The sequence below is a fragment of the Chroicocephalus ridibundus genome, chromosome 4, assembly GCF_963924245.1.
Source record: "Chroicocephalus ridibundus chromosome 4, bChrRid1.1, whole genome shotgun sequence".
In the NCBI taxonomy this organism is placed as follows: Eukaryota; Metazoa; Chordata; class Aves; order Charadriiformes; family Laridae; genus Chroicocephalus; species Chroicocephalus ridibundus.
This window is the reverse complement of record NC_086287.1, coordinates 58,777,550-59,065,907: the sequence shown is the minus strand read 5'-3', so window position 1 is coordinate 59,065,907 and position 288,358 is coordinate 58,777,550. Positions and strand designations below refer to the sequence as shown.

Below are 288,358 nucleotides of genomic sequence, written 5' to 3'. Positions count from 1 at the left end.
AGCTATCTTAATGTGATGCAAAGTGTATGTACAAGGAAGCCAACAGAGATTATGTTAGAATAAATCAGATCTGGTAGAGTGCCTTTTAGTTTCATGTGGGAATTTAAAGGTTTTCCTTTAATTCTTATGGTAATTAGCCAAAGAAGCTGTTTGCTACAAGGTGGCCAATTGACAGAGTAAATTTAACAGTGCCAGACAAAACAAAACCAAAACCCGCAGAAGGCTGACAACTTTAAGCTCCCTCTTCCTTTCCAGCAGTTTCATTTCTACTTCAGAAATGTTTTTCTCCTGGTACTTTTATTAAAAATTTCATAAAGTGCCAGTTCCTCACAAGACACCTCTGCAGATTCAGGAGGGGGTGAAATTCCTCCCTGAAGCATTTGAAATGGGAGAAATCCCTAAGGCTACTCGGTCACTCATCAGAACCATCGTGGAGAGCTCACTCTGCATGAGCACCTGCTCTCCCATGGAGGGAAATCTGCCATCCCAGGGAGGGAAGTCAGCTGTCCCAGAGGGATGGTGCCATCCAACTCCAGCACTACACAGGCTTGGGGTCCACAGTCCGAGAGAAGATGTTTCCACACTGTTTTGGGATGGGAAGAGAGGGCAAGGATCCACAGTATTTTCCCTGCTGGCCTGAAACATATGTGGAATCTATCAGGAAGTTAATGCAGCATAAATATCATATGGTCAGGGCTCATCTATTGTCATCTTTTAGTGGCAGACAGCAAAGTATGCAGCACAGATGGCTGCATTTTTGGCCACATTCAGTTCAAACACAAAACCTGCTTCCCGACACTTTTTTGAGTGCTACAGATAAAGGGAGTTATTTACGTTTCCCACTGTCACATACAGGGCTCACTTGTGACAACGTAGCCTCTCTGCATCGTGTTTAACAAGGCTTAAGCAGCACATGGTCTTCAGCACCAGTACCAAAATGGATCTCACGTTTCACTTCTGCACTAAAGGGTTTGAATTTCAATGGATTTAAACAGAGGATAACGTGCAACAGGACTCATTCCAAATCCTTTTTTTCTAGTGGGCAAGCTTGCGCCACTACAACTAGGATCTATTTGGAAGCTTAAAGACAACCTTCATCTGCACGTGCATTAATGCACTCCAAGTAGGGTCAATGAAGAGTTGAAGATGAATTTTGACTGTTTGGTGTATTTACTATGAGAGATGGGAACAGAGGAGTTTCACTGGCTATTTGGCAAGATGACTTACTTAGCTCCAGGAATCTGGCATTTCTGCCTGTTTACTAAGTTGGAACCACATCATCCCACATTGCGTTATTCTGAGTTTTTTTCCCATCAGATCTGAAAGTCCTACACAACCCCATAGAAGGAGAAAACTGAATAAGAAGCTTATGTGATTAATAAGTAACTAAAGGCAGGAAATATAATTAATGTCAATCAGCATGAATTCATAGCATCCAGAACCTGTCAAATCTGATACTTTTTTTTGAGAGTACAAATATAGTTGGTGAATGCAATAGTGTCAAAGTAACTTAGATTTCAGTGGAGCGTATGGGCAAGACAGCATGCAGTCCTCTGAATAGGAGAGGAGAAGAACAAAAACTTGAGTGCCAATGAAATGGATTTATAAGGGGCAAGACGGCTGACATGGCAAATGAATTCTGAAAGGGAAGTCATCATCAAATGTCTGCTCCAAGTGGTCTCCTATCCTTTCTTTAATTAATCATGGAAACTGAAGACACTCTGCATCAAATTGAAATTACTTTAATCTGTCCTCACTTCCTCAGTGTAGTACCACGGATTAGACAGTCGGCCACAAATATTATACTCCTGACAAAACATTATGGAAAGTAACAGGTTGACAAATCACCGATGGTGAGGTTACATTACAACAAAATTAAAGAGCGTGCCACTTGCCAGGCTATTCTGTGAGACCACACAACAAATTCTCTGGCATCTCTGCTGCCCTGGCACTTTTTGGCTGTGGACACAGTTTACAGCACTGATGCATATTATTAGTAGATGCCTCCTCAGACTCTGCTGCCCAAAATTTACTGTCACTTCTGCCTATTATTGATTCATCTTTCTTTGTGCCAGCATTCAGTACCAGAACATAGGAAATATTTATTATTTTTTTTTTAGGAGAAATGTCAGCGGCAAATTTCCCAGTCAGTCACTATGATGATTTTAAATTGCAAGCTCCTTTATTTTTTGTTATACCATTTTATCGTCCTGTCAACTTTCTAGTCTTGGTCCCTAATTTTTACACCCACCTCTGTTGCGTACATTTGCAAGAGTTCCTAAAGGAGTTTGCTGTTATGATTCCAAAAGGAATCATATTTAGCAAAAACATCTGTTTATAAGTGAAGATCAGCTTTTGCAATTTACATATCTGCTAGACCGTAGATGCAGATTCTTTAAAGCAAGTAACAGCTCGGGATCCTTCTCTTGAGATTAATGAGATTTTTTTTTAACTGAGAAGTCGGATTATACCTAAAATATCTGTACAGATAATTGAGTTCTTCTGTGTTATTTTCCTCACAATCTTTCCAGAAACAAAAAAAGATGACAGAAGACTATATCTAGGCAGGTGTGAATTGTGCAAACAGCAGATTTGTCTTGAAATAGCCATATCGACAAATCAGAAAAATAAAAACAAAAAAATTACATTGCACCAAAGAAGATGTTTAGATGAAAGAAGAGGAGAGGGGTTTGAGTCTGCTACTTTAGAGCAGAATTCATTAACTTTTTTAAAAAAAAAAACTGTATTTTTTTTTTCTGGTAACAGAAATATTACTTAAGATTTGGGAACAAAACCAACCAGTTCCAGAAGCAATGTCTGTCTTAATTTTACTTGAAAATTGTCGTGAAAGAAATTCAAGGAAACTAGCTTGTGCTGCATGTAACAGTGATAGAGTAGATTAATTCTGGTAAAAAATAAGACGAATGATTAATTTGCCTTGGGAATCTGCATTTTAAAAATGCAAAAAACCAGATGTTCCCCTAAATCTTGAGAAGAAGCTGTAAGAAATGTATAATCTACCAAAAGAGTTTGCAGGCAGCAAAACTGAGCACATGCATTTGGGTCTTTTATGTACAGCTAGTGAGTGAGATGGAGGTGATGCAAAATATTAGAACTTTATATCTGAGAAGTCTAAAAGGGATCATTCTAACTCCACCAAATACAAATAATATTATTGGTGTCTAATCCACACAGAGCAGCACAGTGCCAGATCATTAGCATTTCATTTAGTGAAAGTACTGTCTAAATCTGCAGACCCTCTGGAGTAATCCATCTGTTCTCATTAATCAGGGCATCTGTTTTGGCAACTAGCTATTAACGAGAATTCTGTACTCTGGATAGAATATCCAAAAGCCATTTCTTTATGAATGTGTTACGAGGTACCTTCTTTTGTCTTTAGTAGATATTTTTTTTTAATCCTTTCTCTTCTTTCTTGCCCCTTGCCGGGTCAAATCCACGCCTGCAAGTACGTTACTGAATCGGTGCCTAATCTATCTTCATCATAGGGAAAGCATACAGATTCCATCTGGGTGATGAGAAGATGGATGTTTAAGCATCCTTCATCAGATGCATCAGCCTTGAATAATTGATCTCTGCCTTTGTCACCCATGAACACACTCACACTTTTGCTGGCATGAGGCTGAAATGTAGTTTCTGCAGCTATGCTGAGAGGGAGGATTGGTAAGATTTCTAAAGCATTCCTTAAAGTCCAGAGGCTACAATGTTGCCCAATATTATTTTCGTCTGCATTTTATTGAGACGAACTGAGTCTGACACACTAAGACAACAACAGCTTTAAACAAATAACCTTTTTTTTTTTTTTTTTGGCAGGGCAGAGGGAAAGAATATTATTCAAAATGTCTTGAGATTAGCTGGCTATAACTTTAAAGAAAAGGAATTCATTGTGGGATCTGTACATCATGACGTACATGAACAAATTTCCACCCACTGTCTTCAGGTTCTGGGAGGAGAAGAAATCTTTTTGCTGGTAAGAATATCTCCTACTTCAAATTTATTACATTTAAAATTACAATTATCACAAGTTTGTGAAAATAAAAACAATTGCACCCCCTTTCCATCTTCCCAGCAATAAAACTAAGAAAAAAAAATAAAATCTGTGGAAATAGTGTCTCTCTCTGTTTTCATAATAAATGTAAATTACTCATGGAATAAGAAGAGCTGATGCATTAAATTGAATTATGAAAACTGTTTCCTCCATATCCAGTTATTCTTTTCTGATTTGTTACACCAGTGAAAAGAATATTCTTATTAGTAGAATCAACTTCACTATGAAGTAAAGCACAGTTTAGTGACCTGCCTAAGTGCTTGGGAACAGCGAACTCGAGTTCTAATTCTGGTGCTGAAACTAATAACTTTGGTGGCCCCAGGCAACCGTGTTCTGGCCTCAGATCAACACTCTATCCCTATTCAGCAAAGCATTTAAGTGCAAGTGTAAGTACATAAGACTCTCTGGGATTTAAGCAACCGGATAACAGCTTTTCTGCACTGCAAGGTATTTGTTGTTTATTACTGCACCTTTGAGAAAGAAAGCAGACATAGAAGCAATTAGATCTCTGAGATGCTAGATGAAGCTTGTGTTAGTTTTTATAATAGGTATAAGCGTATTTCATACAGTAAAAATAAGCATATGAATTTGGTCACAGAAATACGGTCATTTAATACAAAAGAGAATGAGATGATCCCAGAAGATGACAGCTCTAAAATCTGTCATTTGTCTTGTCCTTGCCAAGGACAGAGCAATTGCAAGTATGACAATGACTGGTAAAGAATTTACTTTATTAATGTTTACCTGATATTAATGAAAGCGTTAAACTTGTATCGTGAAGTTTCTGATGTAGAGAACTACAGTATTTCCCAGAATAACTCTAATAGCTTTCATATGACTTTTTAGAAGGACAAAAATCATTAAAAAACAAGTCTGTCTTTGTCTAACAGTCAGCACAAGTAGCTTGATCTTTAGAAGTGATGAGCAGTAACAGCTACTGAAGTCAGCGGAAGCTGTCATTATTCTGCACTGTGCTAGCTCAGACCCTGTATTTGTCTTTGCTTCCCTATCTATAGAGATGATAATACCTAGTCACCTATCTGGGATGACTGACATCAAAACCAACTATCTGAGACTGAACAGTGAGATTCCAGGGTGCACTAAAAGCCTGCCAGTTCAGTATACTGAAAAAAAAATATATAAAGTGTTTACTTAAAAAAAAAAACCTAAATATTAACACTTTATATTTTAATGGGAACCATCTGAAATAATTTCTGAATATATTTGATTTAACGCCAAAGAATCACAGCAACATAACTTTCTTTAACAAAAGAGACTTTCACAAAAAATCATTTTGTCCAATACATCATTACAGAATTCTAGTTCTGAAAATAAACAGGTGTTTAAGATATCCTACAAAGGGACTTAACATCTGGAGAACGCATACTCACTTTACGGGCTAAGTATAATCTAAGGCTTTCATTTTCCACATGTATGTGTTTAAGTCCACAAAATCAGTCAGAAATTCAAAAGCAGAAATTCAAACCTCTGAAGTAAAGAGTGAAAATTAAATGGTCCTCCACCATCTGACTGAAGAGAGTGTATGGGTGGTTCCTAGGATTAACTCTATTCCTTGCAAGGGATGGAAAAGCCAACATGGGCTGTGACAATTCAATGCTTTGGCCAGCAATGATCCTCATAAGGACTTTTTAACAGAGAAAGGGTTAGGTGGTAGGATATACTAATGGCTGTTGTAAGACGTGAAAAATATCTTTTCCAGATGATTCATAGAGACAAATTTGGAGATGAGGAGGGGTTAGAGATTGTGGGGGATGATACAAGGGAATTTAGCCTTGACAAAGGGGCTATTTCTGGCCTTTTTTGTGCTGTACTAACCCACACATAGGTTACGGTATGTGCTTTTCCCTGGATGGGGACTTCGTCCCTACTAGCGTGGGATAGGAGAAAGAACATGGTATTAAGAGGTTTTGGATCCTAATGAAGAGAAACACTGTGAAAATGCCACTTGGTTGCTTTGGAAAAGGGTAAGAAATTCCTTTAGACCCCAATAGAAGATAAACATATAATGTGCCACAGGACGAGTGAACTGGCAGCAGTCAGCAAGGAGGCTGCTATTGTCACTCTTCTGTCTATATAAAGGCCTTACCAGTGTCCTTGATTAGAACAGGACAACACAATATAAACAAAAGTTTTACTGATCTGCTGTCTATCTCTTACATTAATGTAACCATCTGCAGTCTTTAGCTGAAAGCTAAGGGGAAAAAAAAAAGAAAATAATTGCACGAATATACAATATACTTCTTTATGGACCTATTAACCGATGATGAGAACGTATCAAATTTTTCAGTATTGCTATACCTGTCCTATGAGGCAGAGTGGTTGGAAACGTCAAAGAAAGTATGCTAAAGAAAATCAAAATCTGTCAAGAGAAAAATAGCCTGTTAGCGTTATCTTTCTTAAATATGAAAGATTTCCATTCTACATACAGCTATTAAGACATTAATCTAGCACACTGATAATTTCAGACTGGTTTATATGACTGCAAACACAGGTTGATGGAGCAGAGAAATTTTTCTGCCAAACATTTGCTTGAAAGTAACTTTCAATTATGAAAGTACAATGATTGAGTTAACATGCTAACAACTGATAATAGAATTTTAAGGGAAAAGGTTAATCATAGTTACACAGTGTTCAAGTTAAACAGGTAATTCTCTCTGAAGTTAGTGAAAGTGCTATTGACTTCACTGGGCCCAGGTTTAATTTAATGAGACTTTAGATCAGCTTTAACCCTGTTCTGGGCGCATCTAGCTTTTTAATCTCTTGTGGTCTGTGAAATCTTAGTCAAGAAGCAGTGAGAGTGCCTTCATGCAATGACTGCTTGACTAGATCTTTCACAAAGTTCTTCTGAATCTTCTGGAAACTGATTTATAACATAAAATGGTATAAAGTGCATTTACTGAAAATGCTTTGTCTTGAAAATCCATAAAGCCAGACAGGGAAATATAAGGTGTTTCCATTTTCAATATACTTGATAGTTGTTCAGCTTTCTCCTGAGACATTACTCCCTCCTTAAGGGAGAAGGTTTTTGTTGTTGTTGATTTTTCCCCTCCCAAACTTCAGTGACCTGTAAATAACTGCATTGGTGCCTTTCTGAATTGCTGTCGCAACGCCTATAGCTGTATCGGGCTGAGCTGCAAGGTGCACTCTCATCACTGTCCTGGATCACTTCCCTCTGAGCTCAGAGCTGCACATTCAAACACAACCTTCTGCATGTATATGATCATTCATAAAAACACAACCCAGAAGAAACATTTAGAAACACCCAAGATAATAATGTGCAAGGAAACTGACTTATTCATATTCGATAGAGACTAAATCTTATAGATCAATTTTATCTTCATATAGAAATGAACTGAATAAAAGCGGCACACACATTAATAATAAAATTTCGAATCATGCAGTTTACCTAGTGAAATTTAGTTTCTTTGAGCCGCAGAAAAGTTAACGTAACAAAAAATAATACTGTTGGAAAACAGTGATAACCCTGAAACCCAGGAAAACCATGATAACATCAGCAGAACTAAGAAACTTCTAACATCCCATAATTTATATCAATCCATGTGGGTTGACTATGTATTGAGATCTGAAATGCTTTCTTCATGGGAACTAGCCATCTAGAACAAGGTAAAATGTAACCCAAGAGGTTTGCCCTGCATGTATTTCTTGTAAAAAGCACTTATTTTCATAATATTCTGTAAAATGCTCGTTTTTGATGTTCAACTGCAGGCTTCTGAAGTCACGTGCATCCTTCTGTATCTTTACACTTAACATGCTTTAAGCATGTGTTAAGGTTCAAGCAAGGAGTACCCTGGTATCAGGGTAGTGGTTGCCCCACAAAAGAAGGCAATTGAAAACACAAGTCTAAAGAAGCAGAGGCAGCAACTGCTTGATAGGGATGGAGACATCAACAGAAGTACTTTATCTAAAATTAGAGCCAGATGCCTCGTTAAGCCCTAAATAACACTGTTTATTTTATGCAGTCTTTATTTACCAGATTTCATCTCTGCATGAATCTTAAGAGGGCACCTCTGGTTCAGGCTAAATGGTACCCAAAGCTAACAGAGCACACCCCTTATTTTCTTTCTCAGTATCCATTTAGGTCCTAGTATGTCAGAGAAGTGCATTTATTTAAATGAGTGAATTTAAAAGTAGTATAGCTCAGAGTGCCCTTTCTTTTTCCTACCTGTCTATCTACCCTGTCTGCTCACCATTCTTAAGGAGAATCTGACACCTCAAGCTTTAAAACACAACAAAAATCCATCACAGTCTGGTGACATCTGTTGTATTCCATAATTGGAGCTGTTTTATGAGCTCTCCAACATTTGAAGTGATAACAACAATCCCACTTCCTCTTCTTTGTGCGGATGCCAACATTTGACGCATGTAGCTGGAAGGTAGATCTGTACTGTTTAAACAAAAATTATCCTGGTTAGGAATGTTTTGACTCAGACTCCGTACCCCTCCCCTCCTCCCGACACTGGCCAATACTATTGTTTTGAAACTGAAACTCTTAATGAGAAAGTGTTTGTTTCAGTGAAACTTTCATGAGGAAACTCAAACAGATCCTGAAGGCCACACAGACCTAAACCTCTCATCTCGGAAAACCCAGTTGCCACAGGACTGCATCTCAGAGGAGATTACAATGACTGATTTGTTCTCTAAATTTCTTTTGATGGAATATCCACTGTGGTTGGAAGACTGACACTGTAGTCTAATGTCTTTTACTCAGATTCAATTCTTTGCCCAATATGAGGCAGAGGAAATACTTGACCTTGGGTCATTCATATCTTAGAGAGCACTTTGGCCACTTCCAATGAATTGGAAGATGCTGAGAGCTCCTTTCTATTTCAGAAAGTAAAGGAAATTACAACATTACAAATATCTGGTTTTATATTCGATCCTGAAAAATAAAGAGGAACTGGACAGGAATCTGAAGATGGAAGTGGAGTGAAAGCAAGCACAAAATAATAGAGTTGACAGTTCTGAATTCCAAAAAAAGAGCAAATTCACACAATAAGGATAATGAGCTCCCAAAGTAGGCTTTGAGAGACTCTGAGAACTGTTGGTAGAGTCCTTTTGGAAAAATATTTTAAGAGAAAAAAAGGAAATCAGAAGAACTGGAAGTTGCTGATAAATTAGGAAGTGTATCAACAGGATGAAATTAAATAAAATGATAGTAAAGGAAACCTTGCCCTTGTAATAGTGAATATAAACTACAGAATATAAACCGGGCAGGGTAGTACAGGAGGAAGGATCTGGGGTGGGGGAGTTATATTAGGGGACAAACTGAACACAATTTAATACTGGATGACTGGACCCCCTACTGTAAAAGAGACAAATGTCATTCTGAGATGTATCAGTAGGACCATTTCAGATAAGGTATAAAATGTCCACGGGTAGCACTCCACTGGAAGTCTGAATCAAACACTACAATTTACCAAAAGAGATGACAAACTGGAGAGGATCCAGTGGAAAGAAACCAGAGGACTGAGGATTTCATAAACCCTGGACACTGAGGTAAGGATAAAAACTTTTAAAAAGCAGTTATACAGATTCAGGTATTTGTTCATCATTTGTTTGCAGTGGATTATGTATGATGAAAAATACAAGCAGTGTTCAGTACTGGCAGACCTGCAATGTTTCTGGAGGTTTGAGGAACAGGTTAGATGTAAATATGCTAAGAGTGCCTCAGATATATTTTATCCCATCGCAAAGCTGTGAGAGAGCAGAGGGAACACCACCTGAAACTCCCCTTCAGCCTCATTTTTCCACATCTCTGTGCCTTCATGCTTCTCTGGTTTGCCTGCTGAGGAGGTGGCAGTTTGACGGTGAGCAGAAGTGTTATCGTGTAAGGAGTTAACAAACCAGACTGAAGAAGAGGAAGGAAAAGCGTCAAAGTCATTCTTCACAGTTATGTTCATCACTTTTTAAAACAAGGATACTGTGCTATTTTTAACAAAGTTCCTGGAAACACAACATGCTGAATATTCATTACCCACAATAAAAGCTACAAGATGGTGAGCAATATTGTTCAAGTCTTTCTCTTCTTTCACAAAATGGGTGAAGCTTAAAGCTATGTATCAAGTACTTGGATTTGTTTGTACGTTATTTTGCAATTAGAGGTGGACAGACAACTTCCAGCACAAGATAACTCTCTCTCTCAAAAACCCCACATTTGTTAAATCATTCAAAGTATGTTTTTGTTCAAGATCTAACAGGTCTCATGGCTGGCTCGTTTCCTGATGATTTGCCTGCCAACTCAGCTGCCAAATTGGGAAGACCTGGTCAATGACTCCACCAGGGCATCAAAGTTCCTTAGCTTTCAGGAAGGCAGGGGAGACCAAACTGGAGGGGCACCAGGTATTGAAATTCCCTGCAAAATAGACTTAATTTCCCTTGTGTTGCTGGAAACTTTTGCCATCACTTTCAAGGGAAATTAAAAATTTCCATGAGAAGTTAAGTCACTGGAAACTTTGAAGTTTTCCATATGGAAATTAATTTGTTTGTCTTCATATATGGGCTTGAACAGCACACACTACAGAACAAGGGCACAAGTGAAATAACAAAATAGTTGCTTAAAGGATCAGCACTATACTATACAAAGCATGAGGAAATAGTCCTGCTTTGATGGGGAGAAAAAAAAAATATACGAGCACACAATTAAATAATATTGTACATGCACAGGGACCAAGCTGAGTTTCTGAGGCCATCTAACACTTCCTAGGAAGAGAATCTTCCCAAGTGCTCTCCTAGTTAATGGTCTTTTAAAATAGATTTTGTGCATGTAAGACTGATTTGAGTTCACAGCAGCACATCTCGTGACTCAGCATGGCAAACAGCCAGATGAAGATCACAGTCTCTCTGACAGCCTCATTCTTCTCAGTCCCGTTTCAGAGCTCATGGCTACCTGAAATAGATTGCTTTGCATTAAAAATAGTCTGCTATGAAGCACTGCATACCTTTGAAAATCTGCATCGTTTGTAGAATGGACTATCCGATGACCCATCCTGTCTTTCTTTGTAGTCATGGCATGATGGTGTCAGTTCAGGTTAGTGATGTGTGCCAAATGGCTTTAGTTACTGTACCTGCAAAGCCTAAAAGCTGTCATTGCCAGCAAGGTTTCTATCACGTACGAAATCTCACTAGTAAATAGTAATAAGTTTCATGGGAATTCAATAGAAGCAAGAGTCAGCAGTGTATTTTCAGGGATACTCAATCTATAAAGACCTAGATGTCATGAACCTTCTATAGCTTGATCAATACTGTATATATGCTTCAAGTACTCTATGCATATTTTCCCCTAAGATCTACTAAAGCGTTGAGTTCTTGCTGATGCGTACAAAAAATAAGCAATGTGGGGTGTTTTGAGGAAAAGTGAACAATCCTTCAGATTGCATGGTTTGCATTTCACCTCACTCCTCCATGGGTTATGTCCGTACCAGGAAATTCAAGCATTCCCAGGAACATCCACTATACACCAGAGACCTTTCCAATAGGCAGTTTGCGTGCAGCTGCTCCTTTTTGGAGGGGCAAGTTAATTTGCTAGCCCAGATGTAAGCCATTCTATAACAGTTGTCTTAAGTACTTGGGAATGCTCATGGCACACTTAGTTTACGATGAGTACATCCACAGGGAAAAAAACAATCAAAGAGCCAAACTGTCCACCAGGCACCAAGAGAGTGCGACGACCAGAACCAGACAAGAGAATGAGGGACGTTACTGTTCAGTCATGTTTTGTCACACACACACATATCCATGTCACATGAAGACTTAAATACTTAGTTGGGATACTTCCACTCTCCTGGTGTAGCAGTTTTAAGGTTGGTTTGCTGTTACTAACTGAAGTTACTACTGCAGAAGTTATTTATCTTACACCTTTGCAAAGATATTTTTTCTTCCTTTTGTTTATGTGTTATTTTCACATAAAATACAGAAGAATCCCCCAGATCTACCCAGATGGAAGTAATCAAATTATGTACCATAAGAGAGTAAAAAAATGCAAATAAATTCTGTACTAGAAATTTTTTCAGTTGTAACTGGAAAAAACACAAAAGAAGGAAATGAAAGGCAGGTTGTAGGTACCCCACAAATAGAATGAGTGAAGAACTGTCATTTATATTTCTTCCTAACTGTGTTACAGATTTTCATGTACCTCAGAAAAGTCATTCAACTTCCTTGAACTTGTATTTTCCGTATGAGAACATTGATTCAGATGTCACTTAGAAGCAGCTTTGGAGCTTGAAGCCATTCACATTTTCAAATTAACTTTGTCTTCTTCAGGTGGAAGCATCCATAAGGACGTAAAATATTATTTTAAAGCCTGAAACGGCTTTTGAGTCCTGCTCAAGCATGTCTTGATATGCAAAAAGACAAGAAATTAGTGACAGGCAAATGCACTTGGCAGTTCATGTTGTGAAATAGCAATGACTATTTTATTAGAAGAAAAAAAAAAGTGAGTCAAAAGGTAAAGGAAAAATATATAGTATCAATTTGCATGCCTGTATTTATATTGCCAGTATGAATTTCAAATGAGAATAGTATCCTAAGTAAAGGTAATTAGGAAGATCTTTAATTTACAGTCAGGCAGAAGCAGAGATTAAATTTGTAAATATCTGCAATAAATCACATAAAGCAGAGATTTCTTAACAAGTATAATCCAAGAGAAAGGCAGTGGTCAGGGAAAGACACACTTCCTTTTGTCTTCCAAAAAGCTGCTGTCTTTCGAGCTGTTATCCCTCCCAGTCCCTAACAGCTATATACACTATATTTTTCATTTGTTGTCTCTAAGAACTTCATACAGCAAGAAAAGCATTTGTCCCCTGTAAATGAATAGACTGTGAGGTGTAAAGCAGAGATTTTCATCCTTATTCTTTGGTATGTAAAATCTCATAGATCATCTCTAATAAATAGAGCTTGCAATTGTTTTGCATAGATTTGGGTTATTTTGTTGACTGGCTTGTAGTCAAAGGACACATGTAGTTATAAACTATTAAATTCATAAAATGAGTCATCCCCTACAAGGAAGTAGCTAAGTCTTATGAGATAATTTGGCACAGAAATACAGGTGAGACCAATTTGTAGAAAACTTACAGATCCAGGTAACACTGAACTCTACCTGCAGAGACAGGAACTGGACTGTTTGACAAGACAAAATTTCCTAACTTGACTGTCCAAGTGATCTGGCATAAGCTGGCATAACAATAACTCTAGCAAATAGTTTGTTATGACTGTGTAACCCAGCTACGTGCTCACTTCCCCACAGCCGGCACTGTTCCAGCAGGGTCAGACCCATGCCATGCAGGTCTAGAAACCATAAAGCCCAACCCTTCTTTCTGTCCAGGCAGTCAGTGTGGACTTCAAGTCCTGCAATTCTCATACATTTAAGAAGAAAATGTGTCTTCTCTCATCGAAGCTCCTGTGATCATCTTTGGAGCTGCGGTCTCTCTGCAATGCATTCAGGACATTTTGCTTATAGTGGAAGGAATTAACAGAATGCCATTGAAACAAAGATTGAACTAACCGGGAAGGAAAGAACTAGCGAGCCAGCTAACTTAGATTTCACCTATCTCCCTTTAAACAAGAATGGTGCATTGTATTCATCTTTCCGGCTTTATCAGCGAGTGGCAAACCTTAGGCACCCAATGGAGTATATGCTTCTTGCTAGGTTCCTGTCGCAGGTCTCCTGGCAAAGCGTATGCTTTGTACAAAGAAGCCTCAGTACTTAACAGGCTTAGCACCTATTACTTGCTCCCTCTCCTTAAAGTTATTTCATATGGCTATGCCTTTGGAAAGCGAGGAGGAGGCATTTCTCCTTCGTGGGGCCATTTTTTGTTCTTTCAATGGAAACGAGAGGAAGGGATTTGCAAGAAACACCTTCACCAGCCTCATGTGCTTCTGAGGCCAATCACAGTTTCTAGTAGTAAGATCCACATTGTGGAAACATAATTCAGACCACTGTGTCCCTAGGTTGTAAAGAAATACTCAGAGCAAGCAAGACAACTCGCTCAAGAACACTACTTCATGTACAGAATTTATTAAGACAATTTGTATTGGCCAGAAAATTAAATCCTATTACTGAAATACTTGTGAAACATTTATGAAGAATTTGAAGGAAAGACATTCATAAGTAGTTTGATTGAGAATTATGAAAGGATCATTCCATTTTTACAAGTACACAGGAAACATCTGAATTGTAAAGTATTTCTTTATACACGGTTCATTTATCGTGAGCAGTTCTGAGGCTCTTACGTTATTTTACTGTTGAGGGAGATGACTGGTACCGCAGGCTCCTCTCCTTCCTATATTGAAAGGAGCAGCTAAGCTCAGCATACTCTACTTTCTGTGGATGGTCATATTAGCAATTTGTGCAGGCAGGTCATTAGCACATTATAACATCATACTGCAATGTTTATGGATGAGATAATAGTCATTGAATCTGTTGGATTTTTGTGCAAAAATCAAGGAACTCAGAAGGTTTTATCTGTAATACAACACTGGAAAGAAGGGCGGGAGATGTGGGTGATGAAGAACCCAGGAATCATAATGGGGTGAGGGGTCCAGATGGGAAGGAAAACCTAATACAGCAGTTTCCCTACAAACCTTCTTTTCCAACCTGGCACAATTATACCCTGTTATCTAGTATATGCCTGACTTCTAAAAAAAATTTCAAACATCCATTATTTGTTATTGTCAGTACATGAAAACCCAAAGCTTAAAGATGTTTAGGTGAGTGTGTTCATGGGAAAGGTGCTGGGGTAGGGGTAGAGGCTCCAAGGATCTGAGGAAGACTGACCTTGTAAGGAGAGGAGCTCTCAGCAGGAGTAAAGACTGGGTTGAACTTCAGGGTACAGCTGGTTCTAGGGCAGGAAGAGGGAGACTGTGACTGCATGGACCCTACTCACCCAGCATCAGCACGCACGTGTTAACCCCAGCCTCCTGTTTCTTTATTCTTTACATTTTGAAATTTAGGAAACCCACAGGCCATTCATGGATTTTGTTATGCTAAAGGCAAAATAAGACTCTCCCATTTAAATGACATTATGGTATTGTTACTTTTTTGCCCTTGCCTGGCAAGAGACGAGTCTAACAAAGCCACAAAGGGTATCCTTTTAAGTGTTTTGCATGAAATCACAGCTCATTCTTGAAAAAAAGATGATCAAAGTTTGAAAGTAGACACAATTCTGTAGCACTGGAATCAAACTTTTTTTTTTTCTTTCTTCTTTTTACTCTTTTTTTTTTTTTAATCTTACAAAAACAGGGACTGACTGAAAAACTTGCATCTGGAGCTGATTTCTCTCAATTGTTTTTCTTTTTAAGTGTTCAGTTTTTAGTTTGGGTCCAGCTATTGAATTATACATATTCTAAATAATAGAATTACATTGAAGCTGCCTGACTAGGGTGGTGGAGATTGAGGACAGGGAAGATAAGGTTAAAATTAATATCTGAGGATGAGGGTTACTAATTAAAAAATCATCTAACAAATATGCAAAAATAAAATAACTGGAGGGGAGAAAAAGAAAACCATGGCAGCCACAAAATATGGAAAAAGAAAGATCAATCATATCATTCACAGCTCCTGTAGGAATCCTAAATATTAACTGAATCACAATAGTAATAAACTGTAAAGTTTTGAAATACTTGTTTTTTGACTCTCTGCCAACAGAAATTTTGCAATATGAACCCACCATCTTGCAGAGATCTCCAGAGATGAAAAGACTATAGATGTGCATAAAGTGGCCTAGATTAATACGATGACACTTCAAAAGCACGAGTTGGAATATTCCCCATTTCATCTTGAGTTGTGAATAATTCATCATTTTAAAACATGGGGGTTTTAAAACTTAGATGCAGACTTAGATGCATAATTATTGAATTTCCTTTGATCCACATTGTTTGTTTAATCAGTTACCTAACATTAGGAAGTATGCTTTGTAATAATTGTAATTTGAGTTTTCTTATATAATAGAAAAGGGGGAAAAAAGGAAAGACTTGAATACAATACTAAAGCATCCAAAGCCATTTTTACAAATCTTTTCAGCAGAGCGTAAAGGCTTTGTGTTTCCTACATAAGGCAAGGGATAACTAGAGGTTAGGTATTGATGATGCAGTTCGGTGTAGGATTCTAACTTTGGTTACATCTTTGATTACAGCTGCCTAACTTTGATTACAAATTTATCTAGAACTACAGAAGCTACAGGCAAAACAGAAAATGTAGAAGCATAGTGTTTGCATGAAGTTCCAGTATCTATTTTTGTACAGGGTAACTTAACAGTTTAGCTTGTTGTAACTCTGTTAATTATACTAAACACACACTCTTACCTATATACAGAAAGTATTCTAAGATACTCTTTAAGCCAATGAAACCTGGTAAACGATCCTTCTTTTTTGTTGCTATCCTGCACTACTCCTGTCAGCCGTAGAATAGAAGACGGCTGCTAGCCCAGATAAACTATTTATAGTTAAAGTGGCTTTCAGTACGCTTAATTACAAACTAAGATTTATTAATTCTTCCAAACAGATCGGTTTCACAACATAGTTAAGCTCGGCTCACTGTCTTTAGGCGTGAGGCAAGATTACAACTTGAAGACATTTCCTACTACTGAGCAGAAAACAAAGCTATCTTTGAAATCTTTCCAGTGCTCCATGGGAGCGGGAGCGCAGCGATAGCAGCTCCACGCAACAGGGAGCGGCATTCACAGCTGTGATTTCCAAGCTGTCTGCTGGCCTTAGGAAAGATGGTTATAATCCTATATCCTCCTGTGTCTCAGCCAGCTAACGCGCAAGAGATGGTAGCCCAGGAGTCCTACTTATTTGTGTGCATACATAAAGGCCATAATTAGGCAGGGAGAGCAGCAAAGTCAAAATAACTCAAAGGAAACTATACTTATAGCATATTAAGCATACCTTAAATGCAGACTAACCACTGTTTGGCCCATAATATTTTGTCCCATCTGCTTTTAAAATTTTTCGATCCAAAAATCAGCTGAGAGAGATGCATTTGCAGACACTTGAATCCAGAAAAGCTGTTCTACCTTTGCTCAGTCAGGGCTGTAATTTGTTTAGGGGAACATTAATTACCTAGGAATGCGTGAAACAATGTTCTTGACACTGAACTGAATGAAAGACATGAAACTATCCTGAAGAATGCATCTGCAGTGATCGCAGCTTTTGGCAAACATTTACATTTCCTTCCAAATGTGCAATCTATTACTCCCCGACCCATAAAACCCTTACGGTTCAAACTCAGCTACATTAATGGAGACATTCCTCTTACACTTTAGAAATACTAGAAACCTACGTGAAATCCTGTCCCTGTTGAAATCCGTCAGTTTTGACAAAGTTTGTAACAAAACTGAGATTTCATCTGAGGCTCCAATGCGGAGAACTTTGAAGTCAGTGAAAAGATTGGATTGACTCGATGTGTTTGGAGTTAGACCTATGATAGTACAAAAGTTGTTCTTGGATTAGCAATGTGTGATCCTCAACAGACTGAATAAACCCAGGACAAGTTTTTATTAGAGAACGTAAGAATAGTTATCTTATCTTTGTATGGGACAGAGGGTAGTAACAGGGTAGTGTGCAGTGAAGCATCCTTCCATTTCCTTCAAAGTGGAAACCAGCAGCTGTGTCTCCTCTTTACACCAGCCAACCTGGATTTCCCTTCCACTGGCACGTGTAACAGCTTTTTGACGGTATCCCCAGCATCCTGCAGAGATGCTGGGGAGTAGGAGTTGCACAGATAAATACTTCCTTGCCTTCATTTTCAACTTGATACTTGAGCATTTTATTTGCTATTCCCTTGTTACTATGTTCTGAGAAAGAGTGAATAGTATTCCCTACCCATCTCCTACATGACATTCACTGTATCATAACTAGACCGTCTGGCTCTGGTCCTATCTATTCCGGCAAAGGGTGCTAATCCAATTACGCTCTCCTTACACAGAAGCTTCCCATCGCCCTTGCTGTCATTCTTTATTGCTTTTCATTTCCTCTGTAACCTGAGAGGGAGCAACTGCAAAGTTGCACGTATTGTTCAAGATGCAGGTGCTCTGTGGATGTGAATAGTGGCATAACCGCGTTTCCTGCTTACTTCCTTACTCCTTTCCTAGTACTTCCTACCATCCTATTTTGCTTTTTTGACCACAATTGAGTACTACCGTCATGTTTCCAGAGCACTAGCTGAAGTCACTCCCAGATTCCTTCCTGTAACAGCGAGAGCTAATTTAGACATATTTGGCATGTATGTATATTTAGGGTTATTTTCCCCTGAAAGCTCAACTGGCTTTTATCAACACTGAATTTCCTCTGTTATTTTATTGCCGAGTCACTCACTAGTGTCAAATTCCTCTTTCACAGCTGGATTGCCATTTGACTAGGCTGAATAATTTTCTCTCGTCAGCAAGTTTGTCACCTCACTTTTCATCTTTTTTCCAGGACACCAAGAGACGTGCAGGACAGCACAGATCCCCTCACGCATCCCTGGGGGGCATCTTTGACACCTTCCCTCCACTGCAAATTTGTTCTAGCCCTTTGTTTCCTATCTATTAGCCAGTTATTAAGACAGGAAAGGACTTTCTCTTTTATCCCATGGTAAGTTTTGGTTTCTAAAAGAGCATTCAATGAGAAACATTGGTCAAAAGCTTTTTGAATATATGTATCAACTGAGCTTTAGTAACATATCTCCATCAAACTAATAGATTTGCACCACAAGGCTTCTTTTACAAAACCTGTATTAGTTGTTCCTCTATATGCCTAACAATGCATCTATAAGTTTTAACATGTGTTCTAGGGTGGGGTGGGGTTTTTTGTTTGGTTGGTTTTGTTTTTTGTTTTTTTTTTTGTTTGTTTGTTTTGTTTGTTTTTTCATTTGGGTTTTGTCTGGGTATTTTTTTTTCCCACCAAACACTAATTTGCCTACTATGGAGGTCAGATTTACTGGTGTATAATACCTTATATACCATCTGATTTATTTTTTTTTTTTTTAAAGTGGTGTCACTTTTGCCCCTTACTATTCCTTTGCCTTGAGACCATCTCAAGCCCTGTGATACAGCACGCTCAATAAATAGATCATCAGCTTCACCTCTGAACTCTGCTGGTACTCCATGGCAAATATCACATGATCTTGGTGATACTGTTTTATTGACATTTTTATGAAGTTCTTAGGGTTTATGTATTGTTTCTTTTTTAATGAAGATTCGCTAACATCTTGTTTTGAAAATTCATTTTTAACAAAAGCCAACACCTTTTTTCTTTTCAAATTTAAAAACATTTGAAAAACTGGGGACTGTCTATTAACTTTTTGCGTTCCTACAGACTTTACTCATCTTGTTCTTACAGAAGGTCACAAATTAGAGGCAGATGCTGCCACAAGAAGCCGTGGGAGGTTCAGGCATCCCCGTTCACCGCATGGCAGGTGATGTGGGACTCAGCAGTGTCAGTAACCCTATCTCTCCTTCAACAGGACTATCCCAGGAAATCAATCAGCAGAACAGAGTGGGCTCTGCAGTCAGCACATAGACACCTTCAGCAGAACCACAGAGGTCATGGAGGCAAGACAAAAAAAAAAAAAAAAAAAAAAAAAAAAAAGGTAAAACATCCAGAAAAGGGAATTTTAAAGACTGTCTACAAAGAAAAGGTAGTGACCAAATACCGGCATTTTTTCTTTGGAAGAGATGGACAACTGACTGGAACAGAATCGAAAAAATCTTTCTTCCTCTGAAGGAAAGCCAGCGTCAGGGAAGCAGTGACAGACAGGCCACTGGCAACCAGAGATTGCCAAGTCATAGAGCTGCAGAGTAACATAAGTTGGAAGGGGTCTCCAGCAGCCAACTGATCCAGCCCTTGCTCAAAGCAGAGCAACTTTCAGGGTCACATCAGGTTGCTCACCAGGTGCGTTTGAACCTCTCCAAGGATGGAGTTTCCACAGCCTCTGGGCTCCTGTTCCAGAGCCGGGCCAACTGACTGATGGGGCTTTTCCCTCTCCCCAGTACCAAACGGCATTTCCCTGCTTTTCTAAAGCCTCCAGCGAGGCAGCAGAGGTTTCCGTGCTGGAGGCAGAGGACATGCCTGCGCAAAGGGGCAGGGAGCAGCTGGGAAGGGGCGAGCCTGAGTTTGCCCGGCTGTGCCACCTCCCCGGCTACGGAAGCACCCATCGCCCCTCACGCTGGTGGTGCTGCCAGTAATAACTTGCGGCATTTGACTAAGAGGAAAACCACAACTCCTCCAGCTTTGGCCAAGCAAGACACCTCTGCACGCCCAGCACTCCTGCCAGCGAGTACCTGCCCTCTTACTGAGGCCACTCCTCACTGTTAAACATCCTCACAATGCTTTCCTCCCTCCTCATCCCCCAGGAATTTTGGCTTAAAACATCTCCAGAGGTTTGGCTTAAATTCCTGACTATTAAAGATGACATTATCCAAACAGACACAAACTGGATAAAACTCAACCCATTAGTACAGAAGCTGCTGAGACCTTCAGGCAAAATTCATGTTCCTGGCATCTGATTCTGTTATGTAAAACAAAACAAAAAAAATGTCCAAAATAATACAGGAATGCCTCCTCAGGCAGACCTGTTTATGTTGCTCCCTCCCCTTACAGGCAGTCACTCCCAAATCCAGCTGCCCCCCCGCCTGGCGTCCACAGCCATTCATTCCCCAGTACCCCAAAGGCTCTGGCAGCCAGGAGCCATAAGACAATCCTATCAGAGATGATATTTTGCTGTCCCAATTCAGTTCCAAAGGTAAGGAAGGTATTACGTATTCCTGAGCTAATATGTTGTTTAGGCATTATTATTTACTGCTAGGCAGGTATTATCTTTCGGTTTGCAGGATTTTAGTGGTAAATGAAGAAATCTCTCTTTCAGTGTCTTATAGGATTAAAAATAAAATCATGCACAGATTTAATATTTGCCAAATCTACAAGGATTTAAAGAATCCTCATACCAAAGTCTGCTTTCAGATACGTAGCAATAGAGGAAAGGAGTAAGGAATTATAAAGTGACCCGGAAAAAACTAAGGAAGACTACAGAGATGAGAATTAAACCCAAAGCAAAAATTTCTTAAGTTTCTTGTTTGGAATCAGTCCTGTACAACAAACTGCACAGACTGAATAGTCTCCATGATTTCAAGGCTTTGCTCTAAATATTATTTTGTCAGTTAAGAGAAAAAAAAGCAACTGACAAATTACTTGAGAAAACTATACAGCCTTTCACATATTCTGGAAAAATTCTGCAAGGGGGATGAGGAAGGGATTCAAATAATGTTGAGAAAACAAGTTTGTGTTGTTTAGAAAGAAGCTTTCTTTCTAAACATTAAAAGATTTTCACTTATGGAAATCAGGCTTTGGGACCAATCAAAGACCCCAAGGAAAACATTCAAAATCTTGCTTGGAAGAGATGATTGTTATGCTTCCTAGTTTTTGTAAGGATCAACTCAAAAATTAACAGACTCAATTACAACTGGACATGAGCTAGAAACACAGTCTTGGGTAAATCACATTGCTTCTCAAGTCAACCACCAGCCACCTCCGTTCAGATTTTTCGCATTTTTTTCTGCCCAGCTTTGAACATGCTGTTCAATATCCAAATGCACAAATTTGTGCTCTCTACTAATGCATGAGATACATTTTATTACGAAGCATCTATGCAAAACATTTTAAAATAATGAGCAGATTTAATGCTCTGTAACTTGTATTTAAGATCAAGAGACATGCACGGCAGTTGTTACAGGAGAGAGCTTCTAAAACAAGGCAAAAATATAAATTACAAAGCAGGGATAACAGAAAATAATCTCAGTAGTACAGCAGCCAAAGACAGATAAACAAGAACAGCCATCACAGTGTGATATACAAGATGTTCATTACTCATGACTCTGAGCAATAACAGATAACTTTGCATATTTATTAATTCTTGTATTACAATGCTGGCAATAAAGTGTGGTCTTTGTCATGAACTGTTAGATATAAAAAAGCGGGTTGAATAAATTGGCTTAGGCTCAGTACATGACTACAAACTGTGTAGCACCAATAAATAAATTAGTGCTTGAGGGACATTAATTTATTTTCATGCACCATTCTCTGTTGTGTTCGTGTCACATTAATTCTTCATTTGGACAGGTGAGTAGCTGGAGCTCTGAGGGAAACGTATAACCCCAAATGTCACGTACACTAGGGTGTACGCTGATGAGGGGAAAAGTGAATGCTTATTTACTTCCCACATCCCCTGAAACCAAATTATAGGCCAAAGTATTTCCAGGATACGGAGACTGGGATGGTGTACCCAGCGTGGGTCTGTGAAATCTAATCACACCCTTCTAACATTCTCCTCTGGCCCCATCTCCTAGTGACAAGCCACCAGTAACTCTTCCCCATAACATTTAAGCACAGATCAGATGAAATACAGACCTCTTAAGCATCAGCGTTACGGACTGGTATGCATAATCACCAAAAAGCACAACTGCGTAACTCAACCCTTGGATCATGATTGTTTCCCCCTCTCCATGCCCACGTGACTGATTTAGGAAAGTTGTAGCTCTTCCTCTTTTGCAAATACCCCTCCCATCCTCTGAACACCTTTGGTCAACAGGTGTTACTTTGCCCCTTCAGTTTTCATGTATTCTTCATCTGGGGACAGACCAACAGATTACCCATTCCAATTTTCCTGCAATACAGAACTTTTCCACCATTCCTTTGACAATCTTAACCTAAAAATCTGGACCTTTGAAGACAACCTAAGTGGACTTATTTGACATGACACAAAAATTGCTGATTAGTTGCCACCTATGAGCTGATGGGGCTCTATTTTCCATCCGAGGTACTGCTCACTGTTAGCAGATAAAGACAACAAATTCTTCAGGCTTGACAACCTGACTAGCCAGTACACATCTGTACATACCCTACACAAGAAACATGGACTTATACTGATATAAGACATGTTGAGGAGAAGATTCATAAAAAAAGGACAAAAAAAGAAGGACATGCATCTCAAGAGTAGGCAGGATAGCAGATTCAAATTCAAATCCACGTCATATACGAATACTCCAAATGCATGATACATATATTTTCAGAATACATTTTTGACCATAAATGGTATGCAAGATCTCATGACTTGAGCAAGGAGGTTGGATCAGGTGACCTTTACAGGTCCTTCACAACCTAAGCTATTCTGTGATTTCAAAAAGTTTTCTTTATTTGTGCCAAACATCATCATCACAAGCTTTTGAAATTCGGGCTCCTCCTGATGTAAAGCAGCAAAACAATACCTTTCTGCTTCAGCTCCAGTCCAGAATTATATACACCTTCTTATCGCTTGGGTCCAGATCTAGGGAAATTATTCCAAAAGCTTTTCCTTTCAACCTTTGGAGCTAAAACACTTTTAATTAGGAAATCTAGCCTTCCTACACCTCAACCTATAGCAGTATGAATGGTTGAAACTGAATGACTGAGCAAGCCTACCAAGGTTTGGGTTGGAAGGGACCTTAAAGAACATCTAGTTCCAACCCCTATATCTGATTAATGGAAAATCTCCCTTTTATCTCTTATCCTTTCTCTGAAGCTACCAATTTATAGATAAGGATCTAGAAGTAGGAACTTATTCCACAAGTTGTTATGATGTTATTATAAGTTATTATGATTTATGACTCTTCTGGACTTTTTTGCTGAAAAGAGACCAAGTCAGCTACTTGATGTTAAAAAAAAAAAAAAAAAAAAACAACAAAAAAACCCAAACAAAAAAACCCAAAAACAACCCACTCCAAAACTACTACCATGCCCCCCAAAAAACCCAAACCCAACCCCCACTATGTTTGTGCAGATGATGCCATCCACAATTATAACCCTTCCTCTTGGCCACAGGTTGGAAAGTCTGTTTAGCCAACCAATCGATTAGAATTCTAGTGGGGGAAAACCAAAGGTCATATTTCACAAGCCACAGTAGTTTAATATGTCCAAGTTAAACTGAGACACATTCCTGCTAAAATCATACTGACTTGCCCAGCCAAGGTACTTCTTGCCAACCCTGACCCCCATCCCTTGACATATGAACAAATCTAGTCCAGTGTTTAGAGTAAATTCCCATCAGGAGCTTTTTCTGTCCAAAAGAACACACTCATACAAGTAGAGACAAGAACAGTGGTACTTAACAGCAGAAATGAGACTGAGACTTCAGTATATGGATCAAAGTGCATACAGGGAGGAAATCTGAACAGAGCCTTGGGCTGAAAACTGGGAGAGCTGTTGTACCTATTCTGACGTAAATAACCTCTGTGGTTTTGGAGAAGATGCTGAAGCACTCTTCTTCCACTTCTGTCGTTTCATTGCATTCTTCAGCCCCACAGGGCTTCACAAGAGACTACTGTGCAGTGGAGACACCTGTTAAGTGCCCATGAAATGTCACAGTTTTATCAGAAACAGACCGAAGTGCAGCCTGCAGGGACGTCTCCCTTCCCTTCCCTGTGAGATGAGGTCAAGTCAGAAGGACCTCTGCAAGTTTTTAATTCTGAAGGATTTAGAATAAATACTTCATGTTATGCTACAAGAGGAGGAGAGAAAAACTTTTGTAATTGTGAAGATGAATGCTTCCCCTTTTCACAAAGAAAGAAGGATCCTGCTCCGCACACAAGTTAGTTTCAACCTTGTAACTCATCAAGTTGTTCGGCGTATGTCACCAATCATGTGCTATTTACTGGAGATATACATATATATATCTCTCATCCATCTATTAGGAGCCTCATTCTGTCCTCACAAAAGGCACCTCAGGGACAGCAGCCTGTCCTTGGATGAGCAGCAGTTCAGCACGGCCCCATTCCAGCCTGGAACAGGACTGACGACCCTCACTGGTGGCTGAGGAAGATCAATGAAAACATACAGTACCAGGAGCTTTGCTTTCAGCAGCTGCTTTATCCAAGACACCAAGCAATCACTGAACCCTGTTCTCCAATGACTGAAACTCTCAGCCTAAATATTCTGCAGTAGAAATACAGTACACAGACAGCACAGATTAAGAGAAAGATGACAACTGCTGCTACTCTGAACCTGGAAAAAACACACACCATAAAACAAAGGTTTGTGAATTATTTTTTTTTAAAATTTGTTTATTTCTAAGTCCATCACCACTTTAATTTTTCTCCAGACTTGCATTCCTAACACACAAAAACCCCTTCACCTCCTCTCTGACTATTGTCAGCCGAAGAACTCCTAAACACAGCTGGCTGTGGGTGGCAGCAGGAGGCTGAATTGGCAGAAAATTTCTGGCCGAATACAATTATCAGCAAAGGCAACTTTCTGAGGCTACTGATGGCTGTTTGTTTCACATTTTCAGGGCAAATTTCCTTCTTCCTTTTCCAACCAAAAAGAACAGCGTAATTCAGCAATAGTTAAATGAGCTACAGATTATATTTGCCTCTTACCTATGTGACCACAAAGGGCCTGAGTCTGCTAGCATCAGTCACATCAACAAAATCTAGGCTAATAAAGTCTGATTAAATTCTTACTCTAATTATAGCTGTTTCCAAACAGCAACCACTCAAGAAGCAATATTTTCTCCATATGAAATTATTTGTGTAGAATAACCTTTACTCTCCCCACTATTGATGGATCTTTTCAACTACCACCTCCATGTTTTTAAGATTAAAAGTTATTGTATGCTGTCATTAAAACCTGTGTGGGGCATCTGGCAGCAACATATTCTTAAGTTTCATATGTGACCATCTCATGGTTGCTCTTCCAGGAGCTACTTCATTGTTCATCAAAGCTCCAAACTGCCTAATGAGTCAGCCAATTCTTAGCATGAATGAGGTAGATATTTCTGTTACCCAGCCTACTTTTAAAGAAAAAAGGTGTATAAATGTTGTTGAGTGATTTCAAAGTTATTTAAGGACAAATAGCATGAGAACGCAACTCTCCCAAACTAATTTTATAGGTAATTAGCACGTGAGGATGTATGTATTTTCCAAGCACGTGTAGTATTTACAACTACGTACACAGCATATGTATTCATAATTAGAAGCAGCACTTACATGTTTCATTTTTAAAATCAACATTCATATGTGTGTGTATGTTATTTCCATAACTAGAAAAAAGTCATCTCTATTCTGATTAGCCCTTTATATTACTGAAAATTCACATAGGATACTATTGGTGCTTTTTACAATACCAGTGCATGGCCTTTATCCAGCAATGTGCATATCTACGGCAACATAAAGGGAATTTGAAAAGACTTTCCACAATAAAAAATTAAGGTGACAATGTATGGCAGATTATATATAGTTTCCTCTTGTCAAAGTAATGCAACTCAAGTGAAACTACTGACCAAGAGGTTTGAAAGAATCTGTCAGAGAGAAGATGCCTTACAAGAATGGATTAAAAAACCCCCAACATTCACTGACTTTTTTAGTGATTTTGGGGTTTTTGTTGCGGTAAGAGGAAGAACTTGCCAAAACCTGCCATCCAGAGGAACCTGGACAGGCTTGAGAAGTGGACCCATGTGAACCTCATGAATTTCAATAACGCCAAGTGCAAGGTCCTGCACATGGGTCGGGCCAATCCCAAGCACAAAGTGAGGCTGGGCAAAGAATGGATTGAGAGCAGCCCTGAGGAGGAAGACTTGGGGGTGTTTGTTGATAAGAAGCTCAACATGAGCTGACAACGTGCGCTCGCAGCCCAGAAAGCATCCCAGGTTGCATCAAGAGAAGTGTGGCCAGCAGGTCGAGGGAGGTGATTCTGCCCCTCGACTCCGCTCTGGTGAGACCCCACCTGGAGTACTGGGTCCAGCTAAGAAGGGCATGGACCTGTTGTAGCAAGTCCAGAGGAGGGTGACAAAGATGATGAGAGGGCTGGAGCACCTCTCCTCTGAAGACAGGCTGAGAGTTGGGGTTGTTCAGCCTGGAGAAGAGAAGGCTCCAGGGAGATCTTATAGCAGCCTTCCAGTACATAAAGGGGGCCTAGAGGAAGAATGGGGAGGGACTCTTTATCAGGGAGTGTAGCGACAGGATGAGGGGTAACAGTTTTAAACTGAAGGAGGGGAGATTTAGATTGGATATCAGGAAGAAATTCTTTACTGTGAGGGTGGTGACACACTGGCACAGGTTGCCCAGAGAAGTTGTGGATGCCCCATCCCTGGAAGTGTTCAAGGTCAGGCTGGATGGGGCTTTGAGTAACCTGGTCTAGTGGGAGGTGTTCATGCCCCTGTCAGGGGGTTTGGAACGAGATGGTTTTAAAGGTCCTTCCAACCTAAACCATTCTATGAAAAGAAAAACACTTTTTAAACCAAACTTTGGCTTTCTTCCTGTCCATCTTATAGAAGAACTCCTTAAAAAACCCCCAAAAAACAAAAAACCAAAAGAACAACCACAAATCCCCAAAAGAACCATAAACAAATCCCTGCTTCCTGTCTGCCTGCGGCCTCTCCCGGCACCCATCCCTCTCCCCACCTACCAAGGACCAAGAATATTTTGGAAGATTTGTCCAAGATGGTCTTTTAGGACACATGGGATCACTGGACTGCAAATATTCATGACAGGACTATCTTCGTGGCCATGATTGCCTGGGGCAGCCTGTGCAGTGATGGATCACACCTGCCCTCACTGGGTGCAGAGCCCCCCCTGGTTCAGAGCCGCAGCACAGTGCCCAAGCAGCAGCTTCAGCTTGGGAACGTAGGTGAAGACAGCATGGGCTTTGGTCACTGCAATGAATAAAGAACATTTGGATATTGCTTATTCTGCTCCCCACCTGACTGCAAGCCAGGTACACCCATTCAGAGCCACCCTACGCTCTTCAGTGGGTCTAGACCAAAAAAGAACCCAGAGATCCTGGAAGAGCTGGTGCAATTGTCACAAAAGTCAGAAGAAATTTTGCCATCAAGTTTTGGATCAAAGCTTTACCCCTGTGGTGGAACTGGGAATATAACCAACATCTCTTAATTACAATGGTAGTGCTACTAGCTTTTACCTCCTGCTCCCCAGTGCTGGGAAGAATAAAATTATCACAGTGGGTAAACGCTAGCTGAACTGTGTTAGATAGGGCAAAAAACGACAAACGTTATTTGAAGCAGGAAACATGCATAGATAGAATGCTTGCTAAGCCCAGATGCCTGGACTCAGATTAAAATACAGGACTTTGACACGTCATCCCCAGTAAACAGGATGCTTGTTTTACCCCCATGGTAACGCATCGAGCTTCTGGAATTCAACATCGAACAGGATGAACTGACCCATTTCTGAATCTCTACTGACGGCTGTGCTGAGACACTGGAGTTGACTAAGTATCTGCATTAAACTTTTCCAATCTGCAAAAAAAATATTCTTTTAATACTCTTCTATGCTAAAAGAAATGAATTTATTTTCCCATAATTTGTATTTCATTAGCATAAGGTGAAAGTGTTTCCATAGAAACACCAGGGATATATAATTTCTAAATAATGACTTCTCCACAAAGAACCCGAAAAATCATTTTCAGATTACAATGCAAAATTCTCCAAACACAGTTCACTTACTAACATTACAGAGAAAACATATATAAAGACTTTGAACTTTAAATTGTAGCTGTAAATTGTTAAAGAAAAATTAGGTACTTTAATATTTCAATCACAGAAAAGAAAAACATGGGAAAATACTAGAAACCAAAGTCAAAGTTACATTAAGTGTAATTTCACTGTATTCAGTGACCAAATTCATATGTCAGTGTAAAGTATGATGGTTCAGTATATCATCTGTATATATTCATATCACTCTAAATAGTTCCCTTTGTTTTCTATTTTGACTACATGCCAATATCTTATTTTTTTATACCTATATCTTATGCCTATTTATGCCTATATCTTATTTCTGTAGTCTCAATATCAGATGAAAAGATGCATTAAAATTAAATATTTCTGCTTGTTTGTCATCCGTTCACTTGGACAGCACCTCTAGTAAAGTGCTAACTCGGATAGGATGATTATTAAGAATCAAGTCTCCCAGATGGGGTTTAAAATGAATTAGAAAAACATCATCTACAGGAGGGACAAGTTATGAAAAGACAAGGATTTCTCTTAATCCCACTCCCAAAGGAATCAAAAAGGCAAGATGGGCAGTAAAAAGGAGAAAGAGGTGCTTAGGAAGATGATACATTCCCAGGCTAGGCAGTAAAGAAATCTCAGAGAACTTTAGGGCTGGAGAGGAGGTAGGGATTTTGTATTTCTTTCAGGTATCACATCTTTCTTGTGTTATTTAGGTACAAAACACAATGGAGTTAGAAATCCTGTTACGGTGTCTTGACATTGTTTCTTCATATACGTCATTTTCTTTGGGGAAAAATTATTTCTGATTTGGATGTTTAATGTTGCACTTGGTGAGGGGAAAAAAAAAAAACAAACTATATTCTTCTTTATGTATATGGTTAAGTGAAAGAGGAACATCATGCAACGCAGATGAAGCCAGAAAACTCGAATGCTGGGGCCAGACAGCGGGAGGTGGAGCTGTGGGTGTTTTCCAGAAGCCATAAAGAGGGAAGAAGAAAAAAGAAAAAAGACACAAGCTGAAAGAAATGTCAGGCAGATCCCAAAAATAAGCACTCGGACAGTGTCTCTGGCCAGGCACCTGCATAATACTTTTGAGATAAATTGCTCTCATCTTTCTCCAAAAAATTCTGGTTTTAACACCATGCGTCCAAGGGGTAGATTTTTTTACATTATTTCTGTAAACTAACATGAATATACATTTAAAAAAATATGAAAAAACTTACTTCCACCAAATCTTCTAGGTGGAAACAGAGTCCTAAAATACAAAATTTTGGCTGAAAGGGCAGTCTACGGTACGGTGTACTGTACAGATAATTTCCCAATGAGGGAAAAAGAACACGTAAAAAATGAGGATGACCAGGTGGTTTATGAAAGTTATCCAAAGATACTTTGAAGAGGTACATGACCGTCTATTCAGAAAAAGTACGCACAAGGGACTAGAAACCAAGGCCACAGGTTCCCACAACCCTGGGGGACTTGATCAGTTGCTGTTACAAGGAATTACTGTTAGCAGAAACTTGCTTTGAGCACGAATAAAAATAAGGGTGCTACTTAGATAGGCTAAAAGGCTTCCTTGCACAGTTGCTTGAAGAAGCACAGCAGCTGTGCCTGTCAGAAAAGAGCATGAAGCGGGTCCAACACATAGCTCCTGGGTCTGAAAAACCCACCAGGCATCCTGGTCCCTCTCAGGTTCTCAGTGTGCGCAGCGCTACTGAGTATCCCCCCCTCACACACAGACCTGACCCTCTGAAAAAATAGAACCAGCTGCAATATCTAAGAAGATTTTTCCCTGGAGATGATAGGTGCAGTATTTGGAATCAGGCCCTTTCTGTCGTGTTCTCTCCTTAGGAAAAATGGAAAACATATGTGGAAAAGCTTTGTTTTCTTAAACATTGACAAAGTCTTTATTTCCTGTTCAATGACTCTTCCATGAACTACATTCATCATGAGCTTCCTTGGTTTAATGGCCTGGTTTGTAGTTCATCTCACATCCCTAATAAACACCACTAAAATAGAACTGTCTGGGTTAAAGCTGTATGAGCCCAGCAAGTCAAATCTGAGAACAAAACCATTCAAAGAGTATAATTAAATCCACTAGGAATTATTCTGTGAAACAGCAGCCTGTCAGCTAATAGTTCACAAATTATTAATAAAGTATGGGATCCTAAAACATGAGAGGTATCATCTACCATATAATTCATTATATTTTAAAAACTGAAGGTTTAAATTCTTACACATAAAACTAAATAACAGCTTTTACTAAGATACGTTTAAAGTCAGAAGGAGACAGGTCAGGTCAGTAAGTTACAGCATGTGTTCTCCTTCAACGCTTTCCACCATGCCCCCGGTTTACATCCACATTAATCTCCGGTTTTGCAAGAAACGAGTTCAGTACCCAGCCCAGGCTCCATAAAAAGGAACAAAGTTCTCTGCTAGCGTCAGGTGTATGTATCACTCCCCCCTACCAACTGCCTTTCACTGTGCCGTGCTGTCAGAGCTCTCGTCCTGATTAAAGCTAGCTGACACTGGCGTTTCAACCCGGGTAGCGGGGGCATTTCCATTTGGACCAGGAGGAGCGATTTCTCTCATCCTTGTCCTTCTGCAGTTCTTAGAGGATGGAGACAGCTGCACAGTGACAACAAACTTGGGGGTCCACAGAGTCAGCCAGCTCTTATAATATCTCAGATGACAATGTCTTTTATTATAAAGCCTCTACCCTAGATCAACGTGTCCTACTTTAGCACTTGCGTAGCGGTGGAAGACCATTATGACTCCATTACAGTAGAACCTTTGGCATAGAAACATTTTTCACTAATTTTATTTCTAGGGCAGCGGAGCTGTTATTCCAGACTACTTAACTGTAATTACCATTTTTACGAGAGCAATGATGAGTTTTGCAGACAACCGATTTTACCACTATCTCTGAATGTGCAAGTTTTAATTATATAATCGAAGCTTATTAAATCAACACCTCACATGCAATAAAACGGCTAAGCACAGAATATTGACAACCTGTCCTTCAAGGCCTTATTAAATTGTTTCTACAAATTTTGGAACATCTTAGGAGGCACTGTCTTTTTTTTTTTTTTTGTCATTTTCGATTATTTTTTTTTTGGCAAAGCGGTTGTCTAGCACAGTAAGTTATGATTAAGTATATGCAGCTGGAATGTTTACTGCATGTTTGCACCTGCATGTTGAGTAATAATTCCCAAGAGATTTGATAAACCCACAAAAAAAAAAGAAAAACCACACAGAAAGACAAAGGAGGAGAGGGGATTGGAGAACAGCCTACAAAAGATGGTAGGTTGACACTACAAGCTTGTCGTCTTAAGCGGGGGTCCAGAACCACGTGGGCATTCACTTGCGTAGTAATGGCCTAAATATGAGCTGTCTTTATTAACGCCAGTCAGTATTCATACCTACCATATTATTTAAACATAAAGTAAAAAAACACCAGAACAACATTTTTGTGTTTTTGTTAACAGGAAGTCTTCCAGAGACCGTTACTGAAAATGCATATTATTATCCTGAGGCACCATAACATCCATATTAATCTCTCAAGAGAGCTCTTGGGAGGGCTGTTCTATGATTATATAAGAATGTTTTGAATATCTTCACAAGATAATAAACAGTGTCAGCCTTTCCCACTGCTTTCATTACCAAGTTCTCAAAAAGTAGCGCATCTCCTGTTGACACCGTTTTGAACAAAACCTGAGTATTTCCTGAACGATAGAGCAGACTGGCAAGAGAATACATATAGTCAGATAATTGCATTGTTTCACAGTACATTTCTTATGAAAGTTGCATACAATGTATTAGAATACCACAGCACTGTCTCAAATATAAAGACAACCAGAGGGTGGAAAAAATAAATATTAAGAAAAACCCCAAAACAACAAAATGCACAACAATACATTTTGCCTTATGATCAGCCCTTAGTAAAGCACTTCACTATGTGTAGTTAGTAACCAGATGGAGGAGCCAAGAGTCTGTTCTTGTAACTGGCACAAAAAACCCCACCAACATTTCTATAGCTATGGAAATAAAATAAGAGCACTGTAAGTAATCTGAATGTATTGTCCTTTTTTGTGCTTTGATATTCAAGACCAAATTAATATTCTGGTCAGATCTTGAGAATCTAAGTCCCTCTGCAGCAAGGCACTGAGTAATTCCTGATAAAACCCTTAAAAGTGATTATTGAAAATGGCTATTTTGGACAACTATTGTCAAGAAAGCTGTGTTTTACAGAGAGGATGACCAAATTCTCAGCTCAATTTGAAAGGCTAAATGTGGAAGTATATTGCATTAAAGTCAGTACTAGGTAAACATTGAGCACCTTAAGGCACTCAAAACCTAAATGTTGGCTAAGATCTGTTGAAGATCACCTGAAAAATCAATTTTTGGCTGTTCAAATATATGCTTTATGACATAGCCTTACTCAGGCATCTTATAGAAAAGTTACTTTGCAATCACCTGTGTCAGTGAGTAGGAGGGGCATTACTTAATTAACCAGCTTTGACTTCACATCATTGTACAAAAAGCGCCATAAATAAACCCCAAGGCTACACAATTCCAACTGTTTTTGACAGAGTTATTTCTCTCCTCTCAGGTGTTTAAGCACTGCTTACTGTTATGAACTCTCCCATTGAATTCTCCCATGGAATCCATGGAGGGTTCCATGGTCACATTACTACAGCTCTCCTGGCAGCCTTGAAGCTGCCTTTCCTGATCACGCACAATGGGTTGTGTGGGTGCTCCTTATGTGAGTTTTCCCCACCCTAAATACCATGGGAAGCCCCCAGAGCCCTTACAACACAGGCAACCTGCACATTCAACAGGGATTTATACCTCAAGCTCTGGAGTACCTTCGGAGGCAGCTATGCTCCTCTGCCACGGTCGGCTCTTCCCATTAACTTCCATCTCCGTTTCTCTGGGTTCCTCTTACATACAAAAATTTCAGACCAAACAGGTAACATCTAACAAAGCCATAATCAATTGAAAGCTGCATCTTACCATTAGGAGCGGCCGATACTTGTGAGAGGCACCACACAAAGCTATTCCTCTCCCCGTGAGCGAGCGAGTATATCTGGAAGAGGAGGAGGCTTCTGAGAGACTGCTTAAGATAACCTGCAAGGTGGATTGCTAGGGCTCCATTACAGCTGATGACTGAATCCTGACACCTGGGGCTCATTGGCAATTCCCGCCTCCTCCCTCAAGAAATTTTGCTCAGAAAGTGTGATTTTGCTGCAGTTGAAATAATCCCTAGGAAAGACCTTCTCTTTCCAACTGTTCTTTTTTACATTATGATTCTCCAGTCCTTAACAGTACCATCACTTTTTTCACTTAAAATGAAATTTACTTCCACAGCTTTCTATCTGAAGTATATACATATATACATATAAATATACATATAAATACATACATATATATGTTTTACATTATTTTCTTCTTCTCTCCGCACTGAGAAGTCTAGAACAAGTAAGAAGTCAGAGATTACCAAAACAAAAAATTTAAAGTAGTGATAAAATTTGGCTGAAATTATGCTTAGGTAGTAGGTAGACCTTTGCCTGGGAGACTGAATTCCCCCAGACATATTACTGTAATTGAAACTACACAAAAAATATGCATAAAATTTGTAGAACAGATTTAGAAACTTTCCTTAAAAGGAGAACTATACACAAGCGTGGACAGATGGAAAGAAGCCACCCTGCACCTATCTGTTTTATTATCCATCTGCCTGTGTTGGCCTCATTCACTGCCCAGAAACCTCTCTTTGAAGGAGCAGGTGTAAGCTGGCCCTTTCCACCCTCTCTGAAAGCATCCCAGTGGAGCCGTTCCCCCAGTGCCACCAGGTAGCAGAGGATCCTAACGCCTTCTTCCTTACCTTCCCCTCCCTGCTCACAGAACCCCCCTTCAGCCCCAAGACCATCAGCTGTCATTATGTCCCAGTATTTAGCTAAGCGTAAAATATAAAGGTATATAGGCAATAAATAGGGAAGAAACAAAAATAGATAAAATAATAATTGATCAGATCCATAGAGAAATACAAGCTTTGGACTGGGCCCCTCTATTTTTGACCTTGTACATCTGTGAAAACCTAACAGGGATCAATTCTTCCTGATGTGGGTAAAGCATTTTGAACTTATTTTGAACAGATGTGTCATTATTACCTTAATTATCACGGCCAGGCAGACCACCTCTTTCCAAATTGCTCTTGAGCTAATATCCTTTGCTCCCGTTAGGTCTATTAGCATTATAATTTCTACACCCTGGGAACTTCTTACTCTTTTTAAAGGTCTTTCTCCCCAGATTCAAGCTGAAGTCAATCACAGATGTTGTTTCAAAGTAGATTCTTTAAAACAGAATGGGCCCAACTGCAAATTCTTACCTTATAATTGATTTCAGTGGGGCTGTGGTAAATGCTTGCAGTAGGGCAAAGGTGCAGTTGCTCCAGAGGATTATGGCTATGCGGTTAGAGTAAGTACACAGCTAATCCTCATGTGCTGCAGATACCCACGCATGAATGCACAGCCAATGTATAGACTTCTAATACAGATGATTGGCATTAGTTTTAATATAACAGGATACTCCTGAAAACAGTTGAATCAGGCTCAGGAGGGAGTACCTTAACCTAGATTTGGAATACCCTCCAAAATGTATGGATAATTCAGACTTCATGGTTTGGTTGGGCTTTCTTTTAAAACAGAAGTCCTGGCTTTACCTTGAACATTGCTCCTCTGTCTTCCTTTGCTCGCCTAGGATTAAGTTTGTGCATGAACTTTTTGTATAAACCAGAAAAGAATTTGCTTAAATAGAAAAGATATCGTAAAGAAAAAGCAATTTGCTTGACTGTGCAAAGAATAATTTCACCAAAGTGCCATTACAGGGCCCTGATTGAAATTACGCTCAGCTGACACAATTGTAAATGAGAAGGTGATTTTATCAGCTGTGAAAACTGCACACAGAGGATGCATAGACAGATGCTTCTCAACTTTAAATGTGTGATGTTTCGAGTAGCAGTTGGGGACTGGGTAAACAACAATTACATGAGTTCTCTTTAAGGAGTTCTGCTACCATCTTTTTTTGGTCTGATGCCTCTGGAAATAATTAGCAAGCCCTCATAAATGATGTTTATAATATATAAGTACTGACAAAACCTGAAGTACACAGCAAGTCTCCTAAAAAAAATTAAAATACATAATGAATGATGATCACCTACAATAAGAATTATAGATTCTGTGCAAGTTAGACTGATTCACGATTATGCAGTGCTTAAGGGTCTGCTGCTACATTTACATTTTTACCATGAGCCTTTTTGGTTTGTATCATCTTGAAATATAGATTAAAACTCCACAGCCAGATGATTAATTAAGTCTAAAAAAACCCTGCATGCCTGATCTCCATGTAATGAAAATGAACGCAGTGCAGTTTTTACCCCAGATGAATATCCAGCTCTGAATTTCAGTGAGACCCTAAGACTTTAGGACTGAAGCTTTTATTTACACAAAAAGTAGACTTCCTGGAACATCAGTTCTGTAATTTATTTTTGCTGGGTGAGAGAACAAATGCAATCATATTTTGATATGAAGTCAATATGTTTCACAAATTCTTTAGATGCAATCTTTCATCTGGAAAAAAACCCCACCAAATTATGGATTGCTTAGCGGAAAACTCAGTGGAGGACAGGAGGCTTAGACACAAGAATTAACCAATCTCTGCCCAAAGTGTGTGCTACTAAAAAGTCCCATGTGGGAATTCAAAGAAATTGACTGTGCATATCAGCATGTGGGCTGCCTGACTGCAAAAGCTGATAAGAACAGCCACACTGCCTAGCACAGGAACAGTTTTTTAAACTCTTTTGGAGAACTGAATAATGTGGCTGAATAGTGAAGCAGTGATATGTGTTTTCCAACACCTTGTTTTTGCAGAGGAAACCTGTCTTCTGATACATGATTTAAAACATAACTGCCAACCTCTTTAAGTTTGAAAATATGTGTACTGTAATCAGGAACCATATTTCTCAGCTGTTTGAGCAGCTACACTCCAACTCTGGCATTCTCTAAAATGCCTGCACAAAACAGGAAATGAAGATAACTATGTCCAGTGAACCATTCTGAGCATCAAACCTTTCACAGTTCTGGGGCAGTGTGTCAAAGAAATCTAGTTGTTCCCTAAATACAGAAAAGCCTATTTAAGTATAACTTGCAGAAAGTGTGTAAAAATACTTCTAACTTCTGCAAGTCTTTCCGATGTAACTTTAAGCATGACAGCTGGCCCACTCATGTCAAAGGGTTAATGAAATTTCTTCAATAATTTATCAAGGTTAAAGATCTTCTCTAAAGAAACACAGCTTCAGTGGAACTATTTAGATAGTCTGCCTTTCAACATGGAAGATGAAATAAGCTGTAGCATTTTGCAATTTTAATTTATGGTTCATTTTCCAGCATCTTCTCATTAGTTTCATTTTTAGAAGAATCAAACATTAATATAGAAATCATGTGATCAGCAATTTTATGTAACGTGCTGTTCTACCCTCAGCCATTGCCCAGGAAATAGCACTAAACTTAGAAGCAATTGCAGTTCTCTGATATTTGAACCAGAAACAATTGCAGTATTAGTGTTAAAGGACAATAATATGCTCAGTTAAGGCAATCCCTAAACCACCTTATTTATTATGCATACTACAGAAATTCAATTTAAAATTGCCAGATATAACTCATTGGGATTTCCCCTTTCAGGCAGGAGTTTTTTGGTTTTGGTTTTGACATACTGGAAAGGATATTAATTATGTGGTAACAGCTGCTATAACTTTCATCATCTCAGTAAGAAAAGATGTGTCAGATTTTATCATCATATTTGAAAACTGTTCAAAACTTGTGATTTGCTATTTTAACATTTTTAGATTTTCCAAGCATGTGTGTACGTGATCAATCCCAAGCTCTGTATTTACCTCCACGGAACTATTCGGTTGAATATAAGATTGAGTTTTTCCAGGCACAGGACCTTCAATAATGTGTTTTGGACCTTCTGTAATGTGTTTTGGACTGTGTCTTGCACTTGCTTAGGTAAGTATTTCAGTGACTGATAGGTATTCCAAATTTCAGACATATTAAGAAGGTCAATATCTAAGTAAAAATATAAAATACTAATGTTTAACTAACATATTTGAATAACAATTTATAACTTGTCTGAAAAAAAGAGATAATTGACAGAATATTAAGAAAGACATCCTGGCCTGCTCGTTTTGAATTCACTTGTCAAGATTTCACCAATGCTACACAGGTGTCCAGAGAATCTCTCTCTCTATGTAATACGAAGTGCCACTAATACCACCACTGTTGCAGAATCACGTACACAAAATTTAAGAACGCTTATGCAACACTGAGGAATTAGGATGCAGTCTTAAATTTCACGCTTATGCAAATTTTTTTTTTCAGAACAATGACTCATAACAATATGACTATATTTTAGTTCTATCAATCTAATAGAAAAATACTTTGTACGTAGAACCTCTCCCTCCCATGTGGGAGACGTGGGAACTGATGTGATGTGTGAGACAGGGGATTCCAGCCAGAGTAAGGATCATTTCAAGACTAAGGGATTTGAATACTGCCTTGGGGAAGCATCTGCCTCTTCTACGTTATGTGGTGGAATATATGTCATTTACAGTGAGAGCATCAAAAGTGAGCACTAGCCGTGTGTCTCTATGGATATTTAATGTATATATTTATAGGAAAGATGGACAGTCCTCACTGCTTCTGGAATTAAAGGAAACTGCGGTCAGCGTATCAACGGGCTCATTGTCTGGAAATCCAGGTTGTGGTCATTCCCAAATAAATGGCAGTTCTTGATTTCACAGTCAGTAAAAACTAAATGATTAAGGCTTGTGATGTGCTTAGATACTGCAATGGGCGTGATTTGAAAAAGAAAGAAAAAACCAAATGCTCGAGGAAGCAATTCTGCTGCCAAGGAGCTTGAACACCATGCAGTAAATGGACACAAGCTGCTCACTGAACGGGGCGAGCACGGCCCCTCCACCCTGCTGGGCTGCCTGTCCTGGGGCAGGGATAAGGGGGTCGGCGGGCAGAGGCACCTGGCTCAGAAAATCTCTTGACCCGCACTGAACAGCAGAGCAATAAATAAAATACAGAGCAGTTGCTCCTCAGCTGAGCATTGTCCATTCTGCTCGCCAGATCCAGCCTACGCTACTGCCTCTGGAGTTTCACGTAGACAGAAAAGATACCAAAACAAAGATGTTCAGGAAACTTTCATGCTGGAGTTCCTAACCAGGGTATATGCACCTTTTCCATCCTCAGCAAAGTCATTCCAAGTTCATCTTTTCAGTGTCACTCCCTGGCTTTTAAAAGCCAGAGCCCCAGACGCCATCATCTAGGATTGTACTGACACCGGCCTGATTCAACAGAAGGGTTCCAACCTTTGGCTCCACTGAGGAGATTGCAGTCATTTTAGCTAATGGAACAATGGATAGCAATCTCAGGTTGTCATTCTCAGTCTGAACCGGCGCTAGGGAGGAACGGACACTTTACTAGCTTTTTTCACAGATATTTGTGACAGCAGAGAAATTATGATTCCCAGTTCATTTCCATGCACTTGATTGAAGCGTGCTCTCTTAAAAGCTTCAATTCTCCCTGCTGATTTCCTGTTCTTCCCTCTCCTCTCCAAACTGTCTTTTTCGCAGCCTTGTGTCTTAGCTGTTTCATGGTCCTCATTTCACGGTCCTCTCCTCTCAGTCCTGAGCCTTGCTCTGTAAACCCCAGTTCAAATCATCTACAGATTACATCTGAACTGTGGTTTTTCAAAGTCCTATAAGCAAACACAGTTTGGACAGAATTTCAGAAGAACAAGCATAAAACAACCACATCAAATTTCAAGCAGTTTGCAGACAAGGAGTAAGGTGTTTTTTTTTCTCCACAGGGGCCAAACTTGGTATTTTTCTTAGCCTTACAATTAGTTTTAGCTGAAATATTTCCAAGCCATTTAAACTACTCAGAATCATTGAAACCTCGTTTAGAATTATGAGTCCAAACAGCTGAATGCTAGCAAAGCTTGAGGCAAGTGAAAAGATGTTCTTACCACAGAGAATAATTAGCACGGCTTCTTGAAATTTGCCACCGATTTCTGTGTTAACAGAAAATCCAAAAAAAGATCAAGACAGAGATAAGTACATATGTGAATGTATTTACCCATTTAGAAAGTTCTGGAGCTGTTTTAGTAAATTTTTGTAAAATTTGTTGGGACCAAATTTATTTCCATTTATCCATGAAGGGCCAAGTCATATAAATTTCAAGTTTTTTGGACAGTTTACAGGAAAAAAAAAAAAGAGAAAAGAAAAAAAAGATGCTAGGACAGTGGCACTCGTGCCATTTTTATCAAACGTTAGCAATCATAAGGTGTGATACACTCCATAAGTGATGTAAGTATATTCTAAGTTACTTCTATAAGTTATATAGCTATCAATTATAAGAACCAGAAAGATGCTCTCCATGCCTCCTTCCTAACCCTACCTGTATCTCTGTTTTATTTTGATTAAACCTGTATGTCGTTACTCTCTCTTTTTTCATATTTTTTAAAAATTTATTTTGTTTTGTTGTCACACAACTGCTTTCTAGGTTGTAAACTTTCTTGGACAGAAACGGTATCATATTGCTTTGAGCAGTACCTATGCAACTTTCAGGTGAGCGTGTTCATGTTCTACTGCCAGTCTGCACTCAAGTTAGCAAAGGTTATAATTAGACAAATACTAATAGAAAGACAGATTGCAGATCCCTTACTCACAGTGCTGAGCTATTACTCATGTGAGCTGCTCCATGAAAACAGTCCCCAACCGCGTGATTCGTGTGAAAAACTGAGCAGTTAGGCCTCCAATCTGGTCCGTTACCATTATGTAATGTTGCGCATTTGTGTAAATTGTTCTAATTCAGAGGTCTCTTCAGTGCAAATGTCTGTTTGAATACGCTCTGCTGCAGTAATAGATTGATTTCCAAACTGCAACACCCCAGCAGGAGACAGCGCAGCAGCTAGCATGAGGGGATGTGTACAATATCTAATTAACTTTAATGTTTTTCTAAGTTTAATCATCCAGGTCATCAACATTCAAATATTTAAGTGTAAGGTTCAGCCTTTCCAATGGATGTGCAAGCATGTGACAAATAGCAACACGACTGTTCTAGTCTTCCCAAATTACACATGGTATATCTTCAAATCATACTGACATCCTTTTCCAAGCCATGTTCCCACGTTCCTGGGAGAGAAACTGGCATGCTGGATGGAAACATGTAGGCTGGTTTAGGACACGAGTTGAACAACAATAGCGTAGACTATCCATACAAATATTGTCACTTAGTCATACAAAGAGACATGAACACTTTCTCTCCTCTATCCTGTTTGAGCCTCTGCTGACTCTGGTACTTCTACAACCCTGGTGGCACCCTTTCCTGTCCTGCTCCAAGGGATCCATGGCCAGGCTGCCAGCTATGGCCATCATTCGCACAGCCTTCCTTGGTGGTGTTTTTTTTTCCTGTTCATAAATATTCTTCCTCAAAAGTTGCTGGTGGATCAATATTTTTATGAGTTTGAAAATGGCAAGAACGTATTTTAAAAGCAATTTATTTTCAAACAGGAAATAGCAGAGCTAATTAATCCAACAGGATGAACTAATCAATCGGCATTAAAAACGATGCTTTTCACGTTAGAAACTGGTTATCAGTCATTTTATTTCATTTCATTTTTCATAATTGTTTGTTTGAAAATAAATGTTTTGTCTGTCATAGGCTTTTTTTGGGAAGAAGCAGTGAGTCAGAGTATGGAGGGATTTTTCAAGAGGAGCTTAATCTGCTGGAAGGCTTTTTGGGCAGTGATTCATCCTTGCCCACACAGTGCAAGGCAAGAGCATCTCACAATTTTGGACTTTCAATTTCTACTATAGCTAACAGTTTTCAGAATCTGCTTTACACCTTCTTATAATGGTGTCTGTTCTTAAAGAAATTGCACTCTTGTTCTGTCAATACAGTGCAAATGCCCATGTGTGAAAATAGTGAAAAATGGCCAGGGAGAAGGAATCAGTGCGTAAATGGTGAATTTTTTTCTCATTTTTGGGTACTGATTTATTTTTAATCCTGAAATCAGTCAAAAAAGTGGGATTATTTTTTGGTTGTGTTCTTTGGAATTTTCTCTGTTCCCCTTTCTTTTTTACTTACACTAGGGAGTACAATCAGACAAATGACCTCCAAGGTATTTTCCCTAAACCATGGCCTTTTCCCTCACTTTGATAGCTTTGAACTTTATCCAACTTTAATTTTCTGAAATGTACAGAGTACAGAATCAAATAAATTAAAGTTATCCCCCAATCTACTGAAGACTTAAGTGTTGCTGATGATTTGGAAAGCGAGAGTAGAGAAGGAAAAGCACACTCCCCCAAACCCCAGCTCTTACTATCAGGTGTTTGAGAAAATTCAGGAGCAAAGGGAGAATAAGGAAAACAGAAGGATAAGTGCCCTAAAGCTGAAAAGGCACAAACTGGCAAATTTGATGATTTAGGATTTCAAAGTGAAAAAAATAATAAAACAGATCTTTAAGTACTTGATTCCTGCTCACAGAGCTTGTTCCCAACACATCCCACAGATAATTAAATTGACTTACAGTGAGATAATAGTGATTTGACAGTGGCCTGACACGAAAAAAGGGCAATACCTGTTATTCCTCTCACATGCCTTGTGTTGGCTTGGAGTCATCGTGCAGCTGCGAGGAGAATCTAATCCTTTTGCTGGCATAAGACAGTAATGAAATTTCTGGTGATAGCTGGAAAACAGATGCAAGACATAGTGACACAGAGAATAAAAATGCACTCTAAAGGGTCCCTTCCCTAACGCAAAGGGATATCAGGGAAAAGACTCCATCGATTCCCAATGAACAATCAGAGCGATGGAGAATGAGACAGCTCCAATTTAGAAACTCAGAAGATTGCCAAGTGTCTGGGAACACATCTAGAAGAAAGAACAGAAGATAACTATCTCATACAAGAAAATTAAAGATAAGACAACATCAACTACATTTTCAGAAGTAACATTGTCAGTAATCTATAAAATGGGCACCCTGGAAGACCAACAAATGCAACTCAGCAGACTGTCAAAAGGCAGTCAAATTTCTGAACACACACAGATCTAACTTAGAGCGGTGACAATTTAAAAATCTCACTTTTTGCTGGCTTTTAAACAACCCGGGATTTGTTAAATGAATGTCTGTTGTCTGATTTCATTTCCCAAAGGACATAACTTTACAGAAATATAAATCCAGTTGTCAGAAGTTATAATTCTCTACGTGCAGAAAGGCCCACATAAACAAAGTAATGACCCGAGTCTGGCCAGCTTTAGACTAGTGACAGGTTTTGCACTAAAACTGGTTATCCTTCCGTTAAAGACAAAGCTGGTCTCCCAAGCTGCTTTTCAAAAGCAGAATAATTTCAGGGAAATACACGTGTTGAATGCACTATCCAAATGACCACTTGAGCTGCAGGGGAACCTTGATCAGGATTTACAACCGTGGATGAGCGACAGAAACTGGTTCATGACCTTCATCGTCATTGAGATGTTGGTACAAGATGTAGTTCAGGAACCAAATTTAGATTATGCTTTGGAAATGGAGATGGAACTACTTCCCACCAGGGACCAGACTGGAAAGCACCCAGTGTACACTGGGGACTTAGAACAGTGTGAAAAAATGCCAGTTTTTTTACTTCTCTTTTTTTCAAGTCACCTACAACTTTCTTTTGTTGAACAAAAGGCAAAGGGCAAAAAACCCTTAGTTATTTATTTTTAAAGCCATTTTTGAGAACATTGAGAATTTTAATTAAAAAGCCTTGTGACAAATTTTTCTGAGAGACCAAATATATTCTATATTGGTCTGTGCTTGTTGGCTTATTTGAAAATTAATTAAATTTAAAATGAGCTGTGATGTCAAGTAATGTGTCAAGTGCTGGTTAGCTATCTTGGACAGAATAAGTCATGCCTGGCACTCTGTTCTTCTGCAGAAGGATGTCCTTCCAAAACAACTATGAGGCAAACCACCACTATCAGGTAGGGAAAATTTATTGTCTTTGCTCTACATGCCACCAGTTTCCAACATTATCAAATCTGCCATTCATAAGTGCTAATCTAATTTTCAATAACATAAACGAGCGGAACTTCTGCAGACAGTTTCCTTTGGTCACGGAATTTCTTTTTGCAAGTTCATGAAGGAACCTGTTAGTTTACTCGAAAAATAGAATGTGCTTATCTTCCCAAGGGCTGGGACAATATCAAATGTGACACACCTATAGAAGTGATCTATTATTTTCTGGCTGCGCATGGTTAGCAGTGCAACTCTTTCCATTGAGCACAATACTGGTACGCTGCGCTCAGCAATGCCAGTTTTATAAAGCTAAAATACACCTTACAGATTTCTAAAGCTCAGTTGCCAGTAATTGCTGTTTCCATGTTCCTTGTGGCCAACAACATTTAGTCAGGACATATATAGTTAAACTAATATGCTCTGCTGTGTGTATACATTATTAAAGGCGTCTTTTATATCTAACTATTTTTTTTGTTGCATTTTTAAATACCCTGACTATGCCTTTGATGTTTTTTTCATAACAGAGGTATAAGGCTGAGTGGTGACTACACAACAAACCCCTTTGCCCTCAGAACAATAGAATAAAAAATTCTATTGGCTAATGTAAAAAAACTGGATAAATGAAAAAAGTAGTTGGATTTACTGAAAATCAGGGATGGGATATGTGACTGGAAATCTGTTTAATGCTCTTTATCAGCCAGAAGACATATATGCAGGCTACATTGCACGCGCACAACAAAAACGCTATGAGCAGGTAATTAACGATCTGGAGCTCAGAGGCCTGCAGTGCAGAAGAAAAGGAGGCGGAGGGTACTGGTGCACTGTTGCAGTGATTGGCAAAGAAACAAAGAGCTAAGATTTGGGGTGAAACATGTCCTGTTCTTGAGCTTTCTCAAGCAGGCATACAGAAGGTAGTGAAAGGAGGACAAAAACCCAATCCCCTTTCCTTTTCACGTCTACATAAAAGATGGCAATCACAACAACAGAGAACACTTGCAGCTGATTCAGCTCATTCATCAGCGCTTGTTTGGGCTCAGACCCAGCTCTCATTGAAGTCAAGGGGAGTATTTCCTTTGCCTTCTGTTCTGAAATGGATTGAGTCTTTCAAAGTCCTCTGGGAAAGCAAAGAGCTCTCCTTTGGCAAAAGCAGAAAATGCTCTTTCCTCAAGCAGCAGAAATGCTAAAGCAATTGCACGTCAGACATCTCAAAGGGGTCTGGCAGAGCTGCTATTACCTTCCCACAGCACGCTGCACCTGGAGAGAAGCCACAGTAAAATGGGAAGTGCTTATCCTTCCCAAACATACAGCACCATCTATTATCCTTTGTATAAAATGAAGCGATTCTCTCTTGTCTATCTGCAAGAGAGCAGTGAGGCAGAGCTCTCTGGTGGCTCCCGTGAGCAGAAACTGAGGGGGCACTTTTTTTTTGTCTGTAAAAAAATCAGTAGTCTTTATTTAAGGCAATTATTTGCAAAGCTCTGTTTCTTTGAATAAATCCAAGAAGCAGCAATTTTTCTTGCACGATATTCCTCTCACACATGACTCAAAACAGTATTTGTTTTTCTTTGGAACACATGAAAAGTTCTTGCTATCACAGAGTACTCACAAAACCCCTTTCACTGCACAGTTCTGCTGCTCTCTGACGTTACACAGGCACCAGCAATAGCTTTTCTCAGCCATCTTACTTGCTACTGAAATGCATGAGGGGGGTCCTACTTTCCCCACTGACCACGGCCCATGTAGCAACAACAGAAAAAGCAGTTAAGAATTCCGTAAGTGTGTATATCTCTGGGTTTTTTTTCTGCAAAGTTAACATCCTGTACGTGGAATTACTTCTCACTGATAAAAATATTACTTTTTCTGAAACAAGGCTTCTATTTTTTTCCCCTCCATGCAGCCGCACTAAAGCTCTCACAAGGCATTTATGAACATATCTGTTCCTGTTCAAGGGCTTTCACGTGCCTCAGTGTATCAACTAGGTATAATCAAAATGCCAACAGAGACTTGCAGAAAGTACCCTTTCCATTAACCTTTTAAATGTGACAGACACATTGTGCAAATTGAAATCCATCACTAAATTGCCGCAGGATTGTTTCTAGCTGAGACAAAAGTCTCTTCTCTACTCTTTGGCTCCACTTACTTCTGGCAATGTGCCCTTTAAGATCCCCTCTGGAAACCAGCTATATTTACAACCACCTTCACCTTACTAACTCCTCTAATTTTCTGTAGTTTACACCAAATCTAGTGCTGCTATTTTTTTAGCTCACACTCAGGTCATCTCCAATCTCATATATGACTTAAGGAGCTTTTCTCCATGGCCCTTCCCTCTCCACTCCTACTAACAGGGGAGATGGCTTTGAAGGGGTGGGTTCCTCATGATGTCAACTTTTGGTACACCGTCACGATGCAAACATCATTGTGGATAGGTTGGCAATAAATTTTTCTATTTTCTACCCCATTTCTAATCTGAACAAGTACAAGGAAGAGAGAATGGTTTGTCTCAGATAATCTTTTATCTCTGAAAAAAAAATATTCATTGGGTTTACATGGTTCAATTCAATAGCATAATGTTACTGATTGGCAGGGAAGACAACCTCAAAGATGAGTTTTTAACTGCTATCTTAGACGATCAAGACAATAATGCTGCAGAATCTAACTCAATAATTGAATTAGAAATGATACAGAATAGATTGATGTTCGATAAGGACCAAATAACATGGTTGGGAGCCTGTCATCATTGTTTTTTGGCTATCTAAGAGATAGAGGGGGGAAAAAAAGTGGCTACGTAAGCTGGCAGAGGACCTCTGAAGATTTGTATGTCACTGAGAACTTCAGGATGAAAGTGGCCAATGAGCCAGTTTATATGCTCTTGCTTGACCTGAGCTAGTAGATAGGGATGTATTGATGGGAGTCAAAGACTTTCAAATGTCTGTGGAAGAGGCTGAAGAAACTTGAGACTTGCAATTGCATGTCAGTCCTGAAGTACACATAGATGGAGGTCTTGGGGAAATGCATGACATTCCTGAGGGGCACTATTCGGATCAGAAAAGAAACTGGGAATGGCAGAAAGGATTGGCAGGATAAACGGAAGCTCTTCATCAACAGAAGACACCACAGAAATCCTGACCACACCAGAACTTTTAAGAACAAGCCATAACTGAGCCACTAAAATGAGTCACAGTTCTACTTCCATGCACAATAGCACCTTTGCTGCGGTGGGGCACGGAGTCTCTTTTTCCCACGCTGAATCTTCCTGATGAGCTCTGGCAGACCAGAATGACCCAGAGGACAAGGGAAAAGCTGCTTGTGTAGCAGGAGAAGGCCTCTGACAAGCTGAAGAACTGCTTTCCAGTTGATACAATGCACTGCTGAGTTTCTACAAAGGCTGGCTGGATCTTGTGTACCAGCCAGATGTCTGGATGTTTCCAGAGGAGATCCAAATACATGGTGAAGCCTTCAACAAGAATTGTTTTTCATAAGCAGCACTCATGACATGTTCACAGTCCTCACCCAAATAAATGTGATTTTTTTTTTTCAGAAGAAAGACAATTTTACCTTGAGGACATGACCAGGGATGGACAGAACAGCTAATGACCCCCATGCAATCTCCCTTTCCTCAAATGAAGTTGAGCCAGAAGAACTGGCTACACAAAACCAGCGGTGAGGTCTTGACTCTCTTGTGGAATAACTACTGTTTCCAAACCACTGTCAGTTAAACAGGGCAAAAAGTCCTCACAGTCTTTCCGGAGCACACAATAACTGGATCCTTTCAGGGCTGAAAAGAAGCCTGAAGTTCTGCTTCTGAATTTCTTCCCTTTCACATTAAGAACCAGGGCTAATGATTTGTGGTTTGGAGGGAATGGAAAGCCTGAGGGTGGTGATAGCTTGTGACAACAGCAGCTTCAGTTCTTCAGAAAAAAAATAACAATAAAAATTCCCTGCCGAAAAGGAAGTGTTCCATTGTTATACTTTGAAATGGGCAGTGATTAACTCTCTGAAACTTGTTTGCTGCTTTTTTGAATGAGAGAAGGGTGGTTTTAGGATGGTAACGTGTAAAATCCTTTAACGCAGATGCTATCTCTATAGCTGCTTAGCTGAACATCACCAGCTGTATTTGTTATGCTATTTTATTTGGGATTTGTTGTTCAGAGTGTTGTTATTTTAATCTCTATCAGGATATTGAGCCGTACTGTGGTACAGTGAGTGGAATAATTCCTCTGGAAACTGATGGGTGGGTACTGCTACTTCTGAGGTTGGCAAAGATTTAATAATAATTTAATAATAATTTAATAACAGTTAATAATTAACAGTGAATTATCTGTAGAATCTGAACACTATTATCATAACACTGTTGTGCTGAACACCCACATCACAAGCCGTCACCATTAACAGAAAACACACATTCAGAAACAAGATGAAGGACTACACTGAATTTTGTTTTCCGAAGGAGTAGGTGCAAGAAATTAAATACGGAACATCCAAAGAGAGATGAAAAGCAAGTTGTCAAGGTAAGGTCAAGGAACATGGTCCTTAGAAAAGCCTTGTGATAATGGTGGGGCAGGTGAGGGACATTTTCCTATTTGAAACCTCCTCTGTTTAGGAAAAACATTTACATAAATATAATTGAATTGAAGTTGACCAGCAAACCACATACGGATATGTAAACAATTTCCAAGACAGCAATTCAAAAATTGGATCTTACGCTATAATACTTATTCTTTTTCATACTGTGGTAGAATTAATTTATTGGATGTGAAAAATTGAACTGCCACCCCAGTTAGCATTTTCGATCTCTGATCCTGTTCCACATTCATGGCTCAGCCCTGTGCAGAGAGCAAAACTCTTGTTTCAAGGAAGGCCTGAAGATTTCTGAAATCTGTTTGGAGACAGAAACGGAAGTCCACCATTCCAAAATTCTCAGAAAAAGATATGACTGAAGGCATTTTGTTTTGAGTTTATCAGAAATGTTTCAATGAAGTTGGGTTTTTAATTTTATTTTTAACATTGTAAAATCACATCTTACAAAGCAACAATATTGAACAAAGTAAAATGAAAAATAGTTATTTTAACATTTTTTTCTTGCACTCTTCAAATACTTTTTTTTTACTTACCTGAACTACACCCTGAGATTATATTTTTTTTCTAAATAATATCTAATCAAGTGTGATAGACTGAACAGATTTGGATAGAAACACTTATTAGCCAGCTCTGTTTCTGTGAATAATCACAGAAACCTATGACAGGATTAAAAATAAGGATATTGAAGGCCTTAAAATCTGTAACAATAGAATAAATGCCAGAACAGTCTGTCGTTTCTAATCTAATAAGATCAAATCTACCACGTTTGTATTTTAAGTAAGTCAGACAGCAGGAGCTATTTTAAATAACTTCTTTTTAGCAACTCTGTTCCTGTGTAGCGGGTTACCCTTTATTTTGCAGGCATCGCTCAGTTGTCCTAAGTGACAGAGACACTCACACGCAATGAGATCACAGGGATGGCAATTTTCCAAGCGTTGTTCTCACCAGGTGAGGGCAGTCATATTCCTTAATGAAAAGCAAGCAGCTGTCACCTTGGGAGAAAAACCAGATTGGCTGCCCACACATATAGCCGGAGGGATCCTGCCTGCCCTGAGCTTTGTGTATAGCTGAGGAAAAGAAAAACCAGAAACAAGGAAAGGGAAGAGAATATTTCATGAGCATAATTTATTTGAGGTTTTTGTCTTGCATAGCCTGTCCTATTTGAACATCAATTGCTATCATTTTGGCGGAAGCGGGGGCACTGGGATAATATACATATTTATGTGCAAAACAGACATGGAAATGCAGTCATCTTTGTCCCGATGCAGTGAAAGACTGTAACATCTGCATATCAATAGCCACAAATTTGATGCAGTTCTCAGTAGTGTCATTTCAGAGAAACTCAAGGCCGGGAGGGGGCGAGTTCTCAAGACTTTTTTTCCTGTGGCACTGGCTTCCTTTTTTCCTATTTGCAATTAAAGGGCCAAACTAAGCAGAGCAGATGAGGATGGCGTGGAGCACACCCACCTGGGCCAGAAAAGCTTGCCGTGCTCTGAATGAGGGAGCAGAAACTCACCTTTGCCTCCGCTGGAGGAGAGAATGACTTCTTGTGGTACCTCCATGGGAATGTAAAGGTAGCTGCTGCAGCCTGATAGCAAGCTTAGCTTCTCTGGAGACAACATCGAGCCCTTCTGGATCCCTGGGGAACGGCAGGAGTGAGATCAATGAGTGCAATAGCTGCTTGCTGCAACCTGGGCGTGCTGATCCCTGAGATCCCTGCAATTGGTTGGGCATCTGAAGAAAACGGACTGTTATTGAATATCCCTGTCCTCACCTTCATCGGAGTGAAGGTGGCATTAATTTTGAAAGAAACCCAGTATTTAAGAGTTACACACTTTGCACTTTTCTAACCACCACCTATTAGTAACCATCAGAGACAGGGCATGGAGGAGGGCCAGACGGATGGTCAATGGTGGCTCGCTCTTCCTTCAGGTTTCTTCAGCAAACCTGCAAAAGGCAAGAGAACCAGGAAACTGGGATGAGGCTGACAAAGGCAGCGTGGCCTTGCATGGTATAATAAAACATCTGCTTCCAGGGCTGCTAGTAAAATGCCTACTATGAATGCACAGGAAAGAGAACAAGGACCACAGGTGCTGCAACGCTCAAAAGCATTAAAAATATTTTTTATTGGGTAGGAAATAGGTCAACAGAGCTGACAGGTTTTGTCACCACTCTTACACTTCCTTTGTGGAATACTTTTAAAAGTCTACTGAGCCAAAAATTAAGCTTCTACAAAAATATCAGGCCCATTTACTCAGGCAGATGTTCAAAGGATTTTCTCCCCCTAAGTCTTATTAATATTTCCTTCAGTCCTCAAATTACAGGAAATTATCTGATACAAGCCCAGTGCATGCATGAGAATGAGAGAAATTCATCCTGCAGTAGGGAGGAGGTTACTGTTAGTAGTTTATAATAGAATTAATAACTATTTATCATTGCAAGTAACTCTGTTTCACCTAAAAAGATAAATTTAAAATTCAATACACCTTCCACGAATAACGATTACTCATGTTGATGAAACAAACAACAAAACAGTTGGAAAAGGGAGTACCAGCCAAGTCAACAACATAATCCTTCACATCTTTGCATTTCAGTCTAAAATAAAGAACTACATAAATCCCCTTTGAAAGCTGAACCAAACAAATGGCATATGAGCCACTTTTAAATGGGGGGAGGGGGGGAAGTTAAGAGGAGTTGTTTTGAGTCAGTTGGCTTGCACAGCTCTCTCAGTGGGATAACTGAAAAGGCACCTCCTTTTCCTGTGTACGTGTCTGTATTCCTCAGGATATTTCGTAGTATAGTCACGTATGATTCTTGTTTGTATGGTTTTGGTTTTTTAAATCTTGTAATAAGCAGATTTCTATGAAATAGCCACCGGCATGGTGCACCTATATCAAGGGTAAGCAAACATTATCCTGAGTATATTTCATTTCCAACTCCTTTAAATAGGATTGTGTGATGACATTTTAACTGTTCAGATAAATCAGATACTTTTTTTTTTAATGTCCCTTTTATTTGACAGGAAACACATAGCAGACTTACAACTTGATTTTCAAAGCTCTGCATTGCATGGCAGCTGCATGTTACAAATCTTATTGAGTGGTAGCATCTAAAAATACTTACATTTAAGAGACAGTTTTTCTTATTCTTACAAAGAATGCATTCTCTTTTGCTTGATTTTAATACTGAATACGGGAATTCTGGTGAAACGTGTGCTATGTTTTAGCCTTAAAAAAATAAGACCCACAAAGTTAACTATTGTGTTCCCATTCCCACATGCTCTAAATTGTTTTGGAAACTGTTACAGGTTTCATTTTTATCTTCTAAAATATTTGCCACATCTCTAAGAGCACAGAGAGAACCTGCCTGTTTGTGTTCGTTTCAAAGTAGATTAGAGCAGCAATAAGACAGATACACATCCCTTCTTATCTTGCACAAAGACTCGTGGCTTTCTCCTGTTGATCTAGAGGTAAAATGTCTTTGACTGAAGTACTCATCTCCCCCTTCTGTATAAGACAATACCGTATGGTCTGTGTTGTAACAGGTAGATGTGTTTACAAGAATCGCCGAAGATCTTTTCCGAAGCACAGAGCCTGAGCTCCAGCTGCCAGAAATGCAACATCTCAGGGAGGAATCTGAGGGAGATGTGACCTGCTATTGGTACTTATTCTTCTCCTGGCGACATAACACACCATCTGCAGCCTTATGATCACCTTTACAGCAACCAAATGCTACAAAAATATATAGGAGGAGTCAACAGGTCAATTCATGGCTCCGGGACTGGTGTCGTAGACAGGGCTTTGGGTTTTGTGAGCACGGCTTGGTATATGAGGCACCAGAGCTGCGTGCCACTAATGGGATGCACTTACCCCAGAGGGGGAAAAGGATTCTGGGGCAGGAGTTGGCAGGAGTCATTGATAGGGCCTTAAACTAGATTTGAAGGGGGAAGGGGTCAATAATTTCATGCTCACCTGTGAAAAACAGTGGGGCAGCACATCAGGGGCAGAGGGATGGAGTCCTAGTAAGGGCTCTCAACTTGTTGCCCTAAGGCAAGCTGGGGACGATGCAGCAGGACACCCCAAGGGAATCAAGGGGGATTCGCGCAAGAAGGTGACACGGCCAGCCCAGCTGAAGTGCCTCTACGCGAATGCATGCAGCTTGGGCAATAAACAGGATGAATTAAGGGCCACTACGTTGCTGGAAAACCATGACATAGTGGCCATTACTGAAACTTGGTGGGATGATTCCCATGACTGGAATGTAGGGATAGATGGATACAAGCTCTTTAGGAAGGACAGGCAGGGTAGGAGGGGAGGAGGTGTTGCCCTCTACATCCGTGACCAGCTAGAATCGATGGAGCTCCACATGGGGAAGGACAAGGAGCTCGTTGAGAGTGTATGGGTTAAGATTAAAGGGAAGACAGGGGAAGGTGATGTTACAGTAGGGGTCTGCTACAGGCCCCCTGACCAGCAGAGCCAAGCAGATGAGGCTCTCCATAGGCAGGCAGAAGTGGCTTCGCGTTCACAGGCCCTGGTCCTTGTGGGGAATTTCAACCACCCTGACATCTGCTGGAGGGACAACACAGCAAGGCATCAGCAATCCAGGATGCTCCTGGAATGCATTGATGACAACTTCCTCCTCCAAATGGTAGAGGAACCAACAAGAAAAGGTGCTATGCTGGACCTCGTTCTCAAAAACAGGGAAGGGCTGGTGACCAATGTGAGGCTCAGGGATAACCTTGGCTGCACTGACCACGAAGCGATAGAATTTAAGATCCTCAGGGCAACTAGGAGGATATATTCCAAGCTTATGACCCTGGACTTTAGGCACGCAGACTTTGATCGCTTCAGGGATCTGCTGGCCAAAGTGCCGTGGGACAAAGCTCTAGAGGGAAGGGGGAGCCAGGACAGCTGGTCAGTACTCAAGGATCACCTTCTCCGTGTCCAGGAGCAAACTATACCGACAAAGAGAAAGGCAGGAAAGAATGCTAGGAGACCTGCCTGGATGAACAGGGAGCTCCTGGACACACTGTCACACAAAAAGAAACTTTATAAGGAGTGGAAGAAAGGACAGCTAGAATGGGGGGCATATAAGGAAGCTGTCCGAGCAGCAAGAGACCTGGTGAGAAAAGCTAAAGCTCAGTTAGAATTAAATCTAGCCAAGGAGATCAAGGAAAACAGCAAAAATTTCTATAGGTACATTAATGGTAAGAAGAAGACTAGGGAGGGTGTGGGCCCCCTAGAAAGGAAACAGGGGAGCTGGTGACAAGTGATATGGAGAAGGCCGAGGTTCTCAGTGACTTCTTTTCCTCAGTCTTCACTGGCAAGGGCTCCAGCCACACTCCCGGAGTCACAGAAGACAATAGCAGGGGTTGGACAGAACCGCCCATCGTAAGTGAAGATCAGGTTTGTGACCATCTGATGAACCTGAAAGTGAACAAGTCCATGGGACCTGATGGGATACACCCACAGGTACTGAAGGAACTGGTGGATGAGGTTGCTAAACCGCTCTCCATTATATTCCAAAAGTCATGGCAGTCTGGTGAAGTCCCCACTGACTGGAAAATGGGAAACATAATCCCCATTTTCAAAAAGGGAAAGAAGGATAAACAAGGGAACTATAGGCCAGTCAGTCTCACCTCTGTGCCTAGTAAGATTATGGAGCAGATCCTCCTGGAGGCACTGCTGCGGCAGAATAATAACTAAGAGGTGACTGGGTACAATCACATGGCTTCACCAAGGGCAAATCGTGCCTGACAAACCTGGTGGCCTTCTATGAGAAGATCACAACATCAATAGACAATGGGAGAGCAACTGACATCATTTACCTGGACCTGAGCAAAGCCTTTGACACTGTCCCGCATGACATCCTGGTCTCCAAGCTGATAAAATATGGGTTTGATGGATGGACAATTCAGTGGATAAAGAACTGGCTTGACAGCCGCACCCAAAGAGTGGCTGTCAATGGGTCCATGTCCACGTGGAGGCCAGTGACGAGTGGAGTCCCTCAAGGATCAGTACTGGGACCGGTCTTGTTTAACATCTTTGTCAGTGACATGGACAGTGGCATAGAGTGCACCCTCAGCAAATTTGCCGACACCAAGCTGTGTGGGGCAGCTGACACGCTGGTGGGAAGGGATACCATCCAGAGGCACCTTGACAGGCTGGAGAGGTGGGCCCATGGCAACCTCATGAAGTTCAACAAGACCAAGTGCAAGGTCCTCCATCTGGGTCGGGGCAATCCCAAGCACCGATATAGGCTGGGCAGTGACTGCCTTGAGAGCAGCCCTGAAGAAAAGGCCTTGCGGGTGCTGGTAGACGAGAGGCTCAACGTTAGCCGTCAGTGTGCACTAGCAGCCCAGAAAGCCAATCGTATCCTGGGCTGCATCAGGAGAAGTGTGGCGAGCAGGTCGAGGGAGGTGATTCTCCCCCTCTACTCCACTCTCGTGAGACCCCACCTGGAGTACTGCGTCCAATTCTGGAGCCCCTACTACAAGAGAGATATGGACGTGCTGGAATGTGTCCAGAGAAGGGCCACGAGGATGATCAGAGGGCTGGAGCACCTCTCCTATGAGGACAGACTGAGAGAGTTGGGGTTGTTCAGTCTGGAAAAAAGAAGGCTCCAAGGAGACCTTATAGTGGCCTACCAGTACCTTAAGGGGGCCTACGAGAAAGCTGCTGAGGGACTTTTTAGGATGTCGGGTAATGGTAGGACCAGAGGGAATGGATTAAAACTAGAGATGTGTTGATTCAGATTGGACGTTAGGAAGAAGTTCTTCACCATGAGGGTGGTGAGACACTGGAACGGGTTGCCCAGAGAGGTGGTGGGAGCCCCATCCTTGGAAGTTTTTAAGGCCAGGCTGGATGGGCTCTGAGCAACCTGATCTAGTGGGAGGTGTCCCTGCCCATGGCAGGGGGTTGGAACTAGATGATCTTTAAGGTCTCTTCCAACCCTAACAATTCTATGAAAAAGAGGACTCGGTTTCATTGAGGAATAAGCAATGTGAACAAACCATTTCTGAGCAGTAAAACTCCTGGTACCTTGCAAGTGTCCCTAGTGATAAAGAATAAGGAAGCAACTTCAGTTTTTGCAGTACAGTTTTTAGTGGAAAGGCTTTATAGACTTTTCCATAAGATGTTGGAAGGTCTCTAATAAGCACTGTTGAACTTCCTTTTGAAATAATTTGTACACACTAGAAACAGTGCTATTGTAGTAGACGTCTTGAAAGATCATCCTCTATAGAACAGTGGAGGGTATGAGTAACCTTGTATTTTCCTGCGGAGGCTGTCTCAATTGCTACAATTTCAATTGCTACGATTTCAATTGCGATTGCACATCAGGAGGTACTGTGACTCAGAGGCATTCCTTACTGCCCGGCTCCTACTTTCCTTTCTCGCACCTGAAGTGTTAGCAGTAAGTCAGGACAGTTTGGGTGCTAGCTTCCTTATACTGACTTGGAAGGAAAAAAGAGGAAGGGATATAAAAGCTAACTTGCTGCTGTTAGAGGTCTGAAATCCATCAATGCATCAATCCATCAATCCATCAATTGCATCTCCAGGAAGGAAAAGGAGATGCGCAAATCCTGCTGCAAACAGAAGTACCGAGTGCGAACCCTGAAGGAGAAGACTTATTTGCTATTGCTACTTTGCATTAGTATATACTTCATGATATGACCAAGCCCTTTAGTCTTGATTAACCTTCAGAGTAGCGGATGTGAGCAGAACCTCAGTAACTCCAGACAGCACAGTCCCCTTCCCTCCAGTTGAGAAAACTGTTTTTCCATTTCTTACTCTGTGCTTCAGGGAGATTCTGCAATTTCACTGCCTGGAGCCAAAGTCCTACCGCACGGCTGAGAAGCTTTCAGCACCTTGTTACTCATTCCAGAGAAACAGGCTGGATTTGCTGATGGTTTCATCATGTCATGGTAAATATTTCATTACTGCTTTTCCTGTCCCTTTCTGCCTGATCACCTTCAGGCCTCATTTGACTAGACCAAGGTACTAGTTTTTGCAGTGCCAGCTGCAATATAACCTCATTGCTACATGGGTTGTAACGAAATGCATCTCTTTTTGCCCAACACAGCCTGGTACCCCCATAGAAAACAAATTAGACCCCCACCCTTCTGTCAGCTCCTGCAGCATAAACCTTCTCTCTCCCTCTCTTACTGGATTTTCTTCAGATGTTTTCAGGTATCTGAAATTCAATCAAACAGCCAGGGAAATACAAAGACCTGTTGAAGAGGGGTGGGAGCTGTGGTTTCCAAGCAGGACTGGAAGGCATTTGCCAATCTTTACCAGAGCATAACTATACCTTTTTTACTGCAAGTTCACACTTCAGTTGCCTCTATATTTAAGTTATAAAAACTGATTATATCCATCATCAGAGTAGTTGCTGAGTACACATCAGTGCAATACTAGTTACTTGGAGTTAATCAGGTGTACAGGGGAGTCCTACTCAGTGGCTGGAAGGAGTAAGTATCATCTGGCATTTTCTCTCAGTAAGATCGGAGCAACGCATGCACCAGTTGTTTATATAATCCCCGCTCTTTCTAACTTTATCGCTATACTTAGCCACTACACCTCCAAATTATGGCTACACTGCAGTAACGCATTTCACGATGACAGAAAGAATTCCAGCCTTGATGCTAAAAAGAAGAAACCCTCTCTGACCAGGCCTGCACACAGAGCAACATATTTCTGGAAATGTCATTTTTTGCATCCAGAGAGCTTTGTCATCCATCCAAAACCAAGGAACCACGATATGCACTGCACTGTAACAGGGACATAAATGCTTTTCAGTCATTTCCCATTTCTTCTGCCCTGATGCCATCTCACTCATCACTGGAGAGCAGCATGGGAGAACAAAGTAGATAACACACAGGTAAACTCCCTTCCTTTCTGTTTTGACCATAAAGGTTGAAATTCAGATGAGTGCAGGAGAGCAGCTCCCAAAGAGCTGTTTCAACACAAAGTCACGGAGAAGTGACATGCACGTTGTGTGTTCACGCCTGGGGACAGACACCAAGGACAGACTTTTCAGTGACCTTTCAAAAACAACATGCTGCTTTTCAGAAATGTTCTTATATCCACATTTTCTTCTCTTCAGTACTTCCAGACTGAAAACACAGTGGCCAAGAAGAGGGAAGCTGCAGAGCAGCAGACTGCCCTCTAAAATCCCCGCAAGACTGTTGTTTGCCTCCAAACCAGCCTGCAAGAAAGATCCATGCACATTATTGAGTGTTTAAGGTTTTGTTGCTTTTTTTTTAAAGAACAAACCCATATTGGTAATAGCAAGGTGTAATCCCCCGTATAGTTTCCCATCAGCAGTTTGATTCTGTCAGAAATCTGCCGGCTTGCAAAAGTCCTCAATAACAACTTTGATGAAAGCCGGCAATTCTGACAGTCAGTCTGTCTCCCTCAGTTCTCCCACACACCTGTATACATCTATATATACACACAGAGCAGGAGGGAGAGAAAATAAATTATTGCCTAGAATTGCTTGTCCACATCCCTTCGCCACTGGAAAAATAGCTTTTTCCCACACAGTCTTTTACATATTACCTCCTTCTCGTCCAGCTTACAGAGCAATGCTAGAGAAAAATGAAATATTGAAGGGCTAATCCTTTATTTAAAAAGCCACCAGATATAAATGGTTGGCTCTGACAATTTATTACCGATTCTGGGAAGATTGGGAAAATAAATCTTTCATATCTCTTTGCAAGTGACAGACGAAAGGAGTAAAATACTCCTCAGCTCTGGAGAGCTGCAACTTTTCACTTTCTGAAAGAAAATTCAAAAAAAAATCTGAAATTCAGGTATTTCCTCGCTTAAAGATCACTGCTGATACTTCTCCAGGAGAACTTTTATCTATTCTTTCTGTGTAACACCCACAACAGAGCATCAGGATCTTAGACTATCTGTTAAGTGAAAAGGTCAGCTTAATTACAGGTTTGTAGTCTCCGGTCAAGAGACAGTCTTCTGAAGACACATAACACCTCATTTTTTTCCCTGCTTGCCCAAGTTCTTAAAAATTCTTTTGGGCCTTGAACTACTCCTTAGCTTGCTCTCCAGAACAGCTGGCTAAGTGGTGGCGCCTTTTCTATAGATATTACTACCACTTTATCAGGTATTTTCCTTCATTGCAGCCACTCTTCCCCTCTCTCCCCTCTCCTTTTTTTCAAACAAAACTACTAGTCATGCTTAGAGAAACAAATAATAAAATACTGTACTTGCCATTTGGAGGGCAACGTTCTGGTTGAACCCCTGAAAAGGCATGAAAGACCCCCAAAGGAGAAAATTACACTCCTGAAAGACAGCACGATGAACTGCTTCTGCTGTATCCAAGACCAGACCTGTAGCCATACTCTTCCCGTTAGAATCAGGCTAAAAGAAATAATTACCTGGTAGGGGGTATTTGGACCAATTACTGCTGAGTGCCTGCTCTGTAAAGCTGTTCCACACTTCCTCGCTGCAGATGGGCATCTGAAGAATGGTTGAGAAAAGCCGTAATTTCAGTGTCAATCAATTGCCCTGCTTGCATAGCTCTGAGTGGCTCAGCTTGCAATGGGCAAGGCAGAAGGTCCCCCCACAATAGCTACATACCATGTCTGAATACAAATAATATGTTGCTTCTCATATGATCTCCTTCATTGCAATTTCTAAGGAGTACCTGATATAGGACTCTGCATTTTGTCAGAGACAAGTAATTAACTGTGACACCATGAATGGCATTTTTCAAAAATTATTTGGACATCACATTCACGGCTAAGATCCCGTGGTCACTTCCATTTTCTCTGCCTACCTGCCTAAATCCATAAAAGACAATGGTTTCTTAAATGTTATTATCCCCCTAGCAATGGGTTTTAATTTTAAGATGACTGTTGGCTTTTATGCCATCAATATGCATCAGTTTGAACACAACCACCCGTCATGATCCTGCCTTGTGGCTTATGGTATGTCTTTACAGTAAAGAGAAATAACATCCTTGTTCTATTTTTATACTGCTTCCTTGTTCTGAGCCTCTTCCAGTGTTCAAGTGCACATTCAAACCTGCTCAGATCTCAATATCTTTCTTTAGCAATCATGCTGATTTTCATAGACAGGCAAGAAGGTGTATATGAGCCCATAGATACCACTTTTCTGCACCTGCTCTCCTTGTGTTATCCCAGAAATAAAACGATATGGATTTTAATGGTGAGAAAAAAAACACAGTTCTGTTAAGGAGAACCAATACACTGGGTTCTGCATTCTTGGGAAGGGGAACCATGAGCAGATTGTAGCGACAGGAAGAGGGGCAATGATTTTAAACTAGAGCAAGGTAGGTTTAGATCAGACAGTAGGAAGAAGTTCTTTACAATGAGGGTGGTGAGACGCTGGAACTGGTTGCCCAGAGAGGTGGTGGAGGCCCCATCCCTGGAGACATTCAAGGCCAAGCTTGATGAGGCTCTGAGCAACCTAATCTAGTTGAAGATGTCCCTGCTTACTGCAGGGGGTTTGGACTAAATAACCTTTAAAGGTCCCTTCCAACCCAACCCATTCTATGATTCTATGATTCTAATGATGCCAGTGAAGTCCCACAGGAGATTGTTAACCTATTCCTCAAACCCCAGGGGCTTTAGAAGAAATGGGTTAGGCTTTTGGACTTCTGTATGAGTACTAAGCTCATTTCAAGGTTAGGAAGACTAGCCAGCCTTCACAGGTAGACTATTCTCAGCAATGGTCTTTTCACCATCCTCTTAGCAGCCTGAAAACCTCACTGGTAGGTTACATTTTAGGTAGAAATCAGTAGGTGTTTGTGAAAGTAAATGAGCAATAAGGTGCCCTCATCCTCAGTAAAGATGATGCAAAAGAGAACTAGATTTCCTCTTGCAAAGGTATGACCCCCTTCACTCCCTGAAGCCAGAGGAGGCTTTTCCCTCAGTGCTAGAGACATGTTTATGAAGCTTGAAGATGGAAGCCATTGTCTTTCACGTGGAGGTAGCTACATTAGGCAGACTGACCTGTACGGGATGAGTTATACCTCAGATAGTCCCTAGATGTCCTACTAAACAAAGCTGTTAGCTAATTAAACTACATCCCTGTATCCAGGACAACACACTGTTGTTAGGATGGCTCCTGGAGAGCTGGCAGGTGCTGCAGCATGAAGACTCCATGGTTACTCTGGTTTCCTCCTTTCCTCTCACACTTCTAAAGGTTGTGAGAGTCTGACATGGAGCTTTGCAGAAGACACCTACTTAATTAAATGGAAGTTGTTCCTGTAGAGCAATGATAGGTTATTTAATTCTTTCTAGTTATAGCTGAAAGGAGGTACAACAGCCAAGAGAAAATATAGGACATCAAACTGAAGTTTTTAGATCATGAGTATTTGTGCACTTATTATAGGAAACAGTAAAAAAACCATGGTTGTAGTCAAGGTACTCCTAAATGGAGTTCTCACTGTAAATGAACTAAGGTGAAGTGTGTTGGACTGATAATCCGGAAGCAAGAAGATGAAAGCTAGTAGCATCCTCTTTATACACATATATGCATTACAATTCCAGCAAAGATTTCTTGCTGGTCTGATCAAGCCCAAGAAATTAGTTACCTTAAAAAGATTTACAGTGTTGCTGCTCTGAGTCCATCACAAATTGCTTTGCCCATTCTGATAGATGCTTCTTTCAATTCTCAGCATCAGTATCTGGAGTCACTCTATTCACCACTGAATAATACTAGCAGGTTTTTAATTCCAAAATTCATTTCCAGTCATCACTTGCTGGGATTTTGGTATGGCTTACCAACAGTCGAACCCAGGAGCTCAAACTGTGATAGAAAAATGAATAGAGAAAGTGTCATGAAAGCTGCCAAAAGAAAATTCAATCTCAGGTGAGTACTGGCAGAAATATAGCCTTGTCATTATAAAGAGGTACTGTGAAAGCTGGTTTTGCCATAAAAGTTTTCCAATGTAACAAAAATAACACAGCAAAGGCCCTTTAATTCACCCAGACAGTGATACGCGACATTACACAGACACCAACCAAAGGCAAAAAACAGAAAAAAATTTCCAAATACCTTTTAAAGTCCTGATTTTATTCAAAACCAAGAGAAAAGCCAGATAATCCAGGTGGAAAGGCTGCTCTGAATTACTGAAATTATGTGGAAGGAATTAGTGCTCTCTGGAGATAAGCAAAGGTATCATTTATTAATTTTTACAACTATTAATTTTATAGAGCCCTATTGGTTTCTTGGTTGTTAAAATAAACAGAAATAGGTTTATTGGAAAGCACTTACTAAAAATACAAGTAGGATGTGAAAAGATCTTTGCTTTTCTGCACAAGCCTGGGTGTATTACGTGTAGTTTGTGCCATCAGCCTGCTCAGAGTAGACAGCAGAGGTTAAATTTCTGGAGGACATTGGCAGCCTCCCCTCACTGACATTCTCAGTGGCAGTAAAGCAGTGGAAAGACAATTGGAAAGGGAGTTCAAGTGTACAGGAGACCTCATAGACATATATATTCATGATGTTTTCTTCTGCAACACCATGTGCCATACCAAAACAAATGTTTATTTTGAGGAAACTGGTTTGCATTTCTTCCTCTTTAGCTCTGTTTGCAGAGATGAACCTGCGGCTCACCTGTTTTGAAGGGGGACTGCTAAAATTTAAATTTTGCGTTCATCCCCCCTTGTGTGCAATTTGTGAGTGATCTCAACTTCCTGTTTCTTCCTTTTGGCTTTAGTTTCTTGAGAACTAGACTGTAACAAACTTCAGTGCCGGCACACCAGAGATAAAAATCTCGCTATGAGCTTGGAACAGCAGCAGGAAACTAGCATAAATATCTGAGCACTTTTCTGTTCAATCCTGTGCATTTATGGCTAAGATATGAAGAAGAGAAAAAATAAAAAATAAAGGTGGGGAGGGAGGAAAAGGAGAGGATAATACCCCTAGACTGTATTAAAAATCCCATGAATTGTTTTGAGTTACCAATAACACTGATCTATAGAAATTTGAGTATACATAAATCACTATTGAATCAAATCTGATAACAGGGTAAGCTTGTCCTTAAGCCCATGTTTATATATCTGGAAAGAAATGAAAACGTATTAGCAAGGACTTTGACTATGAAAGCTGACACACTCTGCCGCCAAACAGGACAATATTATTCAAGTCTGTAGAGTAGTCTATCATTTCTTAACTCAAGAATAATTTCACTTCACAAGATAACTCCTGATGAATTAATCACTGGACTGATGTTGAAAGATGCATTGGAACCAATGTTAATAACTCGCTGATGCTGATTGAAGTAAGCAGGATAATTTCAAAATAGTTTGTTGCACACACAAGGACGGTTCATCAAGAAGGGTAATTTTACCAAGGTTCAAGAAAATTAATAAAAATTAGTGGGAGGAATATTAAAAGAAATTGGGATTTCTTAACGAAAAAAAATTATTAGAGACTGTTAAAAAGCTACAACTTAGTGAATGAATGAAGGCAGCAATTACCATTGATGGAAAATGACAGAAAGGGAAACAGGAGAAATAGATGTCAATGTAAATTAGAATTTATAAAATATAGAGAAATGATGAGAAAATCTAAGGACATAAGGGAAAAATCAACATCTGCCAAGAAAAATAATGTTATGAATATTTATGGAACATAGCTTCCAAATTTTTATATACGTGTATAAGCCACATGATTTGGTAGCAATAAAACACACCCATTACTTGATAGACATGATAAAATTTGAAGTGATACCAAAAAAGCAACACTATTTGAGAATATTTATAATCTATACTTGGGAAAAAGCACATTATATACATATCCGAGGAGAACACTTTGTAGTACACCAGCAGACAAAGGGGTTGTTAAATATCCTACATCAGTGCTTAACTTTTTTTTTAAAGCAAGTAGTTCTGGAGAAATTGCACCCAAGAATCCTACAAATTCTCCATGGCAAGTCCTGGGCACCAATGTCCCATTTTAGGAAAAAACTGTGGAATAAGTAGGAAATAAAACAGACAAGAAGAATCTTAATACTTTTGAGTACTTCACAAGGATAAGCAGGACGACCTGTGCAACTATAGGCTACTGACTCTCATGTCAATCATGGACAAAATAATGAAAGATTCATTTAGCTGATAAAGGACAGGAATATAATTAGTGCTGATCAACACCTTTTAATAGAAAGTAGTATTTGTAGAACAAGTCTGATTCTGTTTTTTAGGAGAAAAGTTTGATGTACATAAGCAACTTAAAAATACGCTTGACTTCTAAAGCTGCTTTTCTACATTACTGCATTCTATTGTCAAAACAACAAAAAAAAGCTCACCACAGTATTGCTAAAGTGAACAAAGACCATGGAAGTAGCAAACCTGTGTGGTGCTGACAACACCACGCTGGAGGGAAGAGATGCCATCCAGAGGGACCTGGACAGGCTTGAGAGGTAGGCCTGTGCAAACTTCATGAATTTCAACAAAGCCAAGTGCACATGGGTCGGAAAAATCCCAAGCCCAAAGAATGGATTGAGAGCAGCCCTGACAAGAAGGACTTGGGAGTGTTGGTTGATGAGAAGCTCAACATGAGTCAGCAATGTGCACTCGCAGCCCACAAAGCCAAAAGCATCCTGGGCTGCATCAAAAGAAGCGTGGCCAGCAGGTCGAGGGAGGTGATTCTGCCCCTCTGCTCTGCTCTCATGGGACCTGACCTGGAATACTGTGTCCAGCTCTAGGGATCCCACCATAAGAAGGACATGGACCTGCTGTAGTGAGTCCAGAGGAGGGCCACAAAGATGATCAGAGGGCTGGAGCACCTCTGCTATGAGAACAGGCTGAGAGAGTTGGGGTTGTTCAGCCTGGAGAACAGAAGGCTCTGGGGAGAACTTATAGCAGTGTTCCAGTACCTAAAGACAGCCTACAGGAGAGATGGGGAGGGACTCTTTATGAGGGATTTTAGCGATAGGACGAGCAGTTACAGTTTTAAACCAAAAGATGGTAGATTTAGATCAGATATTGGACAGAAATTCTTTACTGTGAGGGTGGTAGACACTGGCACAGGTTGCCCAGAGAAGTTGTGGATGCCCCATCCCTGGAAGTGTTCAAGGCCAGGTTGGATGGGGCTTTGAGCAACCTGGTCTAGTGGGAGGTGTCCCTGCCCACAGCAGGAGTTTGGAACAATATGATCTTTAAAATTCCTTCCAACCCAAACCATTCTATGATTCTATGAAATATCTCTAATGGGGTCCATCCCTATACACGTTCCCCCAATAATTTCTGAGCTTAGCAAACCTACATAAAATAAATGTTTGCAAAATACAAATAATGACAAATAGAGAGCACTATGGGTGACCTTAACTACATTTAAGTTCTACCCATTGAAACAAAACAAAAAAATATTTCCTCCAAATAAAAAAATTCCCTGACAAAGAAGGAAGGGCAGGTCCCATCTGCAGAAGGCAACCTGAGAGCTGAAGTCTGTGGCTGGAATAGGTAACCAGGCACACAGCATGTGGATGACATGGCTGAATATTCCATTTGGAGACATTGAAAAAACACAACTTTGCAAGGATGGAGCATACAGTTAATTTAGGGAACAAAAGTCGTTGTTTTTCATTTCAATTTGCAGAAGAGGGGTAATGCAACTGACTGCTTTGGTATTTTAGTGGACGATAACAAAACTGATGGGAGCACCGCAAAAATTCTTCAGTACTAGAGGTCACAGTGACTCCCAAGCCATGCTGGGGTAAAAAGTACTGGGGAATTTGACGTATTTCAGGAAAAAGGATGTGGCTTCTCCCTCCATGAAGAGCTGGCAAGACATGCTTAGCCCTGATGTGGTGTTCTTGCTTGTTTACGAGACCCACAAAAAAAGGACTTAAACTAGAAAAAGACTGTATCATAGGAAGATACAGAAGACATAGAGAGATAACTTGATTACAGAGTATGAAGTTCTCCACCAGGGAAAAAACATCATGTATTCAAAGGCTATTCCATCTACCCCCATTCCTTGCCAAAAAAAGGGTGGGTGGGAGGGTGGGGCGGGGCATAGGGGAGCCAGACGACTTTTGAGTTTGGGATTTTTTCCGTCGAACAGGAGTTTTGCTTAGTAAGGGGATAACTGAGTGAAAGGTAATTGCCTGTGTTATAACGGAAACCAGGTGATATGGTCTAATGATATCTTTGGTCCCTAAACTTGAGAACCTGCTTGCTGTTTTCTATTCCTCCCAGTTACAATCCACCCTAGAGAGGTAAGTCTTCCTCTCACAATTGTTACTCTCAGTGCTTTTTTTGCAAAATCTTGAAGAATTTCCAAGGAATATGTTCCTTGTTCTCAGTGAAAAATGGTTTATACTGTGAATGCCACTTCAAAATCAAAAGTCATAGGGAGTCAAGTTCATTAAGCTGTTTTGCCTTCTTGTCCGTACACTAAGCAACAGGCATTCCTATAAACTAGAAAATAGCCATTGAAATGGACAAAACTGAGGTTACAAATTGAAGGATTAGTTGGAGGCAAGGAGGTTAGGCAGCATAAAGGCCCCTTCACCAAAATACTAAAAGTTTGAGTATCTTACTGGATCCAGGACAAGAAATACCATTCTGTGCATGACCTGGCCATCTATGCCACCACAGCAGCAAGCATTACTTCTTTCTTCTAGATTTTTAATGTTATTTTTTGCAAATTGGAGCCTGAAACTACTAGGCTGCTCATCTGAAATGCATGCTGCTCATTATCCAGGGCCAACAGCTGGATTTTCAGTAATGTCAGTATATAAATATAAATTGCCCCATTGTGAATAAACATGAAGGGCAGGTATTAGCAAGTGCCTAAGAGCCGCTGAACATAGAGCCAGCAATACATGCAAACATTTGAGAGACACTTTAATTTCTGAAGCTTGAATTCAATTATGCCCTACTATTTTGACACTAAGACGTCAGTAAAAAATATCAATGCTATTATTTGCACTGATGCCTTTGTTACAGAAATATTTCTGACTAATGAATCCTCCTTTATTCAGGCCTTACTTCTCTTACTCCTAGATGGAGGTACAGTGCAGATCTAACTTCTCTCTACTTGATTGTTTACCCCTGTTACTAGTCAAAGCACCCCATTATGCACAGTATCAAACTATCATATGAGTCATCCGCTTGAAAGAAGAGAGGCTTGATAGGCCTCAGCCTACCACAGAACGCTATAATCATATACTTTCTTTGCAAGCTTTCTCAGGAGCACTCAAATTGCCATCTTTATTAGAGACCAGAAAACATGTTTGGATAAAACAAGAGTCAATGCATGCTATCACTTGAACCGCAAACCAAACTGAACACAAGCCCTTATACTGATTATAAAAAAAATCAACGCATTGTTCCTTCTAAACAAGAATATTTACATACCTGCAGTTCTTCTCTGGGAATAAACAATATTTAAAAACTTGTCCCAAATCAGACAGCGCTGGCAAGCTCCTAAACTAAGCTCGGATAATTTGCAAGCATCTCAAATCCAGTGAGACTTGTGATGTCTAAACAAATGGAAACAGATCTCCGTATGCTTTGCTGTGAATATTTCATCTGAAAGGATCCCACGTTTGCACAGCAATGCTCTCTTCCTTGTTCCCTTTAACATTATTTTAGGTAAATAAGGATGTGATGTCACGTTGCAGAAGAAACACAGAACCTGTGCATATGTACTGCACATGTAAATGATGATCAAGAGCTCGTGAGAACACACGTACCTTGGAATTAATGAGATGTGAAATAGGGAGTATGAGATCAAGCATCTTCTCTAGATGCAGTGACCAAAAGAACTCCATCAATATGAACCAATGCTACACTCTCTTGAGGCTAAATACCAGGTGCCTAAAAAATGCCAGTTGAGCTGGCAAGTCTGAACGGTTACTTTACTGATCCCAAACAGGAACAGTCATGGATCCACAGCACTGCCCCAAATGCGGAGCCTATTTCACAACACAGACCTGATCATGTACAGTGCTGGAATTTCCACAGGCGAATACCACTGCTCCTGCAGCAAACTGAAATGTGATTTAAATGTGGGAGATATCTATCTGTCAGGCACCCAAGAGAAGCAATAGCAAGGCTCAGGCAGGCTTTCTGTACAGTTATTGCACGAACTGGAAAATGAACTGTGCATTAACTTTGTTTTTTCATAGGTCTAATAAGCGTAGTTACACCAGGCCCTCTCATTCTCCCTCTATATTTCAACATATCAGTCTTTTACATTTGGCTTCACAACCTTTTTCACCCCTTTGGAAAATAACTTTTACGCTTATTCTTTCATTACAGGAGAGAGCTTCCTGGGCACCACTATGCTCTTTAATGTAAAAGTCACATCCTGGAAACATCAGTCAATATCGGCCTTTTCAAGAGCACCCAAATCCGCTGCTGTCAAGCATGTGGGATGCTCACAGTCTGCTCTTCTGTCCTTATCACCCACTCGTTCCAGTCCAGTGACCTTTCCGGCATAATAAAAGCTGCCAACATACTGCAGACATGGTAAAAGTATGCAAATGCCAAGTGCTATTAAATGTGCCCATTGTCTGTTGAAAGACAAGTTATTGCTTTCTCACTGTCACAAGAAATCTCTTAGATCCTTGTGCAAATACAGACAACTTGAGGTTATATTGATTTACATTCCTTAAATTCAAACAAGCCTTAGGAATATGTTTAAAGGTGGTATGACTTCTTTAGAAGCTTGCAGAAGATATTTGAAGTGAGGACATGGTTTGGAGATCACATGGATATTGTAGTCATTTCAAAATATTACGGCAAGGTCTTCCAAAGGGAACTAGCTGTCCGACTCACTGCAACTTCTGACGACAGCTGGACACCTACTCCCTTTTAGGACTCAGAAAATCATAAAGTCCTAACAAAGAGGCAATCAAAGTCTTTTCATGTGAATTTAGAGTTTATTGCCTTCTTACCATACAGGTGACATGAAAGAGTTTTAGAGAGAGAACAATGACAACCTTTCATGCAGCCGAAACTTGATCTCAGCTGTATCAGAGTGCCAGATAGCCTTTTAACAAGAGGAGAAGTGGAATTAAACAAGTGATTAATGCCCGCTGGTTTCACAGGCAGTCTGGCACAACATATTTTGCTAGCAGGTCGGTCAAGAAGTAAGATTAGTTTTAGCTCAGGGTTCTCTGTTGATCCTTTTTATGAATTAATTAGGGTAAATGAAAACGCAGAGAAATAGATATTTCTAGTGTAAACTTTCAATAACGTTCTACAAATATTGTCAACTGATTCTGAAGCCAATGTCAGTTTCCTCCTTAGCCACATAAGTTTCCAGACTTTGAATAATGACAAGCGACAAGAACAAACACAATGATAAATTAAAAAATAAAATAAATATAAAACAATCTCCTACAGAAATCTGTAAGACTGTTGCGAGAAGCTGAGTCTTGAATACAAAGATTAGTGCATAAAATCCGACCTTCAGAGCATCTAAACAGAATATTCCTGTCAAGGTCACACAGCCACAAAGACGAAACAAATCTTGGCTCAGCTGCAATACCATAATAAGTGTAGAAATTGTACTTTCATTTACACTTCAGGCTAACTAATTTACAACTACCACATTTGGCAGGATAAGTATGTAGTCACAACTCAGTGCTGAGACCTATACAGAGCAGTTTTTGTGATAATTTAACTCCTGAGATCTGCAACCAGACCTATTCTGGGTAAAGAGAACTGTGCGAAGGACCACAGATGTCAATGCGAAAAGTTTTATTTTCTTTATACCTCCTTTACTTTAGAAAGTGTTAATGGAGTCTAAGGGGGAATGTGACCTTTTTCTGAGGGAGTCAAAGTCTCCACAAGGAAACATTTGGAGAACAAAGGCTAGAACTCATTAATTAATACCCTTAACAAGAGGACAGAAGATAGCTTTAGATAGATAACTCCTTGTAAAAATTTATTTACTTCATTGTGTCAATAGAAGAGAGTAGCAATTTTAAATTATAAAACAAATCCACATTTTCTGCTTCTTGCAATCATCATTTGGTATTCATCACATTTTGCATCATATTGGCATTCATTATCCAAGCTGAATGCAACTCCCCCATGGGCAACTAAACTTAATTTAGGACTCTAGAACACAAAAAAAAAACCCAAACAAAACAAACAAAGAAAAAAATGCACAAAATTGTACAGCTTTTTTTTTCTGTGTTAGACAGCAGGTAGTTGGGCACCTAAACACACAGGTATGTTTTTAGAAGGATTTTCAAAAGTCATGTGCATTCAGCGGGAAGCAGGACTGAAAATTTGGCTAGAAACTACTAAGAAGTAAAACACTCATTGAATTTAGTGTAGTCTGGTTTATGTATTCTGAGAAGGGCAAGTTGCTTTTCTGTGAAAGGGAAAGGAAGATACACCAAAGCCTGAACTCTCTAGTGAAACTACCTCTGCGTTAATTAAAAATCAAGCTTTAGATATTCCCTTTTAACCAGTGCTGCATATTTAATTTTTGTTTAACTTTTGTAAAGAGCTATATAAGAGCAGAAATATTTTCTCGTCTTACCTTTTCCGCCACATCGAGTGATTTCTTTTCTAAGCAATCTTTTCTTCTTAGGGTTTCATAAGCTTTATGCACGAATCTACAAATAATAATAATAACAACAATAATAAACTCAAGCAACCTTCTTTCCTGTTCATTACATTTCAGAATTAGACCTCAAGAGTTGTAGCTCATGCTAATGAGAATTATAACTGCTCAAATTTTTCCTGATTGTAAAAATAATATCATACTTATAATTATGGCTGTATATATTAATGAAATAGCCATTTTCTGATTTTGACCAATAATAATAGATAAGGTAACAATGTTTTGCCAACACCCAAGAGCATCTGAGCTCAGTTAAGCATAACTGTAGCAAGTTTAGACAAATGTTGTAATAAAATTAGCTATGGTGCGTTGGGTTTTGTAGTTGAAAATACAAAAATACCTACCTGTATTTGTTTCAGAATGTATTTCCTCCCATAAACTTTATCATAGAATCACAGAATGTTTGGGGTTGGAAGGAACCTTTAAAGGTCATCTAGTCCAACCCCCCTGCAGTAAGCAGGGACATCTTCAAATAGAGTAGGTTGCTCAGAGCCTCATCAAGCCTGGCCTTGAATGTCTCCAGGGATGGGGCCTCCACCACCTCTCTGGGCAACCTGTTCCAGTGTCTCACCACCCTCATTGTAAAGGACTTCTTCCTAATGTCTGATCTAAACCTACCCTGCTCTAGTTTTAAACCATTGCCCCTCATCCTATCGGTACATGCCCATGCAAACAGCCCCTCCCCAGCTTTCCTGTAGGCCCGCTTGAGGTACTGGAAGGCCACTATAAGGTCTCCCCAAAGCCTTCTCTTCTCCAGGCTGAACAACCCCAACTCTCTCAGCCTGTCTTCAGAGCAGAGGTGCTCCAGCCCTCTCATCATCTTCGTGGCCCTCCTCTGGACCTGCTCCAACAGGTCCATGTCCTTCTTGTGCTGAGGACTCCAAAGCTAGACACATTACTCCAGGCGAGGTCTCATGAGAGCAAAGTAGAGGGGGAGAATCACCTCTCTGGATCTGCTGGCCACACTTCTTTTGATGCAGCCCAGGATGCGACTGGCCTTCTGGGCTGCAACCGCACATTGTTGGCTCATGTCCAGCGTGTCATCCATGAGTACCCCCAGGTCCTTTTCCACAGGGCTGCTCTCTATCACATCATCCCCCAGCCTGTATTGATAATGAGGATCGTCCCGACCCAAGTGTAGGACCTTGCACTTGGCCTTGTTGAACTTCATAAGGTTTGCTCAGGCCCACCTCTCTAGCTCTTCCAGGTACACCACCTGTCACCACTCTCCATCTGGACATCCAGCCATTGACCACCACCCTCTGGATGCGACCATCCAGCCAGTTCCTTATCCACTGAACAGTCCACCCATCAAATCCGTATCTCTCCAACTTAGAGAGAAGGATGTTGTGGGGGACTGTGTCAAAGGCCTTGCAGAAGTCCAGATAGATGATATCCATAGCTCTCCCCTTGTCCACTGATGCAGTCACTCCATTGTAGAAAGCCACTAGGTTGGTCAGGCCAGCAGCAGCACAGTAGGTTCCAGCTCCTCCTGTTTGTTGTCCATGCTGCATGCATTCGTGTAGAGGCCCTTCAGCCAGGCAGTTGGCTGTGACGCCTTCTTAGAGGAGCACCCCTTGGGGTGTTTCTCGGGTGTCTCGCTGCTGACTTGGACTACATCAGGAGCCCCTGGCTCGTCTCCGTAAGACTTTGGCTGTGAACCAGCATCCCCACCATGCCTCAGCGCAACAGGTCACAGGCCCTTCCTAGCGCCCCATCCCTCTAACCCTGATGTGATGTCCCACAGCTTGTCACAGACAAGACTAATATTATCATCCCCCTCCCCCTTCACATCTAGTTTAAAGCCCTGTTGATCAGCCCCGCAATCTCTTGGGCAAAGACCCTCTTCCCCCTTTGAGAAAGGTGTCTCCCATCAAATGACAATAAGCCTGGTGCTGTGTAGGACATCCTGTAGTCAAAAAACGTGAAATTGTGTGGCAACACCAGCCACGGAGCCATGTATTAATGGAGTGGATCCGTCTGTTCCTTTCAGTGTCACTGCCTGCAACCGGAAGGAGTGAGGAGAAAGTAACTTGTGCCCCAGACTCCTTTACCAACCTTCCCAAGGCCCTGAAGTCCCCTTTGATTGTTCTTGGTGTGCGAGTTGAGCTTCATCTCCACCTACAGGGAAAATCAGTAATGGGTAATAGTCTGAGGACTGTGTGAAACTAGGCAGTTTCCTAGTTACATCCTTATCCTGGGCTCCAGGAAGACAGCAGAATTCCCTGTGAGGAGGGTCCACCCGGCATATTGGACCCTCAGTTCCCCTCAGGATGGAGGCACCAATGACTACAACCGTTTTCGTCCTTGTGGGTGTGGTAATAATACAGGCAGTATGCCTTTCTGACTGTGGAGATGTCTCTAGTGTAGATTGCCCATCATCCACATCCTCATTCGAGTGGCCTTCCTCGTTCAGTACCTCATATCTGTTGTTCAGAGGTACTGAGGGGGATGGGAGGGGCAAGGAGAGGGTTTGCCCACTGCCTCAACCGTCCATTCACTCCCTTCATTTAGGCTTCTACCTGGCAGGAGCAGGGTATAGGGGCCTCTTGATGCCGGCTGCTTTCTGCTAGGTGCTCCTGTTTCTGTTTCAAGGAGGGCAGAGCCTGGCTCCACCAGTCTACTTCTTCCCCAGCCTTCCTAACGCTGGTTAACCTTTCAACTTCCTCTCTCAGCTCTGCCACCAGGCTGAGCACATCATCTACCTGTTCGCAACGTATGCAGCGGTTCCCATAGCTGCCTCCCGTCGCCGGTGAAAGGCTCCAGCACTCCCTGCAGCCCGTGACCTGGACGGCCGCCTGTCTCTGGGGGAGCTCCGTCTGGGTTCCCACACCCTTTCTGGCTGAGGCTGAGCGCACAACCTTCTTGTGGGTGGAAGCCATAGCTAAGCTCTTTAGCCCCTTAGAGGGTGGGATGACTGCCTACGTCGAGGTGTTCTCAGGCGATGCCAGCTCACCACTCGTTTTCTCAAGTGCTCAGGTGCCCAGCGACCAAAGGCTTCTTTTATGAGGGGGCAGGGAGGGGAATTTACGCCTCGTTTAAATCTGCCTCCTCAGCATTCTATATAATCAAATAATTGAGCTATATGAAACTGTTTGTCTAATAAAAAGATTGTAACTGTAAATACTAATCATAACATTCTTAGGAAATACAGAAAGTAATTAATATTAGAATGATATCAGCCTCTTGAAAATCTCTAGAGGACAAAAGGCAGCAGAAGAAACCTTTAATGTGATGCTGGTGCACACAGTGGGTTTTTCTTATTAAAATTTAAATTCATTCTGCTTTTTATAGTAAGCAAGACTGTTTAAACATTGTACTTAGAAAAAAATGTTAAAAATGCTCCTGCCAAAAGGATATTTAGCAATGAAAATGCAAATCTGAAATCCGAAATAAATTGCTAGCCCCCTCACAGAGCTTCATGGCAGTAGCAAGAAAAATCAAGTCTTCAGTATAGGTGGAGCTGACCTTGTGGAGCGCATAGCACATGGAGAACATCAAGATGTGAAGCACATCTTAATCTGGTGTGAACCCAAATATCTTCTCATATTAAGGATTTTTGTGAACTTTTCTTTGACAGTTTCTCATACTGCTACTATCTGCTGTAGTCTGGTATTTAGCAGAAGGATTAACATCTGTGGCTGTGGACATCGTCTACCTAGACTTTTGAAAAGCATTTGACACTGTCCCCCATAGAATTCTCATGGAAAAACTGGCGGCTCATGGCCTGGATGAGCATACAATCTGCTGGATCAAGCACTGGCTGGATGGGCGGTCCCAAAGAGTGGTGGTCAATGGAGTTAAATCCAGCTGGCAGCCGGTCACAAGTGGTGTCCCTCAGGGCTCAGTGTTGGGACCATTTCTGTTTAACATCTTTATTGATGACCTTGATAAGGACATAGAGTGTATCATCAACAAGTTTGCAGATGACACAAAGTTAAGCGGGAGTGTTGATCTACATGAGGATAGGGAGGCTTGGATAGACTGGACCGATGGGCCAATGCTAATGGAACGTGCTTCAACAAGGCCAAGTGCCGGGTCCTGCACTTGGGCCACAACAACCCCATGCATCACTACAGGCCTGGGGAAGTGTGGCTGGAGAGCTGCCTAGCAGAAAAGGACCTGGGGGTTCTAACTGACAAGCGGCTGAACATGAGCCAGCAGTGTGCCCAAGTGGCCAAGAGGGCCAATGCCATCCTGGCTTGTATTAGAAATAGTGTGACCAGCAGAAGTAGGGCGGTGATTGTCCCCCTGTACTCAGCACTGGTGAGGCCACACCTTGAGTATTGTGTCCAGTTCTGGGCACCTCAATACGAGAGAGATATCGAGGTGCTGGAGTGAGTGCAGAGGAGGGCAACGAAGCTGGTGAAGGGCCTGCAGAATAAATCTTATGAGGAGCGACTGAAGGAGCTGGGACTGTTTAGTTTGAGGAAGAGGAGGCTGAGGGGAGACCTCATCACTCTCTACAACTACTTGAAAGGACACTGTAGAGAGGTGGGTGCTGGTCTCTTCTCACAGGTAATTAGTGATAGAACAAGAGGGAATGGGTTCAAACTGCAGCAGAGCAAGTTTAGGCTGGACATTAGGAAAAAATTCTTCACAGAAAGAGTGGTCAGACACTGGAATAGGCTGCCCAGGGAGGTGCTGGAGTCACCATCCCTGAATGTGTTTAGGAGTCGTTTAGATGTGGTGTTAAGAGATATGGTGTAAGGGAGAACTTTGTAGAGTGGAGTTGATGGTTGGACTCGATGATCCCAAGGGTCTTTGCCAACCTAAATGATTCTATGATTCTATGATCTGGCTCAGAAGTGTCTTTTCTTTGTCCCCTGAATTCTATTCAAATTTGGCAGACATATAAGGTTAAAAATTGTTGCTTCCTAAAGAGGACAAGGCTTAAGGACATCATGGAAACAGTTTGCAGATAAATTCCTTCACAGAAATTTTTACTTGAAAGTACAAAACATTTGAAGTTCTGTGGCCAATTTCATAGCTGAGTATGCAACACATATAATATATACACTTTCATTCACATTTTAAAGTGAATTATCTTTGGCAGCATTCAAAATTTTCTGAATTCACTTTTAAAAATATTTTCAGTGATGGGAATATTTGGCAAAACAGTGAATGTTGCAGAATATTTAATTGGTAGAAAACTTACTTGAAATATTGCATCGGAAAGTTAATTTTGAAAGTAACTTTCCTCTCTCCAGGGACAAAAACATCATATTTTTTGTTCACTGAAAACCACAGTGATGAAGACTTACAATAATTCTCCACTCTCATTGCTGTCAAAGTGATAAGTTTCTGAACAAGAAGCCGGTAACTGTTGTCTAACTGCAAGACTGGGTAGCAGAGACAAAATATCTTGAAAAAAGGTCACAAATCAGTATCTGAACTGGGAACAGAATTCAGATGAACTGGTCAGATGTTCTCTGACATCTCTGCTCATGACTTCATAACAGCTTGCTAATTAGTAGAATAGAAACCAAAAGCAGCATCTATACCAGTTCATGTGGTGAATAGTGGATTCCAGTGTGCTATTCAAGCACTGTCGCAAAGAAGGTGCCCTACTCATTGCCTAAATACTCTCTGAAATTGTCCAAACACTTCTGCTTCCTAGCCCAATTCTTCTGACAGTTGAGCTCAATAAAGGATACGAAAAATCAGCCCACTTGGGGATTCTAAACTAGGCTTTAAATAGTGAATTAACAAAATATTATTTAATAGAGATGTGTCTTAAACTGTGATGGAATCCATTAAGAAATTCTACAAGTGTCCTTTATGTTCATAGACTGTCTTGGATACAGTAAATGTTCCCATTTATTTATTTTTTGAACTAGAAAGACTTGGACTGCAGAACAGCCGGATCCTAATCAAGAGGGCTAGAGGAGAAGCTCCATATGTGTAAGTGATGTTTCCATGGATACAACTGACTTGATTTGCAGTTTGCAAATTTACCTTCAGTAAGTGGCAAAACACATTCCACCTTCCCAAAGATCTGAGTGGCAGGATGTAGACATCACCTGCCCATGCAATGGATGTGAAGCCAAGGACTGGAGTGCAGAACTGGGGAGAAATGCACTTAACTTGCATTATTAGTCTGCCATCCTGCTGCAGTGTGTGCCTGGGGAATCTCAATCAGGGTGGGTCATTTTGTTGGTGTAAGAGACATTTAGGCAGGAATAGTCAATTGCACAAATAAAGACCAGGAAAAACTGGGTTGCAAAGGAGTCCTGGAAAAAACTATCATCGCATGGATGCTGTGGGCCATCAACCGAACATGAATCAAAAATACCATGTGGTTTCAATGAAAAGCAAATGCTGCATTAGGCTCTATGAATAGGAGTAGCTCACCAGGCGTGTGATGCAATCGTCCCATCCAAGCCCTGGGTGGAATACTGACACTGCTATTCAGACTCCCACACGTAGATGTCTAGAGCCATTTCAGATGTCCATGGTGGGAAGAACACGAAGCAAGAGGCATGTATTGCTGCAAGAAATATTCAAGTTTACTATTAGGAGAACTTTTTAGCAGTAAATATAATGCAGGCATGTGATACGCTGTCAAGGGAAACTGAAATCTCCACAACCGTGAGCCGTCAAGAGTGAGTGGGACAGGTCTATCAGGAATGACAGAAGCATAGATCATCATGATCTGGTGCTGCGACAACACCAAAATGACCTCTTGGGATCCCTCAGCTTTTGATTCTATGTTTCATTAAAATAAATTGCACTAAAACACTAGGAATCACTAAATAATACAGGCATTGTGGATTTTCACCAGACTTACAGACTATTGCACCACATCAAGTCCCAGAGTAAATTACAATACACAGTTTAAACACGAAGATATTCTAAAGGCGGCCCTTTTTCTAAATACTTTTAAAATTCACACTAGAACTACTTCAGTCTTCTTGACATACAGTTGTGAATTTTGGCAAAGCCCTCGGAATTCAGGAAATTGTTCAGGAAATTACTTTTTGACAGGAAGGATATGGAGAGATGTGTACTAAATGCTTCATTGTGCCCTCACTTCATTCTACACAGTCTACCCAATGTCAGGCAGGAAGTTCATTTGGATATGCAATGGTAAGGATGAGAAGCAAAGCCCAAGGAAGACCTGACAATGAAGGCTTTAACTGTAGAGACAGATTTACCCGTGAAGTTCCTGTACCCAGTCAGAGAGAAAAAAACTTTACCCAAAATTCAACATTTCCATTTGCTACTCATTTTTTTCAGAGGCGAGGCAGAAATACGACGAGTTACATCACAAGCCACAACAAGGAGCATCAGTGGGAAAAAGAACATACGATTTTTTTTTTGTTATAATTAAGAGGAGGACCTCAATCAGAGCATCAGTTGTCTGAAATTATATTTACACTGTAGGAGGCAAAATGTGGACTTCACTTAAATGAATCCTTATTACAAAACAGGGGCATGTTGCTGGGGCACCACCTGATCGGACTGGGCAGCAATGTGGGGCAGAAGCCAGAGAGAAGCCTAGGGCTCTGCGCAGTGCTACAGGTTCTCTCCATCTTCCCCACTCAGTGCACCAAATATGGGGAGCTCAAAGAAAATTTGCAGTAGGCAGTGGAAGCTTACAAGCTCTTTGTCCCATGGCAGAGGAGCAGAAGTCAGGAACTTGCGGCAGGGTTTGTATTCTTTCCATTCTTTCCCAGTAAATCTGCATCCAAGTGGGTTTCATCAGGCTTGCTCACTGTGTATCTGGTAAACTTGCATTCACTAAGATGTTAAGCTAGCCCTTTCCACCAAAAAAGATTTAAAACCGAAGTAGCTGGTCGAGTGATAACAGTAGCAAATTTCTGATTATAAAGCAGCAAAAGCTCTGATTATAAAGAGCTAATTTGCTGAGACAAGGTTTTAGCAGTTGATGTGGTAGGTAGTATTTACCAGGTCACTTGAACAAAAGCAATGGTTTCTCCTTATGCTGGCAGGAGCTATTGTACATGTTAGACTGAATGATGAATTTCCTTCTGAAGATTTAGAAATGATTTCTTTACTGTAATTGACATACTGCACTGACAATCTGAATGCCATTATCACAGTAATAACTGAAATTAAAAAGTGGAATAGTGTCATTTGAAGATGAATGCAAAGAACATAGAAAGACTTGCATGTTCACTCACTTGAGCTATTCTTCCCTCTACCTGTTGTTCTGTGGAATATATTTCAGTGGAACATATTGCAAATAGAGCAGTATTTCTTCATTTAAACATTTCCTAATGGATTTTATATCTCTGTTATAGCATTCAAGCAATTAATGGACTCTGTTACAACAGATCTGGCTTGGAGAGCAAACCTGAGTTATTTAAAGGAAAAAATTCTCACTAACATAGGATGTAAAGACATTCTGAACTGAATCAATAGTTGGAAGCGGGAACAGCTGGGAAATGGGCTTTAAAACCACACAAGTGCTCCAAACCCAAATGCTACTATGGACCCCGAAATTATCAGAAATCATTAAATTTCTCTCTACTCAGGGAGGGTGCTCAGGCCATTAGGAATGGGTACCTGAATTAGCAGACTATTGTCCCTCAATTGGAGCCTCTTAGAAGCAGTTCAGGTCACCTGAATATTTAAACATTTGAATATTTAAAGGTGTTTAATGGGAGTTAAGAGCATTTTTTTTTTAAATTCCACTTTAGTGGTCAGAGGAGACCAAGCTAATTCAGGCACTTGAATGTGCTGCTTGTGACTTAGACAGGCCAAATTAGTGTCTGCCTGCTCTGTGCAGGGAGAGTCCCATCAGTCTCCTGCAGCTCCAGGTCTGGCCATGTGCTTCTGACTCCTCCCTGGGACTTGTCTAATTGCATGCCAAGTTGGTTTGTGGTGTTTAGCCCGCAGAGAACCAACTCTAAAGGAAAAAAAAAAAGGAAAAAGAAAGTGATTAACCTTTCTTCTGGTTTAACTTTCTTAACATCATACTTCTGAGATCAGATGATCACCAATGCCAGCAGAAAGGACAGTATTGAAAATCCCATCAGAAAGAGGTGGGCAAGAGTAAGATCACACTTCTTGCGGCTAGCTAGCTGTAAGATGGCTTTAGTTGTACTGTAAAGCCATGCACAAAGGTAGATGAGATGATGTAATCACCTCCCACAGTGTGCAAAAACGGAAGGGCAGGGGAGCTCCGAAGCAGTCACAAGTGCCACCACCAGAGAAGGATGGTTATGAAAACTCTGGTGAGCTTTCACCCAGTGAAAGGCAATTGTCCCAGTAAAAGGTTTTTACTAATATGTACGGGAAGCAGGAGAGGGGAAAAAGGAGAAGTAAATTTAGGAAGTTTGTTGTCTGCATCTCTGGCCTGCCTTTTGTGTCAGAAATGATGAGTACAAGATGGTTACAACTGCACTCAAGATCAGAAGTGACAAGGGGAAATCAAAAATTAATTTACAAATACATTTCACAGTTCACGCACAGTTAGGTGCAACTTATCTTTTAAAACTCCCTTCTCTATTCAGGATTCACTTTACTTGATGTAATATGTGTTGTTTTATACTTATGGGAGTTGACTTATGAATAATACAATTAGAGAGTTTGGGCTTTCAGCAAAGGTCTACACTTACTGGAATGTATTCAATTTAAGCAGAGGTACTTCGCACTTTGCATACTCTGCAGGGTAACTGTGGTGTAGGCATAACTCTGTTGAAATAAGTGTTTGCCTCTCCGCACAGTAAGACTGAATTAGACTCAACTCATTTAAATTCATGTTAATGTCTGAGTATAATAGTGCAATAGCATAAGAATCCTAGCCCAGGATTTCTATGGCTCAAGCAAATACAACGCGTAGGCTGGTGTGATGATAAGCTCTGTTTCTTTCACACCAGTCAGGACACACGCAGGTTGAACACCAGGCAGCCTCACCCTCTGTGCGCTGCTCCGTGAAGACTATCAGGGTTTTCCTACACAATCTAAGCTGAGATGTGTGAATCCACAAAAGGCGATTGCAAAAGTTGCTTTGAGAGACTCAGAAGTTAATATTACATGTGATTGATACAATGTTCAGTTTTTAAACTTGTGTCAGATGCCTTGCTAGCATAAATCAGCAGGTCTACCAAAATCAAAGAATGAAAGTGCAGATGTATTTTGCAGATGCTATCACAAACCCATTGTCAGTCCATTGAAAGAATGAAATTATTAAGGTGATCTCCCTTGATTTTATTTAGCCTTTATACCACCAGTGCAAATGTTAGCTCCCCTTTAACATTCACTGTTCTCCTCGCTCTAGTTTCCTTAGAGCAATACCACCAGCTACCCACCAGCTAGCGATCTGCCATCCTTGGTTATAGACTAAAAACCACCTAGATAGATAGACTAAAAATCAGCTCCAATCCAAGATACTGGAGTTGACCCCATATTTGGTGGGTTATGTGAAACATTTTTAAATTTCCAGTGGATCTGCAGTGAGCTATTGTCTGATTTATATTATCAAAGAGGTTTTCTTCGGATCTTATCAGGAGACTAACAGGCTGCGAGTTGCACAAGAAGCAGAAGCAAAAGTGATTTTTTTCAGCAAATTTTTTTACAATGCTCTCTGAGTAAAAATAAAGCCCAAGTGAATATCTGTCTTTTCTGAGTCAGATTAGAAATGCCAAGATGCCAGGACTCTTGGTCATCCCTAGATTTGTTTTTTAAATTAGTTTTGGCAGAGGTTGAGGCCATGTTTATGAAGGGACAGTAATCTTACAGCTCACTTTCTTTTCCAGCTGTCTTCCCAGCCCATTAGAGGCTTCAGATTCCTAATAGTTAAAAACTTATGTGCCTAATACACATCTTCTGGCATTGCAAAACACAAGGGAAAGAGTGCCACCATTGCATGTGTAACTGAAGGACAGATTTCTGCTGTATCAATCAGGTATCTAAGAGAGTTCATTTTACTGTGGAGTTAAAGGACTCCTGCATCATTATGACAAATTATCACCAACATAAACTGCCAATGCAGAAGCCTAAATCCCTCCTTGCAAAGAGAAGGCCACAGCAAACATAACCAATTTGCTAATACATAAGTTTGTATGCTACCAGCTGCAACAATCCCAAAGAGAAGGTAGCTTCAAATAAAGGCTAAGAATACTATGCATGTGAGTGTGGGCGGTTTGGTTTTGGGGCTCTGGAACTAAGATCAGAACGGTATCAAAGAAATACTGGAGATCTGCTCACAAAAAAGTCAGGTATGTTAGAGTCATCAATCTCAAGCTGGTCACCAAGGCTAGAGGTCTTTGCTCATGTTAGTCATTTCAGGCAATTTTGGAGAGAGAGCATAAATTTTTGTTTAAAGTATTTTGTTTGAGATTTTTTTCCAAATTTTACCATAGGCATCCAAATTTCTTAGTTATCATTTCTGAAGATCAACTGCTCTTTTGAGTTAGAGACAAAACAGGACAAGACATTTTTTAGGCAGGGCAGCTTGTGGCTTCAGAAGCAGAATCACAGTCTGAACGTCACATAAGGAAAGAGTTAAAAATAGATCATCTCCATTCTTTGACCTGCTCCTGCACTTTGTGCACACATGAGCAGTTGTGTTCATTTGTCAAGTGGTGGTTGTTGACAATGCTGTTGCGCTGGCACAGAGGGATAACTTGCCCTAGAAAAGATGTCAGTTCAAAGTAGAGTTCATCGGTTAGCCTTAGTGAGTCGTTAGAAACATCTCCCCATATGTCAGCAGACATTATACGCCTCTGGCCTGAGAGTGAATAGGGCAGAATGAGCTGGTCCCCAAATCAGCTCCAGCAAAGCCTCCTGCCCTTGGCATTGCTCCCAGCTCTGCTCTCAAGAGCTTCCTAGGCAGCAACCTACAGACTGACCTTTGGAAATAATCAAAAAGCACAAGCTCTCAGGTCCCATCACACTCCTCCCAACAATTTTCCCTGGTAAAAGGAGAGGAAAAAACTGCATAACATTGCCGAAAATTGCAATGGTTGAAAGTCATTACCTGTCAGATCCGCTGCCTGAGCAATCCATCGACCCTAAACACCCTTTTAGTTTTAATAGAGCAACAGAAGGAGATATTGCAACAGAGGAAAGCCTGCAGTGCTATCTAGGCTATATATAACTTCCTAACTTAAAAATGATACAAAAATGAATTAGTTAATCACTTTACTCACATGTCAGTAAAACCCCTTCATCAAGCAAAATCTCACATACCTATCTGAATTCAGAAGGTTTCAAGAACTCACTAAAAAAACAAAATAAAACAAAACAGCCTGCCAATTTTTTTTTCTTATTTTTTTTCCCCCGTTGGTTTAGGCTTCCTAAAGTATTTACATTGCTTTAAATTGTTTTGCAACACTTCCAGCAAGTCATCTGTCTAGTATCTTTGTGTTGCATGCATGACCTCTCTTAATGCAGCCAAGCTCTTGCTTGGCTTTTCACTATATTTGTTGTAGTACTGTCTAATCATATTAAAAACTGGACATGTTACGCACTTGTGCAGCTCTTATTTCTATGATTCTAGTACTAATAATTCTAGGCAATTCTTTTTCTGTCATACAGCCATCAGGTCAGCATTTTGATTTTATGCTAGAGTCTATGGGACTCTGACATCCAAAATCTAAAGAAATTTAAAGGAAACATGGCAATCCTTTGCCATATATGAAATGCCACCCAATAAATAATTTAACAAGAAGGTACCTTAGCTGAAAAGTCATTCCTTCAACTTTGGTGTCTGAATACAGATTTTCAGACAATTCTACAAAGAAATTGGTAATTAAATGTTCTGTGCATACTCTAGGCTAACAAATTTTCCTCTCCTTTTCTCCATGAAGATTTTAAGGGCTATAGAAGGTAGAAGTCTTAAAATATGGATTTCCATTTTCAATTAAAACAAGAGAGAGAGAGAGCAAAAGACTGTAAAACTTTCCAGTTCCTTTATGGGAAACACATGAGCACCCTGATACAGAGAACTGTCTGAAGCCAACACTGTTTATCTCATGCCCAAAGGGCAGACAGCAGAGAATTCACAGCAGGCACAGAGAACGCACATCTTTGGTGAAACGCACCTTACAGGTCCCTTGATGCATCATTAAGATGATGGGCCAAATCCAGCCACACCAACAGATTACAGCTTGCCCTCAGGACAAAAAAAAATAAACATACAGCCTTTGCAAAAATCAAAATTTCATATTTTTGGGTTTTAAACAACCCATTTCTGATCATAAAAACAATTAAAACTTCACAATCACTTTATAACCTCTAAATTTGGAGTATGTGGGAAAGACTGTTATCTCTGACAAATTTTGCTGCTTTGTGGAACCAGTATGGATGTGGTCTAAGCTGCTATGTAAAAAGATTTTTAAAAATTTATATGATGTCCCCGTGTCCCAAGCAAGTGTTCTTACTCTCTTCATAGTCAAACAGTAGGCCAACATCTTGCTTCTCCATTACTGTTAAATACTTTCTGTCTCTTTTCTCTCCAACACTTTCATAGCAATAAACCAAGTGTTGTCTGGAAAAAGGCACCAGGAAGGGGCGAATGAGGATTCAGACTTATACTAAAGGTAATGGTGGGTATTAGTGAATGTCCCTGCAAAACTGTAAAGGATCAGGCCTCAAATATATTCCTTAACTGCGATCTGACCTTGTTTTTGTGTTTGGTTTTTGTTTTTTTTTTTTTTTATGATTAGCATATCATTAAGTAAAGATTAGATCTGCTCACCTTTCTTCATTGATCTGTGCCCCTGTTGTCCTAGAGCTTCAGTCTTTTCTTTTTGAAAACCAGGATATCTTAACTTCCATTAAAAAAAAAAAATAATATCACACACTTGGTTCTCATGGTTGCAAGGCGAAGTAAATTGAAGCAAGACTTGAACAGAACAGATGCAACAGTGTGTCCCCCCCATCCCCAGAGAAATGGGAAAGAAAAGTCCAGACAGCTGACCTGGCCACTGGCTCTTTAGAGCTGTAAGCCACTTCCAAAGGGGAGCAGGAGGGCAACATCCCAGCAAAGAGCCATATATGTTACGTGGCATGGCAGGCCTTGCTATTGCTACATCTGCACGAATCTGATCTATCTGTGGAGGGAACACCAAAGCCTTCTGCCCAAACAGCTAAGATTTTTTCGCCCAAAAAACCCCACAGCATGTTGCTCGGTGCTAGAGAACAGAGAGGTGCCGAAGATAGGAGGAGAACAGGGAGGAGAACAGGAGCACTGACCCCTAAATCAGCCATTGCAAAGGGCTGGCCATGGCGAGTGGAGAGGCAGATGGACTCCTCTGAAGGCTGTCACTCTCTCCCTACTGCAGGTGCAGTGGTCAAGGAGCATTTCTGGTTTTGAATGCTCCTCACTGCAGCAGTGTATCCATCTCAGGCACATGAGGAAGTAGTGGATGCTCATTCCGTTCTTGTCAGTAACAGCAGCACCCATTCATTATCCAATACGTCTAGCAGGGATCTTACAGCTTGCACCATAAATACAATGAAAGCTTTAACTTCCCCATGGAGGGAACATACTCCAGGAAGACCTCTGTTAATGAAGTAGGATGGGTGCAAGTGTTTAAGCCTATATTGGCTGCAACTCCCACTCCCACAAAGTCAGCCTCTGCATTGTAGAGGTAGCCACGGATTGCTGCTGCTTCTTAGATTCACCCTCTTCAGGCTTGTAGATGAAGCTCCTGCTCTGAATTTGTCCCTCAAAGAACATCTCTCTCCAGTGTCTACAGAAGCAACCTGATAAGCTAGGTTCAACCCAACTGGGAAGCTAAAACAACCCAACCCTATCAGCAAAACTGGGACAAAGGAAAAACTAAGGGAGGAATCTGCCCCATGCCCCCAAAATTTTTGCTGGTGTCTAAAATATATTTTACGAGGAAATAAACAAAATAAAGGCTGAGGAAATAAACAAAGCCTGTGTTCTTCCTCTTATGCACCCTTTCACTATGCTACTTCTACTCATAAATAAGCTAAAATTTCCCCAGGACCAATTAGGGCTTTTATTGGCAGAACTACAGAGCAGTACCCTTGGTAGAGCTTTCCATTTAAAATCTCTAATCTGCATGTTATCTGATTCTGAGCAACCTTCCTCTAAGTAGAATTTATGCACTCACTCTCCCTTTGAATGCCCCTTGGGACCAGAGACTATGTATAGCACTAATTCACTTAAATTTCTCATTTATTTAAAAAAAAAAAAAGCTCACGAGTTCTTCCAATTTGGTTTCTTTATAATGATTTTAACTGACTGCTTCAGAGCAGCATAGGAATACAGTGATCAAGAATGACATGAAGAGCATGCTCATACATGACATATTAGACAAAAATATTAAATTTGCTTGTTTGAATATGCAATAAAATGACCAGAATGGGAAAAAGCCCCCAAGAAATCACAATTGTACTATGTTCAAAATGAAAATCAATCAACTGGAAAAGAAAGACTCATTTCCTGCGTAAGAGAAGCTTCTTTCCACATTTTTCTGCAACTTAGAGAATTGGTATTTGCCTGTTTGGCTCATTTTCAGATCACCTGGCTGGCAAACGCATTTTTAGATCTCTTATTTATTAAAAAAAAAAAAAAAAAAAAAAAAGGGTGTTAAGGATATAATTATTTTAAGAAAAGACAGAAATCAATAAATAAAAAGACTTTTGAGAAACGCAGCCATGAATGTTGCAGCTGGAAGCCAGGGGGTGCTGAGCATATTACATCTGGCCACATCTTTGAGTGCTGAGCACTGGAAATCTGAGCCTGTGCCATTTTGGAGCTCTGGCTTTAATGGAATCGAGCCTAGAACCTTGTCTGGGAACAGTCTACACTGGATGACCTTCATAGCTCATTTTTCCTCCCCTCTTATCCACATCTGAAGCATCTGGCAGAAAGAGGAAAGATGGGAAAAACTGTTTGGGTAGATAGGGAATTAGTGACAAGTCAGCTTTGACAGCTCAATACAGATTTTATCGTGTTAAAGGCAACTAAAGTTATCGGAGAAGAACCTTTTACCTGCTGTGTATCCAGTCATCTCTCTGGCTTTCTATCACCTTTTCAAAAAAAACACAGATGCAATCCACAATATGTGCCGAGTACTGAAACCAACTTACTGCACACAGTCCCTCCACCCCATAGTGCTCAGCACTGAGCACTATGAAAAAGATAGCTGAATGGTCGATCAGATCTCTGGTGCTTTTTGAAAAAAGAAAAAAGACTCCACAGCACTTTTGAGAAACAAAGCTGACATGCAGTGATGTATTTCCATAAGGTGCTAGAAGTTGTCAAAACCCTGAATTTCTTAAATTCTGTTGTGGAACAGTTATTGTACTTAGAAAACAATTCAGTGATTAAAAATAAAGTCTCTTCAGATTTAGTGAGACCCATCACAAGGAATGATCATGGGTAAAGAATTTGTCAGATGCAGCTTCAATCTTGCAGATTGCGTGTAGGTCTTCTGAAGTTGTCTTGCACTCAGATCTCCTATCAGGCTGAATTTCTACATGCGCACCTGCCACTGGAGTTGGAAATCACACTGTTTACCAATGCCAGCGCCAAACAACCATTAGCCAGAGTAAGCCAGCACTATTTGACCATTTTATCAATTTCTTTCAGAATAAGACTCAAAATGAGAAGTGTTGAATGTTCAAAGGATTCTTTACCCTGGTAAACAAAGGGGTGTGTGCGTGTGAACAAGCATATATAAAACTGAAGATTGTGACTCAAAACACAGACTGAAATGTTTAAAATTCTTTAAAACCTATTTATAAATGTTTCTTTGTGTTTGATCACAGGAACATGTGTCTCATGCTGATGCTAGGGCATGTGTTTCCAAGCACAACGTGATCAAGTTCTTTTGGCAATCCTCAGGCATCCAGCACGGCCACTGCCCCCTAATTAGGATCAAGCCCAAAGCAGTTCCCTTAATAAGCTGTCCCGTGGGATAAGGAATCGCCTTTCTACAGGCAAGAGAGAAAGTGATTAAAGGAAGGCTCATGAAGAAAAAGAAACCCTGACTGGTCGTGACCACATTTGGGTTAGCGATGGCTTGAGCAACTGTATCATCCAGCAGGATCTCCAAGCACCACAAGGGATTCATTGTCCCTCTGAATAATGTACATCTTAGTTGGTGATTTGACTCCATCATACTGGCTACAGCAGTCCTAAATTAGGACTAAAGTAAGAAGACCTTCATCTGACCACTGTCACTTCATCTTTGTGCTGCCTCATTCCCTCCTTTCACAGAGCACAGTAACTGCCGTTACTGCTGAGAAACTGCAGAGCAGTTGTCCATACCTCCTTGCAGACGGGCTACAAAGGATGCTTATTTAGCACGTTCACGTAACTGGTTTTGACCTCATGACATACGAACTGTCCTTTCACGGGTTTTGAGTCTATAGGTCCCTGATTATCTTCAGGGGGGGGAAAGAATTTAAATGCCTTTCCTTGGTTCACAGCCAAATGCTTTTCATGCAATCTAAAAAAATATCTTGCAGCTTCCTTCACAGCCCTGCCCCTTCCTCCTCCCCTCTTACATCTGCTGCTATAAAAACCAGCCTGTTCCATATTTCTAAAAATTGAAAACTAGATTTCTGAATCACTTCACCTTTGGTTGCTACTCAGATTATTAATCTTTATATCATAAATAGAGGCTTAGTTGGCTCTAAGCAACTGTTATTTTAGTGTCTGACAGGCACAGGCTTCCTTCTCAGTCTAGGGACTTATTTACATTCCTGTATCCTGGCCCACTATTGAAGCTTTCCCCAGCTCTCATTCAGACAAAATTCCCACTGAGATTTTAAAGGCCCCCCTCCAATGAATCCTTAGCATCTCTCTCATGTGTGGCACTCAGGATAATGGAACCTGAATCCAAACTGTTTGTACTAGTCCCTCGCCCGTGGTATTTTGCTATGGCTCCAATCAAGTGAAAATTTACCCTGATTGTAATAAGAAAAAAAAGATGCTGCCAAAGTGTTCTCAACACATTGCCTTTTTTTTTGCAATGCTCTGCATTTCCTCAGTCCAAAATAACACAGATTTTCCTCCTGGCATACTCCATACCGGAGGCTTTCCAGGTGTCACTGGGACAAGAATTCAATTTGATGTGAGGGGTTGGACTCTCCTGCCCCTAATCAATGTCCTTCTTTTTCGAACAAGATGAAAATGACAGACAGTGTCCAGCAAATGAATCACAGAGGGTGCTAGCTCCTTAGCGCCCAAGGCCAGCACCTCTCCGATGGCACCGAGACAAGGCGTCAGAACTGGCCTCTCATAACTGTGATCTGTAACCCCTGGCACCTCACAATGCTTACCTTGACAAGCTGCTCTGGCACACAGCGTGGCCACAGCCAAAGCCTGGGTAGCCGCAAGAGTTTATCTGACAGCAAATAGTCTTCTGGGCAGGTGCCACCAGAGCAGTGTAAATCAGTGATGAAAGGTGCCTCTGTCCAGAGGTACCTGAGGAAAAGGCTGTGCACAGACACCATCACACAGAGGCACCATATTCTCCTTCTGAAGTGCTGGTCCCTGCACTTTGTGGCACTGGTACCAAGCCCGGCCTATGGCAGGAACAGGCTTGCTTCGTCTCTCTGAGGGACACAAGCCATCCTTTCCCACCAGCAAGGGACTTGCTCTGGCAACCCCTTGCCAGAATGATTTTGCTGACTTGATTTCCACGCAGAGGGCCAACGTCTCTAACAAAAAATTTCGACTTGCAGCTTCAGGGAAGAGAGCATGGGAGATACCTTGTATTCCTCCACAACCAAAACCAAGCTAGAGTCCCTCACATCATGGAGCACTAGCTTGAAAGTCCTTAACTATCCCACAGATATAAACATTTAGATGTTATTTTGCGCTAGGCACTGGAGCTAATTTTCCTATTCAGTGATTCTGTCATTTTGTAAAATGTGTACAATATGTAACATCATTTATTATAAAAAACAGAGAGTGCAAGAAGATTAAAATTCTGACAGAGGCGTATTAGCTTGGCTTGGCAAAAGAAAAAACTTCATATGTTTGTGAATCATTCCTGAGATAATCATACTCTTTTAAATACCATAAAGAAAACAATTTTCATGTTTGTTCTGGAAAGTATCATGAATATTAATAGAAGACAAATACAATTTGTCCATTTTGGGGAATAATAAGCTTTTTTCCTTCGAAAGACTTTGTAATGACAGCATTTAGATTTTGAAAGGCTAAAGACACTACTAATCTGAGACAGATTTGTGTGTGAACATTTGTACCATAAATCTGGTAGATATCACACTCAGTTTTAAAAATAAAGCCCAACTGGTAGCTGATTGAGTCAGTTTGTACTCACCCCTCCTATGTGAGAAAGGTGTGCAATTTTGGAGACATTTAAGCTCATAGCAGCATAATGCCAATGAATACTTCGAGGAACTCTAAAGGTTTAGAAACTTATTTTCAGGGACGAAAGAAGGAAGGGTAGAAGGAGCATCTTAATTTGTATTTAAAGTGTCTTTTTTAACAGTAAGTAGGAGTCTGAGTCACATATATGCAATGGATACTGTTTGAATAAAGACAGAAACTTTCAGCTTATGGCATTCTCCTACAGCACTGCTGAAGCTTAACGTAAAAACCCAGCGCCTTTCCCACTTCTCTTTTCATGATCCCCCTTACTTGTAGCTAATGCACAGGATTGTGGAAACCAATGCTCAATTCTCAACTCCTCAGCAAAGCCTTATACAACTAGAAAATGTGTCATTTAATTTGTATTGCAGTTTTCTGACATCAACAGCAAGCATACATTTACCGGCTTCACGTACATTCTGAGAGATAAAATACCTGTTAAGGATGGACAGAAGGAGTTTCTCTATATTTACAACTATCTTTACCAGTTATATAACAGGACAAAACAAGGCAAAGGTGACTCAGAATCGGGAATTATTCCCATCACTCACCAGAGCAGATTTTTCAGAAAGCTGCAGGGAAGGGTTGCAAGGAAATGGTAAGACAGAGGTAGTAAAGGCCCTGGTCAAGATGCAAGAGCATCACAGTTACATATGACAAGAAAAGACTGATGCTTAAGACATGGTTTATCCACTTAACACCTCTAAAAATGTCAGACTTGATCTGGGAAGAGTTGGAAACAAAGTTATGGATGCCTCCCTAGTGACACCAGAACATAAGTTTCTTCCTGTGTCAGCCAGCTTTGATACAAAAATAAGTGATGTACCTTGCCGGTGGGAATCACTGCTCCTGTTGTTAGAGTCGAAAAGCAAAATGAAAGTCACAAGTACTAACACAAGTTAGTTTATTGAGATAGTTGGCAGAAAAAAACCACCCAAAACCAAAACCTCCAAAACCTAAACTCTTATTTCCTTCTTACGTTATTTCATGCATAATCGTTTCTAAGGAAAAAATATTTAAGGGAAAAAAATGTCATTCTGGCTATGGAAAGATTTCTAAATCATTCTACTCTAGTGACTACCCAGAAAAGGAGAAAAGAAGGAACATGGATGATTTTCTGACAACTGGAATTGAATACAACAAAGAGCCAGAGTGTTTGTTGATAAACTCTGATAAACCAAAATCCAAATCACGAACTAGAATTAATCCGGGATTAATTCCCAAAATGCAAAGGAAGAGATTGAAATAAAAAACTGTGCTCTCTCTTTTCTTTTTTTTTTTTTTGTTGTTCTTTAAATCATAGAATCATAGAGTGGTTTGGGTTGGAAGGGACCTTAAAGATCATCTAGTTCCAACCCCCCTGCCATGGGCAGGGACACCTCCCACTAGACCAGGCTGCTCAAAGCCCCATCCAGCCTGGCCTTCAACACTTCCAGGGATGGGGCAGCCACAACTTCTCTGGGCAACCTGTTCCAGTGTCTACCACCCTCACAGTAAGGAATTTCTTCCTAATATCTAATCTAAATGTACCCTCTTTCAGTTTAAAACCGTTACCCCTTGTCCTACCACTACACTCCCTGCTGATAAAGTGTCCCTTCCTACCTGTCAGCCCCCTTCAGGTACTGGAAGTCCATTATAAGGTCTCCCAAGAGCCTCCTCTTTTCCAGCCTGAACAGCCCCAACTCTCTCAGCCTGTCCTCACAGGAGAGGTGCTCCAGCCTTCTCATCATCTTCATGGCACTCCTCTGGACTCGCTCCATGTCCTTGCTGTGCTGAGGACTCCAAAGCTGGACACGGTACTCCAGGTAAGGTCTCATGAGAGCAGAGGGGCAGAATCACCTCACTCGACCTGCTGGCCACGCTTCTTTTGGTGCAGCTCAGGACGCAGTTGGCTTTCTGGGCTGCAAGTGCACATTGCCGGCTCACGTTGAGCTTCTCATCCACCAACACCCCCAAGTCTTCCTCCTCAGGGCTGCTCTCAATCCATTCTTTGCCCAGCCTGACTTTGTGCTTGGGATTGCCCAGGACCTTGCACCTGACCTTGCTGAATTCATGAGATTCACACGGGACCACCTCTCAAGCCTGTCCAGGTCCCTCTGGATGGCATCTCTTCCCTCCAGTGTGTCAACCGCACCACACAGCTTGGTGTTATCGGCAAACTTGCTGAGGGTACATTCAATCCCACTGTCCCTGTCACCAACAAAGATATTAAACAGCACAGGTCTCAGTACTGACCCCTGAGGAACGCCACTTGTCACTGGTCTCCACTTGGATATCGAGATGTTGACTGTAACTCTTTGAGTGCAGCCATCCAGCCAGTTCTTTAGGCACCAAGTCGTCCATCTGTCATATCCATGTCTCTCCAATTTAGAGACCAGGATGTTGTGTGGGACAGTGTCAAATGCTTTGCACGAGTCCAGGTAGCTGATGTAAGTCGCTCTTTCCTTATTCACCAACGCTGCAACCCTGTTGTAAAAGGCCACCAAATTTGTCAGTCATCATTTTCCCTTAGTGAAGCCATGTTGGCTGTCACCAATCACCTCCTTATTTTTGATGTGCCTTAGCACAGTTTCCAGGAAGATCTGCTCCATGATCTTCCTAGGCATAGAGGTGAGACTGACTGGCCTGTGGTTCCCCAGGTCTTCCTTTTTTCACTTTTTAAAAATGGGGGTGATGTTTCCCCTTTTCCAGTCAGTGGGAACTTCACCAGACTGCCACAATATACTGTCATGACTTCTCAAATATGATGGATAGTGGCTTAGCAACTTCATCCGCCAGTTCCCTCAGGACCCATGGAGGCATCTCATCAGGTCCCATGGATGTGTGCATCTTCAGATGGTCTCAAACCTGATCTTCTACAGTGGGCAGTTCTTCATTCTCCCAGTTCCTGTCTTTGCCTTTTGTGCCTTGGGCGGTGTGGCTTGCCAGTGAAGACTCAGGCCAAGCAGTCTTTGAGTACCTCAGCCTTCTCCATATCCTAGGTAACCAAGTCTCTCATTCGCTTCCAGAGAGGGTCCACATATTCTGTAGTCTTCCTTTTATGGCTGCTGTACCTGTAGAAGTCTTTCTTGTTGCCCTTGACGTCCCTGGCCAGATTTAATTCTCTCTGGGCTGTAGCTTTCCTAACCTGATCCCTGGCTGCTCGGACAATTTCTCTGTATTCCCTCCAGGCTACCTGTCTTTGCTTCCACCCTCTGCAGGCTTCCTTTTTGGGTTTGAGTTTGTCCAAGAACTCCTTGGCCAAAAAGGCCTCCTAGAGGTTTTGCCTGACTTCTTCTTTGTTGGGATGCATCAGTCCTGAGCTTGGAGGAGGTGATCCTTGAATATTAACCAGGGTTCTTGGGCTCCTCTTGCCTCCAGGGCTTTATCCCCTGGTACTCTACCAAGCAGGTCTAACACTGTAACAACATAATCTAACACTTTGTCAAAAACACATTGAGCAAGCCTGAACCTCGTTCAGCATAGGGTGTATTGATCAGCAGAGTCCAGAATAGAGAAACAAAGCTCAGACACAAACAACTGAATTTAATCAATTGAAGTTGCCCAACAGCTATCAAAAAAGAATGTAGATAATTTTGACCACAATATAGTTTTATGAAAGTCACATGGGCTGTTTCTCGGGACAGCTTTGGGAAGGAGAATAACTGACACACAACCAGCCATTTCTTTTTTGCTGTACTAATTGTAATGTTTAATTTGCTTACTGGGATTTTACAAACCCAAATGACAATGCTGGAGAAAATATTGGGCAAAGAAATAGGATTTCCTTTAATTATAGGAGTTTCAAAATGGTAAGAGAAATCTTGGAAAAAAGCCGTGGGTTAAAAAAAATCAGTTTAACGTGACCCAAAAGTGTCAATGAGAAATCCGAGATACTGAGAAAGAAACAACTAATGTTCCAAAGGATAAATGTGGTTAAAGCCTTTAGTGATTATTAGCTTCTGGAACTATGATGTTGTACTGTTCTCAGGGAAAAATAAAAATCTTATCTGTAAGAGTCTAGATAAAAAAAAGTTATTGCGAACCAAGTGGTTCAAGTGCCCTTTGGAAATGTTAAAGATTGAAGTTATAGACACAGAGAACTGCTACACAGGAGTAATAAGCTGATGTCTTTATCTCGGATCAAATAATGAAAAACTATTCAAGGAGTTATGCTGCTAGAACACGAGGTTGTGACAATATAATCCATTTAGCTTCACAGGACCCCAGCTTTGTTTTGATTTAAGCTCAAGGACTGGAATAAGCCTGTTTCAAAAATAGAAGCGCTAGCATCAAGGCTTGATTAGAGAAAGTCTCTTATCTCCTCTGTGCCTGTGAGAGGCTGTCAGGTATGCTTCACCTTTGCTCAGGCAGAGGGAAAACGGGTCCCTTCTTGCTGGGGAGCTGAGCTCTCTCATCCTGCAACTCCTGCTCATACCAGGATGCAATTGTGTATCTAAAGGAAGTTCCTGGCCCCTTCCATGGATATTACTGTAGAGGAGAGGGAGGCTTCCCCAGGAGGCAGTTTGTGACATGAGACCCAGAATTTACCTCTTTGGCTATGTTTTGTGGATCTAGTCCTTTCCTACACATCTAGCAGGAAGTACAATGGTGCTCATGCTGTAGCAGAGATCATAAGATGGCCAAGTAAACAGGTGAGGTTAATTAAAGCACAGTTCAGGAGCAATCACCATTGTAATAATTTATATTCACAGTGCAGCTATATCACAAGGCAGATTAACTTAACCACACTGGTTGTTAAAAAGTTCTGATGCAAGAAATAATCATATTTTTACATGTGTATATGAACACCAAAACCACAAAGTCCAGAAGAAAGTATGAGAACTTGCCTGTACTGTCAGAATTATGTTCCCTAGTATAAATATATGTGACCATGTCATTAAACCCTGTGTCATAAAGCAGTTGTTTTGTAAGACCTCTGCCACACTACATGCCTCGTTTTCTTAGCATCCATCTGGACACCATAGGGTTGGATTTAAAGGTATATTTGAGTGCTTGCAGATGTGGCTAAAGTCTATGAACACTAATGAACTAGAAGGTTATCTAATTCTAAACATTCTTCAAGTTCTGATCTCTCAGATGGTACATGATAGAATAAACAGGCACATTTTACTTTAAACTACCTTTGTCTTTTATTTTGACTTGTAAAATACCCAATATTCATTCTTCAAGATTCTCTTCCTTACATCAGTCTTCTTTTGCGAGCAGTTACATCACCCCCCCGCTAGCTCCATGTGTAAACTATTCCTCTTTAGCTATCCTTAGCTGTGTCTGTGTCCTTAATTCTTTGTCTCTATGCAATCACTCCCTATCTGCTTCTTCATTTTCAGCTAATTTCTTTCCCACTTCAATGAACTCCCGTTACACTTAATTTCTTCAGCACCCCACTTTCATCAGACTCCTTTTCCCCATCTTTCCCCTTTGCAGTGCAGATTTTGTTCTCTCTGCTTTTGCATCAGGTATTCTTCCTCCTCCTCCTTCACCAGATGCAGGCACAGATGTCACAAAAGATGAGAAATAGACAGACAGCTTCCCTGCTCCGTGCTTTAATGTCCATGCTTGTCCTGGTCCAGAACAGCTACTACAGTTCAAGTTCACGTTATTTCTGTAGCCTGAGCCTGACTATGTTCAATCATGATGGAATATTTGGACATATTAGCCAATAAAACTGAAGTCTCTCTTGAGCTTGTGCAAACTTCAATTACTTTAAGACTTGTACCTTGGCTAAATTTCTGCAGTATTTCAGGCACTGAAAAAAACACGTTCTGACACAAAAGGTGCTGCTACCAAATATAAAATCACATTTCAAGAGCTTAGAGGCACTATTGATATTTTGCAAGTTTACCAGAATTATTTTTTAATTAAAGTTTGTTCTTAGGAATGTTTTCTTTCCCAAGACTGACTCTAATAACTAGCATTTAACATTTAGCCAAACTTTAATCTTATCTTCTTATTACAAACAGCTGAAAGCTTGATTAACTTTCAGAAAAGCCAGTGAACCATCTCTGCCCATGAAGATTTCTAGCCAAAGAATTCTAGTTTTTAAGCAGATATTGTTTAGGCTACAGTACATCAGATTAAAAGCTATATTGGGCCACCACCATTTTTCCACCCTAAGATGATATATAAATAACCAGAATATTTCTTCAGAATAAATGCCTGTATAAAACATCTTCTGTTTTTCACAATGCCTCTGCCACAGCACTGCAATTACAGTCAAGTTAATTCAGCTCAAAGATTCCAGACCATTAGGACTGAGGAAAGTACATAGTGCAATTTATTCTTTAATGATACTGTGTAAGGGCAAACCAATCACTTGCTGCTAGTGTTGAAATACATGGCCTTAAATGAATAAGGAAACATAAGTTAATTAAACACTAGAGTGTCAAGGTTTTAATGACCCCCTCTACTGGGGAGCAAAGAATAACTGAAACCTTTAAATAGCTGATTAGAACAACACTCATATACCAGTGATATTGTTTTAATTTAGTAGTTGAAGAAATGTTATGTTGGAAACCTAAGAATTCAGAGCAATGGCTCTTTTACTTTGCTAGCCAGAAAATAATACATTGCATACACAGGTTTTATAATTGACTGTGTATAAATTCATATTTGCAGAAACTTCCACAGGTCCAGCCAGGTTACAGCACCAGCTACCTCTTCCCAGTTCTAAGCCAAGGGAAAGCGGCAGTGGGTTTGCCAGCACGGAGCACTCCAGCTGCAAACAGACTCCCTGTCCAGCCTGTGAGGAAGGCAAGCAGCTCTTCCCCTCAGCCAGCTAAAATGGCTGTGCATCCAAGAATCCCTGGCCGGAATAGTTGGCTCATCCCAATTACCTGCAAGATGGCTTCTTCTTGCAGCCTGACCCGCATATTGCATGTCCATCTTCCTTTCTGTCAGCCCTCTTTACTGCGGATGGGATAAAGAGCAGGCATTCTTCTCCTTCCAGCATCCAATTCACTGGTCCAGCTCCCTCATTGCCTAGATCAACAAACGAGACTCATCCTGTTAAATATGCAATCTTGAGGGCAAACTGATAGCACTAGGGATAATGCTGTTTTCAGTCTGAGGCACTTAATGTATTTGTTTATGGAAAACAGCATACTCAACTACCAATGCAGTTGCCCTGGAAATATTCTAATTCAGTTTAAATTACACATATCAGTTCTACTAGGAGGGCCAGCATCCCTAGAGGAAGTAAGAACAACTGTTCCCTTCCTTTGCATCTCAGGTGGGCCACAAGACACAGTCCCCTTTGGTGATAAGAGGAGATGAGCTTACATCTCCTAACTACAAGCCTTCTCTAAGTATGACAAAAATCAGTAGTCATTTGGTGGTATAGGTACATCTGCAATCCTTCTTTTTGGTCTTTTTCCACTTCTAAAAAATGTTTGGTTGCTTTTGTAATCAGCAGTAGAAACCGAAATATTTTGTTCCCCTGCTTAGAGTCCAAATCACTAGGCTAGAGACTCATTTTTATTTTCTTCAGAAAATCTTAGCACCACACTTCACAACAGTACAGTTGTAGATCTACCTCAGAACAGTGATACTGTTAACCATCACCCTACAGACCTCAAAAGGTGGGATTCATCCTCAGCCTAGAGGACACGAGAAGAACAGCATTAACAGGAAGGATCAAGGGCAACCGAATTCTAAACTCTGCGAATATTGTTGTTAGAGCATGGGCAGGTTGTTAGGATGATGAGAGAAGCCTGGACACCTCAGGTAAGAAGCAAGAATTGCCTCAAGCTCCCTTAAGCCTTAAAACCTAATTGCTAGGACGGTTAGTAGGGAAAAGGATTGATAGAGCACTTCCTCTTCTAGCATTCCTACAGATCTGTTCCTCCCTTTCCATTCCTATATGCCTGTAAACAAAACATTTTCAATAAACGCTTGTATTAAATAAAATAAAACTATTTTACTTTTCATTTTGTAAGTCTTTTGACCCAGCCTAAGAGGTCTCAGCGTTTCGAATTGGTAGTTATACCAACCTACCAGCAAGCTGCAGAGCCGCTAGTGTCTAACTGGGATAAATGCGGGCAGCTGTAACTCTTCTGACAAGCCTGGACCAGCAGCGAGAAGGGTAAGGTTCAGATTTAAAGGGCTGCAATAAAACGTTGTCCTAAGCCTATCAATCAATTTAAGTAAGTTAAATCTGGTGTTGAATGAGCTCATTTTCATCACTTGCAAACGTTAATCAGTTGCCCTCAGAATATCTTACTGAAGGAAGGCAGCAATACCCCTGCACAGCAGATAATTAGGGGAGCGCTGCCCGCTCCTACAGTGCACTCAGCGCCACTGCACAGTTGCCGGGGTTTGGCCTCAGGCGGCAACAAAGACCCATGTGCCGCTGCCTCAGGCCTTCCCCATACGGGAAGAATCGGAAGAAAAAGGCAAAACTCGTGGGTTGAGACAAAGGCAGTTTAACAGAACAGCGAAGGGAACACGAAAACAACAACAAACACGGACAGAGGAATTTACAAACGCGGCGATGGAACCGCCACTCACCCCCCGCACCTGGGACACCCCCGCCCGCTCCCAGCCGCCGCTTCCCGCCCCCTCCCCCGGCAGCTCCCGGTGGGCACGCCTCACACGGCGCGGAATACCTCTCCTGGGGAGAACTAACCCTGTCCCTGCCGGAACCAGGACAACAGCCTTTACCTTTTCTGAGGCCAGCTGGTTGCTTTTAATCTTGGGCAACGTCTGCTTCACGGTTGAGGGTTGCCAGGTCTTGCCTGTCAACAGAGCTTGGCTGAGGCTGCCACCGATGTTGTGGTGAGCTGGCCTAGTGCTGCTGGCTGCCCAGGACCTTCTCGAGTGCCTCTCCCTTCTGCAGAACCAGTGCCCCGGGGGATGATCCTCGCTTTAGCTAACAGCTGCCTCTCACTGCTTTAGCTCTGAGCCCCGCACAGAACTCTGAAGACTAACGTTCCCCTAGCACAGATATCTTAATAGATGTTTCTTTGCAACTCTCCTGTGGGCTGGGAATGTCTCCTACCACCTTCTTTCCTGTTGCAGGATGGAATGTTTGCATTTCAATAGCTCCTAATCTTTTGCTTAACTTTTAGTTTACCATTCAGGCCAGGCACAGAAAGGCATTAAGGAGTTACCCTAGACTTTACATGTTACTAGAATTACAAATTTTTCTCCACTTGAAATGCTTTCGTTCCTCTATAAACAGGATGGCCTCCCAAAACTAATAAAACATCAACTGGGATTCAGGCCGACGCATTGATCCTTTTTATTTATATCCCCTTTCCCCTTGTAATTTTTGAAGGAAGAAGTTTGGGGTGAGGGGGGAAGCGGAAAAGTCTGCTTCTGCTGTAGGCTACAGCCACTGGCTTTATCCATGGAAGGCCTTTCCCATGAAAGTTAGAGCTTGAAGCTGTCTGTAGCCTCAGACACACTGCATAAAACATTCCCAGAAATTATTTTTAAAATTCTGTTAGGAAGAATAACGAATCAAAACTTAGCCCTACAACAAAAGTTTAGCTTCTTTGATAATTGCATTCCAAGGAACTGGAGACAAATCTACACTACCTATGTCCAGTACAGCTAAGGCCCAGTTAAGTCAAAGAAACGTCTCTAAGGAGAACATTAAATAAAAGCTATTCACAGTCATGACACAAAGCCCGACACAGAAAGAGGCTGTATCTTCAGTACATCATTGTTATTTCTGTAAGGGTGTTTTTCCAGTGCCAGGTTAGCTTCTAATGGAAAAATTCCTTCCTAAACCTTTCAGCTTCTAGTAGTCGCTATACCAAAGAGGTACTACAAATGCCATTCTGTGTCAATCCATGCAAAGTAGAAATAGATCCACTCATGTATACAGACTGAGTTTTTATGCTCAGGACAGAACACAGCTTCCTTTTAATCTCTGAGTCAACAATATGTTGCCCACAAGACAGACCTACAAATATCTTAGTTTCAACATTGAATTCGATATCTGAGCAGCCAGATGCACTGTAAAAGTTCAGATACCCACTTATCCTTTTATTTTGTAAAAGTAATGCATGACAATTTCTAGATGCAAGGGGAGTGCATGCTGGGGTGGTGCTTTTGGCAAAATCTTGTAAAGAATTAGTAAAATCAGTCTCTGTCTAAATAATCTATTAAATTAGTTCTTCCCTTTTTATAATTTAATATATACAATACAAACAGAGCATTTCAGTTTCGGTTACTCTGATGTTTAAAATTAAGAGCATAGCAAACAAGACCCTAGTTTCAAACGCCTTCTGTACTAATAAACAAGAAAACCCCATAAAGTGTAGGGACAGAAGGTACGGAGAGTTATCTTTTCCTTCCATCTCCATAGTTATCTCCTATACTTTACTTCTGCTAGTCATCTCAAGAAAGAAGACATCCAGTAAAACGACAAGCAATCTTGTCATACATGGATATAACATGTACGCAAAACTGTTTTCGATACTTTTTGATTGGTCAAGCTCCAATCCAGTCAAGTAAGATTTTTAAATGCTGCCCTAATTCCGACAAGTTCCAGTTCAGAAGTCAACTTCACTATACTGCAGTCTCTTATCTCCTGCTCTCACTGCGTAGACATCAGCACCATGTCAGATTCCCTATCAGCTTTTGTACAAGCAGCTCAGTGGGTATAAGAATTAATCCATGTTTGAAGCTACGTGTCAGTTATCTGTTTTTCAGTATATAGCCGGTCGTGCTCATCAGTGAATAATCATATTCCCAAATACACTCAAAATGTGCACTGAATAAATACTGGGAGAAAGACAAGTTGTGTATTTGACAGTGATTTTAATCATGGCAGACTCCTTTTTTTTTCTTCCAAAGCCACAAAACAAAGGCGTTTTACTGTACTTCTAGTATTTCATTGTCATACAAGAAGCCATGCATAGGCCTTTCATTCTGCATCTTTATTCTGCATTGTATTTCAGAGAAAAATGCCAGGATCATGCAATTCATAGGATACTCAAACTGTCTTATAGCAACTTGCTTGGAGATCTGACATCGATAATCATGTTATTGCTGAATACTATTTTGGAGCAACAGATTATAAGACAGTCTATAAAAATGAGCCAGGGATTCTGTGTCGTCTGTAAAACAGAATTAGTAATGATCCCATGGACAGAAAGCTGACAAAAAAGGGTTTTTTCTTAGCTTAATATGAACGAACAATCAAAATATCCCACATTTTAGAAGGAAAAATTCTTTGAGATTCAAGTAGTAAACTTCAACCAAAATCTGTCTTACTCCATGAATAGTAACATTCAATAAAATGCATATGAGTGTATAATAATGCATTAGTGACTGAGTGTACATCTCCAAACAGTGATTAAACTATTCATTATATTCAGTCAACATTTTTGAGAGTCACTGGAAGACACCGCCTGATTGACAGAGGTGCTTTGGGGAATGGAGCCTGAGCATGTTTTAGTAATTATGTAGTGAAGTTTTCTTTGCTGCAGTTTGTTCTGAGAATGCATTTGCACTCTTTCTACAGAACAAATTATTAAATCAGATACCGTAATACCCAGATACAAGGCTGAATAAATGTCTAAGTGTTCAAAACAGTGTATTTTCTTCAAATCACAGAATCATAGAATGGTTTAGGTTGGAAGGGACCTTAAAGACCACCTAGTTCCAAACCCCCTGCCATGGGCAGGGACACCTCCCACTAGGCCACGTTGCTCAAAGCCCCGTCCAGCCTGGCCTTGAACATCTCCAGGGATGGGGCATCCCCAACTTCCCTGGGCAAACTGTTCCAGGAATGCTCTGGAATGTTTCTTTCCAATCTGCCTTCTTTAATAAAGAAACTAAAAACCAGACAGCTCTGAAAACTGGCTATTTCAGGTGATGGTTCAGCATTTTTAGCCCCTGATATTCCCGTTTTCTAATTAGTAAAAAAGAATCTGCTTGGGTGCGTAATACCAAGCAGTTTGTGCAATGCAGAGGTGTATAAACCACAGCAGAGTATATACATGTGTTTGGGTTTCATTCCTGTCCTACTGAACAACATCTCTCAACATCTTCCTGGTTGTCTGCTCTCAGTGTATCATAACTCTTCCACCTTATGTCCCACAGGGTCTTACCACTCTTCTCTGTTGTTCTTGGGCCTTCCACTATCTGGCATGGTTTTGTCCTTGTGAGGGAATTACACATTTGTAAATGGACAGCCGAGGTACCAAAGGCTGATTAGTTCTCCCAAGCTGACACAATAAGTAGTGGAAGGCATGTACCCATTCTCAAGGCCACCTTATCGACCAAGCCACCTTTAATTCACACAGTTGCATCTTTTCTTTGTTTCTCGCCCTATCTTATCTCTTCATTCTCCATTCTACCTTCTAAGTCCTGGAAGGGCATCTCAACCACATGGGAAATGCCTTTTCCCTCCTTTAAATCCCTTCAGTGCTTATCTCATTGCCAAAAGCAACTCCACAACTGTGAGCTTGTGTTAGGCCATTAATAAGCCTTAATTTTTCCCAGAATCAGGAAAGACTTTCTGCAATAACAACACTGAAATAAAGTAACCACAAAGAAAAATGATATTTTGAGATGTGTCTCTGGTGGCAACAACAAAATGGGAGCTTTTGATCGGCTGTAAAGCCTTTATTCACAGATCAGTTTGGTTTCATGTCAGAAATAATGGAAGTGATGTTATTTTCTGTTTTTCAATAATACCTTCATGGCATTATGTTATTTTCTCATTTTTAGGTGATACTTGCAATGATAAGACATAAATCAAGCCAAAGCAGGGAGAGAACTTGATTGAAAGACAATTTCTCTTGCAGTCAGTGGCTGACCTTCCTTAAAAGTTCAGAAGATGTGCTGGAAAACCATTCATTTATTTTATTAAATGACAAATAAGTACCTTCAGCTTTGACTTGTTGCCAGTATCTTTGTTTCTCTCATTCAATTTCAATATAATGCATGAACTGACTATATTAATTGATTAGAACTATTCTCTAAAAGTGGTCCAAAATTAAACCCCATACTTTGATGATGTCAGGATCTGGATATGAAAAATATTATTTCAAGATACTTCATTCTTTATCTGAATCTTGTCAGCTTTCCTCTGCACCCTGGTTTATTGGTCACTAGCAGTAAAAGAGATTGAAACAATTAGGCCTTTCCAAAGTAAATGAAACTGCTCTTCCACATGTCAATGTAACAGATGTATGTAAACTCTACTGTTTCCCCTTCTCCACCAACTTCTTGAAGCCTATATGGATATACCCCTTGTGGGATTTTGATCTTTAGGAGAGAAAGGCAATATAAGAAATACCGAGGTATCTGAACTAAACAAGGGCAGACTTAGAAGCACAATAGACAAAATTCCATTGTTCCCTTCCCCTTCCTTTAGCCTTTCTACTCATTTTATCATGCACAAGTGCATTGGTCCTCTCTTTCTTTAATAAAAGATAAATCACCAGTGCTATACCTCAGGCATGGATACCGTGGCTAATATTGTTCAACACCTTCATTAATGATCTGGATGATTGTACCAAGTGTACCCTCAGCAAGTCTGTAGATGATACAAAACTGGGAGCGGTGTTATTACACCAAATGGTTATGCTGCCATTTAGGGAGACCTTGACAGGCTGGAGAAATGAGTAGAGAGGAATGAAGTTCAGAAAAAGTGAATGCGAAGGAATTGCAGCACCTGTGGAGGAATAACCCATGCTCTGGTACAGGCTGGGTGCCAAAAACCTGGAAAACAGATTTTTTGAGAAGGACGTGAGGTTCCTGGTAGATAAGAAGTTGAACGTGAGCCTAATGTGTCTCTGTGACAAGGAAGGCCAACAGCATATTCAACTGCTTTAGGACAAGCATTGCCAGCAGGTCAAGGGAAGTGATTTTTCCCCTCTACTCAGCCCTGCTAAGACACACATGGGGTGCTGCCTCCAGTTCTGGTCTCCCCAGTACAATAAAAACTTACTGGAGTGAGTTCAGTGAAGGGCAATGAGGATGATGAAAGGTTTGGAGCATCTGTCATATGAAGGGAGTCTGGGTCAGCTGAGATTTTTTAGCCTGGAGAACAGGCTCAGGGTGGGGATCTTATTCATGTGTATAAAAATCTGATGGAGGGGAGTTAGAAAGATGGAGCCATACTCTTCCGTGGTACAGTGACAGGATGAGAGGCAATGGGCACAGGATGAAATAAAGGAAATTCCTTTTAAACATAAGGAGAGATCTTCCTATTGTGAGGGTAGCTAAACACTAGGACAACTTGTCCCTGAAAAGGTGTCAGGACATGGCCTGAGCTGCTTGTACCATTTCAAGTATTTCAGGATTTTTAAATAAGTGTGAGGCCTCCCTTTAGAATACCTCATTCAGTGATGTTCATGTCTCATCCTGCTGTGTCTAATGCACCCGGCTATACTAGAGTATTTTCTACTGCCTTGTCTGTTTTTTTAGCTTATAGCCATAGGCGCAATGAAATTTTTTTTTTTTTTAGTTTGCGAGCTTTAAACAGATTATGTCTTTTCTGACAATATCATCCCAAAAACCACAAAATTGTGCTTTTCTTGTAATGAATAAAAGTTCATTTTCCACATTAAAAAAATCTGTAAAAATAACCCCAAATTGTTGAATAGAGAAAACTTAGAGCAATGACCACTGCATTCTTCAAAATAAGAAAAATCCAACTATTTTCAGGTTACTTACGTGAAATTACTCTAGGTATGGTGATACTGGGGGTTTTCAAGATATGATTGGATGGGGTGCTAGATAATCTTATCTAGGCTTCCGTTCCCATGAAAGGTTGGACCAGATGATTTTTTGAGATCCCTTCCAACCTGGGCTGTTCTATTCTTTGGTACCACTTCCCCCTTTGCCTTTCAAAAGCAGAAGCTGCTCCGGCAAACATTCTTTCCATTTTGACTCCCAAAATAATATTTTTGAAGTGAAAATGAGAAACTGAGAAGAACTTGAAATACAATGTTCAATGCTGCCAAAAGATTGTAATGAAGGCAGATTTCCAGCTTAAACCAGTTTTAATTTGCATAGTTGTTGCTGTGTTTTCGAGATGTCCAAAATTCTTGAATGAAATGACAAATGCAAACACACAGAGCACCAAACCTGGTCCCCAATCTTCATAAGTCTTTATGCAACAAAAGCTACTATTTATGGGCTATTCACTTGGTTATGTAAGGACTTGCAAGGTTACTATCACAGAGGAGCTCACAGCGTACATTCTAGAGCTCCTTAACTCTTAAACTACATTGTGTATAAAATATTACATTTTCCCAGCCAAGAAGTCAAGAAAGGATTCCTGAAAGTTTCATGAAAGATAGTTTGATAAACGTTATGGCACACTTTCTTTGGAAAAGTAGTTATTCAGACTAAGTTTTGGGGGGTTTACTTAACACCATCAATGACAAACTTATGAATCCTACTGCTAGCCTATTCCTATGCACGGATTATATTTATATGTGGTGACACAATATTCAAGCTTAGGTACCTAAAGTTAGAATTCCTAATCTATGCATTAAGGAATAAAAGAAGAACATGCTGATTTTAGACTGTACTCGTTCTGAGCAATGTGCAGAACAGATGAGTGTAAAAATGCAGGTGGGGAGGTGGGGAAAAGTGGAATAGAAATCATGAAAAATGAAATTAGTGCTATTTCTGGGAAATCAGTGTCATAGAATTGATGAATACTGGTTCAGTAAAAAGCAGCTACCCAGAAGGACTTTCTGCATGGAGCTCAGGAAAACACTGAGTTGAACCATTATGTTGCATTGAAGTTCAGTAAAACTGGCTAGGTAAAAATAAAATAAAGCTAGCCCTAAACCACATTTTGATTGTGACTTCTAAGTAGACAAAGAGCTTACTGGATTATTCAAGACCCAGACGTAATAAAAATAGGTCCAACAGCTTAGTTCTGACATAAAACAACAGTAATGCCAAGGCTGCTATCTTAGCTGAGTTTAGACAGCTGAACATTGGAGAAGATATACAAATGTGACAGAATGGAGCTCCTGTGGCTTTTTGATAAACAAAGAAATGACTTCCTGGTAGGCCAAGATCATGTTAGTAAACAATATAAAGAAACATTCCTAGGCAACGAAACACAATTGTCTACGCCACTATAATCAAATTATAGCCTGGCATAGCTTTAACTCAAGGTAACTAGCCCTTTCCTAAAAAATTCCTGGGCACAGTCTAAGAATTAGTATGGAAAATGAACATTCCAAGGAGGAAATTTGCAAATAACTTTCCTATTTTGGAGGCTAAGAGAGATCAACAGTATGGACCAAGTTATTTTGTGCCAGTTAGCCACAATGCTAGAGGTGTTAATTTACTAGTACATAGGCCAGTCTGATCTGCAAAAGTAGAGTCTCCAGACCCAATTCCAGGAGTAGTTTTGCTCATCACTTTATGGGACTTGGACATAAAAATTGATGAGCTGCAGTGGTCCAGGAAAAATGTCACAAGAACAATTTTCTTTGGTTATATATGAGGGATGTAGGTTATCTTACTCTAAGACTAATGTATAATGCACCTTTACTGTGTGCTGGAAAAAAAAGATTCTATGATCAGTTCAGTGAATTACGTATTTCAAACTAGGGGTATTAATAGCAAAAATGTGGTGATTAAACCATGTTTAACATGGGAGAGGAAAAGCTTGGCCTGAAAAGTGCGCCCCAAGGAACAGAACACTTTGGCTCATAAAGAGGCGTGACGAGCACAGAAGTGGAGGCTACATTGCACTGTAACTGCCAGCCAAATGTTTTGTCTGAGAAGCTACTGGGTAACCCATCTTGAGCAGAGCAGTGGAACAGCCATAAATGGCAAAAGGCATGACGCACAGCCAGTTGGTAAGTCGAGGAAGCATTTCACAGTTAAAGTTATAGCTCTCCTTTCTTTGATACAAAGTGCATATTTGCACTGTGCTGAGCACAGTGATGGCATTCAAGTAACTAATGAGAATCCATGCCATTTTATAAACTGAAAAAACACCTCTTCTTTTACACAGAGATAATTTCATCCATCACTGACTGTAGGCACCTCAGGAAAGTCCATGGGAACTGCTACATAGCACAGTACTACACAAGCAGTTCTAGCGAAGCAGCAAACAAGTCATCTCTTTCTTAAGTTGAAATTAGAGGAAAAGCCTTATGAAGGGAAAATTAAATTTCCCCAGCTGCAGTTTGACAGTAGGTCTAGTCTAAATAATTCTTGGTCAGAGTAAAAGAAGAACCTGTCTTCCTGACATCATATATTTAATATATTAAATATAGTACATTACTCTGGTAAATAGTACTTTAGCTTTTATAACTAGTGTATTTCTGTCAAAATCTAACGACACCTTTTCACCTACATAAAAATACATTAAGTAGGTATTCCATACTCTTGACAAAATCTGACTCTGCTGGTTCTGCATTTACTTACCCTACATTAGACAGGTAACTGTAAATACATTATTACCACAAACCAATCATAGCAAAATATTATGCAGCATTTGGAAAAATATTTCATCTCCTCGTTTGCAGCAATTGGCTTGATAAAGTACCTTGTACATAGCCCTTATACTTTATTGTAAGGTCATTAGCACAATTGGTTAATAGGATCTAGGATCTGAATATCTTCAACTGGAGAAAACGTGCTACAGGGAAGAAGTTATTTCAATTTCCTCCTAAGCAGCCTAATTCGATGTGGCACAAGATGTCATGTGAGATATACAATTCCGTTCATGCAGGATATGTAATTTTTCCAAAAGTTTCCTCTTGGGGCTACATCTTTGAATAGCTCTTCATGGACCTGCTAGAGTTGACTCTCTGTCATGCAGAAGCTCGTGGAGTGTAACTCAGATCTGCCAAACTTCAGGCATTCAGCAAATTTTCTCTTGTTTCTCTTCTCTGAACATGTGTCAAAACAGCAGTATTGTTCACATCTGGAAAAGATGGTAATAGATTTTAACAGAAAACAACTGGCCAAATGTGATATGCAAGCGAAGGATTGGGATGAAGGTATCTGGGATGGTGACTGTGGCCCAGAAGCTCTCTGATAAGCAGTGCCTCCTTGAAGGCTGAGAAAGCCAAGCCCAAATACACTGGTAAAGAAAGGAGATCTACTGTCCCTTGAGAAAACTGTTGATGCCTCAGGGCAGCAAACACAACAAGGGGACAACTATCATCTTTCTCTGTGTATTAGTGGGTCTCAAAAAACTCCAGTGCTGGATGCTTGGGTATGACCACATTTAAATATCAGGGGTTTGATTGAATTTTCAATGGCAGTAGCACTGAGCACTTCTGAAAATTATCGTCGTCTAATGTCATATAACTGTCTGAAATACTTAAATTTGCATTCAGATCAGCAAAGCAACCTCATCCAAATTGCCCTGAAAACATCAGGATTTCTATATGGTAAGTATGCTATATTGGATGAGAATTTATTCATTCTCTTAAATTCACTAGCTTCATGAATCCACCCTTCCTGCTTTCCTCCTTCTTTAATATAAAATTATATTCCACATAAGTTAATCCCCCTAAGCAATTCCTCCTGCCTGCTAGATTGCGTCTCTTAGCCTGTGGTCTACTATATCACTTAAGGCAAGTTTTGCAATTTTGAAGATAATTCATTTACAACAGACAGCCATTTCTGTTCATTCTAGGATTCGATACAGTGCTAGTCCGCATAGCTACTGTGTGCTACAAGGACTGCTGTATCTCAAATAACACGCTTAGCCATTCCTGGGAGTCCTGAAATGGCTGCTCTGAACTTTGTAGACATGCTTCTACTCCTCAGCTTCCTCCTTATCTCTCTTTTTCAAACTCAAGAATCACAGAACATCCTGCAGGAATGAAGGCCCCCAAAGGTGCCTATCCTACATTCCATGTAAAATAGTATTTTATCCAACATTGTAACAATAATGATAGAAGATTCGTTTTATTTTTCCTAGTAGGAATGCAGATAGAAGTTATTAGCCTTCAAAATCCTGGAGCAACATACTGCACCAAAGTGCAAATCCAACTTCCCCCAGAAACAAACTTTCTCCTCTCAGAAACGCTCTGATTCACGATTCTATTGAGCAAAATAAACATCAATACTCAAATACAAGCCTTACAATTCACAAGAGGGAAGGTAAAAGAAAGCATCCCATACAGCAAAAAATACAGACAATGCAATAATGACAGTCAGTGTTTTGTTGGTCCACTATCTATCACCACAATCCATCAACAGCATCTGAATACTTTTGCCAGACCGATTGTGAATTTCTATTCTGTGTCTTTTAATGCAGCCTACCTCATTATAATTCTCTTGACAGCACAAAAGTAAGAGATGGTCTTATTAGCTGCCAGAAATAAAATATATTTTAGCAGAAGAAAGCCTCTTTAAACAAAATATTTCTTCAGGGAAATTCATTGAGGATGAGAGCAGTAACAGAGTAATTCTTCAGGAGTTAAGACGTGAAATACAGACTATTGAGTAAAGCAGAGCTTTGCTAAAATCCATGTGGAAGACTGAAACACCACACTGTGTGGCAGACTTCTGATAAGTCATCAGGGCTACCCAGCAGTGTTCTTATGTAACAATCCTAAATGGGATATCCGTCAGTTTAATCACAAGTTCAGGCTAAATTTCCGAAGCTTCTTTAACTTTTGGGAAGATCAAAAGTATAAAATTAATCAGAATATTACCATTTGGATGATGAAATTTTGAGCCTCCTCATTGCCACAAACTTATTTAAAGCTTATTAAAAGTATCTCTTGTATGTGTGCACCTACAGGGGATTACATAGAACTTGCATTTTCAAGTTCAATCATTTACTGCAGCAGATACTAGCATTTTGCCTCAGTAGAATCAAATATGTTCAAGAGCGATTTGGTTTAGTCTAGATTAGCACTTTCCGACACATTAGGTCTATTTGGAGCTGGATCTTGTCTTTTGTGGGGTTACAATTATGCTGTTTGCATGGTGTCCTGAAACATCTTTAAACTGCAAATTGCATGTGAACAAGCCATAATTTCCAGCCAATAAAAACTGTAGTTTTATGGGTCAGACATGATACAAAGTAATAGCAGTTTAAAATAAATGTTGGATCTTTGTTTGGGGGTTTCTCGCTTCTGTACCATTGCAGATGCAACAATTAGCAGGTCCAATTCTGCAGCCCCTTCTACAAGAGAGATATGGGCGTGCTGGAATGTGTCCAGAGAAGGGCCACGAGGATGATCAGAGGGCTGGAGCACCTCTCCTGTGAGAACAGACTGAGAGAGTTGGGGTTGTTCAGTCTGGAGAAAAGAAGGCTCCAAGGAGACCTTATAGTGGCCTACCAGTATTTTAAGGGGGCCTATGACAAAGCTGGTGAGGGACTTTTTAGGATGTCGGGTAATGGTAGGACCAGAGAGAATGGATTAAAACAGAGATGGGATGATTCAGACTGGACTTTAGGAAGAAGTTCTTCACCATGAGGGTGATGAGACACTGGAACAGGTTGCCCAGAGAGGTGGTCGAAGTCCCATCCTTGGAAGTTTTTAAGGCCAGGCTGGATGGGCTCTGAGCAACCTGATCTAGTGGGAGGTGTCCCTGCCCATGGCAGGGGGTTGGAACTAGACAGTCTTTAAGGTCCCTTCCAACCCTAACAATTCTATGATTCTATGATTCTATTCCCACTAAAGCACAGCTTCCCTTTTTCATAAATGAAATTGAAGAGTCTCATGATTCCATGATCTGAAATTTAAATAAATGGTGGGGTATTTAAACTACAGGCTGAGAGATGCAGAAAATGGGCTGTTTGACAAGATAGGTAGGTGGTATAAACAGTTAAAAAATTATTTTCCCCGTAAGAATTACCTTAGCAATGCTGATCCTGTGCTGTTGCCATTTAACTGGTAAGTATGGTGTTCTTTGTTGACAGAAACCATCCATCAGATCCCGAAGGAGAGGCACCGTATTTCAGCAAAGAAAATATTCCACATTGTTACCACCCTGCAACTGTCATGCTGCCTGGTAGAATGGGATGTCATGTCCCATTAGGAGTATGTTAATGACACCTGCCCTGAAACAGAATTTTCAGTTTTCAGAGCTGATGGGTATGCTTGGGTTCTGGACAAGGTTAGGTTACATGGGGACCTTGTTGAGTTACAGCCACTACAAATATCTGTTTGTTCTTCGTATTCCCTTCTAAGGGAAAAGTAGGTTTTTCAAAGTAAGGCTCTAAAACAATAGCCATGTTATGTTCTGGGCTGAAACATGCACCCTAAATTAATCAAAATTTCCTCAGTCATTCAAGCAAGCAAACATTATTTTGGAACTAGTTGCTGATCAACATCTGCGTACCAGGAAGTGAGAATATTATGTCTAAATCACAAGTAATCTTTCCTACCTGTAATGCATTATAATACTCTATGCTATTTTATTTCTAATCCTACTTTTCTAAAGATTAGCAAAGACCAGTTAGAAAAATCACTAAAAGGAAGTTCTAAGGAGTAGCTTACATTCTCTGTCTTTAGAAACATGAGAGATATTTATAGCTTGGAAGGCCCATTTTCTCACACTAGCTAGCATGATATGGGGCTGTAAATGCCCATTTTCCACCTTGAAAGGTTTGAAGAAGCGACTCATTTTCAATTGAGTCAAATTTAACAATGCACAACAAATATAGTTAGCAAAAAGCTGACTAAATACAGCTTAACAGGCATATGCATTTCTGCAAATCAGTTTGGCATCTGGAGTCTGATTTTTCTCTTTTGCCTTCCCTACATCTTCTTGAAGCAATTTTAGGAGAAATAACCAGAGAAGCAGCATTGGCAACATATTGGAAAAATGCTGGTTACAGATGGTATAAAGAACACTATCTTGTTGAAAATCCATAAAGACTCAAAGCAACAGATAAAAAGAATGGGATACAAAAATAGTTCATAAATTCTAAAAGCATTCCAGCTTAGTAGCACTATTTCCAGAGTTAACTAAATACACTTGAAATTTAAAGGTAGAGATTACTAACAGGTCACGTTCTTAGCAGTGGTGACCCAGGGTTAAGTATTTTTTACTCCAAGCTATACCTGAGTCAATAGCTTCAACAGGGTGGTATTATATCCCCTGCTTTTAATAATATTTTCAGCTTGACACCGTTAAATTCCAATGTGTTTCTTTTGACAAAAGTAAAGATTATGTTCCTCAAAAGTCATTGTATATGACATTTGCATGGGCTTTTTTTTATTATTATTATTAAATAAAAGAGGCAAGGTTTACTGGATCACAAAACCTAACCTACAAGTGTCCAGAATGACCATTTCCCAGCAAAACAGAGGTCTCCTCACAAACACGCTCATTAACAACATTAATTTTCTGTGTATGCTGTGGTTTCCATAGAGGTGTTTAGAAGCTGATACAAAAGTGAAATGAATGAAGACTGTGGGAATCTGTGCGTAGGTGTGCAATAGCCAGGCTGCTGAAAGTTGAACGTGACTGATGTGCAGACAGCAGGCTATGTGTGGAGAATGATAAACATGGTGGGAGAAAAGATTAGTGCACACGTGAAAAGCAACTTATTATATATTGCTTGAATTTGCAGCACACCCCCTCTCTCAAGGTTATCTTCCCTCTTCTGTCCCCATATTTGATTACACTTGACAGAGTGATGAGTACTGCAGCCAGATGAGACACATTTATTTTGCTGAACAATCACAGAGGACTTAGAAAGACAGAATAATCCCCCAGCCAAGGTACAATTTAGGTCTTCAGGATACAAGCTGGGCATTTTTATTTTTTGTTTAGAAATGTAGGTTCAGAGCAGCTGAGGTTATTTCTAGACTGAGGTCAAATTCAGCAAATGGCTTGAGCCAGATATTCGCTTTTTAAGGGATGACTTTATGTTTGTCCAACAGTCCTGCTGCACCAATGTAAACCATTTGCAGGGCTAATCCTTTCTAAGACTTCTGCTCTGAATGAGTTACTCCAGTCGCCAAGAGCGTGTGACTTTCCCCAAGGCTGTCCAAGAAATGTACACAGGCTCTGCACAGCAAACACAAGTCCCCGGCTGGTCAGGCCCCTGCCCTGACAGCCCCGGGCAAGCCCCTGTGGCTCCTCACCCCGGGGAGCCCCTGGCCCTGGCTGCACCCTGACAGGGTTCCTCTGTAGGTTTTGAGTTAGTAAAGGAAAGTCAATGCCCCCTTTCATTCTCTCTCCCTGTTAAAGACTGTGAGTTGCGACGTTTTGCACAACTGCCATTCGACTGTCAGGGAAGGATTTTGAAGGCCATTGTCAAACCTCTTCCATTATGTTGTGGCTTAGCAATAGAAAATACTCCCATACATAAGGGCTGAGTAAGCTTCCTTCTCCAAACTCCCTGCTTACACCACTCCATGAAGGGAAGATGAGTGAGACAATTTAAGACACTAAATTCACGATAATATTTGGTCACTTTAATGAAAAAACCTACATTCAAGCAAAGTGACCGTTCCATTTTACTGTGTTCTTGACATTTTTCCCATAGCATAGCAAAGAAAGATTTTAAAAGGACACATTTCCAAGCTCCGCACGTGATAATGGGAAGCAAATAAAGTGCCTGAACACCGCAAAGTAGGCACCATAAGATACCGTTCGGACATGCTCTCAGTGCTCTTACTGCGACCTTGCTCTTAGCGATAACTTGGTCTGAAGAAAGTAAATGAAAAAAGAGAGTTTTTCATTTTTTTCCCATGGAATGATAAATTACTTTGCAAATCAAAATATGTGCATATGTATGTACATTTATGTGTGTGTGTGTGTACACTTACAAATTTAGTAAAAATTTCAGAAGTTCAAGAATTTATCACATTCCATAGTGGTTTGTCTGAGAGAAAACTACTGTCTTTGTTGAAGACTAATGCTTTTTTGCATTGGATAGTTTTCCAGCTTCCAAACTTTGGTTATTTTAGATCTAGATTTGAGGTGATGAGAGTATTTATGACAACAGGGATTTAAAACATGACGCTGAAAGAAGGTAACACTGAAAGAAAGTGGCACTAATAGGCACTAAACTTTCCAAAGCGTCAATTATCTTTCAGGTATCGTGACTGCTTTCACATGTATTACCCAAGATCACTGGGAGATGTGCTATTTCTTCATAGACACTTAGAGAATACTTGAAGTTACACAACAGTATTTTTGTGGCAGTCCCTATTATTCATTCAAGTTGAGCTGGAATGTACTGGAGGAGTTAATCCTTATTCTGTTTGGTGCAATAAAAATTGCATGATATCCACATAAAGTTACCAACGAATTAAGTTATACAACCAATGACCAACTGAACAATGGTATCAATCTTGCCTAGACTTTTGCTTTTACCTTTTGGAGGACTGACTTTTAGAAATTAACTGCTTCATTGCATTCATTCTTTCACCCTTCTAAGACCTGCTCCTCTTACTTTGAATAAGGTTTAAAATACTCAGTTCAAATCCCATAAAAGGGCAAGACCAAAGATTCCAGTCACATTGCTGTTGAAATTCAAAGTTGAGCCTTGACTGTACTTTCTTTTCATACTGCTGCTGAGGTTATTGTTAGCAATTATTTTACTGAGAGAAGAGGGAGGTGGAGAAAAAAAAATGAGAAAGAATGAGTGGTTAGATAGCAGTGTTCTGCAAGATATACTTAGAATCAATCATATTACTGTTTTCTCAGCCAGGCTAGTGATCATAAATTCTGTATCTTTCCCCAAGCTCCGTGGCTGTGCCAGCCATTCATTCTGAAATGCTTCATGTTTCCGGTACACGAATTCACAATAGGATTGTGGATTCAAGAGAAAGCTCTGCTCAAGGAGAGGCAGGGAGTGAAAGGAGGCTTGTTTGGTATAGCACTGCAGAGTGTGGAAAAGGGAAAGCACGCCAAGAAGATGGAGAAATGGAAAAGGAGGTAGAAAGAAAGGGAGTTTATTTGTAGTTTGTAGTTCATGGCAGGAGTTTTGTTCAATGAGGAGTTTCTCTGCCTTGCCTTACTTTCATTTGCAAACTGGAACTGGAATTCCATTGGGTCAATTTGGAATTGACCACTAATGCTTGGAAAAACATTTTTACACCAGGAACAGCCAAAGTAAAATGGGAAATACATTTGTATGCCCAGTGTACACAGGGCTAGGCAATATTTTGTCCCTCTAACTTCCCAACTGTAAGTATGGCGGTGGCTAAAGTAAAATCTGCAAATAAAGTCATGTTTCCTCTCCTCTCATGTCAGCTCACTGGAAAAAAAATGCCATTTCTCATAAGAAATGCAATGTTCTTCTTCCCATCCCCATACATTTCTTGGAGGTCCTGGCATGTAATAACTGCGCTTTTGCATTTGGCTTGAACTCACCAGTCTGTTCCTAAGATATAATGGAGCCTGAGGGCACGCCTTTGCTAGTCAAAAGATGTTTTAATGGAAAAACTAGTTACAGAGCTATGCTGTGTCCTTGCTGGTCTGAAAAAAAAATAAAAAAACAACAAAAAACCCCAAACAGAATAAAGAGCAGCCAAATATTTTCCATGCCACCACTGATTAAAGCAAATGGGAACAGAAGCAGGGATGCGGTTACAACATTCTTTGGCTACAGGAGCCATTCTACTACTGAAGTCACCAGGAGTTGTGAGCTAGAAATCTCTGCTTTGTGTCTGTATGTTGCAGCTGTGAGAAGCATCGAGCAGCAGCTTCTGCTGAATTTTGAATTCAGTGTCAGTCCAGAGGCATGAATTGTTGCCTTTTAAGTGGCAAGGTCTGTTTTTTTTTCTGGTGAAAGGAAGGTGCTGCTGATAGGAGTTTGCCTCTAGGATATTGGGAAGTTCTGCTGCCTTGAACACCCAGGTCTTGCATATTGTTCAGTGTTCAAAACTCAGTGGGAGCAATAAACCTAAATCTCCTGACAGCTGATAAGAAGCAACTGTAAGGGAAGCTCCTGAGCGTGCCCACTCTGGCTGGGATGCATATAGGAACTCAACAGCAGCACTGCAATAACTTAATGTAACCAATTATCCTTCCCTTTTGCCTGACATCTTTTTTTTTTTTCCAAGTCAAGGCATGGAGGTATGGCTAACCAGTGGCATCTTCACACCTCAGGCTGGCAAGCTACTGATGCAGGGTGTGGGTGATAACACAGTTCACCTCTGGCTTCACGTTAGAGATGAAAGGTTCAGTCTTTTGGACAAGCCAAACCAGGATAAGCCAAAACCTGAATACTCAGAGTAATTTCCAATTGATAAATACATTAGAGATCTCTCCCTATCCAAAGCATCTTGGGCAAAAACTAATTTCAAGTAGAATGTTACAAAATGCAGGGCTAAATTTAAGGAATGGTTTCTTCTCTGCAGTGCAATATTGCAGATATAATTGACTACTGGACCATGATGTACATATTTGTGTTGGGCTTCACACAGGCATAATTTGAACAAAAACATTTAACTACTTTAAATGGTGACATCAGTAAAACTCCAGAAGTGTGTATTGGTTTGTATATTAAATATATAGATACACATGGATGATTTTATAAGAACAATTACATGCCTTTATAATTGCAATGGTTTGTGTACACTCAAAAATGTGATGCTTAAAAATTTTTCTCCCAAAATATCAAAAGGAAAACCAAACGCTTAGTTTTTCACATTTGTGTGATCCCTTTGGGGCAGTTCCTACACTCCTTTCTAAGGGCGGGAGCTCAGAAGTAATATACAACCGCTGGAGCGAAGGAGAGTAGCAGGTACTGCATTTTGATTGTAATCAGAGCCTTGTCCCCTCTTAAGGGAATTCAGTGGGTGTTTTAATTGAAAGATTTTGGCTCAGCCCAGTTTTCTACTTATATTCACAAACAATACTGCCTAGGTCATTTTCAGTCTCAAGTGTACATGACTAACTAGTAATTTCCTTCATTTGTGACATACCATGACCCTCCATGATGCTGTTAAAGTTTGTGAGTACAACCTACCAGAGCAGAAAAGCACTGGTAAGTTGATAGGGACTGACCCTTGGTAAGTCGTTCCGCAATTGCTTGACTTTGCTCTGCAAGTTTATGCTTTCATAGCAACATGGACAGCATATCATTCTATGCTGACTTCATTACAAGAAAACGATCCTGTCTTTCAGTTTAAAAAAAAAAAAGAAAAGCTGTAACTGTTGAAGCAGCACACACCTAATAAGCTACTTCTAAATCTGGCTCCATCATTTCAGTCTGTGGACTAGCAGAACCGAGCTTGCAGAATCCTTCTCAAGTAAGTATTGCTTTCTCTTAACAGCATGTTTGTTTTTTCATTTAAAATGTATAACAGGTAGTAAAGAAGTCTTCAGCATTGAATTAGTGGTGCTGCAATATGACAACTGAATGCCTGCTTTAAACATGCTCTGTTGTTTCATTTGGCAGACATTACTGTCTTAAAAAGGAAATATTTAATACATTAAGGTACAAGACAGCAAATTATATGGATGAAGCCTCCCAAAGCTACAGTACTAGAAAGCTAATAGAATGATTTGTAATTGAGTGTCATGATAGGGTTTTTTTTTAAATGAGTTATATATCTTGTATTTGCATAATGCACATCATGGAATATGTCTGTTTGATTTCATTAGAACTGGAATATGTATTCTGAGTATGCACCAGCCATTAAGTATGAAATTAGCAAAATCCTTTCTATCTTCAAGAAAGGAAAAAGTAAGATAGTGGTGTTAATATAATTAATAAAGCAAATATGTACACGCTAAACCTACCTCAGGTTTATATTAAATGCTGAAAGAAAATATTTGTAATGGATGACTTTGTATAGTTATACAAAGTATTAGTCAGTCATTGTTAAACTCAACAGAGTATAGATGAAATAATTGCATGAGAAACAAAATAAATGCATGCTAGTTGCCAAAACAAACAGCACATACTGTAGCATGCTTTCTGCAAGAGTGTTTAAACAGCTCTGATGAACATGTCTCTTTAATATAATGAAATGGGGTGGGACTATGGGAGTTGAAGGGAAAAAAATAGCAATATTTTGCTTCGTGTTTAAATTGCAACCGTTGTAGCAGAAAGGAGTTAGGAACAGGCAAAGCACAAGGCTACCTTTACATTTAGTGTGCAAACACACACATATCCACATGCAAGCAAACGTATTTTTTCTCATGTAGTCCTAGCTGCTTAGCACAAATTCCCATGATGTGCAACTCTGACTGCAAACGTGCAGGTTTGCAGCACTCAGCAAAACTATATTGTAGCTGCATCTGAGATATTACAGCTCTGGTACTAATATCCTGGAAAGTTTTAACACAAACATGTTGTATACCTCCAAATAATACTATTTATCATATTTTTTCATGTAAGGAAAAACATGCTGCAAAAAAATCAAATTTTTAGTTAACTTCCACAGAAAACTACATAAATACTTTCCTCCTGCACAAGTTATCTATCCCCCTACACCCCATGACAACAGAAGTCAAGAAACTACCATTTATTTCTCCCAGTTATTTTCAAATTATTCATAACAAATTTAAAAGCATACTGCCAAGCCAACTCATTTATATTCAGGCAAGCTTTTTTAAGCAAACTTTTCCAGGACATATTGAAGCATGGAACTGGAACAACCATTTCCTTATTTACTGTGTAGTAGAAATAGAAAGTCTTTGGCAGATTATGCATATGGAGAGATAAAGAATGAAAGCAGAGGTAACAAAATTACTGTGTTACAGTTATGGTGAACAATAATACATACTTCCTTTCGCAAGCAACACTAAGCTTCCTAGGGCCAGCTCTGAACAGTCTAATAAATCAGAAGCCAGTAAAGGAGACATTCAGACTGACATCGAATCATACAATCATAGAATGGTTTAGGTTAGAAGGTACCTTAAAGATCATTTAGTTCCAACCCCCCATGCCATGGGCAGGGAAGCCTTCCGCTAACATCCCACAGCCCTTCCCAAAATCTCAGGAAAACACAGGGTAGTTGTAACAAGGCCAGTCTGTAGTAAAACTTATGGTACATCCCCACAAGACTAAAGGAGACATCAATGAGTAGTAACATCAATAACAAGCTTTCGTCACTTCCACAGCTATTACTATTCAGCAACAAAAGGAAGCAATCATTGGTACCTATTTCTGAGACAGACTAGGAGGGGGAGGAGGAGGGAGAGCTGCATTTTTGAGGCCTCCAAGGGGAAATGGTGACTTCATAATCAAGGAGACGGCATTGCTTAGATGAAAAGGCCCATTCCTTCCTTATCCTTTGTGATTTCCTAATCCTACAAAAGAATGATTATAATGAAATCCCACAAACCTAGTACAGGTCAATTGTTCTTATGAAAGTCAAAGCCCCCAGGGATTTGACCCACTACAAAGAACTATGAATTTTTGTAATATGCTCTTGAACAACTCAATCTAACACAGAATTTACTAATTTGAATAAGCTCACTGGATAGGCATTGGGAGGAGGGAGAGGAGAAGAGAATATCATAGCAACATCCAATTCCTTTGTGGTTTATGCATTTGACAAAGACTTTCCTCCCAGTCTTAAACTTTCCTCTATGTTTAACATTTAATTAGTAGAATTACATATTCCTGCAGATGTAAAAAAGATGACAAGAGAAATGCTGCTGTACTGAAAGATCTCTTCAATACTCCTGGAAGCATCACTGGAATGGACTTTGGGTAGCCTTAATTCATCAGTAAGGTGGTGTCACATCAAAAAGGGACATTATATGGCTTCAGAGACGGCAAGGCCTTGCAGACTATGGCATCCAACATCAAACTAGGAATAGACTTTAAAAAAAAAATTGGTATAGAAAATATAATGAATTTTAAAATAAAGCAGAATTCAGTAGGTGGGAAATATTTTTGTTGCACCTGAAGAAAAAGGAAGTGCATTCTTATTTCAAGTCTGATTTTAAACGACAAACTAATTCCATTCTTCCACTCACTTTTCCTCTCTACTGTCTTACATTTTCTTATGTCTTTTCCACCTCTTTTGCCAAATAATAATAATAATAATAATAATAATAATAATAATAATAATAATATAAAAAATAACAATAAAACAGAATATAGAGGCTGGAAAACAGGAAGAGAGAAAAGGGAGAGTAAAAGGAGGAAAATGGTATACCTAATTTGGAAAGCCACATGACACTGCCATCCTACCTCAAAGAAGGACAGGTTTAAGAATAGACTCAAAGGAGACACTTTCCTAAAAAAACACGTGTTCAAGGATCAGTGGAAGAAACTAAGACTCCTCATCTGTGTATTCTCAGAAAGATCAATTATTTTGCTGTCTTTTCACCAAGTGACTACAAAGTGAACTGGAGACACAGAATCAAATGCTAGCGTAAGGCAGATGACCTACAGCTCTACCCATCCTACAGCACGGCTCCAAAGAAGATACAGCGTGTGAAGAAGAGCTCATGGAGCAGCTGGCTAAAGCAGAAGCTGAGCAAGAAAAAGAGGATGTTGGCAGAGGACAGAAAGCATTTTGAGGACTCATTCACAGTCAAGGTACGCAGCCGCGGTTGGTCACTAAACACTAATCTGATAAAGAAAGAGTTATTCACAGATGCTATTATCTTGAGTTAGCTAGGCAACTCCATCTCTCTTGGACGAGGACAATATTCTCTCAGGCAGGTCATATCACAAGCTTTTTGTGATGAGAAGTTCCAACACAGAGAAAATGCTGTAGTGTTTATGCACTGAAGCTCGGCCTAACTAGACCACAAGCGTGCTCCCTGTATTGTAGATCAGCCTCCATATCATTTTGTATTCCTCTCTTCAAAGCAGCCCATTGTCTGAACTGTGGATAAATAAAAGATCACTTAAAACCCTTGAAAAAAGATCACAGTCGGCAGCTTCATTTCTCTGGCTTTTCTCAGCAAGAGTAAAATTTCTCTTCATGGGAGAATGAAAGGGAAAAAGTCCCTTGGGAATTAAGGGTAACCAAATGTCATTATTTAATGCTGCAAGTGCCTGGTACACTTCTTTGAGCAGTTTTAAAAATATACACAGCAACATGTGTCCACAGTGCAATTTTCTACTGCTAGGGAGCAGACGACACAACAACCAACGGCTTACAACCGATACTAATTTGTCTGCTTGCACAGTAATGGAACGCACTTTGATAGTGTGATGTTGAATGCAGTAAGGATCTGTGTTGAATGGAAAGACTCTTTTCTTCTGCCATAAAAATTATTTTAAAATTGGTATATTAAAACATTTAGTGCTTACATTTTTCTCTTTCTCATTTTTTAATTCATTTTTTAAAGCTATAAACATAGCTTGCATGTTAAATGGGTGGCTGGCTCTAGTTTTACTGCAGCTGTAGCATTTCTCAGAGAACAGTGACTCTGTTTTCAGGGTGGTGCAGGATTTATGCTAAAAACATCTCTCCTCTAATGCTTGAGATTTCTTACAGGCTTAGCACAGCTCTGTCTAGTATATAGCTATAAATTAAATGAATCAGACTTGTGACTGTTGGCCAGAAAGACGGCACAGCAATCTGTTGCATTGTGTTTGGTCACTCTGTAGTTGTAAGACAGTTAAGTGTTTTCCTCATCGCGGTGAAGAGGTAGATTACTGAGAATTTAGAGGAATTTAGATCCTTTAGATCTTTAGATTTAGATTCCAGGTTGGATGCATACACTGTCCACCATGCAGATTCCTGTGGAGAGGCATGAGTTTCTTAAATGTCTCTGGTCTGTAAGATCCCACAGTACCTGTTCACGTCCTTTTCATGCCAATAAAACCTACCATTTGTTCAGAATCCAGACTGATTTAATGGTGGCAGGACAATTTTTCTGTTGTTATTACATGATACATAGTTACGGGCAATTGATAGAGAAAGGAAAAACTCAGTTTTAAGATCTTTAACTCATTCCCATTTACAGTCACTCATTAAAATAAAGGAACTGAACTTTCATTCTGCTGGTCCTGAAGACGGCTTGATCTTACAGAGTTAGAGCTGGAATTTTGCTTAGGACTACAAGACTTTCAAGCAGAACCTAGTGAGGTAAAATGACTACAGGCATTGCTGGCTGCGCCTCCTATCCATTGGAAATGATTTGTTCTAAAAAGAAAAAAAAAAGATAGTGAAGGTAGTATTTAGTGAAATGGAATTTTTGCTGTGTGACACCAAGCATCCTAGAAATTGACATTATTCCCATTAATTTGGAAATGTGATACACTTTCTGGAGAACAGCTAAATAAAACAATGCTTAGAAGACTTTAAGCCAATATTGTCTTGCTGTAGAAACTGGGCTAGACAACCTTGTATTACAAGCAAATTAGTATTTGGAAACCATTAGAGGAAAAAAAAAAAAAGAAAAAAAAACCAAACCAAAAAAACCCATCTACTAAAGGAAACCCAGAGAGGAACATCTATATTATTTAAACGGATAAACTTAATTGTAAAACAGAAAGGTCCCATAAAACACTGCAAAATGAATGGCATTAAGTGCGAAGAGTAGTGGATAAGATGCATAAAATTTTCATTTAATGCAGGAGGGAAGAGTATATCTGAACAAGAATGGGCACTAGCAGAGTTGAGATACAGCTATTTTGAGTCAACTGTGTGCTGAAGGACACATCTGTAGAGCAAGCTATGAACTTTGAAATTAATTGCAGTTTTTACCAACTCTGATGGATTTGTCTCTGCTGCCTAAGTAGTATTTCTGAGCAGTTGAAAGGCTGACTGGGAACTAGCAACGAAATTAACTTATAGGAAATACACTCCTTTGTAATGGAAAAACTCACCCTTTGCTGCACCAAGAACAGCACAGAGAACAGTGTAATTATTGATCCAAAATCCTGAGGTTTATTCACTGACTACAAAGGGCTCTGGAACCAATCTTAACTGGAATTAAAATAGACTCCAATATTGTTTAAAATCAGATTTACACTTTTTTTCATTAATAACCCCAAAATTTTCTTATGAATCTCAAAATGTGGAAAAGCTTTAGACTTGTTTATTTTTTTTAATGCAGATGTGCTGAATATATTCTTGTTAATATAGCAAAAGGATAATTTTAGATATACAAGAACTTTGCATGATTCTTTAGTACTAGAACTGTTGAATGTTGTCTGCTTTGACCCAAAAATGATCATATCTTCCAGAGCCCTACACAAAGAAACTTCCAGTTGTCATAACAACCTACTGCAGCTCTTTTGCTACATAGATAGCTTGTATTTGCTTTTGATACTATTAGCAAAAATTAAAATCTCCTGAAGTTTAAAAAGCAGAGAGATTATTTAAAAGGGATGGGGGAATTAATTTTTGTTTTTAAAATCCCACAAAACTCAGCTTTCAATATTAAATCTTCAGACAGTGGTCTGTAGAGACATTACATTACATTGCTATGTTTGGAGGTAACTGTTATGCTCCATTTTTACACAAAATATGCAGGTTTCTAATGATGCCTGGGTAAAATGACACTCAGAATATAAATAAGCCTAAACTAACCTTTAGAAAAATCTTCATGTGTTTTCCTAAGTAACAAGTTTACCAGACAAGTGCCTGAATGCTTCAGTCTTGTCAAATGAAATACTGAATCATTATGAAATTCCCATTTAAGATGTGATCTTTGTTATCATTCTGTTATAAATGTTTCAGATTCAGCAGTCAAATTAGCAGGAAAGGATCAGTATTGCCCTGTTTATATTTTTATATTAATAGTAAAATAGAATAGAACAGCTTAGCCATTGCACTACACAAAATTACAAACTGGATCTACTTGAGTCCCTAGAAATGGTTCATTTATAAATTATCTTTATGTGAGTCTTGATAGTACCTGGAGATGTCACCTCGATCAGGGTCTCATTAAGCAAGACTGTGTACCAATGCATAGAAGAAGACCATCCTTTCCTAATATGTAAGGACAGTTAATGGCGGCTACAGAAGAAAGTCCAGGTGTTTACAGTGAAGTCTGTCATTTAGGTGAGACAGTTTTCAATTGATTTGCCCAGGCATACTGTATTATTCCAAGAATTCTGCCCACCATTTCTAAAATAGAGCAAAATTAATGCATAAGTTTTTCTCTTAATATTATTTTAATGTTTATATGACAGTTTTAGAAGAACTTGGAAATGAGGCAAACATCCATCTAGCAGAGGCATGTTGTAGCAAGAAATAACACAAGAATTTGAGCTCTCTGAAGGTATTTGTTCCAAGAGTGCAGCCCCGACTACTGCAGCAATGCATTGCTATTCACAGACATACCTGCTTGCACTGGAATGAGAAATTCTCTTTATCAGCAATGTCTTCAAAGAGATTTAAATTTATAAAGCAAAATAATTTTAACACTTTAAAACATAAGTCACAACATACAGAAAACAAATCATGAACATCAAATCATTATAAAAGAGCTAAAAGTCTCAAACATCAAGATTCTTAAACACATTTTGGTTTAATTTTCAGGTTCTCTATTTGTACGTGTGACTAGTGGAAATAATTTCTGTGGTTCAGGTAGTCTCTAGAGAATATTTTGGTAAATTTATTTAAGACAAACCACTGAATAGTAATTGTTACTATAAACTTTGATAGCATCTATTCCAATCAAGATTTATTGAGATTGATGTGAAAAGATCTATATCATTCAGGTAAGATTTATTTGTTATTTTGTGGCTGTGGCTAGATTTTCTTTTCCTTAATAATTTGATATGTCTATGTCATATCTCTAAAGTCATTAGGCAGAAATCATCTGAAGAAAGAGAAGCAGCAGTATAAGAGTATAAACCCCTCATAATTGTTATATACCTTACCTAGATTACCTACAAACTGTGACTTGTTTTTTTTCCTCTTTTTTTTTTTTTAAATGTATTTGACTGCTATGCAGATGACATACTTTCAGAACAAATGGGCTCACTCCTGGCAATAGATGAGAATTATATGAGCCATTTTTTGTGGCTGTACCATAGACTTCTGGCAGATTCACATCTTAAAATTTGCACACATGCAATGGATAGCTGAATTTGTGCTTGTAGTTAACCCAGCTGTGTTCATGCACAAATGAGCCCAATCCCTCATGAATAAAAAAGCTCTTCTCCAAATATGTACAAGCCATTACAGATTCTGGCTCAACAATGAGGCTTGCTCTGTTTCTGAAACAGACATATTAATAAAGTCCATTAAAATTGCAGAACTCACACTTTGCCAAGCTCTAATGGATCCTGGAAGGCAAAAGACCTGCGATGCATTAGCACAGACCCTACCTCTTTGGGGAATCCCGTTTGCTTCAATGAGTAATCATAAGTTTGCAGAAGTCTGTCTTAGGACATACTGAAAAAGCCCTAAATTCTGGCTTTACAAGAAGAGAGTAGTGCTGTGTTGTTCCCTGACTGCATTGAAAAGGTCACCACAATTTTTGTGTTGACAATAGAAAGCATTTGCCAGCCCTTTAAACTGGCACCATTCACATTCAACTGAGAGAGGAATAAATTCAACTAAAACAAGACAGCGTGAACAGGATTTATGCATTTTAAGCCACATTATCTCTGTGATCAGGATAATGTTTGTAACATGCAATGGAATGACACAGTCCCATAGAAAATATGGAAGCATTTCAGAAAGTAATTCCAGTAAAAGCAATTGATTTCTGATGTGTTAAAAGGATCTTCTTTCCCCCTGTTATTTGCAAAATTAATGCACTTACTATGTTAATTTGAGAGATTTGCAACACTTCAGCAGCTTTTATGAACTATGATTTAAATGAGTCCTGGAATTACCAATGTGGAGACAATAAATTCTGTGCAGTGGGTAAAGTGACTTGTAATGAGGGACCTAAATACAACGTCTGCTTCAAAAGCTCATGGAACTAGATTTCAAGCCAAGCTGCCACTGACCTGTCAGCTATGCGTGATACTTTTAAATGTGCTCTTCACTGACTTTTTCCCCCTTCCTTGACACCTTCTCCTACTCTTCAGTCCCTTCTAGGGATCCTCCTCATGTCACCCTGCCCCAGTGTTTAAGGGAGGTCACTCCTCAGGTTTTTGCTCATGATTCACTTCTCTTTTCTTTCTGCACCTGCTGCATTTCTTCAGTCGGAAAGGCATGGTGGCGGCAATGACCGTGATGTAAGCAGAGTCTGATTCCTACCAGACAAAAAGGGTTAAATGACTTGCTTTCACTCTTACGCTAAAGTAAGGAGATGCAAAAAAACCCTTTTGAGCTTTCTGTCAGTTCATTCTCTGGTCAGTTCCTGTGGCAGCACATCATCAGGACACTCCAAACTTTCATGCTGATTATAAAGTCAGACTATAGCCTTTAACTTCACTTACACTAGCCTTTAGGTTCTCACATATACAAAGCAAAAATAGAAATTCTGCACTTCACATTTCAGACTTGCCTGTCTATAAAGACAGCAAAGAATGAGAAGAATGCTTCACATGCAAGGTACTGGAAGAGCCCATCATTACTGCTCCAGACTCATTTACAATGCTGAAATATCGCATCTCACTTTGGATTCAAACCTTTAAAAATTATCTTAGGATGAAACTTATGGCAAGAACAAGCAGGTAGAAAGTGAGAATCGCGTTCTTTTTTGCCTTTCTGGGTCAGGCAGATCTGTCACTAAGCTTTCTAATAGAATAGCAAACACTAGTAACATTAGGACAATACAGTTTGACCTTCTCTACCATCGGATTTTAAAAAGCCCTGAAACAGAACCACCCCAGACTTTACTTAGTGAGAATTGATCTACATCACAGTAGTTCGGTTTCCAGTTCAACAGACAGGAAAGTATCATATGCTGCTTTGGATCAATGAAAGCCCATGCTCATCCACTAAGCACTCAATACCCTGGAAAATTTGCATGTCCTATAGATTCTATTCATTACTATGGCTAATTAAAATGATGAGAATGTGCTATTGATCTAATTATGAAACATACACATACACATAATTTGGGATAAAATGTGGTGGCTGCACTGTTTTGCCTTTCAAAGTCATGCCTGTTGTCTTAGAGAAGGATTTATGGGAATGCCACTTTCACTGATGCCAGCTGACATACAGACACAAAAATAAATGGAGTCACTGACAAAGGGCTCCATTTCCCCTGTTAAGCCAGAGGGTGCTGTGCCTGGAAGACCAGACAAGCAAGAGGGGGTTGGCAGGGTGATTGAAGAAAGAGCATGCAGTGCATCCACTGCCACATGTGTACCAGAAGTAGGAACAGATGCGGAGAGGAATCTCTCTGGAGATTTGACAATGAACAGTTACTCAAAACGCTGCAGCTCCAGTGAGGACAGCTTTGAGTTACAGGGTAGCGCAAGGTCAGAAGCTAAAAGCTTTGTTAAAAGCAAAAATAAGGATGAAGGCTATCGACCCCATCGATCAAAGCACTGTCAGAAAGGGGGTGAAAAAACCCACGGACCGGAACACTCTTCTCTACATCCAGCAGAAGTGGGAAACACAAGCCAAAAGCTCCAGAAACAGAAGAAGACTCACAAGAAAAGCAGTTCCTCTGCATCTGATTTGAGCTTGGTGAGTCAAGGATCATCAAGTTCATTGTCTGTTGTGGAAGAAAAAATAGAAGCTAAACTCAAATTCTCTCAATTTATTAATGAAGTTACTTTCAGAGTGCTTGATCCCATGAGCCTGAGGGCATACCGAGCTGCTAAACTGAAAAATACCTTTACATCCAGTGTGAGAAGCCTAGATGATCTGCATATTAAGAGGAAGTCTTCTGAAAGCTGGAAAGAGAACATTCTAGACGAGAAACCCCATGAAGAAGTAGACTTAGAGAGTCTGAGAAGGGACGACATTGTGGCTGGAGCACGAACACGCAAATTAGAGAAATCCTTATCCCTGGATACAAGCCCCTCTCTCAGGTCACTTGATAATGGTGCCTCACGCAGAACAAGATCTGGCTTGCCTGTAGAAATTATGATTTCTCAAAGCAAGGAAATGCCAGCCACAAAATCTGCGACTCTGCCTAGAAGTGCAAGCATGGTGAGCTCTCTGTCAAATCACTTCTTTGCGTGGTATGTGACAAGTACTTGTGCATTAACATGACTATTTGAGAAGTGTTTCTGTCTTCCTGGGTGGGCTCTTACTGTGTACACAAACTTTTCTCCAGGGTGGAACAGACATGGAGGGTTTATTTTTAGAAGCTGAAGAAACCAGCTCTAGGAGGTATGGGAGGAAGGAAAGACAGGATACAGCTCTGTAGTCTTTTTAGTTTGGTGTCTTAAAGGCAGACTTTATGAGATCAAATAAGAAAGGTATTCCTGCACTGCAATGAAGCATATATATAACGAGGTCAGTTCGATATGAGCAGTCAAGGCACCCTCAGAAAAGGGTGAAGAGAGCACTGTGACAGGCTACTCGGGTACTCAAGCTCACTAGCTTAGAACTTGCTCAGGTATCTCTAAACAGGCATGCTCAATTAGTGTGTTTAAGTACTAGCGAGAGCTCTGACATCCTGAAAATGTTGCTAAGGTTTGTGTGTCTGGAGTTAATACATCTAGATTGATAATTTCTTTCCTGGTCTTTCTGAAAAGAAACCTTAAGAACTGAAAAAGAAAGAAAAGAAGGCTGAAGTTTTCTTACATGGTCTGATCAAAAATATTTATGTTTTTAATTTTTTCTTACGAGATTCTTTGTTTGGTTGAGGAAGAGGTATTTATGCCTATGGAGGAGGGCAAAGGGAAATTGTTGTTCTTTGCTTGCATGGCATTGTCAGAAACCCCGAGCTGCCGAACCTTGAACTGATATATTATGCTATTATGTCTCCAGAGCAGTAGTTGTAATCCTGCTAAACAATAAGGGTCCAGGAACTGTTGCTTAAGACTATACACATGTACACAGATGTTGCTGAAATGGGAGTCTCTACAGCTGCATTATTCTTTAAAAAGTCTATTCAAATTTAAAAAAAAACACAGAAACAAAAGGTTGTCTGTTTTCACAGAGGACTGGAGCAAGTGGGAGAACATCCCAGTCTTAAGAATTTCATGCAATCTTCAGCAACCCAAGCTTAGAATTTTATAGGATGCCCTTGGATGTTTTAATTATCACCTATCAAAGATGGCCGGAGGGAGAAGAGGTGAAAGATAATGAAACACAGAGAGAATTTGCTCACTGTGTCATGTCACAGCCTCACAATGGGAGCTGTCCTGCAAAGGGGTCAGGAGGCTCCAGCCTGAGCCCGTGGCAGGATATGCTTTTTTCACATTTCAATTAGCCATCTGTCAGAGCATCTTTTCCAGTGGACTTGCTCATACTGTACAGATTGGAACATCCAACCGATTGACGAAACACTCCCGAGTGCTCTGTAATTCCACTCAGTTAATGTAGCCATCAGTCTACTCCAATTTAAGTATCATCCGGCTCTAAATCTAGTCATTTAAATTAAGCACAGTAGTTACCAAGCATTTTAACTCAACAAACAATGCCTCAGATTGCAGAGCTCAACATGAGAAGAGAAAGGAGTGGCAGGGCAAAAGCAAAAAGCAAAACATGTTCAGCCACATCTACAGATTCATGTCTCCTACATGCAGAAACTTTGACTTCAATGTAATTTATTTAGTGCAAGTCCTCACCTGAAGCCTGTCTCGTAAGAAGCAAAAGGATAACTGTACAGACAGTCTTGGGTGCCATTATTGTGAAGATATTTAAAAAGTATTTGGTTATGTAAGGTACGTTTGAATACGCATATAGAACATTGCCTAAAACTGGTTCATGTTTTAGTTGCCAAGTTATTATTCATATGCAGAAGATAATCTTGGAGAGAAAGAAATGGATCCAGTTACATTGATTTAAATATAAAACCAGGATAGCAGAGGTATAACGACACACATCCTGAAGAGCGTGAAAGAACATGCTTGAAAGTTTGAAGTTAAGAAAGCTGCACCTAATAAAAAAATGTGACTTAGAAGAGGAAATCTGTGACATTGCCTCCTGTCTGTTATGTTTTCTGAACACCGCTGATGTGTTCACAACTATGACTGCACTACATTTGATGTGTCTATATTTGATCCAGACCCACTAAAGCAATTTTCAACTTTCAGACTTCTGAGAACTGGTCAAAATGTTCAGGGACATTTCTGCAGCAAGTATTTATCGGTTTGAAAACACCTGCCACTGACATAAAATCTCACAAAGAAACCACCCTCACTGTAGATCGATGAAGAGGAATTTCCAGACAGCTAGCAGGATCAAAAAGGAAGCTCCATTTAGTGACTGAAGTTAAAGGGAATTTTGATAGGTAGAAAACAATTATAAAATACAATGGACATGACATGGACATTCTGGCCATCAGGATGAAATTATTTCTCATTTCTATGAGATCTAAATTTGGAGTCACTGGATAAATAATCAGGAAAGCAAAATTATTTAACTAGATGAAAGCAAGCCTCTGAATCCACACTTACATGGAGGAGAGTGCACAACCTGAGACTAGATCATACTTCCAGGCTGAAGTGAAATGACCAGTTCAGCAGGCTGAAAAATGTGGCAAAAAGTCTGGAAAGTTTCTCAGAACTGGGAATACATGCTGGTCAGATTTTGTCAAAGGACAGATCAACACAGAGATCACCTCAAATCACACCTCAGATGTGGTGTTAAGGGATATGGTGTAAGGGAGAACTTTGTAGAGTGGAGTCAATGGTTGGACTTGATGATCCCAAGGGTCTTTTCCAACCTAAATGATTCTATGATTCTACAATTCTAAAGTAAGCAAGGTCAAGCCTGATAAATACAAATGATTTTCTAAGCTGCAATACCACCACTGAGTTGTTAGAAATACAGTGTTCCAATTTGTTGCAGAGGATGTCTTAAAAAACAAGCTTTGGTTGGGGTAATGGCACTTCCACAAAACATTTTGGAAGTTACAACTTCAGATGCTATAAAATATGCCTGAATTGGGCAGGTGGCAAGAGGGCACAAACATGGTTTTGCTCCATAGGAACTAACGATGCTTATGGACCCATGTCTGAGAATAATTTAGCCACATCCATGCAAAGCTGCATAGAGCCAACAACATTTGCTTATTACCTAGACAGAATCATTGCATGAACACAGAATCTGAACCCAGAGTGATGTGTCTGTGTGGCAACAAATTAGGTGGGCTTCTCAGATTGGTTTGGCACCAGCTTCAGTGTTTCTTCTATATTTGACATACTGTAGCTACCAAGCCAACTGCCTCCCTGCTTGTCTCACATCTCAATCTGTCCTTCATCTCTCAAACAAATTGTACTAGTCTCATCAGCCAGCTCAGGCTGATGCTGCAGCCACCTGGCAGCACCTGGAGAGTCACTGATGCAGTCATGCGACCTCCTGTGTGATTTAGTCTAAAGGGCCAAACTTTGGCTCCATATAAGAAATTTGATTCCCTACTGTAGCCTTAGCAAAACTATCTGAAAACAAAATATTAATTCTCGCTCTGATTTCAATCAATGTATGCCCTAAAGTATTTGATTTATTTAATTATAACCCTCAAGACAGAAAGGGACAAATGCCTGTGACAAAGGTTTGCATCCTTATAAAATGCAGATGAGTAAAGCACAAGCTGGAATAACACTCCTTTTCATTCCTCTCACAAGAAATGAATATTACAATAATTATTGTAAAGAAGAAATATGACCAATGTAGACATTTATACAGGATGACAAGAAGATTCAAAACCTGATGATGTATATATCTAATCCAGGTAGGCTATTTAATTCTTAAGGAACCCTATAGGTAGCCTACTGACAACACAAACAAGGAAAGTGATACTAATTTCTGCTCCTTCTGCTCTCTGTTATGCATGAGGATTCCTGCTGTTCATTACAGGTTATCTTGCAAGAAGAATGCCTTAGCATCAGGATGGCTCTCTGAAGGTGCAAAGGCATCTTTAAAAATTTTAGCCTCACACAGCTGAACTTTCCACGCATGAAGGAACCTGAGGTAGAGTAGGACTGTCCTGCAAAGGCGGTGGTAGAATGCCATAACAGTAGAAAATGCAACTGATCTTCCATTTCTAAAGAAACTCAGTTTCCAGGGCACCCAAGTTCTAACAGAATCTCACTGAAACAGCAGACAAGATGGTGATTTTTGTTGCTGTGGGCCAAAGCTCTTTTATACAAGAAGGCTTTCAGTCCCCTTTCAACCCTTCCAGCCTGCTACCATGCTGTAAAAAAGGCAATTGCTTTGTTCTTGGATGAATGCCAAATCTTTCATTTGGATTTACAGTACAAGGATGTTTACAAGTAAGATTTGGGTTCAAATACATTATAATGCAAAGTATCTGTTATTTCACTGACTCATGCATGCAATATGCTAAAAGATAAATAGTAAGAGGTGGTACCAGTAGCGCAGAAAGATGAAGCAATTTGCCCAGGTCAGTGATCAAGCAAGCAGCAGAACACAGGCCTGAACAGCCTTCCAGTGTGCTACTTTCTGCTCTGTTCCTGCTCCTTCAGTCAGGCAGAACAATGTAGAACTACCCTCAGTAGCAGAAATAATGAAGCTCTGATCCACAACTCTGGTAAATGAAGGTTACTAGAGGAAGGTAAGAAAGTGAACTATATCAGATGCTTCAGTTCTTTAGCACATGACATGCACATGACAGATCATATCATTAAGGCTTCATATGAGTCTCTTATGGCAATGGAAAATGCTACATGGCCACTTTTCCTGGTTCCCTGGCTTCTCTCTTGCCATGTTATCCCGCATAGAATCATAGAATTGTTAGGGTTGGAAGGGACCTTAAAGACCATCTAGTTCCAACCCCCTGCCATGGGCAGGGACACCTCCCACTAGATCAGGTTGCTCAAAGCCCATCCAGCCTGGCCTTAAAAACTTCCAAGGATGGGGCTTCCACCACCTCTCTGGGCAACCTGTTCCAGTATCTCATCACCCTCATGGTGAAGAACTTCTTCCTAAAGTCCAGTCTGAATCAACACATCTTTAGTTTTAATCCATTCCCTCTGGTCCTACCATTACCCGACATCCTAAAAAGTCCCTCACCAGCTTTCTCATAGGCCCCCTTAAGGTACTGGTAGGCCACTATAAGGTCTCCTTGGAGCCTTCTTTTCTCCAGACTGAACAACCCCAACTCTCTCAGTCTGTCCTCACAGGAGAGTTGCTCCAGCCCTCTGATCATCCTCGTGGCCCTTCTCTGGACACATTCCAGCACGTCCATATCTCTCTTGTAGAAGGGGCTCCAGAATTGGACGCAGTACTCCAGGTGGGGTCTCACGAGAGTGGAGTAGAGGGGGAGAATCACCTCCCTCGACCTGCTGGCCACGCTTCTCCTGATGCATGACACTGCTTAGAAATTTGCTCTCCTCTGCCTTGCAAATTGGAGGTGACCATCAGGCTGTCAGTAGTCTGAAAATGCTTTTTCAAAATAGATATTAAAATACACCATTTACTTCCTTTACCAAAAACTTGACTGAACAAAGATATCTGTCACTTCTTTTCATCATTCAGAAACATTAGACAAATACTGCAATTTTCAGACTTCCTAGCTTTAGACTCATTATCACAGTAAGTGAACTTAGCCACTGAGCTGCTAACAATATAAACCATAACAACTTCACTCTGTTATTTTTTCTTCATCTGCAGATCCCTGAAAACAGTCTCTGTGTCTGGTAATACTGCATAAGAATCACAGGTCAAAACAATTGAATTTGGGTGTGGAAAGCCAAGTAACACTTCTTTAGTTAATTGGGGCCACAGTTCCTTGGTATTTCCAAGGATTCCTATTGCATCATTATAACCTTTCTCCTTCTGATACCAACACTGACTGTTTTTCTAATTCTATACACCACTATTATGAAATTGTCACTCTGGGTGCAGTAGTAATGAGTAGTATTGCAAATGTATGCAGATGGGTACACTTGGAGCTTCCATAGTAGGCATATTAGCTTCATAACATCTCATAGGTGTTAGGTGGCCAAATACTCTAAGCTATAAAATCTTAGATGGTTAAAACAAATGGTAGTGCTTTCTGACCCTTACTCCATCTGAAATCAAAGTCAAACCTCATTTTCCACTGATCAAGCTATCTTAAATATCTCCTCGATCTCTGAGAGGACTTAGCCGTGTTACATTTGAAGCACGTAGTCATACCAGCAGCAGCCAAGCTGGGGCAAGATGGAGCTCAGCAAAGACTAACAGTCCGAGTATTTACCCAGCTTCATCAGTTAAATATAGGATGCTGAATCCTCTCCTTCATTTTGTTTGTGACATTTATGGTACAGTCACAAGATATGGGAAGCCAAGAAGGCCATGTGCAATTTCATCTATAGTTAACACCTCTTGTCCCAGTAACGTGGCATTGACTCCTTTTCCCACTGCTAAGAGGAGTGCAGCAGCGATGTACTGTAGGAGAGATCAGCATAATGTTTTTAGAGCAGCAGATGTGACATCGTTTTACAAGCAACAGTATGAGCAGATGGTGTTTAGAGAGTTCTCCTTGCCTGCTCTAAAACACCTCCGTTGGGTCACTAATGGATCCTTCGTCTAGTCGAACACAGTGCATAAAGCTACAATGTTCCCAAGATGACGCATATGGTCATTTACAGCTTCTCAGCTCATCAAATACAAATTAGATCAAAATCTTCTTTCCAGAGCACAGACATCGATAAGCCAGTACTCAAAAGAGTAAGCTATTTATTCAAGACAGGATAAAATAAAGACAGTCTGAGCTGCTTGACAATAAAAAGAATGTGTCTTCAATGAAATTAAGTATCTCACCATAAAGCCTGCAATTTTTGAAGTTAAGATTTGTACTTGGGTTGTCCGCCCTCCGCCCCATCCCCATTTTTAGAGAAGGGGAGCAGCGAGTCAGGAGGGACATGTTCAGATAAAGGAACAGACATTGTTATTATAATGGTGAATTTCTGCACAGGTTTCAGGGCTCCATCCAGAACACAAAACCATTTTCCAGCCAAATCTACTATTGCCTTCAGAGGGGCAGCTTCCCAGCCAGAGAAAAATGCTGAGCGCATGAAGTTCACCTTGATTTCGGTATCTCTTGGCACTGGCTATAGGAAAGCAACATTGTGAATAAAAAATGTTTAGTGTTTCTTTTGCAGTGATTTTTGTTAACATGACTTTTCCCTGTCCTTTGAGTTTGAAAATCACCTCTCAATTGCACTCTCTATCTTTAGGTGCCTTTAGAAAGAAATGGTACTTTCAGAGTAATGGAAGCTAAAACAGGCTTATAACAATTACCATCAGCAGAGATGCCTGAAAACTGCAGGGCCAGACAAGGGAAAGCAAAAGAGCAAGAGGCAGAAAAGACCAATAGATCTTTCTTCTCTGGCCCAGGTTTGGTCTAAAAGCCTTTCTGTGAAATTTATGACAACAGGTTTTAAAGGTGTTTCGACCCATTTTTCACTTCTTCCTTCAGCCAGCAGCATGTGTTTGTCATGTTTATGAAATGTTTGGGTTTTTTTGCCCTGCCATAGCATGGCCTTGGTATATCACAGAAGCAGAAGACCTCAGCATGCGTCCCGCAGACATACACAATAATTAACAAAAACATTAAAACATTAAAACAAAAACATTAAAACAAAAAAAAAATCTGAATTCTACCAAGAGAAGATTCAAATGCAAAGCACTGCCCAAAGCCAGAGGTTGCTCTGATTCATTTTCCATTTGTGAGTAACTGGTATTTTTGCCCCACTCATTCTAAGGTTTTTGGCTCTATTAAAATTCTGCCCACTGACGTACTGCATACAATGAATAGAAACACTGATGTAACCTTGCTCCTCTCCCCACTGTGCTCTAACATCTAACCTGAGTGAAATAAAAGTTTCTTCTTAATATGAACCTAGCACAGCATGCATTTTGGAGACTAAAAAGAGGGAGTTAGTATTACATTACTCTGCAAAAGCTGCACTTGGAATACTCTGTTTTCTCTGTAGGTCTTGGTGCTCCATGGGTTTTAGTCTGACATCAAAAACCGTAGCATTAAAACTTTGAGACCAACAAATTTCAAAAGCAGAAACTTTTATGAGTTACAGGATGGATTAGAGTGTTTTATACTAAATGTTGGCCTCAGAAATGAAGCCTAACTGCCCCAACACCATGAATCATGCCTCAGAATATCAGGAACTGCTGGCTTTGACCTCAGGTCTGATAAGGACAAGCAGGACCTCAGTTTGGAAGCTGTTTTATATTTATAAAATACATATTTTTTTTTCATAAAGCTCTAAAAAAATGGCATTTTCACAGACTAGCTCAGACTTTTTTTCCAATGGCTTCGTCTTTGCAAAGGGGCTTAAATTTGACCTTCTCAGATGAAACTCCTCAGTGCCAGGAGTTTTAGATGACAGGAAAACACATCTTGGGGATAAGCAAGAAGCAGCAGATGCCATAAATCTTGGCTTTAAAACAGTTTCCCATTATATTCTCATAAGAAAGCCAGGAAAAGATGGGGAAAAGCATTAAAAGGTAGATGCAAAACTGATTGGAAAATGATGTTGAGAGGGTAGTTCATAATATTCAGTTGTGAGTGGGTTCTCAGGGGGACAAATACTATTTGGTATTAGCAAGCAGATGCATTTGCTTTGAGATACCGTTGCTGTCTATGTACAGAGAGTAAATAAAACAAGCAATTCTGCTCATTTGTCTGATTTGGAAACTACAGGAGCACATTTATACCCCTGTGTAATACTCTTGAGAGGATGCTTGTGAAATTTCCAAAATACTGACTCTCCAACAATAAGCAGGCACTTATCAAATTTAAAGGAAGCTTTCGTATTTCTGAAAATCAGCCTAGGTGGAAAAGCCTTCAACTCTTTTTTTTCTATAATGTAGAAAACTTATTCAGTACCTAGACTGGGCAGAATTTGTTTAAACATTTTGCTGTGTCCACCATCCCTGAAATCAGAATTGTATCTACAACTAAATTTGCTTCCTTTTTTACTACCAAAAGGATATTCCAGAACTTGTTGTGAGCTTAGCGTTGAAAAACACATGTAACCTGGATACAACAGCATGGGAGTATTTATTGCTGAAGAGCTAGCTCATAGACTGTAGTCTCCAAAGCCTTCTGTTATGACACTGTTGACCACCAGCTCTCAATTTCTGACAGTAAATTCAATACCTGCAAAGATAAACCAAAATTATTCAAATGCACACCTGTATCTGTCGAGCTTATGGGCTGTTTGCATTAATATTTGATGTTAGTTGGGCAAGAATGATCAGCGATATGGCAGTGTCTGCCTCCTGCTCTCTGCTTGAATAGCGAGACCATTTTAAACAAAAGGGAACGAGGAATAAATACCAGACCTGCTTGTACAGCAACACTTGTTCTCGTGAAAATAGAGACATTTCCCCAAAGAACAGCTACTCCCTAGATAACTGTAGTAACAAAAACCTGCTGTGTGAACGCGTTTAAAATGAGCAGCTATTGAGGTTTTAAAAACTGGTTCACAACCACTTATTTCTACAGCAGCCAGCCAGACCTTTGCACCGCTTGCTATGCTGCGCTGTGCTGCGAGCTCACAGAAAGTACCAGACACGTCCTATTTCTGGAGACTCAGAGCTGAATCATAGTCTTGCAACAAGAAAATCGGGACCGCCTGTAAGCGAGCCGGAAGAAACAAAACAGCAACAGCCGCTGGTGAACAGTCGGGGGGATGGTGGGCACCAGTAGGCCTTAATGGTCCTGACAGACTGAGGTGTCTCCCTCTCTGCCCACAGCCCAGGACGCCATGTCGGCCCCCTGGGTCCCTCAGTCCCTGCCCCAGTGATGTCCAGCAGGGTGAGTCTCAGCTTCCCACAGCCCTGCCCTGTCCGGCCATGGGCCCTGTCAAGCTATACCCAGCTGCAGGCCCACATCCCAGCCCAGCCATATCCCCAGGGAGGTGCCCAATGCCCGGGGCCAGGGCAGCCCCCAGTGCCCCTCTCTGCCTGCCCTGCTCCTGGCTGGGGCGGCGGGACAGGCCCTGGCTGCCAGGCCCTGCCATGACAGACCCAAGGGGGGCCCTGTGGCCACTGGGCCCCAGGCCATTCCTGGCCCCACGATGGAGCTCACAAACACAGGGTGGATGGAGGCACTCGTCTCCGGCTGCTCCAGCAGACCCAACCCCCAAACAGCAGTGGAAGATAAAATATTGCCCAGTACACGAGAGGAAGGAGCAAGGAGGAAGCAGAATCGCCATACTGCAAACCATATAAGGTCAGAGTTACTCAATCATCATAAGAAATTTATAAAATGCTAAAATTGTCTTCATGGGTGCCCATATTAAGCAGTAAAATGCAGAAAAGACCCTGCATTTGCCTTGGATATGCCCGTCTTCTCCACTTCTCAGTATTTTGAGGTTTCCTCTTGTATTTTTGATGTTGTAGTAAACTGAAATGGATGCTAAACCAGTCATCAAAGTTACATGAGGGAAGTGTACAGTCCATTACAATCAATGCAGTTAATTAAAGATACAATTAAAACAGAAACAGTAATGAGAATTGGAACACAATAAATAATTAAAACAAAATTAGTTTGGCTCTTTTGTTGAGCCAGTCAGTCCCCAGTTAAAAGTAAATGGCTTTTTACTTCACTGATAGCTACAGCAGCAGATCTTACACAGCTCTAAGGTCTCCTTCCAGTGTTAGGGTCTGTGTAAGCTCCCCCTTCCCCCCCCTTCCCCTTGCTCTCCCCACCTTCCGCAGCCAGTCCGCCGTTCAACCCTCAGTGCTGCAACACTGAGAGCTGAACTGGGGAGTTGCAAGTCAGAGCAGGAAAGAAGCATATGGTGGTAGAAAAATAACAAAAAGCCTGTTAATTATTCCAACAAAATATGAAACATTCCCCTACAGCAGGAGGGAAGCTCTTGGCAAATTATTATTTATCTGTTTATTTATGTTGGAAATAGGCAAGGGCAGAAAGAAGTAAGACTGTTCCCCTCACAAGCTACAGGCAGCTTTTTTGTACCTTGCTCATAACCATTTTGGAGTGTAGGAGCTAACATTGCAGGAAGAAACCTGGGAAGGAAAGAGGCTTTGTTCTTCAAACACCAGGCCTTCAGAACAAATGCTGGGTACTAACATAGCTAACTGCTTCATTTCCGAGCTCAGGTCCGCAGGAATCATTTTTACAGGTTATTGTGTCTCTGTCTGATATTACCACAGCAGTGTTACAGCTCTATAAATTGTGTATTGACAGCCACGGTTGGTTTCCTGCTTTTCTTGTATTCATTCACATCTTAAGTGTTCCTTCCTTCCTTGAAGGAAATAAATCTCTCCCCCATGTTGGGAAATGTTAGTGACAAAGAGCAGGGTGCTGAGAAGAAAGTTTCAGCTTTCACTTTCTCATTGAATAACCTCTCCAGTTCTTTGCGAAGGAAGAAACAAATGAGCCCTTCTGGCTGAGTCACTATTTAATAACACAATAATTAGCTAAACATGATGACAACTAGGGATTAATTATTTTCCACTCTTATTGGACTTCTATCACCAGAAGAAAAACAACAGGTACCTCTTCTAGTATTTTAGTACCACAGATCGACAGCTTGATTCTTGCATTTCTCAAAACTATGAAGCCTGATAGCTATAATAAATATTAGCATGTGTCCTCTAAGCTATAATGGAATTTTATGAAGGTGTATGTACACTGCTGTAATTTGTCAGGAAGAACTAGGTAACAAATGTCTTTTAAATTCTTACTTTCTGTTGAACAACAGTTAACACCACAACTGCTCCAGTGCTGATTGTTGTTTTGTGTACCAACAACTATTTTCCAGATAAGCATTGATGCAAAATGTAGGTAAAATTTGCCATAGATTTATAGGGATTAACAGTACATACAAAACCCTTCTATTAAATCTGGACAATAATGGAACCTCCTGAGACAGATGAAAACTTTCCTGAGATGGTCAAAGCAAGAAGGGTCATAATACTGGCTTTTCTTACAATTGCCTCTACTAGTTTATTGTGTAACTTTGGGTAAAGGCCCATCTTGGCACTATCTCAGTTTCCCTAGCTGTAAAATAAGAATATTAAAGTAATCAGTTTTGTGTAGCGTTTCAAGATCCTCTCATAAAATGGATGCATTACAAAAACATACCTTAGAAAGTTGAAGGAATGCACTCATAGAATGATCAATTAATTCCCTTATCTGCATAGTTTGAGGAGTCCTTGTGCTAATATATACCAGAAATTTTTCCTATACCCCTGTAGTTCTTAAAAATATAAAACCAAAGTACTTGATCTGTGCTGCTTAGGAGCATTTCTGTCCTTGCTGTTCTTAATTGTTTATGCCTTGCTTTGGTTTCTTTTAAAAACTTTTAAGAGGTAGCCTGTTACTGAAAGCATGATATCTTTTCCTGAACTATGGTAGAGAAAATTAAATTATGATGAGTGCTAGAATATCATATAATCTTTATATCTGACAGGAAATAAATTTAACAACACTGTGTGCAGGCGCTGCAAGATGGTTATAGGTACAGGTGTTATGTTAGTTTGGTAGGAGCATGGGATAAACTTGCTTGAGGCACTGAGGGACAACTGAGGCTTGTGCTTACTGTCACAATACCTCAAGACACGGGAAACTGTTTATTTCACTCCTTAGTTTCCTAAGATTATTTAAAGTGAGAAGCCATTTTTGTGGGGAGTTTTGCATAAGTGTCACTCCCAGGTCCTTCTCTCAGCAACTAAATTAGACACACATTCGCTGAAAGAATTACCCGTTTCCACAAACCTCTGTACACCTTTCTTTTTTTACCAGAGCAGACAAGTTGACACTGAATGGTGACACTAATACCTTTTTGTTATTTTACCCTTAATATAGCATATGAACCTCCTAGTCATAACAGAATTTTACAAAAGCATTGATGTGTCCCTCTAGGATAACAGAAAGAAAAAACAAGGGAATGACTAGTTTCTAGATTGCTTCAGTTTGTTGAAAGGAAAATTTCTGTGTGTCAGTAAATGGTTCTTAGCACCAGACCAGCAAGTCTGGTTCTTCCCAAAGTTACCTATACCCTATTATCACATTAAATCATTCTTTTTCTTCCAGATGAGGGCATCATCTCTGTAAGCCTTAGTAATGACACAAGTGTTATATTTTCTAGGGAGATTTCTTGGGTATCAAACATAGCTTATTGATTTGGTATTGGATGTGCACAAATATATCTGCAATGCTGTCTTCATTGGTTTTTTAAGGGCAACTAAATCTATGAATATATTAACTTCCATGAGTGCCATCTAAATTTCTCTCCCCAAAGAAATTATTCTTTTGTGCTTATGTAATTCCAGTTGGGTTGTATGTAACCAAAACAATTAAATCAAGTCCATCTATAATGTCAGTGCACTGTAAACCCCTGAAAAAGTTGATCTACATGGAATGACTGCATGATGTAGCAAATTTAACTGGCTTGTCTAAGGTTTATCGTGACTGTTCAAGACTTTTTTGCCAGCCACAGCCCAGGACTTGCAGTTTCTCTGAACTGTAAGGCTGATGCAGTTCAGTCTTAGTTCAGTCACAGACTTTCTATATTTGCACTTTCCTTTTATAGCTCAAAGTTAAAAATATCTTACATTTCTATGTCAAGTACAGCACTCAAACCCCTGTAATGCAGTTTTACAGTTAAATTACTGTGTCTGGATTAACTGGAAACTATTAACTTCAGTAAAAGTGCAGCAGAACTTGCTACTGTCAGAAATAAATCTACCTTTTGATTATCTTGCTTTCCATTGTCATCTGTTACTTTCACAGATGATAGGTGCACCACTAAAATCTTTTCCAGTTGTCTTCTGTATTTCCAAAAATACCTGATCTAGCAGACCTTTGCACTGCTCTGCTTCTCTTTATAATTTCTGTAATTTTCATTTACAAGTGGTGCAATGTGGTGTTCCGTGATGTCTTTAGGCCTACAATACTTCACATAAATTCTCTTTAGTCAGTGATGCATTTCCACTTAATAGAACACATTAAAACTTAAGTGACAGCCACGTTAGTGTTTTATATTAACACTTTACCTCTCAAAATATCAAAAGCAGAAAACAAAAAAGAGAACTCAGAGAAAAAAAGAAACAAGTGGTAAAAGAGTTATAGCTTTTCATGTACTTCTGGCATAAAAATCTGAAATTATCTAACACTGGGTTTTATTTATTAGTGGAAAAATGTGGTTTGAAGATTATGACAAATACTGTAAGTAGGAAAGACTAATGATACTTGTGCTGTTATTATTAATGTACAACAAATTATGTCCACTGTGGAACTACTCATTACTGAGACATGAAGTCAAAGGCAAAGCAGTAGGGTTTCGGAGCATGGTCTTGCAAACACACGCTGTGGGTCATTGTGCTTTCTGATGTGTTAGGCAATGAAACAAATACAGGCAGACAAGTAGTTGCATGTGCTTGGAGTCACCACTCTTCCTTATTCTTTGGGTTGTGTACCAAAACTGGATGAGATGCATGTGACAGGTACTGCTTGGAGGTAAGAGGGGAGTAGCTTTGGGACTGATTCCCAGGAGGTAAATGATGGTGGTTTCCCTGGGTTGTCATCACATATGAGCTGGTCAGCCTTGCAGCCTGGAAAGCTTGCAGCATCCCCTATAAGCTTGTCTGTCTGATGGAGACACATTCACATCACCCCAAACCCTTGCCGCCAGACACCTTCCTGCCCATCTCATCAGCACAGGCACTGCACTCGAGCTGCTCAGTCCTGAAATGCCTTGAAAACTTTCCACTTAAAGCTCTTGTCATGGACATGCAGAAAGTTTATATAGGAATCAGGGAGCAGGGCACATGCTGTTGAGGCCACATTTATCCAAGCCTTTAATTTCTTAATTGAAAAGGATGATGTAGCTTTTCCTTTCTGGACCTATGGGAGAAAACCTGGCACTGCTAACAACCTTTGTAGACAACATGATTTGCATAATTTCACCAAGAATTAGATGCTTTAATTTCTGATGATAAAGAATGTTAAGAATTCCCTTTGGTTAAAAATAGCTTTCTCCTATGACTTTGGTTATTAATAGTTTACCCGGCATTGATTTAAAATGTTTTGATAAATGTTCAGAACTTCACAGTCTTATATTTGATCATTTATTTAACTAAACTACTTAGTATAGAGGTAAGAATGTCTTCAAAGCAACAGATCATTTAAAACTCTATCTACATAAGTTATTTATTAGAAGTGACTTGTAATCTTTTGGTATAGTTGGTTTAAAAAATGTTCCAAAAAATCTTGCTGCATCTTTTCTTTTTTTCTTTTTTCTTTTTCTTTTTCTTTTTCTTTTTTTTTCCTTTTTTCTTTATATTTTCTTTTTTTAAAAAGAAGTCTTGCTTACATTCCGTTTGGCTCTTTTGGAGCTTTATTTTGGCTCTTTATTTTACGAATAGGCCTTTTTTAACTTTGTTTGTACTTTTAAAATACCTTTTTATTTTAAGTTGGCATATCTTTCTCAAGAATTCTGAATAGGAATTTCAGTAGTTCTTTCTGGTGTTTTGCCTTCAGGCTGTTCATCTGATAACACATTTCCATTATTTATTTTTGCATTTCCTCCCCCAACCTGCTTTTCCTCTTGAATTAGCAACATATTTAAGTAGAAGAGTTTATGTCTTCTTTTGCCTGATGTTAATTTCAGGCAAACTCCCATGCTTCTGTGCCTACATACAAGTTCTCAGTAATCCTGATTCTATGTCATGGGAGACTTCAGATTGCACTCTCTTTCCTACCACTGTCCTGTCATGCTTTTTATGGGAGGAAAACCCAGCTGCCCATTCCAGAAGGAAGCAATGGGGTGCTTCAGTCAGGTCCTCAATCTGAACAGAGAGGAACCAGGATGCAAGGACACCCCCAAAAAGAGTGGCTGCACAGCCCTCACAGAGCCTAAGTTCCAATTTATTCTGCTAAGTAATTGAAACAACCGATTTCTCAGTCTGAGTCTTGCGTGATCACAGCAGGTTGGAAGGAAGGAATTAAACTATGCTTATAGACAATGTCAGCTTCACACTCTGGCCAACATTCCCCAAAGGACTGACAAGTTTAAAAGAGCAGCTGTAACAGCCTTTTAAAGACATTTGATTCAATACGACATGATGCTTTTATTTAAAAAATGTACAGAGATATACAATACCAATAAAACACTTTTTCAGTGAATACAGAACTGAGTAACAGCTCTCTAAAGGGTTGTTTCAAAGGAAATCACTTTACAAGGATCTCAGAAATCAGGCCTAACAAAATCAAGCCTTTTTGTTGGTGATTGCAAGGAAAACTTTTAAAATTATTATTAGTTTATGGATAATGCAAACATTCACAGTGCGGTAAATAATGGTGAGATTAGAGCAAACAAAATGATTTAACTTTTAATTTTTTGAAAGAACATTAATATAGTCATTGATAAAATTATACATCTAGGTGTAAGAAGGAAAGGTCATACTTTTAGTCTAGAAGACTGTAAAGCAGACTCTGTTGAGAGTCAAGGAGCTCTGAGTATGTAGCTGAAAAGAAGCTAACAAAACCTTGGATTTAAAACTAAAGGGACAGGAACATTGAAGAGGTATCTTCACCTCTGCGCATAGAATAGGCAAGATCAATGTTATAAAGACTGACAAAAAATTCAACGGTGGCACAGAAGAGAGACCTGAGAATTATGCCACACCAGAAGAAATTCATGTGCATGGAAATGGGTTCAAAGAGGGCACGCTCCATGGTCATTCCAGGCACAGAGGGAAGGTTGACTGGTGTGTAATTCTCCGACGTTTCCTTCTCAAAGGTTTCTTAAAGTTAGCGTTCTCCAAATCGTTCCAGAAGATTGCATATGCTACTTCTACTAGGTCCTGGGGAGCTCTGTAGAGAAGGTGAGCTCCTATTAGGTGAATCAAGAATTCAGAAAGGAGTGAGAGAGAAGTAAAGTCTTTTTTGTCATTCAAAACAAGCTGAGAAAAAGAAACTGTAAGACTAAATAGTCCAAAAGGTTAATAAAAGTTAAAGGTTAATAATAGTTAACACAGTGACTAATGAGTTATATTTTAGTGATAATGTAGAAAAAAACAGATAAAGAGTGAAGGAAAAAACCCCTTAAAGATAGCACAAACTTATCAGGAAAATCAAGAGATGATAGATTTAAAGGAGAACTAACAGAACCGGATGAACGTACAGCAAAAGGGAAGGCAAAATTCAATACTGACAAATCCAAGTGTGCTTGGTGGCAAAAAGCCTATATTTATTGTGGGGGAAAAGACAGAAACAGAACAAAAAACCCTCATGGAAAACCCAGTAGGAAGATTTGTTGAATACTACTGTCATCAAAAAAGTAGGTAGAAAAAAAAATGTAATTTTTGTGACCATATAACTCTGGTCTAGAGTACGAAAAAATTTCTTATCTTCATCTTGCCAACACCAGGCATGAACAGAAGGTTTTAAGGAAAGAGGAACTAAAAGTAGTTAAACAATTTATTTAGGAAGAGACAGCGAAAAGAATGGAATTAAGTTTAGGAGAAACATATATAAAACCATGGGCAGAACAAAGATTGTCAGGTGCTCCAGTTTCTACCTTCATAATGCAAGAATGAAAGACTCAAATGACACAGAAAGGCGATAAATTCAAAACTGATCAAAAGAAGTGATTTTTAAACAGAATAAGTTGCATATGGAGCTCATTGTCACAAAACAATCTGAAGGTCTAAAACATCAATAGGAATCAGAGTAAAGTTAGACATTTATCTGAAGGTATATAAATCCTCAGGCAGCAAGGTATAATCCAAATTCTACCTGACAGGAGTTAGAAAGTTAGTTCCTACTTACGGGTTATTCCATAATCACCCGCTCTGTCACTTTATATATTTTCTTGTGAAACATTAGGGATAAGACCTTTAATTTAGATCCTATGATACCAGGAGCCATAAATTCTAAAATGCACCTCTGGAGACCACTGATGTGGAAGATTACGAAAGACGAGAGTGTTTAGGACATCACCAAGCTGAAGACAACCCTATACAGTGGTAACCAAATATAGAGGGATACACGACATCCATAACACACATTTTCGCAGGTCTATTCTAGCTTTGAAAATGTAAGGATATAAACAGGCAATGTTAGCAGGGAAGAGAACTTCTATTGGGCCAAGTGATACAGCTGGGGGAAGAAAACAACAACAACAACAACAACAACAAAGCCTCTTTATGAGTTTAAACTTTTGTTTCTTCCAAATAAAGTTTCAGAAACATCATGGCTTTTCGGTTTGCTTCTCAGAAGGTACCAACTGGTATAATAAAATGTATCAGTTCTCCCCATAAAACTTGACTAGCTCATTTCATATGTCAGTTATTGCTCTAAAGAGAAAAAAGCAGCTTTGCTTTTTGAAAGAATGACCCGACAGGATGAAATATTTCTTTTTGAGGGTTCCACAGTCATAGCCAGGCTGTCAGGTTGACCTCACTGCAGCCTAAAGAGGAGGTGGTCCGACAGCCCTTTCTAGTGATGTCTGAAGTACAAGCATACAGGCAAATCCTTGCTGTCCCTTTTGGTTTAAGAGAGAGAAGAGTGATGTCATCCTCTCCCTGATAAATACTAATATAAAACTGGAAGTTAAAGTGAATATTCTATCCCACAGGAATATGCCTGTTGGATGAAACTCTGCAAACAGTCGAATCAAATAGCGAAAATCACACAGAGATCAACAGAGAAAGAATTTCAGTCTACAAATTTAGATCCTTTCCCAGTTGAAAAAGGACATCGGAGGATGGGCCTTCTCCAACTGGCTCCGGTACTTTCCTACAGCGTATGTGAAAAAAAGGCTCCTGGCATGTTGACTATAATTATGCAGATATATTAATAGTATATACTAAAAATTCTGCTTTTAGTGCTGAGCCTTTTAGTTTCCTTTTACTCCTAGGTTTTCTAGACATGTCACAGAATAATAGAATATCAGGTTGGAAGGAACCTCCAGGATCATCTAGGCCAAACTTTCTTGGCAAAAGCACGGTCTAGACAAGATGTCCCAGCATACTGTGCAGCTGAATGTCCTTTTCAAGCCTTTCCCTATTTTAGTTAGTTATCTCAATCCTTTTCATTTTCATACTTCATGTGAATTTTTTGGTTCAATGGATTCTTTATTCTGCCACACTGGTCACAGTGCTTCTTTCCCTGGTTCTCTTCCCTCAGTGTCTTATGTTTATGCTGTTCAAAAAACAAATGTACAACTCTATGAGATGATAATATTCTACTTTGAGGTCCAGATTCTCATTGCGACCCTTTCTTTTTTAGACATCCAGAAAGCTATTTTAAGAAAATACCCTTACATACTTTGTAGTTGCTTATATGCTTTACTGTTTAGTGATCTGCCTGTCCCCAATTTATCAGGCTAATTAATTTCTCAGGCAGATTTTCAGCACTAGAATCCCATCTACTTTGCTACAAAACATTTGGCAAATGCATAGCTTCCCTTTGTTTGTTTCTGCATAAGAGCAATTATTTCACTGCTTGATATTCACAACTGTATTGTCACACCAAAGATCGCTACCAATGTAAATGTGCCTTCAGTTTAATTTATACCTAATTTAATGCCCTGTTTCCTTCCATAGTCAGGCATAAGTGTTTTACAGATATGAGACTGCCTGTTATTCTTTTACTGAGTCCAGCTCCTTTTGTCTCTGAAGATTTCACAGTCCTTGGTTCTTTTCTTCTCAGCATATTTGTGATATTAGGAAGTGCTGTTTACAGCCTTTGTTTTACAGGTATCAATACAGAGACACTAAGACAAATCCATCTCCTGATTAGTCTCATTGTCACACAAAGAATGACTTGAAAAGCAAGATTTGGGAAGCTAGATGAAATGGAGTCTTGAACCACAGCAACATCTTCCATCTTTGATACAACAAATTCAGTCTAAATGGAAAACAAAACCTTTAACAGTTACTAAGTATATTTCAGTGTATAGAACTTAACAAGTTGAATCTTTATCAGTTGTATTTTCCTTGCCTTGTTCATCAAATCAGTATAGCAATAATACAGCTCTCCCAACTGAAATAGGATTAGGACTGCAATTGTCATTGCGTGAATTGTGATATTTGTAGTGCAGGTACACTCTAAGCTACAGGATAGATGGAGTTTTAAACCCAAAACCTCCACATGTGAGTACAGTTAGTTATTTTTGCAATAGCAAGGTTCAAGAGGCTTACTGAAAGTCACAAAGGAAGTAACAAGTATATCACAGAATCACAGGATAGTTTGGGTTGGAAGGGACCTTTAAAGGTCATCTTGTCCAACCCTCCCTGCAATGAGCGGAGGTTGCTCAGAGCCCCGTCTAACCTGACCTTGAATGTTTCCAGGGATGGGGCATCTACCACCTCTCTGGAGAACCTGGGCTACTGTTTTACCACCCTCATTGTAAAAAAAAAATCTTTCTTACATCTAGTCTAAAATCTTCCTTCTTTCAATTTAAAGCCATTACCTATTGTCCTATTGCAACAGGACCTGCTGAAAAGTTTGTCCCCACCTTTCCTGTAGGCCCCCTTTTAAGTATTGAAGGGCTGCAATAAGGTCTCCCTGGAGCCTTCTCTTCTCTAGGCTGAATAACCCCAACTGTCTCAGCCTGTCCTCATAGGAGAGGTGTTCCAGATGAAGGAATTGAACCCAGGTTGTTAACATCCGCTTTGCTGTTTGAAACACCAGCTCCCTATTTAGCTGACTTCTTAAAAGAAAGTCACTATGTCTCAATTTAACCTTGACTGGAAAGCTAGCATGTGGTGACACTATTTATAGAGCATCGCTCATTAATTTATTAGGGTCCCACTCAGACATTCCTTGTTTCTCCAAACCTGTGCAATATCCTTGAGTCTCTGCAAATGCCTGTCCTTGTTCATATGCCTTCCTGATGCCCAAACCTGCCGTTCTCCTAGTCGTGATGGATATAACACAGTTCTAAAGATGCCCAGCCCCTTTGAAATAATGACATTTAAAAAAACACACTCTCAAAACAGCAGTTCTGATGGCAGTGGAGGAAATTCCCTTTGACTCTCACTCTCTTTCCATTTGTATCTCCCCAGAAGCTCTTTTGGAGTAATTAATAGGGACAGTCTGGTTGAAGTCACTTTCATGTGGCCTGCTGTCTCTTTCACTGCCACTTGGCAAGGAGAACCTTCCCTGGCCCATATTAAAAACATTTCTTCTACGAGCACTCAGAGTCCAGTGACTTTCTATTGACTTCTGCTGAAAGAGAGCAGTTCTGTAATGTCTTTGCAACTCAGGAAAGGCCAGAACCTCTCTGTTTCCCACCTATCTTTACCAGATATTCATCAGAAAACCATTAGCCAAGCAAAGCACTGGAGGACACATTAAGGCAATAATAGTTCTCTTACAAATTTCATCAGTGCAACATGACATGTTTGTAGGTGTAGGCTGTCATTATTTGATACCTCCCCATTCTTCTCCTCTCTATAGCCTTTTGGTAGGCTCTCCTTAAGTTTCAGCCCCTTTTTCTTGTCTCAGTGGCAGCCACCTGGGATGTGAACAGAAGACTGACTGACCTTCATCAATAGCACTGCTTAACATATGGTCTGTGGCTCAGAAATCATTTGTAGTCACAAAGGAGGACAGTCTGTATCCCTGACCTGGGGACAAGTTTTACTGTTGTGCTAAATAATGACGCGGGCATTAAGAAAGAAATAATCTTGTTCAATAGAGAAAAAAAGATATGTCTTTACAGTCATGAAATTCCATCATCATTTTTTGCTAGTTAAGTGGTAGGATAAAAATAGAGAAACATTTTAGGCCTGTTTATGATCTTGTTTTTTCACTGGTAAATCCAGTTTGTAAAAAGCTTTCCTTTTGGACCATTGCAGTAATCATCTGACTGGCTGTGTCAACTGAGAGCACACACCAGAGAACTCACAGAAAGAAATTTCCTTGCCTTTGCAGTAACTTCTAAAAAGGTATTGGATGTCAGAGCTCTATACGAACACACAATCAGATGTCTGCAATATTTCTTAGCACTTTCAGAAATCTAGAAGATCTAGAAGTATCTGTTTATAATTACTCCAAAAAGGCCGTAGTCCTCAATTACAGAGGACTTCATTACCTGGAGGATCCCACTCCACTTTACTGTAGCTTTTCTTACTGATTACACGCATAGAAATTAGTGGCAGCTCTTTTCAATATGCTACAAATAGAAGTGCTTTAAATAGAAGGAAAGTTCCCTTCCTTCTTGCACTCAAGAGCTCAGGCAGGGCTGCTCTGGAGGAGACAGGCACGACACTGCCTCTCATACACTTCACTTCTGTTCTATCATCTCTTTTTTCACCCTAAAAGAAACCAATCAGATATTCTGACCCCAAATGGTCAGTCGTCCTTTGCCTATAAAAGCAATAAGGGGAAGCCTTTTTATCCTTGGTGAAGCCTCTATAATGAATGTAATAAAAAACGAACTAATGAGAATCTATGGCACTTAAAAATAATCAGTAGAAATGGATGAGAAACGCAACTCTTTGTGTAATTATCACAACTGCCCTACAGAGACTTAGCATACATGGGTTCTTTGTTGCCCAGCTCCATATAGGAAGATCCATTTTTGCTAATTCCAAGATTCCTGAGGACCTCTTTCATACAGTTTGTTCCCTTTGAACTCTTTTGTCTCTTCAGAAGCTATGGTTCAGGGGAAAAACTCCTTTTTAAAAAACGTTTGTGAACTCTCCTCCTTATTCTTCAGAAATCTGGAATTTCAGTCCCTTCCACCAAGTTCTGCCTGGCACTATGGTCCTTCCTGCTTCATTCATTAAAAATAGCAATGCAGCAGCATGAATATATCCTTTGGGATTCTACATTAAATGCAGACTCTTGCATCCTGAGCTGGCTTACATCTGTGTAGCCCTTTTGATGTCTCTTGGCACACCACTGCAGTTGACCCTTGTAGTAGGCATTTGAATTGATTAACATGCTTGCTCCTTTTTTCTTTCCCTCCTGCTCTCAGGGCTGCACCCTGAAAGATTTACTGCACTTTGGAGGGGTGAGGCACTCTGTGGATGCTCTGAGGACAACATAATTGCTGAATCAAAATCTCCCATGAGGATATGAGCTTTGAACTTTGCTTTCAAGATTTAAATTCTCTATTTCTCAGCATATGTATAACAGATTGTCAGAGAATAATCTCCTAATAAGATGCGTGTAGATAACCAGGGGAAGAGAGCGGAGCAGTACCTTTAAAATACTGTCTGCTAAAATTCAGGCAGTAAATCTTTAGTCCAGCAAGTAATTAAACACATAAATAGTCACATGAAGTTCACTGGGGCTACTCACATACACAGTTATGAGTATAAGAATTTGCACTACTGGGATTTAGAAATGAGAATCTAATTAGTACAAAACAAAAATGGTTAGCAACCCAAACTGGGTTGAGTCACTGTCAGAACTGTGCTACAGTTACAGATTAGTACATTGTTATTCTGGACTGAAGATATAAATCAAAATTCCTTATTTCATTAGGTGTGGGTCCCAGTGTTTATTTTGCAATATCTAGTGGCATTAACATATTTTAGGGACTATCAAAGAGAAGATTCTTAGAGGATCTGTGGTTGCTAGGAGACTGGTACTTCAGTCCTGCAAATCTTCCACACTGCAAAGAGCAAACTGGCAATAATCAGGTTTCTCTGCCAGACAGCGCTCAAACAACTGAAGTTTATGCTTTATTGTTCAAAATTTGTGATTTAACCTTAAATTTGTATAACAGGAAAATTTAAGAGTTGTTGAATTTCTCCAAGTAGGTATTTTACTTTGCATCTGTAATATGCCACCTTCACATCCTTTTTTAAATCAATAACACCTCATGTCTAGAAACTTAGTTTCAGCGTGCCAGCAGGTTTCAGCCAGCACAGAAAGTACTGAACTCATTTAAGACAGTTCAGAGAGAGTTTTGCCGTCCCCAGGCCTGCCATCTCCATTCCCGTGCGCACACACGCTCTGCACCCTGAGAAACCTCAAACCAGCACCTTCACCACCTGCAGCTCCCTGCATCTTTGGGGTCTCCCAGCTTACGCCTACAGCAACAGCAAGTGCATTTGTCTCCCCAGCATCTAAACAACTCAGGATACATCCACCCCCTGACAGGGATGCCATTGTGGAGTTTGTGCAACATGGACTGAGTTGCCTAATTTTAACTTCATTAAAGGAAATATCCCATAACTTCTAAATCAGAGTGATTTTGTTACAGTGTCTGAGAGAGCACAGTAAGAATCTTGGAAATCACTGAGGGCTATAATTTGGTGATGTTTAAAATTCTGTATTCTTTTTGACCCAAGAGCTATGCTAAACACAAGAACACACTATCTTTAGTGAAATAACACTTGTGATCGGAGTTGCATGAGGGTTTTGCTTTGCTGGAACATTGCCTTTAGTGCAGTTAAATAGGTATACATTACAAAGGTATTCAGCTATGAAGAATTATGTCTATTTTCTCATTCGTGGCTTTTTCAGTTGATCAGTGTAATGTCACAATATTAAACCCCAATCCGTAGCCCACTGGAGTCAGCCTTTTCATGGATTTTGAGCCTGATTCTGTTTAACTACAAATGCCTTCACTTCTTATCATGCACCAGGATAGAACATTCTGATCTGATCCTTCACTGTCCTCATCTAACATCACTCTTTTCTCCATCACATGACAGTAAAGGTATATGAAAGAAAGTGCCCATGGGGACATACAGGGCAGGGCAGAGGGAAAAAGGGCAAAATCCCAGCTGAAGCCAAAGTGTGGGGGACTGCAATTCCTTTCAGGAAAACTACAACTGCCTCCGGAGTCTTTTGATAATGTTCTTATTCTGTAATGATTCAAACACAAACCTGGTTTGTAATTACATTTAAGCACTTTATAATTTCAATCTAAGACCTGACAGTTCCAATGCAATCGTATGTCCTGAATGTGATATTTGTCCCCCACTATGGCAAGATTATATAGTAATAGTAGTAACAAACATGGCTGAATCATTGACAAATTCAACCTTAGCTATCTTCTCTTGCTTGCCTTGACAACTAGACTATTGAATTCCAACAGGATGAAAATCTAAAAATAGCACTGCGTGAAGAAAGACTGCAAGCAAAGCCACTAGATAATACGGGCTCAATGCTCCTGTGAAATATGACACGTGCAAAAGCCAGATGTAATTTTAACAATACAGCTTCCTTTTCGACAAAGGAATCTCCAGAGTCTGATTTAATGTCTCCACAGTAAAGCCTAACAATTCCACGTTTTGTGTAGGAGTAAGAACAGACTTCTTTAAACTCACAGAAAAGAACCCCCTGAGAAGAATGCTAATGCACAACGCAGTGAATATAAAAAGAAAAGACCTCTTATGACCCTGTAGCAATTAAGACACCATCCAAGTCCAGCACAGAAGTCACCTTCTACTTAAAATTATTACAATGACACAACTGGACTCAGCAATGCTGACAGAGACCAGCAACACTGTGGCTTTGCAGAAACAAAAATCACTGCAGCTTAGGAAATATTTTACCTTATTTACTAGACAATACTGGAGTGAGAATCTGGCTGGCTCTTATGCAGGAGTGCAAGGAGGAGCAGGCAAAAGGAGTTTTTCTTACTTTCATTCCCAGCCTAAAAAGAGGTGAAGGAAGAGGTAGATTAAGTAGTTTGCAAATTAGCTGAAGTCTCGGGACTGTAAGGTTCAAGCCTCTTCTACCTTTTAACTATCTGACCTTGGGACTCCCTTAAGGAAATCAAGCTCTCTGTAAAATAGGTACCTCTCTATAGCCTATCTTATCTCACAGATTAATTTGATGGTAATTAATATTCACCATCTTGAGGCTCTCAGTGAGTTACACATATAAATGTATCTACATCTTACATAGATATAGGCATGGCCAGCAGGTCCAGGGAGGTGATTCTGCTGCTCTATTCCACTCTCATGAAACCTTACGCGGAGTACTGTCCAACTCTGAGGCCCCCATTGTAAGAAGGACATAGACCTGTTGGAGTGAGTCCAGAGAAGGGCTACAAAGATGTTCAGAGGGCTGGAGCACCTCTCTTATGAGGACAGGCTGAGACAGTTGGGGTTATTCAGCCTGGAGAAGAGAAGGCTCCAGGGAGACCTTATTGCGGCCCTTCAATACTTAAAGGGGGCCTACAGGAAAGATGGGGAGAGACTCTGTGAGGGAGTGTAGCGATAGGACAAGGGGTAATAGTTTTAAACTGAAAGAGGTTAATTTTAGATTAGCTATTAGGAAGAAATTCTTTACTGTGAGGGTGGTAAGACACTGAACAGGTTACCCAGAGAAGCTGTGGAGGCCGCGACCCTGGAAGTTTTTAAGGCCAGGTTGGATGGGGCTTTGGGCAACCTGGTCTTTTGGGAGGTGTCCTTTTCCATAGCAGGGGGTTTGGAACTATATGATCGTTAAGGTCCCTTCCAACCCAGACTGTTCTGTGATTCTATGATATATATTATGAATATATAATGGTCCCTCATCATCTCTTGATGTCCAGGTAGATAGCAGAAGACACTTTACAACTTTAACAGTAAAGGACTGAGGTGTGCAACTTTCTAAGCCTGTTTTACAAATGCATATTTTGCATGTACCCTAGCACCACTGAGGGCTCAAATGTTTTGCACTGGCATCTTGTGGTAAAAAGAAAACCAGAATCAACCAACAGCACTTCTAGGACTATTGTCTCGTCTTTTCTTCCCCATACTTAGATTTTCCTGGCCAAAGTGGTGACTAGAACCAGTTCCTTTGATACAAGTAACATCCTAATTCCCTTCTAGCCTGCTGTGGGTTTGGGGAGACTTTATTTTTTTCTCATCCATAATATTATTAGAAAGATCCTATTCCTTTGGTGAAGAGAGAGACTAGTTTGAAGGAGGAAGATCAAAGATCTCCTTAATATTATTCTCTGGCCTCATTCTTTTATTGCTTAAGTAAAGTTCTCTTCTTAAACAATTACAGGCACAAATCCAAATGATCTATCATAGGCCGCGGCTTTTTATTCACTGGAATAACCTTTGTTCCAGAAATAGACATAGCCCCACTGGTGTGACTTTGAAGCACCACACACATTGGTTAGAAATGGGATTAAAACATAAGGTGAATCAATAAACAGATATTGTTTTCCACCAGAGCGATGTGACAGGAGAAGTGAAAGCTTTGAAGTTTGGCCTTCTTTTCAAGGAAGTATCTATGACATTGTCTGGGTATATCACTGCACCTTACTGATTTTACTCTTCCTTGTCCACAGACAAGTCCATAAGTGACAAAAGGCATGAACACAAATGTCCTATTTTTAGGAGACTCACTCAGCTCCCCAGCGCATGGGTCCCAGGGAAGCAATGGTGCCTCAGGAACTGACTTATGCTGAAGGCAGTAAAGCAGAGAGCAAATTCCATTTGTTGGAAGAAATGTTTGTGCTGCTTTATGTTGGCCTTTCTTTGTGGGGGAGCAGTCATAGTCAGAAGAGTCAGAAAGGACCATGAAAGGTGTCTAGTCTTTCCTCCTGCCCCAGGACAAGAAATTTATATGTAAATCCTTCCAAACTTTATAGGATGTTCCACACCTATTCGGACCATCCCCTCAGTACCTAGCTATCCCTGTGATTAAAATATTCCCCCTAGCATTTTCCCTAAATCTTTTGGCCTCACTTTGAACCCATTATTTCCTATTCACTCCACCGAGCATGGAAAATGTTTGATTCCCTTTGTCTTTACAGCTACGTCTTCCCTGCTTGAAGACAATTATCTTTACTCATTTCAGTCTTGGTTTTGCTAGGAAGAGTTTTCTATCTCTCTTAGCATTCTGATTGCCTTCCTCTGAACCATTCCTATAGGGGTGCTGCTGAAAACAGGGCACAATGCTAGTAACCACAGTAAGAAAAATAAAAGGTGAAGCTTTGTTTAACAAGACCGTAGGTGATTACTCCTATCACTAGCTAGATGTAGATGTAGTTAGAGAAGGAAATGCATGTTTTGTAACAAACAGAGCTCTACAAGTGTAGGACGTAGGAATTTTACAGTTCTGCTCCCCCTCTCATCTCTCTCTCCCACTTCCCATCACCAACATTCATGAACAAAACATCACCGGTATGTAGAGACATATGTAGAGATACAAAGATGCAAACACAGAAATGCATAGGATCAGCTATGTTAGAATTCATATGCCACCCTGGCTCATGATGACCCAGCTTTGGTCCCACTCAGTACACGGCCGCCCTTAACAAGTCAAGAGGCAGTGCTCCAGGATATTGTAGTTACTCCTGACTGTCTTAGCTACCACTTTATATTATCTGTTGACAAACAGGGACTTTTCAAATGGCAACTGCTATGGCTAAATACTTTAATGTAATGCCTGTAATTACAGTTACCAATGTCTGTAATATAGACACCCACATAAGTATACTGGCAATGTGCACTCTGTAGTGCCATGTATTAGTTTAAGAAACACAGACTCTAGTTAGTCATTTAGATTGCATTTTTCTCTGGCTCCTCAGTCTCTGCTCACTTACAATATATACAATTATACTGTAGCTGGTGGGGTCACACTGGAGTCAAGCTAGCTGGAAGTGAAGTGTACAGAGGGTCAGTTGGACAAGCAGTGTGGCTTCACCTCACTATTTTAACCTTTTGTAATTCTATGGCATTGTATGATGCTGAACAACTAAAAAACCCATAGTTCATCAATCCATTCTTGGAAGACAAAAGTGCTGCTGTGTCTCTGCATCATAAAGGAAACAAAAATACTGCACGTATCTGTCTCTATTTTACCTAGTCAGATTGTCTGGGAAGGTCTTTTGTCTTCATATGAGGAGATTGCACAGCTCCTAGCACCATGGATCCTCACCTCTGCTGATGGCTACAAGGACTATTTTAATACAAATAAGCACTTTAATCACATTAATTACATCCATGCGTTGAGCCAGCAGTGTGCCCAGGTGGCCAAGAAGGCCAGCAGCATTCTGGCTTGTATCAGGAATAGCGCGGCCAGCAGGAGCAGGGAAGTGATTGTGCCTCTGTACTCGGCACTGGTGAGGCCTCACCTCGAGTGCTGTGTTCAGTCTGGGCCCCTCTGTACAAGACATTGAAGTGCTGGAGCGTGTCCAGAGGAGAGCTACCAGGCTGGAGAGGGGTCTGGAGACCAGGTCATATGAGGAGAGGCTGAGGGAGCTGGGCATGTTCAGCTTGGAGAAGAGGAGGCTGAGGGGAGACCTCATTGCCCTCTACAACTACCTGAAAGGAGGTTGGAGAGAGGTGGGTGTTGGCCACTTCTCCCAGGTGAATAATGGCAGGACCAGAAGAAATGGTCTGAAGTTGCAGCAGGGGAGGTTTAGATTAGATATTAGGAGGAATTACTTTACTGCAAGAGTGGTCAGGCACTGGAACAGCCTGCCCAGGGAGGTGGTCAAGTCACCATCCCTAGAGGTATTTAAGAAACGTCTAGATTTGGCACTTCAGGGCATGCTCTAGTGGCAGAGACTGTAGGTTGTTTGGTTGGACTCGATGATCTTAAGGGTCCTTTCCAACCATGAAGATTCTGTGATTCTGTGAAATCATCTGATTGAGAAAAAGCATACTGAAGATTTCAAGTGGAGCCTTAGCTGTCATTTTAAGGCAGGAAGCCTCCTGTTTTGATAGTCTTTGTTCAGCTTTCACTGGATGGTTTGCCAAGCGACATAGATAAGAGGTGCGGGTTCTTTTGGGACTGTTTTTTGAGAGGGACTATGGCATTTCATGCTAGCTGAGAGTACTGGGTATGACAGAAATCAGCTTGACTCACCCAAACAGCCATTTAAGAGCAGACCCTCTAGTGGTATAAATCAGTAAGGCTTGACTTCACTGGAGCTCTGCTAATTTACCCCTGTTGGGAATCTGGCTCTGAGACTTTACAGAGTGAAAAAGAAACCAAGGAAGCAAAACAAAGATCCTAAAATATTAGGAAATAAAACAGCTTGAGAATGCTATGTTTTCCCAAGCATTCAAAAGAGAAGCCTGTAGGTTATAGTTTCAATTTAATTTGTGGCTGTTTGATACATGTTCACACGTGCAGTATATGCCACAGAGGACTTAAAGGCCTATCGTGAGAAAAATGTCCGAGATTTCTTTTTATCTTATTTCTGTTGTGGTTATTCTCCAGTCTCTTTCGGCCAAAATTTCAGTGAAATTCGACCTTGCTAAGGATTTTTTCAAGACTAGTGTTGAAGAGATCTTCAACCATACAGAAAGAAAAAGAAAACAAGAAGGAAAACCTACTGTATGCTGAAGGTCAGACAGAAGTTCAGGATAACTTAGATGTGGTCCAATTATTAAAGGGATACTTTGACTGATCTTTCAGTAAGAATGGTTGTGAACATGGGAATAATTGTAGGATATCTGATTAAGAATGAGGAAGGTTTAACAGAAAGCACCATAATTAAGGTAGGAGAAAACTGAGCCTGTTCGCCCTGGTGATATCAGGAATCCTGTAGTAATCCCCAGCCCAAAATCCTGATCAACTGACACATGAAGCCGCAAGGTCAGAAGCAAAGCTTTTCACTGTGTGCATTGGTTCAAAAGTTATATTCTAACTGGTAAAGAGAAAATGTAACATGAAGTGGAGCAAAGGCTTCATGGTCAAGCAAGCTGAGCAATCAAGGATGCAGAGAAGTGGCATAAAACACAACAGTTTTAGCAAAAGTAACTTTTTGTTAAGAGAAACAATTTCATACTCAAGGAACATGTCATGATCTATCTAGATTTGCTTGAAGCCGTTCATAAAGTGCTCAGCTGAGAATTACTGTCTAGAACTGATGTAATGGAGAGTAATTCAAGATTATTAACCTAAAAGAAAATTGTATTTTTAAAAAAAGTAGCATGTTAGAAAGGAAATCTGTTGGGTTGTGAACTTTAGAGGAAGGTTTTGGACACATCTTGTTACAAATACTTGTTAGGGACTTTGAGTCAATAAACAGGTTTGCTTAAATGATAAAGGCGTTTGGAGATATTGACAGCAATTAGGAAGCTCATATAAGAACCATTTTGTTTATAAGCAGAATAATGGAAACTTAACACAAAGACATCCATATAAAAACTTCATGTGGTGGGCTCGTCATTTGGAGGCAGCAGAGAAATGGAGCTCTAGGTGTATTTAGACTGCAAAACAGCTATGAGCCTCTAATGTGACAGAACCACAGGAAATCTGAGACAAGCCTAAGATGCACTGCATATACATGTTCTTTAGAGTCAGTGAAGCATTCATATTATTATACAAGGTACTGCCAAGGTGATGTACATCATATGCAGCTCTCATCACCCACTTTCAAAGCAGATTTAAGTTAACTTGCAATAGATCCAGCGAAGGGATACTGAAATGACTGAGGAAAAGAGCATAATCTTCTGAGAGCAGTCAAAGAATAATGCCTTTTTTTCCTCTCAGATAAGACAACTCTTCATAAATGCATGTGGGAATTTAAAACAGGGTGGGAGTAATAAGCTTTTAAGCATAAAATTGGTAAAAGATCAAACAGAGATAAACTGGTCATACAAAATTTACCATGGTTGGAATCACCCTCTGATTTCAGTCAGTTTAGTAGTGTTCGGGAACACACAGGGGAAAAAAAAATCTAACTCTTTCAAGACGTAGCCCAGCAGCCTTATGGGCATTGCATGACAGAATAATGGTGTTCTGGAGATACACATTCAGGTGTGGTGTAAAAATTTTCTGTGTTGAACTTAGTCACCTGCTCTAAGAATTGAAAAGACAATATATCTATTTCTTCACTGAGTTGGGTCCTTTTAAACCATGTCTTTGTTGTATGCAGTTAGTCCCAAACATCTGAGCTTCTATTTATCACCTAATTTTTGCTGTGGAGGTTTTCTTCTTTCACCCTAAGGAGCATGAGAAGTTGGTCCCAGATAGGGAAGGGACGCCGGGAAGATGCAATGCTACTCTTGGTAGCGTAGAGAGATTTGGTATGTCTTACTCATGGCTACCTACATCTAACTGATGTTACTCTTTCCAGGGGAAAATGTCCAATGGTCCCAGCAAGTTCCTTAGTATTGCAGGAATATAGGATGTTAGTCTTGACCTCTTCTGTGTTCTTCCCTTAGTGTTAAGCCTCTTCACCTTTTATATATGAACTGTCTTCAGATGGTCAGAGAATATTGGAGGTGTTTTATGGCCTGTGGTGTGGAGGAATGCTTGGAGGACGTGCTTTCTGAAAAAAATATCTATTACAGTGACAACTGTGGAGAACTGGACTCAATTTTCTTTGTATCTCCATGACAATTTCAGGCAAAATTTTTACAGAAAGATTATTCTTCTTTTATAAATATCAATTAGATACATTCGATACATGAAGACAAATCAAATGCATCTGGACACTTCTTCGAGCTCTACTAAAGTACCTATAGATTAACTTTTAGTCTTTCTTCAGGCATCACTTGAGTGGTACTTTAAAGCCCCTACAAAGAAATCTCTAAAAATTGATTAAGTGTCTAATTAAAGATCCATCCTATCAAATTATGTAGTCTGTAAATTTTATTCAATCAGATCTTTTACTCTTGTACCCTATAGGAAAAAAAAAAAAAGAAAAATGGCCACAGAGGTTCCATCAATAAAACTTTAGTACAACTGCGAGCACAAAAGAAATGCTGAAGTGAAATAGTTGTGATTGAAAACATGTGTCAGGTTACAAATGTGCCAGAAGTCCAGACAACATTAGCTGTGAGTGACCTCTCATTTACAGCTCTCCTCATCACAGAAACAAAAGCAACTCTCACAATGCTAAACAAGTCAGAGTAATAACAGTCAGACTAAATAAGCGGCAGTAATTTTCTGCTAGTCTTTCTTTTCTTATATCTTTGGTAGCAACTAGCCAACATGCCAATCCAAAGTCCACTGAACTCAATGGGAAGACCAGTGAGCACTGACCCAGACTCTGGGTCCTCTAAAATGAAATGTCTCTTTCCAAGTAAACAAAAAATTATACGAAAAAAAAAAAAAGATGTCACCTCCAGGGTATTCCTCCTTTTTCACACATATATTGGGAAGATGCAGAAGGATGAAAATCAACCTCAAGATCTTAGGGGAAGGAAACTTCTTTAGACATCTGGCAGATCTGAAATCTCATGATTGCTTGTCCTTCAGAAAGTGATAATACAATAAAGAAAATAAACCATAAACACAGTATTTTACCAATGCAGTCATCAGGTGAATTGAATAGAATGATAGACAAACAGCATGACTTTTTATTTTATTTAAAAAGGTTTTTGTTCAATAATCAACACTATAGACACCGATCATATGACAAAAAATGAAAGAATTTGATCATTATATTAAGTTTTATGTATGTCAATGACTAAGAATGTTCTGTCATTTTCTTGAGGTTGTTTGACTCATTAATCAAACATGGGGAGATAAAAAATTAGGGGATCACAGTACTTTTCATTTGCTCTGCTGACTTGAAAACAACTGAGAAGTGTCTTGCTGTCTGAAATGGTAACCATATTCTAAAGGCAAAAAAAGCCACAGTAAAATTTCCTGGAGTTTCCATTAACAGCATCCTTGCTTTCATTCAAGCCAGCAAACTACTTTTTTCTCAAAGAATATCAACTTGCAATCTAGAATATGTGGGGAGGGGGTGGGATGATTTAAAAAAAAAAAAAAGACAACTAATTGCCTTTTGAATACCTGCTCCAAAAAATGGATTTTCAAATGCTCAGCACTTCCAGAAATGGAGAGACTTGTCAGTTGTTCTATTTTACACTTGCTCGCTTCAAATACTTGGAAACAAGTCAAGTTTCTACCAGTACTCTTAGGCATTGCCCAAAAGTGCTTCCAGGCGAAGTTGCCACACCAAGTACTTCTGTATAAAGAAAATCAGTCTCAAACCAGTCTCAGTATTTTAAGTAGGAGACTGGATATGGAAATGTAGGATATTGAATTACCTAGGCCAACCTTTTTGTTAAAAGCAAAAATTGTTATTTTTAAGCTGATTAAATAAATTCTTTAGTGACACTGCATTGATATTGTTGAAAAAAAAAAGAAGGTACTTAAATCACATCTGATATTTCTGTAATTAAAGGTAACTACTGATCTTAATTAAAAATATTTTATTAAAAAAAATAAATCACACAGCTTCAATTACACTGCTCCGTTCAGGCTCTGAGAAGCAGTTGAAATAAATCAACCCACTAGCAGGCAGCAACTTATAAATGACATACCATAAAGGACATTCTCATATCAACATTTACTTCAGTCTTTCTGCTTGAAATATGTCCCACAAGAATTTCAGGACAAGATTGGTCCTAAAAGTGGCCAATTCAGAGCTGTTTAGAATATATTTTAAAATCAATTCAGTAGGATATTTCAGATAGGAGCCTTCATAGAGAGCAGTGGGAGGATGATATAGCCTCTAAACTTCCACAGGCTGTATCAATGGCAGGAATCTGGCTAAGAAACAGCATTTTTTCCTTAGTAAAAATGTCGCCTTGTGAAAACAGAGCTGTTTCAGAAAACCATGGACTTCTAAAATAATTTTGAGCTGCTAAGGCTTTTTAGGGGAAAAAGAAATGAAGAAAAAATAAAAAGGGGGGAAGAAGGAGAAGGAGAAGGAGAAGGAGAAGGAGAAGGAGAAGGAGAAGGAGAAGGAGAAGGAGAAGGAGAAGGAGAAGGAGAAGGAGGAAAGAGGAAAAAGAAAAGGATGGAAAAAGGACCTTCCTAAGGAGCACAATTATCTGAAAATATGAACTGCTTGGGATGAAAGCTACATTTCTATAGATGCTCTTATCTTTATTTTCACCATCTCAAGTTCCTATATGCTCATTTGATGCTCTAGCCTTAAAGCTAGGACATTGCCCTGAAAAACACCCAGGCTCTAGTCCTTTCATCTGCTTCTATTTATTTACTGAAAGTGTATCCCCATCAAAAGAAGTAATGGAGCGTTGCGGTGCCACAGCCCAGAAAGGGCTCTGACCTGGGTCAGAACATTCTCCTTGAGGAGGACTGAGCTGAACCCATTGCTCCCACATGAGAGAGGAGCCCTTTCTTTGCTGCACAGGCTGTCAGGGAAAGGCAGAGGACAACATCCCCAATGGTCCAAAGGAAAACTGGCCATGTTCCACAGAACAAGCAGCTTTTACTGTGAGGAGGTGAAAAAAAAGCCCTACCATGAGGGAAAAAAAAAAAAAAAAAGGAAAAAAGAAGAAGGTGAATAGTTCAAATGGAAATAATTGCAGCTTGGTTTAATTTTCTGGTTCGTTTTGGTGTCGGGCATTTGCTGTGCTCTTTTCCCTACTAATTTCCTGTCAGGATTGGCAGCCAATGACTCACCTGCATTCAGAGAGGAGTATAGCCAGAAAGACAGCCTACAGCTCCTCTTCTCCATCCTGTGCCTTAATCACACAAAACAACCCCCACTCCGACCCCATGAGTACAGCAATATTCAAAGCAAGGCAACTTCCCCTTATATCTGTAGATATTGACATAATAGAAGCACTGAAATCAGACATTCTAAGTACTCTGTCTTCATGGGTGACTCCCACAGTTCAGGGCAAAGCGGTAGTGAGTGGTCCTGGAGAAAACTATGTCCCACCTGCCCAAAATGACAGGAACATGATGATTAGGGCAGTTTTTGAGAGTTCATCTCCAGAAAACCAAACTGACAAGCCCATGAGGCTGCCAGTAGTTTCCCATGCCCAGGGAGAAATCCCCAGTGGTTCATTTTCTGGTGAGAAATGTTTAAATTATTTCCTGCATGACACAGAATACACATGGATTCAATGGATAGAAATAAATTAGAGGAAGCTATTATAGGTCTCTAGGTTAGATTTTTAATCTCAAAATCTGGGATTTACCATGGGCAACCCTGTGATTCCAACAGACTTGCAGGGGCCAAGTAAACATGTATTACATCCATTACTGGGAAGCTAAGGAGGGCTTTTCCTGCAGCTGGCTTCTTGCGTACCAAGTTATGGTGAATGCCTAAAATCCTTAATGCATGCCATCAGAAATTATCATGCAAACACCAGCCTGACCAACAACTTACCTAATGGGCAAATCAAAAGTAAATGAGAAGAAAGGAAGATGAGTGACCCAATGAAGAACCAACAATTTGTCATTTGAGATGTTTTATTAGGCAGTTTGACAAATTTTGTGCTGGTTAACTGATTAAATTTACATTTGCCTATTTTTAATCTTTAATTTATTTCATACTCAAATATGATTGTTAGCCATTAATCAATAAGGTTTAAAGTGTTCATGATTAATGGGCAATGCCTTCAGTATAAATAAGAGATTCTGTGGTGCTGGGATTATTGGGCTCTAGCGATTGCAGGATTGCTCCTAGTGCTCATTCCTTAGTTACAATAAAGCGGGACCGGGAGGATTGATGAGATTCTGTGCCAGCAGTGTGATAAAATGAAATGGAAGCAGCTATTAAGGATCTGTTCGGGATAATGATGAAAAGAACCCAAAGGGTTAACAAGACTATGCTTTTGATATAAGCAGTATCAGAGAGATTAATGAGTCTCCGTATATAGCTAAATCGGGATTTACAGCATCTGTACAGTAAAAAGAAACCAGACAGTTTAATGAAACGACCACCTATGGCTCTGCCGGGATGTAAAGATTCGGGGCTATAGGAGTTCCGAGCCACTGTCTAAGGGTTAATGGGAGTCCGCCTGCAGCGGCAGGACAGGGGAGTTACAGGAGTTGTAAGCTACAGCCCCGGTAAGTAGCAACAAAAGGGTTAATGAAAAGCCTCCATGTATTGAGATGCTAATTGTCAAGATAGTGTATTACTTGAGGAAAGTAATTTGATTACTGGAAACTCCCACTAAGGAGGCAAGCTTGTGCCCCTTCCATCTGTTGGGCTCTGTGAAAGATGATGAATTGAACTCAAAACTCACGTGTGATGAAGTCACTGTCGTTTCCCCGCCAGCAGAGCCCTGCTGCCATGCCCACCGCACAGAGGGGAGCACCGCATTTCAACTTTTCCTCTGAAACCCAGGAGGCACAGTAACCTGTTACTTGCTGCTGCTTGCTTTTCTTTTTTTTTTTTTCCCTCCCCATTTTCTGCCTCAGCGCTACAACTGAGTCATTCTGTTGCCCATGGCTCGTGGGTATACAGTGCTCCTGCAGCGTGCTGCATTATTCCCCAGTTCATCTGTCAATGTTATTTTCGGCTAATGCAGATGTGGGGTTCGCTTACCGTCGCTTTGTAGACACTTGTCGAAAACCATTTGGAAAGCCTTAACTATGCATAAATCTGCAGAGTGAATGTTTTCTTTCATTCACTTGCTCCTATTATTTGATTTCTTGTAGGCCTCTGCGGCAGAGATGGAGAAAATAAGGTAAGTGAGACAGTTTATTTACATCTCATTATAGAGGAGAAATGTTCTGTTGCACAATGGATGATACATGCTCTTGGAAAATATTTTCCTTAATACGATCAGTGTAAAATACTGGATTGTATGATGATGCAAGGGAAGCTGTGTTTTAGAGACAAAAGAAAAGGAATGTGGTTATTCTAGTAAACCTGTTTTGCAGAGATGTCAATTCAGAAAAGATGTTTTACACACAAACATGTTTTATTGCCAGATGCAGAGATATTTGATTATATAAATGTTGTAGTCACTTGTCCATTTACTGCAAGAGCCTGCCATTCCATTTAATGAGCAAAGTGGATCAATAATTCATGAAAAAGCTGAAGAAAATATAGGCTTGACTTCAAAGCATCTAATTACTGTGGTTTGTTTCAATATAATGCTGTAACATTGGTGTTCGATTTTTATTTTATATTGTATACCAGCCAGATAAATCTTGTCTCCTCTGTGTTTAAAATGTTGTCATACTGTACCAGTTTCTCAGCACATCTCTCTGCTTTAAGCAAAAGGAGATGGCTTTTATAAACATAAGTTTTCCATCTCATGTCCAAGTGCAAGTCTGCTTTGGGGGATATTGCTTTTGTGTATGTTGTTGAGAAAGAAAAAGAAAGAAGAAAGCATTCTAGCCCTTTTTAAAGAATAAATTAAAAAATAATCAATTCCTATCTATTAATAAAATCCCCAGGTATTATCAAAGTGATATGTAAAAGCTGAACTTTTTACTACCTTTTAGATACTTTATGGATTTTATTTTAACAACCCAAAACATTGGCCATGCTCTTATTTGGTTTTATTGGACAAGCCCAGATTCCTTCTCCGAACCTGGTGACTCAGTTTGGTTAGTGACAACTATTGTCCAAGCACAACTTTTTAGAGTTTGGAATGGCTATCCTGAGTTATTAGAAATGCAGAAAAGTTCTAAAATTCTGGAAATAACTGGGGAAGAAGTGGTAAATGTAAAAGAATAGACATTTGACTGGGTGTTTAATGAATTCTGGGCTGGAAACAAAAATCTTGTTTTTCATTTGAGAAGGAAGAGGTTAAGTCTCTTACAGTGGACTTGAAGATGCACGTTCAAAAGTTTCTAATAGAATTTATTTATAAAGTGTTTCAGTTGTACATTTTTTGTGGTGTCTTGTGACAATGAAAGTATTATAATTTTTGAGCTGAAAGAAAAATGTGTGTGATGTATTATGGTTTTGCATGTATATAGGCACTATAATGTTAAAGCTGTGAGTTTTTCCTGAGTAATAACTGAGAAAGCAACTCAGTATGTGGTCCTGCATTTAGTAAAAATTCCAAATAAGATCATCTATGGTATATGCACATTCATGTCATGAAGAACTCTGTCAGAAGATGCAAGCAAATATATATTTACATGCTTGCTTGATGAGCATATATGCACAAATGCAATACAATACTTGTAATACTTTCCTGAGCATGCCTTGGCCTCTGCTTTTAGCGGACAGGCTCCTGCCACATTTGCAATAACGGGCTGCAGAGCCCAGGAGCATGAGCTCAGGAATGTATTGAAAGAGAAAGAATTTGTTATGATACGGGTAAACAACCATAAAGCTCCATTTTCCTAGCACCCTAGTTTTGCAGCTGTCAGGCGTGCAGGAGTCCTTCCCTCAGTACTCCCTGAGCACTGTGTAGATGGAAAAGCGCATGCTGCCCTGCTGAAGGCAGTGGGAGTTTAGCCAGTAAGTCCAACAAGAGAAGGGTCAGGCTGTGTCAGGAGTTTTTTAATTAAGCACTCTGCTCACAATTCTTGTGTATAAAAGTTGCTTCTGATGGACTGTCGTCCCCATCACCCAAATGGGTGCAAGGCCAGTGCAAGGGCTCCTTGTGTTTCCAAGTGCAGCAGTGAGCCAGGCTGGGGGACCTCTGGCAGGACCCGCAGCAAAAGCTCCATCCTGAACTTCTCTAGGCTCCCTGTCTATAGTCATCTTCTTGGATGCAAACTGATAGAACCCTCAGCAGTTTAAGGAAACAGTAATCAGTTCTGGAGTTATTATTTTAAATACTGTTGAACCCACAGTCCTGAGACATTTAGATTTTTTCCTAAACTTATCAAAGTCTGGCACCCAGGTGGAAAACAGATTACCTTATCTTTTAAGCATAGTGGCTTCAGAGAGGCCATGAAGAGAGAGAGCCTGAAGCCAGGCGAAGGAAGAAAGAAGCAAGAGGGAAAAGGGCAGGCCAGGAGGAAAGCGGTATTTTTTGTTAGGTGTAGAAACCAGTGTAACATCACAGGAGAAGCCATTCCCACATGATACTTGAATTTGTTCTGCCCTATCCCCTGGGCCCAGCTCCTTCCCCACTCTCTTTTTGCAACCAGCTGAGGATGCGCCATCATCTGGGAGGGTGCTGGCCAGAGAACCAGAGGGTGAGTCCATGTCAGCTGCAGAGTTAGAGTGCACAGAGGGTACGAGGCTCCCGAAAAAGAGGAAGGAGAAGGGGGTCTGGAATTAGCAAAAAGGAAACAAACCAAAACCTTGTTGAAGAAACAGAAGAGGAGCAAGGTGACCAGGGGTAACCAGCAGGGTAACCAGCAGGGTAACCAGGCTTAGAACCCTCAGGGTTAGAAAAGTCCATGTTTGCGTTCTACAGTGCACTTCAAGCTAAGAAAGCCTTTTAAATATGAACAATAGGTGCAGAGAATCACACTTTTCAGAGGAGATGCTACACACTGACAGTCCTTGGGAGCCCATGGGGCAAAACATTTTAAAAGGGCAGCTCTGGAAGCCTTTGGGTGAGCTTTGTGCATTCCCCAGGCCAGTGCATTTGGGGCACACTCAAGGAATGGGGTGGCCAGGCCCATTCAGACAGAGGGTCAAATGAAGGAGCCTACAAAATTGATCCACTGATGTCCCATGCTTTAATCAGCCCCGAATTCATTGGGCCAGGATAGCACAAGCAATGGTGCAGAGAACTAATACACCTCTTGGTGTTACATTCCTTCACTCAGAATCTAGCTGGAAAGATGCAATTTATCTCACGTAACACAGTAATAATTCCCCTTGCAGGCCAAGGAGCTGCTGTGACCTGCAATGTCACATACTGTCCTTTTCAGCAGGGGCTTGCCGTGACTGCGTTAGAAGTGGAAGGAGCAGTAGGAAGCAGAGGCAGAGGTTATCAGTATTTAGCCTGATGCAGGGACAACTTTCTCTGGAAGTGGAAACATGCTATTTCGTGCTAAAACTTTGACTAGAAGAATCAGTTACTGCAATGAAGCCTTCACACTGTGAACAAGTCTTAGCAGTACATAGAGTTTATAACATCTCAGGGTACCAATATATTAGGCAGGAAGTAAGGTGAACTACTAATCACAAACCTCTTGAGGATCTGCACTTATGTAGGTTGGCTGTGTATGGTTATACAGTCGCTTTAAACATTAATTACTTCTGACTACAACCCTTTAAATACAGTTTTTTTGATCTGGTTCTTTTTCATGTCTATAAACAGGACTGAAAATCTTACTTAAGTAAATTTCAAATATACCTATGCTATCTTATTCTGACTCTTGTGCTATCTTTGGTGCACAAGAGAAGCACATGCCTTCCAAGTCTGAGGCCTTGCAGATCTGTGGTGGCTGGTGCACAAAAGTGCATTCCGGTACTCTGGAAACTGCTCCTTTAAGTCAGATGGAATCCATAGCATGGCTAGATGTGCAAATGAAAGACCAGTTCCACTGCAACTCCTGTACAAATTCCTGGTAGCTTTTTCGTTGCTTCCATTTAATCCTGCTTGAAATACAGGTTAGGACATTGAACCTTTCAAGTGAAAATGCTGCAAGTTTTGGCATGAGACACCTCCAGATATATTTTTGTACACAAATATTGACGAGATTCTCAGTGGTTTTTGCACTGAAGAGTATCCTGCTCCAGAGGAAATGACAGTTAAGGTAGACAGATATTGTTCAATGAAAGCTTTTATTTTTTTAAATACACTCCTAAAATTTCAGTGACAATTCAGAAACTCTATAAATCAGTAGCATTAGTTCTAAGCTTTCAAGGTCCTCAATAGGCTGAGCTGTGTATCTAAAAGTACATAAAACAGGACACTTCATCACCACCATCAACTGCCAGGCTCACATAATTAGCGCCTGTAAGGAGGATGACTTTCTACTTTGCAATGTAACCATGGTATTCCCCAACTGAGGATTACGTTATTTTGGCAGCATCAGTAGTGGCACTCTGGTAATCATCCAAGGATCTCTGATAAAAGTGATCCATGTCTCAAGGAAGCTGTAAGGCAACATCTTCATTTCATTGTAGTCCTTATTTCAGAGCATATGAAAGCAATTTGTTTTGCAGCTTGGTAATACCACAGCTGGTAATAAGCAGCTTGATCCAAGCCTCTTGAATTTTCAGACTTGGACTTTTCTCAAGCATGTTTGAGTTCATCTGTGGTAAGGAAGGAATATCAGTCTCTTCAAAAGCAACGTCAGAGGCACGTGCAGTCCTAGGGAAAAGCTTCTGCAGTAGTTTAGTGAAAATGTGAATACCTTCCTGAATGCCCACTAGATCATGCTGCCTTCCTTTCACTTGGTATAAATATAGCCCTCTTCATATGCTAATGAAGACACTGCAATTTCCTGCCATCCCCACCTTGCCCTTTTTCCTTCTCTCAGCCTGTATCAACATTAATTCTACCATAGTTACTTGAACACCAGGAGAGGATTTTTTTTTTTCCCCAGAATGTTAACCAACAAACATGGTTTACTTTACCCTGGGTCTTGTCTTCACATCCACAGCTGCTGTGCTGGGAGCCACTGCCTTGTGCAGAGGCACAGTGCCACAGGACAGCAGCAGTGCTGTGCAAGCAGCAGCTCTAGCATCTGCTCAGCAGTGTCTGCAGGCTCTAGCTGATGCTGGGACTTCAAACCACAGCTGAGGAGACAGTCAAAGACATGGCACAGGGCAATCTCAGAAGCAATAGTTACAGGGAAACGCTGGTGTGAAAGGGCCGTGAGTTTGGGGTCATTAGAGGTTATGGTAGAAAAGTCACCTAGCTGGGTGAATGTTGGGTCCATTTTGAAAGAGAGAGGAAAAAAAGGAAAAGGAAAAGAAAGCTGCCTACTTGTATTCAAACAGGTAAAGCAGGTTTTCGTTTTCCTCTGCTTTGCATGTTTTCGTCTCCCAGGCAGTCCCAGCAGCAGTGACAGCCCCGCAGTGCTGTTTTCAGCACAGCTGGTTTGTTCACACTGCTATCCAAGGTGTGACTGCAGCACAGCTAAACCACACGTCTCTCCCCTCGAGGGACTACACGCAGCCTTAAGTTTGGTGGTTATCAACCATAGCAACGGGAGCAATGGACACACGAGGGTATATTCACAGCCCCCAGAGCAACTATAGCCGTGAAACTGGGATCGTTTGGAATGGAGAACCATGCCAATCTACCTACACTCGCACCTCTGGGAATTATGGGGCATAGTATGCTTGTATAGCTTATACTGAAGTCCATCCCACTTCATTTCCACTATTACTGTTACCTGTGCTAGTCAGTCAAATTAGCACTACTTAGCTGAGGCAGGGGGATTAATGTTATGTTGTCCTACAACCCTGTACCTGAACTGCTGTCTGCTGCTTGGAAGAATGATGTAAAAGGCAGTGATGCTGGTATGGAAGGAATCATCTCCAGTCACCTGCTGCAATAAGTGTTGTGTTATAATATCTAAGAGTGGTCAGACACTGGAATAGGCTGCCCAGGGAGGTGGAGGTGGTGGAGTCACTATCCCTGAATGTGTTTGAGAGGCGTTTAGATGTGGTGTTGGGGGATATGGTGTAGGGGAGAGCTTTGTGCAGCAGGGTTGATGGTTGGACTCGATGATCCCCAGGGTCTTTTCCAACCTGAATGATTCTATGATTCTATGATATCTTTTAGCTCTAGGTAAATACTGAATGGAGTAAAAGTGTCCAGCAAACAAGAAATGTGTCAGGAACAGAGGGCAGAATAGATTCAATTTGAATGAAAGCAGGTATAGCTATGTAAAGTAGCCTGCAGGGACAAGTGGGAGCTGCGCAAACATCTGAAGAGACCAAGGAGGTAGGTAGGAGGAGATGAGCCATGCCATCAACTGGGAGCTGCAGTGAGTCATGGGGAAGAGGCTGGACCTAGGTGATACCAAGTTTACAGATAATGCTCTGCCTACCCCTTTCTTGCAAGGCAAAGTGCATCACTGAGCAATACCATAAGCTGCTCAGGAGAAAAACAGGAGGGGGCATTTTGGACAACTATTTAAGAAAAGAAAAAAAGAAGGTCTGTTTCTTATAGTGCTTGTGATTAGTTCAAAAACTTTGTAGCACAGGGAGTAGAGCTTCTAGAACAGGTGGAGATTTTTGTTGAGTTTCTGTTGGATTTTTTTTCTCCCCAAAGATGCAGTGATGCTTGATGGTCAGAAAATTCAAAGGTGGGAAAATTGGATGCTGTCTGCTTCCCCTGTATTGCTAACAGCAACCAGACTTCAGTTTATGTAAGTGCTCTGACCAAAGCTATCGAGGGATGTGTGCTGAACAGTAAAAGCAGCAACTTACAAAGCAAACAGTGGCAATAGCTGCAGCAGTAACAAAACAGTCTTATAAGATGAAGAGCATAAGAGGTTCCAGGCTGCAAACCCGAGATGGTTCAAGGACAGTATAGTTTGTGAACCACACTTGAGTGTGCTCTGTGGTGAAATCAAGTACAATTTGAATGCTTGCTGCTACTACAGTGCACAGACTGATGAGAGGAAGGAGATAACTTGTCTGCAACACTTTATTACAGGCTTTTGCAATTGCCAGCTCCGCTGCTGCTGGCATGGCTTAGGCAATTTAATTTACCAATCAATTCTTGATTTACACACAAGTGACTTTAGAATGCATTCAAATAAAAACTCTATATCACCACATTTGATTCAATGTTCTTTAAAAATCAAACGCATCTGAAATATCAAAACTATTAAGCTTTTCACATTAAAAAAAATTGAAGGGGTTGAATTGTCTTAATGTTTTAATGATGACCTAGAGCCAGCTTAGCATGAAGTACAATGTGCTGAAAAAAGAGGCAGTAGACAGGGAGCTATAATCATGTTTTTTGTAATTCATGAATTTGAGGGCTGTATAATTTACAGAGCCCTCAAGCAGTATAGCAGGATCATGAGTTTGTGTAGCTTCTTGCTGGATTTCTGTGATGCATGTGACCACCCTCATGTGAGCTGTAGAACTCCTGTTATTCAACTCTTCCAGGAGTAACAAGATCCACCTCATTGAATAGTGCACAGTGTGACTGCTCATTGCTTGGTTTGTAGTAATGTTTATCTTGGGATAAAAAGGGCCTCCGTGTCACATGCAGTTATATTGCCTCTTAGAGTGTGAATTTCTTCATATATGCATTTGCAAAGCTCTGAAAAGCATTGAGAAATCTAATGTTCACCCTGAGGTTGCCCAGCTGTCACCATGTCAGGAAAACCATAACTGAGAAACAGGGTGCAAGAGAACATACACACGCCTCATGCATCAGACTTACATCTAGGAGGGCAAACGGTATTTGAGAGGAATATTGTTGGCAAAGTAGTAGTTGACTGATTTATGTGACGTACTAGGACATCATGACTACACAAAGGACATTTCAGCTACTCAGAGCTAAATGCAAATTTTGACCACCTCACCTTGATTTTGCCAATCTTTAGAAGAAGGAGGAGGAAGAGAAGGAGGATGTCCTAGAAGAAAAGAGGAGCTTCAAACTTTTTCTGTAAGCCTCTGAGCTCTTTGGGCACTCCCTGCTGTGCTACAAAACCCTCATGTTCACAAGAAGCTCTCATGACTCCACAGCTCCAAACTGATGCCCTCTGTTCAACATGACCAAGTTTCATATCCACGTCAAAGCAAAGGGCCTTAACTTAGAAGTTTCTGTACAAATCAGGTCAAAAAATGAGCTTATTTTATGTTTCTGTTAGCTGTAACTGCCACTTAGACAAGAGGATCAGTTTAAGGAGCTGCTCTATTTTTAAGGCCTTCCAAAAGCTATACTGGAATTCCCAGCAATGAATGGCAACTTAATCTTTTTCCCTCACCATCCCCAAAGAGCTCATTCTTGCAGTAGCCAATTTGAACAGATAAGCAATGAGCACTCCTCTTTTCTGTGCATTTCCGGTTAAAAAGTGTTAAATCTTTGTGCTGCTATTTAACTCAGGGATGCTGTTTTTACCAAGGTACTGCACAAATTAACAGTTTTCAATGCTTTGCCTGTACAGAGTAGTCTACAGATAGAAAAAGAGATTGTCTGGTATATCTATATAATTGGTTTTACTGCCAAGAAGTCCTACAGATGTAGGTGCTTGAAATGACATTTAAGTAGCACTAAATGCATGGCAAATGACTTTGCACACACATATTTAACTAAGGTTGTAATTGCTGGGCCTGTTGCCCTTTGAGATATTATTTCCTCTTGATATGAATCCTACCTCTATCTTGTAACAAGGAAGTAGTATTTCCAGGGAGTTAATCAGAACGAGTCCAGACCAACATGCACTAAATATATTCCAAGACTTAACACAGATCCATGAGTGGCTGAAAAATAAATGTTTTGCAGCTCTACCCAATATTCTTAACAACTCAGCAGGGAACTAGTAACAAAGTACATTCACAGAGGCATATCCTTCATGATGGGGAAAGTGCTGGTTTCTATAGGGAAATAAAGATTTTTAGACTGCATACAAACAATCTATAGCACTAGAACAGTTCTATTTGAATTCAAACTGAATTGTACGTTTAGTTTTGTCTCTCAGCGTATGAATAGCAATGATGTTTTTATTTGTATTTGCATTCCGATTTAGATTGATGAGACATGGACAATTAAAGAGTGAAAGATCAAGTGAGTCAAAAATGAGTTCAAAATGAGAAACCCAGCAAAGTAGCCCAAAGCAATGGAGGTAGAGTGGTGAAAGACAGAGCAGCAGTGATATTTAAGTAATTTACTTGGAAAGCAGTACCATAGCTCAACACATCAGAAAATTTGATTGTCCTAGTCAAAAAAACAGAGCAAGAAGTTTTTACACAAGTCCAAATAGCCTTCAGTCCTACCCTTTCCAGTGCTGAATTCATAGACTGGCTCTTGCTAAAAGGGGTGCATGACTGACCTGGCTTATTTTTGTCCAAATCTTCTTGCAGCCTTGCAAACACAGTGCCAGGCAGATCAGGCGAGGAAGCACCTGGTTTCTCAACCCACATCAGCAGCGTGACCTTGCCAAGTCTCAGCCTCAGCAGTTTCATTTATTTTTGACCCCTTACAAGCCTTTAGGAAGAGCAACTCTTCCTGGCTTACTCCTGTCCTTAGTGTACCAATGCCACTAAGTGCCATGGGCATGAGAAGCAGGCTCTCGAGGAGACTTTCAGCCCATGCTTTAAAATGTAGTCCAGGACAGCCCTGTTAATGCAGCCTTTGCTCTGAAGCCCCTAGATATCTGGCAAGCTTGGAGGCGGGTGAGGGGGTGTAAAGAGCGCTGATAGGAAGTCCCATCATTCACTTTGCTTCTATTTTCCCACTTGGGGAAGGCAAAGCGCTCCCTTTGCCCTGCATCTGGAACTGCCACGGTAGGTGGCAGAGACCTCTTGCTAAAATGATATTGCCAGATGTTGAGTCTCCTGAAGCATGTTTTCATGTTTTTTTGGTCTTGTTTTATTTCTTCAGAACACACAGACAGTTTGTGTCTTGTCTTTATATCAAACGTTGTCTATGTAACTCTGTCACTACTGGAGGAACCAAGAGTAGGAAAGCTCTAGGAGGTACACAGTTCTCCCCAGTCCCATGTGAAGGAATGACCAAATTCAAGAGTCTTGGCTTTTCTATGAGGAAGGTTAATTAGCCCTTTGTATAACTCAAGACGTAGCTCTGGCAACACAGCATATGGGCAGGAGAGGGAAGAAATGAGTCATAGAGAGAGAAGACTGACATGAGTTTCTTTGGGCCAAATTTAGCCGACCTATACTGTTTGTTAACAGAGCAACTCCCCCCCCACCTTCCCTCCTTCTCTATCTACAAGAGAAATCACAACCTAAAAGTCATGAAATTTTTTTTCTGAGAAACTAAAAGTATAAGAAATTATAGCACTAAACAGGTAGTCTGCTAATAAATGCCAGTTTAGAGGAGTAAAGCTGTCTTGCCTACTGCATATGATGCAAATAGTTCCCAATAACAGGCAACTTTTGACAATAGGAACATTTTTTTTCTGCACCTTGACAAAGCTGCTGATGCAGAATTTTACAGTGACTGTAGACTTCAACTTGCTTTCCTCAGTAGATTCAGTTACTGGAATTGATGGGTTTCACATGCTGTGAGCTTCTAGAGGGTTTTCTTTACAAACCAGGACTGAATATCATCTAAATGTAAAAGAAAAAAAAACAAACTGAGAGAGATGTCCCGTTAATTCCAGCACACAGTGCACTTGGAGCCATTTGAGAGAAACAATGCTAACCCAGCCAGTTTTGCTTAGTATACTTTGCTTTGAAGAACATTTGTTCTCATCTAAAAGCATTTATTTTTTTAATGCAGTGAAAGCCTTCCCATGGTCTATCGTGGCAAACAACTTTTATTATAACCTAGAAACATGTAGCAAATAAATGACAACAGCTACACATTACTTGCATTCAAGGAACATGGAAGGTTTTGTTTACAGTTTTGATAGTAAAATTCTGATGAATACTTTGCTGGTAATACAGTGTAGAGTGGACTACTCTGCTGTGGTTTTGCAGTTGCTTTGCATTCTCATCTCCATCCCCTGAAGAGCTCTCCAAATCCTACCGCACAGTAAAAACAAAGTTTATTGGGATTTTCATCTTAAGTTTCCCATAGCACTGAACTACTAATTTTCATGGCACGCAGAGTAGACAGTTCCGATTAAATTGCCAGCCTGGATTTCTAGACCATCCCATCTCCTTATTCATCATCTCTATATACACAACACTGGGAAAGCATCTCAAGATATAAATAGGCATAGATATGGTTGCATGCTGAATTCTAAGTAACTGAATTAATCCATTACTGCATCCTTGGAGGACTCCAATTTTTCCCAGAACTACAACTCCTTTTTGAGTTTTATCTACTTCATTATGCATAGATTAGTTACATTATGTATTGGTTTGCACAGACCACACAGAATCTGAAAACTACAGTTTTGCAGAGAGATTAATAGAATCTGAAAGAGACTCAAGAAAGCAACATATTCTTTTATCTAAAAGGTAATGTTATTTATACTTTTTTACATTCATGTGAAGAACAAAGCACTCACATGATACTCCTGTCACTCATATCTAGAATGTTGCCTGCTACAAGTCTGCATTACTTGAAACCATAGCTGGCGTACACCTGCAGCATGGATTCATGGCACAAAGCTACTAAACTATTCAAGGTTTTCCAAATCCACTTAGCACTTTTTTCCTTATACCTTTGCTATAAGCCACTGAACTGGAGACTAGTTAACTATAGCTTTCACAATGTCAGAAGGCATTCTTATTAACAGCAGAATCAGTAAAATCGACAAAAACTGTTATTCCTTTACTAGTCACAGCTCTTTTACAGAAAGCTATTGCATTTTCTATTCTTACCCTGACTATTTTCTTCAGCACTAGAAATTAGGGCATTGGCTTGCAGAGTCATGCCCTGATTGCTGAAATTAAGGGCAATTATGCAATGGAAAGAGGAAGTATAACAGGTCAGAGATTGTACTTCTGCTTGAAATGCAGGTGGTGAAGGTGCTGCCATTATCGAGTTGAAAATATGGACTGAGGTCTATAGCTTTGAAGGATCTGACAGTCTTGCTCTACAGACATGGGTTACAGCCACAGCCATTAGGGCTCTCTCAGAAGCACTGTCAAGGTTCAAAGGATTGTCTCCCCCCCCCCCCCCCCCCCTTTTTTTTTTTTTGGAGCACTGTATAAGTCACAAACTTCCATCTCCTCAGGGGAACACTTAGCACCCTTTCTAGAGTAACAAAGAGTTTCTTTCATGGGCAAGGTGCCAGACTATTTTTTTTGTTCCTAATTTAGAGCTTAAACATGTTGGTAGACAACATTGAGAAGACAACATTGAGCCACTGCCTCTCACAGATGCTTCTCTCAAGATGCTGTGGATCCCAAATCCCAGGCCTGTGCCGACCCTGTCAGATTTGCGAATATCCCCTGATGTCTGCAAACCACTGGGAGCCCCTTAAAAGGAAAGTTTTATAAATGTGCAGAATACTGTTGGGGTTTTTTCACCCCCCTGACTCACTCACTCTGCATCATTTGACATTTTAACATATTGCCATATTAACCACCAAAAGTCTGATCTGTGAGCATGACTTCAAACTTATATTTACAAGAGTAGAGATGCAGTGGCATATGGACCACCAGCTGGTGAGAAGTAGGAATGGTACTTTGTGGAGTTTGAGTCACTAAATGATTTAAAAAAAACAAAACAAAAACAAAAAACAACAAAAACCCAAACCAACATCTTCTGTACAGTTAAAAAGTTAGAGAAAAGCTTGGCTTCTTAGAACCAAAGTTGTTTGAAAGGACAACTGCAACAAGGCCGGTACCCAGAAAGCACAAAATCTGGAGGCATTAAATAAACTCGAAGCTATGTTGTTTATTATAAGAGGTATATGCAAACAAGCTGTTTCCTGCTAAGGCTGTAAGAAATAATACCACTGAGGGAGTGATGTGAGATAGAAAAAAAGAGATACGACAGTCTGTTCCTCTTAAACAGGACGAATTAAAATCCTGAGCGAGGGTGAGACTGGGGGAAGTGTCTTTTTATTGAGGTCAAAACCACCTACACTCAAATTCAAAAGTCTCCAGCCTTTTCCCCCACGTCTCCCTAGCCTTATGTCTTTTCCTCAGGTGTTGCCACCCCTTCACCTTCTGGAGGGATTCTCCTTGTGCTCCAATGAACAGCTTCACCCCCTCCCCTCCCCAGATGGTGACTTGAGCTGACATTTGGCAGACCTTAGATGTTTCCCACTCCAGCAACTTTGGGGAGATTAATCACTTATTTAAGATACCTAAGCTCGAGTCCTCCCAAGAAGTAGTCCGTCACTCCTCATCCTGGTTTCTTCCCTCAGACTGTTGTTTTTCACCACTGTTACTCCAGGAACAGTTGAAAACTCCCTGCCTAAAGTCATGCAACTGTAACAAAGATTAATTTTCACCAAACTTCAGAGACTGAAGTTTACTATGTTCCTCAGTGCCAGTCCATTTCATCAACCTTTTCACTTTATCTATTCCTCTAGAAGCCCAGGTTAGGAGACACCCAGGTCTTAGAGGACAGGTCTGGGGTCTCAGTCTGCAGCACTGCCGATGGCTGCTCTCCCCTCACCTGCACTCCCTTGCCAGCCCTGCTTGTTCAGGAGCAGTTCCCGTGGCTTTCTCAGAGAGAGACATGAGAAGAGGGAGTCTCCTGTGGCTCCATCGATGCAGCTGCTAAGCAGAAACTGTCTTTCAATAACTGGCATCTTTTTGGAGAAAGTAGTAAACAGAAGGAAAAAAAAAAAGAAGATTTGGCAAGAGGAAAGATTCATGGATAAACATTTTTTGTAATGGGGGAGGAAGATATAGAAGGAAAGGCCTGTTCCTTCAAAAAATAGAATATTGTCTGGGGACTATTAAATAACAATATAACTAATTACCAAGATAATTATCTTCATGCTGGAGCACCAAACAGCTGAAATACAGAAGCTGCTGAGAGCACTTACTATAGTAAATTACTGAAATGCTTGTCATGGTTTATTCTGCTGAATTAGGGTACTAAAAGAAGTGTGTTACATTATTTCTCTATTGACTCTTCCACATGTGATTATTTATTATTAGATTCATAAGTATGAATCAGACAGGAAGGTCAAGTTACTAATGATTCTGGAGCCTCATCAGCTGTACAGCATTATCTGCACTGTAAAGGTAGATACATTGTTTACCTGCATAATGAGAGTAATGCAAGTAATTATTAAGGTACTTGACTATCAGTCACGTTAAAAAAACCCGCCACTAGATCAGCATGCAAAGCATTAACATTGTAAATGCTGTATTGGAGTTGTAATGTAAGGGAAATATAAAGCATGTCTTTTTTTCCTACCCTTCCTTAAACAAAGAGCAGAAGCATATCCGAGAGAGAAATCTGAAATCATTACTTTCTGCCTCTGCACTGTGTAGGTTTGTTTGGCCAACAGAGGAACATTTGCACTTCTAGATGTCAACCAAGTCTCAGAAACCCTCTGTGGTTCCTGCAAGTGTTATTGCCTTCTTAAAGGCAAAACTGAGAATAGTGAAGTGACTTCTCCAAGTTCTTTGAGGGGCTTCTGTCAAAGCCAAGACAGACTTTGCTTTAAGACCAAGAGGGCAGAGAACATAAAGCAAGAAAGCAAAGTTCTTGCTTCAGGAGCAGAATAATCATTTCTGAAATGAGTAGTTTCATTCAGCCAAGGAAGAGGGACAAGTTCCAAAGCAGAACATCCCTCAGCCAAATCAAAATGCTCATGGTACTGCTTGCTTCTTCCCTGTTTCACAAATGATTTCAAAACTCATTTGTGACTGTTTTTCTCCCCATTGCTTTATCCTCTCCACAGCACAGCAGTATAGACCCCTTGTGAGGAAGGATCCAGATACGGTGACTTGTCCTTAACTCGTCCCCAAGTATAAATAATCCCCACAAAATCATTGCTACTCATTGCACAGATACAGGCTCTTAATATCAGTTAGGTATACTGTACCAGCATCACTGCATACATGCTTGCAAGAAAAGTACTACTAGCAGTAGCTTTAAGACCTAAATCCACCACCAGTGCGAGCAGACTCACCTGCATTCAGGTGAAAATAGTTACTGCACTTTCTACAGGCAATATCTTTGATTTATTCTGATGTTTTCCTGTGCATGAAAAAAGGTCAGCCAATAAGGAATAAAAAGCATAGCGCGAGATGAGGGCACTTAACATGGCTTCAGTTTCAACAGTGTTTTCCCACCCCCCTCTTCCTGACATCTCAGCTTCACAGAGAGAAGCCTAAGTCTAACTACCATTTCTGTGCCCTTTTCAGCTTATGGTAATTGCTGTTGTGTAGCATCACAGTATTGGTGCGTCTGTCCTATCCTTCTCCCTGTTTTGTGCAGGCAGCAGCAGGAGAATTTTCTTTTGATTTATTCTTCTAATAAATCGCTTCAGCGATGTCAGAATATTAGAGCTGCCTATTATCTAAAGGTTTCTTTGCAAATTCACATTAAATGAAAACGTAACTTTTCAGTCGTTAATGCACTGAAAGACGTTGTGGTTAAAGGAGGAGATGGATGGTTCGGAAGCTTATCCATTACGCTTAAAAGCAAGTTATCAGTGACAGAAGCTAGGTGAAACAGACAGCAGGAGAAATCAAAAGACAGATTGAGATATCAATCAAAGAGACTTTCAGATCCTTTTCTTCTTACACGGACCACTAGAGGAGGCATTTAGAGGGATGTAACAGAGCAGAGAGAGTCTTCTGCCACGTGGGAAAACCTGAGGCATTTTTGCTGCCCAGTCACTGCGGGTGACACATGCTACACCAGGGTGGGAGGAGCAGGAGCATGGCAGCAGCTGTTGGCAGAAAGCTGCTGATGCCATAGGGTACCCCACACAGACTCCACCTTACAGGTCTGAACGGCAAAGTTAAAGAAACCAAGGGGCCTGTTTAGTAAGAGGGAACTTTGTACCCAGGCTAGAAGAATCCTTGCAGGACTATTCTTGAAACAAACAAGTTTAAGACATTTACTTTACCTCTCAGAAACAACCAAAATGCAAATAGATACTGCAAACCTCTCAGAGGGGATTCGAGATTCGAATGACGGTATGGGTCTGATCTATAACATTTTCAGGCCTCCGCTTTCCTCTGTGCAATGGGGACAATGGAGAACTCTTTCCCAGCCTAAAAGGAAAACATGAATTAAGCATATAGAAAACTATGAGGCACTTCCATAAACTAAACTGGTTATCTAATTCAAATATAGCAGGTGCAGGTAGGACATGGGAGTTTATTGATTAGTTCTACACCAGAGGAAGATTCAGTTCTGCAGAAGGGTCATTGAATAATGAGTTCATATTTGCTATTGGATGCTATGTCATTAAAAGCTCATGACTTACAGCAATACCATATTTATCTAATGAAGACTGAAGTACTTTCTGTGTAGTTCTTCACATCTGAACTTATACACTTGGTTTGACTTGGAAAGAAACAGTACATTTTACTTTTTTTGATCTTTGTATCTTTTGCTCCCATTCTCAGAAGTACTGTTTGGACTTTAAGTTCTGCATTATAAACTGCATTCTTGATATGGATCTCCCATATTTAGGTGCTCTGATTGTTCAAAGGACTCTCCAGCTGGGTAGCAAGACTATTTGAGTGCTAATACAGTGATTGTAAAGAATGGGACATCAGTTCCCGTTTTAGAACATAAATCTTGGCAAGTTTGAATGGAGTATATTCAAATGGGAACAAATGGACATTTTAAGCATGTAATTTAAAACAAAACATTCAGCACTAAGATGAATAAGCTCAGCAACTGCAGCTCCCCTAACCCAGCATATAAGAGCCTACGGGTGACAGTTCCAAGCTCATAGCCATCGGGCAGCCCATGAGAGCACCTGGCCCCAGGGCTCAGCAGTGGGAACCCTGCACTCCAGGTCCCCTTTCAGTAGTTGCAGCTTTTAGCTCTGCTTTCTAAGGCACTCATCTTTCTTCCTTATCTGTGGCTCCCAAACGCTTCCTGTGGTTTCCAAGAGGGACACTGTCCCAACTCTGCATCTATTCATGCATCAGGCTTGGGTACATTGTAAATACATCCATGTGCTTATACACACATCCATTTCTATCTGCCACCAGAGTCTTTCTAAAATGCACTTTAAAAAAGTTCTTCCTAAAAGTAATGCTAAGCCAGAGCTGCTTGCACTCTGTAATGCTAACAGTAAGCCTTATCTTTCCAACTGAATGAAAATGGGGGGGGGGGGGGAAGCCTATGTGGGGTTGAAGAAAGCGATTTGCAGATCAGGCTGCTTTTCCTCACAAGTGAGCACCTTGTCTGCTTGTGGCATTTTGCTTTAGCAGAGAATGTGTCATGCATCCAATTAAAAAGATATCGAAGGAGACAAGATTGGAATGCGAATGAATAAATGCTGCAGCTGCACTGGGAAGACTTGGCTAAAAAGCACACAACTGGGAGAAGTACTGTCTTCTTGACCATTCCTGCAGTCACACCAGTGATGATACTAAAGCACGAGAACAAAACTGGATCATCTACTGCATGCTACAGATATGCCTCCTCCTTAATCCAGCGTACTTATTTTGAGTTCAGTGAAGAGATTTTACATTAACTGAAAAAGTAGAGACGTCCAGCCTTACACTGCCTTTAAGAGTTGCTGTATAGTGAAAGACAAGCATACTGGGATTTTTTTCAGATTCCCATTCCCATAGTGCTCCTGTCAATGCCTGCATTTTGGTCAGATTTAATTCTGCCTTTGGCAATGGCCTGTGACTAGACCACAGGGGAGAGGAAGGGTTATCTGGACTGCTTAGAGAGGTTTTGAAATCTCGATCCTTGAAGATATTCAAAATTTGACTGGACAAGGTCCTAAGCATCCTGATCTGACTGAATCTGCTTTGAACAAGAGGTTGGACCACATGACCTCCAGAAGTACCTTCCAGCCTAATTTATTCTATGATTCTACATACCACCAGTCCAGGTCCTTTATACACTGGAATTCCCATTGGAGGGAACTGGAGTTTGAAGGACAACATCTGTATCAACTGCAGATGTATTTCATTTCAGTAGTTCTTCTTTTACATGGTTCAATTTAAGGACATAAGTATTTACTTTTTCCCTCCTGTGAAAGATGCCATCCAGCAGAGTAATTTCTGATAAACATCAAGCTCAATCAGTTATAATTATGTGTTTTTACAACTCTATTTCATTTAAAGAAAAGCATTTACCAAAAAGAGACAAAGTGTTTCTATCCAGAAACGACTGTGGCAAGTTCCCCATTTTCCTTTAGAAATTTTGAGCAGTGGGCAGAGCTAGGCAGACATGAACACACACACACACACTTACTTCTCATGTGTGGATATGCATGTCACATTTGTTATTTGTGCTTGTAGCTCTGGTCAGTTAGATAACTGATTCCATGTGTGCACGTACCAGTGTTATATTTCTGTTTATCCTTATGCTCATGCATAAAATCTGGTGTGCCGTTTTACCTGATGAAGTTCCTCCTCATCATTGTAAAGACGAAGAGCCAAAAGTCTGACATTTGCAACGTAACTAGAGCCCTACTGAAGTCAATACAGTGTAAGAATATAGCTGAGAGCCAGAGTATAAACCTGGTGAGTAAATACCAAAAGACCTATAGAAAAGTTTTAATCACTCTAGACATCAGAATATGTGTTGCTTAATAAAATCAATTATACAAAGTTATAACACAATTGAATGCATTCTGTTTGGATGCATTTTGGCAGGACTCCTAATACTTAATACTTCTATTGCACTCCTCAGTAAGCATCACAGTAACTGAAGATATTTGTAAGGAGAGAAGATCACTTTTTGGCCAGTGGTTTGCTGGCCAAAAGCACTGCTCAGCTGTTGTTCAGAGTAGAGTCAAAGCAAAAAGCAGCAGGAAGGTCAGACGAATACTTTGGGTAGCACCCTCTCATAGCAGGAGGCCTTAGCAAACAAAGAACTTGTCTGTCCCCAACAGAGTGTTTGTAGTTGGGATTAATTGAATGAAGGAAAGGAATGGTCTCAGAGGGCTCAGAAGAGTCTTTTCCAGGACTGTAGGAAACAAAAGGGAGGGGGCCAAGTGCACACACGTTACTTTCATAGAATCATTTAGGTTGGAAAAGACCCTTAAGATAGAGTCCAACCATAAACCTAGCACTGCCAAGTCCACCATTAAACAGTGTCCCTACGTGCCATGTCTACATGTATTTTAAATACCTCCAGGGAATGGTGACTCAATCATTTCCCTGGGCATCCTGTTCCAGTGCTTGACAATCCTTTTGTCCATCTTATGCTAACTAATTGAAGTAAGTTGATAAGTTTAGAAAAAAAGCTGATGAATTTAGAAAAATCTTTACAAATCTTCTTTTAATCCGATACCTGTCCCTTGAGGAAGAAAGTCAAGAGAGTGCCCCTACAACTACATCTGTGGGAAAGAAGGTGCTTAAGATAACTAGATGGAGTATGGGGGTCAGCATTTGTCCAAGATAATAGGATGTATTATGTGTCACAATTTGAGGGCTGCTGTCTTATCTAGGGACTAGGTCTGTGGGGCTTTAGAGAGAATAGCGAGGAACGCAGTAAAGAAGAGATGACAGGAACAAACTTGGAGCCTCAGAGAGGAGGCTGATCCAGCCAGACAGCTTGGAGGGCACCCTACACTCTATCCCTCTACGCCAACCAAGGATGGGAAACTGTCACAACCGTAAATGCCCAAGAAGGTTCTGAAAGTCAAAATTTCCCTTGGCTCCCCCTCACCACAGTGCCTCACAAGAGCCTTCCTGTCCTATCCCTGACACCACCATCTCTCCTGGTCTGTTCCCAGCATGCTTCCCAGTCCCTAAGCACACTCACTTCCTCAGGATGCTCTTACATGGGAGAGGAAAGAAACCTCCACTTGACAGCCACTGCTCAGGGGAAAGTGCTTTTCCAGCTGCCAGAAAAGCACCTCTGCTGGGCAAGTTTGTTGTACCACTGTTGACAAAGAGCCAGATAAGCCAAGCCCCACATTTCCCGTGAACATGCAGATGTCCTTCTTGGAGATGAAATGGAACAGACATGTGCATCATGATGTGTCTCATACAAGAGATTTCCACAAATCAGCCCATTACACACCACTTGCTGAAATGGCAGCTTGTACTGAGCTGTACAGAATGATTTTTATTGAACATAATTACTCAACAGGAAGCACAGAGCATAATTAATCTTACTGTGGAACTCCATTTTAACTTAGTTGGTCTCGTACTTCAAAATAATGTGGTTACTTTTTGATTAGTTTTTGCTCTTTCATTTATGAAAGTGGATAGTCTGTATTTTCTCCAATTAGTTAAATAAACATCAAACGCTTCTAAACACCAAATAGGAAAATGTCTAAATGTTTCAGTAATAGGTAAGCTGCAAATAGATGAGCTACAGCTCAGACCTAGGAAGAAAATTAATTAGTGTGTGGCACGGCATTGTATAAAATTGTTTTTTGCTTGGAACTAAACAGTGGCATTCTTCATATTAACACAGACACCTTTTCCAATCACCTCTGCAAGCGCTGCTAAGACACTGCCGTTACTACTAATAGATAGAAGACAGTCATGTTTTACAACAGGGATGTGAATGGTGCAGTTCTGGGCACAGTTTTTAAGTGCGTGATGCTGCAAAATAAAATAACAATAAAAAACCCGCTACCAAGCTGTACACACCAACCAGAATAGATTATTACTTGTAGTACATGATGTTTCTTCAAGTTCAAGAATCCCTCAGAGCCCTTTGCTTTTATTCCATTGCCCCCATGTGCCGGCAAGAACCATGCCAACTCAGGGCTATAAAGCAGCCTGCACAAAGTGGAAAATGATTAAACATGCTGAACTGGATGCACCGCCCAATCAATAGGTCTTCAAGTATAATGTAGTCAACCTGTCCTTCACGGTGCCTTCTTGCCCTCTCTCTCACTGTAAGTTTTTCATAAGAATTTCAGTTTATAAGAAGCACCTATTTGGAAAGCCAGAGGCTTCAATCTCTTCCTAAAAAGATCTTACAGTAACCCATTTTGATTTAGTATTGTGAGGAAATCTTAAAAATCCGTGCTCAAGATTCCATAACCCCAACCTGCATATTTCAGGCTGTTTTGGAAGAGGAAAATCTTTGGTCTGCTTTTAATTTAATGAAGATTCCTATTCACTCTGTGACCTCACAAAAATGCTTTTTCCCCAACATGCAAAGTTGAATGACATTTTCAGTCTGTGAACACCCCAGTACTGGAGTCAGGCTACAAGGTGGTGCTTACTTGGTTGTAGCACTACAAAAAGAGCTGCCAGAGGACAGAGCGTGCTATTAAAAACAAGCCATAATGAAGATCAGAGAGCAGCCTGACAAAAAATAAATCGCAGGCACCAATGGGAAGGAGAGTTGTGTCACTGAGTCCAGCAGTCAATGGGACTGCTCAGAGCAAATAAGTACAGCCATCCACTGCCAGAAGTTTGAACTTGCCCCAGAGGACTTCACTTGGCCAGCAAAGGCAGAGAACTTAACACTAACAAAGAAGGTTGCAACACCAAAAATCTATTTGAGATTATTTTGTGCAGCTCATGAGAATACATGAGAACATCAAAGCTTTTCCTTAGGACTGGAAGCGATTAAGTCACACCAAAAGTATCTGCAAGGTAGGGAAAAATAAATAAATCTCAGAGCTTCCTTATCAGCTCCCCAGCCAAGATGTATTACTTGAACAAAAAAATAGTTGTATACTGTGCTACAAACAACACAGCAAAATACAAATCTTCCAGTGATTCGACATTTACAAGACATGTGTTTCTGCCATAGAGCGGGCTTCTTCCTTGGAACCACCTTAGCTTAAGCCAAGGGATGGATTCTTCTGTTCCGGGGGAGCATGCTGCCTTGTTACGCAGGAAAAACATTGCTGTTTCAGAGGAATGATTTCTGGCTAAACTGTTGTCATTTCACTGCCACCTGCCCAGGCCTGCCTGCAAAGCGTGGCAAAACCGTGGGCACCTGGGGAAAGGAGCACAGCACAGAGAACTCAGGGTCAGGAAGATCTTAGCTCCCACCCTGGCTCTGACACAGGGCTTTGAGCCGGGGTCTCTTTGGCTCAGTGCTCTCATCTTTACTGGGAGAGATGATGCATTTAAAAGCCTCATTGTATTGTTACTGTGGTGATAAAGGCACTCTGAAGTTGGTAGAGGTAAACAAACATTCACATTGTTCATTTGGAGAACATGGTAAGCAGGTTGCCAACGGCAGCAATCAGCAAGCCCTCCTTAAAAAAAAAAAAACTACCAAAATAACCATCCGATTTTTATTGAAATTATGAAACTGCTTTAGTGACAACAGCAAACATCCAGAGTTCAAATAGAAGAGATCTGTCTTCAAGATAGCAACAGAGCAAGTGTTCCTCACCTCACACAACTCTTTGTCAGCCCCTTGCCCCCAGCATCCTGTCCTGACCGGCTCAGTCCTCCCTAACATCACCCCATGAGGTGGTAGAATGATCTTGCAGGTTGCCCTTGCATTTCCCTCAGCTAGATTTCTGCAATTCCTTTTTCACGGGGCCAAATGTCAGAAATCAGTGGATATAACTGACTTAAGCCAACACTAGCAGAAGGACAAAGGAGAAGAAAAGGTCAATCTCCAGACTAACCAAACACCTCAACTACCTGGAGATTCCTTGTTAAACCTCACTTATTCCCAAGTAATTTTTCTGTCTGTCTCTTCCCTTCCCCCCCATCTTGTTCTTTATAAGTAGACAAAAGGTATGAAAGAGCAGAGGGAGATAAATGCTTTAAGCTACAGGGCAGCACAGGTATAAAAACAAAGGAGCGTAAACTGAGCAGACATACATTTAGTCTCGCAGTTGAAAGACTATTTGTAACCATAAAAATGGGGCTAAAGAAAAATCCTGATCAGTTATTAAATGGATTATAGAACATGATAGTAGGGAGCACATCTCTGTGGGCCAAAGTACTTATTGCAGTCTTGCATTAGAGTAAAAATTGTGCTATGGTCTTTAACTGTTTCTTTGTGCCTTGTTTTCTGCTTAGATTGTTTGTGAGACTTGATTAGGTGTGAAGCTGGAAGAAGAGAAACAGGGATATAAATTGCAGAGGCCAAACAGCATTGGAGGGCAGGTAATCTAGCACAGAGGGAGATAAACTGGGTAGCTCACAGTCTATTCACACTACACATAAAAGGCAGATCTGATATACTTTCAATATCTTTCTTTATATCTTTCTTTACCCCTGAACAATAAGGGAGAGGGAGATAAGGGCACTAAGCCATTTACCTTTAGCATCGGCAGCAGTGCCCAAGTAATTCAATTCTGAGTGTCAATTATATGTTTATTGCTGTGCCTCATTCCTGTAAAACAACAGGTCAGAAGGTGCTCATAATTTAGGGTCCTACTATTTGCCTTCCTTACACTAGTTCTGAAATTTCAGACAGAGCTCACTCACTGCTCCTTTCCCAGGCTGTAGGTGAAGCTACAGCTGCCCCAGGTAAGAAACACCTCAGCTGTGGCATACAAGGAGGCACAAATACCTAGCAAGTTGTTGGAGAAATGAGCGAGTGCTCTTTTTTTCTGTCTCCATATCTTGCCTTCTATCCTTTAACCTTTCTGCTTCAGTCCAGACTCTCAAAATGGGGATTCCTCATACCTTTCCCCATTGCAGTTCACCTGGAGCAGAACAGATGTAGGCTGCCCATAGCCTTCTCAGGAGCTGTGTGTCAGGCACCTCTTTCTGCAGCCTTCCCAAACCCTAATAGTATCTCTCAAGAACTTTTCAGACTGTCCTCAGCAAATGCTAGAGGGAGCCAATGCTGGGAGTGAGCCTTCTGTCCTTGGGGTCAGTCCCCACAGCCCGCCTGCACCAGGTAACCATCAAGTCAAAGCCTCCCAGCAAAGCACTCTTATAGCCCATTGCTACCACCAGGTCTGATGATATGGTGGCCACATGTGCTGCTGGGAGCATACCACAACATGCTTGGCCTGTGTTCTATCTCCCCAGCACTTACAGTGGTCCACCTGCCTACTCCTTATATGTCTCTAGTGGGGCTACCCATGTGTTTCCACCTTCTGAATTAGTGTGACTGTCTATTTTAACCAAAAGCTGTTATATTTCATATTTATATTTAAATTCAATTTTCAAAGACGAGAACAAGTTGTTCAGTATCTATTATTTTGTGCCGCAGTAGACACACTAATTTTAGACTATATAATTTCCATTAGTACCTAAGAGTCATTTATTTCTTTATTCGTTTATGCGATGTTTGACATACACTATCAGGACTGAACAGAATGAATGGCTATAAAAATAAGAAAAAAAGTTATTTCAACAGCATCAAGTGGGCTCAATAAATCCAGACAACTGCGTTTTCTCTACATCTACCTTCCTTTTATTACTCATTTACCTTGTCAGGTCCAAATGAACAGAAAACTGGTGGGATACATACAAGAAATTACTGTCTACCATAACAGAATGAACCTTGTATTTATAGAAATTTAGAGAGACCTAGCTTATTTTAGATCCCTTTTCTGACTTTTACCGCCATCATTCAACTTCATTTGAAGGAGGGAAATGGAACATGTTGTTAATAGTAATCAGATTGACATCAACTTACTAAGAATTCCGTCAGCAAATTTCTGTCCTCTAAAAAAGTGCAGAGGTGGAAAGAGCCTGAGATTGAAGATCAGTGAGGTGAAGACAGAAAAATCTAGGGTTTTCTGTCTAGAAAACCCTACCCATAGGAGTTAATCAGAGAACAAGACTTGTCCGAAATGAAAGACTTTTTCACACCAGAATGTAAAACCCTTACAAATGGAAATAATTTTTTTTATTTTCCATAACATTTAATAAAGTAGTTAGTAAAGGTTGAAATGGTCACACAACTTTCTACAAGGTGTGTAAAATCCACATTTGTTTTAGTGAGCTATTCCCACACTTACTACTGATACTCAATGTACTAATTCTTTTTAACTCCTGCTATAAACCAGAAATGTGCATAGCTAACTGAACAGATTACTAGCTAATGTTAAAGGTTTCCTTTTTCTCCTTCAGTTTCCAATTTTTGTAGCCTTATCTTGGTCTAATTGTCCAAGACAAATGGTTTGGTTGAAAGGTTTCTGAAATATGTTGGGGAAAAAAAAAAACAATGAAAAGGGGCCAAATATCAGAACATGCTAATATGCAAGGGTTTTTGCTAACTCAGGTCTGATTAATGTGAGGTGATAGAACTGATCATCTACCTGGATTAGTCTTCAGGAGTCAGAAAGTAGCAGCGCATGGCTCTGCCAGGGTATAAATACATAATTTATTAGTGGACAGTCTCCTAAGAGCATAAAGCTCTGGTCATATTTAGATACAAAAGTGTTAAGTGTTAAAGACCTGTTCTCAGGTCTGGCCAGAGCACTCACAAGAAATCAAAGAAGAAACTCAACCCTGAATTTCCTCTTCAAGATTAACTTCACCAGGACAGGAATTAATCCTAAAGTATCAAAATGTGTCTTTAAGAGACATACTATGGAAAAGAAGTTGTGGGGCTTCATCGTTAGACTCCCAGATGTTGGCCAGTGATCCAGACAGAAAACAGGGCTAGGCCCATACCCTTCCACCCTCTTGCTATCCAAACAGTTTAGCATGTCTGTATTCCCAGGAGTGCAGGAACTGCCGTTCCTGATGCGCTTGAACACAGCAAGGGGGAAAGAGAGTAGGATTTTGCATTCCTCTTCCATGTTCATTTGAGGGTCTGTAGAGAGCAGAGGAAGTCTAAGTCTTATCAGAAAAAGGCCAAGAAATACAGATAGTGAGTATGCTTCGGCCCTCCTGCCAAGACGTCTAGAGCTGTTAAAAGTAGATTACATGAAAACAAGACAGGAACAAGATACTGGGCGTTAGACCGTGAAAGGATGTCACTTCTCAGCAAAGAGGTAGTTGCCAGTAGGAAGTTCAGAGATTATGCCAAAATACACTTTGCAAAAGAGGGAGAGAATCAGGAAGAAAAAATTTTGTCAGAACAAGCTATAAAGACCTTAACTGGATACTCCTGTGAGTATTCAAGAAGATTGCTCTACTAAAGGTGTAAAACAACTACCAGGGTCAAGCCTAAGCCTGCCAGTAGTAATGGAAGAGTGTGGCTTCTTTCCAAAAGAGGATGGATAGATTGAGACAGAGCGATTAACAGCTACTGAAATAACTAACAAGATGCACTGAGCTGTGCTCAAAGGCAGAGAAACAGAGAAAAATATGTTGTAAGAAAATTTCTGAATTCTGATCCCAAGAACTTGGATGTTCACCAGTTGCAATGGTGCAGTGGTTAGCAGTAAGTCAGAGCAGCCTCTGGTGACAGTCAAGGTTGTCATCCTTCCTGCAGAATAGCTACTGCTCTGACAGAATAGAAATTTCAGTCCTTTCTGTGATCTAGTGCTGTACACATGCAATACAAGGACACAGGAAAGTTAAACCTTTCTTGGTTTTATACTCTCAGTTCTCATGATGCGGAGGAAATCACAGGGATGTACAAGCAAGACCAATGAAGCTGAAGGGAGACAGCCCTTCAGCTCCCCAAATTCTCTTTCTATAAAGCAAAGAGAACGTGTCACAGCAAAAAGAAAACGCAAGCTGCTCTGAACCATCTAATAATTGAGAACTCACCTGAGCTACCTTAAACATGGCTATAGATCATTCAACTTCTTTAATGCTTCTTTCTTCCCACAAAGGCTTCTTCTCTCATCTCACATTCCCAGGGGTCTCTTGCAGGCTATAACATTATTAAGTAGCCACGAGCTTCTGCAAATAGCACACACCTGATCAGGGTGGGGGAAGACTCCTTACCCCCTAATCAAATGCTACCCAATCCCTGTCACTTTAATTACCTGAGTGAAGGTGTTTGTTTATCAAGCATGATACTTTCCCCAGTTCAAAAGTCAAGGAAAGTAGTTATTTTATCTAGAGATAATCCTTTAACCTACCCTGGTTTAATCCAATACCTTCTATGCTGTAGGAGCCAAGAGGCTGCAGCTCTGGAACTGGCAGGAGCCTGAAGCTGGGATTTTGCAAAGAGACAAAACCCATTACTCAGCTACTAAGCAGTAGCACATTTCTGGCAAAGGAGATGACACCTTTTAGCAGGGACTGTGGGAAAGTTAGAGGATCCAAAATTACATGAGAGCAAAGGGAGTACAGTCTGCTATTAACAGACTCACTTGACCCCTGCATCCATAAAAGATGGGCCACATGATACTTTTCCAACTCTGTCAGGACTGGCCCAGAGCCTCAGTATACATTAGGGAGGTATTACAATGTTATCCTTTGGCTGAGATGGGAATTTGATTCTAATTGCGTATGGCCAGCAAAGCTTGCACAAATAGGAACCAGATTTCCACGTGCCTTGACCCCAGTATCATACTGGAAATTCTGCCTCCCTGGCTTCCTGTACATCTTTTTTTTTCGTTTGAGGGAATCGGCTACCAGATCAGACCTTCTGGTTTCCATGTTTGTACTGTAACAAGTTAACACTGTTACAGATCTCAGGCCCAATTAGCCATCAGTTGCACTTGGCAGCCAAATCCAAAGGAATGTATTAAAATTTCAGTTTGCACTGCCTAGTTAGCATTAGCGTACTGCACCTCAAGTCACACATGCTTGCTCTTCTGGTATCTGAGCCAAATCGTATTCTGGGCACAAAATACAGGCACTGCATTGCCTCAAGAAGAGATCCCTGGGTCCAGAGGGGACCTTCAGACCACCTGAACAAGGAGCCCCAAGTCCTTAAACAGATCAAGAAGGAAATACCATGTAGTCAAGGAAACAAGAGCTACCCAACTGATTTATTTTTTTTTCTTTCTCCATGACTTTCTCCACCTCCCTCCATGACTTTGTATTTCTGGTTATCCAGTGCCTGGTTTCAATGGAACGCATGGAAATCTGTGCTGATAGCCACATAGTAAGGCTAAATCCTGTGAAAAAGTAGAAACAAAGTCTCTCAAATAGAAACAAATCCATGCCCCCTGCTCAAATCACCAAAAGTATGGGATATATATCATCACTACTGTGTTCTTAAAAAAAGAGATTACAGCTGCTGGGCTCCGTGCTAACTCTGTACTTCCTGTCCCTATGGGTTAGGTGGATTTGAAGCACTGTGAATGGGACAAGCTCCTCCCTGGACCTGTAACTCTTGCCTTGCAGAGGAGTCACAGTAGTGCTGGGGAGTCCAGCTGCTTGGCCCCAGGCAGCTCAGCGTCTGTCCAACCTCCCAGGGCATTCCAGAATCCCAAATGTAGGTGTCTGTGAGACCGGTTAGAGAGAATAACCTTCCTATATTCATGTCTTGAAAACAGGTCATGCACTTCAGTCATGTAGTGCTTCAGAGCCCATCTCACCTTTAATCCTTGATGCCATCTCTCCCTTTGAGAGAAGTATTCCGTGTCATTGAATTCTCACCATTATACATTCTGCATTTACGGCTGTAGTTTTAAAAGTATCCATTAGTTTGCTGTTATCATAGCTAGGCATTGTCTATATTGAATAAACTAGTCTCGTGCCCGTGACTCACTGATGTACGTCTGGATGAAGACTGAGTCTCTCTTCTGCAACACAGCCAGTTCTGGCAAAAAACAGTATGAAGAAGCACATGACAGGAGTTAGCCAGGCAGTAATAAGACTCACCTGAACGTATACATTTTTTAATTGCTAAATGAGACATGTTCCACAACAGCTAATATTTTTTTAGGGAGATAATTCATTCCATTCGTAATAGATTTAATTGTGCTCTGATTGCTCACACCTGGCAATTTTGTTTTGCAGCACTTTTATTTTTTCCCCAAAGCACTTTCAAAGCATAGAATGGGCCTTGCGCCAGGTATAGTATATGATTCAAGCCCTGAAATAAATGGAATGGGATTTGCAAAGCCAGCTCTAGACATAGACAAAGTATGCAGTTGCTGGGGCAGCTGCCTGCTTTGCCTTTGCCAGAGACCTGCCACTGCTACTGCCAAGGGAAAGGATGCTGTGAGGAAGCTAAAATCTCTTGCTCATCACGCTTGCAGAAGCAGCAGTCATGGCCCCTGGCTCTGACACAAGCAGGAGCACAAAGCCTGCTCCTTCATCCCAGCGCTGCCCCCACCCTGGCAGTGCTCATCCTCAGGGTAGTGAAATTCTGCATTGTCTTTACTTCTGAGCCTGCTTTGGTTCCCGCGTTATTCTGGATTCAGTCTTTTAATTTACATTTGTCTGGTTTAAAATGGCATTCAGGATAATGAAAAAATTTTCCCATTAGATAACCTGAAATTTAACCCCAAACAAATCTGAGAGTATTGAGATGTTTCTAATACATCCCAAGGGCTGCCATCCCTCAGATATTGTTCTTTCTAGCCTTTTTCTTGATTTCTCAAAAGACCCTCAACTCAAGTAACCCCACCAGAATCTTCCTCTCATTTTCTCTTTATCACTCAAAGGCCCATCCTGAGATAGGGATTCATTATACTGCATGCTGTTCTCTCAAAATACTAAGAGATTTCCTCTCCCTCAATGAATTCATACTTTAAACGGATGAGAAGGGAAAAGCGTAGAAGAGTAAGTAGAGTGACAGAGAAGTGAGCTGATTTTCTCTACGTTGGGAGCCATATTGTTTACTCGAGAGTCCAATGTAACAGTGCCTGGCATAGATAAGTGTCTTCAAAATGAATGTAGTATGCCCTAAGACAACAGAAAATCTGTCCTTTATAATGGAAGACACATAAAACTAGAAAGAATCAATTTCAAATAGCCCCACAGAGTGCAAGATGGACTGAGAAAACCTGTATGGATATACAAGGGATAAACTCCACGCCAACCAGCCCAGGCAATTCCATTGAATTATTTCATCAGAGGTACAGTCAGTGATGAATAACTTCTTCACTAAGAACAGAATTTAGCAAAAATAATCTAAATCTATGGTGGCAGGCAGGAGAAGATGATGTGACTGCGTTTCTGAGCAGACAAAAACAATTTCTGAACTGAAATCTAGTCTCTCTTTTTTAATTAATTCCTCCTTCTAACCTACCAAACTATAACACAAAAATAGCTCAGATTATACTCGAGGGCAGTTGTTTACATGCATACTTACCAATTCTCCAGTGAGCAGATTTCTGAAGCAGATCACTCAGTGCTTAATTTTCTCAGCAAAAGGAACGTGAAAACCTATCCACAGTGAAAGTACCCATGCTCTTCAGGGGTAAAAGATAAGGGTTATATAGACAAACCAGAAGCGAAATCTGAAGAGATGTAAAATACTCATCACTTCTATTGATTTTAAGCTGCCTGGAAGCATCTCCTGGGAATGCTTCTCTAGATATTATCTCTGTAATCATAGTATTCTCAATTGAAAATAGAACTGCTCCGTTGCAGTGCATTTGGATTGTAAACACGTGAAAGCGTTGGACTGATAAATGCAGAGATGCTAGCAGAGATCAAATGATGAATTCATTAGCCGCATCAGGTTCTGAAAGGTAGAACTCTTGGCACTGGCTTTCTCAGTGAGAGTTCATCCATTTTTGACACCTGTCATTGGCGGTACTGAGCTGGTGCTTGGTTCTGTTCTCCCACAAGTAACAATTTACTTGAATGTCACTGAACAGTGAAGGGAATAAGATATGGAAGGGCTGAGATCCATTGTTAGAATAAATCTTTTGACAATAGACTTTTTGTAAAAAAGCAATTTAGGGAAAAAAAAGACATTTAGGAACATGGACATTTTGGAACAGTTATCTGCAGTTACAGGCAACCACAGACTCCATCTTCTGAGTGGTTTTCTGTCTGCTGTTTCAAAATCATGTTGTTCTGTCATGAAAAGTCTTCTAATTTCCTGAAGAAAATGTGATCATGACCAGTTCTTTTCTTCTTTTCTTAAGCCAATGCTTTCTTTAGAGGAAATAATTTTTCCACCCTGCCTGTTCTGTTTAAAATGGTAGCCACATCCTCACTAGGTCTTTCTTTTCTTTGACTGATCTAGACCAGCTTTGCTTTTGAGTTTGTTTTCTAAGATGCCTCTTAAGTCTCAGCAAAAGGCTTTTCAGTGCATCTCTTTGAGACTGAATCCCTCTCTTTAAAATGGGTGACCGGGATTCTGCATAGCATTCCCAGAGAGACATCACTGCCCTTTCCCCGGCATGCCAGCACTCCCCTCTCTTGCTGAAACACCTTCTCACGATAGTTTACTGGAGCCACTCAGAAAACAGATCTTTAGCCTATGTATTCAGTGAGTAAATGAAAGTTATTGAGCTATCAGCTATAATTTATGATATCTCTTTGGGGTGAAAGGAGTATATTTCAGTCTTGAATGTTAGCTTTATGCTGCTTACCATGTAAAACAAGTGCCATCTTAAAAGGGATGTCGTGTAATTATCAGTTCTTTCAGATTCTCTGGAGGTACCAGGCATGGATTGCTGGAACCGTGCAAGCACAGACCAGTCTTTGCACAAAAGAGCTGCTATTCTCAGTAAAGTTAATCCTACTCTTATTTTCAGTATGACTTTATTCACTCATTCACATGCCTATTTAAAAACATCACAGCAGATTTTGGAAAAGGTATGCAATATAAATACAATCACGGTTGATGTCTGCAGTAAATACATCCATATATTTAGAAAAGTCCTTTTACATAGTCCATTCCTAGATCACAAAATGAGTCAGTGATTACCCAAAGCTCCCAAACTTAGACGCTACAAGCAAGACTGTGGAAAAATGAGAAAAGGGGAGAATTACACTGGCAATAAAGGACTTAGAAGGTAGATTTTAATGTATTACTAATTTATGCAGCTGATATCTTAAGCATCTATAGTCCTTACTTTCATATTAGGAAACCAAAATATCTTTCCAAATTTGTCTCATTAAGATTGATAAAAATTCAGTTCTAGACACAGAAATCTTCTCGGCCAGGTACGTACTGGCCCTATAATGTTCTCCATGTTGAAACAAAGCTTTGTTAAGCGCACTCAGGGAGGGCAGCTGGAGCTGCGTAAGGGTTGACTGAAGTCAAACCATAAAAAAGAGCAAAAAATGGATCTGCTGCTGGGACACTGGAGCAAAGCATTTATGATAGAGAAAAAGTAGGGGGCAAATGATTCACAATCACCTAATTACATTAGGAACAACAGTTATTCTGCTAGTTGAAAAAATGAGCCCATGGGAAAGGCAGGGAAGGACAGCCCTTAGGTCAGTCTGATATTTATTTTACTGCGTGTGGAAAACCATTCTTCATGAAAACTGAGTTCTGCCATAATATAAAACTCATCATCAAAATAAATGCCTCTAATAAATAGAGAAACTATTGGATGTTACCATCAACAGCATTGGAGAGCCCTTACTAGTACTGAAACTTCATGAGACATATAAAACAGATAAGTAAGTATAGTTCCAATGGGAAATGTCTACAGGCACAGGTATATTTTGTCACCTATACAATGCATTTATGGCTATTTCTTCCCACAGGAAATAACAACATGCATTTAAGCAGTATACAAACTATCAGCTGTCATTGAATTATATTGCAAAGATGATCTATAATCCTGAAAAATGTGACTGTTTTTACTCTATAGCAGTAGTTTATAAGCTGCAAGACAGTAAAGCTAGATAACGCTTTTCACGATATGCAGATGATCAGCTTCCCAAGTAGGAGACTCAAAATGAAATATTATTAACAATTTATGATTATTTCCATGCAGATACTGAATGACTAATTCCTACCATATTTTTCTGTAGTTGCAGGAGGGAGTGTTTCTGCACCTGTTTCTCTTCCCCCAAATCTAATCATCAGTAAAATTGTACTCAACCAGCTGTTAAATTTCAGATCAGTTAGTATATTTCATGCATTTAAAGGCTGACAAAACATGAAGTCATATAGGCGCAATAAAATGGCACAGTGATACCAACAGGAGTGATCACCAAGCTTGCAAAGCTTCACACGGTCTTGGATTTTGTTGTAATACCTAACTAGATTCAAGCAAATGGTGGATATTCGTATGCAAACTAGAGCACCCAGTTAATGCAACAAAGTTAGCAAAGTCTGGAAAAATGTAGTCTGTTTCCATGGATTCTTTGAGAGCTTAAACCACTTGTTAATTATTAGAAATGTATGTAAAACTGTTTAGCTCATGTCATCTCCTGCGGCATTATTCACAGAGGGCATGGTGTCAGCATTTTGAGAACAGAAAGTTCATTAATGCATTTAGTCGTAAAACCTTACATTTTATTGATACACCTGTATTGAACCAACTGCCTTGTGTCTGAGTGAACCATAATTGGTGTTTTGGGTACACACATATTTGAAGCTATCAACACGTAAAATCAAACATTGCAAGAAGTTCCAATCCTACCATAACTGCTCTGTCAATGTGCCTAATACAGTGGTAATTATTCATTCACATATTCAGAGTGTGAGCATTTAAGTTTAACTCTAAAGGCTTTATACACTATTTACCACACACGTTTTCTGGAAATAGTGGATTTAAAATATGTACATACGCATACATATGTGTGTGTGCGAATACATACACATTTAGTCCACAAAAGGCTGTGCACATGGTTTGTTAAATATAGACAGATAAATAGCTAGGAAGGGTAGGTAGGATGGCCCAGTAGCATTACTGATCACTGAGGTCACACAAAATTTTCCACTGACAGATTGCTTTGCAAAATTTTAACAATATCAATTGGAGTTTTGCATGACATATTTTTACGTTAAAATGCCTTAGACATTTCTGAAAATATAACTAAGGAAGAATATGTAGGTGTAGCAAAAAATAGCCAATGATTTTTTTCATTAAGAAGCCCTCCACCTGCCTGCTTTTGAGCTGGAACCTAAAATACTCAAAGGAGCTTTCCAGAGTGCCAAGAATTTGTGCCATAACATTTTTATAAACATTCAAAGTTGCACAATTCAAAAGCACCTGAAAAAAAGACCATACCTGGTTAACAGAGACAGATTAGTTTGGTGACTAAATCTCACATAAATTCAATCTCAGTGAAGTGTTCTTGGTCCCAGAGTTTTAAGACTGAACAAGACTTCCTCCCTAACTCTTCCTGGCAGGTGAAGCTTGCTGTAATGTCTGGCTTCCCTAGAAGGGATGCGGAAGTGGTCTTTCACCTTCAGCACTGCGGCACCTGATGCACCAAGGGAAGCCAGTGTCCATACCAGAAACATATTAGATGGGGATTGCACAGATTATCAACAAGAACAGAAGCCATGGCAGGAGCTTGTTAGAAGAGTGGGGCAAAAAAAAGACAAGAAACGGCATGAGGAAAATGTGTGGATTTTTGTGCCTGGTCAGGAGGATACTGAAGGTGCCCAAGCCAGAAGGCCTTTTGCCAGCGAAACACTCTCTCCTAAACTGTGTTAAACTGAGCTGGCAGAGCAACATCTCTGTGTTCCTATACTGTCAGAAAATAGGTATTAACTTCACTGATAACAGGTGTCCTCATCTTCCTCCCTTTTCTTCTTGATGGACGTACCCAATCTCCTTATATTCCCAGGTACTCTGTTAGCATCTGTGTCTGCAAAGCGGAGCTACCAGTCCACTGCCTGCAGATTGCCCCAGCCTGGGGGATGCACGATTCCGTAGGACCCTGTTTTCCAATTAGGGAATTATATTTAAAATATTCATTAAGATACATTGTTGCAGTTCCTGCAGCAGTTTTACATTATTTAATGCTGTGGTCATAGATAGTTCTGGGTAACTCCAGGAATAGAACTGCCACCCCCTCACAGAAAATGGATTGTTTGACATTTTTATTAGCTCCAGCCTTTGTTCCGTGGAGATGACAGCCAGTTGCCTACATTGTCATGACTGGTAGGAAAGTAGGTAGTGAGCGCAGCTGACAGCATCTTGCAAGTCTGTGATGCTAAATCAGCATCGCTGCCACGTGCCTCTTCAGTGAGGACGGGACGTGGAGGTAGAGTCGTGACAGTATGTTCCAAGGTGTCCCTGCCATTCTTCCAGCTTGCTCTGTCAATGTTTCATCTGGGGTTATTAGTGTTTATAAAAGCATGCCCTTAAAATAGCTGCACGGTGTTAATAGAAGCAAAAATAGCGGTTCTTGTGCTTAACTTCTTCATACTGGTGTAAAACAGGGCTAAATTGGGCAAGTACAAAAATCATAACAGCACAACCCAGTTTAAGGGTGACTTTCATATCCCCTTCAGATCTTAAAAAGCACTGAGTTTCAGCTAAATTCAGACCAGGACACATTCTTTCCTGCTCTACAGACAATCCTTCTCCCTTTAACAGGTGCAAGATTTGGGGTGGCTTTTGCTTAGAGATTGCTGAAGTCTGTTCACTAAGTTCTCCACTCACAAGTGGAGAAAGGAACAACCATGAAATTCTTCAGGTTCTGAAAAAATATATTATTTCAGAAAAATCATTCAGATTTGATTTGAGATTTGTAAAATAACCATCTATATTCCAGCATAAAAAGAGCAGTGTTTTTGAAGAGTAGCATGTGAACCAGGAATCTTTATACGTATCAGATGCTACAAATTTTACTCCTGTATGAAATATGGAGAGGGGAGCATAAGGAGCATTGTGTTTACTTTTCTCATAACATTATTTCTTAAACAGACAAAGCAGTCCGTGTGAGTCTACTCCAGGCACAGTGGATCAATCACCATCTGCCACCAAAACTGATGAATTGTTGTTCTTCTCTAGACAGGGAAATAAAGTGTTGACCATGTTTCACTGAGACTTTTTTTTTTTTTCAAATTGGCTATAGGTCTGTAAGTATCTTACGTGATTATTGTCAGATGAGCCACAGACAATATTTGAAGTAACATACTGCATGTTCTAGGACAAGACAAGGGAACACAGGCTATTACAACAGCATGCCCAAATTTGAACCTCACTTGACACTGGAGTCTGTCTCAATCACATCAGTGAGGGATAAGGGAAGCTCAGTAGAAAAGCAGAGGAAAATGAGTTACTTTATCATACTATGGCATAATAAAAAGTTATCTTAAAATTTGATAATCTGAAATACTTCCTTGTCAGGGTTTTGGGACTGATATTTTTCCTGTAGTAAACTTCTATTTGTATACTTTGACTTTACAATATTCTTTTTTTAATAGGTTATTATTTTCAATACTTACAAGTTTCTTACAACTGTTGTTTCAGAAAGCAAACAATACATTGACAGAACTGGAAGCATTTCCCATTTTGTTTCCTTTAAGATATACCATTGCTTTAAACAAAGATGTATGTATGTTTTGCTCATTTCTGATTTGCCAATGATAAAACAATATCCCATGTAAATTGCAGAAGCTGACATTAATTTTTGTGTTTGTATATCAGGCAAATAAATAAATCTTACAGTTACTAATTATTTTTCAACCTTGCACATGAGAATGTGATTAGACTGACTACAACTGACTGATTATCTGAGACAGGATGTTATTAAATCCCTTTGGGGAGCTTCTGAAAGACCCACCACATTTAGAGCAGAGAGCTTTCCTCTGCATTAGCTCATTTATGGAGCAATTACATGGAACTTACCGAAAAGATGTCAGGAAAAACACTGAACAAATAGCTAAAGTGGAATTCACACCACTCCCCTCTCTGTCAAAACATCTCACAACCTCATAGAGTTAAAAGGAGTTGTCAAGATTATCTATAGCAAAGCTATTTGCTATATATCAGTAAAAGGTATGAGATAGGTTAGATTAAGACTACATGGAAGAGAGCTGGTGCTGGATCTGAAGACAGCAGAGATTTCTCCCTGCTCAAATGGCTTCTTTGCTCTAAGAGCTCCAATTTAATTAATTTTGTGGGCTTGAAAAGTCCAATGCTTTCATTTCATCCATCCCAGAATTAGCAAGTTTTGATATTTCATTAGAAAACATCTATGGAGAATTTCTCAGCGAAGTGTGGATAAATATGCAAAATGCACTGGTTTGAAGAATCTCCACTGGTTCTAGAAAAAACTGTGACTGAATTCAATGATTTTTTGAAAATTAAGATTTCCAAGACCTGATTTTTAGGAGCAATTTACAGTTTTGTACCTAAAAATATGCAGATATGAAAAGGAGAGCAGGTAGAGACCATTTTCAAATCTGTATTCCTACAATGGACTGTTTTCCTGACACCCATAGTTGATAATTAAAATACATAGTGAGGTACTCCATAACTGGTATGTATTAAATATGTACACACCTATTGACTATGAGATTAACAGTTTGAGAATATCAGAAAAGCTGAGGGAGATACGTAATCCAAAGTAATACTGACAGTTCAATGAAGAACAGAAAATACCAAGGTATTACAGATTGCAGAAATTTATTCCCACCTCCACCTTGATTTTAAAGCTAATATTGCTGTAAATTCATGTGATGACAACACCTAAATCTCAGGCCATCTCCTTTTTTCTATTGTTCCTGGGGGTCTTCACATAATCCAAGTCCAGAATGGAAGAAGTTAAAAGATACTTGAATCTTTATTCAATTCCTTATTCAATTAACAACTCAGTAGTACAACTAGAGTAACGTGCTGGAATTCACTTAGCGCTTTTCCTCAGAGTGCCTTAAAGAGCATCATCTTGCTGCCGGTAGTTCTTGACATGAAGCCAGTCCCAGAGTGGACTTGCAGCAGTAGCAAGAGACTTGGCAGAGTTCTCCTTTCCCATAAACACTGAGATTCTCTGCTGCTCTCTCTAGCACAACTATTGCTCCTGAAATGTGTGCCTGTAGGTAAGAATGTGTTCACAGTCCAGAAGGTCCTTATTTTGCAGTACCCGCTGGTAATTCATGGCGAATACTTGAAGGAAGGATTTTCTGCATGTGTAGAGATCACTGGCCACAGGGAAAGCTTGTGCAAAAGTTCTGGTTCACAAATATGAGTGTGCTTGAGTGAAGAAAAGCTGATCTTTTATTGAGTTTATCCTTCAAGGCATGTTATGTTGCATTTCTGATATTGCAAAGGAACACAACAATACTGTATGAGGTATTCTTTGCAGCCAGATACTGTAGTCCTTACTCAGATTTACTCAGGAAAACACACCTTTGACATGAGTGAGAATTTGCTTGACTAAGAACTGAACACAGTGTTTTGAACCTTGCCAGCATTGCTTGATGCTAATGTTGGGCAACAGTTCTCATTGCTAATTTGCCTGCCTCGTTGGCCTTCTCCTGGGCTCTGGATCTGCATTTGCTGTGTGTTATTCATAGCTTATATTGCTAGTTCAGATTGCTTCTCTGTGCTTTTCGTTTCCAGCAAATATTTTGCAGCTATTGTTCTGCTGCTGGTAGATGTGCATGGAACCTGGTATGTGGAACTTGAACCTCAGCCCAGATTTAATTAAAACTGTTAAACATGTTCTCACTGTGGTGCTCAGAAGGAATTTTGCTGACCCTCTTCCAATGAAGCATAAATTTGTTTAATCTGATGTTTTTACAATGCAAAAATATAAGGGCATGATTCACGAATCTTAAGAGCAAATGCTTCTCCAGTAAAATAGATGGAGTAGCATCCATTTACAGCCATAATAAGGTCAATCCTAAATGCTTATTCTGACCAAAAATAGCCCTATGAGAAAATCACTAAATGTGTGTGCTGTAACATCACCTTGTTTTGTAGTTTTAATACTGCTTTAAAGTAAGATATCCTGAATAATAATTAGTACCAAATTATGCCATAGCCTACTACTATGCAGCAAATCTAGCTAGGTTACCACTCGTATGTCTTATGAGCCATACCTAGCCATGGTTTATCCTCTATTCATGCTGCAGGGTACGAAATTCCTGGGTGCCAACCTGCCTATGGCAACCTAGAATTCTCCAGGGCAGGCTCGCAAAATCTTCACCTACTCTCTGGGACAGGTAACTAATAAGTGATGTTTTGTGAAGTTATGCTTTCTTTCTGATTTTCTGATGTCCGTAAAAACGTTTCATTTTTTCACGTCAGTCTGTAGTCTCTCATCGTTCAGTTGCACTACGTTTTCTGAATTAAGGGAATGACAGATCTGTATATTGTAGTACTCTAGATGCTTGCCACAGCCAAGCCTGTAGTAATTATTGTTAACGTGTATAAAAACTGAAAGTTGTTTAGGAAGTTGCAAATTCCACAGCTGCTTACTATCACTTAATATTTTTTTTCTGATGGAGATAGTTCTTACAATACAAATGCATTGAATTTAATCATTGATACCACAGTTTTCTGGGCAGTTCATCCACCTTTCTTAATTGCTGGTATGTGTATATTCTCTCTCCTTTACCAGATTTACATTTACCTTTGGTCTCCTGAAATAAGGATTTTTTCAATGCTATAGTATAAAAATGTTGAAAGGATGGAGGAGTGATGACTGATTCTAGTTTACATTCCTATGCAGCATATAGTATACGTTTAAGTAATGACTCATTTTTCCATATTTTGCTTAGATTCTCTTACATTTCTCCTGCATTTACTCCTTGTTCTTTGTTGCTTGACTTTATTTCAAGTGGCAGGTATGTAGAAGAAATGTCACTCACTGATCCTATATTTTTCAATGACATATGAAAAATTGCAATGTATTTCAAAGTAAGAACTTAATTAGATAAAAAAATAAAGACAGGCTAAGCTTTAGATTGCCTTTTTGCGGTATATTGATTTTCTTTGAATAACGTGTGTGAATTTTCATCTTAAGAGTGCTGCTAGTGTAGGAAAGACATAAGTGAGATTCTTTTCGTAGTTTTTGGCACAGTCTATGCTCTATGGAGTGAAAAAAAACAATCTTGGAAAAGTGATTTGAATCCCTGTTTTTCAGTTCCCTGGGGCTCTGCACATGCACTCTACTCTTACCTGGGGTTAGATGAACTTGATGCAAAAATAGCTTTGTTCTGCTGCTTGTCATTCTTAAAACCAGGAGATGACCAGTGAAGTGGAATATAATCAGGGCATGTAAAACTGTTTTTCAAAATGTTTGACCCTGATTCCAATGTGATTGGATATTTGGAAGTCTTTTTAAATCAAAACAAATTCACACAGCCACAGTGTAATCACTGAGTCTGATCCTATGTGGTGTTTTTAAATGGATACCTGTGGGGAAATTCAGTCTTGGGATGATGTTTAGCGGCCTTTCTGTAGAGCGCTCTCTCAAAAAAAATCTCCTTTCCTCCCATCACTGTCCACTTGTAGTTCTTCCTTTCAAAAGAAAATAAGCTTACTTTTACAGAGGACAATACCACAGTTTATCTCCAAGTATACCAAAGCTTAAAATGCATAAATCCAGGATTTTAGCTCAGGCTATTTAGCCATTTAATAAAATAAATAAACAGCCATTGAAAGATTTCATTTCCTCCCTGCTTTATAAAAAACTCAAAAGGATCTAAATTTTTATAGAGAGATTTTATTGGTTTCTGAAAGCTTGCTTGTTTCTTTCCTGCTTATTAACTCAAGTCTTAATCACATTGTTTCAACATAGCTAGACTTTAAAAATTTATCTGGAAACTTGCTTTCCAATTATATTGAAAAACATCAGCTTGCTGACAGAACTAAAAAAAAAAAGACATTTGTTTGTGAAAATGAAAGATAGTGAGTATGACAACTGTCAGCACTTAGAAAATGAGGATAGATTCTATTTTACCCAGCCTGATGCACCTTAACCTTTAAAAAACTAATGAGAAAGCAACAAAAATTTCAGCAATAGAGGTAAAAAAAACAAGTATCAATTCACCCAGAATGCTAAACTATTTTGGTTATAAGGCAAAAAAATGCATTCTGTGTTTAGGTAATCCACATCTCAGGGCACAAAAGGAATTTTTTGGGAAGTCTGTAGAAAACGAAGCTGCTTCCTCACTCTGCGTGATTCTTTGGGGTGCTATGTCCGTGGGGTAGGTGGAAGCAAAGGGCTCCTGGGTCCCCTCTGAAGACACCCAATATTTTCACATAAATACTGCCTATTTTCAGATGAAAGCCTGCTGCCTGATTTAGTCCCTCCACACTTGCAGAGACCTCCTTCATTTACTGTCTCACTCGAAACGCTACGGAAGAGGTAATGCCAAGGCGCTGGACTGCTAACAGAAGTTTGGAGGAATGAAGTCCTGTTCCCTCGCCTTCCTCATACACCCACAAAAAAGGCAACAAAACAGAGTCTTACACTGAAAAGCCAGTTCAGCTGAGGGAGCAGGATAAAATAGACTTGGCTGAACAAATAAATCATGACATTAGGTTGGGAGGAAGGTTGTATGAAATGACGGCACAACATGCTGAGCAGTAGGGAGCTTGCTAGAGGTGAACTCATTTATACTCTTGCAGAGTAGACTTCTCAGTTAACAAGTCCTAAAATAGTGTGCTGCAGTGTCTGAAACAAGGTAGGGCTTGAAATAATTAGCCAAAGATGACAGATGGCAATTCCTTTCTCTTTTTTTTCCTTCTCTTCTTTTGCTGTAATATCAAGTTGATCAAAGAGCTGAGGATTGTTTGTTATTGTAGAAAACTAAAAATATCTTCAAATATTCAGGCAAAATAAATTCATTCAGATAACAGCCGGTAGTCCCATTGTTCCTGTTCACTTTGTACATGAGTCTGTGTGTAGTAATAGTTTCCCTCAGAATCTGAGTTACATGTGCACAGCTGAGAATTGGGGTGTGTCCAGGCTAAGATGTATTATTTAATAAATGTATTAAATCAATTTATTAATTTATTTAATTTATTTGTTTGCTTGGGTTAACAAATCAGTGATCTACTCTACTGCCAGAAAACCTTCCAAAAAGTCCCTGGAGCTCACCTCTGTAGCAAGTCACCTTAGTAATGTCATACAGCTGTGTGTGATGGGGGAACTAAATGGTAAAGAACAGACTTCAGTAGAACTGCACTGATGGCTACTGAAAGTGTCTGAGGGATCAGTGCTGTGTCTCACTCTAAGCAATAGCAGCGTTATCTCCTATATTCTTTAGTAATAATATCTGGCAGGCATTGGCATTGCTTTAAAGGCAAGCACCTATGGATTCAACTTAGAGGTACAACACGAGCTTCTGTCTTGTATGACTTCTGTCACAAAAAAGAATGCAACTATGACCAGATATAATTAAAAAGAAAATGCAGTAATTTACTCAAAAGAAGGTAATAGTCGCTGCTTATACAGGAATAAAGCAGTGGCATCTGCAGTTCCTCCTCCCCCCAGTCCCAGGAGTAATTCTGTCTGACTGGTCCTGGAGCCAAAAGAGTATATTTAATTTTTTCAACTGCTTAGCATAACCTTTCTGATGGGAACTGCTAAGATAGCCCACCAAAATGAGTCCCTTGAGCCAGGCAAAGACAAATTTCAAATCAGAGGAAAGAGAAAAGGGTTGGGAAAGGAAGGAAATAGCTAAGGTGAGAACAGAGATGATAACCTCTGTCCATCAACCTATATCTGGATGCTTTATACCAAATGAAATGGGAACAAAATTCTTTCCCTACTATTAAAGCACATTTCTATAGTACTCCCCTACCCCACCTCCAACCTCAGTCCTTTAATGGAAAGAGTAAGATAAATTTCAGCTTGTTTCTGGGCAGTTGGTTTCACCCATTCTCATTACATGTCCTAGGACAAATAAACAGCACAATTCAGGAGGAACCACATTCCTGTTCCAGCACAGCTTTGTCCAGATGAATCAGGAAGGTAAACAGACAAAAGCAAAAGTGAGAAAGGTTTAATAACACAATTAAAATATAACTTTATAAGCTTGTGAGCTGATGTGGCAGGCTGCTTTCAGTAATTTCCAGAGGGAGTGCTTATCCGTGACTACAAACCAAAGCAATCTAGAAGCTGGCCACTCGAAGCTGTAAGGAGAGCTGCTGCAACCGAAGGCAGCTTGCTCAATCACCTGGAGAGCTCTCTTTAGCTTCCAAATCATAAATTGAAGTCTACCTCTAATTTTGCTACCTCTATTTCTCAATACCTCATTCTATTTTTTTTCTCTCCTTTCTCATCACTGCTTAGTTGTCTGGATTCCCTAGTGAGATGCAGCGCAGACTGCTAGGACTCTGCCAGACATTAAAAAGCAGGCAACGTCTGTTCAACAACTTCACATCACTTTCTCTGGGAGGCAGCCCCCCCAAACAGCCTTTGTTACAGCAAGAAGTATTTGTTGCAGTCAGCCCTTTTGCCTGCTTTTCTTGTACTTTCATACTCTGCAACTCTACGTTGTAATTCACCATTCCTTCTAGCCAAAAGTTTTATGCAAACATATGGGCCTCTGGAAAGCCAAAAAAATAGCAGCTCTTACAGAGATGAATCTACTTCCAGAGTTATGTCAAGAGCAGAGTCTGGTCAGCAAGCAGCGTGGGGATCCCTTCATCCCTAGGAACGGTCAGGGTTGTTATGTCTCTTCTCTATTGGACAAATGCTGGCTGAAGTTTGACATGCCAGATTTTAACGTCCTTCTCTCCCAGCTTCACCAGCTGAGTCATTTCAGATGTTGTCCAGACCACTAGGCAGCTTTTGTACAATGCAGACAATTTGGAGTAGGGTATGAACATGAGCAGAGTCTTCCATTCTTATGAGAAAATAAGCACAGAATCATAGAATCATAGAATCATAGAATGGTTTGGGTTGGAAGGGACCTTGAAGATCATATTGTTCCAACCCCCTGCCATGGGCAGGGACACCTTCCACTCGACCAGGCTGCTCAAAGCCCTGTCCAGCCTGGCCTTGAACACTTCCAGGGAAGGGACATCCACAACTTCTCTGGGCAACCTGTTCCAGTGTCTCACCACCCTCACATAAAGAATTTCTTCCTGATATCCAATCTAAATCTCCCCTCCTTCAGTTTAAAACAATTACCCCTCATCCTGTCACTACAATCCCTGATAAAGAGTCCCTCCCCATCTTTCCTGTAGGCCCAGTTTAAGTACTGGAATGGCCTGTAAGGTCTCCCCAGAGCCTTCCCTTCTCCAGGCTGAACAACCCCAACTCTCTCAGCCTCTCTTAGGACAGGAGCATAGGTACTCCAGCCCTCTCATCATCTTCATGGCCCTCCTCTGGACTTGCTCCAACAAGTCCATGTCCTTCTTATGTTGGGGAATCCAAAGCTGGACACGGTACTCCAGGTGGAGTCTCATGAGAGTGGAGTAGAGGGGTAGAATCACCTCCCTCAATCTGCTGGGCACACTTCTTTTGATGCAGCCAAGGATGTGGTTGGCTTTCTGGGCTGTGAGCACTCATTGCTGGCTCATGTTGAGCTTCTCATCAACGAACATCCCCAAATCCTTGTCCTCAGGACTGCTCTCAATCCATTCTCTGCCTAGCCTGTATTTGTGCCTGGGATTGCCATGACCCAGGTGCAGGACCTTGCACTTGGCCTTGCTGAACTTCATGAGGTTCACATGGGCGCACGTCTCAAGCCTGTCCAGGTCCCTCTGGATGGCATCCCTTCCCTCCAATGTGTCGACTGTGCCACACAGCTTGGTGTCATCCACAAACTTGCTGAGGGTGCACTCAATTCCACTGTGCATGTTGCTGACAAAGATGTTAAACAGCACTGGGCCTAGTACTGACCCCTGAGGAATGCCACTCATCACTGGTTTCCACTTGGACATTGAGTGGTTCACCACAACCCTTTGAGTGTGGCCATCCAGCCAGTTCTTCATCCACTGAGTGGTCCATCTATCAAATCCATGTCTCTCCAATTTAGAGACCAGGATGTCCTGTGGGACAGTGTCAAAATACTCTTCCTACCTCTAGAGAATGAGTCGGAAAACATGTATTCCTCCTTGAATTGCATGCTTTTATTCTTCTCTTGCAACCTTATTTTCCACCTGTTCATCCCTTCATTTTCTAGCAACACAGAGGAAAAAATTGATCAGGGATAGCCTTTATTCAAACTTGTAGGATCACTTACTGAACCTAACTGTTTGCATTTAAGCCACTGACTCTAAGAGTCTACCTGCTGGAGCTGAAATAAGTCAGTCCCCACAGACTTCAGGGAGAGCCTAACGAGGCACTAGGCAACAGCCTGGAAGAAGGCAGAGATCGTAACAGTTTCTGCTGCTTCCACTGATCATCCTGTTTTAGTCACCTTTCAGTTCAGGCACTACTTTTTCGCTGTGCGCTGCATTAATTTCTCACGTACAGCCAGCCTGACTACACTCAGGTATTCAACCTCAAAAGTGTCTCGTAAGCAAAAGTGGTCATCTCGTTAACAGGAAAAAGAAATGTATTTTGAAGATTCCAGATCCAAATTGAGTTAGCAGAAGTATTAAATCAGTCCTCAGAGAGCTGGCTCAGCTCTTCATTCTCTGTGTGGCCCTGTACCAAGCGCAGCATTGGGCGGCCAGTGCAGCTGTGTGTGGTGGCCAGTCCACGTTGTGGTTTGTAAGTCCATGTTTCTTCCCTCTCCATGAGCTGCTCTGCACCCTGGATTCCTTAGCGCTCTGCACAATGACGTGCTCCCTAGATGCAGGTCTGGATTCTCGCTGTTCGTTTTCATCTGCCCTTTACAGTTTTCAGCACACTGGAGGAATCACAATTGCCGGCTGAAGAAACTTCATTTAAAATAATCAAAACACCTTTAGTGTCTATTTCTGAAAGCTGTAATTTTATTAATGGTATTTCTATTCAATCCATTCAGAGCCTTACGTTATGGATAGAGCCTTTAAATAAAGGAAAATTTGTATGTCTTTATTATGAGTATATTTCAAAAATCTTACCATGTTCCACCGACAAGAATGGCAGTCACTTAAGACAACTCAGTGCTGACAGGTGGTCCTCTAAGAGTTTTTTGTATGTCAACATGTAACTGAATTTTCATACCTTAATTGCCTCATATTATGGTTAGTATTGAATGCTCTGGTTGGATAGACATGTCTGTGGGCTTTGGATACTCGTTATAGAAGTCACCCAGTCACCCCTTCTGCAGTGAAAGACTGTCAGGTCAATATAACCAAAACATAATTCAGTTTTATTTTTAAGAGAGATCTCTCTTTTCTACCTCTTACGAATAAGCCCAGCACAGTTTAGATACAGTTATCATACAGTACCTCTTGCCTGGTCTGAATTTTTAATTGTGCGAATTATGCAACAGTCAGGTACTCACATCCTAGTAAAGAAAAGCAGCCTTCCAAAATCCAGCGACGCTTCTGTTTTAAGATAGCTGTATCAGCTCTCCAGGTGCTGTAAATAGGTTCTCATGCTAAGGATCTGTCCCACAGGACTTCAGACCTCAAGTGTAAATATCTCTTTTTTTCCCCACCACCTCCCTTCCAAATCACTCTAATGTTTCTGATAAAGCATCCCTCTTCTCTGGTTTAAATTCTGCCAGAATGCCTGGAACCTAAGAAAAGGACTCTGTTACTTGTTTTATGTGTCCATCAGTCATCTGGAAACTATCTGAGCTCCAGCTTTGGATCACCCACACATTTGTTCTGAAACATATGTACAGGCCTTCCCTCTCACAATCCAAACCTAGCTTCAGGTTGTTTATTTTGAAAATGAATACTGGAAAGAAAATTCAAATGGCTTAATACTTGCCCCAAAAAATCAACCCCCCCCCCAAAAAAAGAAACCTCCAAAAGCTATCTATCTATGTGTATATGTGTGTGTATATGTGCATATATATATGTATAGGAAGGAAAGATGTGCATGCAATTTGACAGGCAAACTGTTCATACTCCAAGATTTCAAATATTTAACAAACTTCTTTGAAAGTAATGGAGAAATTTGGTGGATGTGCTGCAGTGAAAACAAACCTGACAGACCTTGGTGGAAATTAGCAAAAAAATAGCTGAGCTGAACAGAGTGTGTGTGAGCCTGAATTTATAGGAAAACGCCTCTTGTAGACCTTGGATACACGTTTGCTGAGGCATTTCTTTGGGTACAAATGAAGCTGCTGAATAAAGAGCACAGAAGCACTGGGATTTGTGGACTGGGCTCTGGGTCTGAGCTGCAGCTACGTAATCTATTTCTGCAATAAAATTGATTTCAGGTCTGCAGTTGGGTTCTCAGAATCTGGATCTGGACTTTGTCATTTGATCTCATCCCCATCCTAATCAGATGGAGCAAGCACAAGGTTAGCCACAAAAACTGCAGACAAGGAAGGTAGTTTTGGCATTACCCTTTTGAAACGGTGACCCTGAGCATGTAACACATAATCAAAACTTGATTAACATAGAAATCCAATTACTGCTTCATTAAATGTCTTTCATTAATCTAGAAAACACTTGTAAAATGCTTGGACTTCATTTCCTGACAACTACAAATCTAAAAACATTGTTGGAGGGGTCAGATTCAATGACACAACGATCATCTCAAAGCTATTCCTCCTAGGCTGAGGTCTGGGTGCCTTTCTTGCGGCATGTCCACCCTGGGCAGCAGGCAGATCTAGCGTGACCCATGCCAGAGCTGTGCCCTGTGAACAGCAGCAGAGCTGTGCTGGAATAAAAGGCCCTGGGTAATCCAGACCAACAACTATTCAGCAGCAGGAGCTGCTGAAGCCAAAATTCCCTGGTAGCCCCAAGATTAAGTTGGCAATGCAGTCTAGCTCCCTTGAGTAACAACGCAGTAGCACTGAGGACCTGTTGGCATCTCTGCTACGTGCAAATGTCCCCAGAGCTCTCTGTCCCCAGCTTGCTGCTCCCTGGGGTGTGAGCTATGTGTCCCCTGGGGTCTTGTCTCCTCCCTGGCTAACTGCCCTCAGCCCTGTGATGATAGACTCCGTTCAAAGATCAGAAACGAAACCGGGGATGTGTCTGTTTTGCCTCCTTGAGCCAAACAGGCCATCTCTTTGCAGAGCTCCACAGCAGCCTCACACTGTTGGGAAAGCGAAAGTGCTTCCAGAAAAGCAAGTGCACAAACCTGGCCCCAGGCTCCCCATCACGTCACTGCTCCTGGCTGTCACCAGTGGTCTGACTCGGCATGGCATGGCTGGGCTCACAGGAGGCCCCATCGCCCTTCCCGGAGACCTTCTCCTGCTCTTTAGAATCCTTCACAGCAAGCAGCTGTGCAGGGCTGTTTTTCACTTTTCCCTAGATAAAAACCCACAGAGTGGAAGAGGAAAAGGTGCTTTTTGAAATTATATTCCAGGATATATATTTTAAATTTCTCTCAGTGCTCCCAAATTCCTGATCCCATGAAGCCCTTTTTTAGAATGTGACACATTGCAGACATGAAAGATATCTGATAAACACTTTAAAAGCATTCAGCGGTTCTTTTTTGCGGGCCTCCACACACTCTAAGCAAACAAGAAAGGGAATACTATTACCTCATCTCATACACACGGTACTGAGTCAGGAAGAGGGGGAGTTATCTGATGAGATGCGGTTGTCTACGTCTGAGCTACTTGTCTATATTCCCTTTGTAATCAACGGAAATGGGTACTTCCAGATTTGCGTCACCTCATCTAAAAGTAGGCTTCTAAAATAGGTCAGATTAATCTCATCCCGATAGTGCCTGCTCGTCACGCCCGACTAAGAATGGGAGCCAGAGCTGACCAGCAGTACTGACATCTGCTTCTGGTCAGGTCAGCCTTGCCTTAACTCACTCGACCCACATAACACTGGGCACATTTGGCAAATCCAGGTACAAAACTCAGAGCCCCAAACCCCAGACCAGGTTAGTCCCTACTTACACATTCCTTCTCCCAAGGCAGGATGTTTAGCCGCAAAATACAATTGGTTTGACTTAGGATTTCACAGCTGCATTAAAACTTGCGGTTCACTACCCAGAAATGACAGCCTTCAATATGTTTTTTTCAGTATATTTGACATGGGCATCTGTCTTGCCCCCATTTTGCATTCCTTTCACTGCTAATTTCCCTCTTAACACCATTAATCATTTTAGTCACTCCTAGAGCTGTGTGAAGGAATGTAACCAGTTAATTCAGGGAGAATTTCAATAGTTCAAAAAATGGATTTTCTCCAGTTTTAAACATTGCAGAACCGTCTGCAAAGCAAAGCCCTGGGGTGGCAGGCAGATGTGAAAGTGCTGATGAAGCAGTTTGACCAGGCAGGTGGAGACGTGGGGTTTCCAGGATGCTCCAACAATGGGGCAGCCCCAGAGATGTTGACTCTTAGGGAGTCACAGCTCAGGGAGCATCTTCTTTGTGGGCTGTCCAAGGGGAATAAGCTCTAGAAATCCTCCTGCCTTTAGGCAGCTGAACAGCCACAACTTTGCACGCCAGCACTCCTCTATCATCAAGCCATCTGCCAGGCAGATGAGCTGGCAGAAGATCAGACAGGTACAATGAAAACCTGCTTGTTATCTAGCACACCTTCCTCAGAATAGAGCTGGTGCCACGTGGCATCTTAGCTTTGCCTGAAATGCTCTGGTGGAAATACGTTCACCTGGAGCTTCTCCAGCCAGTGCTACAGATGAATCCCGACTGACGGCTGCAGGCTGAGATAGGCACACATTGTCCATCTCCGTTCTGCTCATCGACCTGCACACCCTTCCTTGGGGCTGGAGCTGCGCAAAGTGGCACTGATACTCAGCTTGACATACAGGCTGGTGGGAACATCTAGAAAAAAACCCCAACATTTTGACCACTCACCACCCTTTTTGGACAAAGGTGTATTAGAGAGGGAGAAGTGACACCAAGAATGCAAACATCTCTTTGCTTCTACTCTTGTGCAAGCCGGCATGGCAAAATTTTAACACCAGGAAAGTACCAGGAGTATTTGGTGGCACTTGAACTTGCCTGCACAGCCTTCTCATCTTTCTCCTGTAAAACAGAACTCTTTTCACTAAATGTAGAGCCTGATTAGCCCTAACTCCCACCTGGTAATGTCTCCCCTGAGCATCCTCTGAATTGTTACTGAGGATCAACTCCAGCAACGGGGTTTGGCAGTGAGGCTTGGCATCTCTCTGAAGAGGCACTGCCCGAGGGAAGAAAGCTTCAAATTCCATGGCAAAAAGCAACTCCAGAATTCAAACCTGGCAATTACTGGCAGGATTACAATCTTTGTGGGCACAAATTTCTGTGCCAATATATGTTTTCGTATCTGTTTTATATTTTCAATGAGTATAAACAGAGCTAATTGGTGAATATAATACTGTGGAAAGTCTGAAGACCTGTTTTTAATAACCTTTATAGTAGCTTCCCTTGAGAGATTTTCTTTCAACTGTCTAAATATTTAATATTGTACTTACTGTCCTTCATTTTAGAGAAATACTTTAATGAAGCAAAATAGGTAATGACTTGGTTGTCACAGGAGCAGGACTTTGGAGATCATGAGAAATAGAGAACCACTTATGCAAAAGGTCCCACTCTACAGGATTTTGGATCCTGTCCTGTAATTCCTCCCAGCTGTCAGAGATTCAGGAAATCCAGGTGTTTTCTAAGTCATAATACTACCAGGCTTCCCAAGACCATTTTTTAATTGCAAATAAGTCCTCTCCTTTCTCCTGTTAAAAACTATTTAAAACTATTTAAACCTCTCCTAGTTAAAAACTATTTTCTTAGTTTTTAACTAAACAACAACTATATATAAATAAATACATTTGTTGAATATATATATTCTTTGTTATATACCTAATCAGTACATTATATACATAATAAAGAACTGTGAGGGCTGAGTAGCCCTCATATCAGAGAAGATAATGATGAAATAAAAAATATTGATTTACCAACTTGAAAAAAAATTGTGCAGTGAACTTTTGTAATTAACTGGTATGTGACAAGCAGAAACGAAATGCAGCTAGTTTGCACAGTTGGTTGTTTTGGAGGAAAGAGAAAATGCTAAATGCTTGACTTCATGTCTCCATATTTTTAATTTTTATTTTTTCCCTCTTTGCAACCCTAAATTACCATTACCAAATTTAAAGGGGTATACAACAAAATTAAGCACTCCTTATGAAAAGCCCAGACTTCCAGAACAAGAAAGTACACAACACAGCATAAGAGAATTCAGGCATGGCATTATGTGATACCGACAGAAGCTAATAGTAAGGGGAGGGTTCTCAGAATATCTGTTTTGTGAGAAAAACAAAAAAATAAAAAGCTCATGAAATACCTTAGATTAGTATAAAACAAAAATTCACCTCTGATCCTGCTATTAGAGATACTAAATCTGATACATTGCATGTTCTTCTTTCTGCTGTCTCTCTCACTTGCCTTTGCTTCTTAGGTGTTTGTTCATATATAACTGTAAGCAAGACAAAACAACAGGCTTTACCTTAAACCAGGATTGTATCTAAATAAGGCTCAAGTCCTGCAGAAATTGAAACCATTCTGGGAATCCTGGAAAATCTGCTCTCAGTGTTAAAACTATTAGTACCCATTCAATGGTTTCAGTCCCAGATTCAGGAAAATTTCTTTCTTTTCTTCCTCCCTTCCTCCCTCCCTCCCTCCCTCCCTCCCTCCCTTCCTTCCTTCCTTCCTTCCTTCCTTCCTTCCTTCCTTCCTTCCTTCCTTCCTTCCTTCCTTCCTTCCTTCCTTCCTTCCTTCCTTCCTTCCTTCCTTCCTTCCTTCCTTTCCTTCTTCTTTCTTTTTTCCATAAAAGTGGCTATAAGTTTTCTGCCACTCAACATAATCTTGTCAGAACGTGATTTCTTTGTTTCTAAAATTTGTACCTGTCTAATAACCTGTATTTTAATAACGATTCTTATACCTACTACTACATTTTAAGTAATCCCATCATAAACCAGGTGTTATTGTCCTTGTCTAAAAATAATAAGTCCTCTTAAAAACAGCTAGCCGGTTTTGTGTGTATCAGATGAATCGCAGTACACACTGAGCAGGAGTTCTGCTAGGTTTGGGAGGGTTTCAAGATCTTTCAGCTTGGGTGGAAATGAGTAGAGCTTTTTCAGGTTTGCTGAATGAGAATAACATTGATTTTTGAAGTTGCCTAATTTATGCCATAATCACCTTTTTTTTCTTATCTTTTACGAAGTCACAGCTATGATTTAGTACTCAAAGCACTATATGAAAAGAGTGCATGTATGTAGACTGTTTCAGTAAAGTTCATTAGAATAGGCTTGATTTTAATGAAATGAATAATCCCATCCTGAAAACAAAGAATTCAAGAATACAAACATTTCAAAGTGAACTTTGAGGGAAGAAAAGGCTGAGCTTGAAGTTAAGTTTATCCTTCAAAATTTTGCTGAACTGGGGCCCTAGCACAAGCTTCAGGCTACCAAAACCTGCCAAACTGTCCAGACCTGAATCCCAAAGCACGTTTTGGCAGCTCAGACCAGTACTGCCTTCCACCTGAGGATCAAGATTTATCCAAAACTCACATTTTGAACCCAAATTTCCCCACATAGATAGGTCTAGGCACATAGATATATTCAGAAGCAACTTCATTTGAAGAATCGGGTGTTTTGCTGCTACCAAATCTTCACACAAACTGAGACACAGAGCAAGAAAGTACCTACATAAGGAAGCAGAACACGAAGTTATTGGAGCCCATTAACTTTCCTCTTTTTCCTCTTTTATTAAGCAGTCGCCAGCTATTACTGACTTAAAAATCCCTGGCATTCCTATTATATTTGTACCCTACAGCCCCTCTTCCTCCCAGCGGCCAAACTCTGCCTGTAGCCAAAACTCCTCAGTGCAGCAGGACATCGTAACCTCCCCTGGTCTGGTTTAACTTGCATTAACTGCACTTGCACAGCACAGAGCAGCAGCCCGGGTATTTTATCCAAAACCATAGCTGGAGGACCTACTGCCTACTCTTTGTACAAATCCTAGTGGTTAAATTTTTAAAGCAGCAGAAGGCTTGAGATCAAATCTCTTTTCGCTCTAAACAGTTTTGACACTGTAACTCCCACTTCACAGAAGAAAATCCACGTTGCCAGGCTACGGGAAGGAAAACTGACCACTCTTCTTTCCCAAGATGAGCAGATGAGTGGCAAGAAGCAGAGCAAGTGAAAGGTGGTATGATGTGGTAACATCATGAATGAGGACATGCAGAAATGAGCAGCATGGGTTCAGAATCTCATTTGCCTAGATAATTTGGGGGTTTTATTCACCAAGTGAAATACAAAAACTAAATGATTGCATTAACTGGAGCTGCATTAAATGTCTGAATTAGAATATATTATTTTAAGAGAATATAACTACAAGTGGTAATCTAAGTATAACTGTAACCACGCAATATGTGTAATTGAAATAGAGGACTGTGTTGGCAAAACATTAGACTATTTCCTAGCTCTAAGCTGCATGGATCAAGTAAGCAGCAATTGTAAAGCTTTTGCACTAACTTAGTGAAGCTCCTATCGCAGTTTGTAGAGGAGAAGGCAGTCACACTGAGGACAGCTCGGATAAGTGTTTCTTGAAGAATGGCATGTTGTTCCCAACTCTCTTGTCTAATTAAAGACCCGGGACATTATTCTACTGAAGCTGATGGCAGTACTCACTTGACATCAAAGGGAATAAAGATTTGCCATTCTTTTATGAAGAATTATTTTTATCATATGATTAAAAACAAGCAAGGCAATTCACAATGCATCACATAGTAGCACTTTTATCTCTAGGGGATGGCAGACTCCAATTCTGTAGTGCCTCAGAGGTCCCACCTGGAGCTCAAATCTGAGGTTGCAGTATTTGAACCAAGTTACAGTCACCTCCAGAGACACCAGCTCTGACTGGAACCCTGTCCTGCTGTGCAACTGGCAAACATGCTAGAAGACTGAGGCTACAGACTAAATAGGCAAGGATAAAAGATCCCCATTGAAGCAAGTGTAGACTGGCCTGCCTGAAGTCACACAGCCGAGCTCCAGCAAAACAAGGGAAGGATCCCCAGGTTTATCACTGCAAATCCAGAGGGATTATTTGGATGCGGATGGCACTTTGACCTTCACAAAAATAAATTTACTTGGATCTCCTGGCTTTATGCTATCTTACGTCATCTCTAAAATAAAGAGAAAACAACAAAGTGAAAAACTTCCCCTCTCCAAATTCTGTGCCTAGTGCTTTATTTTGTCAAAGAGTGTAACTGAAGGTAGTTTATAAGATAGGCATAAGCTCTTTATTAGTGAAAGAACTGTGAAAAATTAGGGGTCACACCCAATTCTGGGAAGTCTTTGCTCCCAAATAAGTGGGAAAATGGGGAAAGAGACATAACTTTAAAATTACTATGATATTAATTGATTATCATTCTCCAGATGAAATGCTGAATGATAACATCTCTAGCAGCTCTATGACCAGAGATTGGGGTGGAAATTTAATCAAAGAAGACAAATTTTTTTTTCTCCACAAAATATGTTATAACTTGGATTATTGTCACGGAAATATTTTTGTACAGTCTTCTTAGAGTTGCTGCGCTATAGATATCTGCTACTTCAGTCCTAGTCTGTTAAGATAACACTAAACGAAAGGTCCTGCGTGAAACCAAACTCTAGACTGTATTTTGTATTTTAATGAGGATTCTTTCACAAAATATTCCATTATGGCTAATAAGATATTAGCAACGAATGCGCTAGAAAGGACAGATGGGAAGATAGTCAACTGTCTAAAGCAGAAGATTTTCAAAGTGCAGTAAATAAATGCCAGAAAGCACACTTTTCTGGCTTAATGCCAACCTATACTCTAGGGAACTGGTCAAAGAGTGGATCATGAAAAGCTTTTTGGGAGCAGCTAAATTCTACAGCTGTGGTCTTTGTTTTTCTAGTACTTTGCAAGAACAGAAGGGGGAATTACGAAAGCGTCTATCGTACACTACCCATAAGCTGGAAATGCTTGAAACGGAATTTGATTCTACACGTCAGTATCTTGAAATAGAGTTGAGACGTGCTCAGGAGGAACTTGAAAAAGTAACTGAAAAACTGAGAAGGTTAGTAACTTAACTTTTTGAAATAAAAAGAATAATTAGGAATTTACAAGTGGCTGTGTTAAAGATGTGTAAGTAAAAATACAAGCATATAGTCTCAAACGTATTTATTATTTATTGATTACACATTGTGTTTTCACATTGAATATATATATTTCACTTACCTGAATATGTATTGCAAACCACATTAAGTTATTTACATGTGATATGTAAGGTGCCTCTGTATTGAAAGTAAATATGCAAATAGAAACATACCTATATAGGTGCATATATGACATTGTTTATGTGTAAACATACATGCAGGTTAGTGACACATTGTGTTACGCATACAAAGGTTATAAACACACTACATATACATACTTATACCATACATACATAGATAAATGTTTTTTAATGAGTTTGGCTGCATATTTTCTGGTTTTACTCTACATTACACTGATATAAGAGAACAGAATTTGGCCCATCATCACTCAAAGCTGAGACTATGCTCAATCCAAATAATATTATGGCATTTCACATTATGCTATAGCAAATCATTTGCTTTTTAGTCCCAAGTAGAATGGAATGATACTGTAAACCGATTATTTAACATTGTTGAAGCTATGGTAGAGTGCTGTTGCAAATCAGGGGCCCAGTTAATGTTAATGACAAATTATAATAAGCATGCACTCCTGACATTCCTGGCACTGATTAAAATGGTCTGTAATCTAGTTTTAAATTTATTAGTGATTCTTAATATCCATTTTTTCATTTGTTTGCAAAACTTCTGAACCTACAATTATCCACTTATGCAGGAATGTAATTGCATTTCTTGTGAGGACTTTCCTAAACTGATGTAGATAATTGAACTCTTTGATTTAGTTCATTGGATGAGCCAAAATGAAATTCAGAATGAAACATTCCAGGGCTATACCCAAAGAAGTATTTTTCATTCCTTGCAGAAGGTAAAAACCAAACCAAAACAAAACCAGAAACCACCACCAAACTGAGTCAATCAAACCATTTTATGCAAATTTTATACAGAACGAGGCTGTAAGACCTCAAATTGGGAAACTTCCTACTGTGGTCTTATAATTTAAATGCTTCCCTAACTGGGGAGGCTTCTTAAAACAAGGCTGAAATAAGGAGTTGTCATTATGGTCTTGAAATCTACACACATCTATCAAGAGCAGTTCTCCATATTGTTTTCTTTCCAACAATATCTTTCCTATCACATCACTTAGAGCAGAGCTATTGAAAGTAACTTCACTCGTGATGTAGTTTTTCTCCAATATATTACAGGACAGGGAACGCTGGAACTCTTTTCTCTTTAAGCATTATTTCAGACACAGCTGCCATAATTCAGCAGAGGGGCTGACCATCCCGCGTCAGCCCCCCTAGGGGCTTCCTAGTCTGTAGGAAACCTCTTATCAACTTCATTGGGCACTGATGAGTTAAGCACCCTGCAAAACTCAGGCCAGGCAGTCTTTCTTTGCTCATGGCAAAGTCTAGCCCTCATACCCAAACATCAGATTAGTAGAAATTATTTTCCAATATTCTAATGGAACGTTGTACCATATTATGAAGAAAACTTATATTAAAAATTATATTTCAGGCAGGTGATTACTCCCCTGAAGACATATCATATGGGAAGCCCAAAATATTTCACAAGGTGAGCTTTAAAAATGTTTCTATTGAGAATAGCAAGGCATACTGCAAGTTGAACAACTAGATTTCTCAACCTGGAGAAGGATAATGTCTGAAACAAAACTGTCATCCAAAAGCGTGTCAGCAACATGTGACAGAGGAAAATCAATGTGAGGAAAACAAGGAACTACAATTAGTTTCAATAGTGTGTCTCTTGCTTTATTCACTGCACAGGGAGAGAAATTCAACCCCGCCTAATAAATAAGCCCTGTGTAACAAGATCCCACTTGTGTACTAGAGAACATTTCTGTTATTAAACTTCCATTACTGTAAAGTGCAGAATTTTTCTGAGAGGCTGAATGACCATCCTTTTTTACTCCTTTCAGAAAGCCTTTATTGTCTTAATTTATCCAGAATTGCCTATGTTGCTGCTAAGCCTCTCCTCTCCTCTGTTAACCAAGCAAGGAGGTCACTTATGTGGCTCGATGGTCAAATTTTCGACCTCTCTACATTTAGAAGTGTTTTTTTTCTTTTCTCCTGGTGGAAGCAAAAACAGGGCAGTGTGGAGTAGGTTTGAAAATATTAACTGTAAAGCACAGGTTCAGCTTTGAAAAGTGTCTGAAAAGAGATGGGGGATTTCATATAACTCATAGTGGTCCCCTATCTGATGAGATCAGCATGGGTTTTTTAAGTTAAAAATGAAACAATTTTCAAATAGCAATCTTGGAACAGAAACCGGACTCCGAAGTTCCTATTGCGTTTTCTCCTTGAGACCCTACCCTGGGTAACAACTTGGTGAGGTCCCCATCCTAGTTTTTACCAGAGTTTAAGACACGAGCAATAAACCCATTCAAGCATGTATTTAGCACTGAGATTAGCCCCCTCACATAACTGTTTCACCAAAAGCAAGACATTTGATGGACTGAAGGCGTTTTCTCAACAGGAATCCTGTAGCTGTGTTAGCTTTGGAATAAATGGGGGGAAAAATCTCTTTGTTTTCATAAGGAAGTTGGTGTAACTTGTCATAACAGAGAGGGAGAAGGTTTTTTGAACAAGAAGTTACTATTTTAACGGTCGCTCTTCGAAGCTAAACTGCACTCTGGGTGAAATGGTCTTCTTTAGAGAAAGTCAGCCCAAACCTGTGTTTTACTTTAAATATACATCATGGCCTTAAGAGGGCTTGAGACTGTGTGGAAGCAGAGAAACAGAGGCTTTTTTGGACTTCCTTTTTAGTGGTGATCTGCAGTCTTAGAGACGAGTATGTTGTCTGCTAGGTGAGAGCACAGACACCTAATGTTCAACATGGTGAGAATATTTTTCATTAGGCACTAATTTGGTCAAGAATCTAAACATGCATTTAATGCATGCACATATATGTACCTGGAGGTGCATGGATATCACCTAATAATACGAAAAACACAAAAAGCCATCAAAAAATGATAAGTTATTGATTCACAGGAGTTTATTCTTATAGCAGTTTCATAGGGCAGTGAAGCTACTCTTTGCTTTATTTACAAAGAAGCCAGATTTACAACATTAAAATATTTCATACTTCACAATGTTCAAGCTATCTGGGTGTATTGTTTCTGCAAAGAGGGTTTAGTTACCATTTGATCACCTGATCATTTTCAAATTTGAATAATTTTCCCCACTCCTCCTTTTTTAGAGTGTTGCCCAAAGATTTATTTGATTACTCTGTTCCTTTTTTATCCCTCTAACATTTTCTTCCATATATTTCTGGGTACATTTCTCTTCCTGCCACCCACATTTGCTGACACTTCTTTTGGCACAGTGGATTTCCAATTTGGTTTTATGCATATATGTGCATGTGTATGTGCTTGTATATGTGTGCATGTGTTTGTGGTTATTTTGACTACCTTTGCATACTGTTCTCAATAGAAACACTTTTTGAAGCTCAGCTTCCTACTTACTGTGGATGTTTTCTTTAGATTGAATTTGATTTCACTGGGAAGTGGCCAACTTTTTCAGTGCAAAATGAATGTGTTAGAGAATTAGGGTTTGTGGGCTACTTTCTCCTCAATCACATAACAAGGTAAAATTTGATGGGCAAAGACAAAAGAAGCTACAAGCAGAGAAGCAGATTGTGATAAGCTCTTGCAAAAACCCTCTACCACCTAGAGCATGGAAGTGTTGCCATCCAAGAGCAATTATGTTAATGGTAACCAACCTTCCAGTCATCCATATCAAGATAAAAAGTGTCAACAGAAGCTGAGGAGCAAACCCAGTGATACATGGCCACCATCACAAGCCAGATATCCAAGCAGCAATTACTGCTGGTTTTATTAATGATCTCAAAGTTACGGAAAGGTTCTTCCTTGAGCTCTCCACATACGTCTACACTGCAGAACAGACTGGGGGACAGAGCCGTCTGAGCTAGAAAAACCCTGAACCAATAATTTTTTCCCCTTATCTTTCAGGAATTTATGCAGATGCTTTTGAATCCATGCAAACTTTCAGGAGATTGCAAGTGCTAAAAGTTTACATCAGTTTTACACCACCTCTACTTGAGCCACAAGCTGCCTGGGTGCAAAGCAAGTTTAACCTGTTCTATTTTGCTTTACTAGAGAAAAACTATAGACCATGACAGAGAAGATACTGCGGCACTTCTGCTCTCAGCCAGCAGGCCCTATCTTATTTTTCTAAATCCTTGTTCCCTGCACCACGGCACAAGCCTTACCAGCAAAACATAACTCTGTGCTGAGTAGCTGTTTGCAGGCAAAGCCAGTTTAAGCCTCCTTGCTTCCACCGATTTACCAAGATCATCTCTGCCTTCTCCTGTGCCATGAAAAGCTGGGTACAGGGTACCCTAAGATTTCTCTCTGTTGTGTTGACTCTGGCAAAATAGCTGTGAAAATCCCAAGTATACCTAGACCTGCGCAAATAAATATCTATACAGAGGCTGGGTAGCAAATGCTGCATCTGACAGGAGCGTGGACAATGCAGGGATGCAGAGGTCCATAAACTTCAGTCAATCCTTTAAGTCACCTGGACATTTACACAATGGCACTGTGAGAACTGGTGAGTAATGACCAAGCCGTAGGTTAGTGCAAGTCTCACAGATTTTCAGCCCATCTGGGTCACCACCTTAGCAAGCGCTCTTTACCGTAGATCCTCCTTAGGAGGAAGTCTCTGCTCAACAGCTCTGTAAAATGTACATGATGCTGAAATTCCCTCCAGGCTCACAACACATGTTTGAAATGTCTGCCCTGAGTGTGGGCTGACCCTCGGTACCCTGGGGAGTTTCACCCGTGGGGATGTCAGTGTTTATGCCCACAGAGCAGCTGTCCTCAGCACAGACCTCCCCTCCCAGGTCCATGCAGCAGATGTTATGGTATTACTGGGAGCCCCAGCGGGAGCTCTGCATGCCTTGTGAGGGGCACCACGAGCCGCTGGCCTGCCCCCGAATGGAGAATTTTGATCATTTAACTGGAAAGAAAATCTCCATGGCAACCGAAGCAGGGTCAGACACTCACTGCCAGGAAGGGGCGGGCTGGACCACTTGATTTGCAGCCATGGCATGGTTCGAATGCAGGTCTTGGTTCTGATTTCAGCAGGCACTCCTAACTGTATAATAAGCCAAAGAGGCTTCTTTAATCCCACTCTGTTCCTGATCATTATGGAAACTACACCCAGGTCCAGGCTTCCTGGACGAAGTGGCTTCTGCTGAATGAACATGTACTACATCTGAGTGCACTCGTACGCTGAACGCACTTGCCCATTACCTAAAATCAGCTCACCACTGAAAATGCTTTGACCTATTGAACTAAGACTCTGTACAAACATATAGGTGTATTCAGACAAACTTTTCACAGCTGAGCTTCTAATATTTGCTTTATAGTTATAAATCCTGCTGAGGTGATACGTACAAACAAGAACAAGGAGCTACCCTACTTGCCTTCTGTGAAAAGAAAGGCACTGCCACTACCAAAATAGTGATGTTTTTCCCACAGGCTTCACAGATTGTTCATTAAAATACCAAGGTACCAGCTAAGTAACTGAAAGGTGTACAGACCGAAACTTTTCTTTGGTGTATTGCTCTGGAATAAGCAGGGGAATCTCATTTTGTGAGTCCATTCAATCCCTCAGTGCTGATAAAAATAAATTCCCACCTTTCCGAGGCTAAGCTATCTAAATGTATTTCCTGAAGAAAGGAGATGTGTTTAGCTCTTGAGAATAGGCAATTCCTTGAACTTTTTTCAAAAGAAGGAATATTCTCTTCTAAGTCATGTAGTGATGCACACATGTTGCTTTTGCTACAGTCATTAGGTTTCTGCTGCAATTCTCCTTATTAAGAGAGTTCCATAGATCTTTTTCTGTACTTTCTAAGCATACAGCTCAAGCTTCCCCCCTAACATATCATTCCTGAGCCTGATGTAAAGCTACAATCTCTTTGTGGACGTTCCCATGCTGCGACGCATGTCTGCACACAAGTGCAGAACAGCAAATATATTTTCACTTTCCTGATGGAAATTGCCACTAAATATAGTAAGCAAACATGACAAAGAAGTTTTTCTTAGGAAGTAGGTGGTAATTACATTTCAAAGGCAACAACTGACTGGCAACAGGCGTGATAAGAAAATAGATTTCAAGTAGTGCAAGCCAAGATTTTGTACTGATGTGAAAATTACAGGTAAAAAACAAGATGGAAAACAATGCATTCAATTACATTATATCATCTTTGTTTTAGGATACAAAACAATTACCTAGCCTTACAAAGAATTAATCAGGATCTGGAGGATAAACTTTACAGAATGGTAAGTTATCATGTGAACTTTTTTTTTTAATATTAAATGTGTTTTTATGGTTCTTAAATCATAGGACAAACGTATATGTAGCTGTCACCAAAAAAAATCCCTTATGCTCTAAATGCAGTATGCTTAAAAAAGATATATGGCTTTATCAGTATCATGATCTAGAGCTCATGCTGTGTACGACGGCATAGCTCCATCAATTTAAATGGAGATTGCACTGGTTGATGATCTGGCTGAGTAAATTGTACCTTTAAAATAATTCTGGTTAATTTAGTTAATAACTTCATGGGTTTTTAAATATTTATGTTTTCATTAAGTAAGAAATTTAAATAAGGTAATCCAAGGTTTTCTCATGCTTCTTAGATACTTTCACTCAGCTTTTATTAAGTGATTTAATAAAGCTTGGATGGTCTGACTTGCATATGCTGTCAAAACTATCAATCTTCGTGTATTAATTTCCTATCTGCATGTGTCTGCAACCGCAATGTCAATGTCACTGTCACAGGCCAATTAGTAACTGAGCGAGGAAATCACTGCACCATTTATGGGCTCCACATCTAGGACTAATATTACAAGACACAGCACTGTTCATTCAAAATAGTTTGATGTTAAAAAAAAAAAAAGGCAACGCCTTTAGTGCCCTGGCTCATTGCTGATGCTGCTGGAACATCATACGCACTGTTAGGAGAAAATTCACAGAGAAATGTGAGGGTAATACCCAAAGAGGAAAGAACAACAGTTTTGAACTTCCAAAGACCTTTAGGTCATGAGAACAGCCTCAGATGCTTCCTCCGCTCCCGGCTCAGTACAGTCAGTCGTTCCCTGCTCTGCTTCTGCCCAGCCCGTCACCCGGCATGGCCCGGGCAAGAACAGGGCACACACATAAGCACACAGTGTATGGGTCCGGGCAGAGTCCTGACCTACAGCGGTAAGGACGTGAGGATAAGCTTATGTTTTACACAAGTCTCATATGTAACATTTGCATGGGTGGGCAGCTTGGAATGAGGGGAATAGATTATTGTGCTTTGAGAGCAAATAGGGACTATGGCAACATATTGGAGAGACACCAGCCTTTACTAAGAAATGAGAAACAATTTTTTTAAAATGCCATTGTTCTTATCTCAGGAGTCTGTTTAAATAGCTGAAAATAGATGAAGTACCGATGCTTTTGTAACTGGCTAAGGACAGGGCAAAGTTACAGCTGGGTTATAGCTCATGTTTGTTCATAAATATATGTATAAACACTGTACAAGCATAAATAACATTTGATCTCGTGATACTGACTTTTTTTCTCCACTCTTCCTTTGTTACATTCTTTTTCTTTTTACCCAAATCACTTTGGGATTTTGTCTTCATCTGTGGCCTAGTATTAAGTACATATGCGCTACAAAAGATAAATAAAGTAGAGGCATTCTGACTGGTAAATGAAATGAAAAGATTAGAAAGAGAAAGAAGGACTCCAGAAAATCCATGCTTTTTTATCAGGTATTTCAGATCAAAGCAAAGAATTTTTAAACTGCTGTTTCAGCATCCGCTTCAAATCCTGAGCAATGATTTCAGAGCACAGCACAGAAATAAGGAAGACTGGTTCCATGGAGCACCGTACCTTTCTTTATCCCACTAATATGACAATCATTGACGGTAGCTTTAGAGGCTCGAAGAAGATCAACCAGACTCTGTACACCACAACTCCAGACTGCTTTGCCTTCGGAAACACTGAAACTGAAGACACAAAACAAAACCAAGCAAATATTAAAAGCAAAAAAAAAAAAAAAAGAGGAAAATAGTACCATATTTGATTTAGATAAGCCAAACCATTTGATTTTCAGGGTACTCCAAAATCCCTCAATACTTCAGAGAAAGTTGGATTAAATAACAGCTGGTCCGGTTAATCAACAGCTTATGGTGGACTGGGCTCTTGGATACCTTTCTCTCCTTTTCCTGCTTAGAACAGCTGTGTTTACTTTTTTGTGTAATTTAGTCAGTTTGTCATTCCAAAATCAAAAGCCGTTGATTTCTCTACCTTTATACAAATCCAAATACATAAACCATGTGTTTACTTCCTCCTCTCTCCCCTACCCCATCCCTCTACACACACACATACATGCGTACACACACACATATATACGCTCAGATTTGAGTGTACAAGTTTTGACCATTTAATGTTTCCAAATGCAACCAGTAGGGAAAAAAAGACTCCTGGGGCAGTGGTCCCTCGCTCCCCCTGCCTGCAGGTGACCTGGGATGCTCCCAGGAGACCACTTTCTCCCTGTCCTTACAGGTGACTCACAGCTCCCCCTCTCCCAGTGACTGGCCCCAGGTCATCTAGGGCTCCACCTTGGCCTCTCTCTCTTAATGTTTTTGGGTATCCTGAATGTTGAAGCCTTTCATGCCTGCTATTGGTATAAGGGATGTAAAAAATAATCATTAATTCATCAGCAGTCACAGAAAAGCAGCTGAAGTAGCATTTATTTTTCTTCTAGGCTTTGCTTCCTTTTGAGTGCTGATCTATAAAATATTTAAAAATGTTTGAAAGCACACCTCTGATCACAGCAAATGGTTTCCAATTGAAATCTCTGTCACATCACAACTCAAAATAAAAATATAAGATATAAACCCCAACATCTGTGTTGGCTAAGAGCTAAAAAATGCAATCCTCAAACCAGAGGAGAGTTTGCTGTATTAAACTGGGCAAGGCTAAACACATGGCATGGTAGAGGCAGGTGTAGCACAGAACTAAATTCTGCTGTCACTACTCATAAAACTGCTGTTCTTAACACAGCTGGGGAGAAGATTTGTTTGGTCTTGTAAGCACTGGTTAAGCGGGGAAATATACAGGCTGTCTTCTTAAATAATTAAGCTTTATAACTATTTTTTTCCATTAAGATGCAGGAAAAGACTGAGGAGAGTCCTCAAATTTTGCACTGTGATTCCATTACAGAACTGTTCAACTAAAGAACTTTTTATACTACCTACTCGCAGTTGTCACCAGTAGTCTTCACTTTCCCTTACACTTGTCTGAGTTTCCCAAGGATGCTCTGCCATGGTCTTGCTGCTCACAAACAGCAATTACAAGTAGATTATGGAAGTCATCCCAACCACATGTTAAGAAATCCTTTATATGATCTCAATCCATCCGCATCCCCCATATGATCCTCAGTGGAATTAGCCAACGTATTTCAAAAAGCTTCTGGTGTTTTAAGGCTTTCAGTTGCAGGTAGTTCTGTAATTTTACCTTTAAATCCATAAGCCAGGTTTTTAATGGTATCTACATTTGGGAGAAACTGATACCTAATAATAGCTGCCTAATAAACCTAACTGATAATGAAAATCACACCCATTTCTCCTCCCCCATCTGCATTTTGAATGTTCTTGAAAACTTGATCACAGAAATCCAGCTTCAAAGAGCTCATGAGACCTTATTCTCCAGAAACACCCTAAAATATGTCTTTTGTAACTAGAAAGTAAAAAAGACTGCTCAATGGTAGAAGCTCACTTCTCATGCAAAGTCCTTCAAGAGGCCAGAATGTAGAGAGGTCTAAAATGCATGCTATCTGCATCTAATACAAAAATACGCAGGCAGCATTGGAGGAGGATATGGAAGGTGACAGCCCTATGGTTAGGAGCAGAGCCCTCTGATGACCAGGGGAACCAGCAGATAAATCAACGCACCCACTTCATAAGCCCTTACTCCCACATAGCCCTTAGTCTGCCAAGCCATCTCCCTCAAGCCTGCTGCCAAACTGAAAGCTCTGGTTCTTTGAAGCGTCATCCCCAGTCCTGTTGGATTTGATTGCTGTTTCTAAGGAAGAAAATTGCTTTCCTCTACCTCAGTGCCAGTTCAGGACCTTTCGGTAGCATAGGCAATACTGAATGCTGTCAGACATGAAGGACGTGACTGCTCTGCAGTGCAGGAGACGCTGGGCACTGGCTCTGCCAGCCCTGCCAGGCTCCTCAGCACAGCCCCAGCTTTGGTTCCCCGCCCTGCAAATCCAGCATCATCCCTCTGCACACAGTGCGTTAAACATTTTATCATCTGTCAAGATGAAAACTGCTACGTTACATTAATGCCTGATTTTTCATTTATATTAAGGCAGGCTGTGGGGTGTGACTCAGCCATAAAGTTGGAAGTATTTATTATATAAACCAGCAGTAAAGAGGGATTTGCGTTAAGGATGAACAGGTCTGAAATGCTGCACTATCTGAGCACTGCGCTGATTTTTATCCTGTTTCTCCCTCTGCCTATGAGCTGGAGGAGGACTAAGAGGTACAGCAAATACTTTATGCTTTATGTTATTAAGAGTTATTTATCCAGCTCTTGAATATCTGGAGCTTTCCAGTCTGCTGGCCATAGTATATACCTAAGCATCTCCTGCTGGGGAAATCCAAAAATGAATTAAATATAAGCTGGGCAATTTTAAGTGATGCTCTAAGACTTCGCATCAGGGCAATGTTATTTTAAAGGAGGCAGCTTGCTGGGTGTCCAGGCCAGGAAGGTAAAGAATATGGAAAGTGGTGAAGAATTTGACAAACAATTTCAGTCAAGCATTAAAAGCATCTAACTACCAGGGTGAGCCCAGCGCTTTGGCTTTGGAGTTCAAACTAGTCAGTCATTAGATTGCACCTGAGTCTCCCATGACAGCTACCAGTCATTTCCCAATCTGGTTTAAATCATAAGTGAAAGATGCAGGCAATGGAGAAAAAGCCGATTTCTGACACAAACTAAGGAAAGCAGAAGCCCAGCATGTTTAGGTTCCTACATGGAACATGATGACTTTGACAGTGACTTTGACTGTAGTGATTTAAAGCACATCTTATACATTTTCTCTCCTTTATGAAGAATAACTTGCTCCCCCCCCTCCACTGTATGTCCCATGAAAATCAAATAGAGATGACCTAAATATACTTAAAAGGATTTGCATCCCAAAGACAAGAAAAGTTTAGAGTCAGCTCAACCTGACAGGCTCATTTGCTCACATTCAGTGAAGACAGCTGTGAATTTCAAGAGAAATTTATACTGGTTGGTTAGTTAAGGCAGAAGCCAGAGAAGGCCTGTGCTTTGTGGACAAAAACAACTGCAAAACAACATTTCTGAGGAAGGAAATGACCGTAAATGCCCCAGAAACAAGTCATTTATAAAAATAGCGGTTGAAAAAATGCATTTCTAAGAGGACTTTAGGTTTTATCTTTTTGTGCTTACAGGCATTTTGTGCTAAATATCTCCATCTCTCACTAACTCTTTTCACACTCATTTTCCAGGTTAAAAAATATTGCCAAATAGGCTATAGGACCAGCCTTTTAAACCTACACCTATTAACACCTGTAGCAACTACACAGGCTCAGACTGAGTAGATCCATTAGTTCTCCAGTCAAAGAAATGAACCCTCCTGGGTAGGCTGGGAACATGACTCTGCCTCACGCGAGCACAGAGGCTTTCAGATGTCCTCAGTCCTTTCTCCCTCTCTGAACAGAGATTCGTTTTCCATTGTCATCCCATTGTTATGTGGCTGGCAGGGTGATCCTTCTTCCCAAGACTCGTAAGGCAGTCCAGCACCCTCCTAATTGCTGTAGATGAATATGACATCATGAGAGGCTGTTCTGGAAACTACTGTCCATTTTTTCCAAAGCCATGGGACTGTTCTGCTCTGTCTTTCCCTCTAAGTAGGTTGTCTTCCACAAGTACAAGCAGACTAAGGAAGCTGTAAAGTGATGATGGACGGCTTACCACTTCCAACATCGTCTCTGTTGCATGGTGACAGAACTCTTTCCTTCTCATCACATGTCTTATTTCTCAGCCACCGGTATGCATTTCTGATACCTGAGGTTGAGGTTTCATTTTCATCATCCTCATCTCGATGGCTTGGTCTCTGTCTTTCTGGACACCCCCTGGAGCTACCATCTTGACCAGCTGTGAACAGAAAAAGTTGTTGTTTTCAACATAGCTGAAAATAATAGAAATGTTTCTGTGATGTGGGTATCTTTGACCTGTGCCTTCCCTGTAAGTGCCTTGGTCCTTTGTGTTTATCTGCCAATTCACCACAAAGAAATGGAAAGCAAGAAGTAAGAATAAGTCTGAAAAGGTGTTCTATACCAGGCACTTCACATCTCAAAGTCTTTCAGAAAAGCTGATATCATCTGTGAAGGTGGAAAACAAGGCACAGAAGAGTGAAGTGTCTTGGCCAAGGTCTTCAAGAATCAAGGAGCAAATTTCCAAATAACTTCTAGTCTTCTCTATCCAAATTCACTGCCTACAAAAAAGATCACAGGACTTACTAGGTTCTCTTAGATCTAAATCACAATGCCAGTTACTTATCTTCTGTTTACAAAATAAATAGAAAATGGCAAAGGCCATTTCCAAATTAAAAGCTCCATGGTAAACCAAATGATAAACTCATTCCCATGAGTTTATCAAGGTTTTTTTTGGGGGGGGGGGAAAAAAAGAAGAAGGAGGAAAAAAAAGAGCATATACAAGCAGAGTATTGGTCCATTTAGTCCAGGTCCCTAAAGGGGGTTTCTGTCATATGTTTCTATAATCTATTTCATTTCTAAATAAAGAAAATTACTTTTTGAAAATAATCTAGCAGCTACAGAACTCAAAACCATGTCATTTTATCTGTTCAGGAAGGAATGTGGAATTAATTGACATAAGAAGACAATGACTTTCATGGAGACAAAATGAAAGAGGGATGGAGAAAGACTGCTTTGTTTATTGACTTGTTCTAGTTGCATCCCTTATACTCACAGAACAGTTTACAGGTGTGTAGGATTACTAACATGATAAGATCTTTGGTCAGTTTTATTATCACAAGTGGCCTGTGGCTCCAGCAGAGTCCTCTTTGCTCACTAGAGACGTAATATGTAATTCTACTTTTTATCTTTTCCTTTTTTCCTCCAGAAACAAACATTTCTTCTTTCAACCTACTGTCACTAACACAGCCTCAGAAGATACTATTACATTGACTTCAGGGAATTGGTATCAATCAACACCGTCTCTATTCCCTACAGCTATAATTTATTTAGCATTTTATTATCCAACAGGGCTCTAGCCTGGCAAGGCATGCCACTGATGGGAAATGTGGGAGACGATAGGTACATAGGAAAACTATAAGCACATTTTGTCAACTTCATCTAAATTGCTCGTAGAAAGAGCAGTGGCTGTGAAGCTGACAAGCCAGTTTAGAAAGGTTTTTAATAAGCTGATAGGTAAGATAATTTTTTCAAGCATAATTGCAATGTTGGAGGAGACCAAAGAAGGTGATGGCAAGTAAAACCACCCCTCTGGCTTCCAACAAGTTAGTCCTGCTGTCAGTGGGGCTGGGCAATGAACTGATTATGCTTGTTTATAAACAGCAGATTCTCTGTGCTGCTGGTTTCCTAAAGAACTGGTCCTAAGTCAGCAGCATAAAACGGTTGTAAACTGAAAAGAAACTTTTTGCCACAGAAGATATCTAGTGCCTGGAGTAAAGTCCTGAGCACTTGAAAAAGATGAGCAGTCAGCTAATTCAGGCAGTCAGAGGAGCAATCAGCATGTGCAGTGATACCCTGTTCATCCATACTTTATACCAAAGATTATATTGAAGCAGAACCCAGGCCAGGAATGACAGGAACTTTCCCCAGCCTAGGACCAGGTTTGTTTGCAGTCGTTGAATTCAGATAAAGTATCCCCATTTGTAACTGAAATTTGCTGCTCAGATTTCCATTCCAGAAGAGCTGCATAAGAGGCAACAGGAGCCTTTACCCTGAGCTCATGTAAGACAAGGGCGGTTCATTGAACTGAAATTTTATTTCCAGATGACACAATGACAAGCAGACCTTTAGCAGGAGGTGCAGATCTAAGCAGTTTTTATTATAATGTCCTTTTACACAGCGTATGCTGTGCAGGTTGACCTTATTTCAAATAAGGAGCAAACCCCTATAGCTGTCAGGGATAGGTCATATGAACTGACTTACCCTGCTCAGAAAGGCAGTATTCCTCTTGTCCTCAGTCAATGCGTGCTTGCCCCCATGAAGAAACGTTGAAGACCGACCATAGTATTTTCTTGTACTGGGAAGACAAATAATGATCCTGCATATGTTTTACAAATCACTTGCAAAGAAAAGCATGCCTTTACTTCACAAGCAGCACCTTGACAGCACTTCGCTAACCAGATTTCTTTCTGTGATACGTTATTAATTATACACCAGTACTGAATTATTTTTTTTTTCCTTTTACTGCTATGGAATTACATTTCAAGCTTGTGACATGGGGTAGTCAAGGAAACAAATCTTTATAAGACCTTTCCCAGTACAAGGTTGAATATGATATTAAGAGCAAATCATTCCTCAAATGAAATGCCATAGAGCAAGAGAGCAAAATCTTCAGACAAAACACTATAGCCCCACAATGTTATGTTTAATAACATTATACTGCTTGGAAATCAAGAAGAGAAATCAGATTCTGCTGCAGGACATTTTTAAATCATCAACCAGTGTTGTTTATTAAAAAGGATAAATGCTATAATCTAACTCTGATGGACAAATTAGATCAGGTCAGTAATTTAGACTTGAGGCAATACATCATTTATCAGAGAAAAATATGCTGCTTATTTCCATAGCTCTGTTTTGCAGAATAAATCTTTTAAAGTGTTATGGACACAGAAGATACATTGATAGTACATCCATATATCCAGTTCCTCTAATCTGTCATAAAAGGAAGAAAATGCCAAGCTTGAACATCCCACTATGAATTGTATTCCTGTACTTTTCTTCTATCAAAAAGTTGTGGCGATGTGCTCCGCCCCCGACAAAGGTCCTCAGCAATCAGAGAAAAGTATTAAAATAGTAAACCTCTGTATGCCTAAACTCTACCCTTCTCCTCTTGCAACTCTGAAATCCACCCCCAACTCCAAATAACTTTCCCCCCTCATCCTAGCCAGGTTTTTCAATCTTTTAAGTCTTGGAATCTCCTTGGTCCTGGACTTGCATCTTGGAAACAACTGACCAGGCATACACAAGCAGATCAGAGTATCTCAGTAAAACATTTCCTCATTTTCTCTTCTGTCATTTCTTAGCTATGTCTTGGCTTTGTTTTCTGTGTCTTCTCTCTGTCAGCCTTGTTTAATTCAGCATCATGAGACAAAATAATAAGGAACAAGTAAAGCAAGTGAAGGTTCCTGAGCAATAGTACCCGCTCCTTATCCATAAAGGCGTTTGAGAGCAATTGTCTGAAATAACTTGCTGGTCATGTGGTATGCAGATTTCACTATCTGCTGTATAAATTTGCTGGATTTTCTTAAAACTGTTTCCTTCCTAGCCATATTTTCAGTCTTGCTGCCTCTCCACCCTTCTTAATTATTGCAGAAGATATGTATGGAAAAATACATCTCTCTATTTTCGAAAATGATTAATATCCCAAACATTCACAATGTGACTATGGATTTTTTCAATGAGCTTAAATTAACTAAATGCATACTTTTGACTATTCTTTCCCCATGTACCATAGAATAATCTGGCATGAGAAGGATTAGAAAAGACTTGATTTAATTATATGCTCTGTCTGAGCAAATACAATTCAATTAAGGAAGATGTGATTATTAAATTTAAAATGCATTAGCATGCATCAATCAGCTGTATGAGCTTTAAATTAATAAATAGTTCTTTTACAGTTACCCAACTACTAGACAGAGAATCAGAATTAAAACCTCTAATAAAATTAGCCAAAGTCTCTCAATGCAGTTTTTAAAGCATAATTTACTGAATGGATCTTTACACACCAGCTGTAGTAAGCTCAATGAAGTTTGTTTCAATGTTGGGTGATGTTAAAGTAGTAATGGATTCTGTTTTGTCACAAAACAGTTTTCTGTGAATAATTGAAAAACACAGTACAATACAATGGGATGTTTCTGTCTCAAATTATCTGACGCTTTAAGGTTTCTTTCAAAACTTCTATACTTTCCTGTTCAAATATTTTAACAGTTTTTCTTTTAAATTTCTCATGTGGATAGGAGAGATAACAAAGAATGGAAAAAAGACATCAAAAAAGTAAAACTTTAATTTCTATCCAAGATGCCAGGAAAGCAGATTAAAGGCTATCGGAGGTTTCTAAGTTATCAAATATTAAATCTATCTTATCAAGATAGATTTATTTCCTTCTAATAGGGTGCTGGCATTCAATACCCAACTCAAGATGCTAATGAGAGGTGTCTCCATGAGGGATTCATATTTGTTAGATCTCCAAAAACAGCCTAGAAAGAAAATGTAGGGAGTGCAAAATACGGTTGTTTCAACCTGCTGCACTAAGATTTCCCATGTGTAAAGCTCAAGCCATCTGGCTTTATGGGCTTGACATGAGGAAGAAGGTGAGTGAGCAAAATCCTCCCCTGGAGACACCCCAGGAGTGGTAATGCCTCTGTCCTTGGCTGGAGTCCTGGGACAAGCCCACCCCACCAGCAGGAGAGACCCCTGCGCTGGGTTCTGCCAGCAGGTTGCAGAAAGCAGAGCTTTTTCTCCTCAGGCTGAGTGTCTGTGCTTAATCACTCTGCTTTTTTTCCAGCTACATGTTTCTTCCTAGAGTGCACTGGGGAGGGAAATAGTTTGTAGACAGGAGAAATGCCAACACTCTGCCTGATGCTCTGCACCAAGGAAAGCAGCTGTCTCCCCTTCCCAGGGTGACTGGAGAATATACCCACTCTGCTCCTCTGTGAATCTTCAAACAGTTGTATTTATGTATCTACATCTCAGGGTTCCCAGTTACAGTGACGCAGGAGCTCGGTAAATATAACATCACAGGGAGAAACTTCATTTGAACAAGGCTTATTTTACTCCGTGGTGACACACGTAATTGGCTTTATCTGCTGCAATGAGATTTTGATAAACCCTCACTCTATGGTCTTGCCCAGCTTTCCATTGCTCAACTTCCAGGAATTTGTCTTCTGAGTAAATAGACAGAGATGAAAAATAACGAATGAGAATATATTCCATGACGAAGAAGAAATACAGGCTAGAAGCACTTTTGGAAGAGAGTGCTAAAAGGATCATGGATCTGCCTGCTTCTTCCAACTTTTTGACTACGTATACTCTTCCTTAAGCTGATTTAATACTAAATGCTCGGAGATTAGCATGAGGAATTTTACTGGTAATTGCCCCACAGGGGCTAGTGCCAGCTATCTTCGTTGTCTCCAAAAGAAGAGTTCCCAGTAGACTGCTGAAAGACAGGAGCCATCCATATAATTGCTGTTCAGAGAGCATTCCTCTCTTACAAGTGAAACAAGACAGAAAGCAGGATGCCCAGAAAAAGAGTTGCTAACTAGGCATGTGGCTTTAGGTGGCAGATTTGGGCTCTGGGGAGTCCTGATCCATTTGCTATGAGGAAAAGAAGCTGGTTTAGCTCTACTCTGCTACAGCAAATAGGAAAGTACCATGTGTGGAAGAGGTGAGCTTATACCAGCCAGGCATCAACCTAATAACAAAAAAGGGATTGAAAGGAAAAAAATAAAGTACGTTAATTTGCCATAAAAGCAAGGTGTCAAGGATAAAACTAATCCAGTCACCAAGGGGTATGAAAAGAGACTCTCTAGCTGCCTATACGTCAGCACTGAGTCTAATAACAAACTAGAAGAATTGGAAACAATGTGTTTGTATTGGTGGCAGACTATGACTGAAGCTCATGGAAAAGGCTTGGGCAACTGAAATGGTTAAATTAGCTTGTTTGGGATAGATCAAGTGGATTGAAGAGCTTGGGAACGGCGCTCTTGTATTGTGCCTGGGAGTTCAGAACAGTAGTCTTGAATATTCCTGAATTATTAATAGAAGGCAGAGGCAGATCACATGCTGGTCTGAGCCTGCTATAGATCATCATGCTGCAACCAGTTGTGCAATATCTCTATAAACAGCTATTTGTAGCACACAGGAGGAAAAAATGCTGTCATCTTCACCTTTAGTGACCTATGCTGATGGTCACTTACAGCCAGTACAGAGCTCTTCAGAAGTGGTTAAAAAAAATTAGAATGACAATTTCCTGATTATGAAAATGCTGCATTAAACATGAAGGAATGCTCTCTTCACCTTCGTTATGAAAAATACAGGGACTCATCTTTGAAATAAAATGCATTGTAGTTCAAGGGAAAGAGATCATGAATCTTTTACATTTGATATCTGTATCCAGAATAAAGTCCAAACCAATGATATATGCATTTAATGTAAAAAAAGAGTGAATCTTGCAAACCTGATAATTATTTTGAGCCAAACCATCTGGGAGAAAAGATTTAAACATTTATCAGTTACCATTCACGTTGTATTGCTAAAAACACATCTCACATTTAGGAATAAAAGAGAAGAAAGCTATGATTAAAAAACTTTAAGAGAAGAAATAAAAATTGCTACGTAAAATGGAAACTGTACAAGTAGCAAGTGGAAAGAACTGATAGCAGTCAATATGAATTACAAGCCCTGAAACATAAAAAATAGATAAAGGAAGCAAAAAGACACAGGGAAAGAATTTGTAAGATACTAGGTAAAATAACGGAGCTGAAGTTCATATAACTAGAAGAAATTTAAATGATGACTTTGGTATTTTACCTACTAGGCATGGTGGGGTGTGCTTGGCTTTAGTACTGTAATGGAAAAGTCAATGAGCTTTTTGTGCTCAGGAAAATGAGATATTTTTATATCATGAGATGACAAATTTTTTTTGGTAGTTTGACAGTAACTGAAGATGAAAGTAGATACAGATAAGTAAAAATGGATGGTTTTAACTTACCAACACTTTATAAACACTGTTTCAGGTTTTGAAATGACCGTATCAAACATGCATTTGAGGTTTTAATAAGTATTACTAAGAAAGCTGAGAACTGTGGAGAATTTCCAGAAGATTGAAAGAAAACTAATATGCCATTACATAAAAAAACTGGAAATGCAATGAGCAGTGAACTAGAGGTCTTTTTTCTTTTTTTTTTTTCCTAAAAGCTTCACTCTCAGCCACCTACTAGATTTTCAACAAAGCTAATATAAGGAAGCACTAGTTGGAATTTAAGACAAAACGTGTGCTTCATATCACTTACTTATACCTTATTAATTAAGCATAAGGGCTCAGCTAGTCCCCAAGCTCCTCTCAAGTCAAATAAGAGATAGAAACACCTCTACAGTGTGACTGTGTCTAAGCATAAACACCCTTTGGGCGCATCTCTTCCACTGAGCAAAGAACAGACAAGCAGATTTATCCAGTGCCTTACTTCTAGATGGTGAGATGAGGTTAAGTTATGAAAGATGAATACCGGACTCCTGTGACTGTGATAATACTCTGTCATTCAAAGCTATGAATCCCTTCCTATGGCCATCCTGGATATCTATGTTTCTTCTTTTGTGTCCCAAAAGAGTAATACACTTAAGATGATCCTTCTTAAGAAGCAAAAATACTGAAGACTTTGGAAACTTCAGTAGAGCCAAAAAAATGATAGTCCAATCCATAAAAAAGTTGTGCCATGAAAGTTGATTTCCTTGAAAATAATGTATCAAACTGGGAAGAATAGCTGAACTGTTAAAAACAAGTCAAGAATCATTATTTAAGTATGCAGGGCTTTCCTCAAGGGCCTGAAGCATACTTCCTTTTCTAAATATTTTCATATTTACTGTGCTTTATTAAGCCAAGAGCACTGCAGAATTAGCGGATAGCTACCCAGTGCCAGGGCATTTCTGATGAGACTTTCAGATGGTTTTCTTTTTACATACGTTATCTAAACGTTATACTCATATTCCGGGCATGATTCTCTAAGTTCAGTGTCAATAATTGTTTGGTAGTATGCTGGGGTGAAAGGATATGGTCTTGTATAGATGACTGTACAAGTAGCATCCCTAAATATCATTCTATGTTTAGCAGGGTACAAAACCTCTTATTTTGCTCTTTCCTGGCTTAGCTCTTCCTGTTGTTCCAACAGTGCTTTTTAAAACAAAACAGTTCCTTTACCAAGGCCTGAGGGTTATAAAAGCTTTGATTCATTATAAAGGAGAGATCATATTTAACCTGAAGTGAGCAAAGGCTTTGCACAACCTGAAGGGTGTCCCTGTAGCTTAAAGCCTGTGGGTTTTAAAATCAAAATCTGATAAGCTCTAAGGGCTTAGATCATCCTCTCCTGAGGTCTCAACTGTGGGAGAAAGCCTCAGAGGAAGGTCATTTATACAGAGATCCTCTTACAAATTTTCTGAGCTTCTCCACCTGCTGTCATCTTTGCTTGCAATCCTCCTCCTCCCAAACACGCTAACGCCAGCTCAGCTTTGTAGCAGCACATTGGGTTTTGGAGAGAGTTGCTGTGTGATGAGTTTGCAGCGTGTCTACACATCCTTTCCCATCCTGCTCAAGACTTTGTTCCCTCCTCCTGCATCAACAACAGATGCCCTAAGTCATCCTGCAGAGATTTCTGATAATGCAGGAGGGGAAGTTCTTGCTCATGATGTCAAAATTTGCTAACACTATTAGGAGAGACCAAGATTCCTGACTCTGTCTTCTAAATGATTGACTTTCTTAGGACTTTCTATTTGTGCCATTGCACTACCAAGTGAGTTTCAAGCAAGTATGTACCTGAAGAAAAAGAGTGACAAGATCAGGTTTAATAGTGCCAATGTAGATTTCATATTATAAATTTTATATACGTATTTTTAAGCATTAACTTGCATCTCCAGAATTCAATAGCAAAACTCTAGGGGACTGATATGGGTACAAAAATCAACTCCTAGCTGCAACATTGTCATGTTGAAAATGACTCAGTAATTGTATGAATACTTCCTTTTGATGAGATCTATGATTTTCTATTCAAAACACAAAGCTCCACCCCACAGCTCTCCTTCTGGAGTATGAAATGCTTTTGTTGGCACATAGCTGCCGCAGAAAATAGTAGGTTGGTGGGCTCTTGGCAGGCGGCTGTTGCTTTGCTGTTTTGTGATTGGGTTTTTTTTGACAATATACCTTGTTTATATAGAGTCAAAAGGTCTGTAAATAAAGTTACACTTCTTATGGAGTAGGAAACACTGTATTTTCACATTCCCCCTAGATTAGAAATGTATGCTGTATATTTGTCCTGGTAACGCATAAACAGTCACCTGTGTAGAAGAAAGCTGAAGTTAGAGCACGAGAAAAGTGGCCTCTGTAGTTGCCCAGTTACAGAATAGGACCAGCTATTATCCTAGAGAGGACGCTGTGGGTACAACAGTAAAGAAATCATGCTTACAGTGGACTGGGGAGGGAGTAGGATATCACTGATGGGGAAGAAAGCTTTGAGTCCAGATAGGGGGATTGAATCCAAGAAGTCTTCAGGTGGCTGACAGCCTTAATGGGAGCAGGCTGGTGGTTGGAAAATGTTGTCCAGAGAGAAAAGAGGAATGGTTTCTCCATGACCAGAGTTTGTCAGTGGGAGGTGTGGTCTCAGACGGGAAGAATGCAATAGATTGTGACGTGGAAAGAAGTAACAGGGAATGAGAGCAGAAATGAAGAAGAAACAGAATAGTGGTATAAACTGCTGTCTTTATAGTAAAACGGGACCCTGGAGAATAACCTGTTTTCATGGATTTTTCTACTATAACTCCTGAAATGCAATCAAACACCTGCACCAAATGAAAGGTGCCAGGAGGAAGGTAAAATGCTCTTTGTTGATATCTTCTACTTTAATGTGTTTAATAACTGTGTAGCTGACTTCTGCACAGCTTGGGTCTGGCAGACAGGATTATTTAATAACATAATAGACAAGTTAACTGACAATTTTATAGAAAATATTAACATTGCAAATATAGAGATTAGCAAGTTTGGCAACTTTGATAGAGGCTGTATCAATCATTTGTATTACTGTTGCACACAAACTTTTCTGCCCTGAATCCCTGGGTACAGTACAAAGAATTAAAATTCAGCAGTACAAATATTTAAGCATGAGCCAAGTTAAACAGAGGGAGGTCTTAAATCAAAACCTTCTCATCAGGACATTATTGTATGAGGAGAGTTTAAACTCAAAGTAAAAGCTCTTAACCTAAGCGACTTCATACAAGCAATTAAGGATAACCAAAGGCCAATAGATATTAAGGCGTACCTTATTACAGCATGCACTGCATAAGAAATTCTGAATTATATTAAACTGGGATGCCAAGAATTTTAGAGAAACAGATGTTTTCACAGCGAAAGGATATGAAAAGTCAGTACAAGCAAAAAGGACTGGAGATGTATCTTGGATGTGGCACTTCAAGGAACTTTGAAGGCAAAATTTTATACATCTAGCTGGGCTTTCAACAATTCTGTAAAGCTAAGCATATTAGCTAAATATAATAATAAGTCCCTGAAGTGATCAGGGTAGGAATCATTTTTTAGAATCCAACTGAGGCAGACAGAGTAAAAAGTCTAGGAACATTGCTGTTAAAATATCACAAGCATCTGTCAATCCTGTCTTGTCTGCTGTGTCCATTGACAGCAGAATTACTTTTCCTTTCTCTGCTAAGGTACCGTATAGCTATCTCTAATTGTATTTATTGTAGGAAGACAGATGGTCTGACTTTTCAAAAATATATATTTCCTGTGTTATATCACAGCTGGGGAATCTGCTGATGGAAGGAAGAGTTTGTATGCAAAACAGTCTGGATGAGATTCATTCCTAAATAAAATCTCTTCCGACAATAGTAACAGAAAAGCAGACCTTACCCTTCTGAGCTAGGAAAAACCTTGAACATACTTTGAAACTCGCCGGAGCCCTCCCCATTAAGCTCAACGTATGCTAACACTCTTCCAGTTAATCAGCAGATACTGCCATCCATTCTCATTAGACTAAATCAGTTCCCTGGGAGATATCCCAATAAACTGGTGATCCCAATTAAACTCATTCCAATTAATTTGTACTTCATGGGGCTTTTAGCATTTTTTCACTTAAATCCAGTCTGAGACTTCTGCTATCCTGTCTGTGTGTCTTCAGCAGCACTTTTCCTATAAATGCTACAGAATGTATTCCAGAAAAGGGGTATGTCTCATGGAGATGCTACTTTTCAAAGCATTTCCTGATATTTCAAAGTGTGGATGTTGAATGGTAAAGTGCTTAACTGGACCTGAAGAACCACAGCCTCACTCATCAGTTCCAATGCGTGGTTTTCCTATTACCTCCATGGACTCCAGGCTTATTTCTCCTACGGATCTTCCACGTTTCCCCGTGTCTATCAATCAGATTTCCTTCCCAGAGCAGACCTCTCCAGTTGCTGTATGCTCACAAAGAAAAATCGCAACTTACTCAGTACTTTTCAACTAGACAGTGCTCTAATTAAAACTCTGTTAAATGTGTTATATACGAAACCTTCACCCTTTTCCTAAGCATAATAGTGGTTACTCAAAAGTGACTGGTTGTATGCTTGCAGCAACCTTCTACATCTAAGGATGAAACTCACACCTGCTTTGCCATAATGAAGAATCAAAAATGTCCAAAATGGATAAGGACAGTTTCTTGCATTTGCCAACCCCACAAGTCTCAAATTTGTTTTTCAACAATAGCTGATGGATTTAATCCATAATTTTTGATTTTTTAACAATTGTAGAAGTCAAATAATTCAAAGAGTAAGCAGGCAGGTGTCTACAAGATTAATTTCTTCATGATAATTGAAAAAACACCTTACATTTGCCCTATGAAAAAGAGGATAATTTAAACGTATTTGTACAAAAACCAAAATAAAGGGCAAGTAAATCTTATATTTCAGTTGTCAGGCTAACATCAACATGTACCTTGGATAATACATGAACCCATTGAATACAGACCAACTGAGGCTCTACCAAAAAGCCTTATGATGTAGGCCAGTACTTACCATCCTTCACTCCTTGTAGCAGATGTTTTCTGTATTTCTTCAAGCAAGTATTGAATGATTCAGATATTACTCATGGACAGAACACAGAACCAGCTACCAGTGAGGTGCTCTTACTGGTGTTCCTTATACATGGATTCTGTTACATTCAGCTATATCCACAAGTATATATTTTATTTTGCTAACATGGACATACAGCAACCCAGACAATGCTGAGTATCTCTACCCATAGAATTACTGAATTTTCAGAACAGAATGACAGTTAATTGAGTGAGGAACAGTGAGAATTGCAACAGAAATGTGTCTGAGATACACATGGCTTTCAGGCGTATGATGTATCTTTTCCCCAAGAAAAAGGAGGACAGGATGGGCTTGTGGGGTGATAGATTTGGACAAGGATAGATTTGGGCAGGTTTGGAATTGGATACACTTGAAAGGGTACACACAAAAGTTATTGGAAAAAAATAATTGCATGACATACGAACAAGAAGTAAATACTGACTTAAAGAACAGGGAAGTTACATATATGTACTACTGAAATAAGAAGGAAAAGGAAAATGGAAACAGTGAAAATGAATCATCAAAATAACTGGAAATTAGTCCCACTGACTGCAAAATTAGCAAACCTGAAGTCCTGCTGTCTAAAAAAGTTTGCTGGGTTAGGAGGGGGGCGTAAGCACAGGAAACAGAAAGGGACATGCAGGGCACACATTTATGGTATGGCCTGGATAGGACATGGGACAGTAATCAACGCATCTTTCCAGTAGCCATAATGTCCCTGCTGCTCCTCGTAGTACCAGAAACAGACAGCTTTACTTGCCAGCACTCTCCACAGCTTCCTTTCTCCTCCCCTTCCTGGCTTTTGTCTCTCTTCCCTCACAGTAGGCCCTGTCCTTCACCTCCTCCATCTTCCTTTTCTTCACCCAGGAGTTTGTAAAGGAAGGAGAAAGACCAGGGAGGTTCTTGTGGGAAATGGTAGGGACTGTCAACTACATGATCATAGAATCATAGAATCTTCATGGTTGAAAAGGACCTTTGAGATCATCCAGTCCAACCATACACACACACACACAAAAAAAAAAAAAAACAAAACCAAAAAAACCAAACCAACCATCTCTGCCACTAGAGCATGCCCTGAAGTGCCAAATCTAGACATTTCTTAAATACCTCTAGGGATGGTGACTCGACCACCTCCCTGGGCAAGCTGTTCCAGTGCCTGACCACTCTTTCAGTAAAGTCATTCTTGCTAATATCAAATCTAAACCTCCCCTGCCGCAACTTCAGACCATTTCCTCTGGTCCTGTCATTATTCAGCTGGGAGAAGTGGCCAACACCCACCTCTCTACAACCTCCTTTCAGGTAGGATGGTGAGAAGAGATGATGGTGAGGAGAGATGAAATCCTGTACTCCAGAGGAATGGGGGAAAGAGACTTAGGAGCCCAAGAGTCTTGTGTGGGTCCCTGCTGAAAACCTCCTGGCCTGTTTCTACCCTATCATCTACAGTTCTTCCAAAATCCTGATATGACCTATCTCAGTGAGATGCTTGGGCTGGTTTTGCCACTAGATATGAGACTGGTCTCCAATTCCCAAAGGGAAAGGGTGAATAAAAAGACTGTCTTGATGGTAGTTCCAGCTTCCTTTCTAACTGTTCTCCTCTCTCCTCCCTGTAATATCCTGTCTGGGAGAAAAAATTGTGTTGTCCTGTTAGCCTGGGAGGAGAAGACATTAGCAGAAAAACAAATACGCCGGGACTTTCACAGGAGAATAAAACTGATGAGAGATGTGGTAGCAGATGGGGGCAAAGTCTGTTGACTGACCAGGGATGACGATAAATGCCCAAAATTTTTAGCTACCTTTGAGTTCTGTGTCTGAGATTAATCACGCATTGGGGGGAAAAAACAAAAACAAAAAAATCCCAACAAAACAGCAGCAACAACAACAACAAACCAAAACAAAAACACCAAAGAAAACAGACACAAGAACCCAAGGAATTATTTTGACAGGAGGTACAACCAAATTTACATACACTATAGATATTCCTCAGCCAACACATATTATTGGTCTTAGTCCAAGACTGGAATTCAATGAATTGATTTATAGATGAGATGAAATTACATTACCTGATTTAACATTATCTTTAAACCGTAAAATCTATGACTCAGTCAATTTTATATATCCTTCATCCAAAAATAAAATACACATTGCTAAAATGTTTGCTTATACTTAAAGCTTTTCTTAATAAATGGGCTAAAATTGCTCTTTTGTTGTAGTTTACCAGAGAACAGAAGCATCAGTTCAACAGCCTTGTGATTTTTCTGCCCTTAAAGCAAGAGCTTTGCTGCAGAAAATATTATAGAATTTCTGCCTGAAATTATCCCCTCAGGCCACCACTAATGTAAACCTAAATAGATAAATCAGTCATTTTGTGCTTTGGTATTTTAGGATGCAACACACGAGAAAGAAATAAGCAGTTATTGTGAATTTCAGTAACACGGATAAAGCTTTTTTGGGAAATCCTTGCAATACAGTTTTAACTGCTCAATTTTGAAGTAGCAGTAGGGCAAGCAAACAAAAGGAGATTTCATTACCAAACTAAAAAAAGGAATTATACAAAATAATAAATTACAGAAAAGACAACCCCAGTAGTATATTGATTTCCATAGGGGTTTACACTTCATTAGATGTGCAGGTAATTATCGAGGTAGTGCTGATGTTTTTCAGAAGTCTTTGATTCCCAGCATTTTACATTTGCTGCCTTTATCTATTGTTTGTAAAATAACACAGATCAGAATTTTATTTTTTTTTACAGTGTTACTAATCAGTACTATAAACCTTTGAATGACCTTGGAGACTCTACAGCTTGTCCACTCATTACTGAAGTGGCTCATTCCATCAAGGACTGAGAAGATGCTCAGAGCTATTTTGGTACCAGATATGTCTCTAGTGCTGAGGATTTCTATAGTGAAATGGAAGCACTCAAATACTCTATGTGGGAAATATACCACACAAAAACCTCATATACAATGTAAGCTCTGCAAGGATGATTCAAGGGGCTTGAAGGCAAGAGTAAATAGAGCTTTGTGCAGGCTCTTTGCACCTGCATGAACATTACTCTAATTGCTTAGGCTTATTTACTTTTCCTCTCACAGCCAGAACCTAGAGATAAGCTTCCACTGCAAATCAGTTTGAATAAAGCAGTCTGCACTAACAGCAGAAGGAAGTGAGCCCATGAATGTGTTCATTTTACTTTGCAGGCATGAACAGTCCATTATTATAACCAATTATTCCTACTTCTTCTCCAACCAAACACTAAGCAAAACATGAAAATTAAAGCCTTCAAGTTGGCAGTGCACAGACTTAGTCAGAATGGGATACCAAGCAGACGCCTGGTGGATCCAGAAGCGATGTCATAGCCTTTGCTTTCCAACTTGTCTTCAACAGCTAAAGATAAAAGTTCTCCAAAATAAAAAAGAATGGGGGGCAGAGGGAGGGAAATTACTATTATCTGTCTAAACAGACTGACTAACTCCAGATCCATATCTTCATACTCGTTATTTCTAATTGCCTGCACCAGAAATACACTGGTATTTCTAATTGCCTGCACCAGATGTGGAAGTCGGGGTATGTCCCTTGTAGTGCTACTGGCAATCAGAATAAAAGCACTGAAGTTGATATTGTAATAAAGTTGCTGTACCTTAGACATATGTTCATTGCAGAAAAGATACAGAAAACATGAGTGGTTAAATTTAAATGATAGTATAACTGATAATGCTGGATATAAATTAGTATTTTCCTATTGTTAAGAGATATTAAAAGGCGGAAAATGAAATGTAAGTAAAGGTAATCCATTTTGTCAATGAAGAAAAACGAGGGGCGGATCTGATGTCAGGCCTGTGCATGTTCAGAGATGACCTGTGAAAGGCAGATGACCAGTGCGATGAGAGCATTCCCTGACTGCAGCGAGCAGTCAGGGTCAAAGAAGATTGCGACAATCCCCAGAAGTGTTTCTGAGCAGAGTGACTGACAGCATGTCAGAAACCCAGCTCTAACCTCACACACGCCCTGAGACATTCAGAACTAGCTATTACCACTTAGGGGTTTGAGTTATAATAGATACTCTAGTAAAACACCGTCTTGAAACTATTCTGTATACTATAAAGGATTAAAGAACAGAATAGAAACGTCATTATGTCATAGTAAAAGTCAATGGTGCATCCATAAGCTGGCTATTGTATGCAGCATAGGTTTCTCCATCTCAAAAAAGATATAAGAGAAACAGAAAAAATACAGCAATGTGCAACAGAATGAGAAACCCTTGGAGTGCATTCCATGCAAAGAGCAAATACACAGAGAGGACTCTTCAGCTTGTAGAAGAAATGGTAGAGAGAGGAGGATCCCAGGAAGGACATCTGAAAAGTCATGGGCAGCAAGTAAACAGGAATGACTTCTTATCCTAGCCAGTAAAAGAACTGGAGGGCATCAAATGACAGTAGCAAGTGACAGATTCAAAACAAAAAAAGCGAGGCACTTCCACTCAGCACCTAGGTAAATATCTTCCTGCCACAGGATATTATGGATGCTAAAATCACATCTGGATTAAGGAAGTGATTAAAAGTTACTATTTACACCTGAAAGTAAGGAAGACCTTAAATTTCAAGTTACCAGAGGCTGGGAAGATATTCTGCGAAATTATGACTCCATGCTTGCTCTGTTCTTGTGCACTGCTCTGGGCACCTCTCCTCTCAAACAGGTAGTAGGCCAGATGCACCTCAGATGCCTGCCTGGTATAGTTCTTATGCTGTTCAGACCTTTTATTGGTCTCAGTAAAATATTTAGTTGAGAAAATGTAAGCTGATGCAACCTATAGCCCAGAAGGGTAAACCACAAAATCTGAGGAAGGAACAGCTTGTATTTCATTCCTTCCTGGTCAGATACCTTACCAAGGTATTTTTATACCCACCTCTTTTAGCTTTTCCTGGTCCACACTTTTCTAGCTAGCCCATTAACAAATTTCTGTGCCATTTATACCAAGAGGCTCAGCAGTTGTTAGGAGCTATCCCCAGCTATTCGTGACGGGGAAACACACGAGTAAAAGTATCAGTAGAGACTGATCAGTTTGGATATGATTGAAAAATGTCCTAGGCAGACAGACACCCACAAAGCTCTCTGCAGGAATGGATAACTTTAGCTTAGTAGAAAGAGAGAGAATATTCTCTTAGTAGAGAATAAAAGCCTATAAGGCCTTCTATAAGACTGGTAGAAAAAAATTTTTTTAACTCTTTTTCAGTGGAAAATTACCCAGTCTGATGTTTCCTCTACAAAATTATGATGTTGGATTATTTTGTTTCTCAGATGGTGTCAGACTTTTAAAGGCAAACTTCATCTTTTTCATTTAAAAAGTAAGTGAAAGGTGTTCAGTTTGTGACTACAAAATCAACTGAACACTCTGTGTCAGAAATGGCACCAAAGCGTCTCAGGGATTTGTCATTTGGGTCCTTGTCTCGCTAACTTCTTTGCACCATCTGCCCTGAATGAACAACAGTTCCCACGAGGTACAGCAGTGATTCAGAGCAAAAATAGACTACAGAATACATCAGCAGCCCAGGGATCCCATTTCACAAAGCAGAAGCTTGCAGGAGCTATCTACACTGCAGTTCTCTGGAGGGAACACTTCTGAAATGACATTTTTGGCCAAAAAGAGGGATTTCACCTCTCTCCCTCGTCCTTCATTTTTGCAGCATGAAGTCCTGAATCTGTGGGAGCCTAAATGGTTTGTCAGTGCTGCTAGACTTTTCCTTAAAACTTTAGATGCAGATATTGGTTGAAAATCAGTGGCAGGCACAGGAAGGGTTAGAAGCGTATCTAGCAAGATTTCTCCACAGTGACCGAGAATCAATTGCACCACCTGCGTGTTTTACAGCAGAAGTCATGTTTCGATGAAGCTTTAACCCTATTACACCTTGCTGTTTTAATGCAACATGAAGCCAACACATGTGACTCTGGAAACATCTAACAGCTCAACATGCCGACCCAAATGTTTTTGTTTAAGGTATTATTCTTCTCCCTACCATCAGGTTTTAAATACTGCAATTTTTGTGTCCAAACACTGCCCTTACAGTTTGCTTTATTAGTTAGCATTTAGGTGCTAAGTAGTAAATAGAATTCAGTCCACTGGGGTTTGTCACACTCTGCAGTTTAGAGCAGGAGTAGCTGAAGCATCGTTCTTTAACAGTGGCATAAGTCCTTGTATGAGCAATAAAAGCTGCCACTTTCTTTATGAGGCAAGCTAAATGCTATTAAAATGATGAATGAACTAGTTCCATTTTATTTGTTCAGCTTTTCCCGGTGCTATTCCCACAACCCTATTTAAATCACCAGCTTGTATTCTACATAAGTTCCTATGTGCTTGAAATGCACAGATGCCTGCATAAAAACCCTTCAGAATGGCAGTAAAGTTTTATTTTCTTTTCCAGTAAGCATACAGTTAAAGAATTGAAATGGAGCTGAAATACACAGCCTAGATTAATACCCATGTTCTGAGGCAGCTCTTAAGAGAATTTTCCAGGTAGTTTAAGAGATCATCCTGCTTTGCAGCCAAGCGCTGCTGGTTATCCATGGGAAGTTGAATCTCAGACTGATCAGTCCCTCTGGAATGCAATACAGAACAATAATGTTCAGATCAAAAGCATTTTGATTAAATAACCTAATTAAAAGCTACATAGAACTGGTGTTGTAGCAGATTTTTTTCCTCCTATGAGGATGAAAAAAATCTCCAAATTTACCTTCTTTTCAAAATTAAGGGTAAACATTTGCTTCCAGTGACATGTTTATGACCTATTAATTAGTTCCTACAAGGATAGCTGAAATCCCAGTCCTGCTTTAACATGGTTCAAGGAGCTAAAATTACTTTCAGCCAAACATCCCGAGATATAAACTGTGAACGAAATCAAACACGTCTCACTGAAGTTTGACTGGGTGATCAAATATGGATCTCCAAGGTGCTAGCTTTAATTGCAGTGGAGAGGAGGAGGGGAAGGAGGGAGAAGAGAAAGAGAGAAAGAGCACAGAAGCGAGCACACCAGGGCAGTTAAACTGGCAACCAAATAAGCTGTCAACCGAAGTCCATAACCCATGGTTTATTTTAAATGAGCACTTGAAACCCAATGGTCAGCGTGTGCTGTATGTCACCAGGAAACATAAGTCTGCTCCAGGCCTTACCTGACAGGAGGATTTTTAGCTCAAGCCTTGAGTTTTAAAGATCCTCTGCTCAGTCTCTGGTGTATTCGGACAGGTACAAATGCCTAAGGAATGGGACTAATTGGGTAAGAAATGGCAAGAAAAAATACAGCTGGGATAGTCATTTGCAGTGGATAACACTGTAAGCCTAAGTGAATCCCTAAATTTTCTAAATTCTTTTGCTGCTACGCACCTCATAATTTCAATGCAGTTAGTTTAATCTAGTTGAAAGTTACCCAGTTAGATGACTGAGATCTGGGTAAAAAAATATCTATTTTTTGTTTTATTCCCTCCCCACAAAGCCAAGAGATACAACTTTGTCTGAGCTATATTTATAAGCTTAGAGGAAGAGCTGAGAAGTTGTTCATCTCATAGTGATGTGAATGGCCTGGAAGAACAGTTCCCATGATATAAGTGTTTTCTTCCATAATTCTCCCAATAAAATAGAAAAAGTAACCAAAATCTGGTAAACAGAAATGTGGGGTATTGGTTAAGTTAAAACTAATTCACTGACTGTCATGGGAACAGCTACAGTCACAGTTGGAAGTGCAACAGAACACAAGTTTATTTCTTTTCTTCCTTATTAGTTGCCAATTTTTATCAGGATATCTATTAAAGATGCTTTCCATGGAGCACGGAGTGCAATTAAAGGAGATTGCTTAGTCACTACAATGGCACCATGAGATCAGTGCACAGAAAAGGTCCGCCCAATTTTAAATGGGATGTGGTGCACACGAAGGAAAGGTAGTTTGAGAAGCTCAGCTAGGACTAACTTGCAGAAACACCTCAAATGGTTGTCATGAGAGAGTTAATGTTTAGAAAAACACTCTCTTGAGAGATACCTTAGAGAGAGAGTAGTGTCAGGTTTGTATGTTAGAGAGTAATGTCAGATTTGTATGTGCAGCTCTGACTTTGGATTTTACAGCAGAATTCAGAGAAATTAAGAAGAATATTTATCTGGACTGTCAGAATTCAGAGGAATTAAGAGGACTGTTTAACCAGACTAAAGAATTCAAGAACCTGGAGTGTGGAAAAGGCCTGAAAACTCTTGAAATCAAAGATACAGGATTATGCACTGCAAATTAGAGGGAAAAATTGTATAGAACAGTTCTGAGACTAAATGAATGAGAAACTGCCTGCCAGGTAATATTTTGGATAAACAGAGCATCTGAAAGGCTTGGAAAGAGAAACTTGTATGTTGTAACGTATAGAAATAAAGTTAAAATTGCCAAAACTCAAGGTGAGCTAGGCTTTACAAGGGAAAATAAAACATATAGCAAAAAGAACTTTGTAAATAGTTGGACAAGAAAAAAACAAGTCACCTAAAAAGAGAGTGGAGAAATTGGTGTTCAGGATAGCCCAAAAAGAAGTGAAGCAGACACTCATGTGGAACAAAGCAAAAATAATAACTCGTACACACAAAAATATGAAATAGAAAATTATCACGTGGAAGCAGGATATAATGATGCTAAGGGAAAAGGCAACTGAACCGTCGACATTCTAGGGAACGAAGGATGCAGTTTTATGGTCAGAGTAAGCCCATATAAGGCCTTTCTACAGTCAGTGATGACTTGTACTACATCAGTTCCAGCAATTGTGCTGCCATGGTGGGGACTGGGAAGCATATGAGAGAGTGGATGCCCCTGGGTCATAGGAACAAGATGAAATTTTGCAGCACGGACTATGAGGTATGTACTGCACAGCTTTGGCCAGACTCAGCCCAGTAATCCAGTTTAGGAACACGAAATTCCCGTGTTCCTTCTACAGTCAAAAAGGAAAGATGGGCACTTCCAGCATCCGATAGAACATAAGTCTCTTGGAGTGACCAGCTGTGTTACTCAACTGCATGAGCAGCAAGGACCCTGCGCTTCAATGTTTTTCTCAGATATGTACTCACCCGTAGGCAGGAAAAAGCTATGCCCTCAAACTAATGGGAAAAAAATCTGTTATCAAATTCGGGATCGACCACTGGAGGTGCCAGAAAGGAAGAAAATTCTGGCTTGATTAGTCAATCATAGCTGTAAAAGTCATTTGGTTTCAGATGTCCCTTGTGAGGCGTTTTTAGAGAACGAGGCCATGATGAGGCCATCTGGAATACAATATGCAGTCCCGGATGGGGGACTGCAGATGCGGGGAAGATTAATTCAGTCTGTAACAGGACTACAATAATCAAGGAAATGAAGAATTTATCTTCTGAACTGAGATTAAAAGATGCTGGCTTGTTTAGCCTAAGAGAATAAAGGTCGTGGCGATTCTGACTGCTTTGTATAAATGCATCTTAGCAGAGGCTAAGAGCTATTTAAACTAAAAGACACTGCTGCTACAATAACAAATGGATAGACACTAGCCATTTAATAAATTTAGCCTGAATATTAGACAAAGGTTGCAAACCCCCAGAGGACTAGAACAACTTTTATTAGGGGCAGCTCCATCGCTAAGTTACATTGATGCTGAAGTGTGATCAATTTACGGTCAGGATTTACAGCACAGCTGCCTGCAATAGCAAGGAGTGGGACTCATTAACTCACAGGGTCCTTTCTAGTCCAATGCACCTTTGGCCTCAAGCATTTCTCTTTGTGATCTGAGCATTTTCTCAGTATTGCTCTGTACTCAATGCATTTACGTGTGTAGTGCCACATCTTCGAAGACCTTCGTGCCTCACAGAGACAAAGGCCAAATTTTCAGAAGTGGCGTGCAGTCATAGGGCTACTCTCCTTGGCTACATGTACTCGAGTGTGTTGACTCTTCAGCACATGATGACTTTTCTTTCTTACCATACACTTTTTCAGGGACCATGTTCTGTGCCAGAAATGAAAATACAGGGCTACAACAAAATACAGCGCTTAAAACAACAATAATCTAAGCCGGAGGAAAGATGTGCTTGCTTCCTTGATATTTTGCAGAAGTCAGGGAGTCAGCTGAAAGCCAGCTGGCTACAGGCTGAGCCTGGCTAAGGCAAAAGCGACAGGGGCTGGTTGTTTGCAAAGAGGAGGTAGTGAGGGGAGAGAAAGCAAAGCAATGACAAAGGCTGAGAGGAGATACTGTGAGTTACCAACATACTCAGTTTTAGTACAGAATTATTATAGCCAGACAGAGACACAGAAACAGTGCCTAAAACAGAATATAAAAGGTAATTTCTCCTCTTCTGAATAACACCATGTAATAATATTTTTAAGTAAGCATCAGCATCTCCATGACAGCGTCTCCTGTGCAAGGCACCAGCCCCCACCCATCACTCTGAGCATTGTTTATAGAAAATGTGTATATCTTACATGACATATTAGAAATCTGCCAGATTTTCCACCAGCTGTGTGTCTTTGTGTCTCTGTGTGTCTTTGGCAAGAGTCATCTTTTAAGGATGAATCTGAAGGGATGATGCAGAATTAGCAGCATGGGTCCTAAAGGGTTCTCTTAACAAACAAAACCAGGCTCCTTTATACGAAAACATAGGATTTGGCTTGAGTACCTTTAGGTGGTTGAGGCCTACAATAATCCCCACTGGTGTTGGGATCTCTTCATTTTTCTTTGCTGCGTGGCATTTTGCTCCCAACCAGGGTCCTGGTCCATGAATAAGGCTCCCAGGCACTACTGCAATACTAGGGAAGGCATATCTCAGCAGTGATTTCTTTTCATTTCAGTGAGTGATCATCCTTGCAGTGCTTGTATATGCCATAACGCCATATGGCACCTGCATTTTTTCTTCCAGCATTACTGTCGTAATTGACATTACTTTTAATTTTTCCTAAAGGGCAAAATACATTTTACTTTTCCTGATCTCTGGAGGCATTTGAAAAGGTAGGAGCATTAAGTAGCTCCTCAGCACTCTCAGGCCATTCATTTTCCGGATATAATCACTAACGTTCCTTTGTGCTCAACCTGAGGGAGCAGGAGCATATTCAGTGCTCGTTAACCCTTGGTTTTTTCATAGTTAGAAATGCCGGAACAGATGGACCGCCCAAGCACAAATACAGCCTGGGCGGAGAATGGATTGGGAGCAGCCCTGAGGAGAAAGACCTGGGGGTCTTGGTTGATGAGAAGCACAACATGAGCCAACAATGAGCCCTCACAACCCAGAAAGCCAACTGCATTCTGGACTGCATCAAAAGAAGCGTGGCCAGCAGGTTGAGGGAGGTGATTCTGCCCCTCTACTCTGCTCTCATGAGACCCCTCCTGGAGTACTGTGTCCAGCTTTGGCATCCCAAACATAAGAAGGACACAGACCTGTTGGAGCAGGTCCAGAGGAGGGCCATGAAGATGATGAGAGGGCTGGAGCACCTCTGCTGTGAGGACAGGCTGAGAGAGTTGGGGTTTTTCAGCCTGGAGAACAGAAGGCTCTGGGGAGACCTTATTGCAGCCTTCCAGTACCTAAAGGGGGCCTATGGGAAAGATGGGAGTGTAGCAACAGGACATGGGGTAATGTTTTTAAACTGAAAGAGGGTAGATTTAGATTAGATATCAGGAAGAAATTCTTTACTGTCAGGGTGCTGAGTCACTAGCCCAGGTTGCCCAGAGAAGCTGTGGCTGCCCCATCCCTTTAGGTGTTCAAGGCCAGGCTGGATGGAGCTTTGAGCAGCCTGGTCTAGTGGGAGGTGTCCCTGCCCGTGGCAGGGGGTTGGGATGAGATGATCGTTAAGGTCCCTTCAAACTCTAACCATTCTATGATTCTATGAGTTTCAGAGTCCTCCACAGGTTATCATACAAAGTAACTTCGAGTAACTTTGAGGATGCATCCTGGTAGTAATGATGATCGACAAGTACTGTTGCATGTAGTTGAGCAGCTGAAAAATGAAAAAAAAATCCTATTCTGACTCGATTTTCAGTTCTGCCCCTTATCCAGCAGTTCTTCCCAGTAGTCAGGAGGTGGCAGCCTCTGCAATCACTATAGAAACAGCCAATCATATTCTTTTCCTCACTTTCAGAATTCAGAACTGCCTTTAAAAATGAGATTTGGGAGAGGAGAGACATTAACATCAGTGTTATGAAAAGGTTCAGGCTGGAGGGATTTTACTCTCACACACACACGCTTGGCTCTTTAATTTGGAAATTCCTGTTCATCCTCACAAGAAGTGGTACGATAATAAAATGGTTCTCTCATCAACTGTGTTTTGACACCATAATATTTCCCAATGAGATTATTGGATTTTAATCCTCTTTTAAAAGAGAAGTTGTGCATCTCATTCATTTTATGAGCACAGATTAATGCTTTTCAGTTTTAAGCCTGGAAAGCAAATTCTATTTTAAAGCTCTGTTTTGTCTGTTGCATTTTGAAATAGAGAAGAGAGTTTTTATGGTGATAAATTGGAGAAAATCTTTTAGCAACACATGAATAATGGAAAATGAACCTTAGAGGGAATCCCTTAATATTTTTAAGTGTTCATGACACTTTATTTAAGAAACACTACAACAACAATAATGGAAATGCACGCCTTCCAGACATGTAGAATTTGCTGAAGTAGTATGAGGTGTGTGGTTTCTGGTCAGTAATTTTCTGATTGAAGCTTGAAGAGAAACCAGAACTCAATCTTTTTTTCTGCATTTGCATCACATTAACATTAAAGCGCCATCCTGACTTGGGGTATGGGGCTCTGTCTTGGCAGATAGTTTAAACACTTGCAAGGAGGTGCTTCCACCACTTCCTTCCTATCCACAGAGCATTTGAGCATCTTAACTTGCTGTTTTAATGCTGTTCCACATCTTCCAGACAATCCTCTAGCATAGCGCTTAGATGTTCTTGAAATGTCTTTTCATAGACTAGAAATGCAAATATGATTCCGGCTTTCATCCTCCAAAATTAGAAAGGAGTCACCATCAGTTCTACTATATATTTAAAATACTTCTGGAGCCAGACACAAAGCTAGATGAAGATGAAGGCATACTGCAGAAGTCTGTTAGTAGGACTGTTTCCAATGATTGCAATTAGAATTAGGGATTTGTAAAAAAACACCAGTGAAAAAGGGTAGTATAGATTGCAGCTACATAGCAGCAGACTGATATCACAGGACTCTTTAAATAATGCATAGAGAAGCAGAGTCACCTGTAGTAGGAACATTTTAGGCTGCTGCATAATTCAGGAGTTTTTGTTCCTCTGAAGAATACATTAAGGTTTTCAATTCTAAACTGCTAACAGGTCCATGGTCATTTGACAGTGATAAATAGTGACGATTAACATGTTGTACAGTTTAAAGATCTCACTGTTTGACTTTCATTTTTCATTTCCATTTCTCCTGCAGTCTTCACACTCCCATTCACCCTCATGTCAGTGATCTGGCTCTGGGCCCCGTTCAGTGGCAGCTTTTCTTCTCACGGAGGCTGATGTGCGGTGACCCCTGCCAAGGATTCCCAGGGAAGTCTGGACAGGCTCATATAGCAATTCAGAGCAGCCCACCACAGCCCAAAGCTTTCACAAAATGCCAAACCCAAGGAGAAGACAGGGTCCTCTGGTAATGACTGTCAGCTATGTAGAGCAGTGAGAGTGCTCTAGGGTCGTTCTTACTGCACTGGGACACACAGGGCACATGTACGGACTCAGCCTTCTTCAACTGGGCAAGAGGCATCTCATGAAATGCTAGCCAGCCTTCTGCAGGACCTTCAGGCAGTTACTCACGAATAGAAAAAAATATGGATTCTTCAAACACAGGAACTGCTGATTGAAATGTTTATAGCACAAGATAGACGGATCAGATGAGTGGTCTTCTTGCTGGCATAAAAAACCTTTTTAAAAAACATGTTGTTTTGACTGGGTTGGCTAAATTATTCATGAATGCCTGGATTTTCACACAAGACAGATCCAGAGATCCTAAAATCTGATGTGGCACCTCATGCCAGCTCTTAAGTTGCATGTTTGTTAGCTATCAAATAGCAATTAGGACATTGCTTAGAATCAACCTCCTGTATCTAATCTGCTGGAAAATAGGGACTTTGAAATCATGCCAGCGTGGTAGGAAGTGTTTCTGTATCTTCCAGTGGTGCCTAGTTTTATCACCACAAGCAGTTAGCACAGTCTGTGATGTGGTTTAAATAGTATAGATCTCCCATTGCCTGCAATGTAAGTTGTTTTTTTTTCCTCCTACTTACCTGTATTAAATTCTACTTTAACATATTAAAAATATCTAAATTAGATTATTTTTTCCTACAGCTATAGCAAGTAAAATGAGAGGGAACCAAACTGTAGTTGTGCTGATGACTTTAAGCCATTTACTAGAGCTAGATTCTGGAGCACACCAAGACTTTTCCCTGCCACAGCAGGTTAGAGAAGGGAATTTAAACAAGTTTTGATCCAGAATGTACTTGACCTTCTCACCTCCAAGAATGACTCCTGTGACTTCTGCTGAACCTTGCAACCAGTGCAGGGGCATTACTTTCTAGCTGTCAGGTCGCCTGAAGGTTAGCATCATAATTGCCTCAAATATATTCATGCATGGGAGAGTATTCATTCTCGTATTTGGAGTGGTAAAATGGAAAGGATATTTGTTAAGAGTCAAAGCTACAGCTAAAAATTAGGACAAAAGAGCCCTTTTGACAATCAGAGATTTTGTCTAAAGCCTTGACACAAATTTCTTATCACTAATGAGAATCAGCCCAGCTCTAAATTGTCCTTCCACATTAGCACATTTCTCTCAATAAACGGACCTCAATAGCTGAAAAGCAAATTATATATCTGCTGTTAAAGCATAAAATGTTATGACAGGAAGCTTCAGAAAAGGACCAGTAAATTAGATGTCAATTCTGAAGGCAACCAATACATGCAATGTATCACCTTGTATGCAGGATACATTCAAACAGAACAATGTGGAAATACAAGGAAAACAAAAGCCAGTAAACCAAGTCATACACAAAAGTCATACAGCAAAAGTTGAGGATAAAGTCAGACTAATTAGATTAAAAGTTTCCTTGAATTTAAAACTATGTTCCTAGAAATATTTTTGAACAACAGCGAGATGGATGGTGGAAGGAATCAGAAGGCAAGCAACAGGAAGAGAAGGATATGGACTTTTCTACAGCGGTGTCTTTGGCCTCCAGACTTTAATTTTGTGGAGGTTTTCTCTCACAAATATTTCCCATTGCTTCCCAAATTTTATGATTAAAAAGAGTCCCCCTAGATTTCCTTCCTAAGATCAAAGGCATACACATCAACCAGCACTGTTGTCAAGCACAAGTCTGTTCTTTGTCCTTCCTTTTCTGACAAGTTTGGGGGCCTATCATCCTGCCCAATACTTACCTTTCGCAAAGTCTTACTCTTCACAGTGAGAGGGGATTTGGTTATGGCATCTAAACCTAATTTTCTAAATGCCAGACGATAGATTATGTACCAGGGTCCCAGGGCCTTTCATATTCCCTTGGCAGGAAGGAAGTAGCTGTCAAATGATTTCAGCATCCATGATTAAGGGACCGTCCCTTAGAGAAGGGAAAAAACCAAATTACCAACAGAGCAAATTAAAACCAATTCATTTTAACATTGTGTGTTTACCAGGAAGTTTTGTGTTTTGGTTTGATTTGGGTTTTGGGTTTTGTTTTTTCTTTTTCCCAGAAAGCTGTGTCTGAAAGTTAAATGAATTAGTTATAAGCAGCAATTAACTTTCAGAGCAATGTCACTTGGCAAACACAACAGCTAAAAAAAGAAATCAAGTGTGTTAAGGTTAGACTGAAAAGCTCATTACAGACAGTTTCCATCTCCGATGCTTTGCAGAAGAGTTTTTCAAAATCACTCGGTGTAACACCCAGAAAGACATACTAAATGTTTCTGCTGTTGGGGTACCTCAAAACTCAATAATACTGGGCAAAGTCCACCCATCTTGCCCCTGTGGCTCTGTGTTGTCCAAGTGTGAAGCAGCTCCCTCCTCACCATAGTGTAACTGTGACGCGCTTCTTACACCAGCTTTGCAAAGCCACTATCGCAGGCTGACTGTGCTGGAAAATGTCTCCTTCTGACACAGCTTGGGTAGTTGATGCCACTTCAAGTTCTTGCCTGGCCACATGGGCCAGAAACCAGACGAGCATCTTAGCAGCAGGCAGAGCTCTTGTGCCACACTTTGCTTTAAGCCACAACTTTTTAACTACTGATTGCAATCCAACTTCCAAATTCAATGGGAACTACAGACAATGTTGAGCGATTTGTCTTAGGGAACACTTGCAAAAAAATTTTTTTAAAAAAAAACAGCAGCCTACATAAGCTTCCACCTAAGAGTCCTAAAAGAACTGGCTGAGCAGATTCCCAGCTTCCTACTCCAAGCTAAATTAAAAATACATACTAATGTGTTAAGCTGATGTTTATTTTAAATAAGTCTCCGACTGCTGGGATAATTCTTAGAGGTTGAAAAAATTGCTTGTCTGTACCAGCATCCAAGAGGTCAAGCATAGAATGGAGTAAATAGAGGTTGTACAAAACACAAAGTGATTGTTTATGACAATTATGTTCAGCTACTGGAAAACTAAATCACAGGAGTATAAATAATGAAAGTCAACACGTTTTTATGAAAAATTGTTAAATAAACCACAATTTCTTTAGCAAAGGCAGTCGAGTAGATATATTTGGATAGTAAGACGTGACAAGTACCACTTCATAGGACTGTGATTACAAAACTACCATGATACAGTACCAAAAGAAGTTAGTAGGTGGGTTGCAAAATTACTAAAAGCCACCTCAAAAAGCAGTAGGCACTGGGGTATTTCCATTATAAAAGAGTCTTTTCAGAGGGCTGCGTCAGGACAGCCCAGTGATGGGTACAGTTCTCAGCATTAATCGACGCTTTCAATAGTGTCCTAAAAGTAAACATAAAATTATTGCTGATAAAATGAGATAAAAGGATTAGCAACATTGTTAAATGGTGATAAGTAAGTGCCCGTTCAGTCAAAATATGTTTTCCCACAGACAATTAGAAGCATAAAATCTATGGAGATGCTTTGCAGAACATACCCCAAAACCAGGGAGGGGGGAGTAGGGGGAGGGGGCCGTACTCTGGAAAGCAGTAACTCAGGAAAGGTCAGTGACTCTGAAAGTCACTGGCTGAACAGCTCAACATGAGCTTCCAGCAGCACGCCGTGGCAAAGATGACATACATAGTATTTTATAACCATGGAAAAAGTGAATAGAGTAGAATGATGATTTTACTGCAGTTTCAGACAACGCAAAATCCAGTTTGAAGACAGCGGATGAAGTTCTGATATTTACATTTTTAAAAGGGTGTGGAAGATTACTCAGACTGACTGAGAGCTGAAAAATGAGACTGAGAAGGAAAGAATCTGCCTCAGCAAGAAATACAAGGAGCTCACTTATTTAGTGTCGTGAAGAAGGACAACTGGCTTGTATAAATGTCTTCACAGGGAGAAAATGCTAAATATCAGACAGCTTTTTAAGCAGACAAACCACGAACGATGGCTAAACGCAGGAACCAGACTTGTTCAAATGGGGAAAAGTGTTTGCAAATGCAGAGCCTTAGAGCTCCTGTTACCCGGGGAGGTAGCACATGCTCCATTTCTTGAGGTTTTACCATCAAAACTGGTATAGCAACAGGTCACTTCCAATCAAGTTACTGAAAGCATTTCTCAGCTAGATTCACACTAATTGCAAAATCCCTTCACGCTGCTCTTCCCTCGGGACAGCTACAGACCCAGAAAAGCAAGCTTCCCATGAATTACAAGACTTATGTCTTGGGAGATATGGATTCAGTCCTTGCCTCTGCCAAACACGATTTGTATGCCATCGAGCTAGTTACTTAAAGTAACTTTCATTTTACCTAGTTTTAGGTATCTAAAAGCTAAATGCCTATTTAGCATGTAAATCGCTGAAGCATTTTCATCCTCAGCATCTCTAACTGCCAGTAGAGAGAAGGAGGCACTGCTGGAGAGCTGTTCCTCCGACAATTCTCAAAAAAATAACTATACAGTGAGGAATTTCATGCTTTGAAGAAATCTCTATGCTGATAGAAGGAAGGCAGGAAGGTGACTGCCTTAAACTTGGACAATGACACCCCAGACATATAAACAAGGGAAGGTCTGCCTTAGCCTCTGCTGAAGAAGATATTAATATGTATAAGCTGCTGTGAAAATAATACCTTAGAGACTTAATATTATTAGGAGATATATGAATAGCTATGATAAATGGTATCAAGAAATCACAGTGCTGAAATTTTTGCAAAGCTCTAGGGTGAAAGAAAACTGAATCTTGAGATACTACAGGACAATATTCATACTGTGAGCCAGATCTCTGAAAGCCACGAAGAAATACTGCGGGTATGGAATCTGTGTACGCTTTCCTTAATGGCAAAGATAGCTGAAAAGAACTCTTTCTCAAACAAAGTTTTTTTCCATTTTAAAGGGTTATTTTTCACCCGCCTGGCTTTCAGGATGGCAACAAAGTTGTGCCAGCACAGCTGATGGGGCCGTGAACGGCTGTGTGGCAGCAAAGGCCTTTTAAACCAGATTAACCACTAAAAAAAGAGGCCTGTGGAGTCACAGTATAATGCAGAATAGTTAAGGAAGCAAATGAAATTCCCTAATAGCTCTGAAATGGCACAGAGGAGACTAGAGCTGATTCAAGCAAGACAGCTGATCTTATGACATGGAAGAAAGGTTATGACATTTCTCTTGACCAAGAGGGAGAGTGTTCCTCATCTACACAAACTCTGGAGGTGGCAGTTCAGGCGACCGCCCTGAATAGCGACATAAGGAATTTACAGCAATGAGTTTCCTATCTGCTTGTAGGAGCAAATCCTTCCATAAAAATATATCCGTCTTTTATTTTCTTTGGATTTGATCCCAGCAGTCAGATGGGGAGGAAGTGTTGCACTTCCTTTATAGTAAAGCTTAATCAGTACACTGAGAGACCCATTCTGCAGCCTTTCATTGTACCAGGAGAGTTTACTCCTCCAACACTAGTCAGCAGAAAGAGTGGCCCTGATATGAGGATCAAGTGGGACTATATCTATCAAAGCCTCGTGTGACCCCAGCCATGCAGCAGACTTCACGCCAGCTCTCTGGCACGCTCCTGCCTGTCCCTCCACCCAGGGTTTCTCAGGAATTCCGAAGAAACACTATTAAACCCATATAAAAAAGCACTGCAACAACCACCACCAAAACAGCTCTGCAGAGAGCTGTGTTAGGAGGCAGAGGAGACTTGAGTAGCACATTAGCAGGATTGGAAGCAAAATTCTCTCTTTGTTCAAGCAATTTACATAATGATTCTTTTCTTTTTTATACTTTTTTTTTTTTGCACTAGTTATTTAATATAGCCATTATATTTGATTATGGCAGCTTGAATTGGGATGCTGCCAAAAGATACTGTTTAGCAGGGTCTGAGGGGCTGGATATTTGAGCAGAGCATTTTACTTTAATGAACTCCCCCTGCTCTGCCTTGAAAAGAGCTTATAGGGATTTTCTCACAATCTTCTCAAGGAGCTGGGCTTGACTGGGGGGGGAAAGACCACCAAACCTTAAATAGCTTTACCCGACATGAGATTTTACAAAGTAAATAGCAGAGATTTTTTTTTTAATAAAAAAGGAGGGACTAATTCACACAGAAAAGTCACAAATGCATTATGCCTATTCCCGTACTTGCGATTTTTCAGCCAGCTTACCAAATCTTTCCAACCAACATCCCAGCTGATGTTTCAATGTGTATTAAATACATTTAAGAGATGAGAAGCGCGGAATATAAAAGGCATACCCACCCTGGATGTGGGCGTGTTTATAAAGATCAAATTCAACAAGAGGAAGAGCCCTAGGTGTGAACCGGGGTAGTCAGGAGACAGAAGCCTACAGCATAACAATAATACAGCCATAAGACGAATAGCAGGATTACTGTTGTGACAAACACTGTGGGGACAGCAGACCTGCTGTGGCTGGCTCCGAGCTGGCCAGGCACCACCAAGCAGGACTTGGACACAAATCTGGCTCAGCACAAGCCTTTGCTACAAGAACGGATCTTGTGCGCTCCAGTAGCAAGCAGAAACCCAGAGAGGAAAAGTCAGCCTTGCCACAGGAGTGCGATAAATCAGAGCAAACTTTTCTGAGAGAGGAATATCTTAACTCCCAAGAGACCGCATTTAGCTAAACAGTTATTTTAAGACAGCAATTACAGGGGGAAGGGGAGGGGAGTTTCATTTTTCTTCTACACAGCTAATTACTAAGAAGAAAACGTCAAAAGGTGACAGGAAATGTGAATTTAATAATTCCTAGAGCAGAAGCAAGTATTAAAGAGCAAAGTACTGTAAATAGTCTAGCCTTAGTTTTGTTGTTTGGTTGGGAAATTGACCTTGCTTAAGTAGTCAACTCTAATTATAATTCACTTGCGTATTAAAAAGATCTGAATTTAATATGAATTAATATAAGATTCCAAAGTTCAGAATTCCACATTTTCCTTCCTAGGCCATTTTACTGCTTTAATCAGAGAAATTCATGCAACTTTCCCTTCCCAGTCTACTTAAGCAGTCTCTAAGCAATACCCTGTGTCCAGCAATTTCTCCATTTCCATAGGTGAACCTGTGTGGCTGGAAAGTTTGAGCATCAAACAATCAGTCATTAGAATGACAGCTTCAAGCTGCAAGCCTGATGAGCCTACCTTGTGTGGCTTGGAGTAATGGTACTTCTCCTTTGCCACCCATTCACCTAACCTTTTTTTCTCTTTGCATAATGTTTCACTCCTTACCAGCAGCTCAGTTGAAGCCTCTATTCCTTTCATTTCACTATGAGCATATAATTCTTTTCTAATTATTTTTATGAGCTCCTAGATAAAATTACAGAATTAAGCTGTGGCAAGAGCAGACAATCTAGTCTCTTCCTGAGCCAAGCAAAGCCTCGTACAGCTGTCACTTCCTTTTATCCCCTGTGTTTATCATAAGAAAGGCCTGCCGTATTGGAATAATGTTCTTGCCACTATCTTCTTTAAGTAAGTGGAAGAATTCCAACATGACATAGATTTTTGCAGTAGGTAAAGCCTCCGGCACGAGACACATTAACAACATACCTTCTCTGACCCTCCCAGAAAAGTGGATGTTTTAAAATCCTTAATGCCAAATATTTCTCTCTGAAGACTGCAGCCTCGCCTGCACCCTTGGCAGCTTGGAATCAGAAAACCACTTTAAATAAATATCTAATATACCATAGAATAAATATAATGAATTAGTCATTGCTCCTTACCGTAATGTAACAGCATTCCTGAAAGCCAGGCTCTGTTGGTTTTATGAAGAGGTGCTGAGACAAGAATGGGTGTCCTGGAGATCACTGCAGTGGGAAACAAAATGAGACAGTGGGAACATCATGAATTGCGATCAGGATGCTGCCGCAGACTCTGCGTATGTCCCTATACATTCCTGCAGTTTTGTTTGTAACTTGACAAAGAATTACCTAATAAATTAGCTAAACATTTGTCTCTTTCACTCTAGTTGCTTGTAAAGATGCACATTCTTAAACAGACTTGCGGGTTCAGTGAGTCTGTAAGTGAATAGATCCTTTGGATCCTCATTTTACTGTTAAACAAAAATATGACTTTTATACAAAGAAGTTAAGACAAAAATGCAATACGTATTTAATGGTGCTCTCAAGCAACGATCAGCACCAAACCCTGCACCCCAAGGATCGCGTCATGAACTGGTATCAGTTGATACAGTTTCACTATTTATTGAAAAGTCTTTCATTATTCTTACTTGTTGTTCTCATCTTGTCAGTTCTCTGTTTTTATTACAGTTTCTGCCCATGGGTGCAAGTGAGTGTGAGTAGGGGATATCCATAGCTAGGCTCTTAACTGGCAGATAAACTCACACAGCTCCAAAGCATCCATAAACATGCACACACACGAATGCATAATCCGTCATAATAACATGAAGATCTGCAGAGCAGAAACTACCACGCAGTAATGCTTAAAATCATGAATTTCTGCAGAGAATACCCAGTAATATCTGCAAATCTACACCATATTTTGCTTTTTTTATGAGCCAATTGATAAAACATATGTTGTGCATATGGTCCATGGGGAAGTACCATAAATAGAACAGCTGTTAACTTTAAGAGTTACAATAGAAAAAATGTTTTATTTCCACCACAGGTTTTCCCATTCTTGTTTTCTCTACATTGTCGGATATGCCCCTGGCCTAGCCATCCCCCTCACCAACCCAGTTTCTGTTTAAGACTCTGCGAGGAAGCTAAGGGGCCCCGTGGTTTGAACATTGTGTTTCAAAACTGTGCCTTGCTCAGCAGAGACCATGACAGACCCGGATGGGAAGAAGAGCGCACATAAGCTTGAACTAAGATACACTGTTACCCTCTGCAGCAGTGAAAAGTTTCCACACCTGGTGGGAGAGATTATTGCGTACCCGCCCAACCTTCACTTCCCCAAGGGATGACTATTTTTATTTATATCTCACCAGGATATGAGATGCACAGACAGATGCTATAAAACAAATTCATCCTCACTCATCATTGAAGTACTGTCGTTGAACAATCACTGAGAAAGCATGCAGCATCTAAGTGCCCTTTCTTTGTGATAGATAGCACGTCCTCATCCCTCATCATTAGTGTAATTATTAGTAATAATTAGATGTTGCTTCACTGACTCCAAAAGACATGCATTCATACGCACCGTCTGACCTGAGGTCTTTTTGAAGTTTTGATGGAATACCAGGGAGAAGCGTAAGAGAATTTATACCATGTTCAGTGCATACTTGCTCCTATTTTATTAGGACCTAGAGATGTATTAATTATATATAAAATTATCTTTGCATAACAATAGCAACATTTGTTTCTATGGCAGATGTCAGTATTTGCTAATAACAGGATTTTAAAATACCATATATCATAACAACTCCAAATGCTGCATACAGTCAACACAGCAGTCATGAGGCATGGTAGCCGTAATTTTGATACAGAACTCACAGAATCACAGAATTGTTGGTGTTGGAAGGGACCTCTGGAGGTCATCTGGTCTTCACTTCCCCTTGTTGAACTTCGTGAGGTTCCCGTGAGCCCAGTTCCCCAGCCTGTTGAGGTCCCTCTGGATGGCAGCACAACCCTCTGCTGTATCAGACGCTCCTCCCAGTTTCGTGTCATCTGCAACTGCTCTGTTTTATCCTTCATAGGGTAATTTCAATGGGATTATAAAGTACTGCCTTAAAATATACAAACCTTGTTTTGAAAGTGTACCCCCCCACAAGCACTTGCTCGCCAACTACAATCCACAGTACGACCGTAAATACATTGCAGTTGCTGAGCAGACACCTTACAGCACCTATTAACATTTGCAACGAAAAGATCATGACTGGTGCTCTGTGAGAAAGTACTGAGTTAACAGTGTTACTGTACCAGTGGGGACTTTCTCCTGTAGAAGTGCTGTTTTCCTCCTGGGCAAGCACAGTAGTAAAGAAAAAAGGGAACAAAGTTCTGCCTGTATTCCACATAGCAAAACATTGCAGTAAAACTCTATCCGGGCATTCAGGATGGGATACCAGTTCCACTTTGGTGGCATCTGTAACAGAAGAAATTCTCTCTCTCTTTCTGTCTGTCATCCAGGCATTACTTATCAGGAGGTATTTCCAAAAGAAAGCTGCTGGCCTGCCTTGATGGTCACTACTGCTGTTACATTATTCTCACAGCAGCATTGAAATGCTCTCCATTGAAATGTTCCAACATCAGGAAGGGATTTCTGTTGCCATGTTTGAAAAGGCTGACACTTCCACAGACCTGCACTGCTCATTTGCAAAACTGAGACTGATTTCAAAAGGTCTGTACCCAACTCAGAGCTCTCGCAGGACAGCAGAGACGATAGTAACCAGCCTAGCCTTGACTAATAGGCTGACACTGCTTTATGGTAGGACACTCTCCAGTTGCTGGAAAGCATTGAAGGGAGACTGAAACATTACCAGAGAGACAGCCAACTTTTAGGCTGCTCCATTTCTGCTGAAGGACCAGAGTAGGGACCTTTGTGGTTCCACTAATAAATAAGAAAAGCAGATCTTTTCATCCAGCTTTTGTTACCTTCCAAAATACACTTATCTATTAATTATTTCATGCTGTACCAACCTACCAAAAGTCTTTTCACCCCACTTATACCACAGATAACAGGTGCAGGGACTAGAAGACACCGAACACTTTTGAAAGTCCCACCTTATATTTTTATGGATCTGTGAAGATCTGAGGGATGTTGTCACTATGATAGATACAAATATAAGAAAAACAAGGTTCCCGACAGAGATGACGTCTTTTATTATATCCTTTGATCCCATTGTGAAGAGCACGTACCCAATTCCTTCATCAGATCTGGGAAGGAAGTGGTGAGGCCCATGCCAAATCCAGGCTAGGTGCAAGGGCTCCAAGCGCTCGGTTTCCCCAACGTTAGCATCAGCACTGTGCGCTGCTGGAGACACCCAGCAGTACGAATTTGATCTGACTCAGACGTGGGCACATGATTGCAGTTCTCTTGAGTTAGTCAGACACTACGGAGCTGCATTCTTTTATGTTGGCTCTGTGCCAGGGGAGGAAGCGAGGGCAAGATGCACTGAGCTGACTCAACAAAGACTTCTGAGCAAAGATCCACCAGCAGCTCAGCCCATTGCAGCCTATAGCTATGGCATTTTGGAGAGGACTTCAGGAGCCCTCAGCCCAGCTGCAAGCTATTGGCATATCAATAACACCATTAACTTAATCTGTCATTGAGTTTTGAGAGACAGGTTGTTAGCACCTGCAGAGCAGAAAGCATTGCCAAAAGGAGGGAGGAGAGGTCACCGGTCTTAAGGAAGAGCAGGAGGGCCAAGCATCTAAAAAGTTCCAGACATAGAGAGCTCTGCCAAAAGTAGTCATAAGAAAAATAAACATTTCTGTTTGTAACTGGCAATCATAGCATTGATTTTATGATTCCTGTCCTCCTTTCATCCCTCTCTGACATCTGTACCTGATGCTGAAAATACGATTGTCTGACTGCAACTGGAGCGCTCAAAGTCAGAGTCCCCGGTAACCAGCAATCCTTTTAATGCAGTGATCCAGCACTACCATGCCATCCTTCCAGCTGCACCATTTTCTCAAGATAGTGTCAGGATTAAGGCTCTGTCCTCTTACTGCCACCACTGGACCACAATAACATCTGGCTGAAGCCCTGAACTTTTAAAGATGGACACACAATATGTGGTCAATATGCCAGAGCCTGTCAGGGTCATGTACAACCTTAAGCTACCTCATTTTTCCACAGTGGGACAGACTCTTTGATTATGTCAACAACACTGATTTCAAGAGAAAGATGCCAACATATACTGGTGGAGAAGACTGGGACTGGCTTTTCTTTCTATTCTCCCTCCTCCACAGCACTGCTGAGATGTTTATGACTTTGGTGTCTATCTGCTGACCTATATAGTATAAATTTGGACTGAGGCGACTTTTACAGTTCAACAAATACAAAATATTTTTTAAAGTCACACTTGGTCAGATACAAAGTCTGGAAAACATCAGCCCCAAAGTCATCATAACAGAAATAAAATTAAACCATAATTCAGTCAGATTCAGCATTACTCAATGCAATAGAAAGTACTGGTCCCAAAGCCTGAATCTGCTGCCCTTTTATGAGTTCCTCTCTGTGCTGAAGACTATAAATCCTTGATCAGATGATCTTTCCTGAACTGTAAAATATATTGAGGCAAGTTTAATTTGATTAGGCAAGAGCAACGCTCATTGAAATCAAAGACACTTAGAGCAGAAGGGGGTCCTACAAATCAGCTGCCCTGGCATTGACGACAGCTTGTCATACAAGGCTTAATAAAATCTTCAATACAAATGGTTATTTGGAAGTTTAAGTCTGTACTCAGTGGGCCTGGATCCTTCAAAAGCATGAAATCACTCGGAAAATTGAGGGGGCACATTTTTCCCAGGTACTTGAAGATGCCAATATAGCACTTGTCTACCTCATTACACAGCTAAATACCTTTGAAAATATAATCTCTGGTCATACTCTCAAAGGAGAGAGATTTCTAGAAGTGTCCAGATGTCCAGGAGGTTTACAAAGTTCCTAGTTGTTTAGTTCACAACAAAATCAATGAGAGCTAAGGGCCTCATATAAAACAACATCGATCCGCCTAATTAAAAAACACAGCCCCTAGGACCACGTGCCTTGTTAAAATCAGTGGGGTTGGAGCTCTTGCAAGCTCTCAAAGCGACGCTTTGGCTTTCCGTGATACAGTCCCCAGGCAGCTAGCAGAGGCACCTGATCAACGGGAATGAAAAGAGGAGAGGTGACAAGCCCGAGCCAGCCGCCAGGCACAGCTGGGCTCTCAGGACCGAGGTCTTGCAACAGCGGGGAACAGATGGTCCGTAGAAAAGCAGACATTAAAACAGGCCGGTCCAGACCTTCACAAAGAGACTTCAATCATAGCTGCGCTGTTTAAAGCAAGCCGTGGGTTTGCTTAGACCATTTGAGAAGGTGTTTTTCTCTAAATAGCAACGTAGGATAAGAGTTGCCACTTCCAATTCAATCACCCTTCTTTAATATAGCCTGGTGCTTTGCAGCTGGGTAATTAACCTTGATATTCATTCGGACTTGGAAACACACAACTCCCATTGCTGTCAATTAGCTGACAGTGCCGGCTGTGCATTGATGGAAGATTTTTGTGTGACCCTGGCAATATGGCATTTGGGAAATATCAGTAGCTAATACAATCAACCTGCTGGAGAAAGTCCTTCACAAATTACTCTAACAATTTTAGAATGGGAAGTGAGATTGTGAATTTGTCACTGGACTGAGTTCGCAAAACAAAATGGGCATACATGAAAGTTTACCCTGCCTCCTCTTCTTATCGCAACCCTGCTTTCTAAAAGATCCCTTCAGATAATGGGCAAACCTTCTTGTTACCATGGTCTTGGGCAGCTCTGAGTGCAAGGAAGATGCCTTGATCTCAGCTAAAGCATTCAGAAGCTACCCTACTTTCTAATACTAACGTAAGGCTGGAGACAGGGTTATAAAAGAGCGCTACAAAATAATTTTTGACATAGAAGGTGGCGCAATAAGCATTGCAATATGAAAATGGGACACGGTATGGGAATGGCCACTGGCACTTTACTTTTCCCACAGGTTTCTTTGCATTTATAATAAAGAGTTACATCTTACTGGTAACAAGATTAAATTAGTGGGCAGCAAGAAGTTGAATCAGACTATTTTCCTGTTATCCCACAGCGGGCCACGTTCTGCTAATGAGTGTTAACCCCGCAATCAGGCAAACATTCATCTTGAGAAAGGAACAACCTCATTCAGGGCTTTTAAAGCAGCCAGCACAGTCAACAGCTAAAAAGAAATTGCCTCAAACACAACTACTTTCCTCTTTAAATATTGTTCTTCCTGCCCGATGAGAATGGGAGCTGGTGGCATAAGCGAAACATTCCTGTAGCAAAAGCCAGGAGCAGCCCAAGTCCCTTCCAGGTTAGAAACGCTGCCTTGTGGCGAAGAAGGAATTAGCTGGTCCTCAATCGAATGCTTTTGCACAGGCTAGAGCCTTTTGTGAAGGTTCATAATGTGAGCTCAGTTTGACCTCCATATTTTCAAGGTGCATTGTCTCATCTGCTGTGGGAAAATAGCAAAAAATAGGAAAAAAAAGAAAACAAAAAGAAATAAGAATTGGTCTGTTGTGCTTTTGCCTGGATTTGAGAATGTCATCAACCTTTGGGCCTTTTGCTGAAGTATTCTGACAGTAGAAAAAATACTGACTACTCCATTTTCTACACAGGGTCAACATTACGAAGAGGAAAAACGGGCTTTGAGCCATGAAATAATTGCACTTAATAATCACTTAATAGAGGCCAAGGTGACAATAGATAAGTTGTCAGAAGACAATGTAAGTATTTAATTATGGTTACATCTTGAGATTATATTCAGAAATGAAGTATGCCATACGCTTTCCATGGAATTATAGAATAATTTCTTACTGTTTACATAAAATGTAACTTGCCACGTCGACGGTTAATTCATGTTTGATGTTCCCATCATTCTGTAAATTCAGCTCTCCTTAAGCTATGGGGTTGGGGTGAAACTTTTCATTGATTTTTTTTTCCTTATGTCTAACCTAAAACTGATAAAAAAATTAATTCTAAGAAATGGCAATATTCCCACAATGATTTTGCCGTGGGTTTCAGTCTGGTACAGCAAACTGGTGGAAGCACATGCTCAGAGCTATCAGGTGAACACATGTATGGAGGAAGGATTTTAGGCACGGTGTAGAGCACTACATTTCCTGCAGTCCCTCTGATCCTTCAGTCCTTGCTCACTGAAACAGGATGCCCAGCACAAGTGAGCTCGGCTAGCAGAAGGTAGGATTGACCCAACCTGGTCACTCAGATCACTGCAGGGAGCGGGAGCCAGGTTTTCCCCAGCTGTGGTTCATGTGTAACAATTTACCTGTCCCTGTGTGGAACGAAACAAGGAACATCTCTGGCGATGGTCACCCTGCATCTCATTAAACACTGCTGAAAACCGGCCTGTGTACTGCAGCTGGCAACCAAGCTCATGAAAACCTTCCAGGGACAAACCTAAAAAGACAGTAAAGAAAGGAAGACTGCAGGCATTTAGTTCATTATTCTGCCATTCCTTAGACACTTAATAAAAAAATTCATCTACAGAAGCCATGTTTCCCTGAGCACTTGTTTTTTAGCATCTTGCATTCAATCTTCCCATATTTCATAAGACCTCTTAATCATAGTAGGGAGCATTTGATCCCATTAATATGCCTGTTGATGTGAATTGTGCCGATGCAATTAATAGCTTTCCAACGGAAACAAAGAGTTCACAATCTGACCCTTTACTTCTATAGAAATTGTGCTGAAACAACAGTTACTTCATAACCCTAATAGCTGTAACTAACAGAACATGGTAGATGCAATGGCCTACATTGATGTTTCAGAAGTACAGGTATACTTCCAGACTAATTCAGCTAAAATCAGTGGAGTTAATTCCAGTTTTAAAATGGGGAGGGGCGGAAATTGTAAAACTCTCCCAGTCAGTATTCATGCATTTACACCTCTTCATGGGGTCAGGTTTGAGCCCGCATTTGAAGAAGTGTTTTCAATTTTCCAAGTTTTAAAAAGGCAGCTCAGCCTCTACTGGAGTACTGAGTGCTCTTCTTCCAAGAATGATTCTGAACTATTCTGAACATTAGGGTATGGTCCAGAAGCCTCAAATAACAGTACCACTTATTCATACCTGAGGTTAATTCACAGACAAAATCCTGCCCTTAGTTATGTAGCACCACTAATGAAAGTAAAGGTTAATTTCCAAATTTTAACGTAAAGAACTACGAAACAAACCATTAATATTATACCTAATAAGTAGAAACGGTGTTAAACTGAAGAATCCTAGATGGGGAGAACATGTTTTTGTTTTGCCAGTATTTCTTCCTTTGATTACATTTCCCCTTACTCTTCTGACAGATACGTAAAATGATGCTTTTGACGCAAGAAGATGTTTTAGACTATGGAAAACACGTTTGGCATTAACTGCTGATTGTTGTTCTAGTTGCCACAGATGTGGCTAGTTTCTGTTCAGATAAACATTAAAGGACAGAAAGTCCCTGCAGTCGCATGGCATGTCCCAGCATGTTGAGGACAAGGTACACGTGGCACGTTCAGCTTGCATGTAATTTTTCTGTAGTAATTTTTAAAGCTGCTAAAAATAAAGTGTCAGAAATGCTTTTTGTACTCTCCATGACAACCGCTTCGCAGAAACAGAGCCTCACAGCTTTTGAAGAAAGGATTAGATTTTGGAATGATTTCATTTTTCTGTGCCCGGTGATGCCATACGGGACTTGGAGTACACTGTGCAGCAATATATTAAGTGTTTAACGTGCATCTAACATGCCAGAATCGCATACACATGCAACAGATTCTGCTTCTAAATTGAATTCTTGGATTCCTACTGTTTGCATCTCTGTTCGGGAATAAAAATAGCGTGTACTGATGTCAAATTTAAGACCTACATAAATGAATGTATCTCCCCAATACATTTAAGGCAGAAGTGTCACGTATGAAAATATTACAAACCAAGACTATCTAAAGGCCCTTGAATACGTAGATATAATGAACTAATGATGATAGGAGAAATCCATTTACTACCCCTGTGCCTCACAGACTCCCAGGAACACCTCGTTGCACCTGTTATTAAACAATACCTTTAAAATGGTATTTCAAAACAGAGGGAATTTCCACCTTTCCTTTTCACAGAAAATTTCTTTGTCAGTTTTTAAAAGAACAAGTGGAACAGTAAACATCTTCACGCAATAAAATGATAACATTTCAGTATTCAACACAGTTTCTCTACAAACGTTTTCTGCTTTTTACAGGTTAACAGTGCCTAGTGTCCGTGGATACCTTTATGCTTTGTCTATAGCTCATCTATGCACACCTATAAAGAAAACCTCTGAAGCCAACTTTGTTTTTAATGGCACCCAGATCAGGAGAAGCAACACACAACTCTTACCTCCAGGGACCCAAAGATACTGGTTGAAGGATACAGTTACAGTCGCGTGTGCTAAATTAAATTTAGATGAGGGGCAAATCTATGTACTGAATTTTCCCATTAAATAGGCTGTGGGAGCCATTCAATACAAAAATAGTGTAAGCAAGCGGCTTGTTTAGATTCTCCTTTTCCCTGCATGGAATTCTCATGGTAATTTCTTACCCAGCAAAAATATCCTGTTCTGCAGCATCAAATATTTGCAGTGAGATGTAATATATTTGTGTAGCTGCATTCCACAAGATATGAAAGGAGCCAGGAACCAGCAACAAAGTTTTGTAAGGAAGCAAAGGCCTTCTTTTTAAAAAACAATACAATGTATATTTCTGCAATGAATTTCTCCCACAGTCTCGTAAGATCATTTAAACATTTTCTTAAGTAGTATCTTAGTGCTGATCTGGATAACACTCAGTAGAAATTGCCTGTTCTTAATTTTCTTTTTGCTTAAAAGATCATGTTTATTTTAGCCTTCATAGCATCACGCATGTTAGCAGTATAAAGTCCAGTTCCTAATGGTAAGTACCCGTCTTTTGAAATGCAGATTACTGTTCTGTAGTAATAGTTCTCAAAATTTTCTTTCTAGTAATTTTATCAGCCCGCACGGAGCAAAAGGACTGTGCAAGAAACACGGACTCTTAGTGTATTTAAAAGTTAAAGTATGCTCCAAATTTTCCCAAAGTCAATTTTTAAAGGATTGCTGAGGCGTGGGAGAAAGGCTGAAAGCCACAAGCTATTTGCAAACTTTAAAAAAACAAGCTATTTTTTGTTTTTCTAGGAGCTCTATAGGAAGGACTGCAATTTAGCTGCTCAGTTGCTCCAGTGCAGCAAGAATTACGACAGGGCACATAAGCTTTCGGAGGTAACGTGACCGAACTTGGTGAATATTCAAAGAAATAAATATTTTACGGAAAACAGGTTATTTTACATGTATCAATTCCAGAACTTGTTTGCCCTTAAGGCTTTGATTTCCACATCTCCTCCCCCCATCTTTAAGCAGCAGGAGGCTTATGCACCATTCTGCGCGGCTGAGGGAGGTGCTGACAAAATCACAGCTATTGATGGAACTTGGAGGTACTCTCTTCCCCAAAACCTCTGCCATCAGGTAGAACGTGCCTAGTGCTGATCCCGTGGAAAATAAAGGTTTTAGCAAAACCAAAGTGCTGAGAACTCTAGGCTGCAAAATGCTGGGGGGGAGGGGGCAGGGAGAGCAGGGAAATGACAGGCATCAGAGATTCTGATAGAATCAATTTTCCTCCTGAAGCTATTTTCCAGTCCAGCTAATTTCTAAACCTGAATTTTTAAATGGACTGACAGAAAAAATATCTTTTTCTAAAGCAACCAGAGCACCGAATGATTGATTTCCAAGGTGTAAACTTTAATTAATAGTCCTTGCTTCCAAGGAAACTAGGCTTGAGAAACAGTCTCCTTAAAGGGGAGGCAAATATTATCTTAGTGAACAAGACTGTGCAGGCCCTACACAAAGCAATAGCGCCTTCCTCATGTGTATTGCTTCAGTGAAGGTCATGGAGAAAAGCCTTCCCTTCGTCAATCCCATCAGCTTAATGTCCGTCCGCCCCCGCCCCCCCCCCCCCCCCCCAAATGGTCTCTCTTGTGCAATTCTGTGACAGAGTGATGCCAAATCGAATGTGGAATGTATAAACCATTTCTAAGCCAGTAGGCTGCTTCATAGCACCAAACAACCCTGGTAAATAAGGACAGAACAAGACCCTTCTGTCAAATGGGCAATGATTTTCTGGAACTGAGATGGAACTTCCAAATTAAGCATTATCCTGGTCCTGTTATTTTTTCCTAGTAACTGACTTCCCTCAGCAATTCGTGTCCAGGAGTTATCATGACATTACTCACACTTGAAAGCACCCTACATGTTAGCAAGAATTAGGACCTTAAAAGTACTTAGTGGTTCACTTGCAGAAAACTATCGCAAATGTGGGATCTCCCCACAATTTCCCAGACTGTCATACATGCAACTAAATGCAAAGTCTCCACTCATAAGTCCAAGTATTTATTAATTTAGCAAGTGTGAATGTGCTGTCACAGCCAATAAATTCCTTACAAATGCGAATGTTGCCTGATAAAGTATTGTATATTATCCAGAAGCCTAAACTATAGTACCGTATAGTAATGTGACAGCAATATCATTTTAGTAATTCCAGTTTCCAGTGCAATGCCCAGAAAATAATGTTCTTTTTCTTACTGCGTTTCATAATACAAGTAGTGTATATCAAATAGATCAAATCGTGTTAGAGGATATAAAAATAATAACAGCTGTCCCATAAGCAGTTTCACGTTAAACGAACTGTATTTCTTTTCCTCATTTCTGTGGCAATTTACGGCAGCCCTATTTTCCAACCCATTTATTCAATCTTTGTTGCATCTGTACCTACTATGACTAATATTGCTGTCTGCCAGCAGATTGGCAATATCATACTCTTTATTTCCAATGGAAGACATATGAGATAATTAACAACATAATGATTAATTCAAAATATACTGGAAGGTCTGTTGGTTGAAAAAACACTCATCCTACTCCACATTAACAAGAATGCCATTTCACAACATGCCACATTTTGAATACATTGAGTTTTGGGGATTAAACCAACTTTACAAACTTCCCAGTGATGCTGAAAGAGGAGCTCCATATCTTATATGTTGGGAGATCATTACAAGGAGCAGGCAGCTAAAATTTCTCTTGCCTAGAATGGGAGTGGGGAGGGGGGACCCCCTTCAGTATTTGTAGGGTTCTCCCATCTAGAGAAACAAAGTCAAGGAGGGAGTGCAATTGTTAGGGCTATAGGAGTAACCACTGATTATGTGATAAAGAGGAACTTCATTTCTAGTTACAAAAAGAAAGCGCTGAGTAAATCAGAGTTCAGCCAAGCATTCAGGGGCTAAATTCTTCAGTGGTGTAAATCAACATGGATATCAAAGGAGATATCACAGTCACAAACTCAAACCTTAGTCCCGAACACGAGTTCTTTTGATTTCCAGTAAGAAATACTGAGAGACGACCATCATGCGGCACTCTCATATCACTGTCTGATCATTGATAGACATCTGACACGAGGAATGCAAATGAAACCTGACTGGTGGGCATGCTTGGTGGTACCTGTGTAGGCATTACCTGCCAGGCTTTTGAGCCGCACCAAGGAATGCGGGCTCTCAGTCTCTTTTGGTCCACACCATAGAATGGCAGGTGGAACCACCATCCACAGAGCTGATCCAGACTTCTGCAAAAACTATATGATCTCTGATGCGTAGCAGACATATTGATTAATTCTGGCTAATCTGTCACAGGAATCATAATGTAAATTCAGGTCTTCGCTCATATTTCTGCCAGTGTTGGCAAGAAACTAGAAAAGCAGTCAGGTAGTGGCTGCTGGAAGAGGGGAGCATGTCCAGGCTTATACGGATGGTGGATCTGCCAAGCAGTGTCCCAGTGCAGGGCCAAGGTAGCTGCTGCGATTTGCTTTTTCCCAGCACAGGAACACTCCTGTCACAGCAGTCAGTCCGTTGCTTTAAGCGTCAGTGAAACCAGCTTCCCCGCCTCTTCAAACAGCATTGTTCATCAAATGCCACGCTGAAGGGCAGGAGCCAATTTGGCACCGCGCTGGAGGCAAGAGGAGCTTAAAGAAAGGCAAAAGAAGGACAGAATAGGTCTGATCTCTTCCTCCTCTTTCCTCACCCCAGCAGAGACCTCCGCACCCCCCCACACTCCAACTGCAAATCGCACCCGTGCGTGCAGTCTGGAAAGTGTTGCTGTAGGCTGTAATTCCCTACCCACCTTTTTAAGATCACTGTTACATTCTTTACATCATTCCCATTCAACCTGAATGAACTTGGAAGGAACCGTTTCAGTTTCACCCTGTTTTCCACGAGGGGAAGCAGATTAAGATTTACAAATGCTAATAAATGAAAGGCATTTGATTATGTTTGTTTTCAGAAATGCACCAAAAGGTTGTGTTAGTCAAAGAACCATACGCAGTGAGCTATGCAATGTCATAAACAGCACTCATTTATCAATGTTGTATAAGCCCAAGCAGACACCAGTATTGACGTGCACCCTTTTCTCCTGTCCCCTTTGCCATGTCTTTATGTTACAGTTGCCATCTGACTTTCAGGAAAGAGTCAGCATCCACCTGGAAAAACACGGGTGCAGCCTTTCTGTCCCCTTGTGCCACACATCTTACGCTGATACCATACCCACTTGCGTCATTGCCAAAGTACTGGAAAAACCAGACCCGAACAGCTTGTCTTCACACTTGTCAAGCCCATCTACAAGGGATCTCAATTTTCAGGACTCTGCTGGAAAACTCGGACAAAGGCCCCAGTACAAGTCGGACATCTACTGCAGTGACACCGCCCTTTACTGCCCTGAGGAGAGGAGGAGGGAGAGGAGGCAGAGTGTGGACACGCAAGTGAAAGACGTGGGGTTCCTGAGGTCCCAGAACTCCACGGACAGCACCGTCGAAGAAGACGGTTTCCATTCCAGCTTCTCTCACGAAGCTTTCCCAGAGTACATTACCTCTCTGCCGACCTCCAGCTCCTATTCCAGCTTCAGCGTCACATCTGAGGAGAAGGAGAACGCCCAAGCCAACACGCTGACAGCCTCTCAGCAAGCGATCTACATGAGCAACCGAGACGAACTGTTTGAAAGAAAGTCCCCTGCAGGTTATGAGCATCAGGGAAGTCCTAGGTTTGCCAAGTCCAAACCCGCGCAGCACATGGAGCTTGCCGACGACAACGAGAACTCGCCCACTTTTACTAGGACTCTGCCTCCTTATGCAAACGAACCTTTTCATTTCTCAGCCATAACACCACAGCAGGCTTTAGCCAATCAGAAAATGAGGAACGAGTGCAGGAGCACCCACCTTTCAGAAGAAGACCTGCCTGGGCGATGGAGGCAATTGAGCGTGGAGGACATTGGGGCGTACTCTTACAGGAACGCTGGCAGGCTGTCGCCCTGTAGTTTTTCCGAGCAGTACTACAGCAGCCCAATTAAGAAGGGAGACAGTCGAACAAGCCCCATCTATGCTAGCTACAAAGCAGATAGCTGCTCAGAGGGAGACGATATCTGCCAAAGCAGGCTTGTGGATTCTTGCTTCCTGAGAACAGACAGTGGCCTGAATATTGACATCAGCACTAGCTGTAAACAGGACAAATTGCCTGCTTACAAAACAAAAGAACCAAGAGACCAAAAAAACGAAAGGATCACCGTCCAGTTATGCAGTAGCAAAAACATCGAAAATAGCCCAGTATTGAAAAGAGAATACGTGGACGTGAGCCCCAACAGCTCAGCAGAGTCCCTCAACCAGAGTTCAATGGAGGCTTCAGAAATCCACCAGTCTTCCATGGAGCAAGGAAGCCATTCGGGTGTTCACAGCAAACAGCAGCAGTTTCAGCGGACTGGGAGTACTGGTTTGAGTCGGAAGGACAGCCTTACAAAAGCACAATTATACGGAACCCTTCTGAACTAGGCATCTTCCAAAACGGCAATAAGACAACAAACAAAAGGAAACAAACAGCATTTGATACTTCTAGCGAACAACAAGGTTCTAAGGAACAGGATTATTATAAAATATATATTCATAATGGTACTATAAGTTTAAAACAAAATCTCTTCAAAAATGTTATACAGCACTTTTCACTTAACATCCTTTCCACGTGGGAGACCGTCCCCTCCCCTCTTTTATAAACCTGAAATATTTTTATAAACAAAATGGTATTTATTAGACTATCCTAAGCTATTTGAGCAGAATTCTTTTCCCTTCAAGCAGGTTTCTTATTTATTTTTTGTGCATGAGGCCATCTGTGCCTAAACTCTTGGAGGAAAAGGGTAAAATCATGACGGCGGTGATCAAAAATAAATCCACCTGATAAAATACCATAAAATGTCATGTGAAAAAAAAAAAACCCACAACAAACAAGAACAGTGAATTTGAAGAAGTATATTTTTTAACAAGAATGGAATTGTATCTTAAGTTATTTCATACAAATGTATTTATGAGTGACTAATGTATGCACAAAGTGATACTAATATTTTGTTCTTTAATCCACTGTGTTTCTGCTTTCCTATTTTTCCTTGTATACTACCTCAAAATTAATTGAGGGTTTCTTTGTCACATTTTCTGTAGGCTTGCATTTATATTGTCTAAAATGCATGCAGTGTCATAATTAATACTGTATTTTGCATTACTTAATAAAAGACACCAGTGGAGATATTTTGGGGTGGGTTTTTTTCCTTCATTAAAACATACCCTGGACAATAGAACGTGGGATTGCTCTGGGTGGCGTCAGTCCAGCAAAAGTTAATGAGCAAAGCTCCTGGTTTAGATTGCTTTCTACAGGAGTCTGCCTTTCTCTGTAAGATCCAGAGCACTGGTTCTCAGTCCGCGGTCCCTGGGTGCGGAAGGAAAGCTTCTCATCAGCCTGTGAAAAGAAAACAAGGAAAACAAACTGTTTATCCACAGGCTTGAATTCACTGGGCAGGGCTCTGCGCACTGAAAAGAAAATCTTGAGAACCTGTGATCTAAGCTCCTCCTCCGTTACGCACATACTTGACACAACCTTTTAGGTCTTTAGGACTGTTACCTTCCACAGTTGCCCTTTTTTCATATGTAGCTTGGTATTTCTAGGAAAGAGATTTTTCTAAAGCTTAAGGGAAATCTGGCCTTGCGTAGCCTATGGGAATTTCACCCCTGTCTCTAAGAAGCCATGGTTTTACCTGTAGTTTTTACATTTCCTTAGAGTTTTCTGTTTCTCACCATTTCACCACTAAGGAGTGTACAACTTGGACAGCAACAGAAGGGAAAGAGCAAAAGGAGAAGAGGAGAAAAACAAAAAGGAGAGAAAGGGAAATCCTGTGTATTTCCTTCCTGGCTTCAATATTGCTGCTTGGGGGCAGGCAGAATACAGCAAAAAATATTCAATAATTCTTTTAAGTTGTGTTCATTGAACACATATCCTATACTTGAAATAGTCTTATCAGCTCATGCATGGGGAAAGAGTGCAATGCGTGGTAGTAATCAGTGAGATCACTGTGGAAGTCTAAGATATAGGTCCTTATAAGGCTAAAATAATGACCTACCATTCAATACCTATTAAAAAAAAATATATATATTTTCTGCTGACTCTCCAAAAACAGTCACCTGGCAAGTAACTGTGAACCAGAACTGCTCGTTTCCCACATAAGCATCTTAAATCACGAGGCCACAGATTCAATGCATTTGGCATCAACAATTCTCACGGCTTTCTGTATTCTTCATGGATAATATAAAAAATTTGACTGTTATTGATGTGTGCAAGGACTTGGTGTGCTGTTTTGAAGATCTGGCATACAGTCCCTACAGCACCTCCGAGGTCTGTAGCCGCACTGTGAAGAACAATGGTAGCTAATAATATCACACAGGTAAGGTGCAACGTAACACTATAAACCCAAGCTGATTTCAGTACAAAAGCTATAACACACCCTGTGCTTTTATGTTCCCCAACTTGCTCACAGTGAGTGTGAGTGGCAGGTCATGCCACAAATAATTCCGTGAAGTCCATAAAAACCACATAGAATAAAGTTCCCCAAGGCCAACTGCTTCTTACGGCAGGATCTGACCTACAGTGAGTAGACTCTAACACTAAGATAGAAAAACACTAAGATAGAAAACAGATGTGAAGAAATCTCACTGTTGACTCATTCAGGGATATAAAATTTAGACAATCTCTAAGGCAAGACATTCATTTCTCTGGGCAATGAATACAAGGATTTGTATGCAAGAAGTGAAAATTAACTGTTATTTCACCAAAAAAAGAGTAAGCTATGGAACAATAAATCGTGACATTTATGAACTGGAACACGGTATCAGACTAATCCTTTTATAATATCATTCATTATTGGACACTAAGCTGCTATTTTGGCAATTACACAAAATTAAGTTTCTGCTAGATATTATATATCTGATTATTTAATATCCTGTTTTATTATGTCCTTTCATACTACTGCAGTTTCAAAGTCTGCTTCTGTGTTTCACTTGACTCTTTTTCCCAGCTTATGTGTACTAATATGCAGATCGAAACCAGCCAATTAGTACTGGGTTTTCCTTGTAAAATAGCCTATAACCCTGTAACATTTTTCTGTAACGAACTACGTTACAGAACAATATGTAACCCTGTAATGAATTTCAAATGAATCAATAAAAATGGCTAGAAAAGTTATTTAACGTCAATTTTAATTTCTGCTTAATCAGAAAAACTGACAGTACATTTGCAAATTTTCTATGAACGTGAGGGGAAAAAAAAGTTTCAATAATTCGCTGGAATTTTCTCAGGTTTACAGGTTTAACCATGGTTTGGTTTAATTTTTCAAAAGACCTTTGAAAGGTTGTAATAAAATATTCCTTCTTTTTTTGGCACATTCAGTTTTGATTTTGTGAGACAACCACAGAGTTAGACCTGAGGCATAAGACCAGAAAGATACTAAGTGTTTTCACACTTGATGTACATTTTCTTTGCGGTTATGTTTTAATTTTTTCCTTACCTTCAGTTTTCACACTGGGAGAAAAATCATCAAAAAAAGTCCTGTCACGTAGAAGATTTTTGGAGTATGTCACTGGCGATCTTTAAAAGGGATTTTCTTCCCTTGGTCTCTCCAGACTTACTGCAGTGCTCTGTGACTTTAGGAGGGCTCTGTTGTGCCACCAGACAACATGTTTGGCCCGAGTGCAGATTTAGTAGTCACTGAGGTTTTAGGAGATTGAACCTGGTTAAAAATAGACGGAGTAGGAGAGGGTAGGAGAGCAAATCAATAATATCTTGTTCAGGAGAAGATACGCTTTGACCCAGGTGAAAGGGGTGGTAGACACGTCTGCCGCAGCATTCCTGAGAGCACTTACCCTCTGTAGGACATTTCTGGTGGAGGGCAGCATCTCAAACATTGTCCTCAGAACAGGTTACTTCCGTTTTTCATTCAAGCGGGTGTGGTTTGATGAACTTGACTCTACTCTTACGTTCATTTAATAAGTGACTCCAGAAATGCAAAACGACAGATCTTCAGCCAAAGAAAAGTGCTGCCGACACCTGCGCTCCAGTGGCCCGGAATTTGCCTCAAAATAACTTTTCCCAAGAACATAAACGCCAAATTTTCTCTTAGGCATTATAAAAATGCCAAGGTGTCTCCATGTAGCCGCAAAACCTCACCCATCCAAGTGATATCTGAAGTAGTCAGATTCTGCACGCAGGGTTTGTGGGTACCTATAGCAGGATTTTTGCTTTCATTAATTATTTAATTTGCCATGAGGAAGAACAGAGAGGGTGCGGAAAAGAAGTGACAAGTCCTCAACAGTGCAGTGAAGCAGAAGATGAGAAATGTCATTTTAATGAATGAAAACTGAAAGCAAAATGTACATGACACAGAACACTGATCAGGGAAAAACAAAGGGGGCTGAAAGAGATCAGAGTGAGGCATACGAAATTACAAATTAAAGAAAATAAGAATAGAAAAAAAGATACCGGGGAAAGAGGATACAATTCACTAGGAACAACGGTGCATAGGTATTATGAAATCATGAAAAGCAAAGGCATTTTTTGAGATGTGAAAATAGTTTTCTCACTCCAAATTAAGACTAAAAACAAGCCCAAAATCTCAATAATTTTGAATAACACATATCACTTTCTTTGAAACCTTTTGGATGTCTAGAAATAGCTAAAATTTCAAAGTTTAAATCATGGCAAGCCACAAAATAGGTAGTTTTCAATTCAACAGTTTCTAACTTCTCCACCCAAACTAGAAAATTTATCAAACTAATCCTTTCCCCTTCCAGCACTTTTAATTAAAAAGAGTTTCCACTCCAACATCTATCACAGAGCATGATTATACAGCTACTTAGATTAATTTCCCCTTGTTTAATTCTAAAATACTAATTGACATCCTTTGGACTTTCCTATAAAATTCTTATCCCCCATTCATGTTTACAACCTTGTAATCCTTACAGACTATTATGGTATCTGTCCTTAAATATTGCTTAAATTGTGCAGTTATAGCCCTCTCGGTTTCTCCTGAGTTTTTCCACGCTCCCTTCAGGCATTTAGCGGTTTCTAATTCTTTTCGAGGAACACCCTCCTCACCTTTCTACTGATGAACACCAGAATATTTTCATATGAACACTGAGATGTTCAAACCCACTGTACAAGAAAGCACTACAAGGAAAGGAGGGGACTAGGCAGACTAGAGCAACTGCACGTGTGATGCTCCCAGCACTGAAATCCTCAATAAACGTAGGTAGTTGGTCAGAGACATCCACAAGAAAAGCCTTACTCAAACAAAATGTATTGTCATATAGGCAAATGTAAAGGTTTGCATTTTGATGCAAAGAATACCAGTCCGTGTTTCTAGACTGGGAGTTTGTCTCCTGGAAATCAGCGCATTTGAAAAGCAAGTATTTTTCATATACGTCCCTTTTGTGTTGTCCGGTTTTTCTTCAGCACTTACACAGTAGCATCTGGATGTTCTCAAAGAGCTTTGGGTTTGCTCATGATGGACTTGAGGCCTGTAGGGTTGACTTATATTGTTCTTCCATCTCTGGTAAATTTGAGGGTTTGTTTTCAGCTATGCTGTTTTCAAGTCCTGCACAGAGTTTCAGTCGCAGGTTTAACCATAGAATGGTTTGTGTTGGAAGGGACCTTAATGATCATCTCATTCCAACCCCCCTGCCCTGGGCAGGGACACCTCCCAGACCAGGCTGCTCAAAGCAGCCTGGCCTTGAACACTTCCAGGGATGGGGCAGCCACGACTTCCCTGGGCAACCTGTGCCAGTGTCTCACAACCTTCCCAGTAAAGATTTTCTTCCTAATAGCTAATGTAAACCTCCTCTCTTTCAGTCTAAAACCATTGCACCATTGCTCCTCATCCTATCGCTACAATCCCTGATAAAGAGTCCCTCCCCATCTTTCCTGTAGGCCCCCTTTAGGGACTGGAAGGCTGCTATAAGGTCTCCCCAGAGCCTTCTCTTCTCTAGGCTGAACAAACCCAACACTCTCAGCCTGTCTTCAGAGGAGAGGTGCTCCAGCCCACAGATCATCTTCACAGCCCTCCTCTGGACCCACTCCAACAGGCCCGTGTCTTTCTTATGTTGGGGAGCCCTGAGCTGGATGCAGGACTCCAGGTGGGGTCTCACCAGAGGGGAGCAGAGGGTCAGAAACACCTCCCTCGACCTGCTGGCCACGCTTCTTGTGATGCAGGCCAGGATGCTGTTGGTTTGTTAAGCTCTAATGTCTCTCCCAAAATCAATAGATCTGCTGCTCCTTAGTACCAGGTTTTCTAAGCCCCATAGAGCAGCTCCATTTCCAGCCTTAGAAATCTATGTCACTTTTTAGAAAAAGGCTAAGGCAACTTTTCAAAAGTGCCTTGGGTCTAACAACAGTCCTCAGTGTAAGCAGCAGCTTCTAATGACCGTCAGCTGGACGTGCTGATCTGTATACATCAAATCTTGGAATGTTCCCTACTACATGGTCTTATATCAACGTTACCCGATTTTCATTATTTTCCCAATCTTTCCTCCATGTCTTTTTTAAAAAACTCATTGCTATAAAACAACTTCAGCAATTCAGTCATTCTTTAACAGCCTATCGTTCATTCCAGCTCCTCTCTCATATTGTTTTCTCTTTGGTATTTTCTTTTGACTGTATTAGCAAAGCTATTTTAGTCATTGAGAGGTTTTGTTTATTGTCATTGAGAGGCTGAAGCTAAAAAGAAAAACTTGAATTCTCATGCAATGAAAGGCTTTGCTGCTTGTGCAGTGAATGCATCTCCACTGATGTTCTGTCTTGCCCTTTTCACTTGCTGCTTTTACACTTTTATTCTGCGGAAAAATATGTCTTTTTTTTTCTCCCCTCACTTGATAAAGCTTCTATTGCAATTCTTCTCCACTTCCAGTACATGATCTTTTATAACACTCAGATCCAAAGGCTGTCTCCCTTACAAAGCCGCAATTATCACTTCTCGGTCTGTCTTAATTCCTCCGTATGTGCTTTCTAAATGAAGCAATAAGCGCTTGACGAGAAACGACCTCAGGAGTGTGTACTTAAGTGCTCTGCTGAACAAAGTCCTATATGATGTGGCTGGAGAGGATGTACCATTATCTGTAGATCTACTATGTGCCATGAGAATTTGCCTAAGTATGGGCAATATACTCTAATCCTTTACAACAATAGCTAAATGCATATATGTTCTGCCTCTAATTAATAACTACTGACCATTTTCGTGCCAAGCTACACTGATGTTGCGCTTTAACTACAAAAACCCCTAACCTCTAAATTGCCTCAAAAGAGTTAAAATAACATTTCCCCACAGTAAAACAATTTTAACAAACAGATCTTCAATTTAGGTTTCAAAGTGCAAACAGATTTATTAAGATTTTACCTTATAAAATCTTACTTTCTAAAGTAACTTGTCTTATAAAACATCTCCAAATACCTACAAAGCCAAATCCCCACAAACCTCTGATTAGTAGGGCAGATCAGATAAGAATTCCACCCTTTTGAGGAATCACAAGGGAAACAGGATCCTAATGTCATCTTTACTGCCATGTAACACTAGGACAAAGTTTCCTAAAACCTTGAAAAGTGTGACTTAAATTGCAGCTCATTATACAGGTCAGAGTCCTAGAGAGACCCAGGAATAAAGTGTCCATCCGCAACAGAGGTGGGCAGAAGGCTCATCTGTCCATCACCATCAGAAGACCATCCATCAGTGGTCCCCAGACAGCTTTTTACCCACAAGACCTGGTCAGACACCAGCTCGGTGTCTAAGGCACCGCTGTGAAAAGCCTGGCTCCGTCTTCCTGACAACCTCCTCGCAGGTTTTGGAAGGCTGCTGTTCGGAGAACCCTGAGCTTTCTCTTCTCCAGGCTTCTGCAGCACCGACGCTGCAGAGAAGTGCACTCTGCTTTCTGCCAGGTGGGAGCTCCTCAAGGCTGCCGGCAGCCCCACAGTCCCAGAGTAGAGGCAATGTCTTTATCTACAAGGGCCAAAACTGTAAATGATACAAGATGCGACCATTGGAAAAGATCCCTGATGGGAGTTAAATGCCTTCTCAGCAGCACGCCCATCACTGACATATATACATTAATACTCTAACTATGATTATTCAGACGAATTCTTATTTTTGAAGTCAGCTCTAAGGAATTCATATTTAAATTTATCCACCAATCTAGATTTTTTCTTTGTAATTTATGAATCAGAGCAGACACACATATGAACTGCAGAGCCACAGCAATATTTACTATACCTAGCTGAGCAATGACAGCTCTATGATTTAGAAGAAGAGAAGCAGCAGCAAGTCCCCGATTAATTAAATTTACAATGTCAATGTCAGTCAGCATCCTTTCCCATTCCAGTTCTTCACGTGTGACAGCGTAAAACAGATCGCAAGGAAGAAAAAGTATTCTCGGCACGTAAGAGTTATGAATTTCAGCGGGCTCCCAGTCAAGCCCTCGTTTAGCTTTTTTCCTACAGTAAAAATCTTCTTAGTCTGGACGCCAGTTGTGTGGGGTGGCACAAGGAGGAAGCCCTACACTGAATGTCCAGACAACATGCAACCTCTCACCTCATGGAAGCTACTGTGCCACCGACCCCAGGAGGTGGGGACAACAGCAGCAGCACTTCTAACCCAGAAATTACGAGTGTTGACTCTGGTGGGATTATTTTTGGCAGGGAGATAAATCAGGATTTATGACTCACTTGACCAGAATTTGACAATTTATTTCAATGGACCTTCAGCACGTCACAGTCTTTACCCTCCACAAGTGAGGGAAATGCTCTTATCCCCAAAGCCCAGAGAGTTACACTAAGATGAGATGCCTAATCCCAGGGAGATAGCGAGGAGTTAGCTATTTTAGTTTTAGCAGACTTTAAGGATCTTGGCCCTGTGTTTATGTTATAACTTCAGAAATAGATAAAGACTGAAAGCTCAAGTTCTCAAGCCCAGTCTTAGCACAGGAACTGAATCATCATTCTCTGATTCATCCCCACTTACCTGTGGTTTCAGAGTCCACAGTGGCCTAAAGGTGAGGAACGCAAGACATGAAACTGGAAGAAAGAAAATTCAAAAATGACTCTGTACATCTAAAGTATTAAAACGCCAAGTCACTTCTAAGACGTTAGTGCTCATGTCCCGTAAAACATTGTTTTTTCATATTTTGCCCAGAGAATACACACAATGGAGTTGCCCAGAGAAAATACGGAACTGAGCTGAGAACTTGCATCTTACTGTTTTGGACCAACTTGAATTTTCCTGACAAGCTGCAGGATAGATCAGGGAATGGAGGCAGAGCAAGGATGATGGCTGTGTCAGCACAAAAGGCACTAAAACGTTCCAGTCACAACATTTACTGTGTTCCCCTGATCTTTAGGGTACATTATGAAAAAGACCCAGGGAAAGGCTTTTAGCAACACAGGCTATTTTCTTTCATTCTCACTTTGGCTTTTTCCCCTCCATCTTTTTAAAAAGAAAAAAAAAATCGTGTTTTGCGAGGTACAGTGATATGTTTTTTTTCTTGCTAGAGCTGTCAGCCCTGCCTACAATGACCTGACTTGTGTCAGTAGGGAAAACCAATCCCGAGAATAAACCAATTTAACAGAAGAACATTTGTTACACAAGGAGAAATGGTCTAATTGAAAAGAATGTCGGTAAACAGCTCATTACTGAGATCTCAGAATCCAGAAAGGGAAGGTGTGGAAACACAACACATCCAGTGAAGTCACAC

General features: G+C 40.4%; 1 protein-coding gene and 1 long non-coding RNA gene across 11 annotated transcripts; one reads left to right on the top strand and one right to left on the bottom strand.

The window, feature by feature from the left end:
* Positions 1–116,082: 116,082 nt before the first annotated feature.
* On the top strand, positions 116,083–279,844 carry BEGAIN (brain enriched guanylate kinase associated). Of its 10 annotated transcripts, none has more exons than XM_063332969.1 (10): positions 116,083–116,302; positions 119,424–119,553; positions 164,217–164,245; positions 202,769–202,858; positions 218,547–218,708; positions 220,300–220,356; positions 225,040–225,106; positions 270,814–270,921; positions 274,366–274,449; positions 277,712–279,813. In XM_063332969.1, the coding sequence occupies exons 2-10, from the start codon at positions 119,506–119,508 to the stop codon at positions 279,083–279,085; spliced, it is 2,019 nt and encodes a 672-aa protein (XP_063189039.1). In that variant the 5' UTR covers positions 116,083–116,302; positions 119,424–119,505; the 3' UTR covers positions 279,086–279,813. The 10 variants fall into 10 exon arrangements, with proteins under 10 accessions (XP_063189039.1, XP_063189038.1, XP_063189042.1 ...); XM_063332968.1 differs by having other exon boundaries at positions 119,346–119,553; XM_063332972.1 differs by lacking the exon at positions 202,769–202,858 and having other exon boundaries at positions 116,084–116,302; positions 119,346–119,553.
* LOC134514766 (uncharacterized) lies at positions 279,452–282,593 on the bottom strand. The gene is made up of 3 exons (XR_010070803.1): positions 282,491–282,593; positions 282,136–282,357; positions 279,452–280,037 (listed from the first exon to the last, which is right to left on the bottom strand). It is a non-coding gene; the product is annotated as an uncharacterized LOC134514766 (long non-coding RNA).
* Between the last annotated feature and the right edge of the window lie 5,765 nt (positions 282,594–288,358).

What these genes read in the sequence shown, in the direction of transcription:
- BEGAIN (XM_063332967.1), top strand. Translation starts at nt 126,248, where the DNA reads ATGAACAGTTACTCAAAACGCTGCAGCTCCAGTGAGGACAGCTTTGAG. An exon ending in GCAGAGATGGAGAAAATAAG is followed by an intron (nt 164,246 to 202,768) that starts GTAAGTGAGACA and finishes TTCATGCTGCAG; the next exon opens with GGTACGAAATTCCTGGGTGC. An exon ending in AGGATAAACTTTACAGAATG is followed by an intron (nt 225,107 to 270,813) that starts GTAAGTTATCAT and finishes TTTTCTACACAG; the next exon opens with GGTCAACATTACGAAGAGGA.